The sequence below is a fragment of the Malania oleifera genome, chromosome 3, assembly GCF_029873635.1.
Source record: "Malania oleifera isolate guangnan ecotype guangnan chromosome 3, ASM2987363v1, whole genome shotgun sequence".
NCBI classification, from domain to species: domain Eukaryota; kingdom Viridiplantae; phylum Streptophyta; class Magnoliopsida; order Santalales; family Ximeniaceae; genus Malania; species Malania oleifera.
In genome coordinates this window covers 110,234,959-110,523,316 of record NC_080419.1, presented here as the reverse complement: position 1 = coordinate 110,523,316, position 288,358 = coordinate 110,234,959, and the positions used below count along the sequence as shown (strand labels likewise).

The following is a 288,358-nucleotide window of genomic DNA, read 5'->3' as shown; positions in this document are numbered from 1 at the left end:
GGAGGGTAAGATTTTGATCTAGGATCAGGAGATTTTTGTTATATGATCCTAGGGTTATTTTGATGTTTTGGAGGTTGTATATAAATACAGTATTTTGATAATGTAGTAAACTCTGGTATTATGTAATTCATGTTTTGATGGATGAAATTTATTTTTACTGCTACTTAGGTTTCCGCTGTTTATGTCAGGTTATCCCCGCCACCCAAGAGTTCGGGTTGATGTTGTTATTATTTATATTTGTTATGTGATAAGTTAAGCAGGTCGTTACACTTTCTGAATTCAATGCATGCATTTTATTTGACCTTGCTTTTATGCCTTGTATTTGTGTATGTTTGGTCCAACTTTTTACTTGCATGTTTCTACGTTTTTGTGTAGTTGTAATCCTTGCTTCTATCATATGCCTCTTATAGATCCTTGCATGTCTTAGGTAGTTTGACATGATGTTTTGTGTATTTCCTCATTAGATGTTGCTTTCTAAACATTTTGTGTCTCTTATTTTTTATGTTGCATGTGTTTATTTAGGTTGCACCTCAGTCCTATACTCTTGTTCCTATTGTCATCGTTTGTTTAAAAATTAGATAAATTGAATAAAATAGAAAGAAAGGTAAGAGAAAATCCTACAACTTTCATGTTGAACACTTTTTAATTAATGAGTGTTTGATAGATAAAATTACACCTCAATGCAGATGTAGAAAAAATGACAGCATTTGAAAAACCTCTTTTTGGTGCTTTTCATTCCAAAAATAATTTTAATCTTTTTGAAATATCTTTTCACCTTATAAAAATATTTTTCAAGTATTTTAAAAGGTATTTAGGTTCAAGAAATTAACCTAAGAGTTTCAAAATATTTCAAACGATATTTAAACATTAAAGTACTTACATAAAGACTTCTAAGACCTTTCACATTCTAGGTACTTGAGTGTTCATGCTTTGTCTTTCTTTGAGCTCTCTCACTTTACTTTTCTTTGGCTCTTTTGACTTATAACTTTTCTTTGGTTTTCAACAAATCATCCATGTCCTCATTTTCTTCAAACTTTAAAATATCATCTTTAAATCCATGCTTTGACTCTTTTAAGCTTCATTTGATTCTTGTGAGCACTATAACCTTACTTTCACATATGTGATCCTTATGAGTTCTGAAATATCACCACTCAACCAAAAATTTTAAGTTCCACTTATTTGTTAGCATCAAAATAATATTTTAAGCCTTGTAAGGCCAACACTCTATATATGTCATCTGGGCATATTTTGAGTGGAAGGGTGATCATTAGAGAAGTGTATTGTGTATATTTTGTTTTCTTTAGTGAAATTTGTGTGTCATTACTTCTGTGTATGTAGGCATTGCCATACCATGTAAATCTTTGTGTTGATCTTGTTCTGGTTGTGTGTGTTATTTAAATTCACTTGTTATTGTTTATTCCACTATGCATCTTCATTATACGATCCATATCACAACAAATTGGTATCAAAGCAGTTGTTGTTATGGCATCGGGATCATCTTTTGCAAGATTTGACATTGTCAAATTTGATGGAACTGGAAACCTTGGTTTATGGTAGAGGATAGTGAAAGATATTCTTGTGCAACAAGGAATGGCTAAAGCTCTGCTTAATACTCAACCAGAAGGAATGGATGAGACAACATGGTTAGATTTGAAAGCAAAGGCAACATTGACAATACGCTTGTGTTTAGCCGACGAAGTTCTCTATCGGGTGATGGAGGAGGATTCTCCAGTGGCTATCTAGCGAAAGTTAGAAAGTCGGTACATGTCTAAATCCCTCCATAATAAAATTTTTCTTAAGCAGCGTTTATATTGGTTTAAGATGGTAGAAGGATCTAGTCTAGATCAACGCATCAATGCTTTTAATCAAATCATAAGTGATCTTATGAAAGTTGAGGTGAAGTTTGATGAGGAAGATAATGTAACATCCCTCAATTTCTTAACATAAAATATCACACAATAAATAAAATGGTCAACCCGAACCCGTGGGTAGCGGGGACACCTGTCAAACACAGCGGAAAACCTAGCAGCAGTAAACATAAAATCTCAAACATCCAATCATAAAACATAATACTAGAGCATTCTATACATCCTCACATACATCCAAATATCTCTAGGGTCAAATACAAAATAACTCTGACGCTATTACAAAATCTTACCCTTCTCACAAAGTAATCTCACTAGCTCAACGGCGGCCCTGACCCGCCAGTCTCTCAGGAGCTCCTGAAAAATTAATTAAGTTTGGGGATGAGACACTTCTCAGTAAGGGAAAATAAACTAAATACAGCTGTGTGGTAACATGAATATTTAATGCATTTGTATGTATACAGTACATTTCATAATTCTATAAACATAATCATATCGTACTGGGTAAACATATATTTTCACATCTATTAATAAATCATATCATACATAAAATCATCTGTTATAACTGTAGTACTGAAAACAAACCCAGGATGACTAGCTAACTGGTGTCATGTATTACCCCCCATTATGGGTTGTGCAGCCCGAAGGCGGGACCCGACAATGGCTGGCCGACCACTGCTGAATCAAATATGTCTGTAAGTACGATGAACCCGCCACACCCTGGTCCGGACTGCCAGGTGGACGTCCACACTCTACTGAAAGCCACATCGACTATCCATCTCCCATCCCCTTGTGGGACGGTAGCACTAATAAGGCCTCGTGCCAAAATGAACCCATAGCTACGGTACCGAGCTCCTGGTCTGAACTAAACTAACATCCTGGTTGTGAAAACATATAATACATTATCACACGTAACATCATTACGGCCTCATGCCGAAAACATAGATACGGCCTCGCGCCGAAATCATACATATGGCCTCGTGCCAAAATCATAGTAAATATGGCCTCGCGCCAATAATATAAATATGGCCTCGTGCCGATAGCATAAATACGGCCTCGTGTCGATAACATAAATACATGGTCTCGCGCCAATAACATAAATACGGCCTCGTGCCGATAACATAAATATATGGCCTCGCACCAAAAACATAGATACGGCCTCGTGCCGATAACATAAATATATGGCCTCGCGCCAAAATCGTTTTAGGTATATATATACTGAAAATACATCATTTATTACATAATTGTCAAAACCATCACAACATAACTCATATTTTCATAATACCTGAAATCATGCTTGGTTCGTAAAATCTTTCACATCATAATACATTTCACATAAAATAATATTCATGCCACACATATGTTGTTAAAAGTCATACTTCATATTCTAAAATCGTGAATTCCTTACATCTCATACATACATATACATTTTAATCATCATAGCAGTATTTTCCCAATCGTACATTTCATTTGTAATACACAATATAACATATGCTTTTCTGAAAATAAATTTACTCATAATCAATAATAATTTGTATGGAAAAATTACTGCTTTAGTTTATTCCCTTACCTGACTATTGAGAAATTCCTTAGGACCCAAATCCTATGCCCTTAGCGCCCGAAATTCAACTCCTGAAATTTACATTTTTCCCTAGATTAATTAATCTATTTCTCCAACATAATACTCATATAGCCTTCCTTAGGCTCCAAATACCTCAAATTAATATTTAAACTATTATTTAATATTCCTACTTAATTTTTTAAATTTTGCCTGTGGGTCCCAAAATTATACCCGCGGCGCTCACTCGAACCCTAAATTTCAGAAATCCTACTTCAGTCTCAAATGCTTAATATTTTAGCATTTCTAAATTAATGCTAATTAATTAAAAATAAGCCCCTTAATAATCACCGCACTCCAATTTGGAGTTTTGGCTCGATACCCCCACGAGAATTTCGTCCCACTAGACTTGTAAAGAATCATCTCTAGATTCTCATGGTGGTGTCCGTTCGTCAATTGGACTTATATTTTGCAAGAAATTAAAGAAAAAGGGGAAAATGGCTTACCCCAGGGAATACGTTTACGCCGCTCCTACCATCGATCTGCTCCGGTAGAAATGATGGCAGCAGCTAATGGAGTCTAGTGGTATCTTCGGATTTTCGATCGGGTGAAAATCCGTCACGAAATCGAGGAGAGAGAGAGAGAGAGAGAATGTGAGGAGAGAGAGAGAGATTACAGAAGTTGCAGAAGAATAAGAAAAGAAAAGAAAAGAAAAGAATGAAGAAGAAGAAGAAGATAGGGGGTGGGGGGCGTGCCAATTGGAATCTACCTGAAGCTTCAAGCTTCAGGTAGTTTAATAATAATAATAATAATAATACATTTTTAATTAATATTAATAATTATATATTTTATTAAATAAATAAATAAATTTTAATTAATTAATTTTTTTTCCTTTTTCTTTTAAATCCAATTAATTAATTTTTTAATTAATTATTAATAATAATAGTATTTTTTTTCTTATACATATATATATATATATATAATGTATATTATAGTATTATTATTTAATTAATAATAATAATTCATTTTATTAATAAAAATAAAATTTTAATTTAATTATTATTTTTTTAAAATTGAATTTAACTAAAATTTTAAATTTCTAATTAATTATTTATTTATTTATTTTTATTTTTTTATTATTTATTATTTTTTATTTTTTTATTTTTTATTTTTTATTTTTTATTTTTTATTTTTTGAAATCATTCCACTAATCTTTTATATTTCTTTTTGGGGTTTTTACAGATAAGGCTTTGATGCGGTTAAATTCTTTGCCCTCAACTCATACCTATGAGAGTTGATGTGAAGTTTGATAAGGATAATAAGGCTTTGATGCGGTTAAATTCTTTGCCCTCAACTCATACGTACGAAAATCTTGTCACCACTTTTACGTGGGGAAAAGAAACACTTGATTTGGAAGAGGTAACAAGTGCTTTGTTAAATTTTCATCAAAGATTAAAAATATGTGATGAAGGATAAGGACTTGTGGTAAAAAGTTGTATTGAGCGAGGCAAAGGAAAGTTTAAAAATGGATCTAATAAAAAATCCCAGAATCAATCCAAGAAGAAGAAGGAAATCTGGTGTTATAAATGCCGTAAAAAGGGGCATGTGAAACCGAAGTGTCCGGATTGGAAGAAGGAGAATGCTAATAAACATGAGGGGATTTCGAAATCTGTGAATGTTATTCAAGAAGAGGATTCAGCGTGTGGTGATGTTCTATCAGCTTTAGAGAAGTCAAATAATCTAACGAACTTTTGGATACTTGACTCGGCATGTTCTTATCACATGACTCAAAACAAGGAGTGGTTCAGCACTTACAGGTTAGTAAATTCTGGACCAGTTCTTATGGGTAATGATGCTTCTTGCAAGATCATTGGCATAGGAAATGTAAAGATAAAAATGTTTGATGGTACTGTAAGAACATTGTGTAATGCAAGACATATACTTAAGTTAAGAAAGAGTTTGATATCTCTTGGCACTTTGGATTGTAATGGCTTTAATTACAAGTCCAAAGGTGGAGTGTTGACGTAATGAAAAGATAATCTAATTGTGATGAAATGGCAGAAGCTGGATGGGAATATTTACATGTTGCAGGGAACTACCATTGTAGGTGGAGTTGCATCCATAGATGCTGAATCAAATGAGACCGTCTTGTGGCATATGCGTCTTGGGAATATGGGAGAACATGGCATGAAAAAACTACATAAGAGAAAATTGTTGAAAGGTTTAAAATCATGTCAGTTGGAATTCTGCAGATTTTGCGTTCTTGGAAAACAGAACAAGGCAAAATTCAGTTCAGCTACTCACAAGACGAAAGGAATTCTTGACTATGTACATTCAAATGTTTAAGGCCTAGTTAGAGTTGCATCAAAGGGTGGACATATGTACTATGTGAGTTTCATTGATGATTACTCATAGAAAGTTTGGGTTTACTTCATGCGTCACAAATCTAGTACATTTTCCAAGTTTAAGATGTGGAAGGCTGAAGTGGAAAACCTGACAGGGAGGAGAATCAAATACTTAAGGTCAAATAATGGGACTGAGTATGCTAATTCTCGGTTTATGGAGTTTTGTGTGGAGCAAAGCATCAAAAGACATTCTACAGTTCACTGGACACCTCAGCAAAATGATGTGGCAGAACGGATGAGCTGGACTCTTGTTGATAGGGCTCGGTGTCTCAGATTGAATGCAGGGCTACCAAAGAATTTATGGCCCGAGGCAATTAGTAGGGTTTTTTTTTTTGGTTAACCGATCACCAATGGCATCACTAGCGGGTAAAGTGGCAGAAAAGGTTTGGATGGGAAATGTAGTAGACTACTCCAAATTGAATGTATTCGGGTGTCTAGCCTATGTCCACGTGTCTAGTGAGGAGAGGTCTAAGCTTGACCTAAAGTCTCGTTGTTGCATCTTCTTGGGACATCCAGAAGGTGTGAAGAGGTATAAGCTATGGGACCCAGTGGCAAACAAGGTGGTGATTAGTAGAGATATAGTCTTTGATGAGAAGGCTATGGTGAAGCGTACTCAAGAGTTTGATGAACAGAAACAAAAGCCAGAAATTTGGGTTAGTGATGAACATGTTGTGTAGGTGGAGTTGGAAACTCAGGGCAACAAAAATGATCATGGTCCCGTGGTTGTAGGGAGCTCTAGCTCGGGAAACCAGCAAGTCGACGATATTCCTATACAAGGATCCGGACGCACTATCAGGCCTCCATTAAGGTATGGTTTTAATGAGTTAGAATCTTATGCTTTCCTTATTTGTTACAACAATCCAACTTCTTTTCAAGAGGTAGTTCATGGCCAGGAGAAAGATAGGTGGATGGGAACAATGATTGAGGAAATGCAATCACTGCATAAAAACAAAACTTGGAAGTTGGTGGAGCTTCCAGTTAGGAAGAGACTAATAGGTTGCAAATGGGTGTATAGGAAGAAGGAGGCAATTTCAGAAAAGGAAGGAGAGAAATTTAGGGCACAGTTGGTGGCAAAAGGATACTCACAAAATAAAGGGATAGATTATGATGAGATCTTTTGTACAGTGGTCCAACATACTTCTATCAGAATTGTTTTAGGGTTGGTAGCTTATTATGATCTTCATTTAGAACAAATAGATGTGAAGACAACGTTTCTTCGCGGTGACTTAGAGGAACAAATCTACATGGTATAGCCGGAAGGATTCATTGAACCAGGAAAATAAAAATTTGTTTGCAGGTTAAAGAAATCTTTTTATGGGCTGAAATACTCTCCAAGGCAATGGTATAAATAGTTTGATTCATATATGATGAAGATTGGCTACAAACGGTGTGAGTATGATTGCTGCGTTTATATGAATAAACTTAAGGATGGTTCTCTTATTTTTCTTGTTCTTGTACGTCGATGACATGTTAATAGCTGCAAAGGATTTAACTAAGGTGAATCAGTTGAAGGACCTATTACATAAGGAATTTCACATGAAGGATCTTGGTTCAGCCAAGAAAATACTTGAGATGGAGATTCTTCGTGACAGGACTGCAGGGAGATTATGGTTATCTTGGGACAGTTATGTTCAAAGGGTATTGGAAAGGTTTAGCATGGCTAATGCTACACCGGTGTGTACACCTCTAGCGAATCATTTCAAATTGTCTACTGTAGTTTGCCCAAGTTCGAATGAGGAAATCTGGGATATGTCAAAGGTCCCCTATACTAGTGTTGTGGGGAGTTTAATGTATGCATGGTTGAAATTAGGAATAGCTTCCCAAGAGGGGGGGTGAATTGGATTCTAAAAATTTCTTTTGATTCCTTTTAAAATACCTTAAACTTCTTTTATTTCTTTTAACCAATTCTTGACTTGTTTTTTTAATTCCTTAATCAATCAAGAACTTAGTTCTTTTATCCAATCAATTAAACACAATCTTCAAACCAAACAATCAATTTATTTTCCAAGTACAAGTTAAACAACAAACAATCAAACCAAGATATTAAGTATTCATCACTTTGGTAATATAAGATCTTAAGATAGTTTGTTTGTTTGTTTATATAAGCCCTGTGATTATGAATTATAATTTATGCTTACTGAAGTAAAGCCCTGTATAAATAAATCCAATCACTCTTTCCAAATATTTGGAATTCAAACGGCTATATTATAAAACATTATAATTTAAAAATTTGCCCGTTGAACAGTTTTTAAATGTCTGACAACAGTGACCCTGTTTCAGTGTTTTGGCCATAACTTCTTCTATATAATACAAATTAGGTTTTCTTGGTGTCAAAAGAAAGCTAAGAGAAAATCCTACAACTTCCATGTTTACCACTCTTTAAAATAATGAGTTCTTGATAGAGAAAAATTCACCTCTATGCGGCTATATAAAAACTGACAGCATTTAGGAAAAACCCTTTTTGGTGCTCTTTATTCCAAAAATGATTCTAACTTTTTTAAAATAATTTTTGACCTTATAAAAAAAAATTTTCAGGTATTTCAAAAAGTATCTAGGTCTAATAAATTAACCTAAGAGTTTCAAAATATTTCAAATGATATTTTAAACATTAAAGCACTTACATGAGACTTCTAAAATATTAACATTCTAAGTTGTTGAGTCTTCATGTTTTGTCCTTGGATTGAATCCATCTTTTCTTCAAGCTTCCATATTCTTTGAGCTTTTTTACTTTGCCTTTCTTTGGCTCTTTTGAATTTAATATGACTTGGCTTTCAACAACTCATTCATGTCCTCATATTCTTCAATAAGTAATTCATGCCTTGGCTCATTTAAGTTTCATTTGATCCTTGTGAGCACTTTGACCTTGCTTCCATCATATTTGATCCTTGTGGGCACTTTGACCTTACTTTCACATATATGAACCCTGAAGTATCATTACTCATACAAATACATTAAATTTCACTTGTTTGTTAGCATCAAAACAAGATAACAAGATTTTAAGCCTTGTAAGGCCAAAAATGATGAGTAAGTTCCTCTCTAATCCAGGAAGGCAGCATTAGGAAGCTGTAAAATGAATACTCAGATACTTGCGGGGTACATTGGGATATGGCATCATGTTCGACAAGCAACAGGGTTGTCCTTCCGTTATGGGATTTGTTTATGTAGATTATGCTGGAGATATGGATGATAGAAGGTCTAATACGAGGTATGTGTTTACCTTTGTAGGAGGACCGGTATGTTGGAGATTCATGGTACAGTCTCTGGTTGCATTGTCCATGACTGAGGCGGAATATATGGCAATTGCCGAAGCTGTAAAAGAAGTCTTATGGCTTACAAGTTTAGTCAGAGAGTTGGAGTTACAGCAAGATGGTGTGGTGTTGCATTATGATAGTTAGAGTGTCATTTACTTGGCAAAGAATCAGGTATACCATGCTAGGACCAAGCACATTGATGTGAGATTCCACAGACTTCGAGAATTGATTGCTTTGGGTGAACTTGTGTTAGAGAAAGTTCAAATATCTGAAAATGTAAGGGAAGGGATATTCTGACGAAATCAGTTACTTCAAAGAAGTTCAAGCATTGGCTAGACTTACTCCATGTCTCTAAGTGATAGAAGGGAGACATACCCAACCAAGCGTTTTTAAGTTCAAAGTAAAGCAGTTCATGTTTTTGAGATTCTCTTAAGGGGCGTATAATCACCAAGGTGGAGATTGTTATTTTTAGCTCTTATGCTTCTATTTTGATAAGCAAAGAAGGAAGGAGGAAAAACATGAAGGGGACAACACAGCAGGACTCATCAACGAAGGGCCTATGCTCATCGACGAGGGAACAACAAAGGTTCATCAACGAAAGTTCTAAAGCTCGTCGACGAATAATTACTGAGAGCCAAAAATTTCAGACCTCTGGCTTCGTTGACGAGAGCCCTGTATTCGTTGAAGAAGGTTCTTCTTGTAATGACCCGAAGTATTGGTATTTAAATAATAATTAAGAGAGAGAAAAATGGGAATAGAAAAAGGGCGCAACAGACGACAACGCGGCAATTGAGCTCGTCGACAAGGGTATGTCTCGTCCACAAGAAAATACTGAGGAGTGTTTTGGCAATTCTGAATTTCATCGATGAAGGGTGAAGGTTCATCGACGAAACTCTTCAGGGACTCATCGACGAGGTGACATGTCTCGTCGACGAATTCAGCTCTATAAATAGCCTAAAACTCGGATTTAAACGTAGAAAAATCAGGAAAATCACTCACTCTCTCTCTCTCCTCCCTACGATTTCTCTCTCCTTTCTCTTCGATTTTGGCTCCGTCGTTCATCGAATCGACGATCTAAAGCCACCACAACGCTCTTAGGGAAGTTCTCTCCAAATCTGCCGGAGCGGATCGTTGGTGGAAGTGAGTTAAAATTTATCCTTGAGTTGAGGTAAGACTTTTTATGCCAAATTTGGTCTTTTCATAGTTATAGGAAATGATATTCACGTGAAAATACTGAAATTTAGTTCTGAGAGTTGTTGAATTCAGGGTGTTGGACGGGGAACCCTGGGGGTGTAGGACGAGTGGAATTTTTAGGGGGTTTTTCTTCAGTACCAAGTAAGGGAATAAACTAAAAAAATTATTTTCCGCCCAAATTACTATTATTTATCAGCAAATTAATTTTCTAGAAAAAAAAATGTATTATATCTTAATATTAATAAGTAAATGCTTATTGGGGAAAATAATGTTATTATACCGGAATTATGAATTTAGAATGAAATGTATGATTTTATTCAGCATTGTGTGGCATGAATATTACTTTTTACATGATATGTATTATATTATGGAAATTTTACGAATAAGTATGTTTTCAGGAATTATGAAATAATGCAGTATATGATGATTTTGAAATACATGATAAATGACTTATTTACTTAGAATGATATGTATGAGATTTACAGCGTCAGGCCGTGATTGATAGCCGGCGCAAGGCCATGTATGTTATATGTTTCCGGTGCAAGGCCGTGTTTATGAAATGTTCGGCGCAAGACCGTATTTATGAAATGTTCAGCATAAGGTCGTATTTATGAAAGTATAAAAATGCTATCGATCCATTTATGTTAAATGCTATATTTTCATGTACTATATGTTATCAGAACCCGGACATTAGTTTAGTTCAATATCGGGAGCACGGTACCATAGCTATACAAATCATATTACTATGTTCAGATTTGTGCTAACCACCCGACTAGGGGGTGGGAGATGGATAGTCGATGTGACTTTCAGTGTAGAGTTGTAGACGTCCACCTGGTAGGGTTTTTGCTCTAACACCGAGTGATGCTGAGAAAGCCAGCGACATGGTGACAGGTACAGTTAATATGTTTTCATTTAAAGTTATTGCACTTTTTGAGTCAGGTGCCACACACTCGTTATCTTCGGGGTGTGTTAAATTGTGTGGGGCTGAAACACAAACATTAGATATCGAATTATTAGTAGCTATGCCAACTGGGTCAGTGGTGAGGTGTAGTAGAATGCTCCGGGGTTGTCCAGTTAATATTCAGGGGAGGATTCTATCTACTTATTTGGTAGTGTTGGACATGCATGGGTTTGATATCATTTTCGGCATGGATTGGCTAGCAGCTAATTTTGCTAGTATAGACTGCCGTGCGAGAGAAGTGATATTCAGACCGCCAGGAAAACCAGAATTTAAATTTACAAGGTCACGAGTGCAATCTCTACCTCAAATGGTCTCAGCTGTTCAGGCGAGGAGATTGCTCTTGAGTGGTTGTCAGGGATTCGTGGCCTTTGTGAAGGAAACAACAGGGAATGAAGTGAAGCTCACTGGTACGCCAGTAGTAAAGGAGTTTACGGATGTGTTTCCAGATGAATTACCAGATTTGCCACCTGATCGTGTGGTAGATTTCCCTATTGATCTACTTCCAGGTACAACGTCGATCTCTAAAGCACCGTATCGAATGGCACCGAAAAAGTTGGTAGAATTGAAAAATCAATTCCAGGATTTACTTGATAAGGGTTTCATTCGACCTAGTGTATCCCCATGGGGAGCTCCAGTACTATTTGTGAAGAAGAAGGAAGGGTCTATGAGGATGTGTGTAGATTACAGAGAGATTAATAAAGTGACAATCAAGAACAAGTATCCTTTACCCCGTATAGATGATTTGTTCGATCAGCTCCAAGGTACACGAGTATATTCTAAGATCGACCTCGGATTATGCTACCATCAAGTAAAGGTGAGAGCGGAAGATGTATCGAAGATGACCTTCAAAACCAGATATGAGCCTTACGAGTTCCTTGTCATGCCATTTGGTCTGACAAATGATCCTGCAATATTTATGGATTTGATGAATAGGATTTTTCACCCATATTTAGATCAGTTTGTTGTTGTTTTTATTGATGATGTACTAGTCTATTTGAGGAGCTATGAGGAGCATGAGATACATCTGAGGCAGGTTTTGCAGATGCTTAGGGAGAAGAAGTTGTATACTAAATTAAGTAAATGCAACTTTTGGCTCAAGAAAGTTGTGTTTTGGGGCATGTTATCTCAGGAGACGAAATTTCTATGGATCCCAGTAAGATTGAGGCGATAGTGAATTAGGCTAGACCGAGGAACGTCCAGGAGATTAGAAGTTTCTTGGGGTTAACTGGATATTACCGTTGTTTTGTCGAGGGGTTCTCAGCTCTATCAGGGCAACTAAAATGACTAACTAAGAAGAATTCCATATTTGAATAGGATGACAACTGTGAGTAAAGTTTTTAGGAATTGAAGCAGAGGCTAGTCACAGCACCAGTTACTAATCATCCCGTCAGGGGGTGAGGGTTACGTTATTTACAGTGATGCGTCCTTAAAGGGACTTGGTTGTGTATCGATGCAGCATGGCATGGTAATGGTGTATCCGTCTAGACAGTTTAAAGAATACAAAAGGAACTACCCTACCCACGATCTTGAATTGGCTACAGTGGTACACGCATTGAAAATTTGGAGGCATTACCTATACGGCGAACAGTGTGAGATTTTCTCCGACCACAAGAGTTTAAAGTATTTCTTCACTCAAAAGGAACTGAATATGAGACAGAAAAGGTGGTTAGAGTTGATTAAGGATTTTGATTGTACTATCAATTACCACCTAGGGAAAGCAAACGTGGTAACTAATGCACTGAGTAGGAAGTCTGGGGAAGCAGCGTTGGCGGCTATGGAGATCCAGCCTCCGATCATGATGGATCTAGAGAGACTCGACATTGAAGTGATCGAGAGTAATCTTTCATTATGTATCTCCAGCCTAGTGGTACAGCCTACTCTGCAGGAAAGAATTAAAGCCGCTCAGAAGAAAGATCCAGAATTAGTAAAGGTGATAGATAGAGTGCAGACTAGTCAGGGAGAGGAATTCTGCATTTTAGATGATGGGGCTTTACGGTTCCATTCTAGACTGTGTGTTCCTACTGATGCTGAGATCAGGAAGACTATTTTGGATGAGGCTCACAGATCCTTGTATACAGTTCATCCTGGCAATACAAAAATGTACAGGGATCTGCGAGAGTTTTACTGTGGAGTGGTATGAAGAAGGAATTACCGAGTATGTAGTCCAGTGTTTGACGTGCCAGCAAGTAAAAGCTGAGCACTAGAGGCCAGCGGGTTAGTTGCAGCTGCTATTTATTCCAGAGTGGAAATGGGATCATATTTCCATGGACTTTGTTGCAAGGTTGCCGTCGACATCGCATGGCCAAAATACGATTTGGGTGATAGTAGATCGGTTGACTAAGACCGCCCATTTCCTCCCTATCAAGATCAGCTATTCCCTTAATTGTTTGGTGAAGATTTATATTCAGGAGATAGTTCGTTCTCATGGGGTGCCAGTATCTATAGTGTCAGATCGAGACCCGCGTTTCACGTCGCGTTTCTGGAGAATCTTACAGGAAGCTCTAGGGTCTCAGGTATCATTTAGCAAGGCATTCCATCCCCAGTCAGATGGGAAGATTGAGAGGACGATACAGATACTAGAAGATATGCTCCGAGCATGTGTATTAGATTTTGGGGGTAGCTGGACTCAGTTCATGCCATTGGTAGAGTTTGCGTATAATAACTGTAATGACCAAAAAAATAATGATATTTAAATATTAAGAGAGAGAGAAATGAAAACAAAAACAGAAGGAGGCAATAGGCTTCATCGACGACATCGTATTTTGGAAATATAAATAAATGAGGATAATAATAATAATTTCAAGGAATTGCCAGAACTCGTCGACGAATACAGGGCTTCGTGGACGAGTACATAAGGAAAGTCGTCGACGAATACAGGGCTTCGTCGACGAGTACATAAGGAAATTCGTCGATGAATACAGGGATTCGTCGACGAGAAAATACCGATAGAGGTTCTGGGGCAGCTTGAATTTCGTTGACGAATACAGGGAGTCGTCGACGAATTTACTAAAGGATTCATCGACGAAGTGACGTGTCTTGTCGACGAATTTGGCAGTATAAATAGTGGGAAATCGGGATATTTTGTCATTTTCAGTGCCTCTCTCTCTCTCTCTTCTCTCTCTCCTATGACTCTCTCTCTCTCTTTCTTCGATTCTGGGCCAAATTTATGTCGGATCAACAATTCGTAGTCACAACGACGCTCCTGGGGAAGTACTCTCCAAATCTGCCAGAGGGGATCGTTGGTGGAAGTAAGTTGGAAACCATCCCAAATCCAGAGTAAGGCTTTCTACTCAATATTTGGACTTTTGAAAATTGAAGGAATTGTTATACGTGTAGAAATACTGAACTTTAATACTGGGAATTTTTAGTTTCAGGGTATTGGTCAAGAAACCCTACGGGTGTTAGACTAGAGTATTTTGGGGGCTTTTTCAGTAGCTAGGTAAGGGGATAAACTAAGCTAGTATTTGTTGAAATTATGTATACTGCTATAACATCTGGTTTCACAAAAAGTAAATATGTGTATATGTATATATGATTTTTATTTGGGAAATTATTGTTAAAATGATGATATATATTGAATATGGAAAATATTTTTAGTGTGGCATGAGTATAGAATGCTATGAAATACTGTTTCTGGAATTGTGTTTATGATGCAGATTTTTATAATGGGAAAAACTAGCGTACGGGCCGAGATTTTTATATGTGATATGTTTTCCGGCGTACGGGTCATGCTATGATGTGATTTGCCAACATACGGGCTGTGCTATGATATGTTTGCTGACGTACAGGCCGTGCTATGATGTGATTTTCCGGCATACGGGCCGTGCTATGATGTGATTTGCCAGCGTACGGGCTGTGCTATGGTCGACCCGTAAGGGTCATGCGATGATAAAATGTGTAATACCGACGTACGGGCCGATGATTTTCATGATATACGTATAAATGTGAAATAATATGATTAAAGTGAAAATTAATAATATGAAATATCCATGTATCACAGTTTTAGTATATGTTATATGATATCAGAACCTAGTTGGCTTGGTATAGGCTAGCACTTGCATGGTACCGTTGCTATGTGTCCATGGTCTTTGTGATCATGATATTTTTGTTAACGCCGCTGTACGGAGTGGTATGAGATTGGATGGTCGATGTGATTATTAAGAAGTGTGTGTGATTGCCCCTGGTGTACGGACCAGGTCTGGCAGATCCCTCGGACTTACAGACTGTATGATTGACTTGGCAGTGGTCGGCCAACCATTGTCAGTCCCGCCTTCGGGCCACACAAACCAATCATGTGGGGGTAATACATGACAATAGCCAGTTAACCTACCAGGAATGTTTTTATATTATTATTTTTATATGAGATGAAATATGCTTATGAAAATGCTATATGTTCTGCTATGATTTGATATGTATATGTTTTCCCAGATTTGACAAAATAGCTACTGGATATGTTCTGTATGGGATATGTATAACACAGTTTACTTATGTTGCCACACACTAGTATTAGTTTATTTCCCTTCCTGAGAGGTGTCTCACCCCAAAAATTTATAAATTTTTCAGGAGCCCCAGATAAGAGAACGGGAAAAACCCCGCTGATCTAGAGCAGTTACCCGCCCTTTCTGAAGGGTAAGTTTTGTAGGGACAATTAGGTTTTTGTGGGAAATGTCCCCATATTTTATTTTTGGGATGTATATACTGGATTACAGTGAAAGTAGTGACTCTGGTATGTGTGTAATGAGATGGATGTTTTGTGTTTGTAATACTATGATTATAAGTTTCCTGCTGCTTAGGCTTCCATGTTGTATTTTGATTTATCCCTGATATCCACGGGTCCAGGTGTATTATGATCTTCTAAGCTGGAATTATGATATTGATTATATAAAAAATATGTGGAAATTAAACAGGTCATCACAATAACAATTACCAGTCCAGCATCAGCATGACACCATTTGAAGCTCTATACGGTAGAAAATGTCATTCTTCATTATATTGGGATGATATGGGTGAGCGGCGAGTTGTGGGACTAGAGCTTGTACAGTAGATGTACGATAAGGTTCGGCTCATCATGGATAAAATTAGTGTAGCTCAGAGCCAACAAAAGAGTTATGTCGATAATCGCCTAAGGAATTTAGAGTTCAATGTAGGTGATCATGTATTTTTGAAGATAGCTCCGTTAAAAGGGGTTATGAGGTTTGGTAGGAAGGGTGAACTTAGTCCTAGGTTTATCGGTCCATTTGAAATTCTGGAGAAAGTTGGACCGATTGGTTATAGGCTAGCTTTGCCACCTACACTATCCAGGATGCACGACGTATTCCACGTATCTATGTTAAAGAAATGCGTCTCAGATCCTTTTCATATTATCAGTTATGGTGAATTAGAGTTTAGTGATTCGCTAGTCTATGAGGAGGTACCCGTGTAGATTCTGGATAGAAAAGAACAGGAATTACGTAATAAGAAGATTCCTCTAGTAAAGATTCTATGGAGGAATCATGCAGTAGAACAGGCTTCTTGGGAGCTCAAGGAACAAATCAGACAGAAGTACCCACAATTGTTCCAAGAAGTTCATATGTAAATATGTAGTATTTCTTTTGCAGGTACATGTAATACTTTAGTTAGTAAGTGGTATTTTAGTTTTGGGGGAAATTTTCTTTTGGTATATGTAATCTCCCAGGACTTGAAATGTAACCACGGTATTCCTCCACCATAAGTGAGGGTAAGTAATAAAATAAGTAGACCATTTTGCCTTTAAGGGATGATGAGTTGTATGAATAGTAAATTTCGAGGACGAAATTTTATAAGGAGAGGAGAATGTAATGACCCGAAGTATAATGGTATTTAAATAATTATTAAGAGAAAGAAAAATGGGAATAGAAAAAGGGCGCAGCAGACTTCGTCGACGACGCAACAATTGGGCTCGTCGAGGAGAGTATGTCTCGTCGATGAGAAAATACCGAGAAGGGTTTTGGCAATTATGAATTTCGTCAACGAGGGGTGAAGGTTCGTTGGCAAAACTCTTCAGGGACTTGTTGACGAGGTGACGTGTCTCGTCGACGAATTCAGCTCTATAAATAGCCTAAAACTCAGATTTAAACACAGAAAAATCAGGAAAATCACTCTCTCTCTCTCTCTCTCCTCCTTACGATTTCTCTCTTTGATTTCGGCTCCATCGTTCGCCGAATCAACGATCTGAGACCACCACAACGCTCCTAAGGAAGTTCTCTCCAAATCTGTCGGAGCAGATCGTTGGTGGAAGCGAGTTGAAATTCATCCCTGAGTTGAGGTAAGACTTTTTATGCCAAATTTGGTCTTTTCATACTTATAGGAAATGATATTCACATGAAAATACTGAAGTTTAGTTTTGGGAGTTGTTGAATTCAGGGTGTTGAACAGGGAACCCTGCGGGTGTAGGAAGAGTGGAATTTTTAGGGGGTTTTTCTTCAGTACCAGGTAAGGGAATAAACTAAAGCAATTATTTTCCACGCAAATTACTATTATTTATCAACAAATTAATTTCAGAAAAACATGTATTATATTTTAATATTATTGAGTAAATGCATATTTGGGAAAATACTACTGTTATATAGGAATTATGATTTTAGAATGAAATGTGTGATTTTATTCAGCATTGTGTGGCATGAATATTAACTTTTACATGATATGTATTATAATATGGCAATTTTATGAATAAGTATGTTTTCAGGAATTATGAAATAATGCAGTATATGATGATTTTGAAATACATGATAAATGACTTATTTACTCAGAATGATATGTATGAGATTTTCAGTACAAGGCCGTGATTGATAGTCGGCGCAAGGCCGTGTATGTTATATGTTTTCGACGCAAAGCCGTGTTTATGAAATGTTCGATGTAAGGCCGTATTTACGAAATATTTGGCGCAAGGCCATATTTATGAAAGTATAGAAATGTTATCAATCCATTTATGTTAAATGTATATTACATGTACTATATGTTATCAGAACCCGAATGTTAATTTAGTTCAGTCTCGGGAGCATAGTACCGTAGCCATACAGATCATATTATTATGTTCAAATTTGTGCTAACCACCCGATGAGGGGGTGGGAGATGGATAGTCGATGTGGCTTTCAGTGTAGAGTTGTAGACGTCCACCTGGCAGTCCGGACCAAGGTGTGGCCGGCTCATCGTACTTACAGATATTTTTGACTCGGCAGTAGTCGACCAGCCATTGTCGGATCCTGCCTTCGGGCTACACAACCTGTCATGGGGATTAATACATGACACGAGCTAGCTATACATCCTGGGTGAATTTTCAGTATTATCATTAGTTATACCAAACAGTTCATGAACAGTATGATTTATTAGAAATATGAAACTATATGTTTATGCAGTAATTTGAATGATTAATGTTTTCTGGTATGAAAAATGTATTGTATGTCTATATTAGCATTAAATATTCATGTTGCCATACAGCTATATTTAGTTTATTTTCCCTTACTAAGAAATGTCTCACCCCCGAACTTAAACAATTTTTAGGAAACCCAGAAGGACCAGCGGGTCGTGGCCGCCATTGAGTCTGTTATGTTACCCCATTAGGAGGGTAAGTTTTGTGCTAGGATCAGGAGATTTTTGTTGTGGGATCCTAGATGTATTTTTGATATTTTGAGGTGTTATATAAATATAGTATCACTGTGGAGTGTAGTTGGCTCTAGTATTTTATATTTTATGGTTATAAGAATGTGATTTACATTTTCTGCTGCCTAGGTTCCGCTGTATATGACAAGTGTCCCCGCTACCCACGGGTTCAAGTTGACTATTTTATTTATTTTGTTTTCATTATATGAATATATACGCAGGTCATTACACTTCTTGGTCTCGTTGACAAAGTCCCTATGTTCGTCAACGAAGGGGGCCTGGCCTGCTGCAGTTTTTTGAAATTTTGAATTTTTGATCATTGGGTGGTTGGGCAAACAGGGGGAAACTCTATATATGTCATCTGGACATATTTTAAGTGGAAGAGTGATCATTAAAGAAGTGTATTGTGTATATTTTATTTTCTTTAGTGAAATTTTTGTGCCATTGCTTCCGTGGATGTGAGCTTTGCTGAACCACGTAAATCTTTGTGTTAATCTTGTTTTGGTTGTGTGTGTTATTTACATTCACTTGTTGTTGTCTATTTAGTTGTGCATCTTCATTATACGATCCATATCACAACATATGTCATGCCGGGAAAGACCCTGATGGTTGCCTTGCCGGGGGAGACCCCGATGCCTGCCAAGTGATATCCCGATGTGTGAGGGGGAGATTATTAGGTTATCCCACATCGGTTGTGGAAGGGACTGGTGGTCAATCATTAAGTGTAAGGGAAATTCTCACCCTTTGATCTAACTTTTAGGGTTAAGAAAGCTCTAGACCACCCAATAGTACGTTATAGTCATCCAAAAACCTTCTTTGTAACATATCACAAGATGACACGATGAGCAAGCAAGATGTGGGCTTACATGGACCTATAAGTGCCCACATGCTACCTATTTATCATGTCAATTCGTAGGCAGAAGGAATTAAAGTTATTCAAAAATATTTAAAACCCAAATTAGTCCAAAACGCCAACTCAAACTAAACTAAAATTTGGTTAACTGATTTGTTCAATTCAATTCTATTTCATCTTTTTCACAATTTATGAATTTTAATTCGATTTCTATATTTAATATTCATGAACCAAGGATTACCCAAATTGAACCGATATATATATATATATATATATATTTATAATATATTATTTATATTATATACTAGATAACAAAATATAAAATATATCCTCAAGTTAGAATAGTATGTACAAATATAAAAAGGGGAAGGATAAAGGCTAATCTAGGAAAGGGGGAAAAAAAAAAGAAGTGAATCATAGTCATCAAAAAACCTTCTTTGTGACAAGCTTGTGATGTCACAAGCTGAAGCAATGAGCAGGCAAGATGTGGGCCTACATGAACTTATGAGGGTACACATGCTACCAGCTTGCCATGTCAAATCATAGGCATAAGTAATTAGAGTTATTCAAAAATATTTGAAAACTAAATCAATCCAAAAATCCAACTCAAACTGAACTAAAATTAGGTTAATCAATTTGTTTGATTTGATTCCAACTCATCTTTTTTACAATTTATGATTTTTATTTCAGCTTTGATTTTTAATGTTCATCAACCAAAAATTACTCTAATTGAACCGATATATGTCTTTATTTATAATATATATTATTTATATTATATATTGTATAACAACATATAAAATATATCCTAAAGTTAAGAATAGTATATACAAATATAAATAAGGGAAATGACAAAAAATAATCTAGAAAAGGGGGAAAAAAGTATATTATAGTCATTGAAAAACTTTCATTGTGACAAACCGATGATATCATAAGCTAATGCAAGAAGCCAGTAGAATGTGAGCCTACATGGACCCGCCAGGACTCGCTATGATTTTTAATTCAGTTTTGATTTTGAATGCTCATGAACCAAAGATTACCCAAACTGAACCAATATAGTTATTTATAATATATGTTATTTATATCATATATTATATAACAATGTATAAAATATATCCTAAAGTCTACAAATATAAATAAGGGGAATGGTAAAAATTAATCTAGGAAAAGGAAAAAGTGTATTATAGTTATTGAAAAACCTTCTTTGTGACAAGCCTATGGTATCACAGGCTAATGCAATGAGCAAGTAGTAAGTGGGCCTATATAGACCCATAAGGGCTCGCATGCTACCTGTTTGCCATGTCAATCCATAGGCATAAGGAATTAGAGCTATACAAAAATATTTGAAATTCGAATCAATCCAAAAACTCAACTCGAACTAAACTAGAATTTGGTTAATCAATTTGTTCGATTGGATTTCATTTCATCTTTTTTACAATTCATGATTTTTGATTCAGTTTTGATTAATTTTAATGCTCATGAACCAAAGATTACCCAAATTGAACTGATACATGTATTTATTTATAATATATATTATTTATGTTATATATTGTATGACAATATATAAAATATATCCTATAGTTAAAAATAGTATGTACAAATATAAATAAAGGAAATGGTGAAAATTAATCTAGGAAAGAAAATATATTATATATGGTCATAGAAAAACTTTCCTTGTGACAAGCTTGTGATCAGAGGCTAATGCAATATTGAGTAGACAAGGGCCCATACCCCACCTACTTGCCATGTCAACCCATAGGAATTAAAGTCATCCAAAAATATTTGTAAACGGTGCAAAAATCCAACTCAAAGTGAACTAAATTTTGGTTAATCAATTTATTTGATTCAATTTGAGTTCACCATTTTTACCATTTATGAGTTTTAATGTGACTTTGATTTTTAATGCTCATGAACCAAAGTTTACTCAAACTAAATCGATATTTATATTTATTTATAATATATAATCTCATGATTTCATAGGGATAACTTTACAGTGGATACCCGTAACCTAGCCTTTGAGGCTTAAACTCAGGTTTAACGAAACTGTAATGGGTTACCTCCGATGTTCGTGTCATAGCATCGAGTATGCTTTGTGCTTGCCTCTAAGGAGGATCCTACACATCAGAAAGGTTATACAGTCCTTTTAGAATGGATTACCAACTATGAGCAACTTCACCAGCATTCCATACCAATTCATCATTCAGATCCAAAATTCCAGAGACTTCCAGACATAACTGTGAAAACTGTGTTTGATCCAAAAGATGGTGCTTCCTCCAACATGCCCCCTTGAAACAGTTCTTCTTGAATTTATTTCTAGATTCACTGGAACATTGAGAGATTGGTTTCAAAGTCTTGGTAATTACAAACAATTATAGTTCATCAAATCACAGTCTCCCTCTTATGCTCTTAGAGTTCTTTATCGAGAATTTATTGGAAACCCTGATGCTCATGCTAATACACAGAGTCGGGAGCCCCTTGATCTCCCAAAGGAAAGCAACCAATCTAAGACCACATCTCCAAACACAGTCCTTCCCATGGACTTCAACAGGAGAACTCAGGTCTTTTAACCAATGTTTTACCAAAGGAGATCAACGGGGACCGTACAACCTTTCTAATGTGCAGGATCCTCCTTAGAGGCAAGCACAGAGTATACTCAACGCCATGACATGAACATCAGAGGTAACCCATTACAGTTTCGTTAAACTTGAGTTTAAGCCTCAAAGTCTAGGTTACGGGTATTCACTGTAAAGTTATCCCTCATGAAATTATGAGATCATTACAAGCTCATAGAAGTGAAGCTTAGAAGCCCTTTGGACAAATAGCTCTAGGGAAAGAGAAAACTTAGGAAGCCATAGATAAGCACACAAGAGATTTTATTTCTCAAACTTGTTCCAACGCGTTCGGTCTAACAAACGGGAAGACAGTCCCTTATATAGAGTCTCGGGGATAAGCAAAAGTGCAAAGCTTTCTCCTGACTTGACATAAAGCAAAGATAGACAAAGACTTAAAGTAGACAATGACATAAAGATAAAAGTGGGTGAAGACTTTAGTGGCGACGACTGACAGATGTCATGACAAGAAGGTGACAGCACATGGGTGGCTGCATTTGTGCAAGAGTGATCCGCCACCTTTAATCACGCTAAAAATTTTGACTTACACACAAACTTCCAAATAACACACTATTATAGGCTTTGGATGCCAAATATCAAACAAAGTGGGCGGCATGTGGGGCTACATGTGATGTGATGGTGAGAGGTTGAGGTTAATGAAATCCTCATCCGTGATATCTCCATGAATCGGATGGTGGTACGTTGGTGGATCAAAAGGATATTCATCGGTGTCCATTGGATCTTGAGAGTCTTGCATAGTATCCTTGTAAGACAGTGGCTCAGGCGCTGGGATGATGTCTGAAATGGCATAGAGGATTTTAGAGTAGAACTTGAAATCATTCATCTCACAAAGATACTTGAGCAATGGAAGTTTATAGTTCGGCCATGAACTGGGGAAGTCATAAAGAGTGTCCCATTCATAGGTCTGATTTTGCGACCAAAGTAGATTCCTGTTGGAGTTGTAGAAATACGGTCTGTGCAGGATGAAAACATTGTGGATGGTGGATGCAAGCTGTGGGTTAAGCTTCCAAACATTGTGGTTTCCCATGAGGGTGGTTAACTTCTTCTCCAGGCGAGAAGAGGGTCAAACCATTGTAAGAAAGTCCAAAGCAGGGAATCATGATTGGCTAGATCATGGAGGTGTGAGTACGCTTCCTGTAGTGGTATAAATACAGCATAGACCTGCAAAACAGAAATATACCATATATACCATAGAACATTAGTATCAAAATACGAGGGCTTGATGATGTATGGGTTTAGAAAAGGATAAGATGGAAAGGTGAGGTGATGTCCAATCTTGTCAACATAAGATCGGTAGTGGGTCATAGCAAAAGATTTCAGCTAGGTTGTGTTCAGACTTTGTAAATGAAATTCAGGAGGGAAAGTCAATTGAGTGGAGGCACTAAGGTGGAGGATATTTGTGGAGGAGGAGGAGGAGGCCATGAGGATTAATGGAATGGCTTGGTGTTTTGAAATTAGAAAAGATGTTTTCCAAGGGCGAGAAAGCATATCAGCAAGAACATTGTGATCGTCTTTTATATGTTTCACAGAGAAATCATATCTGGAAAACCAATCTTTCAATTTGAGGATCTGTGGATAAGGGAGAATCTTATTCTTGAAATCGCGCATTCTGGGGAAAGATGAATTGTCCATTTCAACCGTGAAATGCTTTGATTTGACATAAAAGTCAAATTTCTAAATCTCATTTTTCACCGCAAGAATTTCTTTAAAAATAGTGTGATAATGTTTCTGGGAATCTCTGAATTCTTTGCTGGCCTGTCCACAATAATATTTTTTATTGTCCTTTTCTTCATGCAATAAGGCACCCCAATAATGGTCACTAGCATTTGACTGTAGGATAAGGTTTCCTGTGGATGGAATAGTTAGAGGTGGTGGATTCTCTGTAGCTTTCTTGAGATATCTAACAACTTGTGTCTGTTCTGGGCCCCAAGGCGGTGGCCTCTTCTTCAAGAGACATGACAGGGTAGTGATATACTGACTGACATGGGGGATAAAGTCTCCTACGTAATTAATGATGCCAAGAAATTGTCGAACTTGCTTTACGGAGAGATCTTTATCAAGGAAGTGCAATAACTCTTCAGCAAGATGGGGACCCAGACGGATTGTCCCATGTGAAATTTGCATACCTTAAAATTCAATTGAATTTTGTCCAATTGTGCTTTTCTTTTGCGAAAGCATAATCCCGTAAGATGTTGCCAGTTGTTCAAACTGTCGGAGAAGCTGATAATGGTTTGCTTGGGATTTAGAGAATAGCAAGATGTCATCAGTGTATATCAAAGTACTAGGTAGGATAGGATTAAAAATCTTAGTCATCACTTTCTGAAATAGTGACGGAGCAATCTTCAGCTCGAAGGGCAAAACAATCCATTGAAACTGTTCATTCGGGATACAGAAAGTAGTTTTGTATCTGTCATTTGGATGGATTCCAAGTTGCCAAAAGGCTACTTTGAGATCAAACTTGGAAAATATCGTTGCCTAAACAAGATGAACGAACTGTGTCCTTGCTTTTGGAATAGGGAATTTATCATCCCTAATGAATGTGTTAAGAGGCTTGTAATCAATGACTAGTCTTTTCTTTCCTCTGATTTTCTCTGATCTTTTCTCATCATAAAATGCTTGGCTTGCCCAAGAAGAGTTGGTTGGCTCAATGAGACCTTGCTTTAACAGAGAATGACATTTTTCCCTTGCAAGTTGAAGATCTGAGGGGTACATTCCTAGATGAGAAGCATTGGTAGGACTGACATCTTCATTTAATTTGAAAGGGATAGGAATAAAGAATTCTAAATTTTTCCAAAGAGGATGGTCATGGATGAACTGATCATGGCTTTCAGCACATAATTTCAAGAGTTGTTCTTAAATAGGCTGGAAATCTAAGGAGGAATAGGAAAGAGAATAAATTTTGTTTGTCTGAGTAAAGGGCTTGAATTCTCTTTTGCACTTAATTCTAGTGGGAAGAATCCTCAAGGATTTGGAAAAAAAATAAACATCCCATCCTAAAAGAACATCTTTTTGTGGGAGAGAACTCCCAATGACATGTGTCCAAATGATGCAATTAGGAAGGAGTTTAATTCCAATTTTCCTTTTCCAAATCATGTGGTAGTGAAAATTTGATCATTTGCAGCTCTAAAGAACTGGGTGTGGGAAGACCAACAATCTGAAGGTAGGAATTTTTGATTAATCATGATCTTATGGGAACTTGTATCAATGTATGCAACAACAGGTATGGGTTTACCACATTTTTCAAGGAGTTGGATTTGCACATGAGGACTTATCTGTGATTCTTCAGAGGAGATGAGAGGTTGGATATCAAATATTTCATCTGAATGAGAATCATCAGAATCAGAATCTTCTGAATCAGTAAGAAAAAAAAAGGTTTCTTCAGTCATTTCTTCTTGTTCTGAAAGAACGGATTCAACATCTGCATTGAGATCTTCAGTTTGTAACTGTTGGGCAAGCTTTTCAAATTTTGTCTGATTTGTAGGGCATTGTTTAGCATAGTGTCCTTTCTTTTTGCAAATAAAACAATGAGAAGACTTGTCGTGTCCTCGTCGAGATTTCCTCTTGAAGAATCTGAATCTCGTTTTCCTTTTGGAATCCTTTCTGAAACGTTTGTCAAAACCATAATCTTTGAAGTGTTTCTTCTTTTTAGGACTACAGATGCAATTCTTTTCTTTGCATTTGATCTGAAGATAAGGCTTCTTGCACTACTTAGTGAACTTGTGGTTCTGCTTCATCATCTTTGAGAATAATTGGTGTGTGTCATATAATTTTTCAAGAGAGGCTAAGGCAAGCTGATGAATTTCTCCAAGAGATATGTCTCTAAGAGATCTTTGGAGAGAAGAGTCTCCTTTGAAGTTCAGGCTGAATATCTTCTGGAAGAGAATTAACATAAACCTGTCTAAGGTTTTCATCATTAAGACCGCCAAGAAGATAATATCATCTGGCAATTATTTGATAATGAAAATCAAGATCTTTTCTTTTTAATGAATAACAACGCATCTCAAAGAATTTTTGTCTAACTTCATTAGCATGAGCATCAAGGTCCCTAATAAATTCTCGATAAAGAACTCCAAGGGCATGTGAGGGAGACTGTGATATGATGAATTATAATTTTTTGTAATCACCAAGACTTTGAAACCATTCTCTCAACGTTCTAGTGAATCTAGAAATAAATTCAGGAAGAACTTTTTCAAGATTGTTGCCCGGCTTAGAGAGTTGGAGATCAATCCAAGCACCAAATTCTCCAATTCTGCCTCTCCATTTTGTCGGTGAGAGTCCATCAAATGAGAACCAGGGACCATTATGAGGAACAGGGTGCTTTGGGGCTAAGTTAACTGTGGCTGAATCAACTTCAATGGGTTCTTCTACAATTGGAGTTGTAGTATCTGTCTGTTCATAAAATTCCTATGTTCTGGAAGATCTTGGATCAGTGGGAGATGCCATTAGCATGTGTGAAAGATCTGTAATCTCATCATCTGGTGTGGACGGAGTCTCTGATGATGCTTCAGTGGAAACATCACTATCATCATAACCTTTAGAGGATGCTTTAAAGATGGATAAAACTTTGTCAACAAGCATTGATGGTGGCTGATCCGGAGATGGAGATGGTAGCTTAAACTTTTGATCAACAGAAGCAGGATTGGAAGACTCTGATTTGGGCAAAGCTAGGGGTCTTGGGGAAGTAGCTTTGGATGGTATGAGAGTACGTCTTTTGAGAAAATCATCAGTTGATTTGAAATGCTTAGAGTAATCTGGTGAGTAGGACGGAGATGGTGGTGATTGAGATAGAAAATAGGAATATGACGGAAGGTAAGGAAGGATTTAGGGACATAGGAAACTAGTGGAGAATGATGGAGATCTCGTTCCATTTGATACAATTTGTAGCGACCTGCTTAATAAACTGGTTTTTATATATATATGATATTCTACATGCTTTGATACCATACTAGGGTAAATCCAATCATTAGCCTAAGCAGCAAAAAGCAGAAATCAAATAAACATATCCATATATAATAATGTTCAATATCATACCATACAATACCAGAGTACTACTTGTTTCCAAAAATATACACATATATATATATATATATATATGTTCCCCAAAATACCCTCAATTATGCTGGGATATACAAAAATCTTCCACAATACTCACTACACTAATAGGGCACTACTGAAGCCCCTCTATCTGTGAGTCTGGTTTGCTCGCCTACCTGGATCACCTAAAAAATGATTCAACACTGGGATGAGTCAACGCTCAGTAAGACAAAATATGCTACAGTATTATGAAAATCTAATTTCATATAATCATGTATAACTAAATATGAAAATACAGTACAAGTGATAAACTCGACCACCCTTTCCATGCTGCTTAAAATAACAGTGTTGTAGGTTAGTATTCCAAAATACTTCTAATATACATAAGTAAAATCCCTATTTCTATAAATCTGTACATACGTAATAGTAACTGAAAACTTTCCCTGTGGATAACTGTGTGTCATGATTTAACCCCTCATGACAGGGTTGTGCGGCCTGTAGGCGGGATCTACACTGGCTGGCCGACCAAGGTAAATCACTATACTCCATCGGTCTGATCTGCCCACCTCAACCTATATCTAATGGGGAGCCTATCCACATCAAGGGCCTAGGTGATCGACCTACTACCACATATTATCTAAATAGGTGGTTGCACTCATAACATAACATAATATCTGTAGCAACAGTACCGTGCTTTGTAACTGCATAGTCCAATAGGGTCTGATATCATATAATATATATCTATATACCACTATCTGATTTGCCGTGATTCTGAAATAACCATAATAACCATGATACTGCATAAACTGTACTGTAATTCATACGTCATAATACTGAGAACTATATAATCATAACACTGAAACTGCATAATCATATTACTAAAATTCGTATAATCATGGTACTGAGATTCGTATAATCAGGGTAAAACATATTCGTAAAATCATAATACTGAAATTTGTAAAACATATCTTCGTACTATACTCATAATCTTAAGCCACACCATACTTTAATACATAATTTTCATAATTTAATAAACTGTATAATATTTTTGTTTAAATACCTAGCATAGCATATTTCCCTTACCTGACTACTGGAAAGCCCCTATGGTATACTGGCCTAACACCCGCAGGGCCTCCTATATAACACCCTGAAAACAACGTTTTCCAAAACAAAATATCAGTATTTCTTCGTCTACATAATTTCTTATAACTATCAGAAGGCCAAAAATGGACTAAAAGGCCTTACCCTGAGTTTGGGATGAATTCCAACTTGATCCCATCGACGATCCGTCCTAGCAAACTTGAAGAGAACTCCGCCAGGAACGTCGTGGTGGCTTTAGATCTTCGATCCAGTGAGAAACAAGCCCAAAAACGAATAGAGAAATGAGAGAGGGACGTAAAGAGAGAGAGAGAGAGCGACGTTGAAAATGGATAAAAAAATCTGGTTTTTATCTATTTATAGGGCCAGATTCGTCAACGAGACACGTCACCTCGTCGACGAATCCTTCAATAAATTCGTCGACGAAGCCCTGTATTCGTCGACGAAATTCAGAGTAGCCAAAATCCGTCTCTCGATATTTCCTCGTCGACGAAACCCTGTATTCATCGACGAATTTCTTTATGCACTCATCGACGAACCCCTGTATTCATCGATGAATTTCCTTAGTTACTCGTTGATGAATCCCTGTATTCGTCGACGAAGTCTACTGCCTCCTTTTGTTCCTGTTTCCATTTTCCTCCCTCTTTATTATTAAAATACTATTATTCTTCGGGTCACTACACAATTGGTCTTTGAGTCTGTTAATCTCTATCTCCTTTTCATTGAACATTGGTCCATAATATCTCGTGTCAATGTAATGTCTGAGTTCAGCATCGAGACTAGTAATCTTCCTTTTCAGGCTAGAGTACATATCATCAAGTTTGGAATTAAGATAGTCAAGTCTTTGGTTCATTTGAGTACCCTGAGAAATGAGTTTATCAACCTTATGATCAATGGAAGATAAAGTTGAATTTTAAGATCTGGCATTTTGGGTTTGCCAGTTTAAAACTTGTTCATCTTGTGAGGGTAATTTCCTGGAATCTGGTTGGACTTCAGAGGTTTGAACAAAAGGTCTTGAACGAAGGTTTGATTTTGGATGTGACCTGGGTTCCAATGGTGGAAAATGTTTATCATATAGGGATGCCATGAAACAAGGAATAGGTTGGGCTTAAGTTTGGCTAGGCACTGGATTTTGGTAAGGAACTAGATCAGGTTCTTCTGGAGGAAGTAATCCTCCTTGACGAAGAATTTCAAGGGCTCTTTCATAGGTCCATAGAGGTTTAGTTTTAGGATCCGAATGTCGAATTCCTAACCATGAGCTGTTTGGATCATCAAGCCTTCTATGAGAGGGAAATGGTTTGCAGGATGGTTTGATTTCCTTCTGGTGTGATATATGACAATCACAATCAGGATCACACATCGAAGGATCAACATCCCAGATAAAGTTTCCTTCAATTTTGCCAGTGTAGATGGGAGATCCATCTGCTTTAACATTGTTTAAGGGAATATCTTCTTCAAAAGTGACAGGCTTTATCATCAGGGAATGGAAAACTAGGGGCGTGCTGGAGGAAGCACCATCTTTTGGATCAAGCACAATTTTCACAGTTCCATCTGGAAGTCTATGGAATTTTGGATCTGAAAGATGAATTGGTATGGAATGCTGATGAAGTTGCTCATAGCTGGTAATCCATTCTAAAGGAATGAGTTGTTTTAGTTCATCTCTGGGAATTTGCCTTGGTATCAGCAGGATTGTCGGCACTTCATCTTCTCTTTCAGCAGTTATAAGAATAATGTTACTAGACTGTCGCAGAAGGGGGAGATCAACAGCATGATCTTGTAGTCTGTAGATGAGCTGATGGTGAAGAGTAGCCATATATGCAAAGGATATCTGAGGAGCACCAGTGATTTGAAGCTGAACTTTTATACAATTCTTCAAATTTTTATCCCGTAAAGGAATATTGAAGTTTGGAAAAAAGGTGAGATAGACACTTCCAACTTGAAGTCTAGTGAGAGAAGTCCCGATAGCAGCATGCTCATACTGAGTATAAGTGGTGTTGAGGAGAGTAATCCTTACTGTAACAGGAAGTCATTTTCTTCCATGCAGAGTGAGGAGAAGACGAACAGCACCAAAATGAAGGTGAGTATAACCTTCTCTGATCCATTGGTTGATCAAATCTTGGTCAAGCTCGAGATCAATATATTGTTCTTTGAAAGAAGTTAGGATAAGACACTTATCAAGAGCTGTGGTCTGAACATATTCTTTGACCTGAGGTTTATTGTGGGCGATGAGAAGAGTATGGACTTGGTTAGCTAAGGATTTCTTTTTTCTGAAGACATTATAAGGATTAACAAGAGAAAGAGAGGTTTCCTGAATCTGAGCAGAATCAGGAATATAGGAGTATTCAACTAGATTAGTAATTTTGGAAGAAGTGGTTCTTCTGATGGAGGGAGGAAGAGAGATTGAAGAAGAAAGACGATTGGAATCTTGAGAGGGTGTATCCATGATTTGCAAGTTTTTCCATGTTGCTAATTGTACCTCGTTCTTCTAAAATCACTTCTATGATCTTATCTTTCCTGGACTTTAGGCAAGACACATGACTCTGATACTAACAATATAAATAAAATATATCCTACTAAAGTTTAAAAAAAAATATATGTACAAATATTTTCATGCAATTGCAGACATCAAGCCAAAACCCAAGTAAAAGATTTAATTTTCTTATAAAGAAAATTATGATATTGTGAGAATAGGTCTAGATTAAAAAAGTAAATTTTAATTGTTAGTTAATTGAATCATGGATTAGTCAATGCGTTCACATCGATCTTGATTATGTTTCAATTTAGTTCGATTTTTAAATCTTTATTTTCAATAATCAAACTATGAACACATAATGACAAGCTATGAACAGTACTTGAATTGCGGTCTAGTGAGAAACCCTAAGCTCCACACGCACACGCATCCATGTCGGGGAGTACAACAGTACTTGAATTGCGGTCTAGTGAGAAACCAAACTTACGACCAAAACTTCCACATGCAATATTTGGCTGACCATGACCCTTTCCCATTTTCAGCTTGGAAATTTATTAATAATTTTCTCCTCCATCATCTCTCCACCGCCCACCAAAGCAATCCACGAATTGAATTCAAGCCTCTCACGTTTTCCCATTTGTCAATCCTCCCTGTTTGGATGCATGGAATATATGTATATATACACACATATAAAGTGTGTGTATATATATACAGTGGGCATTTAATCAACGCTTGCCGGCTTTAACTGGTTTTGACCATAGAATTATATACCAAACGCTACCTGCCGACCAAGAACCCATAGGTTGCAGGTGGCATTGTGTATTTTTTTTATTATTTTTTTTGTTTTTAATGGGGAGCTTTTAAATATATTCAGCATCTATATTGAATGCATCAGCACAGTTGACTTGAAGAATTTTGCATAAGACCTACCAGACAAATGATATGATGGATCTTATAAACCAGTGCCCATCTTTGTAAAGTTGAATTTCTCATTTTTGATAATGGTGAGTGACGTTCTTGAGCAATTCTTATTTTTAATTAACAAACTAATGATTTTTACAAAGTTTCCTTGTCTACATAGGCAACCGTTGTTTGGAGATTCAAATTGATGACACTTGAATGAATTATTTTGTAATAATATATGTATGTATATAACAAAAAATCATGTGGTCCATTAACATAGAAGAAGCAACCTCATTCATCTCTAAGTGTTGCACTGGCCAATTTATTAATTTCTTATATTGATATCACCTGGATGCTTAAGTGGATTTGTCTCTATAATTTTCTTATAGAAATATCTACAATGTACAATTATCGCATGCAATTATTATAATCTTTAGAATCTGTTTAGATAAAAACCTATAAAGTATAATTGTTGTAAAGTTAATACTGTAGTAAAAATTTCCATGGAGCATTCTTATCGTAGAATGTAAGATTAAATTAATCTCCACCACTGGTTAGGGAGGCTATAGTAGAATGACTATGTGTACAAATTGTATTTGTAATAATCCAAGCAAGTTGAGTTATATTACATTTTTCTCCTATCTTTCTCTTTCATTCATTGCTTTGTAAGCTATGCTTGAATGCTTATGTGGACACTACGTGGACGCTTATGTGGACATTACGTGCATGCTTGAGTGGATTTGTCATTAGAGTCTTCTTCGAAAAAGATCTCCAATGTGCAAGTATTGCATGTAATTATTATAGTGTATAGAGTTTTCTTACATAAACATGGTATATATATGTTAGGATCAAATTGATCTCCATGTTGGTTAGGGAGGTGGAGTAGCATAAATAGCAGTAGAAATCTCATAAGCATACTAGCAAAGTGAGTTATATATTCTTCTTATTCACTTTCTTCTCCTATCTTTCTTTCATCCATTGCTTTGTGAGCCTTTTTTGAGTGGGGTAAGTTAAGGCTCACTTAGCACTTGGCTTCCAAGAGTGTCTAAGTGTCATGCTAGAATTGGTGAAAGTTTCCAACCAATATTATGGGCATGTAATGATCTCGAGCCAAGCCAAATGAGATCTTTTCCGATTTGGGCTATAGAATTTCACGATTTTATGGCATAAATAAAGGGTGTCTCACGATGTCAAAATTTAAGTCATCCTTATATAGACAAGCTCTGCCTAATGAATACTAGCTAGATGTGGGATCGTGTTTGACTCTTCTACCTGATATCTGATGCCTTAATAAAGTAGCTAACCATACCATCGTGCAAGAACATAACTTTATTATATACACTACAAAAGGGGTGGGGGGGTTTAGTGACGAAACTAAAATCATCACTAGTAATGAGTCTTTAGTGACGAAAATCAAATTCATCACTAATAGTCTAAGTATTAGTGATGATTTTAAAAATCGTCACTAATAATGTTCTTTTAGTAACAAAACTGAAATTGTCACTAATACTTTCATTACTAAAAACCTCTTTTCCTGCTCAAACTATTGTGAAAAAATATTAGCAACGATTTTTTAGGTATTAGTGACAAAAAATTTCATCACTAATAGTCTACTAGTAGTGATAGTTTTTAAAAACTGTCACTAATAGTTAAGGTATTAGTGACGAAATTATAAACTGTCACTAAAAATGTGTTATTAGTGACGAAAATGAAATCATCACTAATACTTTTGTCACTAATAGTAGATTTCCCACTCAAACCATTGTGGGAAAATATTAGCGACGAATTTTTTGGGTATTAGTGACGAATATTTTTGTCAAACCCGTGCATGTCCAGTACTATCAAATCAGCAGAAAAAACTTTCCCCTGGATATCAACTAAGCCTCGAAGCACCCTACTACAGCTCACTACTAACCCGATCGATGTAGATACTAACAGTTCGATGTCTAACAACTGTGTTTCTGCCCCACATAATCTAATGCACTCCATAGACATGAAAAAATGTGTGGCTCCTAAGTCAAACACTACAATAACTTTAAATGAAAGCATGCTAACCATACCTGTCACCACGTCGCTAGCTGTCTTAGCATCACCCGACGTTAAGGCAAAAACTCTTGCTGGGCCGTATTCCTTCGCTGACCTCCACAAGGCGCCTGATAACCTCCTCGAGCAATTCTAGGAGCGGGAGCAGCTTCAATTTGAGTCTAACAATCTCTCACCATGTGCCCTGGTTCCCCACATCGGTAGCAAATACCTCACCCAGCATGACACTCCCCCGAGTGCCTCTTCCCACAAGTCTGACAAGCTGGGAATGGTTGCATACCCTAGAACCCACGAATCCCCGACTCCTGTCTCCGATCCCTAAAGTAGCCACCTCTCTTCCACAAACCCCGACTGGACCCCTACTAGGAACCAGAAAGCGTGGATCTCTTTCGATGTTTCTGCTCCTCAGCCTCCAACCGCTCTCTGGCTTCTGCCATAGCTGCCCTATCTACCAGCTTGGCAAAATCTTACAATTTCAGTATTGATACCTACTTATGTAAGTCTCACCTCAGGCCTCTTTCAAATTGTCTTACTTTATTCATCTCTTCTTGAATAATGTACAAGTCAAAACGAGATAATTCAATAAACCTCGCCGCGTACTGTTGTACTGTCTGCTGTCCCTGCTTCAGGTTTAGGAACTCCTCTATCTTGGCTTCTCTGGACAATGTTGGAAAGTATCTATCGAAAAATACTTCCTTAAACCGATCTCATGTCATCTCTATAGGCACTATCCTCTACTGCTCCACGAGTTTCACTGTCGTCCACCATCTCTCAGCCTCTCCTGTCAGTTTATACATAGCAAATAACACCCTCTGCTCCTCCACACACTGGAGTACTGCCAGCACCTTTTCAATTGCCTGCACCCAATTCTCGGCGACCGCAAGATCAGCTCCTCCTAAGAAATTTGGAGGATTCATCTTGATAAACTTCTTAATCAAACTACTGTGGCCTACAGATGTACTTCCCTGCTCCCTGAAGTTCCTGCCAATTTTAGCTATGACTTGTTGAGTCATGCTGCGTAGTACTGCGTCTAAGTCGCCACTAGCTGCACGTAAAGGCCCAGTACCCTCATTTCCACTAGCATGGGTGCTACTACCTCCAAGGTCCATCCTGAAAAGACAATAAACTTAGCTTAGGACCCTATTACCATAACATACCCCACACAAATCATCTAACTAGTATATCATATTCTTAACTAATTTCTTATTCGTGTTCTTAATTCAAGGTTCAATCCTACAACCTAGATAACCAACCCAACAATAGTTTTCCATGGCTTTCCTGAAATCGTCATCCCAGGAAAGACACCTAAACCATCACAGAAGTCTTGCATCTAGACTACAAATTCCTTTATCCTAAGCTCTAGTATTGTTTTCGCTGCATTCTAGAGTCTACAAAACCTAGAAACCTAGGCTCTAATACCAAATTGTAACGACCTGCTAGATTTACTACATAACTAATCATATTAAATATCCTGATACCAATAACTAACGATATAGCGAAGTCGACCCAAACCCATGGGTAACGGGGACATACCTGTCATACACAGCGGACACCTAAGTAGCAGTAATCATAAACTCCATACAAAATACACAATACTAGAATTTATAAAAACCTTACTATGTTTGTAATGTATATATACAATCCTCACAACCTCAGAAGGAAAAACTAGAATCATACACCAAAAACCAACTGATCCTAGCTCAAAAACTCACCCTCCTAGCGGGGTAGTAAAAAAACTGTCACTAATGGCGCGAAACTCGATCTGCCTGTCTGTCTAGGTTTTTTGAAATAATTTTAAGCTGGGGTGAGACACCTCTTAGTAAGAGAAATAAACTAAATACAGTTATGTGGCAATATGAATATTTTCGCATTATAATAAATAAACAGTACGTGATATATGCCTGATAAAAATTTGTAATATAACAACTAAGTAATAGATATATAATCATAGGCATACTAAATCATACTAACTTTTTGTTATTATAAAATTGTCTGTTATAACAGATAATACTGAAATATACCCAGGATGGATGGCTAGCTGATGTCATCTATTACCCCCCATGACGGGTTGTGCAGCCCAAAGGCGAGACCTGACAATGGCTGGCCGACCATTGCCAAGTCAAATATATTTGTAAGTATGATAGGCCCGTCCCACCCTAGTCTAGACTGCTAGGGAGACATCTACAACACTACACTGAAGCCACATCGACTGTCCATCTCCCACCCCCTCTACTGGCAGGGGTGGTAACACAAGTCTGAACTGAATTGAATAGCTATAATATCGTGCCCTGAATACTGATCTAAATTACCATCCGGGTTTTGATAACATATAGTACATATGCATATACTGATTTAACATGAAAACTGAATTGATAGCATTTCTCTGAATTCTGACATATCATAGTAAACACGCCCTTGGGCCGGATAAAGTACATAATTACGGCCTTGTGCCAGCTATCAATCACGGCCTTGTGCCATACATATTATATATACTGATTTGAATAAATGTACTATTTATCATAAGTGCTGAAATCATAATTTCCTATAATATCTCTAATTTTTCTAAAAATAACTGTAAATATGCCTCTATTATAAATTTGACTTAGCACAATACAATATACGTGAAATAATATTCATGCCACACCAACTGAATAAAATCATGAATTCTGTTCTGAAATCACATTTCCTGACATTTTACACTAAAAACATATTCTTGTGTAACAGCAGTATTTTCCCAAATATACTCATACATAATACATGCTTTCTGAAAATTAATTATCTATTAAATAATAATAATTTTCATGAAAAATTACTAATTTAGTTTACTCTCTTACCTGACCACTGAAAATCCCCAAAAATAACTAGCCCTGCACCCGCAGGACTTTCAGCTCAACACCCTAAAAATAATATTTTTCCAAATAGAACTTCGGTATTTTTCCAAATACTACTTTTCTACAACTCCAGAAATACCAAATATCCATTAAAAAGTCTAGGAAAACCAACTTACCCCGAATTTGGGATGGTGTCCAAGTTAGCCCTACCAACGATCTACTCCACCAAAATGAAGAGAAATTTATCAGGAGTAGCGTTGCGGTTTCAGATCATCGAACCGGTGAAAAATCGGCCCAAATTTCTAAAGAGAAGGGGAGAAAATCGTACAGGAGAGAGAGAGAGAGAGAGAGAGAGAGAGAGAGAGAGAGAGAGAGCTGAGTGAAAAAGATTTCTCTCGCTGAAAGGGTCATCTTGGCCTTGTATAGAATGCTTAGCCACATGTCTTCTTCGACGAGACACGCACTTCGTCAATGAGACACATCACTTCGTCGATGAACACTTACCCTTTGTCAACAAATTTCAGGTCCGAAAATAGCCTACTTGGTATCTTCTCGTCAACGAGACATGTGTCCCCGTCGACAAGCCCAAGAAGCCCATTCGTCGATAAGATCCAGCCGAATTTCCTATTTCAATTTCTTTTCCTCTCCTCCTCCTATTATTTAATTAATATAATTCCCCAGGTCTCTACAAATCATGTCAGAAACAAGCTTGATCCACAGTCCCGAAAATGCACCTTCATCAGTTATAGTGAATATAAGTATGGGTATCGCATTTGAGATGATGAGAACAAAAAGGTGATCAGAAGAAAACATGTGATCTTTAATGAAAAGGTGATGTACAAATACAAACACACAACAGAACCCACGAAACCAGTTCAGAATGAAATAACTTATGTAGACTTGGATAATGTCCTAGAAGGTGTCGAGACATGACAACGAAACACCAAGAATCCTCAGGCGAAGGAGACACAACAGCAAAATGTCGAGAATCCTCAGGCAGAGGAACCTATGAAGCATATCGTCGCACCACCGCCTCCTACTCTAGTTTTGGAGCTTAGGAGATCTTTTCGGCTGCATGTACCAAATAAGAGGTATATGAATTATTTAATTTTTACAAATGAAGGAGAACCCAAATGCTATAATAAAGCATGTCAAGCAGGAGATTCGAGCAAGTAGGAGCTTGCAATGAAGGACGAGATGAAGTCCCTCACCTCCAACAAAACGTGAGAACTAGCCAAGTTGCCCAAAGGTAAGAAGGCTCTTCTCAACAAGTGGGTGTACAGGATCAAAGAAGTGTATGACAGATCTAGGAGGTACAAATCCCTATTGGTTGTCAAAGGCTTCAAGTAGAAGGAAGGAATTGACTACATTGACATCTTTGCACCAGTTGTGAAGTTAACAACCATCAGATCAATCTTGAGCATTGTTGCCTCGGAGGGCCTACATCTCAATCAATTGGATGTGAAGACGACATTTCTTCACAGTGATCTTGATGAGGAGATTTACATGCAACAACCAGAAGGATTCTCAGTAAAAGGTAAAAAGGATCTTGTGTGCAGATTGAAGAAGAGCTTATATGGTCTCAAATAAGCTCCCATGCAATGGTACAAAAAATTTGATAGCTTTATGCGTAGGAAATATTTTCAGAAATGCAATGTCGATCACTGCTTCTACTTCAATAGGTATCAATCTAACTATATCATTATGTTGCTATATGTCGATGATATGTTAGTTGCAAGACCAGATATAGAAGAGATCTAGAAATTGAAGCATCAAATGTTAGAGGAGTTTGACATGAAGGACTTGGGTTCAAAAAAACATATACTTGGGATACGGATCTCCAAAGATAAGCAATAGGGAACGTTGCGGTTATCTCAGTTGAAGTGTATTAGCCATGTTTTATAGAAATTTAATATAAGTAGTGCCAAAACAATAAATACACCACTCGCCTGTCACTTCCGCCTCTCCAAGGATCAGGCTCCCCAGATAGATGAAGAGAAGGATTTCATGGATAAGGTACCTCATGCCTCAGCCATTGGAAGTCTCATGTACTTCATGGTTGGTATCAGATGTAGCGATCCAGAAAATAGGAATAATAAGAAAATACAAGAAAAGAAGGAATTTGGTTTGGTGTAGACCAAACCGTCAACGGTTTGGTGGGGGAGCAGAAAACAGACGACTATTTTGTAATTACCGCAACACAGTTAAGGGTAAAATGGTGAAAAGGTTTGGTTAAAATCCAAACCATCGACGGTTTCAGGAAAGTTGTCGACGGTTTTGTCTGGTAGTAGCTTGAATATAAAGCAACATGCAGCTCATTTTATTAAGGAAAATCAAATCTCTCTCTTTCTCTCTCTTAGGGTTGCGGCTCTCCCTCTTTTTCTCCTCGACTTCTCTCCTGATTTCAGCCCAAATCAGCTAATAAATGTGATTTTGGGATCCCAGCGGCAATTCTTTGCAGTTTAATCGGAGTAATTTTATGAATCGGGCATTTTAGGCACCACTCCAAAACCAAGGTAAGGAGGTTATTTTTTAAAAGTTTAGCTAGTTATTGGTAATATGTGGACCTAGGTATGTTGAATGACTATTATTCTAGGGTTAAGCTAACTAAATTAGGATTTATGGATACAGGCTTTGTGCGGGCGTCGCAGACATAGTATTGAATTCCCTACAGGCATAGTTCCAAGAAATAGGTAAAGGGATAGATTATGTCAAGTATTTTCCGAAAGTTTTTCGTTTAAAATATAGTATTTTATTCAGAAATTGTATATATGAATTCATGTAAGTTTTTTGGAAATCTTGAACTGAGAAAACCCTGGAAACAGATTTATTGTTATTTTTCAAAAAAAAAATATATTCTTCCCAGACAGTCAGCATATTATAGAGTAGCACTCACTTGTGTGACATGAGTATAAATACTTTATTTCAGATATTAGCATGTCAAATTATTTTATGGTTACACAGATCAAGCATGTTTTCATAACGAATTTTTAGAAAATCTATAAACAGTACAAAACTTATGATATTTTCAGTATATTATGATAATTCAGCCGGCCCAAATGTCGTGATATTTCAACCAGCCCAGATGTTGTGATATTTCAGTCAGCCCAGATGTCGTATTAACTCACCCGACCCAAATGTCGTGATAATTTAGCCAGCCCAGATGTCAAGATAATTCAGTCAGCCTAGATATCGTGATATTTTAGCCAGCCCAAATGCATGATATTTTAGCCGGCTCAAATTTCGTTATTAGACGTATTTATAATAGTTTATTCAGAAACATTATTATGACAGATTTTACACAGAGCTATAAAATAGTTATATTACAGTTATTTAGGAAATGGACTATATATTAGTAGAACGTGGATGACTTAGTTTAGTTTCAGAGTACGGTACCGTAACTATCAGTTCAAAATAGTGCCACCACACGTCTCAGATAGAGTGCCTGTAAGAACCCGAATCGTGATAAATGGGTTTAAATAAATAAGAGAGGGGTAAAATTGGTATTTGAACAGGCTTCGTCGACGAGGCCAAAGTTTGTCAACAAAGGCCTTGCATCTCTCGTCGACGAAGTTCAGAGGCTCGTCGACGAGGAGAATTCGAGGAGTTCTAGGAACCGGTGATATCAGGATTCGTCAACAAATCCACTGTCTCGTCGACGAGAGGACTAGAGAGCCTTATTGACGAGGACACCATCTCGTCGACGAGTTTTCCCAAGTCAAAGGGGCTATAAATAGAATTCTTTTTACTTCTCAACTAAGAAAAATTGTCTTGTGAGTACATTCTGTATTGTGATTTGTTGGTTTTGGAACTCGATTCGCTGTTTAGGGGCCTTGGAGTTCGGGATCTGATATTTAGGGAAAATGTAAGGGGAACTGTATTTATATCAGTTATTTTTGAAATCGGACTCGGGGGAACTGTGGTTCACGATCCTGTGTGTGTTTTGGATACTCATTTAGGGGGATCTAATGGGGAAAACTATGGGTTTTTCATTATTACAGTTTTGGGAAAAAGGGGGTGATGGTATGCATCCCTGGTTTTGTTGAAAACTGAGCGCATATGTTGATTTATACTGGATCATTGGGATGGTCGTGCCTTAACTTGTTAAATTGTATTTGTTTGGAAAACCATGATTTAGATTACCAGATGGGTGTGGTTTTTTTGGTTATATGAGCATACATGTGTGTGTGACTGTTGAAATGCAAGTAGGAACGGAGTTCCAAATTGTTCCAAGTACTGAGAGTGTCCAGCTCTATATCCGAGGGCATTAGCCTATTCTGGTAGATCGGGTCGAAGGGTGTGGATCCACCAGTTATCGCCGGTACGATGCCATGGGAGTCGGGGACTAGCTATATGCCGGTGGCACCGTGTTCACAGGTTGGCTAAGGGCCAACGCCGTATGTTGCGGGCCGACTTCGGGCCAAAGGGTGTGACGACACTGAGATTGCTGATTATGTGTATGTGTGTGTGTATGCACTGTGTAAAATTACTACTAGACTGCATTTAACTGTGTGTATTTTGCATCATGATAACACTCAAATGTCACACACCGATATAACCTGTGTTCTTTCTTACTGAGAGGTGTCTCACCCCTGCTGTACGTACATTTTTACAGGTCCTTCGAGTAACCGAAACTAGTGTCCTGGTGCAGGGAGCATTGTGGCCGGTGTACTGCGGTTAGCGCTTGGGTAAGTGCTAGGACTGTATTTTGGTGGGTTGCCATTTTGAGATGTATTTGGGCACCCGATTGTACGTTTTGATAAAGCCTATTTCTACTCTTGTATAGACTCTGGTCTGGTACTGTATATATATAATGACCTTTTTCGCTGCTTATATTCTATTGTGTTTGGATGTGTTTAGGGTGCCTAGCAACCCCACGGGATCGGACCCTCATCCTTTGTACTGTATCTTTGGACGTTTTATTAGATACAAGGGCAGGTTAGATTACATTTTCACCCCCGGGTCCCATTTCCGGGTTTGGGGTGTGACAGCTTGGTATCAGAACTAACCAGGTTGTTAGGTCTTGTAGACTTGGTTAGGCTTAGCTGTGAGTACATACCAGAGCATAGGATATTGGATATAGGTAGAGTTAGTTGAGGGTTGTTCGGTTGCTAGATCGAGATTTATCGACGGTATTCTGTGTTTTTCTTGGGATGACGATTCCAGCAAAAGCAGGGCAGATCATTGAGGACTTTCACGTTGGTGTGACAGGACAGACCAAGACTCGGCAGGGAGTAGTTAACACAATTAGGGTAGATCATTGTGTTAACTATATGTATTGTAGGGATAATGATAGATTCCTATTGTGATGCAGAATAGAGCCTAAGGATAATGACCTGGGAAGTGGCTCTGAGGAAACTGCGAGTAATAAGTCTCCTTCTGTGCCTCGAGGTTTGACGAGACAGGTATTACAGGAGATCAACCAGAGTGTGAGGAGATGCAAGCGCTCTTTTGTTGATGCGGGGTGCACCATTGAGAGGTTCACACGCATGCATCCTCCGACGTTCTCTGGAGGACCTGACCCAACAATGGCGGAAGACTGGGTGGAGAAGACGGAAAGGCTCTTGGAGTTCCTACACTGCACGGATAGGCAACAAGTCCTTTATGCCACCTTCCAACTGTCTGGGGAGGCGGGTCGTCGATGGTGGACTACGGTAAGTCTGCTGGAGAAGCAGAGAGCCGGTCCTAAGGAGATATCATGGATCCGTTTCAAGGAGGTGTTCTTTGACAGATACTTCTTGGCTTCTGTACGTGATGCGAAGGCAGATGAGTTTTCTGCTCTGACTCAGGGGAGTACGACGATGCAAGGATATGCGGCTCGGTACATAGAGTTGTCCTTATTTGCACCGTGTCTGATCTTGAGTGAATATGAGAAGGCTCGAAGGTTCGAGAAGGGCCTCAGGATTTATATCCACAGACTAGTGGGTATGCTTCAAATCTGCGAGTTCTCGGTGTTAGTGGATAAAGCCATAGTGATTGAGACCGGTATCCGAAAGGATGAGGTGGGTCGGGAATCGAGGAAGAGGACAGTATCTTCTAGCTCTCAGATAAGATCTCGTCAGGGATCATGGAAGAAGAGGAACAAGGGCTAGGGCTACCGCCAGAATACCGAGCGCCAAGATTCTTAAGGGAGCCAGACTAGTGGTCGTTGTACCAGGTGCCTCAGATGGCACGAGGGTGAGTGTCGGTCTTTTGAAGGTAACTGCTGTAACTGTGGTCGACCTGGTCACATGGCTCGTGATTTTCTTGCATTAAAGCGAGATGTGCCCACATTTAGTGGGAACCGAGGGAGCAATCAGATACCTCGAGGAACCGTTCAAGCGAATACAGCTCTGGCCAGAGTATATTCTCTTACTCCAGCGGATGCTAAGCATGCAGGGAATGTGGTGACAGGTATCTTATTATTGCTTTCGAATAAGGCTTCTATTTTGTTTGATTCGGGTGCAACCCATTCCTTTGTATCTGTGAATTTTGTGGGATGGTGTGAGTTTGAGACCCGAGTCATGAACGAGGTGTTATCTATTACTACGCCATCCGGGAGTGTATCATTCTCTAGGAAGATGTTGGAAGACTGCTTAGTGGTGATCTAGGGGAAGCTGCTACCGGTGAATCTTGTGGTATACGACATGTCGAGGTTCGATATCATTCTGGGGATGGATTGGTTATTCTCCAGTTATGCAGTGATAGACTTTCCTAGGAAGGTAGTAGTGTTTAGACCTCCTAGGGAGCAGGAATATGAATTCGTAGGATCGTGTGTGAGTTTGACGCCACAGATTCTATCGACATTACAAGCCAGGATGCTACTCTTAGATGGATGTCAGGGGTACCTAGCTTGTATGAAGGAACTGCTGCGGGATGAGTTGAGGCTCAAGGATATTCGAATAGTCAGCGAGTTCCCGGATGTGTTTCCAGATGATTTACCCAGTATACCTCTGGATCGTGAGGTGGAGTTTGCAATAGAGTTGCTGCCTGGTAGGGCACCGAGCTCTAAACCTCCGTACTGAATGGCTCCAGCAGAATTTCGAGAGTTGAAGAAGCAGTTACAGGAATTATTGGGCAAAGGATTTATTCGACCTAGTGTTTCGGCCTGGGGAGCTCCAGTATTGTTTGTGAAGAAGAATGACGGGTCGATGAGGATGTGCATTGATTACCATGAGATTAACAAGGTAATTGTGAAGAATCGCTATCCTTTACCTTATATAGATTATCTCTTTGACCAGTTGCAGGGGACGCGGGTCTTTTCGAAGATTGATTTGCAGTCAAGATATCATCAGGTGAGGGTCAAATCGGAGGATGTAGCGAAGACGGCTTTCCGAACTAGATATGACCACTACGAGTTTTTGGTCATGCCTTTTGGGTTGATGAATGCTCTGGCCGTGTTCATGGATCTGATGAACAGGGTTTTCCATGAGTACCTAGATCGATTCGTAGTGGTATTCATTGATGACATTCTAGTATACTCGAGGAGTACGAAAGAGCACGTGGAACATTTGAGGTTAGTGTTACAAATTCTGCGGGAGAAGAAGTTGTATGCTAAGCTGAAGAAGTGTGAATCCTGGTTGAGTCAGATTGCATTCTTAGGCCATATAGTGACTGGTGATGGTATCTCAGTTGATCCTAGCAAGATCGAAGTTGTGATCGACTGGATGAAGCCGAAGAATGTGTAGGAGGTTCGGAGTTTTTTGGGACTAGCGGGTTATTATCATCGGTTCATGGAGGGGTTCTCTAAACTATCTGGGCCTCTGACTCGATTGACTAGGAAAGGAGCATAGTTTGACTGGACTAGTGATTGCGAGCAGTGTTTTCAGGAATTAAAGCACAGGCTGGTTACTACTCCAGTGTTGACCATTCCTTCGGGGGATGGTGGGTTTGTGATTTCTAGCGGCGCGTCTCTGAAAGGTCTGGGATGTGTGCTTATGCAGTAGGGTAAGGTAGTAGCTTATGCTTTTCGGCAACTGAAGGAATATGAGAAGAACTATCCTACACACGATTTGGAATTGGCTACTGTGATGTATGCACTGAAGATCTGGTGACACTATTTATATGGCGTGCAATGTGAGATCTTCACTGATCATAAGAGCCTCAGGTATTTCTTCATGCAGAAAGAGTTGAATATGAGGTAGAGACAGTGGCTTGAATTGATTAAGGACTACGATTGCACGATCAGTTATCACCTGGGGAAGGCTAATGTGGTAGCTGATGCATTGAGTCAGAAGTCAAGACTTGTGACTGTATCTGCGATTGTAACTCAATGTCACATTAGACAAGATTTGGAAAGCTTGGGTGTAGAGTTGGTGGTTGGTGATCATCAGATTTATCTTGCTGGTTTGGTGGTCCAGCCGACTTTGCTTGAGCTTATAAAGGCACGCAGGCTAGTGATACAGAGTTGGCAGAGGTTAGGGAAAAGGTACAACAAGTACTGGTTACCGAGTTTAACATCTCTGATAGAGGTGTGCTGAGGTTTGGGACCAGGCTATGTGTTCCAAACGATGATGAGATCAGAAGGAGGATTCTGGAGGAAGCGTATCGTTCTTTGTTTATGATACATCCTGGTAGTACGAAGATGTATCGGGACTTAAATGAAACTTTCTGGTGGTTTAGTATGAAGAGGCAGATTACTCGGTTCGTGGAGCAGTGTCTGACATGTTAGTAAGTGAAAGCTGAACATCAGAGGCCGGCAGGGCCGTTGCAACCTTTGCCTATTCCGGTGTGGAAATGGAAGCATATTTTCATGAATTTTGTGACCGGCTTGCCACCAGTGCTTCATGGGCAGAATGCTATCTAGGTGATCGTGGATAGATTAACGAAATATGCTCATTTCATACCGATGAAAGTTAACTATCCTTTGAGTAGGCTAGAAGATTTGTATGTGCATGAGATTGTGAGAATGCATGGGGTACCAGTGTATCAGATCGAGATCCGAGGTTTACTTCTCGATTCTGGATGAACTTGCAGGAGGCATTGGGGACGAAACTTACTTTTAGTACAGTGTTTCACCTCCAAACTGATGGACAATTAGAGAGGATGATACAGATATTGGAAGATATGTTGCAATCTTGTGTGTTAGACTTCGGTGGTAGTTGGATACAGTTTATGCCACTTGTAAAGTTCGCTTATAATAACAACTTCCAGTTTAGTATCAGGATGGCACCATTTGAGGCTTTGTATAGTCGGAGGTGTCGATCGCCTTTGTGTTGGGATGAGGTTGGTGAACGTTAGGTGTTTGGACCTGAACTTGTGCAGCAGGCGTCTGAGAAGGTGGGTTTGATCCGGGAGAGGATTAGATCAGCTCAGATTTGGCAGAAGAGTTACACAAATGTTCGCCGCCGTGAGTTAGACTTCGAAGTGAGAGGTAAGGTATTTCTGCATATCGCTCCGATGAAATGGGTGATGAGATTTGGGAGGAAGGGCAAGTTGAGCCCGAGGTATATCGGACCATTTGAGGTTCTTGAGCAAATGGGTCCGATAGCCTATAAGATTGCATTACCTCCAACACTTTCGAGGGTCCACGATGTGTTTCACGTATCCATGTTGAGGAGGTACGTGTTGGATCCTTCACATGTTATTAGGTATGATGAGTTGGAAATTGGGGATACTTTAGCGTATGAGGAGATACCTGTTCAAGTTCTAGACCGTAAAATTCAGAAGTTTCGTACTAAAGATACACCGTTAGTGAAGGTATTGTGGTGAAACCACGAGGTTGAGGAAGCTTCTTGGGAACTGGAAATGGAAATACGCTAGAAGTATCCACAGTTGTTTTGAGCACTTGTACATTATCCTACTTTGGGTTGGGATAGGTGGTTAATCATCGAGAGTGTGTGTATTGTGAACTCTTGAGATAGTTGTATATGTAACCAAGGTATTCCTCCGCCATAAGAGAGGGTATATATGTGTATGAGTATGATGGGGTTGCGTTGTAGTAGTCGCCAGTTTCTTGTTGACAGCTTTCGTGTATATGTATTCCATGTATGAGTTTGTGAATGAGAGATGGCAAATTTTGAGGACGAAATTTTTGTAAGGAGGGGAGATTGTAAGAACCCAAACCATGATAAATGGGTTTAAATAAATAAGAGAGGGGTAAAATTGGTATTTGAACAGGCTTCGTCGATGAAGCCAGAGTTCGCCAACGAAAGCCTTGCATCTCTCGTTGACGAAGTTCAGAGGCTCATCGACGAGGAGAAGCCGAGGAGTTTCTGGAACCGGTGATATCAGGATTCATCGATGAATCCACCGTCTCGTCGATGAGAGGACTATAGAGCCTCATCAACGAGGAAACCATCTCATCGACGAGTTTGCCTGGGTCAAAGGAGCTATAAATAGAATTCTCTTTACTTCTCAACTAAGAAAACTCAAATATCTCTCTCTCTCTCTCTCTCTCTCTCTCTAAAACTCTCCTTACTCCTTTATCTCTCTAGATTTCTTCGCCGATCGTCGCGAGGATCGTGAATCTGAAGTTACCACGAGGATCGTGGAAGGATTCTCTACAAGTTCTACGGATTGGAATCCCATTTCAGAGATTTTTAGGTTTTGGTGAAAAATCGAGGTAAGGCTTGGTTTTCATTTTTGATCCAGTAGTTTTGTTGGAAACTGTTTTGTGAGTATATTATGTACTGTGATTTGTAGGTTTTGGAACTCGGGTCGCTATTTAGGGGCCTTGGAGTTCGGGATCTGTTATTTGGGGAAAAGGTAAAGGGAACTGTATTTATATCAGTTATTTTTGAAATCAGACTCGATGGAAATGTGGTTCACGGTCCTGTGTGTGTTTTGGCTACTCATTTGGGGGGATCTAACAGGAAAAATAATGGATTTTTCATTATTACAGTTTTGGAAAAAAAAAAAAGGGGCGATGGGCTACATTCCTGGTTTTGTTGAAAATCGAGCATATATGTTGATTTATACTGGATTATTGGGATGGTCGTGGCTTGACTTGTTTAAACTGTATTTGTTTGGAAAACCATGATTTAGATTACCAAATGGGTGTGGTTTGTTTGGTTATATGAGCATGTATGTGTGTGTGACTATTGAAATCTAGTAGGAACGGGGTTCCGAATTGTTCCAGGTACTGAGAGTGTCCAGCTCTATATCCAAGGGCGTGTGTTTATCGCCTGTCACGTGGGCAAGAGTGTTCGGCTCTATATCCGAGGGCGTGAGCCTATTCCGGCAGATCAAACCGAAGGGTTTGGATCCACCAGTTAGCGCTGGTACGATGCCATGGGAGTTGAGGACTAGCCATGTGCCGATGGTGCCATGTTCGTAGGTTGGCTATGGGCCAAAGTCGTATGTCGCGGGCCGGCTTTGGGCCGAAGGGTGTGACAACACTGGGATTGCTGATCATGTGTATATGTGCGTGTATGCACTGTGTAAAATTAGTACTGGACTGCATTCAACTGCGTGTATGTTGCATCATGATAACACTCAAATGCCACACACCGATATAACATGTGTTCTTCCTTACTGAGAGGTGTCTCACCTTTACTATACGTACATTTTTACAGGTCCTTCGAGTAACCGGAACTAGCGTCCTGGTGTAAGGAGCATTGTAGCTGGTGTACTGCAGTTAGCGCTTGGATAAGTGCTAAGACTGTATTTTGGTGGGTTGCCATTTTGAGGTGTATTTGGGCACCCGATTGTACGTTTTGATAGAGCCTATTTCTGTTCTTGTATAGACTCTGGTATAGTACTGTATATATATATATATATATGTATATAGAATAACCTTTTCCGCTGCGTATATTCTGTTGTGTTTGGATGTGTTTAGGGTGCTTGGCAACCCCACGGGGTCGGACCCTCATCCTTTGTACTGTATCTTTCAACATTTTATTGAATGCAGGGACAGGTTAGATTACATTTTGACCCCCGGGTCCAACCTGGTTCGAGGCGTGACAGTGTCGGTGTATGGATAGTCAATTGAGCCCGGTGTAGTAGTGTGCCCCCTTGGCAGTTCGGATCAGGTTGGACAAGCCAATCGTACTTATAGACGATTCAGTTTTGGCTTAGCATGGTAGGCCAACCATTGCTAGGTCCTGCCTACGGGCTGCACAACCCAATCATGTGAGAGTAATACATGATATCAGCTAGCTATCCATCCAGGGGAGAATTTCAATATTATATAAATATAGCAGACAATTTATACGCATACAGAAATTTCAGTATTATACAGATATAGCGGACGATTTATATGCATACAGAAATTTATTATGACACAATATGTCTATGTTGAAATATGATTTCTTCAGATTTATATTGAACATACTTACTTGATTTATCATATGCAGATAATTATGTACTGTATATGTTTATAAGACAATAGAACTCATGTGCCACACACTGATACTAATTTATCCCACTTACTGAGAGGTGTCTCACCCCAAAATTCAAATATTTCAAGAAACTCAGACAGAAGAGCGGAGCAAGCTCCGAGATAGAGGAGATTTTAGTACTGTCCTAGTTGTAGGGTAAGTGTTTGAATTGGAAGAGGGATTTTGTGTGAGTCCCTAGAATATTTCTATGGATTTTTTGGGATGTATATGTATAATTATGAAGTTAGTAGGACTCTGGTATTGTGTATAAAGTTCAAGTATATCATGTTTTCCACTGCTAGTTGATATGTATTTATGTACAAGTATGTTCCCTGTATCCCACTTTGGGTCCAAGTTGACTTTGTTTATAGTTTGTGGTATCAAAGTTTTTTTAAAACAAAAAACAAAAAAACAAAAACAAAAACAATGTTTATAATAATACAGCCAAAATTTTCGGGGTGTTACACCAAACTAGACATTGGTCAAGCAGTGGGAGCTATCAACCAATTCATGTCAAATCTAAGGAAGACTCACTGGAAAGCGATGAAGTGGATCTTGAGATATCTACGTGGCACTATTGATTAGTGTCTATGTTTCGGCAAAGGAGATTTAAAAATTCAAGGGTATGTTGATGTCAATTTTTCTGGTGAAATTGATCACCCACAGAAGCACCACCGGATATGTGTTCACCGTTGGCACAACAGCTGCTAGTTGGATGTCACAGATACAGAAGATTGTTGTCCTATCCACTACAGAAATTGAGTAAGTAATAGTGACAAAAGCCAATAAAGAGATGATTTGCCTTCAAGGTTTGTTAACAGAGCTCGAAATAAAGTAGGAGAGAAATATTTTGTACAGCGACAGTCAGAGTGCGATACATGTGGCAAAAAACTCTGCATTTCATTCTAGAACCGAACGTATTGGATTACGTTATCACTTCGTTAGATCTTTATTAAAGGATAGAGTGTTGACACTTGAAAAATCCAAGATAGTAGGAATCCAGCAGATATTTTGATAGAAGTGGTGACTACAGAGAAGCTGAAATTGTACTCAACTTTAGTTGGTCTTCATGTTTGAACACATATATGAGTACATCATTTATCTATATACTAGTTGAGATGGTATCTTCATCTCCAAGTGGGAGATTGTTAAGCTAAAATGAAAACGGAGAATTAAATTATGAGACTTTATGATTCTTGATGAGGACGAGCTTCAGATGAGAATGAACCGTGGAGGAGCCAGCTTTGATGCGCTGGAATGAGAATGTCGGTCCATTTAATCCATCTCATTTAAACCTAATAAATCCCTTCCTATACTATTCATTCTATGTATCGATATATTGAGAGCAATTGCGCGTGAATGTGTAAATGAGCAAGTGAGGAATGTGAGAGTATTGTGCTAAAGGTGAGAGAGAGAAAGGGGCATCAATTTAGTTGAGAAGGTGTTTGTTTTTGCAGGATGTTTTGAGTATAGACAAAAATTGTGGTATAGATGTAGTGAACAACCATTAGTAGTCATGATATAAAATGTAGGGAAAAATAAATTTAAGATAGAAATATCTTTTTAGGCCTTTAGCCCTCTAAGGAAATAATTAGCCTATTATGTAATAAGTCATACTTGTCAAATATACGCACCAACACATCTTTCATTTTATTTATTTATTCTTTTGTGTGTTAGGATTGAGCCTTAGTGATTTAGACTGAGCAAGTTGAACTCATGACTTAAGATGTATCTAATCTTAACGTAAGCCGTAAAGTGTAAGTTTTCATTAATAATAATAAGCATGTTTTTTTAATCAAATTCTTTAATGCTATGATTGGCGGGAGGATGAAAAAGAAAAGAGAGATAAAAAAAAAAGACAAAAAATCTTTAATTCAATATGATAAACATGTAAAAAAAAATTAAATAAAAATAATTATGTTTCTATTTCCTTTAAAAATAAATTCATTTAAAAATGAATTTAAGAAAAATAAATAGAAAGATTTGCCCCAAATTGTCACTTTCCTACCTTCTTGTTCAACCAAATCGCAAGAATTTTTTTTTTTCAAAAAACACTTTTTTTTTCCCTTTCTTTTTCCTTCCTTACACTATATATATATATATATATATATATATATATATATATATATATTCCCCATTTCATTTTCAATTGGTAATTAGTTCCAAACAGAATCTTATCTCAGAGATATGCTTTAATTTTATCCATGGATGGAGATCATGATCTTAGAAGTTAGTGCTTCAAAGCCTTCACGCTTTCCAAAGCTTCATATGGTGTAGTTGCATTGGATAGGGGCGTGAGAGCAAGCATGCAGTGCTGATCTGAACGGATGGTGGGAAAAACAATATATCATGTTGCAACAGCCATATAGAACTTGGCAAACAGTAATCCCCACACAGAGGACACCCTAGGCAATATGCAGCCTCTGCCTCCACAAAGTGGTCATTGAGTAGAAATGGTCCAATATATATGTACTCAAAAGGGCCACACCTTTTTTTCTTTCTCCAGTGACCCTAATGATTTATATATATATATATATCATGTAGCCAGGGATGAACAACAGAAAGGCCAAAAAGGAAAAGTGCAAAGCTCATTGCGAAAGAGAGGTGGAGAGAAGAGATGCCAAAAGAATAATTGGTGTTCATATTAAAACATATGTGCCCACAGCCTCCATTTGCTTTGGCACCGATGCTTTTAGTATTGTTCCATCATTGTACTTCACTAGAAAGATTCTTAAGAACAGACATGGGATAGGGAGCTAGCTTGTTTGGTTGAAAACTTTCTAAAGATCTAGAGAGAGAAAGAAAAAGAGGAAGAGGGTTTGGCTGAAAATTGAAGAGTGATTGATTTCGACTTGGATAGGGATAGGGATAGGGATAGGGATAGGGATAGAAAGAGAGAGAGAGAGATTCTTGCAAATCAATGTGAGTTATCTAAATGGACTGCAAGTTTTTCAGTGACAAAATCTAATTCTGTGGCCTTTGGGATGCTTTCCCTTTTTCTTTTCTTATGGATTGACCTAATGAGTTCCTTTTGGGTAATTGGGAAAACCAATGTATTCTCCCAAGATGGTTGGTCATCTTTGGGGTTGATGAGAATTGAAAGTAGACAACCCATCTAGTGGCTAAAGCATTTAGTATGCCTACCATTTCCAACCCCATTATATATCCCACCCTAGCTCCCCCTGTCATCACAAATTCATACACGCGAATCAAACTATATATTATCATTTTATATATATATATATATATATATGCCAATTGCCAACACTGTGTGTGAATCGTGATAATTGTAACCTTTTTTAAAGTTCTAATTATTATTTTGTGATTTGACCTTTTGCCCATGTAGTAGCTGACCTCTGAGTTAGGTTTTGTAAAGGAATGGACCGGGTAGGCCCAAGATCCAAGCTGGGTCCATATTACCCTACGTTTGGACCTTGTTATAGGCCCAATCACTTGATTAAAAATGACATTGCAAGTGCTTGTTTAATTGATTTTTGAGATAGATTGAAATGAAAATTTGATTAACAACATGAAAAAACATTAAGTAATTAATGAATTTACCATTTCATTCCATTTAATTTAATTCTACTGATTTATATGGCAAATGAACCAGCTCCTTAAATTTCTTGCATTTTATTATTTGTGTGCAGTGTCTTGCTAGCTTAATGGGAATCATACATACACACACACACACATATATATATATATATAAACACCTACACACACGTGAGTTCTACTAAAGGATTATTAAGGGATAACCATATATTAAAAGTTAAGAGAAGTAATTATGAAGATCTTATAGCTTATGACATAAAAAGCTGTTAGAGGTAGCTAGCACAAGAGCATGCGGAAAGTTGGACATGCAACAAATTGACTGATCACACTTTGGACGGATGAAATATGATAAGAGTCGCAAGGAAACAACTTCCATCAGATACAATGATTAGAAAAAAAAAAAAAAACTAACCAGCTGGGTAGACTTACTAATCCCTCGTTAGCTAGTTTTATTTATATAAAAAGCTAGCCGTCTAGCTCCAATTGGTGCGTACATCAACCAAACAGAACCCACCCATCACAGGATGAGGGGGAGAGAGAGAGAGAGAGAGGATGGAGTGGTGGAGAGAAGCTCCCATGTGAGGCTGTCAAGAAAAGTAAATCAAAGCTGCGCGTATAGCTAGAAACAGCCATTCACCTTAAGGAGGCCCATTCCCTGTGAAGGGCAGCCACCTTTAGCTCTACCTTTCAAGGATTCAACCTAACAAGGAGAGAGAGAGAGAGAGAGAGAGAGAGAGAGAGAGAGAGAGAGAGAGAGGTATTTATCAGTCATGAAAGGCATGATGATTTGGAGGGTGTCCACACAAAACCCACTAAAGAGATAAAAAAAAGTAGCTAGGGAAGATTTGGTGCAGGGCTTTTCCTCTTGGCTCCTTCCTGGTAGTGGGTGATATTGGTACTGATGGTAGTGCGTGAGAAGCTAGCTAGCTGGCCATCCATCTCCAAATTCAGGCCTCATACTTGGGCATCATAATGATTCATAATCTGAAAGATGTAAGAACAAGAAAGATCCATAACTCAAGTCTCACGGGCTTTTGCTTCTTACCTTTTATCATGTGATCGCCACTCTATCCCCAAGTGCATGCATGATGCTGTCCTTTTCATTTCTAGCTCCTTAAATTTCATTTTCTTCATGTGTGTGTATATATATATATTGTGCTGGGCACCCCACTTGGGTCAAATACCAATAATATAACTATTGCTATTAAATATATAAGAAACTAAAGTAATGCAGAAATTAATAATAAAATAGTAAAAAGAACAAGACAGAAAATTAACGAGATTCGATATAGAATTATCTACGTTTTTGGCCCCGACGATCAATCTACTACTTCTTAACAAAATACAATTTTGAAGTATGTTTTACAAATGAAGAGTTGAGTTCTTTATATAACTTCAACTTCAAGTCCAAAATATACTTCAATGTGCGACAAATAATATAAAAAATTCAAAACAACTTTTTATACTAATGTGGAACTATTCTACCAATGTGAGAAAAAAAAATAATAAATCTCTACCTTAACGATAAATTCAACAAATATTTCAGTCACCAACATTTTCTGGAGTTCCACGTCATTGGCGCCTTTCAAAAATATTCATACTTGTAGGATATTGATCAAGTTCAAACAATGTTTGAAATTGTTTGAACTTGATTGTTGTCACTATATATCTTGGTCAACATATCTATAAGATTTTCAGTTGTAGCAATCTTCTGAAAAAGTATTTTGTCTTCATCAATAATATCCCATATAAAATAAAACCGAACGTCGATGTGCTTCGTTCGTGCATGGTAGATTTGGTTCTTTGCCAAATGAATAGCACTCTGACTATCACAAAACACAACAATGTGCTTCTAAACAACTCCCAAATTTTGAAGTAAACTCTGCAACCAAATAGCTTCCTTAATAGCCTCTGAAGCTACCATGTACTTTGCTTCTGTTGTAGACAAGGCAATGGTAGAGTGTAAGGTAGACCTCCAACTCACTGGACTATTAGCAAATGTAAAAACATATGCAATAGTTGATCGATGTTTATCCAAATCACCTGCAAAATCAGAATCCACATATCCAACAACACGTTGATTAATAGTATTATTTTTCTCAAATATTATACCAACATTAATCGTATTCATAATATATCTCAAAATTCATTTCACAGTTTGCCAATATCCTTTACCCGGATCATGCATATCTACTCACCATACTAACAGCTTGTGAAATATCAAGTCTAGTACAAATCATTGCATACATCAGACTACTAACAACACTTGCATAAGGAACCCATGACATATACTTACGTTCCTCATCTGATTTAGGAGATAAAGCCGCAATAAGTTTGAAATGAGGAGCAAGAGGAGTGTTTACTGGTTTTGACTACTCAAACATGCCAAAACTCTGTACTACCTTCTTCAAATACTGTGTCTGAGACAAACTAACAGACAAACTAACTCTTCCTCTCATTCTGTCTCTGCGAATCTCCATGTCAAGTATCTTCTTTACTTCACCAAGATCTTTCATCTCAAACTTTTAATTTAACTGACTTTTCAACTTGTTAATTTTTTCCCTATTCTTTGAAGCTATCAACATATCATCACCATACAAGAGTAAATATATAAAAGATCCATTTTGTAGTCTGCGAAAATAAACACAATGATCATGTTTATTTCTGATGCACTTTTGACTCAAGATAAACTGATGAAATCGTTTATACCACTGTCTTGGAAACTGTTTTAAACCATACAACGATTTACCCAATTTACATACCCAATTTTCTTTTCCAACAACCTAAAATCCATCTGGCTGAGTCATATAGTTTTTCTCTTCCAAATCACCATGTAAAAATGCAATTTTTACATCGAGTTGAACTAGTTCAAGATCAAATTGTGCTACCAAAGCCAACAAAATTCGAATGGGAAAATGTTTAACAATTGTAGAAAATACCTCATTATAATCAATGTCTTCCTTCTGTGTGTAGCCCTTAGCTACCAATCTAACTTTGAAGCGAACATTATTTACATGTGGAAATCCTTCTTTCTTTACATAAACCCATTTGCAACCAATTACTTTCTTACCCTTGGGCAGCTGAGCTAGCTCCTAAGTTTGATTCTGATGAAGAGACTGCATTTCTTCATCTATGGCTCTTTTCCACTTGTTTGATTCAGAGTTCCTCATTGCTTCTTTGAAAGTGTAAGGAACATTATCATCCACAACTGGAAGTGCATAGGCCACCATATTAGTATACCGAGCAAGTTTTGAATTTCTCGTCTTGGCCTTTGAGAAACAATTGATTCTTGTTGCCGTGAAGATTTTCGAATTGAAATCTCCTCTTCTTGTACACTATTCCCCACTGTAATTGGAGAGTTACCTTGTGTAGTCTCATTTCTCACTGGGTTTCCCAAAATTGTCTCAACCTCCACCTGTTGTTGAGTACCACTGGTCTTTTCTTCAACTCGTGACTCCTTGCGCATTGTTTTCTTCATCATTGCAAGTTCATCAAAAGTCACATCCCTGCTTAAAATCATTTTTTCGTCTATAGACACCAAAGACAGTATCCTTTGACTCCTGCACTTATCCCCAAGAATATTGTTTTCTTAGCTCTTGGATCCAATTTAGATTATTTAACATGATAATAAGTCATAGTACCAAATACATGTAAAGAATCATAATCACTAGCAGGCTTTCCAGACCATACCTCATAGGGTGTTTTTCCCTCTATTGCAAATGATGGTAGACGATTGATGAGATGACATGCATATCTAACAGCCTCAGCCCAAAACCATTTGTCTAACCCATCATTAGACAACATACATCAAACTTTCTCCAGTAAAATCTGATTCATGCGCTCTGCCACCCCATTCTGTTGTGGTGTATCTTGAACTATGAAGTGTCGAGTAATACCTTCATCCTAACATACTTTCATAAATAGGTCACTCGTGTATTCACCACCATTATCTGATCTAAGCCGTTTAATCTTTCTACCAGTTTGAGTTTCAACTAATTTTTTTCACTTAAGGAAAATATCACACACTTCATTTTTATGTTTCATAGAATATACCCAAACTCTTCTGGAAAAATCATCGACAAAAGTGACAAAATAGTGCATACCACCCAACGAAGCCGTTTTTGTGGGCCCCCATACATCTGTATGGATATAGTTTAAAATACCTTCAAACTGGTGGATTGTAGTGTCAAATTTCACTCTAGTCTGTTTTCCCAGAATGCAATGCTTACAAAATTCAAGTTTGCATTCCTTTACACCCTTTGACAAACCTCACTTAGCTAATTGTTGCAAAGATTTTTCTCCTGCATGTGCTAATCGCATATGCCATAACCTGGTTGTATCTGAACCTGCATCTTTCTTAGAAACAACAGCTACTGAGCCAATAACTGTACTACCTTGTAAATAATTCAAGTTATTTTTCCTTATTCCTTTAATTACCACCAGCGCACCTAATTTAATCTTTAAGGTTCCATCTTTCAAAGTGATAGTGAACCCTTTTGATTCTAAGGCACCCAATGAAATCAGATTCTTCTTTAGGCTTGGAACATACCTAACATTAGTCAAGGTCTTAATAGTTCCATCTTGACATTTCAACTGTATTGATCCTATTCTAGTTTTTTTACAAGTATTATCATTTCCGATAAAAACAACCCCGCCATCTAATTCTTCAAAATTAGAAAATCATTCCCTATTAGGACACATGTGATAGGAATAACCAGAATCCAAAATCCACTCACCAAAATAATGTGATGAAAATGTTCTAACAAGAGAAAAATCTGACTCACTTTCATCATCATTGGTTATATTGGCATTAGAATGTGTTTTGCCCTTATTCTTCTACTGTAATTTAGGGCAATCTTTCTTCCAATGCCCTCTCTCACGACAAAAGGCCCATTCATCTTTAGCAGGTTTCCTATGAGATTTACTCCTCCCATAAGATTTACTCTTCCTTCTAGGCATACGACTCTAATAACATCCCCTTAATGTTAGTGCTTCTGTTGTTTCCTTATAGACACTCTGTCATTCTTTCTGCATTTAGTACTAATCAATGCAGTACAAACACTATCATAACTTTATCTTTCCCATACAATAAAGTGGTGGTCAAATGTTCATACTCATCAGGAAGAGAATTCAGTAACAATATGGTTTTATCCTCATCTTTCACCTTTTCATCCAAATTTAACAAATCGACCAAAATTTTATTGAAAGCATTTATGTGATCATTAATCGAAATATCTGGTTGATATTGGAAGTAAAACAATTTCTTTTTCAAATAGAGCCGATTTTCCAAACTCTTGGTCATAAATGTATCTTCCAATGTCTTCCAAATTTTCTTTGCAGATGTCTCCCTCATAACATAATATTTCTTATTTTTAGCGAGACATGGACGAATCGTACCATATGCCTAACGATTGGTCTTTTCCCAATCTTTGTCACCCATATCTACTGGTTTATCATCCAAAGCAATATCTAGTTCTTGCTGATACAAGATGTCCACCGCCTCACATTACCACATACCAAAATTATTGGTACCATCAAATTTCCCCACCTCAAACCGAGCATTAGCTATCGTCTTCGATGATGATGTCGAAGCCGAAGGGATTGGAGTGCGTGTGGACAGAGTTTCTTCTACTGCTGCACTAGTTTCTGTCATCTTCTATATATTCAATAGCAACCAACAAAGCAAAAGGCCTACGATGAATAGTACGTACCAATTGTGTCTACTCTGTTTTATCTTATGAAATTTCACTTTGACCAGGCCAACCTCCAGGGAGCGATTGAACTGCAATGGTCTCTGAGCACTCACTTAGACAAGGTCTTTTTTAGGCATCAAATGTGAAATCAAGGATCCTAATAAAGGAACACCTCTGTATCGACACTATTCAACCTAACTCTAATACTAATTGTTGTATCTGGCACCCCACTTATGCTAAACATCAATACTACAACTATTGCTATTGAATATATAAGAAACTAAAACAATGCAGAAACTAATAATAAAACAGAAAAAAGAACAAAACAAGAAATTAACGAAGTTCGGTATAAAATTACCTACGTCCTCGGACGCCGACGATCAATCCACTATTTCTTGATAAAGTACAACTTTGAGATGTGTTTTACAAATAGAGAGTTGAATTCTTTATATAACTTCAATTTTAAGTCCAAAAAACACTTCAATGTGGAACAAATAATACAAAAAATTTAAAACAACTTTTTATACCAATGTAGAACTATTCTATAGGATAAAAACATAACACTATATATATATATGATCTGATTGTGATCCGAGCTCTTCTTCAATATATATATATATATGATTAAGTTGGGATCCGAGCTTCTTCAATTTGATCCCTTTGTATATAATTCACTAATTTTTCTTTGTCAATTATATGTGTAGGCCCCATGCATGGTCAGCAATCTTTTGTCGCATATCTAGAAGTGGGTTTGTGTTGCACTGCACTATCTATGTCTTTGGGTCATTAATTATGGAGCATATGTGTAAATGTATAATATACTCTTACTATTGGGAATGATAAAACTACATGCACTTATGCAAATCAGAAAATTAAACCAATCGTCTATGTTCTTAAACATCATTGATATAATGTCTTGCTAAAACAATCCACACAAACAACATTCAAATTTCTTTCTTTCAATATATTTCCATTTATGTCCTTAAGTGCTTGATTGGTTGGACGGGCACATGCAATGCACGTGCCTAGCTTAATTATTAAAATGCATATTACTTTATTTTTATTTCTTCTTAATAGAATATTATTTTTTTTTAAATATAATTGATTTACACATAAAAAAATCACGTAAAGCAAAACTAAAGCACACATATAAGTATTTCAAAAACATTTGTAATATTCAATTGATTAGAACAATATTTAGAATGTAAAAAAAGAAAATGAAAAAAAGGAAGAAATAAAGAAAGAGATTCACTTCTTTATAAATAAGTTCTTAAGTAAATACATATGCAAAGGAAGTCATGTGCTCTAGGTTCTATAATTTAAAATGTAAACTCAAATCAATATTTATATTTAAATTTTTTTTCGTAGAAAATTACTTATTACCTTTATTTTGTGAAATTCATTTGCAAGCTTATCAAATTTGACTGGACTTGTAATTACCCCAAAAATTACCAGGCTGCCCTTTTTTATAATATTATAATTATATATATATATATATATATATATATATATATATATATATATATATATAAAACTTGAAGTCTCTCTGACTTTAGGATTGAATTCAATTGGAAATCAAAGACCCCCCCGGGATGTTTCTCTCTCTATGCTCAAAATCTCTCTCTCTCTTTCGTCAAACTCTCTCTCTCTCCTCAATTTTTCGGTGAAACGAGAGCCAATTGAAGAATAGAAAATATCCTTGAGTTCCAATTTCGGCCACCAATGTTTTAATCGGGGAGATTTCGTGGCTTGAACGGCATAGGCACCACTTTGAGGATAAGGTAAGGGGAATAGATTATGTCTGGCAAATTTTAAATATTCCCTATTAAATCTAAATATATGAATTTAATTATATTTATGTGATTTTAATACATGTCTAGGTTTGAGGATATTTTAGAAATAGATTAAACTGCAGGAATTTCATCATATTTGTATTTTTAAATATGTCAGAAATTAAATTTAAATATGGGAAGTGGATCATACCTACGTCTTTTTTAGAATTTATCGAGTTTATATTTATAAGAATTTTCCAGGTAATTTATGATATTTTAATTATTATATAAATTGTATGGCATGAGTTTAATTTATTTAGAGCATAAATAAGCATGTTGGGATTTTTATGATTACTATATTATGAAATATTAACTCAAATTGTGTGGCATAAGTATATACTGATTTTAGAATATGTTGTAAAAATTATGGAATTATGATATGAGTATAGATGGCCGTGTGCCGATTACAGATGGCTATGTACCGAGTACGGATGGTTTTTTGCCGATTTACAAATGGTTATGTGCCGATCACAGATGGCTATGTCTTGATCATAGATGATTGTGTATTGAGTTATGAAATAATAGTATTATAAAGAGTTATGAAATGACAGATTTTATACAGAATTGCGATTATATCAAGTTAAATACAAATTTATGGAAATGTGATAATTTTACAGTTTAACTGTAACGACCCGAAAAATAATTTTTTTTTTTTTAAATAATAAAGAGGAAGGGAAATGGAAACAGAAATAGAAGGTGGCAGCAGGCTTCGTCGACGACATTGCACTTTGGAGATAATAACCCGGAATTCTTACATAGGGCCTCGTCGATGAGAAGATACCGAGAAGGATTTTTGGACAGTCTGAAATTCGTCGACGAGGGGGGAAGTTCGTCGAAAAAATTATTAAAGGACTCGTCGACGAGGTGACGTGTCTCGTCGACGAATCTGACTTTATAAATAGTGAAAATCCGGATTTTTGATGAAAAATCAGCGCAAGAAACTCCTCATCTCTCTCTAAAACGTCTTCCACCCCTTCTCTCTTAGATTCCGGCCCTGTTTCATACCGGATCGACGATCTGAAACCACCACGACACTCCTGGCAAAGTTCTCTGCAAGTCTGCTGGAGCTGATCGTTGGTGGAATTGGTTTGGATTTCGTCCCAATCTCAGGGTAAGGCATTTTATTTAATATTTATCTTTCCCTCAGTTATAAGAAATACAATACACGAAAAAATACTGATGTTTTGTTTTGGGGGATTTGATTTTCAAGGTGTTGAGTGGAGAATCCTGCGGGTATAGGGTTAGAGTACAGTAGGGGCTTTTCAGAGATAAGGTAAGGGAAATATACTATGCTAGGAGATTTAATTACGTTATCAGAAATTTTATATATGTATGCATGTATACCAGATATTATACAGGATATGAATTTTTAAAGCATGTGTGGCCTAAGTATATGATATTGATATGGAGTTTTATGTAAATTTTCAATATTTTAAGTTATACAGATATAGTTAGATAATTGCATATTTTATACAGACAAAATTTGTATACATATACAGTTTATTTCAGATGATTTACATAGATAGTTATATATATATCGGTATACAGATATTTATTCAAAAAAGTATATACAGTGTATATAGAAAGTTATGTTTTCTTAAATGTCATAACATTTAGATTATATAGAAAGAAAGTACAGACAGATTACACAGTTATAGTAGCAAGATACTACAGATATTACAGTATTTACAGTACAACAATATATTATTATGGTTATTTTGGAAATATAATGAAAACGGTATAAAGAGTATAGTATATATATATATATATAGTATCAGATCCCTATGGAAAGATTTCAGAAAAATACAGTACAGATATAGAATACAGAGCACGGTACCGTTGCTAATACAGATAGAATGCAACCACATATCTCAGATAGTGTGTGGGTACCGTCAACCGTGCTTAGAGAGTATGCAGCTCCCCAGTTCGCTGGGTTAAGGGGGCCGGTTTGATGAGGTAGTAGCTAGTCCCGCGCATAGGAGAGTATGCATTTTGGCCGGACTGAGGTAGTGTAGAGTATAGTGACTTACCTGGAGGGCCGACCAAGTTAAGTCCCGCCTACGAGCCACAAAACCCTGTCATAAGGGGTCAAATCATGACATACAGAGTCCTAGGGAAAGAGCACAATTATGTATATGTATACAGTTTTAAAGTTTTTGTCGTATGTAGTATGATATAGCAGTATGAATGATAAAAAGTTCAGATAATACAAATGTTTTAAGCTTCTATACCTGTGTTTACAGATTTTCCAAATCATGCAGTTTTAAATACTATTATTATAGTTTTACGACTCGGTTGCCACACACTAGTAATAGCATATTTCCACTTATTGAGCGTCGACTCACCCCATTACTTTACCATTTTTCAGGTGAACCAGTTAGCCGAGCAGATCAGGCTCGCAGATAGAGAGTCTTCTTGATTACCCTGGTTGTAGGGTGAGTTTGTGACAGATTTTTTTGCATTTTTGGGGTAGTTGACACTGTAGAGAGAAAGAGATGTATTATGTAGCTATGGTTTGAAAATATTGAATTCTGGTATTGTATATATATATGTATATGTGGTTATATAATTTGTGTTTTCCGCTGCTTAGGGGTGCCCATTACATACAGATATTGGAGCAAATTTTTATTATAAAATAAAAAAAAATGATATAAATTTTGAGGACATTACATTAACTATATGAAATGTATTATATGATAGTAGAACTCTAATGGATTGATTCAGATTGAGAGTACAGTATCGTTGCTAGTATGATGATGACAGATAATGCAACCACACTACTCGAGGAGAGTGTTGGTAATGGAAGTTAATTGGGTCTGGGAAGAGATGTTGACCGCCTCTGGGTCCGAACCAGGCTGCGATGGGCCAATCGTACTACAGACGCGTCAAATTTGACTTAACCTGGTAATAGGCTAGCCATGACTAAGTCCCGCCTCCGGGTCGCACAACCCGGTCATGTGGGGTTATTACATTACGAGATGTATGAATGTCTCAAGGAAAGTTTTATGTGTGTATATATATAACAGACAACATCTAAATATAGAGTAATTTATTACGATAAGTATGCTATGATGAAAAGTATGTATTTTCCAAGCATATATATGAAGATACGAGTACAACTTTACATGTTTTTTTCCAGTTAAAGTTAATTATTTAATGGATGTGTTTTTGGAATACTAAAACTCATGTTGTCACACACTGATAATAATCTATTCCGTCTTACTGAGAGGTGTCTCACTCCATGATTATCCAATATTTTTCAGATGCCTTGTGGAGTACAATAATGATCAGAGTAGCGCAGTGAAGTGTGGGTGGGATAGAAGATCGTGTGTAAAATTGTATTATTTTTTTATGTTTTTAAATGAATTCAAATCTTTATTGTGATAATGGGATGGATATTATTATATTGGAATAGTTTAGAACTCTGGTAATGTATATTTAAGGTTTTCCGCTGTCTGTATCAACGAATATTATAATATGAAATATTCAAGTTATTACAAGTGATATCAGAGCATTTTGGAGTACAATTTTCCGGGTCATCACAAGACTTGTAATAAGGAAGGCCCAATTTCTTTTAGTAAAAATAGTAATTCCTTAATTTGCAAGTTTCCAAATAATATATAGATAGATTTGCATCAAAAAAAAACATAAATTTTAATTAATTAATTAATATCACTTAGTTTGAAATTTATAAAACTTATTTATTTAAAAATAAATCCTACAATTCCATTTTGAAAGTTTGGCTTTTCTATTTATCAATAAAATATATTTGACTGAATTTCTAAATCATAGTTTTTTTTTTTCAATCTTAAATTGAATTATAGTTTTTTCTTTATTTACATAGGAACTCCAGCCACTAACGAGCCCTTCGGACCCCCTGGTGCGACACCAAACCTACGGATCAGCGTCCTCCGCCCCCAGGTCTCGCTGATTAGGGTATAAGTTCGGATGCAGACACGGCTTCTGTGCATCAGTTAGACGTTCGGTCAACCCGACTCTCGAGACACATCTTCATTACCATCCACGATCCCCACTAGTTCACAAAGAATTCTCACCATCCACGGTTCCCGTTAGGTCATAGAACGAACTCTCACCATCCACGGTCCCTGTTGGCTCATAAAGTAAACTCTCACCATCCACAGGTACTACTGGCTCCGTGAGTGTATTTACCTAAAATTGAACCCCCCCCCCCCCCGACGCTCCTTCTTACTTCTTGATATCTTTCCACCGCACCATGCCGTGGGGGCGAATTATAGTTGAACATATGATATTAAGTAGTGCCTTCTAAGTCTATTTTGTATCAAGTTATTCAACATAATTTATCAAATAACTATTGTAAACAGATTTGAATGTAGTATACAATTTTTTAAGTTTTGCATCATTTATTACATTTTTTTTTTCATTTAGCACAAATGTTTAATGTACAAATTTTTGATTCTAATTGATGCATTCTTGTAGTTGATTTTAAGCATTGAAGAATTTATCAATCTTTATTTGTTTATTCCAAACATTTCGTGTAGATTTATATATTTAGAAAAAGATTATAACAGTTTTTTTTTTTTTTAAAAAAGGTCAAGAAAATATATTACAAAGTGTGTGTACATAAATTTTGTGAGAATGAAAAATTACCATAATGAAACTCACAATAAAAAAATATATATTTAGAAGAACAAACATGCATTTAAAAAAAAAATAGCCTATAGAACAAGTTAATTGAGGAATTAAGTGCATTAATAGAGATTCAATATAATTTATTCATTGATTATTGTCACAACGTCCCGGAGAGCCAACCCACATGACGGGAGAGATCGAAAATCCAAAATGCTTCGACTGAATGGCATGTAGACTCAATATTATGTGATATGAAACATGTTGTAATATAATTTATTGAGAAATAGGTTTCTTTAAAAAAGAAAAAAAAAAAAAGACAACAACAATGGGGTCGCACTAATATATTTATTCTAGGTGCACTTAGAACACCTTTTTAATACACTATTAGTTCATTTGTTTTTTAGGTCCAAGAAAGCCAATAGTTAATGGTCTGTGCCACCAGATTTGGATTTAGGAGTATGGTTATCCAAAGGGAAGGTATAAACACCCTTTCACACCTGTCTAGCAGACGCTACCTGATTAGCCTAAAGATTACATTCAAAATTGATCGACCAACCTTCATTCTTCACCTTATTCAATTACCTGACCTTTAAATATTGGATATATAGCCCTGCAAAGAATAAATACTATCCTCACCTTAGGACCCCAAAAGCGTGCAAAGAACACAACTCCCGACGATCCTTTTGAGGATTTTTTATTCAAAATTTTTCCTTTTTTTCTTTTAAAAGGTGCTCATTACCTGACCTTAAACTGCCAAGAGGACTTGCGAAAGACAAAGACCTCCTGTCTTGAAACCTTGAAGGCGTCCAAAGATATAGACTTCAAAAATTAAAGGAAAATTCATTAAATTTTTCATTCAACAACAAATAAGCACAAGCAAGAAATGAAACTATAGACACCCCATTTTTTCTAGGACCTAATTGTACGTTGGTTATTATACAAATACAACAAAAAATATAGAATACAGGGAAATAAAATGCAAAAAAAAAAAAATACATCATAAATATAGGGAAATACAATATACAAAAAAAAAAAGGACATGCAAAGAATATTCGGATCTTCTTGAATGCCCCTTCTGGCACCTGCACACATGCACAAAGAGAAAAGATTAGGAAAAAATCAGCAATAAAAATGGGGGATTTCTTTCCTAAAATTGGTTGATTTTGAAATCAAATTAAATGATTTGTTTCTCAAAATTGAATGATTTGCAATAAAGAATGGTGATTTGTTCCCTAATCCAATTAATCGGCTTGAAACTTATATGGAAGGAAATCGGCAAAGGAAATCTGGTTTCGATGAGCCTCAGCCTAATATGGGAATTTTTTGTTGGAAGGCAAGTGCACGCATGGAAAGGCAAGGGGATTTGAAAATAGGCAATTGGAAAGGGGTTGATCTGCTGCCTAAATGGGTGGGTTTGGGTTTTAATACTTTTCAAGACCCTAACCATATAAATAAGGGCCTTTGTAAGAGGAGAACAGCGCACAAGACAAGGGCAATTGAGAGACACACAATTGAGACGTCGTGCACGTAATATTCGATGTCTCTCAAAGATATACACAGATATTAAGAGAGTGGAGTGGAAGATTGGTTAAGAGAAGGGTGGACCAAGTCCTTTCGATCCTAAGAAAACTGAGGATTCAGATTATCGAAGGATCAAAGACCCAAAGATCCTATATAGCCTGAAGGATTTTCATATAACCAAGGAGCAGGGGTAGAAAACAGGAGCAAAGAAAAAACCAACACCCAAAAAGGAGCAACTTAAGGACTAACTCTAGACAAGAAGACTAGAGGAGTTGATATCTTGAGGTTAGAATCAACTCCAATTCCATGCATAACCTTGTTTTCATAATATGCTTTTATTCATGTTAGAAAAACCAAAGCCCAAGAACCAAGTTTTAAAAGTCCATTGTTTTGATAAAGGCCCAGGCCTGCTTTAAGAAGCCCCAACCTATGTCATTTAAAAAAGTCCCACCCCAAGTTATTCCAAAAAAAAAAAAAAAAAGGGCCCCAACCTAGCCTATTTTAAAAGCCTCAGGGCCTAGTTTCAAAAAGTCCAACCTGTTAAAAAAAAAAAAGCCCAACCTATTTTAAAAGCTCCAAGGCCCAGTTTCTAAGAGCCTGGCCTGTTTGAAAAAACCCAAATCCTAATTAAGCCCACATGGGCCCAATCTGAATCGAACCCAACTTAATCAACTGGACTCAAAACCAAACCCCAACTAAACTCAGGTCCAACTTAACCTAACCACCAGCCATTGGTCAAGACCAAATGGGCTTGACATGACTAAGCCTTCGTCAAAACCAAACCACAAACCTAACCGCAGCCTCAGTTGAACCCAACCGGTTCAACCCCGGGACTTGCTTGGCTTCCAAGAAAACTCTAAGGAAACCTAGAAGAACCAAAAGAGGACTAGGGAACTTATCCGTGGCCCAAATCAAATAGTCCCCGCTACAAACTGATTTCCAAAATCACCTCCCTACAAAAACCAAAGGAGAGAGATCAAAGATAAAATAAGGTCGAAGAGAGTGAGAAGACAAAGAAAATAGAAGACAGAAAGAGAGAGAGAGAGAGAGAGAGAGAGAGAGAGAGAGAGAGAGAGGAAAGAGCAAGCTCTAGGATCGCTGAGAAGGGCTGGAAGAGAAACAGAGAGAAGTGAGAAGAGGAGGAGAGGATAGAGAGAGAGAGAGAGAGAGAGAGTTTGCAGAGAGGAGAGAGAAAGAAAGCAAGAGAAAAGGGAGAGAGAAGAAAGAAAAAAAGATTTTTATACCTGGGGCTTAGTGGTGACATGTGGCAAAACCCTGGTCGAGTGTTTTAATTTTTTAAAACATTTCATATAAAGTGACATAATTTAAAAAAAAAAAAAAAAAAACAACAACAACAACACTTTTTATTTTATTTATTAATATCTTAACAAAAAAACATAAAATTTAGAAAATAGTACATCTCCTTAATTAATTTTTTTAATGTAATATATATATATATATATATATATATATATATCAAATTAAACGGGTCACCCAGCGGGTACCCAACCCAAACCCGCCTAACCCGTTTATTAAATGGGTCAGGTTCGAGTTAACCCGTTTATAAATTAGGTCACCTTATGCTAAATCCAAAACCGATTTAAACAAGCGGGTCACGGGTCACCCACCGTGTTCACGCCCGTTTTGCCACCCCTAAAAATATGTTATTTGTATAGTAATATTTTACTAAACTCATTTAAATATTTTCAAGTTTAAAAAATATCTTAGAATGTGGCGGTCACAATATTATAATAGCTGTTGTTAAACGTCATAGCCCGAGAGTATATACAATATGCCCTACAGAGGATATACAATAGAATCAGAGGGGGTGAATGGCTCTTTTCGCGTATTAAAAAAAATCTCTCTACAAAACAAAATACTTGGCAAGATTCAAGAAATTATATCACAATATATGAAATTTAAATCATGCACAAGATAAAAAATAAAGGGTAGGGAGAGAGAAGCTTAACACTGAGTTTTTAGCATGGTTCAACACCCAGCCTAAGTCCACACCTTAGCGCCAAGCCAAGGATTTCACAATCCACTATAATCACTCCTTCCCCGACAGAGAAAGCCTTACAAACTCGAGAACAAATCCCTACAGCTCACAAAGAGCCTTTACTGATTCGGTTCACAAAGAATCTTACAACTTGGTTCACAAAGAACTTTTCACAAGAAGATGAAATATTACAAAGAATGCTCCTTACAATGAACAAATATGATTTACAACTCAAACCTCACACTATTCTCTCAAGAATTGAATCAAACACAATAAGTGAGCAAGAGAGAATGAGCACATGTAATGAAGAACTAATATGCAATGTATTAGGTTTTGTATAAAATAATGTTTTTCCACTAAGAATGATCAAAGACCTTCAAAATCATGCTAAACAAGTTTATAGACTTGTATTTATAGCCAAAAAAGCCCTTATAGTCGTTAACTAGCCGTTGGGAGCAACTCCCAAACAAAACTAGCATTTTTCTAGCCGTTACAGTGCTGGGCACGAGGCCACTAGTCGACCATTCACTTTCTATGGTCGACCATTCCCCCAATGGTCAACCATTGCTCTGCACTAGTCGACCATTCACCTTGTCTATGAGGGAAAAATGGCTATTGGAATTGCTGGTCGACCATTCCCCTGTAGTGGTCGACCATTCCCCTATTTTGGTTAACTATAACCCTAAATCAGAAAAAGTTATCAACACAAAAGTTGTTGGATTTTTTCTTAACTTTCCATAGACATCAAGATCGTCCTATTTGGACTCTTCTAGCAAAAGGTATGTCCAAAATACACAAGAGTGTCCAGGACTCAAGGCTGCACTACGTTAAACGACGATTGCTCGATTTTTTCTTGTCAAAAAGTCTTTTAATGATTTAAAAAAATTTTGGACAAAAGTCTATGAAATATATAAAGTCTAATGAAGATTAAAATTTGTCCAAGCGAACATTTCCTCAAATATAAGATATCTTGATTTATGAAAACACAATTAAAAGATCATTTGATATCTTATATACTTAGAATGTCATTTTACAAAAATATACTTAACTTTATTAAAGCTTTAGGACATTAGCCATGCTTTGACAAAATCAAGACCAAGTATAAAAATGTTCTTAAAACTAGAATGTTAAAAACTTGTCCCTTTGAAAACATATTTTGAGTTTAGGATTGTTTTTGACAAACTCTTTGAATTTAACTTTGAAAACCATGAATGTGAGTTTGTGACTTTAATGCATTCCTATAAACTCAAGTGTCCTAGTTTACATATGCAATGCTCAACTCTTGCTCAGAAATCATGCAAGAAACACACCCACAAGAGTTACAAAAAATTTCTATCGGACACACAACCCTTATTACAAATAATGTTACAATTAAGCTTCCTTTGGTTGTGCTTGGGTTCTTTCGAGTACGTGACCTTTTGATCTTTCCTACTCCGATTGTCAACTCGGTCCAATCTTTGCTTTCGATCCATTACTTCGTGAATGTGTCACTTGTACCTGTACTAACCATAATCTACAAAGATGGAAAACACAAGTAGGTTAATATCATCAAAACACAATAAACCATGATGGTGTAGCCACCAAGGCTAATAGTTGTAATATTATTTGACATTTACTATAATTAATTTTCAATATTAAAAAAATTGTTGCTTAAGCAATTTAAAAGTTTTTTTTTTTTTTTTTGCTTCCCAGTCTTGACTTGTTTATTTAAATGATAAATGCATATGAGCATAAATGAGATGGCATTATTAATTTCTACTATTTTCTAATAGATAACATTTTAATATTTTGTTACTCTATTTTTTTTTCATTTATACTATTACATGAATTTTGTAAGGCACATAAATTTATTTTCTTTAATTGTGGAGTTATTAAAAGTGAATTTTTGTTTTCTATTCCTATGTGAAATAGACGGTAGTAATAAGCAATTGAATTAACATGTTCAGTAATTATAATTAATATTTTTGTAAAGCAAGATATATAGGTGCACATGAGACACAATTTTTGCATAGGATCAAGTAGTAGATTGGTGATGGAGTCACTTAAATTCAAGAGCCTTAAATGGCACAAAAAAATAAATAAATTAGAGCATAATAATTAATACATAAATGTGTAAATTTGTGATGCACTATTCAAGTGGATAATAGGCATATAACCATAGTATTAGCATTGCTTAGTGTATTTATAGACTAACTGCATCTAATTGAATGGTCAAAATGAGATGTTATTAGAGAGTGATCATAAAAATGTGGGGTACTTAGTACCACTATTATCAAAATGCAAGAATTGAGAAATAGTTATTGAAAAATAAATCAACCTTATAAAAGAAGCATCGAGGAAGATGTGTTTTTAGTCCTTAAAAAAACTACTAATAATGGCAACCCTACCAATGTTTGTGATTGAAATTCCCATGAATGAGATTCAAGGTGCAATAATAAGTTATTGAGTAGTTTCCTTAATACTATTATTTGTTTTGTTCATCCCTACAATGTTGAAATAATGCAACTACAATGATTGTAATTGTCGACACCCCAATTTTAACCAGGCCTTTCCGAGGAGACCTCATGTCAAAACCTTTCCACATGGTTTGTGGACCCCACTTCTCCTGGTACGCTAGCTTGGATTCCTACATCCGATGCACGTTACCTCTTTTGGCATGCTTGTGCCTGCTAGCTCGGGTCCCTATAACCCTTAAATGGCTTGTGGACCCCACACATCTTTTTAGGTCCCACATGGCTTGTGGGCCCCACATATCTCAAATTGGGCCCCACACGGTTTGTGGACCCCACTTCTCCTGGTACGCTAGCTTGGATTCCTACATCCGATGCACGTTACCCTCTTTGGTACGCTAGCTCGGATTCCTACATCCGGTGCACGTTACCCCCTCTGGTACGCTAGCTCGGATTCCTACATCCGATGCACGTTACCTGCTCTAGTACGCTAGCTCGGATTCCTACATCCGATGCACGTTACCTCTTTTGGCATGCTTGTGTCTACTGGCTCGGGTTCCTATAACCCTTAAATGGCTTGTGGACCCCACACATCTTTTTAGGTCCCACATGGCTTGTGGGCCCCACATATCTCAAATTGGGCCCCACACGGTTTGTGGACCCCACTTCTCCTGGTACCCTAGCTTGGATTCCTACATCCGATGCACGTTACCCTCTTTGGTACGCTAGCTCGGATTCCTACATCCGGTGCACGTTACCCCCTCTGGTACGCTAGCTCGGATTCCTACATCCGATGCACGTTACCTGCTCTGGTACGCTAGCTCGGATTCCTACATCTGATGCACGTTACCTCTTTCGGCATGCTTGTGTCTACTGGCTCGGGTTCCTATATCCCTTAAATGGCTTGTGGACCCCACACATCTTTTTAGGTCCCACATGGCTTGTGGGCCCCACATATCTCAAATTGGGCCCCACACGGTTTGTGGACCCCACTTCTCCTGGTACCCTAGCTTGGATTCCTACATCCGATGCACGTTACCCTCTTTGGTACGCTAGCTCGGATTCCTACATCCGGTGCACGTTACCCCCTCTGGTACGCTAGCTCGGATTCCTACATCCGATGCACGTTACCTGCTCTGGTACGCTAGCTCGGATTCCTACATCCGATGCACGTTACCTCTTTCGGCATGCTTGTGTCTACTGGCTCGGGTTCCTATATCCCTTAAATGGCTTGTGGACCCCACACATCTTTTTAGGTCCCACATGGCTTGTGGGCCCCACATATCTCAAATTGGGCCCCACACGGTTTGTGGACCCCACTTCTCCTGGTACCCTAGCTTGGATTCCTACATCCGATGCACGTTACCCTCTTTGGTACGCTAGCTCGGATTCCTACATCCGGTGCACGTTACCCCCTCTGGTGCGCTAGCTCGGATTCCTACATCCGATGCACGTTACCTGCTCTGGTACGTTAGCTCGGATTCCTACATCCGATGCACGTTACCTCTTTTGGCATGCTTGTGTCTACTGGCTCGGGTTCCTATAACCCTTAAATGGCTTGTGGACCCCACACATCTTTTTAGGTCCCACATGGCTTGTGGGCCCCACATATCTCAATTGGGCCCCACACGGTTTGTGGGCCCCACTTCTCCTGGTACGCTAGCTCGGATTCCTACATCCGGTGCACGTTACCCCCTCTGGTATGCTAGTTCGGATCCACATATCCGGCGCCTTGCTAGCTCGGGCTTTTGTAACCCTCAAACGGCTTGTGGACCCCACATGGCGCGTGGGACCCACACATCTCCAATGGGCTCCACACAGCTTCTAGAACCCTCTTATTATTATTATTATTATTATTATTATTATTATTATTATTATTTATTTATTTATTTTAATTTGTCAAATGCAAGCATACTTTGTTCCCCCATCATCACTCACCACATGTCATGTTTCTTCCCTTTACCAATCTTCCCATACTATATTCCCTTCATAATTCTTCATCCCATACTTTGTCCCCCCATCATCACTCACCACATGTCATGTTTCTTCCCTTTACCAATCTTCCCATACTATATTCCCTTCATAATTCTTCATCCCATACTTTGTCCCCCCATCATCACTCACCACATGTCATGTTTCTTCCCTTTACCAATCTTCCCATACTATATTCCCTTCATAATTCTTCATCCCATACTTTGTCCCCCCATCATCACTCACCACATGTCATGTTTCCTCCCTTTATCAATCTTCCCATGCTATATTCTCTTCATTATTCTTTATCCCATACTTTGTTCCCTCCATCATCACTCACCACATGTCATGTTTCTTCCCTTTACCAATCTTCCCATACTATATTCCCTTCATTATTCTTCATCCCATACTTTGTTCCCTCCATCATCACTCACCACATGTCATGTTTTCTCCTTTTATCATTCTTCCCATGCTAATTTCCCTTCATCATTCTTCCTCCCATACTTGTTTCCCCCCATCATGACTCCCCTATGTCTTCTTTCCTATGCTTACCCCAAGCTAAGCCTATAAATAGCCCTCTCATTTCAAGCACAAGGGAAGGAGCTCTTGGTGGTGGTAAGGAGAAGATTTCAAATATTGAAGTTTTCTATCACAAGTTTGTGAAGTTAGTCTTTTTTTTTTAGTAAAAATCAAGAGGTCGACTAATCCCGTTTCCTATCGGTGTTGAGTCACTCCATTTGAAGAAGGCACCCCGTAGTGCCTCAAATCAGAGCTTAAGAACAACTCTCGGGAAGACGTTGTAGAGCGGCCCTAGTAGACTCATCAATAGGAAAAGAAGACCGGAGCAGAGGAAAACGAAAGAAGATCAAGCGATCGATTGATCCCTTTTCCTACCGGTACCGGGTCACTCCATTTGAAGAAGGTATTCCCTAGTGCCTCGAGTCGGAACTCAAGAACAACCCTCGGGAAGGCGCTGTAGACTAACCTTGCGGATTCACAGACAGGAGAAGAAGACCGAAGGAGAGAAAGACGATAGGTAAGACCAATAAACTTTCTCTTCCTATGTTACATTTCCATCCCCCTTTCCCTAATCGGCCTCTGTTGGTTTATTTGACTTTATTTCACTTTTCTTTACTTTAAATAGCTTCCTTTTAACTCATAAAAAAAACAAAAAATAAAAAAATTTCATAAAAGACACAAAAATTCAGAAAAATTTTCAAAGAAAATTCAAAAATTTTTAAAGCTTTGAAACTTATTTACCTTTGAAAATTTTTGAAGAAAATCCAAGAAAGTTTCTAACATGTTTGGCAAAGGTTAGATTTGTTTCCCTACATTCAAGATTTTCAAAAATACATTCTAAAGTCATATCTTTAAAACCATGACTTTCGTGATTGTTGTCTAAAATTCTGTTGTATTCGGAAGGACATTGGAAGATTCCGGAAAATCATTGGTCTCGACCAAGACCTTAAACTGGTTTTTCCCCCCCACACTGGTCAACGTTTGACCGGCTCACCATTCCCAAACTGGTTCACCCCAGTTTTCTCCATTTCGCTTGTATATTATTGTTGTATCCATAAAATTCACAAAAATCATGAAATTTTCAAAAATTCCAAAAGTATTTTCACATTTTGGTTTCAATTGATTTCATTTGTGTTATTTTGAAAATTCGGGAAAAATATCAAAAATCATTTTCACACTTAGGAAAAATCACAAAAATATCTTTTTAGGCACAAGAAAAATTCATTCCAATCCCGAACCAATCTCAAAAACCTCCCGAAATAGTATTTTTGATACTTAAAAAAAAAAAACCTATAGATTTCAAAATCCTCGGGAGCGTATTTTGTATCCTATTTTCGATTTTCCTTCCCGATGATTGCCAACGAGAACATTGACTCTTCGGAGTACTAGATTGCCCCGGTTCTGAGGGAATACCTATATAGTATTTTCATTTTGTTTTTGACTTTTGAAAGGGAGTGATCTTTAAAGGCTTATTACATTTATTTCGGGAAAACTCTTTATTAATCTGGTACCATTCGTAAGAACGGGCGTGTAGGGGGTGCTAATACCTTCCCCTTGCGTAACCATACTCCCGAGCCTAACTTTGGTGACGTAGACCGATTCTACCCCTAACGGGGTAGTAATCAAGTGTTCTAACCACACTTCAAAAGGTTAGTGGCGACTCCACCACACATCGTTTTTCACGAAAATTCACTTTTTCAAAATACACATTCATTTTTCCCAGTTCGCAAGCCGAACCCATTTTTAAACCAGAGATTGGTTCTCTGGGCCGGGTTCGGGACGTCGCGACAGCTTGGCGACTCCGCTGGGGACGTTGAGAGTTAAGCCAGTGATTAATTAAGAATTATCCCGATCTCAAATCTAAATAAACCTTTTTGATTACTCCCTTTCATTTTTGTACAAATTTGGTTACATATGCATGAATGTTCTGAATAATGGATGGATGTGGGGTAGGGGGTGTAGGTTGAAATGGTTAAACTCACACACTCTCACAGCTCTACACCCGGGCTTTCCCAGTTAGGATTAGAAAGGAGTGTAATAGTGCCAGTTCCCATGTGGCATGGCCTATGGGAACCCGCGAACCACTCCGCTCAGTGCAAGCTTTTTCCGGACCTCTGTGAGGGAGGATGAAGTTTCAATCTGGGGACCTTTTTCAATAAGGGTTAGAGCTTAACCACACATGATTTTCCATAATCCCTTGCCTAGGGTAGAGCCTCGGAGGACCTTATGTACATAATTACCCCGGGATTAAGACAGAGGCTCCATCCTTCTCCCTATGATTTAATATGTTTATAACTTGAGATTTAAAACATGTTGCATCCTGCATTTCATTCTAGGCATTCCCATCTGCTTGGCCAAGGTTTTGTTTAAAATCCGACTCATGGGGAGCACAGTAGTCCATCATGAAGCCGAACTAGTGGTACAATTGTACTCCGAAAGTCAACAAAAGAAGAGGGGCGACAGCACAAGTGAGGAATCGGTGCCTGAGATACCAGACAGGGTTGACATCAACGCTCGATCCAATTCCTTAAAGGAGCTGAGAGACATTTGGAAAGGGTGGACGCCTCAGAGACGATTGACTTTTTCTCAGACGTACGGGCACATCGGTTTTCTATTGCATGTTTCCGTAAACTCCCACATGATTGAAGCATTGGTGGAATTTTGGAATCCGTCGTATTGCTGCTTTACTTTGGATGGGGTAGACCTTGCTCCCACCATAGAAGAATACACTTCACTATTGCATCTGGTCAAACTGCCAACGCCTTACAGAACGTACGCACCCACTCGAACCTCTGTTGTCAAGGATTTGTTCAGGGCCACCGAGCTTAAGGTCCAGAACCTGGGAGACTCAAAGGTCACTTGGGAAAGCCTGAAAGAGTTGATGAAGAAGGAAGGCAAAGGAAGAAGTCCAACTGCATCTGCTAGCGTTAGCCATCTACGGCCTACTTATCTTCCCGAAGGAACTAGGAATCATCGATCATGCCACCATTGCCTTCGTAGCACAAGTAAGGAAGGGGTGAACCCAGTCTACGGTATTCTTGCTGAAACGTTCCGATCTCTTAACAGATGCCGAATTAGGAGACATGCTCGTTTGACCTGCTGTGTGCCATTGCTTTATGTGTGGATGATGAGCCATTTGCCATGCATCCAGGGATTCTTTCGCGCTGCTTTCTCAACAATCAGAATACCTTTAGCAGAGTTCGAAGTAGCTCGTTGGGAGGAACATGCCAGCAGGACTGAATGGAAAGACAGACTTCACAATCTAGTCAGCAAGGGGATTGTATGGCAGGCACCGTGGATCGACCAGCCCAAAGTGATATATAGATGTGGAAACCTTCCTTGGGTCCCACTGCTAGGTCCCTGGGGTGGAATATCCTATGCACCACTCATGTTCCGAAGGCAAGTAGGCGCAACACAGTTTGTGCCCATGTCACTTACTCCATTTGAAGAAGGTATTCCCTAGTGCCCATCGAGTCGGAACTCAAGACACCCTCGGGAAGGCGCTGTAGACTAACCTTGCGGATCCAGACAGGAGAAGAAAACCAAGGAGAGAAGACGATAGGTAGACCAATAACTTCTCTTCCTATGTTACATTTCCATCCCCCTTTCCTCCCGAATCGGCCTCTGTTGGTTTTATTTGGACTTTATTTCAACTTTTCTTTACTTTAAATAGCTTCCTTTTAACATCATAAAAAACAAAAAATAAAAAATTTCATAAAAGACCAAAAATTCAGAAAAATTTTCAAGAAAATTCAAAATTTTAAGCTTTGAACTTATTTACCTTTGCAAATTTTTGAAGAAAAGCCAAGAAAGTTTCTAACATTTTTTGGCAAAGGTTAATTTTGTTTCCCTACATTCAAGTTTCATTTCAAAAACATTCTAAAGTCATATCTTGAAAAACCATGACTTTCGTGATTGTTGTCTAAAATTCTGTTGTATTCGGAAGGACATTGGAAGATTCCGGAAAATCATTGGTCTCGACCAAGACCTTAAACTGGTTTTTCCCCCCCACACTGGTCAACGTTTGACCGGCTCACCATTCCCAAACTGGTTCACCCCAGTTTTCTCCATTTCGCTTGTATATTATTGTTGTATCCATAAAATTCACAAAAATCATGAAATTTTCAAAAATTCCAAAAGTATTTTCACATTTTGGTTTCAATTGATTTCATTTGTGTTATTTTGAAAATTCGGGAAAAATATCAAAAATCATTTTCACACTTAGGAAAAATCACAAAAATATCTTTTTAGGCACAAGAAAAATTCATTCCAATCCCGAACCAATCTCAAAAACCTCCCGAAATAGTATTTTTGATACTTAAAAAAAAAAACCTATAGATTTCAAAATCCTCGGGAGCGTATTTTGTATCCTATTTTCGATTTTCCTTCCCGATGATTGCCAACGAGAACATTGACTCTTCGGAGTACTAGATTGCCCCGGTTCTGAGGGAATACCTATATAGTATTTTCATTTTGTTTTTGACTTTTGAAAGGGAGTGATCTTTAAAGGCTTATTACATTTATTTCGGGAAAACTCTTTATTAATCTGGTACCATTCGTAAGAACGGGCGTGTAGGGGGTGCTAATACCTTCCCCTTGCGTAACCATACTCCCGAGCCTAACTTTGGTGACGTAGACCGATTCTACCCCTAACGGGGTAGTAATCAAGTGTTCTAACCACACTTCAAAAGGTTAGTGGCGACTCCACCACACATCGTTTTTCACGAAAATTCACTTTTTCAAAATACACATTCATTTTTCCCAGTTCGCAAGCCGAACCCATTTTTAAACCAGAGATTGGTTCTCTGGGCCGGGTTCGGGACGTCGCGACAGTAATGTTGAGTTTATCTCTTAATAAATTCATAACCATTATTAGGTAGTATTTTTAGTTATAATTACAAACTTGATGAATTTGCCTATGTAAGTATGGGAGTGGGGCCACTTCCTATAAAAGGTTATTGGGCTAAAAAATTTTCGAAGACACTCATAAAAGTTTAAGTATAGTACATGACCTATTCATACTAGCCCCCGAAAGCTTTGTATTTAGAAATGTCATGTGGTTGTGAGTTTATTGAGTTACACTAAAAGAAGATGATTCAAGAATTTAAAATTTATTAAGTTCTTGTAACTCATGATTACACATTCTCTAAAAGCAATTTAAACCAAAAGGTATTGCACCCATTGCATAACTTTCCCTAACTACTCAACATTTGTTTTTTTTTTCTTTTCTTTAGTTTTGTTTCTTAGTTTGAAACATATAGGGGACTGTTGGTGTTGTTAAATTTAAATTACTTGAATAGTTTTTCATAACTTTTAAGATAGATTTATGGCAATAGTTTTCAAATAGTTATTACTAGGTGTTGCTATTGAAAATTGAACAATCTTCACGAATCGATCCTTGATCACGACCACCTGAAAAGAGACAAATAAAAGGGGCTTGGAGGACTTGGGGTGTACTCCGGGAGACCTCTCCGATGCCTAAGTAAGGGATGGATTTGAGAGGTTTTTATGCAACAGTAAAGTGTATTTAGAATAAGATACCTTGGCTTCTTCTCAAAATTCCTATTTATAGTGACGGAAGTTGACCCAAGGGTGTAATGTCATTTATTAGCGAGTTATGGTGCGGGTGTGAATCGCTCCGATTCTTACCTCGTTGGCGTGAATCGCTCTGCTTATTATAAGGCGGGCGTCAATTGCTCCGGTCGGGCGGTTGACTTGGGCAATAATTGTTCTTATAATGCTGCGCTCTGGTCTCTTCTAGGTAGGTAATATATTTGGGGTATATCACTAGGTATTTTTTTCTATTTTTTGTGATTTTAATTTATTCTTGCAACGATAGATGTAATGTTTATTATGGAATTTGAATGGGCTGGAGGTTACTCCTCTAGGCTGCCTATATAAAAGTTGCTCTAGGCCTTACATTTTCATCCCATCACTCACTTTCTCTTGTTCTCTTCTTCTTTTCTCCACCTATCGTTGTATTTTGCAACGTTAGGTCTATTTATGTTTTTAATAGTTGTTTGATCTTGGTTTTAGTCATTTATCTATCAATTGCAATTACTCCAATCATTATTTTTCCCTTTGTTTCTATTTCTATTACATAACTGCTATTGTAACTCTGGTGTTCGTGAGTGCTCATAAAATCGAGTCTATTGAGTAATCCTAGAGCTTGTGCATGTAGTGACTGTATGCACCGAGATATTTTCTCTGTAAGCGTGAAATCGGCTTTAAGGACAATTGTCTTTCCACAACTCAACTTCTTATGAAAATATATGTTTTATTTATTATTAATTTCATTGATATTTATTTTTGTCTTTTATTATTTTTCTAACAATGTTTAGTAAAACTAATCATTGAACGCTGAACATTGATTATAGTTTCGAATAAGTGAACGAAATTCAAAATCAGTTTGAACCGCTAAATGGTAACAATAAAATTATTTCGTAAAATTTTGTTCAAACATCTTAATACAAATATTTACTATTTTAACCCTTGATATCATAAAAAAAATTATTTAAAAAAATACGAATTCTAATGTTCAGGAAAATTTATTGGGAAATATTTGATTACAGGAAAATTTTCAGAAAATATATATCACCCTTTGGAGTCGCAAGAATCCGTCGGAAACAAATGGCAAATATTTATAGAAAATTTACAAGAAGAAAAATCTCATGGATGGAATAACATGGTTGACCCTTCCCTGCAAATATCGCAAATCAAAATCAGAGCCACCCACAAACGCCGTCTCCCTCCGAAACCTCCCAAACGGAATCGTCATCACCAGGACCACGCCAGAATTGCCATCACCAGAATCACTTTTCTCGTCGGAATCGCCTTTGTCGAAGCTGTGTTCTCCGTCCCAAGCTCCTACAACCAGCCACACTGCCCAGCAATCGTTGAGCTTGATGACGGCGACCCAAATCCAACCATACCTGGAGGCTCTTCAACATTCTCCAACCTGCCCCAATCAACCAAATGCGCAGCACCAAAGGGTACTCCCATGAGAGATTGAGGAGGTGAACTTTGAAATCTTATTGTGCTCTGTCAAAAGACAAGTTGAAGAGGAGGGATAAATGTTTCAAATGAAAAAATTAGATGGTAATGATCGAAACAGTAGGGGAAGAAATGCTAGTTCAGTCGGAGGACTCTCACCACTCCTTCATTCAGATGTCAAACAAATAATACTCCTTCATTTAATATTACGTTGTTAAGAGAATAGCTTCTATTTAGAAGTCGTTAAGCTCTTGATTTGTTTTCTGATTGGACGACTCTTGTTGGACTTGTCCATTGGACTTGGCTACACAAGAGTGTGTAGTCCATCGCTGCTCGTCTTATGCTCTTTTTTCACCACCTCCACAGGTTTAAATTCAAGATCAGAGACATGAAAATTCTGAACTTAGGATCTTCCAAAGGAAACTAAGTTTTTGTTTTTTCGTGTGTGCATGACTTAAAGAACTCACACAAGTAAATAAGGTTTCACTACCTCCAAAGGTTTAAATTCAGGATCAGAAATATGAAAATTCTGAACTTAGGGATCTTCCAAAGGAAACTAAGTTTTTATTTTTTCTTATGTACATGACTTAAGAACTCACACAAGAAAATAAGGTACTATATGGGTATTAAGGTTTGAGACTTCCATGTTGGAAGTCTCAGTATTGGATCTAGGAGAAATAGAAAGGGAATATTGTGGGACAAGATATGAGCTATTTTTATCGTTTTATAGCTGCATGATCTCAAAAGAACAAAAACATGAAAATGAAATAATGACGATAAACGTGGCTTTATAAATTATAATTTGTTTACTCTAAGGGGTTGCTTGGTTTATGACATAATAATTCAATTAACCAAAATAATGGGGACAAGACTCAAATTTTGAATAATTATAATATATTTTTATAGCATATATAATAATATTACTTTTTTGTTGAATTCTATTTTTATTATTAAAATATAATAAAATTACATAATAATACCATAATGGGTTGCCAAATCTGGTCCAAAATTTAAAATTAAATTAATTATGTATTTTCATAATTAATTTTTAACATTAATATCATAATTTAACATACCAGTGTGAGATGTGATCTTTGACGGGTTATTCAAAAAATAGATTTTTCAATCTCAAAAGGGCTAGTAAGGGATTTTTAATTTAATTTTCTTTTGGATAGTAGGAAGATGAACTGCCATCCGTTGGCAACAGTCATTACCTCAAATAAATTTTCAAGCATTAGGAGACCCAAACCCATGTCAAATTTTTGGTAAACTGACTTTAAGAAATAGTTTGTTTGAAATTAATACCCAAATGGGTTATCACGTGGTAACTCAATGCATTGTTTGGTTCTTTTATGAATACTAGTTGTCCAAAGACGACCACCCATCCTCTAATCAAGACACGATCATTACACCCATAAGACACTAATCACAATTTAGAATAAAAAAGGTGAAGAAAACCCTTTTCCATTTATCTCATCAAAAAGGCAAACAATTCATCAAGAAAAAAATCTTTTTTCTTTTTCAGCATTCAATTTGATAACAACTAATAGCAATACCCTTCTTGAGAGTTATAACACATGGTACATCAATTCAAAGTCCATTTTTCCACCAGGGTCCTTCTGAATCATCAACATCCTCTAAAAACTATCAAGGACACACCGTTGAAGTAGGGTTCCTACCAATCCTGAGATTTTTCACTTTTTTCATTTTTTTTATTTTTTCCTTTTTTTTCATCCGTATTCATTTTTGTTTATTTTTCGTTTTTTTGTTTTTTATTGCCACATTGAATAGATTCTCAAAATCAATTATTGGCTCTAGATATTTTGAACTGGAAAAATCATTTTTTGTATCACTACACGTAACACAAGCAAAAACAAATAAAATTTGACAAAAGGTGATAGTCAAAAGAAGATGTGATAAGATGAGACTGAAATACATTTTATTTAATTTATATTCAAAATAAATTTTAAAAAAAGAATTCATGGATGTATTCCTCTTATTGACAAGAATGAAGAATTTCATTGATTCCCTCACCACTAGGTATTCAAGCACATGACCAATTTTCCACCATCACTTTTGTATCATGTTGACTCACCTCTAAAGTTGATGGCTAGTCAAACCTCCAAACCTGCATGTAACTCTATTAAATAAGCATCCTTTTCTTTCTAGCATTACCTCCTCTATAAGGATGTCTTTGTATTGCTTGCACCTCCCTATCTTCACTTTTGTCCAGTCCTTCCTTTATAGTCCCTTACCCAATACTTGAATTGCTCATCCTTTCCATCTTAAATGCACCTTCGATTCGCTCTCCAGTGATTACCAAATCTGCAAAATTATGGGGACTACTTCTAATTTGATGACCAAAATATGGATCCTTGAGAGTGTTGACAAATAAAGAAATTACTTCTTTATCGTCAACCGGAGGATGAATTTGTGTTGTCATTCCTCTCCATCGGTAAGCATATTCTTTAAATGATTTACTTATCTTTTTCTCCATATTTTTTAAAGTCAACCTATCTGGAGCTATCTCAATCACATGCATATACTATTTAATAAAAGCATGAGCTATATTCTTCCAAGTGCAAATCTTTGCTCGATCCTGCTGAATATACCAGCTTATAGCTGCCCCAGTCAAACTATCTTGGAAACAATGGATGATCAGCTTATCATTATCAAAATGTGTAGCCATCTTCTAACAATACATTCTCAAATGAGTTCATGGACATTTGGATCCACTAAACTTCTCAAATGTGGAACTTTGAACTTTGGGAGATAATCACATTGGGCACCAAATACAGATGAAAAGCATCTACCGAACCAAACATGCTTGTTCCCTCCATAGCTCGCAAATGTTCTTCCAATACTTTATATTTATTATTCATCTTCAAACTAGGGGTCTACACCATAGTCATTTCCCTAGCTATTCCCCTTGGATATCATGATTGATGATTGGTGGTGCTTGTGCATTATCCCTGAATTGAAATCCCAAAACTGGTGCCATTGGGATAAACGAGTGCAAGCTTGGTCCCAAACCAGTTGAAAAATTCACTGGTTGTGATAATGGATGTTCTCTAACATGTGTTAATCCTGGTGGAAAAAAAGGATCTTCTTTAGCTGCAGGTTCTGGTTATTGCACTTTTTTCCCTTTGCTCATAGTAGTGAGTATCTCCATCAACTTATTCATTTGATCTTTAATATCCTAAACATCTTGGCAGATCTCCTAATAACTTTGCTCAAGACCTCTCATGTGGCTTTCCAAATGTTCTCCCATGATTCTGGCTTTCTGTCTAGTGTTGTAATGAGGTAGAAATATTGTCTTGTTCTACTCATCAATGTTGGAACCCCAGATTTAGTTCTACCACTCTGACACACTGGTTTTCAAACAAGTAGAATAGGATTAGTGACCCACTGGCAATAACTATGCATGCATGATTATGCATGAAATGCATAAATGTCATGCAACCTAAAACTACTTTGCTAGAATTCATGGAAAAACCTTATCACCTAATGAAAACTCCTAAACCAACCCAACCCTAATCTTCAATTTAAGGCTCGTTTTGTATTCTTCAACTTGCAGGCAAATTTATTTTTTTCTGCTGACTCATAATAATTGCTCTATCAGCTGAACATATATTTCACTCTTGACAAATCTTTCTTTAGTTAAAAATTCTTTCATGCAACCCCACCTTTCCTTATAACCATACCATTCCTATTGAGGCAAGACTTGACAACAAACCCCCATTAGAAGAGTGGGAACCTCTTAAGGGCACAATGATTGGAGATTTGGGAGAATTAATTCGCTCAACGCCCTAACTTAACCAGATTTCCCCTCAATTCTTTCCTCAATCACCTCAATTATTTCAATTCAACTACCTTTATGGTGATTCTGTTAGACTCCAAAATACTATTAAACCTCTATTTCTTCTTCATTGTATACCACTATTAAGTTGTCTATATGGTGATTTGGCCACTCCGGAATCTTGGCAAAGTAGTAGGTATGCTTAATATGGATGCAAAATGCAAGAAACAACATAAAGGAACTAAAATATATATACATAAGACTGTACTAAATCATGTGGAGAAGGATGAAACTCCAGTCCCAATCCCAGGTGAATTTATCACTTGCAGGTTTCACCGAGGCTTTATCTTGAGGGATGAGACTAGAGTTCAAAATACGTGTGGTTCAAGCTTTATTTTCTTATCAACAATAGGTTCTCAGCATGTCCCCCATCCTTACCCAATGGGCTTGAACAAAGTTCACACTGAGTAGAGTGGTTCACGCTCCCCCAAATACCTTGTCTCATGAGAGCTAACTACCTACACCCCTATCTACTCCTAAAAGGTAAAGCCCATGTAGAAGGCTCGTGAAAATGTGTGTACTAACATAAACTTTAAAAGTCTATTCCTTTAACCCCCACATATCATTAAACCCAACACATGATCATTCATTTATTCCAAAAATACAAGAATTAAACATATGAGAATTATATATACAAGCAAAATATTTATAGGTACACTACAATTCATATTTTTAGAAAAAAATAAAATAAAATCATGAGCAATCAAAATACCATTAAGTTCACATTTGGGATAATTCATTACTAACTAATGGCTCGGCTTTCTAAGTCCCCAACGAAGTCACCAAGCTACCACAACGTCCTAGAGAAGGGTTTGTAATGGTAAGAGATAATAATACTCGAAATTTAAATGAAGTTGTCATTAACCTGTTATTTGCCTTAGTGTTGTTAGATCACCTAAATAATATTCATAGTGTATGGTCAACCAAAGGGAAGTGTTGTAAAACATACATATTTATGTGGATAACTATCCAGATAATAGGTTACCATCTTTGGTATACCCACATAATGGTTCATTATATGGTTAACCTTTGGGATGTCAATGTATTTGCCTATATAAGGACATGCTCTACAACAAAATGATATATATGAAGTGTTGACTTTTTGAGTCTGTTTTGATGCTGACAAAGCACATGTTTCTTATGTGTATATTTAGCATGTGAACGAGTCCATTAATTTAACACACACATAAGGAAATGATGATGGAAGCTTGCAGGACTTAAAGCCTATATGATCGAGCGCATTCCATGAAGTTAAAAGAGCAAAAAGACAAAGAAAACATTTATTTCTTATTATAATTACATTTATTTTTATTATTTGGTCTGTAATAATTGTATACATCCTGTATGATATGTCTTAGTGTTCAAACAGGACCATAGATTGACCGTAAGGAAGTCAAATGACCATACAAACGTCAGGTTTTTGGGCTAAATTGAAAAGCCTTGGCCGTAGACTGACCATAGGTCCCCATGCATCACATTTACAATTATAGTGACAAATCTTACGAGGCCAATCTGAACCTAACTTGAATTTTGAAAGGGGTTCGGGCGACCGAACTTTAAAGTTCAAAATAGGTTCGTACGACCGAATGGTTGACAAGTCAAAAAATTGACTTGGGTCGGGTGACTGAATCGAAATGCACTAAACTTCCTCGGTCGACTGAACTTCTAAAGTCACTTTTTCCACCTTCCCCGGGCGCCCAAACTTCACGTTCAAAATACCCTCATACGACCGAACTGAGAGGTTTGGCAAACCAAACTTAGGTCCAAGCGACCGAACCTCGGACATTTTGAAAATCGCCTTATTCAGCCACCCGAACCATTTTTCAGGCACCTGAACTTCAAAAATTACTTTTTTTTATGTGTCTATTCAGGAGACCAAATCTATGGCTCGATCAACCGAAACTCTCAGGTTGGGTATTTTTAAAATGCTAAAACGGCTTTAAAATTTAATTAAACTTTTCTAATAATACTCTGTGTGTCCCCAACGATAAAAAAATTTTCAGACTTTATATATACCCTTTCATAAGCCAAGATTAGCAACTTTGATTAATAAATAATTTTCTATCAAATATTTTTAATCTCTTGTTAATCAAAATTCTCCCACTTATATTTTTATTGCAAAATCATTGTTTTGGTAAAAAATTTTACTCTCCAAATTCTCTTTATTATTCTTTAGAAAATATTTTGAAAGAGAGCATATATTTTGTTTAAGCATTTTGTGTTTCAAAATCACTTACTCTCTCAAGTCTACACTTTTGATAAACAATCTTTGAGAGTAAGATTAAAGGTTCTTCACATTATTTTTGCTTTGATAAATATTTTTGTGAAGAAATTTTTATTTGGGTTTAAATCTTTGCTATGCATATTGTAGACACCCCATTTTTACCCTGGCCCAATATATTTATTACTATTATTATTATTATTATTATTATTATTATTATTATTATTATTATTATTTCCTTATAAACATAATAGTAGTATATATTATTTCCAAAAAAAGAAAAAATACCAAAAACTGAAAAAGGAATTTTTTTTTAGGGTTTGTTTTTCAAATTCTTCTTTTTATAAGAAGGAGGCAGCGCACAAGACAGGAGAAGGCAGCACAGGAGGCCAAAACAGAAAATAAAAAAAAAACCCTACCTTGTTCTTTAGGCTCCGGCTAATCCTCATCCTCCCGCTCCATCTTCCAGCCAACCGCAGACCAACAGTCCACACCATAGCCGCAGCAACCCAGCTCCGGCCAGCACCAAGACTCCACCTTACGTCTAGCATCCACCACCGCACCCAGCCATCATCTCCGGCCAACCACCAAGATTCCGCGCATCACTCCTGCCGCCGTGAAGGTCCTCCCGTCCAGATAGGTTGCCAGCCTTCTGTTCCTGCACAAACTTAGCCGAGACCCTGAACACTCAATTCCATCCGACCACTGCTCGTTCATCAGAACCTCCACGGCCCAGCCGCAGCTTCCAGATTGCTGCAACACTCTGGCGATACCCGCCGTCACAGTTCCCGACGACCGTGCGCCGGTCTTCGTCCCCGGTCCTGTTCCGATCTCCGTCAGTCCGCGTTCCTATCTCGGCCTCCCTCTGCAAGTACCCACAGCCACGCCTCACCTGCTGCAACTCCGACGGGATCCCTCTGTCAGCCCTCTGTAAGTCCCCCTACCCGTGCACACACACACCACGAACACACAACTCACACACGTTTACTGTGCATGTTGTCACACACGTGCATGTGTAAGTATATATATATATTGTCAGTGTTAATACTTTATTTATTTATTTATTTTATTTTGATCATATGAATATTATTATCCCCTGTTTATTACTATTACTAATATATTGGTATTGTTTTATTGTCAACTGTAATGTTATGATATTATTATTAGTAATATTATTATGTTAGTATTTATATTATATTGTTATATGTAGCATTATTGTTATTATTATTACACTTATATCGCATGGTAGTTTTTTTTTTTTTTTTTCGTTAATAATTGTTATTTATTGTTATGAATCACCCTTATTATTGTCATATTGAAGATAAAATATGTATATATATCCATGTCCATATTTTTAATTGTTTTCATATTTAATACCCACGTCTATATTTTTTATTATAAATATTAATTGATTTGTTCCCATTGTTGTAGGATTTCTTTTATCTGCAGAGGCAAGTAGTCTATTGCCTTGTATCTAAATTGTATGTATATTAATGTATTATTTGTTATATATATGTAAAATTTTAATAGTGTTTATGGTTTCATTTTGTTGTGGTGATATTTGTTTAGATTTTTTTTATTTGTTACATGTTCGTGGTTATTTGTCTGGGGCATTTTTAATATTATGGTATATTTCATCATATATATATTTTTTTCGTATATTTATTCAGGATGTCCATATTTATAAATACTAATTTGTTTATCTTCATTATTGTAGGATTTTTCTTTTTATTGCCAAGGTAAGATTTCAATTGTAATATTTAAATGTAATAATTTATGTTGTCATTTTTTTTAGTGCGTAATATTTAAGCTGTACGTATTCTTAGGTTTCGGTTTCTTTATCTTGTTGTGGTTTTTATGTGTAAGATTTTTTCTTATATATATATTATTTTATTCATGCATATGTTGTAGGTTAACTTTATAGTAGATTATTAGTATTTTAGAATTTTGGGTCGTGTTGTATATCATGTTAGGAGTTTTAGTAGATTAGTTGTAGTGGTATTTTAAAACTATAGTTGTATGTGCATGCTAGAATGTAAGTAATACTAGGTATTTAACAATTTAGGATTTATAAGTAACATCATGCATCCAATTTAGTATTTTAGGTAACTTTTAATATAGCATATTGAGTAATACTATATATTTATTATTATTATGATACTTTAAGTATGTTAATATATAAGGTATTATTTATTATGGTAAGTTTAATACTTTAAGTAATATAGTATATTTGGTGTTTTGGTATCATGCTATTATATGGTATGTTTAGCATATATAGTATTATAGTAATCTATTACGTATTATATTATTTGTGGATATTTATTATTATTATCGTAATTATGTGTATTATGGTATGTTTAAGTATTTTTGTTTATAACGTATATGTGGTATTTTAATATTATGATATGCTCATTATCTTAGTCTATATTATATGTTTATATTCTACTATTATTGGTATGTTAGATATTTTAGCTTCTATTATATATGTTGATTAGTACGTATTGTGGTATCCTAATACTCTAGTTTATTACTATTTTATTTATTTATTTATTATGTTTAAATTATTATATCCATTATTAAAACCTCCCATACTATTATTTTCCTATAAATATTTTACTTACAATTTTAACATTTGGGAGCGTATTTTATAAAGTATTTTTGATTTTTAATCCCTATGATTTTATTGCGGGGGTATGAGCCTTCGGGCTTCACGTACCTTAAGCTCTGAGGGAATATATGTATATATTTATTTATTTATTCGTTTTTCATGTGTGTTTATTAATTCATAAAAGGAGTAGTTTAAAGAATTATTAGATTAACTTAGGGATAATTTCAAATTAATTAGGTACCGTTCGTAAGAACGGGCGCGTAAGGGGTGCTCGTACCTTCCCCTCGCGTAACCGAACTCCCGACCCCAACTCTGGTAAGGTAGACCGATTTTACCCCTAACGGGGTAGTAATCATGTGTTCTAACCGCACTAAAGGTTAGTGGCGACTCCGATATCCATGTTTTTCCATGAAAAAATTAAAATGGTTTTAATTTCGCCGCCCGGGGCACACGCGCTCTCGGGACGCCGCGACAGCTTGGCGACTCCACTGGGGACGTCCCCGGGAGCGCGTGTGCCCCGGGCGGCGAAATTAAAAATCATTTTTATTTTTAAGGAAAAACATGGATGTGTTGGAGTCGCCACTAACCTTTAGTGCGGTTAGAACACGTGATTACTACCACGTTAGGGGTAGAATCGGTCTACATTACCAGAGTTGGGGTCGGGAGTTCGGTTACGCGAGGGGAAGGTATGAGCACCCCCTACGCGCCCGTTCTTACAAACGGTACCTAATTAATTTGAAATTATCCCTAAGTTAATCTAATAATTCTTTAAAATACTCCTTTTTATGACTTTATAATTACACGTGAAAAATAAATAAATAAATAAATAAAACAAATAAAGAAAGATAATATATACATATATATTCCCTCAGAACTTAGGGTACGTGATGCCCAAAGGCTAATACCCCTTGCAATTAAATCATAGGGATTAAAATCAAAATTATTTAAGAAAATACACTCCCACATTTTAAAATTGTACGTAAAAGTTTTATAGGAAAATATTAGTATGGGAGGTTTTAATAATAGATATAATAATTTAAATAAATAAATAAAATAGTAATAAACTAGAATATTAGGATACCAAAATACGTACTAATTAACATATATAATAGAAGCTAAAATATCTAACATACCAATAATAGTAGAATATAAACATATAATATAGACTAAGATAATGAGCATATCATAATATTAAAATACTACATGTACGTTATAAACAAAAATACTTAAACATACCATAATACACATAATTACGATAATAATAATAAATATCCACAAATAATATAATACGTAATAGATTACTACTATATATACTAAACATACCATATAGTAGCATGATACCAAAACACCAAAAATATTACCTAAAATATTAAACTTACCATAATAGTTAACATACTAAAAGTGTTATAATAATAGTAAATATATAGTATTACTCAAGATGCTATATTAAAAGTTACCTAAAATGCTAAATTATATACATGATGTTACTTATAAATCCTAGGTTATTAAATACCTAATATGACTAACATTCTAGAATGCACATACAACTATAGTTTTAAAATATCACTACAACTAATCTACTAAAACTCCTAACATGATATATAACTCGACCAAAATTCTAAAATACTAATAATATACTATAAAGTTAACCTACAATATATGCATGAATAAAATAATATAAAAAAAAAAAAATCTTACACATAAGAACCACAACAAGATAAAAAAACCGAAACCTAAGAATACATATTACACATACAACTTAAATATTACGCACTAAAAAAATGACAACATAAATTATCATATTTAAATATTACAATTGAAACCTTACCTTGGCAATGAAAAGACAAATCCTACAATAATGAAGATAAACAAATTAGTGTACCGCAAAAGAAATTTAAACGACTATCACGACAAGGATATGCAACAGGTAATAATAATGTTAAATCATGAAACACGTATAGTTAAATATATATATATATATATATATATATATATAAACAATTATTCGTAACAATATAAACAATATAAACCCCTAATATGGACATGTATACATGGAAATTAATAACGGCAATAAAACATAAAAACTCCATATACATACAAATGACGATAACAATAGCTTTAACAATAATATACAACAATCAAAATTCATTTACACATGCGATAAAAATTCAAGCTTTAAATATTAGAACCTGCTTATACACCTTTTGATAATATAAATATATCATAAAGCTGAAAATTCTATAATGAACATATCATGAGCATAATATTGAGAAACACATATCATAGTACTAAAAATAACCATACATAAAATCACACACCACCCAAGCATAAACCTATCCTTAGATATTAATATTTAAAAGAAATCAGAAAACATATATTGATATCTATATATACATATATGTACATATATGCCTGCAAAAATAAAGAACCCTTTCAGTGTTTCAGAATATAATAAACAAAGATGCACAATAAAATAAAATAAAATAAACATGTGTGTGCTGTGTATGCGTGAGTGCATGTGAGTGTGTGGCCGAACAGTGTTACAGTGTGCACAGGGGGACTTACCAGGGAAGTTACTGCCAAGGGGGCTGCCGGAGAACAGAGCAGATGCAGCTGGGCTCGGAGAGGATGGCTGCTGGGTTGCCGTGCGGGTGTGGTCGGCGAAGATGGTGGCGGACCGCGGCTGTAGTGATGGCTGCCTCAGCTGGAGAGGGCTTGGAGTGGTGTTGGTGGTGGCTGGTTCGTGGAGCAGGGGAACTCTTCGAGGCTTGAGCGTAGAGCAGAGCTGCAACTGCTACTGCTAGAGAGCCGCTGGGGCTGGCCTGGAGTCGTGGAGTGCGGGGAGAGAGGGGATTGAGATGGAAACAGAGGAGCAGATGGTCAGGGGATCGGGGAGCAGTGCAAGACGATGGTGGGCGAGATGGAGGCCGTGAGTGAAAGAACAGAGAGAGGGAGAATGGAAAGAGGGATGGTCGGAGTTGCTGGCTTTTGGTGGTGGTTCACGGGGCTCTGGATTATGGAGCCGGAGAATGAGGATCTGCCGGAGCCCAAAGAACAAAGGTCGGCTTTTTTATTTTCTGTTTTTGCCTCTTGTGCAGCGCTGTTGCTGTGCCGCCCGGGGGAGGAGAAGGAAAAAAATTTCCTTAGCCTCTTGGCTTCTGCGCTGCCCCCTTTTTGGCTGTGAGCTGTGCCCTCTTTTTATAAAAAAAAAAATTTGAAAAACAAACCCTAAAAAAAAAAAATTCCTTTTTCAGTTTTTGGTATTTTTCTTTTTTTGGAAATAATATATACTACTATTATGATTATAAGGAAATAATAATAATAATAATAATAATAATAATAATAATAATAATAATAAGTATGGCAAAATAATAATAATAGCAAAATAGTACTAACAAAAATACATAAATAAATAATAATAGTATAAAAAATAATAATGATAGCAAAATAATAATAATAGTAATAACAAATAAATAAATAAATAAATAAATAAATAATATAAAAATAATAATAATGATAGTAAAATAATAATAATAAATACTAAAAATGTTAAAAATAATAATAACAAAAATAAATAATGATAATAATAATAATAATAATAATAACAGGATAAATAAATAATAGTAATAATAATAATGATAATAAAGGTAAAAATACTAATAATAATAATAAATAAATAATAAATAATAATAATAATAATAGTAATAATATTATTCCTAAAGATAAAAGTACTAATAATAATAATAATAATTAAAAATAATATTAATAATAATGAAAATAATAATAATAATAATAAGACTAATTAATAATAATAATAATAATAATAATATGGATAAATGAAATAATAAAAATACTACTAATAATAATAAAATAATAATAATAATAATAATAATAATAATAATAATAATAATAATATTGGGCCAGGGTAAAAATGGGGTGTCTACACATATCATATACATTATTTTTCAAAAGTTGAAAATATGTTTTGGAGAAAAGCACTCTTACTCTACTAAGTATATTTCATATCATTAGAAAGTGCATTTATTTGAACTTAAACGTGTACATCTTAGCTTATATTTTCAAAAGCATTGTTTTGTAAAAAAATAATTTTAATGTATAGGTTGGGTTCATCCCGGTCTCAGCCCTGTAAGTGAGATCGGTTCGGTTCAGTCCGAAAATTGAACTCGGGAGTTTCAGCCCCATAAGTGAGACCGAATCGGTTCAGTCTGAAAATTAAACTGGGGAGTCTTAACCCCATAAGTGAGACCGAATCGGTTCAGTCTGAAAATTAAACTAGGGAGTCTCAACCCCATAAGTGAGACCGATTCGATTCAGCCCGAAAATTGAACTAGGATTTTCCTCACCCCATAAGGAGAGAATGTAAACTGCTTCTGCTCCGCCTATTTAAGTGAGTAAGGATAGTGTAATTCTTGGAGGGTATGCACAAGGTAAGGACATAGACTGGTTTGACCGAACTTCGATAATAAATATTTTGTGTCGCTCTCTCCCTATCTTATTTAAATTACTGCACTTTAAATTCAGTATGTGTAAGCCTATTTATTTACTTTTATATTATTTGCATGCATACCTTTATTTTAAATGAGATATGATGCACAAGTGTATGTCTGCACTCACAGTTCAATTATTTTATATATACGACATTATGAATGAGATATGATTGGTGGTGAATCGGAAAAATGCTTAATTAATCGAAAAGTTTTAAAACTCAATTCACCCCTCTCTTGGGATCATATCATTTCCAGCATAAAGATGATTAGCCATATCTAGTTCCTGAATAACTAAACTATTGAATTTCTATAACTCCAAAATTTTTTGTATTCCTCTTTTATTTCATTTACAACAGAGGGTATTATTGGATTTTATCATTTTTTAAGAAAACGTTATATGTAAAATAATATAAAGTGTTGTACATAGATAGTTATGCCCTACAAATTATGACAAACTCCGAAACTAAATGACAAAAAGAAATTAAGGTCCTTTTGGCTATGAAATTTTTTTTATTTTTTAAAGAATTACAAAATGCTAAATCTTTTTTAAGTTTTCAATCTTTTTATGAAAAATAATCAAGGATATGTTTGGTTGCAATTACAAAATCACATATTGTTTTTAATTTTACAAAAACTAAACAAGAAAGCACAAAAAGAAAAAGAAAAAAAAAAAACTAGAACATAATAAAAAGATATTTTCCAACTTCCCCATACAAATTTAGAGGATTGTAAAATAATATTATATTTTTGTAATTATTTAAAATTTTGAGAATGAAAAATAAAACTATTTTTCACGTGTGAATATTGTCAAAAAAATTTCTACTATTTTTTATTTTTTTATTCAAATATCGCAAAATTAAAAAACACCTCATTTTTTTCATAATTTTTTGAAAAATTAAAAATGAAAATGAAAACTATTTTCGACAAGAAAACAAAGTCTCACCTTATATTTGGTGAGATCTTAGATTTGAAATTGTATTCGACTTGAATAAAATGTAGTGTAACATTGTATTAAAATTTATTCAAATCCAAATTCAAGATCCGAAATGCATACTCTCAAACATTACCTAAGTATCCCATAATTAGCAACCTCTACTAAAGTTTGATAAAAAATAAAAATAAAAAATAAAAGAATTTTTTTTATGTTTCAAAAATTTCGTTAAACATTTAATTTCTGAAATGCTTAAATACGTCACTAGACTTGATTATGAATTAACAGATGCGTCAAATATTAAATATGTATTGAAAGTTTGTAAAATTTTTAAGATCTTAGAAAATATTTGCTCCTTTTTAAATTAGCAAATCTCAAAGTAGATTGATAAAATTTTTGAACCTTCAAAGAAATCTCTGAATTAAACCTCTGGAAAGTCGGTCACTCTTTCTCTTTCTTCATTAAAACAAGTTCTTTTATTACAGAGTTCTTTTATTATGAGGATAAGAATTCTTTTATTATATTCAGTAATGAAGAGCTCTTTTATTGTAGTGTTTAGTAAGTTTGGTTTACTGTATGCGATAATGACAAATTGCAAGAGGGTCACTGCAATTTGTGCACATTTTTTCCCCCTATATCATTACATTGGATGAAACTGAGGTGAAGGAATTGGCGTTGCAGCATGGGCTATGCTGGCCCAAATGCTAGGAGGTAGATGATTAATTTGATTTTTTTTTTGCACAAACTGTTGTATATTACCGTGTCGAACCTTGACCGAACCGAGAACGTCGTAGTCTACCTACAGTTACCATAAAGTGCTAACGTCCTAGTGAATCACATATGGTTATGAATGTTCCGAAGCATGGGATATTTTCGGAATGCCTATAAAATGTAGTAATTTTAGATTTTAATTCAATATTTTTCACATAATATGATTTTTTTTTTCAGCTACAAGTGGGGATCAACGCATTCTAACTATATTTTTATCATTATTAATCTATTTCTCAACCAAAAAAACAAAAAATCCTCTTCTATGTTTAGAAATACTTAAGCATCCTCTCCAAAGTATACAAGTCCTCTTTCACTTTTTTTCACCAATATGTGTATCTATATAATAGAGCATGTATTGTCTTGCAGTCTAACTCTCATTTCATGAACTAGAACGTTCCACGTTTTGGACAATATTCCCAACCTAATCTAGCTCATCTAATTTGTCTCAAGTAAAAAAAAGAAAAAACCACCAAGAACATATGAGATGAAGCCCAATCATGCCTTATTGGGTTATAAGGAACTTTGCATTTTTGTTTTCAAACAATAAGGTAGTCATAGCATATGGAGTTGACTACAAATTTTGGAATTTGAGAGACTACTAGTATTAAGGCGGGGCAGCCGTCATTGAGCCAACACCCCTAGCAGTGAAGGAACCCTTTTTTTTTTTTTGATATCGCATGGGTGTCCTCAGCCGGCATCTACCAGATTACCCTGGGATGCAACACAGCCAAGACTAATCCCGCGCCCCGTGATTCTGGCCCCACATCACCACGAGGATGTAAATTCAGGAGCCCAGGGAAAGGAACCCTTTTGACCATACAGGATGAAGTGATGACTACAGTTCATAATGAGTTGGTTTTAGATAGGTTGCATCCAGTCTCTGAATAGATCACTTGACTAGGGTTTCAAAATGGGTTACCATTTGAGCCCTCTCTTTCACTAACCAAACTTAAAATTTTATACACAAAATCTTGAGGTGGTAGAACATAATTTATTAGCAGGGCCGGCTCTTCACAATATGGGGGCCCTAGGCGAGATTTAATCGGGAACTCTTAATATATTGTTTAATATATTTTTTTCTTTCTTCATCTTTCATATCCGGATTCATATTTTCTCGTTGACATAATTAAATTTCAAAATTAATACTAACTATAAATTGACAAATTATGTAAACAAATAAAAATATATTTAATAAATCTATAGAAATAATATATTGAAATAATATAACCTGATTATTATTATTATTGCAAATCGATCGGCGAGCGAGGTTTTAGAGATATTAGATTCTTGCCGGATACAACACTCTAATCTCAAAGTTTCCAAAATCTAAGGAAAAATAGAAAAAAAAAAAAATTCAGAGTGAAAATAATAGAAAAATAATGCACAAACATCGAAATCAAAATTAGTGTTGATGAAAATTACAGAGAATCGGAAGCTCGAAAATGATGAACACAAGAGCCGAATCAAAAATCATAGAGAGACCGAGAGATGAGAGTAATACATAATTAAAAATATAATAAAGTTGTTAGTTGGAAAGTCATTGATATTTTAAAAAAAAAAGAATTAAATTGCATTTATTTTTCATTTTAAAATACAATTTTATTTACTTATTAGTTGGGAAGTCAATGTATGGGAAGAGAGCATAATAAATAATATTAACATTATTTAATTAAAAAAAATTTTGAGGCCTCAAAAATATATTATTATATTAAAAAAAAATTTGAGGCCCTAGGCAAGCACCTCAGCCGCCTAAAGGAAGAGTCGGCCCTGTTTATTAGTCTATAAACTTAATAGTAGTTAAACTTGATTACTTGAAAAATACAACTAAACCAATTTCATCAGCTTGTTGGTTCGAAAAATTTCTAAGGATTTATCAAAACATGAACTTAAAAATCTCTAGAAGTCCACACTTAATCCTATATGGTAGGTACTTGAAATTCTTCAAAAATTTATTATTGGCACAAAACATGAGAATGCTTTATTATTATTGCCATATTTTATTTTCAAGTAATTTATATTTACCTAACAAAATTGTGTGAGCTACAAGAAAATATTATTGGTGATGGGTTAAAATCAAGAGTAAGGACGCATTGGCATATACGCCATTTGTCACACTAAGAAAAACCACAAATTATAGTTTGTTATAAAAAAATGCAAGAAAATAAATAGAGATGAGAAAAAAATTTACGTGGTTCGGCTATGCCTACTCTATGGACGGATGGGATCAAAAACTTCACTATTTCGGGAGAAATTATAAGATGATTTGGAACCAACCTTATGCAAAATATCTTCGGCCTTGTATAAGATATCTATCTTTTCTTTATCTCTCCTCTTCTTTCTATATAACCTACTTACTTCAAGCATGCAAGTGTGTATACAAGCATGCAATGTGTGTATTCCAAATGTGAGGGGGAGGATGCCCTTTTATAAGGCAATATGGATAACAAAGAATTAATTGTGGTGGAAAAACCGCAGTAGTGGAAGATGAAAGAGTGGAAGATAAGGGGTGACATATATATTTTTCATAACACTCCCCCTTTTATGTCACCCATATATTAACTCCTTTTGCTAAGATCTTTAAAATGTCCCATTCCGATGAGATGAACCAATTTCTTAAATATTGTAATATGAAAAGTTTTGGTGAACAAATCTATTAGATTACCACTTGATCGAATCTACTGAACATCTATATTTCTATTTTTTTGGAGTTCATGTGTATAGAAGAATTTTGGAGAGATATGCTTTGTTTTGTTACCCTTTATGTATCCTCCTCTTAGTTGAACTATATATATAACATTATCTTCATATAAAACTATTGGAATAACCTTGATTAATTGAATACCACAATTTGCTTGGATATAAGAAATCATTGATCTAAGCCACATGCATTCTCTACTAGCTCCATGGATAACTAGTATTTCAGAATGATTGGAAGATGTTGATGTAATCATCTACTTTACTGATTTCCAAGATATAGTAGTTTTTTGTAAAGAAATACATATCCACTTTGAGAATTAGCATTGTGAGGATCAGATAGATATACAACATCTGCATATCCTACTAGTTGAGATTTGGAATCAAATGAGTAGAATAGACCCAAATTAGATGTACCTCTCAAATAGCGTATAATGTGCTTAATTCCATTACAATTTCATCAAGTAGGAGCAGAGCTATATCTTATTAGTAAATTTACAGAAAATGCAATTTCAGGTCTTGTACAATCAACCAGATACATTAGAGAGCTGATAGCACTTAAATATGGCATTTCAAGATCAAGTAATTCCTCCCCCCTCATCATGAGGTCGAAATGGATCCTTCTTAACATCAAGTGATCACACCATCATTGAAAATCCCAAAGGATGAACTTTGTCCATATAGAATTGCCTTAATATCTTTTTGGTATATTTAGATTGATAAACAAGAATTCTGTCATTTACATGTTCAATCTTTCCAAAATCTTTCATCTCAAATTCTGTCATTAAATAATTAGCAGCTTTAGTGAGCTCTTCAAGAGTCCCAACTAAATTTAAATCATCAACATAAACAACAATTATAGCAAATTTGGATTTTGATATTTTAATAAAAACGCATGGACAAATTGGATCATTTATGAATCCTTCTTTCATAAGGTACTCACTTGATCGATTGTACCACATGCGTTTAGATTTTCTTTAATTCATATAAAGAATGTTTAAGTTTAATTGAATATAATTTTTTTGGTTTTCCTTTAGGCAATTTAAATCCTTCAAGTATTTCCACATAAATGTCATTATCCAACAATCCATATAGGTATGTTGTTACTACGTCCATAAGATGCATGCTTGGTCGTTCGGCGACTACTAGCCCAATTAAGAATCTGAAAGTGATTTCATCCATTACGAGAGAATATGTCTCCTTGTAATTAATTACTGGTTTATGTGAGAAACCTTGTGCCACAAGTCTTGCTTTATATCGAGTAATTTCATTATTTTCATTTCACTTGCGTACAAATACCCATTTGTATCTAACGGGTTGGACATCTTCTGGTGTTTGGACTATAGGTCCAAACACTTCTCTTTTTGATAGAGAGTTTAATTTTGATGTGATAGTCGATTTCCATTTTGGCCAATTACTTCTATATCAACATTCATTAACACATTTAGGTTCGGGATCCTCATTACTTCTGGTAATGTCAATAGCTACTCTATATGCAAATGTGTTGTTGACAACAACTTTATTTCTGTTCTATATTTCTCCTGTATAATGAATTGAGATCTCATTATTATTTCTAGGTATCTGTCCTTTTTCAAAGGATGTCTCTTTAGGAGTTTTCTCATCAGGAGATTCCTCTTCAGGAGCTTCCTTAATAGGGATTTCATTTTTAGGAGAAACAGACCAATTTGTGAATGTTGAATGAATTATGCACCTCTGTAACCTTTTCTGGAGTGTTTACAGATTTCAATTTTCTCATTATAAGAGTTTTATCTTTTGCACCAACAGGCGTTCCACGCTTAACTTGTGATTTAGGTTCATTAGCCAGTTGTTGTCCTTCAGAGACATCAATACATGCTAGAATATTTGCAACAGGTATGTGATTTTTTAATATGACCTTGGTATCTAAAAAAGAATATGGTAATTGATTTGCAAAGCCTTGCAAATGTATAATCTTCTAAGCTTTAAGTTCACTTTTATTTGTGTGAGAATTTAAATAAGATAAACTCAATACATTCCATGTGATTTCATGTTGTGCTTCAAGCACTGATTTTGCTACCCCTAATGTAAGGAATATTGTTTCATCAAAATGATAATTTTGAAACCGTGCTTTAAACAAATAAGGTGTTAAAGGTTTAAGATATTTAATAATAGAAGGGGAATCAAAACCAATATAGATACCAAACTTACGTTGAGGACCCATTTTAGTTCATTGAGGAGGGGCAATAGGAACATATACTGCACACCAAAAAATTTTAAATAAGAAATATCAGGTTGTTGCCTAGAAATTAACTGCATGGGTGAAAGAATATTGTAAGCAGTTGACCTTATATGAACTAAACATGCAGTGTAATGACCCAAAGAATAATGGTATTTAAATAATAAAAGAAATGAAAATGGAAATAGGAACAGAAGGAGGTAGTCGACGACGTTGCATTTTGGATGGGATAATTCCAAGAAATTTTCTAGGCCTCGTCGATGAACATAGGGGATTCGGCGACAAGGGTTCTTCAGGATCTCATCGACGAAGTTTCGTCTCGTTGACAAGAAGATACCGAGAGAGGATTTTTGGAAGCCTGAAATTCATCGACAAGGGTTGAAGTTTGTTGACGAACTTTCTACAGGACTTGTCGATGAGGTAACGTGGCTCATTTATGAATCCCACAGTATAAATAGGGTTAAACGTGATTTTTCAGTTCATTTTCTGCGCAGAATCTCTCTCTTTCTCATCCTTCGGTTTCTCCTCCTTCTCTCTAAATTTTTGGGCCGGATTTTCGTCGGTTCGATGATCTGAAGCCACCACGACACTCATGGGAAAGTTTTTTGCAAGTCTGCCAGAGGGGATCGTCGATGGGGCTGAGTTAGAAACTATCCCAAATTCAAGGTAAGGTTTTCTACTCAGTATTTGGTTATTTAACAGTTGTAGAAAGCGTAGTATGCGTAGAAGTACTAAACTTTAGTTTTGGGGAATATTATTTTCAGGGTGTTGAGTAGGATACCCTGCGGGTGCACGATATATTTTCTTAGGGACTTTTCAAGAATTAGGTAAGGGGATAAACAAAGCTAGTTTTTTTTTTTTTTATGAATATATGTATATTATTACAGCATCTGAATTCAGGGAAATAAATATATTTATATGTGATTTATATTTGGGAAATGCTACTGAAAATGATGGTATGTTAAATATAATAAAAAACTTGTTCGTGTGGCATAAGTAGAAATTATAATAAAAAAACTGTTTTCTGGGAATGTGATAATGATACGAATTTTTATAATGGAAAATCAGTGTACGGGCCGAGATTTTTATATGTTTTTCCAGCGTACGGGCCGTGCTATATATATGATTTGCCAGCGTCCGGGCTGAGCTATGTATATGATTTGCTGGTGTAGGGGCAAAGCTATGGATGTGATTTGCTAGCGTACGAGCTGGGCTATGTATATGATTTTTCAGCGTACGGGGCGAGCTATAGATGTGATTTTCCAGCATACGTGCTGAGTTATGGATATGATTTACCAGTGTACGGGCCGAGCTATGGTAAAATGTGAAATACCGACGTACGAGCCGATGATTTTCATGATATACATATATATGAAAAATGATATGATTAATTTGATAATTAATGGTATGAAATATTCATGTATCACAGTTTTAGTATATGTTATATGATATCAGAACCTGGTTGGTTTGGTTTAGGCTAGCACTTGCACGGTACCGTTGCTATATATCCATGGTCATCATGATCATGATATTTGTGTTAACGCCGCTATACGAAGTGGTGTGAGATTGTATGGTTGATGTGATTTTTAAGAAGTGTGTGAGTGCCCCTGGAGTATGGACCAGGTCTTGCAGACCCATTAGACTTACAGACTGTACTTTTGACTTGGTAGTGGTCAGCCAACCATTGTCAGGTCCCGCCTTCGGACCACACAATCTAGTCATGTGGGGGTAATACATGTAACAGCCAGCTAACTTACCAGGATTGTTTTCTTATTATGTTATACGAGATGAATTATATTTATGAAAATCACGTATGTTCTGCAATGATTTGAAAATATATGTTTCTCAGATATGATACAGTTATACTGATATGTTTATGTATGATTTTATATAGAACACTGAAATACTCATGTTGCCACACACTATTGTTAGTTTATTTCTCTTACTGAGAGGTGTCTCACCCCAAAATTTTATAAATATTTTAGGAGCCCTTGATAGGAGAGCGGGTAAAGCCCCGCTAATCAGGTACGATTGATCTGCCCTTCTAGAAGGGTAAGTGTTTTGATAGGGTCGGATGTATTTTGTGAGATAGCCCTAAGATATCTTTTGGGTTGTGCACTATATGTATATAAATACAGTGGTTGTAGTAACTCTAGTATTGTGACGTATAGTATAATAAGATGTATATAATTGTATGTTTCTTGCTATTTAGACTTCCGTTATGTGTTCTAATGTATCCCTGGTACCCACGGGTCCAGGTGGATTATGATCTGTTGAGTTTTGTGATATTGTATTTATATTATGGAAAAAAAAAAGTGTGGAAAATTAAGCAGGTCGTCACAGTTTGGTATTAGAGCATAGGTTGCTAGGTTCTGTAGACTTTAGAATGCAGCGGAAACAATACTAGAGTATAGGAAATGATTTAATGTTTTGTTCTACATACTAGAGGCAGAACTTCTGTGATAGTTTCTGTATTTTTCTTGGGATGACGATTTTAGGAAAAACATAGTAAGTTTTTGTCGGGTTGTGTTCCTAGAAGGTAGAATTGGGAATTAGAAATAAGTTGGGAATGTTAAGATAAGTGGTGATGATAGGTGGGTAAATTTTGAGGATAGGATTTCTAAGTTACATTTGTTATTTTTCAGGATGGATCCAGGAGGAAGTAGTGCCCATGCGAGTGGCAGTGATGGAGCAGGGCCATCAGGTGTAGGCAGGACTAACTCTAATATGGTATTACATAGCGTGACTCAGCAGGTTATAATTAAGATCGCTAGGAGCTCCAGGGAGCAGGGTGGTCTATCGATAGGCCATAGGTGCACTATCGAGAAGTTTACGAAGATGAATCCTCTGGCTTTCAAGAGGAGTCGATCCTGCAGCCGCTGAAAACTGGATGCAGGAGACTGAGAAAGTTTTGGCAATACTATAGTGTACGGAAAACAGAAGGTCCTCTTCACCACTTATAGAATGATAGGAGAGGCTGAGAGGTGGTGGACTGTGGTGAGATTGTTGGAGCAGTAAAGGGCAACATCGATAGCCCTAACATGGGACTGGTTTAAAGAATTGTTCTTTGACAGATATTTTCCAACTACTGCCAGGGAGGCTAAAGAAGAAGAGTTTCTGAGTCTGAAGCAGGGACAACTATCCGTCCAGCAGTATACGACGTGTTTCATTGAGCTCTCTCATTTCACCCCATAAATTGTCTTTGATGAAGTAAAGAAGGCGATGTAGTTTGAGAGAGGCTTGAGGCGGAGTATATTCAAGCAGGTGGTGGTGCTGTGGATCCAGAACTTTTCTGAGTTATTTAACAGGGCAGCCTTGGTAGAGATTGGTGAGCGGCTGGATGCAGAGGAGCAGGGACAGAGGAAGAGATCTGCATCCACAGGTTATCAGCAGGGTCATAGACTGGGTTAGTGGAGGAGAGGAAACCATGGTAGAGGGCGGAGACAGGAGACTGGAGTATGCGGGGTTCAGGCAGTGTAGGGTCCTCTAGTCTGTCAGACTTGTGGTAGGAGGCACTGGGGAGAGTGTCGAGCTGGTGGTGTGGTGTGCTATCACTGCGGTAGATCGAGGCATATGATGCGAGACTGCCCTACTCCACCAGATGTAGTTCCAGCTCTTAGACCATACCGGGGAGGTTATCAGACACCATGTGGGGTCCAGCAGAGAAATACGGCTCCAGCTAGGGTGTTTACTCTAATGCAGGGTGAGGCTGAGACAGCAGGTAACGTGGTGACTGGTACAGTTATTATGCTTTCTTTTAAAGTTATTGCATTGTTTATTTAGGAGCTACGCACTCGTTCGTGTCTTCGGGGTGTGTTAAACGATGTGGGGCAGAAACACAATTGTTGAATACTGAATTGTTACTGTCTATACCGACTGGATCTGTAGTAAGATGTAGTAAAGTACTCCGGGGTTGTTCAGTTGATATTTAAGGGGTAATTTTGTCTGCTGATCTGATAGTGCTAGATATGCATGGATTTGATGTTATATTTGGCATGGATTGACTAGTGGCTAATTTTGCCAACATAGATTGCCAAGCACAAGAAGTGATATTAAGACCTCCGGGGAAAGTGGAATTCATATTTGTAGGATTGCAGGTGCAATCCCTGCCTCAGCTAGTTTCAGCTATCCAAGCTAGGAGACTACTACTGAGTGGTTGTCAAAGGTTTGTAGTTGTTGTAAAAGAGATGTCAGAGAATGAACTGAAACTTGCTAGCACGCCTGTAGTAAAGGAATTTACAGATGTTTTCCCAGATGAGTTACTAGGCTTGCCACTCGATCGTGAGGTAGATTTCCTTATTGATCTACTTCCAGGTACGACGCCAATTTCCAAAGTACCTTATCGAATGACGCCAGCAGAATTGGCAGAATTGAAGGATCAATTGCAAGATTTACTTGATAAGGGTTTCATACAACCTAGTGTATCTCCGTGGAGAGCTCCAGTATTATTCATGAAGAAGAAAGACGGGTCGATGAGGATGTGTATAGATTATAGAGAGATTAACAAAGTGACAATCAAGAACAAGTATCCTCTACCCCGTATAGACAATTTGTTTGACCAGCTCCAAGATACATGGGTGTATTCAAAGATTGACCGTAGATCCGGCGATCATCAAGTGAAAGTGAAAGTAGAAGACGTCTCGAAGACGACCTTTAGGACTAGGTACGGGCATTACGAGTTTCTTGTTATGTCGTTTGGTTTGACGAATGCTCTTGTGGTATTTATGGACTTGATGAACAAAGTCTTCCACCAATACTTAGACCAGTTTGTTGTTGTTTTTATTAATGATGTACTGGTCTATTCGAGGAGCTATGAGGAGCATGAGAGACACTTGAGGCAGGTTCTGCAGACGCTACGGGAAAAGAAGTTGTATGCCAAGTTCAGTAAATGTGAATTCTGGCTTAAGAAGGTCGTGTTCTTGGGGCATATTATATCTGGAGACGGTATTTCTGTGGATCTCGGTAAAATTGAGATGGTAGTGAATTGGGTTAAACCAAGGAACGTCCAAGAGATCAGGAGTTTCTTGGGGCTAGTTGGGTATTACCGTCGTTTTGTAGAGGGATTCTCAATGTTATCGGGGCCTTGGACACGACTGACTAAGAAGAATGTTAGATTTGAGTGGGATGATAGCTACGTTTTCAAGATTTGAAGCAAAGGCTAGTCACAGCACCAGTATTGGTCATCCCGTCAAGGGGTGAGGGGTATGCCATTTACACTGATGCGTCCTTGAAGGGACTTGACTGTGTATTGATGCAGCATGGTAGAGTAGTGGCGTGTGCGTCCAGACAGTTGAAATAATACGAAAAGAACTACCCTACCCACGACCTTGAGTTGGTTGCAGTGGTACACACATTGAAGATTTGGAGGCATTACCTGTATGGCAAGCGGTGTGAGATATTTTCCGACCACTAGAGTTTAAAGTACTTTTTCACTCAAAAGGAACTGAATATGAGGCAAAGAAGGTGGTTGGAGCTAATTAAGGATTTTGATTGTACCATCAGTTATCACCTAAGGAAAGCAAACGTACTAGCTGATGCATTGAGCAGGAAGTCAAGGGAATTAACGTTGGCGACTATGGAGATCCAATATCCGATCATGATGGATCTGGAGAGACTCGGCATCGAATTAGTTGAGAATGGTTCTTAGGCTCACATTGCCAGTTTAGTGGTGCAACCTACTCTGCAGGAAAGAATTAAAGCTGCTCAGAAAGAAGACCCAGAATTAACAGAGGTGATGGATAGAGTGCAGAATGGTCAGGGGGAGGAATTTAGTGTTGCAGATGACAGAGTTTTATGGTTCCGTTCCAGATTATGTGTTCCTGTCGATGTGGATATTAGGAGGACCATTCTAGAGGAGGCTCACAAATCTTTGTATACAGTTCACCCAGGTAGTACGAAGATGTATAGAGATCTACGGGAGTCGTATTGGTAGAGTGGTATGAAGAGAGAGATTGCCGAATATGTAGCGCAGTGTTTGACGTGCCAGCAAGTAAAAGCTGAGCACTAGAGGCCGACAAGTCAGCTGCAGCTATTATTTATTCCAGAGTGGAAGTGGGATCATATATCCATGTATTTCGTGTCAGAGTTGCCGTTGACATCGCATGGCCAGAATGCGATTTGGGTGATAGTAGACTGGTTGACTAAGATCACCCACTTTTTACCTATCAAGATCAGCAACTCCCTCAATCGTTTGGCAGAAATCTACATTCAGGTGATAGTTCATTCTCATGGGATGCCAGCATCGATTGTATCAGATCGAGACCCACGTTTTACATCACGTTTTTGGAGGAGCTTGCAAAAAGCACTAGGGTCTTAGTTATCGTTTAGAACGGCATTCCATCCTCAATCAGATGGGCAGATTGAGAGGACGATACATACATTAGAGGATATACTTCGAACGTGTGTATTGGATTTTGGGGGTAGTTGGACTCAGTTCATGCAATTGGTAGAATTTTTGTATAATAACAGTGATCAAACCAGTATTGGCATGGCACCGTTTGAGGCTTTATATGATAGGAGATGATGTTTTCCTTTATTTTGGGATGTAGTGGGTGAGTGGTGAGTAGTGGGGCCAGAGCTTGTTCAGCAAACGCGTGATAAGGTTCGGCTTATCAGAGACAGAATCAGTGCAGCTCATAGCCGATAGAAAAGTTATGCCGATAATCGCCACAGGAATTTGGAGTTCAATGTGGGTAATTATGTGTTTTTGAAGATAGCTCCGTTGAAAGGGGTTATGAGGTTCGGCAAGAAGGGTAAACTTAGCCCTAGGTTTATTGGTCCATTTGAGATTCTAGATAAAGTGGGACCGGTAGCCTATAGGCTAGCTTTGCCACCTGTGTTGTCCAGGATCCACAACGTGTTCCATGTTGCTATGTTGAGGAAATACATCCTAGATCTTTCTCATATCATCAGTTATGGTGAATTAGAACTTAATGATTCATTGGTGTTTGACGAGGTGCCAGTACAGATTCTGGATATGAAAGTAAAGAAGTTATGTAACAAGGAGATTCCTCAGGTAAAAGTGTTGTGGAGGAATCATGCAATAGAAGAGGCTTCTTGGGAGTCTGAGGAGCAGATGAAACAGAAGTACCCACAACTATTTCAAGGAACTTAAGTAGTTAGGTAATATTTCTTTTGCAGGTACATGTGATAGTTTAATTAGTGTAACATTTTAGTTTTGGGAGAATTTTATTTTGTATATGTAATCTCCCAGGACTCGGAATGTTACCATGGTATTTCTCCGCCCTAAGTAAGGGTAAGTAATAAAATAAGTAGACCCTTTTCCTGTTAAGGGATAATGAGTTACATGAACAGTAAATTTCGAGGACGAAATTTTATAAGGAGGGGAGAATGTAACGACCGGAAGAATAATTGTATTTAAATAATAACAAAAATGGAAATGGAAACAGGAACAAAAGGAGGCAGTCGACGACGTTGCATTTTGGATGGGATAATCCCAAAAAATTTTCTAGGCCTCGTCGATGAATACAGGGGATTTGTCGATGAGGGTTCTTCAGGATCTCGTTGATGAAGTTCCGTCTCGTCGACGAGAAGATACCAAGAGAGGATTTTCGGAAGCCTGAAATTCGTTGACAAGGGTTGAACTTCGTCGACGAACTTTCTATAGGACTTGTCGACGAGGTGACGTGGCTCGTCGACGAATCTCGCAGTATAAATAGGGTTAAATGTGATTTTTCAATTCATTTTCTGCGTAGAATCTCTATCTCTCTCTCTCTCTCTCTCTCTCTCTCTCTCTCTCTCACATCCATTGGTTTCTCCTCCTTCTCTTTAAGTTTTTGGGCTGGATTTTCACCTGTTCGACGATCTCAAGCTACCACGACATTCCTAGGAAAGTTCTTTGTAACTCTGTCAGAGCGGATTGTCGGTGGGGTTGAGTTGAAACCATCCCAAATCTAGGGTAAGACTTTCTACTCAATATTTGGTTATTTGATAGTAGTAGAAAGCGTAGTACGCATAGAAATATTGAACTTTAGTTTTGGGGAATGTTGTTTTCAGGATGTTGAGTAGGGAACCTTGCAGGTGCAAGACATATTTTCTTATAGGCTTTTCAAGAATCGGGTTAGGGGATAAACTAAACTAGTTTTTATTTTATTTTTATTTTTATGAATATATGTATATTATTATAGCATCTGATTTCAAGGAAATAAATATATTTATATATGATTTATATTTGGGAAATACTGCTGAAAATGATGGTATGTTAAATATAAGAAAAACTTGTTCGTGTGGCATGAGTAGAAATTATAATGAAAAAACTGTTTTCTGGGAATGTGATAATGATACAGATTTTTATAATGGAAAATCGGTGTACAGGCTGAGATTTTTATATGTTTTGTCGGCGTACAAGCCGTGTTATGTATATGATTTGCCAGCGTACGAGCTGAGCTATGTATATGATTTGCTGGCATATGGGCCAAGCTATAGATGTGATTTGCCAGCATACGGGTTGAGCTATGTATATGATTTTCCGGCGTACAAGCCGAGCTATGGATGTGATTTGCCAGCGTACGGGTTAAACTATGGATATGATTTGCAGACATATGGGCTGAGCTATGGTAAATTGTGAAATACCAGCGTACGGGCCGATGATTTTCATGATATACATATATATGAAAAATGATATGATTGATTTGATAATTAATGGTATGAAATATCCATGTATAATAGTTTCAGTATATGTTATATGATATCAAAACCTGGTTGGCTTGATCTAGGCTAGCACTTATACGGTACCATTGCTATGTGTCCATGGTCATCATGATCATATTATTTGTGTTAACGCCGCTGTACGGAGTGGTGTGAGATTGGATGGTCAATGTGTTTTTTAAGAAGTGTGTGAGCGCCCCTAGTGTACAGACCAAGTTTGACAGACCCATCAGACTTATAGAATGTACTTTTGACTTGGTAGTGGTTGGCCAACCATTGTCAGGTTTCGCCTTCGGGCCGCACAACCCAGTCAAGTGGTGGTAATACATGATAATAGCCAGCTAACCTACTAGGATTGTTTTCTTATTATGTTATACGAGATGAATTATATTTATGAAAATCATGTATGTTCTGCAATGATTTGAAAATATATGTTTCCTAGAGATGATACAGACAGTTATACTAATATGTTTATGTATGATTTTATATAGAACACAGAAATACTCATGTTGCCACACACTAGTGTTAGTTCATTTCTCTTACTGAGAGGTGTCTCACCCCAAAATTTTATAAATATTTCAGGAGCCCCTAATAGGAAAGTGGGTAAAACCCCACTGATCTAGTACGATTGATCTGCCATTCCAGAAGGGTAAGTGTTTTGATAGGGTCGGATGTATTTTGTGGGATGACCCTAAGATATCTTTTGGGTTGTGTACTATGTGTATATAAATACAGTGGTTGTAGTAACACTGATATTGTGATGTATGGTATAATGAGATGTATATGATTGTATGTTTCTTGCTGCTTAGGCTTCCGTTATGTGTTCTGATGTATCCCTGGTACCCATGGGTCCAGATAGATTATGATCTGCTGAGTTTTGTGATATTGTATTTATATTATTGGAAAAAAAATGTGGAAAATTAAGCAGGTCGTCGTATGCAGCATGAAGAATAGCATGTCCCCAAAAAGATAAAGGCAATTTGGTTATCATAATCATAGGTCTAGCAATGAGTTGAAGTCTCTTAACAAAAGATTCAGCTAAACCATTTTGTATATGGGTATGAACAAAGGAATGTTCAACATTTATTTCAAGTGACATGCAATAGTTATCAAAAGTTTGGGATGTAATTTCACCGATATTACCCAAGCGAATTGATTTAATTGGTTAATTAGGAAAATGAGCTCGTAATCTAATCAGTTTATAAAGAAGTCTAGAAAATGCAATATTATGAATAAAAAGTAGAGAAACATGTGACCATCTAGTTGATGCATCAATAAAGGTTATAAAATATCTAAATGGTCTAGATGGTGGATGTATTGGTTTGCATATATCACTATGAATTCTTTGTAAGAAACTGGGAGATTCAAGACTTACTTTTGAAATAGACGGTTTGACAATTAATTTCCTTTAAGAGCAAGCAATACACATGAAATCATTTAATAAAAGAATCTTCTGATTCTTTAGTGGATGACCATGTGAATTCTCAATGATTCTACGCATCATTACATCTCCAAGATGTTCAAGACAATCATGCCAAAGTGTAAATAACTTTGGGTCATTACAATTCTGGTGCAAGATATTATATGATTCAACTTCTTTAATCTTTATATAATACAATCCAGAAGATAAAGTTGATAGTTTTTTCTAAAATTTATTTCTTCCCAGGAACAATGAAAGTAATGTAAAGGAATTCTTTACTGCCTTCATTTTTGTAGTTTCAATGTGATTCCATTGATTATTAAATCTTTAAAACTTAACAAATTTCTTCTAAATCTACTAGAATATAAGTTTCATCAATTTGTAATAAAATACTATTGGGTAACTTTATATTTGCTCTTCCGGAGCCTTTAATCAAATTTGTAGAATCAGATATCATATTAACATTTGTTGAAGATATATTCAAGGAATGAAAATATTCCCTATTTCGAAGAATTGTGTGTGTTGTAGCACTGTCAGCTAAACAAACTTCTTTCAAAGACATCTTAGAATCGATTAAAGCTTTATGACAATTCACACTACAATACATATTTTAAAAACTCATTATTATAATTGATCATAGCAACAATAAATATTATAATTTATTTATTAAAATCAAAATACAATATTGCTTAATTTATATCTTAAAATATTACAACATTATTTTCATCTTGATTTATAAGGAAATTAGCAACATCATGATAAACTGAGTTGGATGGTTTAGCATTAAGATCCATTGGAACAACATTTTTAGCAAAATTTGTTTCAACTTCTTTACTCTTTTCATTTTCTTTTATAGAGGTTTGGTATAGATCTACCAAGTGTCTAAGAGTACGACATGTGCGCGACCAATAACCTTTTCCTCTGCATCTATAAAATTGAGTTTCATGTTGTGTGGGACGCCGATTTTGATCATTAACCCGCTTATGGGGATTGCAGCCTTATGTTGATGCCATTGATTATTTCGACCACGACCTTGCCCACAACCATGCCTGCGGCCTTGTCCTTGACCACAAGATGTATTTATATTTACTTCAGGGAATGGAGTCGAATTAGTTGGACGAGTTTGGTAATTTTTCATTAAAAACTCATAAGAAGACATGATATAAGTTCAAAAAATTTAATAAATTTCCTCTCCCTATATTACTGTTGCAGGAAGCACATTAGTGGGATGGAAAGTAGTAAAACTTTTTTTGAACATGTCTTCATCAGTAATATTTTCACCAAATAATTTTAGCTTCGAACTAATCTTATGCAGAACTGAGTTATATTCGCTGACTGTTTTAAAGTCTTGCAACCTCAGGTGCAACCATTCATATCGAGTTTTTGGTAAAATCACAATTTTTTTGTAGTCAAATATATCCTTTAAATTTTTCTATAGGATAAATGAGTCTTTAATAATGGGGTATTCAGTTTTAATTCTTCATCTAAATAATGACGAAGGAAGATCATAACTTTTGCGCAATTTTACAGGGATGTAGTATTTCCATCTAAAATAGTGTTTCCCAAGTTTATTGCATTTAGATGGATATCAATATCAAGAATCCATGACAAATAATTGTTGTCTTTGATATCAATGGGAACAAATTCAAATTTGCTTAGGTTCGACATCTAAATAAATTAACAACAATAAGACAATTTAAAAAACAAAATGTAAAAACTAAAATAAAAGTAAGATAATAATATAATATTATTTCCACCCTTTCGGGGTACTTAAATATGTTTCTTTAGGAACATTATATTATTTTTCTCAATTTGTACTCTTCAAGAGTATGATTCCAATTTACAACATTGAATTGGGTAATAATTTACTACCTCTATCGAAGATTAAATATACTATCTCATCTGGAGGATAAACGTTTCACTTTTTCAAGAGGTCAAATTTTACATCTCTCTAGGAGGTTAAAAATATACCCTTTTCAGGAGGTAAACATTTACCATCTCTTAAGGAGATTAGATAGATAACCTCTTCAGGAGGTCTATCTCTTCAGGAGATTAAATATATAGATGAAAGATTTAAATATATAGCCTTTTCAGGAGGACTGTCTTACCATCTCTTCTGGATGGTATTCTTTAAACTTTAAAAAACATATTTTCTTCTAGAGAATATTATACTCTTGTGGAGTAAAAGTTACAAGAAATAAATTAAATAGAATTTAAAGAAATATCTCAAATAGTTAGAGTCTCGTGCTGATAACGTGTTATAAAAAGATATAGGAAAATAAATAGAGATGAGACATAAATTTGCGTGGTTCAACTATGCCTATTCCACGGATAGATGGGATAAAAAACTTCACTATCTCGGAAGGAATTACAAGATGATTTGGAACCGACTTTGTACAAAATATCTTTGGCCTTGTACAAGAGATCTATCTTTTCCTTATCTCTCATCTTCTTTCTATATACCCTACTTATTTCAAGTATGCAACTGTGTATACAAGCAAACAATGTGTATATTCCAAATGCGAGGGGGAGGGTACCCTTTTATAGGGCAATATGGATAACAAAGAATTTATTGGGGTGAAAAAACCGAACTGGTGGAAGATGAAGGAGTGGAAGATAAGGCGAGACATACATATTTTTCATAACATAGTTATAATTATTATGAATAGTGGTACCATTCTAAGAAATATTACAAATGAAGATGGTTAATGGTTTTGTTATTATGAGATGACCCAACTATTCTTTTATCCTTTGGAGGATCATTGAGTTTGAGCTATACAACTCGAGTATACTATCTCTCTTTCCATATTCCATTTGAAATTAACATCCAACTTGAAAAGTCATAAAGCTTAACCATTCAAATGCCCCATTAGAGGATGACAATCACAACTATAAATCTCCATAAAGGCAATTGAGGAAAGAAATTTCAAAATCATCATCAACAATCATTTGTCATTTTTTTTGTAAACTTAAATTCAGCTTAGAATAATTTAGTTTAGCATATGGTTGTCGCATATGGATGTCTCGTAGTTTTTACTTGGTGTATGGAAACTTTTCTCTGAAGATACAATTACCAAGTGGGTTATAGTCTTCCCCCACCCCCCACCCCCACATTTGATAAAAGATTAATTACCTTATGAAATGATGTTGATGGTGGTAGATCCCACCAATATGTGCCAAATAGTTTTTTAAACAATTATTCCTAAAGTGGGAAATTGGGGATTTATCATATAGATGCGGAAATGAAATCTTTATATCAAATCCCATCAAAGGTTTAAGAATAGAGATAATAAAATTATTGTACAAGTTGTAGAAACTGTAAAAGGAGGAAGAAAGAGGGAGGTAAAAAGACTTAAATGAGAGAGAGAGATAGGGCACCAAGGCCTCTTCTAGCACTAGGCTATTATATTGACATGTTAAATTTGATCGAGTTCCCTAGCAACTAAAAGTAAACACATACTTATACCTTCCCAAATCAAAATTGAAGTTACAAACTTATTTTAAATTGTGTCTAAAACATAACTATTATAAATTCTATAGTCACATATCATAAATTCAAAATATTAAACGTATAATCATAAATTAGGACCATTTTCTAAGCATTGAAAGTACAATTACAATAGTTTATTTTCATGCCATATCCGATGATTATTTGTCTTGTCACTTGGTGATTGGGCAACCTCAATCACTTGGACGTCTCCTTGTAACTCCTTTGGGTTTGACGTTAAATTGTGTATTTCGCCTAGTGACTAAATGACCTTCCAAACAATAGAAGTAAGTATAATTGAATCACGTAGACTTGGCGATTACCATGTGCCTCACCTATGCTGTTTCCCATTGTAATTCTTAAGGCGACATCACAGCAATTAATTCACTTTACTAGTCAATTGTTTAGGTGATTGTTACCACATCCAAGGAGGGCACAAATATGATACAAATAATCCCTCGAATATTTAAGAGAAGTTTGGATAGTAATTCCCACAATACTAGCCATTAAAATTTACCACTAACCTCACCTCTAATAAATTCTCATGACATCAAAGAGAACTGAACTTTTGTCTTCCCCTTGTTAAGGGTAGAGAGATATCATTAAACTCACACTGTCGTGGTGTAATAGGCTTTTGGCTCTTGATCTCATAGTTTTGAACAGTTGGGTCATTGCATGTTGTAAGATTAGATATTTACTTTATGTAATTATAACATGTTATTGTTATACTCCATGCTTCAACTTCAAGAATGTGATTAGCAAAAGCAAAAAAATAAATGAATTTAGATTAGAAGGAAGTATTGTTGTACATAAAACATACAAGAATTTTCAAATTTCTTTGGTGCTTGTCAAAACTGAAATTACACAAGCTGGGCAGGGTTTTGGGCCGAGCCCAAATAAAATCATGTACTCAAATTTAGGCATCAAATCAAATTAAAAGAAAATGCAAGCTTCTCATCCCTTCCATTTCCGAATTCAGTGGCCACTCCTCTTTCCCTCTACTGCCTCATCATCTCTGCGCATGTCTGGGACGCTAAAACCCTGATTACTCCACCATTGATAAGGGGTTTATCCTCCTGGCTCACTTCTTCATACAAAATCTGCTATCCCACAATGGCGCTTACGCTCTCCAATTCGTCCCTCCTGTCTTCCTCCTCTCTCTACAGGTTCAACCATCTCTTTATCTCTCAACGCCGTCTCAAGCTGAGGGTTTCTCTCTCCCATTCCAGCCGTCCCAGACTAAGATTTTTCGCTGGTAAGTACTATTCGTTTTATAGCTTTTCCTTTTAAATTTAGTTTGGTTATTGAGAAAACGGGGAAAATAAGAAGGAAAATAAACACGCAACCTCTAACTCCTGTTATTTAGTAATTTTTTCAAACACTTGGACAATAAGAAGCTTATTGTTTGTATTATTTTTTTGGATAAGTTGAAAATTGGAAGGTTTTCAAATGAAAATTTTGAAATCTCCTTCCCTTGGCCAGCCATAATGAGCATTAGTTCATTGCACTGAGGATGGTGTTGGTCATTCAATGTGTGTTGCTACTATTTTTAAATTGAAAGTTATGGGGTTGTGCCCGAACATGCATTTTGTATGCCGCTTCCTTGGGTTGTGTACAAGTAGAATTCAGTATACTTGCAATCTTGGAAGATACTCTGAGTTGGTGGCATGGCTTAAAATTTAACATCTTTGAAAAAGGAAAGCAAAGTCAAGGGTCCAGAGATTTCCTCTGGAGAAGCCCTCTGATGCCTGAATCAAGCCAAGAAGGCAGGGAAGGCTGCAAGATTTCAATGGAAAAAAAAAGAAAAGGTTATGAGGTAACTTTATTTGATTGGATTACTTACCTTTTCCTGGATCTGAAAAGGTGGGATATGTACAAGTATGCGTGGAGGGTGATAGTAGTGGGCCAATGACTACCTGTAGTCAGAGGTCAAGGGGACTCCTGATGAAGATTGTGGGGTGGCTATTTGTCATGGGTGCTCATCTTGGGTGTAACCAAGCATGAGGTGTCTCCCATGGGGTAACTTGCCCTTGGCAATGAAGGTTGGTTTTACTGCTTCCCTTACCTAGGGTTATTCCACTCACTGACAAACCGGAGTCTGTCAAATTAGGTTGCTCATTTTCTAAAAACAACTCTTGCAGATGATCCTTCTTGCTATCACTCCATTGATTATTTTTGTTTCTTTATTATGTTTCAGTTGCTACACCAGAGAATCATGTTTTTACCTCACCAGAAATAGCAAAGTCATTCGATTTTACTTCTGAGGAAGGGATATACAATTGGTATTTCATTCTTTGACTTAAATTATTGCTCAATTTTGTTTTTTCATAAAAGTGTTTATTGTTTGATCTATTTTGATTGTTTTAGTTGACCACTGATTCTTGGTTTCTATTTTTATTTGATTGGATTTAAATTAAAATCAGAACATTTGATACTGGTTATGTGGATTTCATCTCCATTAACTATTTTGCAAACTAAGCAACATTTTAACAAACTGTATATTTTGTATATGTCCGAGTAAAGCAACTTCTTCATTTAAAGTGGAGCAGTCAATAATCTATTCTCATCTTGGGCCCTCTCTCTCTCTCTCTCTCTCTCTCTCTCTCTCCCACACACACACACAAAACATATACATATAGGTTGTTGATTTATTTGTTCCTTATTCTCATCTTGATATGTGTCCATGGCAAGAGGATAACTCTGATTTTTTGTCTGAATCTTTTTTGTTGTGCTCATTGAATTCCTTGGCTTCCTTGAATTATCCTTCGGAGAAAGTTATCTAGAAGGCTAAGGTTCTCTCTAAGATTAAGGCATTTGCTTGGACATATGAATACTAATGACTTGTTGAAGATAAGAAGGCCATATAAAGCAATTATTTGAGATATGTGCGTGATATGCTTAGCTCCAACCGAGATGGGTTAGCACTTGTTTCTTAATTGTCTGTTGCTACATAGTTCTAGTGTAATCCGTTTACCTTTTCTGGAGAGTTGGTGTCCCCTCATGTTTTAAGCGACTTTTTAAAGGTGAAGTATTGGGGTTTTGGCAGGAGTTAGGAAGGAAAAGTGCTCTGTCAGTGTGCTTGGTTTGCTATAATACTGGAACTGTTAAGAATCCATTCCTCCTTACTTGTTGTGGGACAGATCTTTTTAAAATTTTGGGTCATTTGGGTGTTTTATTGAATGATTGGCAAACATTGGGGGCTGCTTGTTTCGAGCTCTCCATTTAGTGGAAGGACTTCTTGTTCTTGAGATTTTTTATGCTTTTTCCTTCTCTCTTATTTAATTCCTGTTCTATAAATTTGATATTTTTTGATTATTTTATAAAAAAATCAACATCAATAATTTAATACATGAATCTAAAGCACTGAATTGCGTTATCATTTTTAAAGCCTGCAACTTCCTGGTTGAATAGAGAGACATGGAGGTAAAATCTGTTATTGCTCTCACTGCAAGACAACATGCTTGAGCTATCATGTGCTGATATGGTTTGTTCATTCTTGACCTCTTCCTTGCTGCTGAATTGTTTAATCTTGCTGAAATCTGAATTTTGATTCTGTTTGTATGTTCTAATGGAAGGAATTTTCGAAGATTCAACGAGCATTATTGAAAAATTCATAGGTTGCAATGTGTGAGCTCTTGCAATTGCATCCTGTTCGAATGATGACTGTATGCTTGTTGATAGGTTCAACATCAAAATGATAATAAGATTGCTAATTAAAGAGGTTTGTTCTTTGTTCTTCTATAAGTGTGTTGAGATTTTGATTAAATGAATGACCTAACTTGAAGATAGGTCTCCCCCCCTCTATTTATAATACAAATAAAATACATTCTAATGACAATTATACCCGTACTAACTCTTACTAATTAACATACTAACACACTTAATAATAATACTAAAAGACATGAACAACCTCTAACACTTACCCTCAAGCTGGAGCATAAATATTATAAGCTCCTAGCTTGTTATAAATAAATTTAACACTAGCATTCCCTAAAGCTTTGGTAAACAAATTAGCAAGTTGCATATCATACTTCACGTATGCGGTAGTAAGAAGCTTTTGCACAAGTTTCTCTTGAACAAAATGGCAATCAATTTCAATGTGCTTCGTCTGCTCATGAAAGACTAGGTTGGAAGCAATACGAAGAGCAGCTTGATGGTCACACATCAACTTTAGATGCCGAGAATGTGAAAAACCTAATTCTTCCAACATGTTCTTCAACCATACAAGTTCACATGCAGTGTGAGCCATAGATTTATATTCTGATTTAGCACTTGGCCACCATTGTTTGTAAGATTACTCTTCAAAGAAACCAAATTACCACCAACCAAGATATAGTATCCGGTTGTAGATCTCCGGTTGGAAGGCAGCCTAGTCTGCATCTATATATCCATGGATGTGTGACCCAGGTGATATTGTAAAAGACCTCTCCTAGATGCACCTTTAAGATATCTCAAGATGCAATTTACTGCGTCACGATGACTTGTCCTCGAAGAATCTAGAAATTGACTCACAAAGCCGAGTGATTGTTGGATAATTCAACCTTCCAAAAAGTCTCCGGTATTGTCCAGGATTAGGTAGCAAATCACCCATATCCGACACTGACTTGGTGTTAGGATCCATGAGCGTATCAACTGATTTAGATCCTAACAATCTAGTTTCATCCAATAGATCAATAACATACTTCCTTTGTGACAAAATAGTTTCGATACAAGATCTAGATACTTATATACGCAAGTAGTATTTCAACGGTCCCAAATCTCTGGTTTGAAACTTAGTCTGTAGGAAAAGTTTGAGACTCTGAATACTTTTATCATCATCACCTATAATACATATCATCCACATAAATAACAAGAATGATCCTACCACGATATATCCGACCGAGTGATTGTGGGATAATTCAACTTTCCAAAAAGCCTCCGGTATTGTTCAGGATTAGGTAGCAAATCGCCTATATCCGACACTGACTTGGTGTTAGGATCCATGAGTGTATCAATTGATTTAGGTCCTAACAATCCAGTTTCATCCAATAGATCAAGAACATACTTCCTTTGTGACAAAATAGTTTCGATACGAGATCTAGATACTTCTATACCCAAGAAGTATTTCAACGGTCCCAAATATTTGGTTTGAAACTTAGTCTGTAGAAAGTTTGAGACTTTGAATACCTTTATCATCATAACCTATAATAAATATCATCCACATAAATAACAAAAATGATCCTACCTGATGAAGTATGACGATAAAACACAGACTAATCCACTGCACACGTGGAAGACCAAACTCAAGTACCATAGCACTAAAACGACCAAACCATGCTCTAGGAGACTGTTTTAAACCATATAGTGCCTTCTTGAGCCGACACACTAAGCCTAACTCCCCCTGAGCAACAAACCTAGGTGGTTGCTCCGTATAGACCTTCTCCTCAAGATCACCTTGCAAGAATGCATTCTTCACATCTAACTAATGTAGAGGCCGGTGACAAGTAGTAGCCAAGGAGATGAACAGACATACTGATGTAAGTTTGACAACCAGAGAAAAGTGTCAGAATATCCAAACCATACACCTGAGTATACCCCTTAGCAACAAGATGGGCCTTTAGACAAGCCACAGAATCATCAGGATTGACTTTCATAGTGTATACCCAATGACAACCAACCACAGACTTGTCAAGAGGAGGAGATATCAAGTCCCAAGTGCCATTGTCTATAAAGCATTCATCTCTTCAACCATAGAATTCCTCCTCCTAGAGGGGGCTACGATTTTCGAAACAAGATTTAGGAAGGGTAGTAGATGATAGAACAATAACAAAACAAAAATAGGAGGGTGATAAGAAGCCATAACAAATGTAGTTGGAGATGGGATGCTGAGTACATGTGCGTTTGCCTTTTCGAAACAATGGGAGGATCAACATCATGGGAAATATGATCATCAGACAAGGAAGCCAAAGGCATGGTAGTAGAAGCTAGAGGGGACTCTCTTCCTTGGAGCAGTCATCGTGAATACACTTGCAAATTAGGATGATCAAGACAATGAGAAGTACTCGAACTACATGGAGACTCAGATGGTTGGTTGGGCAAGGACAACAAAGTAGAATCTAGAAGATTTGGTAGGCCGAGGAAGAGACTCATTAAGCTCAGAAGCACTCAGGGATTGGGTGTAGTAAGGTGTAGATTCAAAGAAGGTAACATCGGCAGAAAAAAGAAGCAATGTAGCACAGGACTATAACGACGATAGCCCTTTTGAGCATATGAGCAGCCCAAAAAGACACATTTTATAGCATGATGATCCTATTAATGAACAAAGGATATACACCCGAATTATGTGAGGAGGCTGGGAGAATAAAGGTGAATTAGAAAAGAGAATACAACAGGGAATTTTACAACTAAGAACTGAGGATGACATCCTGTTGATCAGATAGCAAGTAGTAAGTACAACATCACTCCAAAACACGTTAGGTGCATGCATTTGATAAAGTAAGGTGTGAGTGATTTCAAGGTTATGTCTATTTTTCTTCTTTGCAACCCCATTTTGTTGAGAAGTGTAGGCACAAGATGATTGATGGACAATACCAAACTGGGTCATATTAGTAGTGAATTGTAAACTGAAATACTCTTTAGCATTATCACTTCAAAGTATTTGAACTGGCAAACCAAATTGAGTCTTTATTTTAGAACAAAAGGCACAAATACATGAAATAACTTCCAAAACTTTGCAATTGTGTACTGGAGGTTTAGAGAAGCTCCCAATGAATAGTGTTATGTTACACCAGATCCAACTCATTTGTTTTATCACCACCCTCATGGATATAGTGCTTCTTGCAACTCTCTTGTGGAAATGATGATTTAGATGAAGTTGATGGGTGTTCCCTATAGGTTACGTTGGTGCAAAGGAACTCTTTGGGGTTGGTGGAGTCTGGGGACAAGACCATTCCTTCTTTAGGGCTACTAATAGGGACATGCTATCAAAGTAGGGTAAGGAGAATTAAGCCTGGTGCCTAAGGGATCTCATTGTGGAGGGCAACTGTCTGTCATCACCAGATGGCTAAAATCTGGTAGTTTGGGATATTGGATGTTGTGTGGAAATGATTTGTTTAGCTGGAGGGCGAATAATGAGGCACACTTTTTGGCAAGAGGAGTGATGCCTTATTTCATTTAGATGCTGCTTAAGATATAACTTATATTTTCTTTGGAGTATTCTTCTCTGCTTTGCATTTGGTGTATGCTGTCTTTGAAGGATTTGTTGTCCTTAATTTTATATCCTACTTCTATATTAATAAGATTTCCTCTGCTTCTCATTTAGTAAAATAAAAAAAAGAAGAACTCACATTTAAAGGATTTTCAGACTTGTTCCACTGATGAAAGTCACATTCTTATAGCTTCTGTTTTGATTGTATTTTGATTGACGCGGCTTCTTATCAGATCTCCATTCAACTTGTCCTTACTAGTATAACTTATTAAACTGTAATTTTTGGATCTTAGGTGGGAGTCTCATGGGTACTTTAAACCAAACTTTGGCCAGGGAACTGATCCTTTTGTGATTTCGATGCCTCCTCCTAATGTTACTGGTTCACTGCACATGGGACATGCAATGTTCGTGACTCTTGAGGTTAGGAAATTAATTGCTGAATACAACTTCAGTCTATGTTTTATGCTTATATTTTAATTTGCTTGATTTACATCAGTGCATGTTTTAATTTTTGTACGTGGTCCATCTTTATTTGATATGTTTTTTGATAGCAAAAGAAATTTATTAAGAAGGAGAGGAGAAAATTACGATTTAGAAGAGGACAAGAGATCCTCCAAGCAGGAAGAGCCAAAATATCAAAATTAATAAAAAAAAGAAAAAGAAAAAAGAAAGTAAAAGTAAAAACAAAAAAGGAACTACTACCCAATTTAAAAAAAAACTCTGTTTAAGCCCTTCCCTTCATAATTGATGGAACTCTGTAATCTTGCTAGTTCTCGGCTTCTTGCTGCCTTCTAATTTTTTTTCCTTTCTATTAGCACCATCCAATTGAACTTCATTCCCTCTTGGGTCAGCCAACCATAGTTCCACATCATTCAAAATTTTTTGAGCACTAACATCCTGTGCACTAAATTTCCTCCATTGGAGTAGGTAATAACCCATCTCTACAATGATTAGTCACTGCCAAGCTTACACCCAAATCCTGCTCCTAAAAAATAGATACATCCTCCAAACCTTCAAGCGGAGAAGGGGGCACATTAGGAATATCCCCAAAAGTATGGAAAAAAATTGGAAATATAATCCATATTTTTTTGAATCTCATCCAACAAAGGACCACTATAATAAACAAAATCACTCTCATACTCACTGTCCTCCTCGAAGAAATCCCAATTTTTTTCTCCTTCTAAAAATAATTACCTCCTTTATCTAAGCCAGACTTACAACAATTATGAGATTCAAGAACATATAACTTTCCAACATCATACATTTTTAAAAATTTCCACATTGCAACCTTGAGTTCTCACAATTGTTATAAAACAAGTTCTCATACCTTCTCCTTCATTCCTCACCGATCGAGGTTTAAACTCCTTCATTTCCACTGCTTCTTTACATTCTTTTTTATTGTTTCCATCCATAGAAGTACTTACCAGCTTTGAGCACAACCCATTGCCAAAGCTTTCCTTATTCTGGCCTCCATCTGATTGCATCTCTTGCTCTTAAGATTTCTTCACAATTTGTTTATTTCTTGCTCCTAACAATCCAACCTTTTGATTTTGCTATGAAATTTTGGAAAAAGAGTTGCCACAATCGAATAAGAAGTTGCCAAATCATAATTTCTCTTTTTATCCATTTCTATAGCATCCATATTATCAAACGGCCAAACCCCTTTGTCTTATGAGATTCCCCTAAAGCTACATGTTGTCCCCGGGGCTCTGCCTGTTTTGTTAAAAGAGAAAGCTGCCTCTTTAATCTCCCCCCGCTGATTTACTTGGGCCTCTTTAGTAAACAGGCCACAACAATTCACCAAATGGGCCAAGTCTATTGAAATCTTCAAAATATGCCTTGCCCTCTCCCAGCAAGCCACAACACACTTATTGTACTAAAAAAATCCCTTACTCTGAAGCCCACCATTCTTAGGCCCAAGAATTTGATGAGATCCATTACCCAATAAATCTATAGTTTAAGGGTCAGAAGGCGCACTACTCTTTGGCCCAAATGTCACCTTCTTCGTCGATTGTTCACTTGTAGAAAACCCTAGATCTGTATCTCGCCGAACCGCCATATTGCCTTTTCTCCTCAATTGCGCTATGCCACTGCTACTGGACTGCCTTCACGATGGGAGCCTTCTTTATTCCAAAAATTTGTGCACCTCCATCCATGCATTGATGACTCCAAAGGAGATTTTCCCTTAACAACTTCGCTTCCACAAAATCTTTCCCCTTTTTGCCTCTTCTATACATTTCTCCATATCAAATCCTATAGACCTTCACGAAACTTCTCCAGCTACCTCCTTTCAACTCTTTGAGAACAAAAATCGAAAGATTGCTGGACTCCTAACTCAAGAAATCTGCCAAGCTAAGTCAGCTTGATTGCCACTACACAATCAAAGTGCCCAGTTTTTTTTTTCCCTAAATAACTTACTCAACTGAGGCAATGGTCTTAAATTTTCACGAAAATGTTGAAATTTTTGTTAAAATTTTTTATTTCTGTGATTTCGTCACCCTCGAAATCGAAATGGCAGTCAATTTACGTTTTACATAATTTCTTTCGAAATTTCAACAAATCATCTAAAAGTTATTGAAATCTTGAATTTTTAGTGAAACTTGTCAAAATTTTAACTATCGAACGAAATTTCCTTGGAATTCAAATGAGAGATTTAAGAGCGAAGTAGAATTTCTTTCTTAATTTAATTTATTTTTATGTTGAAACAAAATGATTGGGGCTTTGAAATTACAACTACATTTTTATCTAACCATTTATGTCTAAATTATCATTATTTGTCTAATAAATATTATTTAAATGATTTAGGAATTTCATTTAACTCTGCCTGTGATGCACTTAATGTCTTAATTTTTTCACACACAGCCGGTCCCAAGCCCGGTTAAAGGGGGGGAGGGTTGTGTTAGGTAGCTGACAGTCAGCGTAAAATTTGTCAGATCACTATGATATGAATCCTTACCGAATATTTGCTGGGGCGTCCCTTACGAGCGACATGTTGCACTTGAACCACCCGGGTGTAGCAAAAAGTGGGCGAATGTGGGCTAGGTCGTCGCCCCGAAGTGACGCGCTGTGTCGGCGCCTTTGTACGGTGTCAAAAACGCAAGGGATCCTGCATCATTCTGGACGTGGGCAGGTAAAGACGTTAGTTTAGGAAACTAGGATTAGATTAACAACTTGAAATATAGGGATCGGTAAAAAGCATGGAAATTGTGGTTACAATGATCAGAAGAAGAATTAATATATTTTGCTTTCAAGAAACTAAGTGGGTGGGGGAGAAAGATAGAGAAGTTGATAAATCAGGATTTAAACTTTGGTACGCTGGAAAAGAGAAACATAAGAATGGAGTAGACATTATTATAGATAAAAACTTAAAAGATAGCATTGTGGATGTAATTAGAATAGGGGATAGAATTATAAAAATCAAGATGGTATTAGGACAAGAAATAAGAAATGTCATTAGTGCTTATGCTCCTCAAGTCGGCTGAGCAGAAAATATTAAGAGACAATTTTGGGAAGATATGGATAGTATTATACAAGGCATACCAGGGCTTGAGAAAATATTTATAGGAGGAGATATGAATGGACACGTTGGAAAAGATAATAAAATTATGAGAGGATGCATAGAGGGTATGGATATGGAGACAGAAATGAGCCTGGGGAGATGATCTTAGACTTCGCTATGTCATATGATTTTAGTATAATGAATACTTGCTTTAAGAAGAGAGAAGAACACTTAATAACCTTTAAAAGTGGACGAAATAGAAGTCAAATAGATTTTTTTTTTAACTAGGAGGGTAGATCGTGTATCATGCAAGGATTGTAAAGTTATTCTAGGTGAAATCCTAACCACACAACATAGAGTCTTAGTGTTAGATATATGTCTTAAAAAATGGAAGAAAAAGGATAAAATAAACCAGTGTAAGAGAACTAGATGGTGGAACCTAAAAGGAGAAAATATAATAAAATTTAAAGATAAAATGATCAAAGATGGGGATTGGACTATAGAGGATGGGATAGATACAAATACTCTTTGGAGTAGATCAGCTAGCTTTATTAAAAAGATAGTAAAAGAGATTTTAGGTGAATCAAGGGGAAGATTCTCGAATAGCAAAGAAAGTTGGTGGCGGGATAAAGATGTATAAAAAACCATAAAGACAAAAAGAATTTGGTATAAAATGTGGCAAAAATGTGAAAATAGGGGTAACTTTGAAAAGTATAAGGAGGCAAGAAAAGATGCAAAAAAGGCCGTTAGTGAAGTTAAATATAAATCATTTAATAGTTTGTATGATAGATTAGGTACAAAAGAAGGGGATAGAGATATTTAAACTTGCTAAAGTTAGAGAAAGGAAGAGTAAGGACTTAGGAAATGTAAAATGTATAAAAAGTGAGGATGATATTGTATTGGTTAAGGACGAAGACATTAAAGAAAAATGACGAAGTTACTTTAGTAATTTTAATGAAAACCAAGTAGAAGGCTTAAACTTAGAATTGTCAAATGAAGAAAAGACTAAAAATATGAGATTTATTTGTAAAATTAAAGTTAACGAAGTTAAGTTTGCACTAAAAAAGATGAAAAAGGGGAAAGCTATGGGACCGGATAACATCCCAATTGAAGTTTGGAAATGCTTAGGTGATAACGGAATTATATGGTTTAACTAATTTATTTAATACAATTATAAAAACTAAGAAAATGCCAGATGAATGGAGGAAAAACACTTTAATACCTATATACAAAAATAAATGTGATGTTCAAAATTGTAATAACTATCGGGGAATTAAACTTATGAGTCATATGATGAAACTATAGGAGAGGGTAGTTGAACAAAGATTAAGGCTAGAAACGAAGGTATCAGAAAATCAATTTGGTTTTATGCCTGGGAGATCTACCATAGAAGCTATTTATCTTTTAAGAAGATTAATGGAAAAGTTTAGGGAAAAGAAGAGGGACTTGCATATGATATTTATTGACCTTGAAAAAGCATATGATAGGATACTTAGAAAAGTGCTATGGTAGGTTTTGGAAAAAAAAAAGTGTATGTAGTAGGCATGGTTTGAAATCGCGGTCGCGGGTAAAGTCGCGAAACGGTCGCAGGTGTCGCGGGTCGTGGGAGACGCGGGTGTTATGTAACGGGAAGCGGGCGTAACAGTCGTGAATTTTTTTCACGCATGCACAACCATGCCAAAATCGAAAAATAAGCATGAAATCCATTAATACATGATTTTTAATGAATTTTGAAGACTTTCATTCAACCTACAAATGCTTTTTAATAAGCATTATGATTTTTATATTAATTTTAGTGCGCTGTTTACAAAAAAAAGCATATTTTTTTATAGTTTACATTACTTTAATGAGTAAAAAGATGTAGAAATGTAAGAATCAATTAATTAAAGTCATAAAGTTACTAAAAATGAATCAATAGACTCATTACTCAATATACAAATTACACATACATGAATTCAAAAAGTGATTAATATCAAATATCAATAAATAGTTGAAAATACATTTATACAATATTACAAATTTATAACATAATACATGTCACCACCAAAAAGAATGACGTGGAGGGTCTTCACAATTTGTATCTGTATCTTGAGATTGGGATGGGAAATTATCTCCCCATCCTTGTGGAAATACATAGTTGAATAAACCCAAGTTTGTGTCATTTCGTTGTTGCTCTTGAAAATGTACTAGTGATGAAAATCCTCCTGAATAATGTTCATAAGTTGGGGCGGGGGCTGGCTCTGGGTAGTGTGTAGAAGAAGACTCACTAGATCTTGAGATTCCTAATCCACTAGGATAAAAATGTGAGTCACGAGATGCATAATGTGGATATGTTGGATGAGATCCATATGATTGTGATGATGAACCATCTAAACCAAAGTCGCCAAAACTACGAACCACACCATATGAATCTTTAGTAGAATCACTAGGGTCACCACGAGCACTCATTCTCCTGGGTTGTGAAGATTAGTTCCCTGGAAGAATACCCAAGTCATAATTTTCAGGTATGTCATGTAGTCCATAAGGATCAGAAGGATGTATATCCCTTGCAAATGATGTCCCTATGTCATATCCATAATTATATTTTACACCGCCGCCTCCACCACCACCACTGCCACCCCCCCAATCCCAGCTCCAACACCACTATTATCATCATCATCATTTGGTGTGCTCAAACCAAGATTGTCATCACTTTGTGTACGTTCAGGGCTTGAACTTGAATCATCATGCGCATTTATTGGTGGTTGATCACCTCCTTCTGTAGTACCACAAACTTTTTCATTTAACCAATTTGAATTGTCCTAACCGTCAAGTAGTGGTGTCTCTCTCTCCTCTAACCATTGACTTAAAGGATCATTTTCTTCGAAAATGTAGTCCAAATTGATAGGATTGAAACCCTCTTCAATTTCTCGTTGGCTTCTTCTCATTGTACGTCTTAACTTTAACCTCATGTTGTAATGTACGAAAACAAGTTTTTGTAATCTCATGTACTTTAATCTATTTCTTGTTTTTGTATGGATGAGGCTAAAGGTGCTTCAATTACGCTCACAGTTCGACGTTGATCTGGTCTGGCTAAGAACTCTGATTGCTATTCTTTGGAACTTAGGAGCACACAAGCCATAATAAATCCACCATTCAGCTGCATGAATAATTAAAAAGAGTTTTATGTTAATATAGCGTATATTTCAAAAGTCAAATTTGAACATAAAGAGAGAAAATAGAGTCATTCTCCATTATTTAACTATATAGCCATATTTACCAGGATTTGTTTGTTTCACTGCCCTTTGAGCCAACGGGGTTCCAAAAGTCTCCTACCTATCTCGATATAGCAACAACTAAAAAAGGATGATTGTGAAATATAATTAATTAATTAGATGTATTAATAATTATTCTTGAAAGTATTACAGAATACTAGAACAATTCATTATTCAATTTAATGGAACCAATACTTACTTGATTAATAGCCCGAATTTGAGTATCTATATCGGGTACCAACTTGGTTATCACTTTTTTAACTCCATCCATGACTTCTCTAACAACTTCAGGAGAGGGTGGGGCACCATAAAGAAATTGTGGGTTCAAAAAATACCCTACAATTAAATTTAGAAACATATTAATCAATAGTTTTCTAATGCAACTATGCATAATTTAAAAGTTAAAATAATAAGAAATTGTATTTGATTTACACTTACCAGCAGTGTGCAAATCTTAGTGCAACTGAAAACTCTACCGGTTATCAATAATTTTCCAATAGTCTTTGTAAAACCGGCAATCTTTTTGAATGGCCAACTTCGCCCTATCAATTGCATCGTATATGAAGCCCATGGTTGGTTTTTCATCACCATCAACCAATTTAAGAACTTTCATTAAGGGTTCTTGCACTTTAATTATATCAGAGGCCTTTTGCCAAAACTCTTTGCCTAAGATAATTTTCTTTGAATCAAATGTTGGGCCTGATTTTGCCATCCCAAACCTTGAGTTTTTCCAAGCATCAGATGTAAACATTTCCCTTAGTGCTTGTTTATGCCTGACAATAGTCTCCAAAGTAATGAAATTTGTGGCAAATCGAGTGATGGCAGGGCGAAGTAACTCTCTATTATTTGTGAATTTCTTCATGAAATTCACTGTCCATGTGTGGGTTATAAATAAACGAGGTTATTGTTCTTGCATCTTCTAAGACCTTCTTCACGTTACTTTTCTTACCAATATCTTCAAGAATAAGGTCTATGCAATGAGCTGCACATGCTGTCTAATAGAGATTGAGCCTGCATTAATAATTTTCCTCCTGCCTTCATTGCAGCTTCATTATCAGTCACTACTTGGACAACATTCTCCTCTCCAATTTTTTCAACCATCTCGTCCATTAATCTGAAAAGAAATTATAGATTCAATAATTACTACTATTTAATTAAAAACATGCATGTTCATAATACTATTTGCATATACAATTAAAATTAGAAAATTACATGAAATTATATTCAGCTGTTCTGCTTGGTACATCAGAGGCATCAACTGATTTATGAAATACGGTGCCTCTATCACAATAAACTAAAAAGTTTATAATGTGTTTTCTAGTTGGTTCTGACCAACCATCACACATAAGGGTTACACCTCTCTCCTTCCAAATTCCAGCAAAAGAAGTTATATAATTTTTCATTTCTTGAGCCAAATAAATTTCAGATATCTTATAGGGTGATGGACCCTTCACCCCCTTTCCAATCTCTGCAGCAATATCAAGCATAGGCTGCATAAATGGAGAGTCAGCTACATTCGCTGGAATCCGATTATAAATTAGGAATTTTCCAACTGCTTTTCCTAATTTACTTTTTAAACCTTTCAGTAACTTTGTGTTGATTTTTGGTTGTTTCGCACTCTTACTTCTTTCTAAAATAGGATCCATTGCCTTTAGTCTAACTTCAGGGGCATCGGGATTGATCCATTGTCGTCCACTACCTCCAGCTTCTTGACCACTATAAGATCGAGCTCATGCTCTATTGAAACCACTGGTAGCACCACTGCCAGAGCCACCTCCCTCTTCATAAATATTACCCCCTCTAGATGTTCTTGCTCGAAATCTTTGTCTCTCTTCCCATTGTTGCTGTGATCGTATGTTTTCTTGTCGAGTAAATCTCATAATTTCTTCTTCCAAGTCTTCTTCATCGCTCAAATTCTCAAAATCTCCTCTAATTTGGGCTTCTGCTTCTTTTTGCCTTTTTTGTTTATCTCTTTTCTTCTCAGCATACTGTTGTAGATGTTTCATCCTTTGTTCTCTGACTTGTGTGGTCACATTTGAGCATCCAGCTACATGACCTTTTTTATGTGCCAAGTGTTGTTTCAAGCATGTAATGTCCCCTTTAATTATCTTCCCACATAATTTACATATAATAACATGTCTATTACCGTCCACCGCAGTACCAAAATGCCATCCAATATCCTCACTAGGTAAGTTCTCATTTCCTTTATCACGTGACATATTGATAGACTTAATTTGATGATCTCTACACAAAACATAGAGAAAATTCAAAGTTACAACCTTTCTAAAAAAAATGACAGGAATAATATTATAATTAGTAATTTAGTAAATATTAAATAATAAGTACTAAATAGTCCTTCTAATTTTAAATACTTATTACGTAAAAATAAAATATAATATTTGATTAAAAATAATAATTAATGTTTAATTTATTTTGATATTTAAATAAGCAAAATTATAAAATATTAAATATTTTATTACAAAAAAATATATTCCTTTATCTTTAAAAAGATATTTTCATTATTTTTTATAACTTGATTTTATTTTTATTTATAACTATAAGAAATTAACATTGTAATTTTAAAGGTGGAAAAAACTTGCTCTACTTTTATATACATCACAGCATCACTAATAGAGATCCATACAGTACAAATTGACTATTTAATTTTTTAAGCATTTTCTCAGTTTATGGATTAAAATAAAATTTTTCTACAAATTCCAGTAGTAAACTAGTAATTAGTAAAAATCTGAATTATTAATATATTAACTATTAGGTTAAAATATTTTTTTATTAAGTTATCAATTTTTACTTTATTTGATAACTAAAAATAAAAAATAGATCATGTAACGATTTATTTTACCTAATTTTAAATTTAAGGTCAAAATGATGTTTTAAAACTTAAAAAATATTTATAAATAGGAAATATGTGATGAAACTAAATTTTCCTAATTACCTTTCAAAAAATATAAGACAATTAAAATATTTATAAATTAAGAAAATTTTATTTTACATAATTATTACTGTTTTCTAATTTTTTACTCTATTAAATTACTCTTTTTTTAATTCAATTTAACAAACATAATTTACAACAAATTATAATTAAAAAAAAACATAATAAAAAGTTTAAGATGTGGGAGATTTCTGATCTTTGAAAAGAAAAAAAAAACAAGAGCTGCATCTATGGGCAAGGCATAAGACTAGAAAAGAGTATTTTTTGCACTAATGTTGTATCTTGAAAGTCTGTAACCATAATACTATTAGTCTATTACTAACGGTGTCAGCTTTCAATAAATGTTAATGCAATACCATATAAATGAAATTGATATTGTATATGAATATAATAATTGATGAGAAAAAAAATGCTGTTAGGGGAAATAATTATGCAAAATGTTGTTTTACTCACAAATATAAAATAGCATAGAAATAGAACATGAGAAATTGTCCACTCCATATTTTTGGAATGCCATGTCATAGTCATTTATTTTAAAATAATATATATTTTATATGCAATGAAACCAAAAGGAAAGAAAGAATACGTAAAGAATGAATAAAAGTATGTTAATCAAAACTGAATATGACATGCTTAAATTGTTTAGGAACCAATTTGCATATTAAATGAATCTGAAATTTTAAAGCTTTTTACTCTATTAAATTACTCTTTTTTTTTTAATTCAATTTAACAAACATAACTTACAATAAATTATAATTAAAAAAAAAAAAAACATAATAAAATGCTTAAGATGTGGCTGTGGGTGTTGAGTGTTACTGAAATAAAGCTTATCTCATACGCGAGATGAGTAGAGGCCAGAGAGTCTGAGACTTTGAGTGAGACCGAGAGAGGGGTGGCAACTCGGAGGATGGAGGAGCCTCGAAGCCTCGAAGCTTCGTGCGACGACTGGCGGAGGGCTGGCTGGTGGCGGCGAGTGCGACGACTGGCGGATGAAGCTGCCTTCGGCCACTCTCAAGCTTCGAAGAACTTTGTTAGGTTCAGGATTCAAGAAACGAAGGCTGCGAAGATGAGTAGATCAGCTCAGGCTTCGAAGGAGTGAAGGCGTGAAGCCTTCTTATGGCTTCGGCGGCTCGGCCAACAAAACTGCAAGTAAGTTTTTTTGCTCTTTGAATGTTAGATTTAGGTAGATTGAATGGTAGATGGGTGCTTGGGACTCGGGAAAGGGGGAAAGGAACACTGCGCAGTAGAAAGGAGATTCTGCAAGTTGTCGGCATGTAACGGTCCGTAACGGAGTGTAACGTAGGGGTAACAGCCGTTACAGACCGTTACGGCTGTGAATTTTTTCCGAACCGCATTATCGGCCCGTATCGGTTTTGGAGCCCTTGATTTACATTACGTATTGGCCGTTATGCTACGTAACGGCCGTTATTTAAAACCATGGTAGTAGGTATACCGATGTCATTGAGGATATGTACAATGGAGTAATGACTAGTGTAAGGACTATAGATGGAGAAAATAGAGAATTTCCAATCACCATTGGTGTACATCAACGATTTGCTTTGAGTCCTTATCTTTTTGCTTTAATGATGGACCAATGGACTAAGAGTATTCAAAAGGAGGTTCCATGGTGTATGTTGTTTGCAGATGATATTGTATTAATTGAGGAAATTAGGGACGGAGTAGAGATCGAGTTAGAATTATGGAGAGAAATTTTGGAATCGAGAGGCTTTAGGATAAGTAGAAATAAGACAGAATAAATGAAATGTAATTTTAGTAATGATAGGAGAAATATTGGAGACAAAGTTAAACTTAATGATGAAGAAATAAATAGCATTTGTAGATTTCAATACCTTGGATCTATTATGCAAGCTGAAGGAGAAATTGAAGATGATGGGATGCATAGAGTTAAAGCAGATTGGGTAAAATGGAGAAGTGCTTCAAGTGTGCTCTGGGATCGTAGAATATCCTTAAAATTGAAAAGGAAGTTTTATAGGATAGCTATAAGACCACCTATGCTATATGGATCAGAATGTTGGGCGACGAAGAAACATAATATCCAAAAAGTAAAAGTTTTCGAGATGAGAATGCTTAGATGGATGAGTGGTATAACATTGAAAGATAAATTAAGGAATGAACATATTCGTGGTAAGTTAGGTGTAGCTCCTATAGAAGATAAGATAAGGGAGGGACGACTCAGATGGTATGGACACTTGTAACATAGGCCACATAGTGCACCTGTGCGGAAGAGTTAGTTAGTTACTGTGGGGAGGTAGTAGAAGTGGTAGGAGTAGACCTAAAATAACTTGGAAGGAGATAGTGAGTAAGGATTTAATATCCCTGAATCTATCAAAAGAAATGGTCCATGATCGCATAAATTGGCGGAAAAGGATTCATATAGCCGACCCCACTTAGTGGGACGAAGGCTTGGTTTTGTTGTTGTTGTGTATTTAGGAGATTCATTTGTATTAAGTGAATATGATTAATGCACATTATCTTACAAATACATTTGATACACAAATTATATTACAACTTTCCCTGCTCATACACAACATAGATGTATTTAACTTGTAACATATGAGTCCTAAAACTTATATTATTATGTCGATTAACCATTTCTAAAGTTTCATAAAAGAATTCCACACTTTACTACTGATTTCCATTATTTTTTCAAATCGAAATTGAAATTGACATCAAAATTGAAATTTACTTCGAAATTTTTGTGCTTTTATAGCTTCGAAATTTGAGTTGAAATCGAAATTTAAGACCTTGACCAAGACCACACCAAAGTCACAATCTGCAAAATCCCTTGTATCGCCAATGTAGGATCCCTTACACATCAATTTCTTTTCTGGTTTTCCACCCAAACCACAAAATCGCCTGCTCTCGACCTCTTTGTTTTCAAATTGAAGGATTTACCTTCGATTTGTACTACTCGCTGGAATTTTTTCTCCATCATGGCTTGCGAACAATATCATGGTCAATAGTGGACTAGATTGACTGTTTGACTTTTGAATGCTGCTCATATTTAGGAGTTGGTTGATAAGAAGAGTTGGTTAGAGAGACCTTTGAAGAGGAGGAAGTGTAGGGGGTCGTTTTTGTTATGGATAGGGATAAAGCCCGAAGTCCAGATGGGTTTAACGTAGCCTTTTTTCCAAGATTGTTGGGAGGTTGTTATGGGCAATTTGTTGGAAGTTTTATCTGAATTCTTTGGAATGGGATTTTGAGCAAAATCATCAACTCCTCTTTTATTGACCTAGTGCCTAAAAAGTCTAGATCTATTAAGGTTGAGGATTTTACGGTAGTTATGACTTATTAGGCTCATCTGACTTGGGCCTTTGAATATTAGGCTCACTCATTTCCAGCCTTTTAAACCCATTTCGATTTAAAGATTTTGAAAAATCCCACATAGTTGTAATGCTCTTAATTAAAGGGGCTGAATTAGGAAATAAAGCCTGTAAATTCTTGTGATCCTAGACTTCGACATTCACTTCCTTTCTATCATTCTTCGTCAGAGCAACCCTGAAAATGTTGGCAAAAGAGGGGCTTTCCGGAGGTTCATCTAGGTTCTTGCCTGTTTCCCCTTCCCTTTGTATGTTTTGCAACGCACAACTAGACATCTTATTCTCCCCTTGAAGCTATTATCTTTGGTCTTGCTCATCTTCGACAATTGTAGCAAAGCAACAAGAAAGGATTTCCACCCATGACGCTCTTCCCCCTTTTGAATTCCAACATCTGACCATCTCTTTCCCCTAAGCTCCTTCTTTGGCATGATAGAATTAGCACTCTCATTTAAAATTTGCCTAAAGCTGATTGCTCTTCCTTTCTCTAAGATGCATTGAACTCCTAACCCATCTCTACTCCTCCTTGCCCTTTGCAGAGAATCCCCATCACCTTTGTCTCCCATATAAAATCTCCTTTCTTCAGCACGATGAAGGAAGTATGCCACGCAGCATATTCAGTGATACAAAATGTTGAAGAGTTATATCTGAATTAAGCTGAACAACTTCCTAGCATTTAACAGAGGAAATTTTGCCATCTCTGAACCCCAAGCCTCGATTTTCACTGCAAAAATTGTGAAAGAATGGAGAAAAGGGGGCTCTGGTGTGAAGTGAGAAGGATATGGGAACATGCAGAAGCTAGGGCTGCAATTATTGCTCCTGTGAGATTCTAAATAGCTAAGGAGGGCTTGCTGAATGGAGGCGCGAGTAATTGAAGAGAGTAGGTTGTTGGTATTGTGATTTGAATTAGGGTTTGGGTATCAATGGAAGGGGGAATAGGTTCAGGAGAAGATGGCAATGCAGGGTAATAGCAGACTACTGCTCTGTGTAATGAAGATGAGGTAGCTTGTCAGTGACTGACAATATGTAGGTTTTGTGAGAGTTGCGACTGAACTGCAAGTTGGGGATGGAGTTTCGATCAAGGCAAGGGTTAACAATTAGGATGGAAGTACGACTACTAGGGAGGAGAGGGGACTTAAATGTAGTGAAGTGGGTTAGAAAGGGGGTCTTGGGGATGAAACAAGGGAGGAGACGCCATGCTTGAGGACTTGAGGGGCATGGACAAGAGTGCTGAGAGGAAAGCATCGAGGGTTTCTCATAGAGAGGATATGAGTTGGTAACAATATTATGGTCATTTGTAATGTACTTGACATATATTATAAATAGAGGGAGAGACCTATCATTTTGATTAGGTCTTCCAGTTTATTGAATATTTAATCATGGTATCAAAGCAAGATCCGACAAAAGCCCTAAGTGCATAGCTGTCTCCAAAGCAAACTTAAACCTCATAATCCTATACTTGCCACTATAGGAGGATTACTCGCAACACTAGAGAGTAGAAACAAGTCGAGGAGTTGCTGGAAAACACAAAAAATGTAGGAAAACTTCTTGGACATCACTATCCTTTCAACCCCATAATAGCCATAGAACCTGCCGATCTCTAAGGATGTTTAGTTTCATTGTTGAAGGAGGTCCCATGTGCCCCTAGGTGCTGGCAACAATCGACAACTTTAACCTCACACATTGGCGTGTGGGAGCTTGTTACACCCTGTTTTTTATTTGATTTCTATTGAATTCCTTAAATACTTCCATACACCATAGTATCTAGTTGTTGGTTATGCTTCAAATATCCAACCTTTTCTCGGTTATTCACTTGGGGCACTTTTGTGTTAATTTCTTGGGGCTGTGGCTAGTGTCATGCTGGTTTATTTGTAACTTATTCGTGGTTATTTTAGTTGATCCAACATGTTCGTGGTTTTTCTGGTTGTTAACCTTGTTATTGTTGGTCTTGTTTGTGAGTATTAGGATTGTGTGTAGTGGTCTAATATTGCCAAGATCTATTTGACAAGCTTAGGTAAATCTAAACAATTGTTTCAACCTAGCCCAGCGATTGCAGAAGGAAAGAAGCTTAAATTTAGGAAGATGCATTGGTTGTCTCCTTGTTCTGGAACTCAATGGAACCGTGGAACTTGTCTAGATGTATGATAGGAGATTTGGGGTTATGTCAAGATTGTATATTCTAGAAACATTGAATGTATATACGATATTTCCTTGGAATATTTTTTGTTAGAATAGGGAGATAGGAGTGTCACAGAGTACTTTGTAGAGATGAAACACATCGATGAGGAACTTAATTGTGCAACACATAACCGTCGATGTCTGTGATGTGCCAAAGCAAAGGGAAAAAAATGAAAATTCTTCAGATCCTAGAGGATTCGAAATCCAAGTTTGACGTAGTCCGGTCCTAGTTCATAATTGCCATCCTTTGATGTTTATTCTCACATCCTTTGTTCCTTCGATACACATACCTCATCCCTTTCTTCTAGTCCTTCAAACTTGCTTCTTTTGTTGCGCAAGGTGTTTTGGTTTTCCACCAATTGGTTGTAGAAGTTCCCAAGGTGGTTCAAGTGGTCGTGGGGGAAGTGTATTGTTTTTATGTGAAGAATATTCCAAGTTCTTGTAGTATCAAGCATCTGAACAAGCTTGTTTTCCCATTGCATCTCATGCTTAGACACATAACTGTACAACTTGCCTATTGTTTGTTATTTCTCACACTAGTCCTTGGATTATTGTTCAGTTGTTATTGATCATACGACTGATCCACCCTCTAGTATTATGAAAACCTATGTTACCTTTGTTTTTTGGTCCACTACTATTGTTAAAAGAATGGGAAGATTAATCAAACTTCTTTCGTCTTTCTTTGTATATTCCTAAGTTTCCCTTCAATCCTATGCTAGTGACCATTCTTTCTTTATTTTGTTGTCATTTAAGATTTAAGGATGAGGAAGACGGCTAGCAGCATTAGGCTGGTGGACTTCACCACATTGAGTCACTCTCTTTACTGCCTGTATTTTTGCTGCCACACCACTCCAAATTCATTGTTGCAGGATGGACGCTGGCGGCATGCTTAACACATCGGACGGTCGTTGGTCATCCTTCATTAGACGAGTTAAAAATAAACTAGTTCCTATTTTGAGTTTTGCATCTAGTTTTGAGTGGGAGTCTAGCCAAGAAAGAATCATTGTGTTCCATTTGCTTCTTTAGTCAACAAATGGGCGCTAAGCCCTTTCATGTTAGTCCATTTTGACGTTTGTGGTCCCAGTTGAGTTGTGTCAAAGTTGTGTTTTGATATTTTGCTGCTTTTGTTGATGATTATTTAAGGATGACTTGGCTTTATTTAGTAAAGGATCGGTTTGAGTTGTTTCATATCTTTTGTGCCTTTTGTTCTAAAATAAATACTCTATTTGATTTGCCGTGTCGGGTACTTTGTAGTGATTATGCTAAGAAGTATTTTACCCAATTCACTACTTTTATGACCGGGTCTAGTATTGTTCATTATTCATCTTATGCCCACACTCCACAACAAAAAATGGAGTTGTAAAGAGGAAAATAGACAAATCTTTGAAGTCACTCGTACCCTAGTTTTATCAAATGAATATTCCTAAAATACTTTTAAGAGTGTCTTAGTGTTTTCTCTCTTATCAACAGAATGCCATTCTATGTCCTTGGTGGTAAAATTCCCTACTTTGTTCCCTTTTTGAATGCTGCTTTATTCTTTTCACGTCCTTGTATAATTAGGTTTGTTCATTAGTTAATCCCCTGTGAGGGTTAATTGTGTGTTTCTCTAGGCTACTCATGTACATAAAAGCGATATCGATGTTATAGTCCTTGTATTGTTTTTTAACCATCTTTGAGACTACACCTTATTATTTTGAGTCCTTGTGTGCTACTGACCTTGATGAGTCTCTTCCTTTGCCTAGCCTTCTTGATTTTGGCTCTCTATCCTTGCCCAATCATCTGCTTGCATGTTCATCTAGTTTGAGTCCTTTTCATTGCCTCGATCATCCTAATTTGTGGGTGTATACACGACGACGCTCAAGGGAGGAGACTCTCTTAGCTTCTATTGATACACCTTTGGTTCCACATAATCCCGTTTTCTAAGATGTTGAGTTCCATTGCTGTTCGAAAAGGTTAAGGCACGTGTACACAACATCCATTGTCTAATTTTGTTTGCTGTAATTTCTTGTCATGCTTATATTATTATTTTGTTACTACTCTATCTTTGGTTCCCTTCCTAAATCTATCTCTAAAGCTTTAGTCCATTTTGGATGGAGGTCTGCAATGGTAGAAGAGATGCACGCATTACAGGATAATGATACTTGGGAATTGAGACCTAGTCCTCATCATAAGTTGTGGTTGGTTGTCATTCGATGCGTATCGTGAAAGTCAATCCGAATGGGTTCGTGCCATGTTTAAAGGCCTGCCTTTTTACTGAGGGATATACTTAGGTATACGGTTTGGGTTTTTTAGGGCTTGATATACATTGTTGACCCACAACTTAACATCTTAAGCTTTTAGGTAAAGTGGTAATCTAACACGTTATCAGAGCTGGTTACTAGGAGGTCTTGGGTTCTAGCCTTGTTGCCTGTGTTTGATGTAAGTGTTAAAAAATTGTGTTCCCAATATGGGTGTTATCCATTGTTCGTTTCTCTCTGCTGCATGTGTGGGGGAGAGCTAAGGCTTGATATACCTTGTTGGCCCACAACCTAATAGCTTAATCTTTTAGGTAAAGTGGTAATCTAATAAGGCTATTCAAACATAATCTCTTTGGTTGCCAAACATGCCTTTGTTCATCTCCTTAGCCACCACTTCTCACTAGCCTTTGCATAAGTTAGATGTGAATGATTCCTTCCTTAAGGTGATATGCAGGAGTAGGTCTATGTGGAGCAACCACTTGGGTTTGTTGCTTAGGAGGACTCATGTTTCATGTGTCGGCTCAAGAAATCATTGTATGTTTTGAAGTAGTCTCTAGAGCATGGTATGGTTGATTTGGTATTGTAGTACTTGAGTTTGGCCTTCGATCATGTGCAATAGATCACTCTATATTTTATCGTCATAGTGCATTTGATAGGATTTTTCATGTTGTGTATGTGGATAATTTTGTGATTGCTCATGATGGTGACCAAGGTATCCAATGCCTAAAGCATTTTCTACTAAATTTCAAACCAAAGATATTAGGACCATTGAAATACTTCTTGGGGTATAGAAGTATGGAGATCTTTCATAGAGGAAGTATGTTTTAAACCTTTTAGATGAGACTAGGCGACATGGATCCTAATAGCAAGTTAGTTCCAGATATCGGTGATTGGGTAGCTAACCTTGGACGGTATTGGAGACTCGTTGGAAAGTTGAATTATCTGAATACTATTTGACCAAATATATCTTTTGCAACAAGTCTTATGAGCCAGACAACCAGTTTTATAGTTCTCCTGGAACAGGTCATTGGAAATGGTATGTAGTAATTCACATCTTGACATGCCTCATGAGCGCATTAAGGAGAGTTCTCTTATATCGGAATTGTGGGTCACACTTATATTTAGGACATATGGATGCATATTGCGTTGGGGAGACCTTCTGATAGAAGATCCACAATTGGGTATTGTATTTTTGTTGGTAGTAACTGATAAGTTAGTAGCAAAAGAGAAATAAGGAGAGAGAGGAGAGGAGAGAAGAGGGGAAGAAGAGGAAGAAAGAAGGAGATGGAGAAACAAGGGGAAACTAGCATTTAAGTTCTCAAATTAAAATTCCCAAAACCTCCCACAATTGTACAATCTACTAATATAAATAGAAAAAAACTAAAATAAACAAAATTACAAGTAAGCCCCTTATTAAATAATAAACCCCTAAGACATGAAATTAGAAACAAACTCTACATAAAACTAATCATAATTGGTTACTACTAAATCCATTGAGTTGAGGACCGAGTAATACCTTAATTCGATTCTTCTGAAGTGGATGCAAAGCAATCATTCAAGGTTTGTTAAATCAGGTAACTGTACTGACCCAGCTAATAAATACTGATTCGCAAGACGCTGTGGATAGCGTTCCAGAAGCAGAGTTGCCTGGGAATCAATTGGTCAGTAATTGGGGATAATGATGCAAGAGGTGGTGTTTATGGGGTTAAAGATCAGGATACTTGGAACTATATTGAAGATAATGCAGGATATGATGGTGAAATTAAGTTTTTTGCTGGAGGGAAGAAGTCTATTCAGAATGGGTTTACCGCTTGTCGGGCCGAAAAGCAGGATGTTGTTGAAAGAAAGATTCCAGGGTAATCAACTTAATTCTAATATGCAGCTGACTTAATCTTTAGAGAGGAACACTGATGGTAGTTTTTGTATTGTTGAAAATCCTGAGTAGGGACAGTTGGATGGGATCATGTGGTTTATTATTGGATGAATTTTGTGGACAATACAGTTATGTTTCATATTTTTCTGATTTTGTTGGTGATATTGTTATGTGCCGCTTGAAGGTTTAGAAGGTGTTTCTCTTTTTGAGGATGATGGTAAGAGAAAGAGCGACAGGTGAAGATCCATGAGAAGGAATTTGAAACTCGCAAATTGTTGGATTAGATCAGCTTATGTTGTTAGATCTTTGGGAAAAGAGATATGTTTGGATTGTGGTGAGAGCAGGATGGAAAAAAAAAAAAGTCAATGCGACCTAGCAAATTTTAAATGTTCTATTGATTACTATGGAAAGGGATTAAGAAGTTGGTTTCTTTGTAAGCCTGTATTAAGTTTTTCTGTTTCTGTTTCTGTTTTTTATTTTTGTCTTTATTTTCCATAAGGACTTATGGTCCTCTCTAGTTTGTAGTTCTTTTTCGCCTCCCTAAAAATAATTTCTTTTGTTATCTTTTTTATTGGGAGCAGAGGGTTTGTCCTCTTGTGAACTTTGTCCTCATCATTTTAAAGAATTTAGCAGTGCTATGGAGGGAAAGCTCTCTGGAAATGTGTTTTTTTGGTAGTTATTTGGTGCTTATGACTTGATAGTAATGATAAAATTTTCAAGGGTTATGCTGTTTGTGCTGATTTTTTAAGTAGTAGGGTGGTCTTTGTTGCTTTGATTTGGGTTCGGGTTGTTGGTGGCTATTTAGTCATTTAGCATTATTATTATTATTATTATGTGTTGAAGTTATGTTAATAATTGCGACTTAGTCAGGATATTATGGTCAGTGGTATTGTATTTGACATATATTATAAATAGAGTGAGCTACCTATTATTGACGCTAGGTCCTCCATTTTACCCAATTATCTAATATGGTAACAGAGCAAGATCCGACTAAACCCTAAGTGCATGACTGCCATTGAATCAAACCCTAAACATCTTAATACCACACAACCTGTTGCAGTAGAAGGGTCATCAACATCACCAAAGTCCAGGAGCAGCTTCAGCAGTTGCCGGAAAAAAACTGCAGTTGCTGGAAAATCCTGGATGCTGCTGTCTTCTTCAACACCTCAAGAAATACCTCATATTTTGCAAAGCTAACCGCCTAGCAAGCCACAGAACCTGCTGATTTGCCAGCCTTCAAAATTTCATAGCCAGAGGATCCTCCACGCGACCCCATGTGCTGGCCGAAGGCCGGTAGTGCCGACCCCATGTGCTGGCATGTGAGACTTTTTTGAGCTGCCATTTTGCTCTGATTTACTCCCAAATGTCTTGAATCCTTCCTCACACCATAATACCAAGTTGTTTGTCATTTTTTTTGTCCAAAGGTATCATCTTTTTATTTGTTCATGTGTGGCATTCTGGGAATGAATGTCAATAATTATAGAGGTCATTGAAGCCTGAAACGGATTGTGTGTTTTTGATGCATTTTTAATCTTTCTTGTTCATTGTGTGCTTGTGGTTTGCTCCGGTTATCAAACGTTGTGTGTTGGGATGGTGTCCATGAATTCTAGGAGGATGTTGTTCGCTGTGTACTTCAGATGTTCTACTGTATAGGGGCTATTTGGTACTGTTGGATCTGCTTGTTGATTTCTTGGGGATGTGTTTTAAGTCTCTTGGAGTAGGGTAGCATTTATACATTGATTTTGTAGGGTTGTGGCAGTGCTATGCCCAGTTGTTTAAGTCTCTTGGAGCAATGGCAGCATTTATACATTGATCTCGTATAGTTGTGGCGGTGCTATGTCCAGTTGTTGGTGACTTGTTCGTGGTTGAATCAACGGTTGACTCAGTTGTGTTCGGTTTGGTTGGTCTGAAAATTCACTTGTGGTTGTTTCAGTTGGTCTAGAAGTTCACTTTTGGAATCCCAAGAGCATTTTGTTCGTTGTGTATTTCTGATTTGCTGCTGGATTGAGGTGTGTGTGTGTGTGTGTGTTGGGATGACGTCCTCAAATCTCAGAAGTGTGTTTCCATTGTCAGGCATTTGTTCAGGTGAATAGTGTACTGTAACTATCTTGGAGGAGGAATATTCAAGGTTCCTACAGTATCAAACATCCCATCAAGCATCTTATCACATTGCATCTTTTACTAAAAAGTGTAATCCTATAGTTTGTATGCCATCTGGTATCTCTCCCACTAGTCCTTGGATTATATCGACTTTGTTGCTACTGACCATGTGACATGTGTAACCGAATTCTTTTCTGCTCTCCAATATCCTAAAAATCTACGTCAAGTTACCTTTGTTGATGGGTCCACAACTACAGTTAAAGGGATAAGAACAGTAAATCCTACCCCCTACATCTCTCTTTCTTATGTTTTATACATTCCTAAATCCTTTTTCAATCTTATGCCCGTTAGTAAGCTTACCGTTAGTAAGCTTACAAAGGCACTAAATTGCTTTGTACCCTTCTTTCCTGATTTTGTGATTATTCAAGAGAGGAAGACATTTGGCACAGGACATGAGGCTTGTGGACTCTACTACTTTGAGTTGCTCTCTTCTCCCATTGCCTGTAGAACCGTTGCTAGACCGCTTCAAATCTATCGTGGCCTTGGCCATCTGTCATTGGACAAATTAAAACAGCTAGTTCCTACCTTGAGTTCTCTGTCTAGTCTTGAGTGTGAGTCTTGTTAGTTGGCAAAACATCATCGTGTTCCCTTTGCTTTTTGAGTCAATAAACAGGCAAATAGTCCTTTCATGCTCGTCCATTCTTATGTTTGGTGTTTGAGTTATGTCACATCAAAATTAGGGTTTCAGTACTTTGTTACATTTGTCAATGACTACTCAAGGATGACTTGGTTGTATTTAATGAAAGATCATTCTGAGTTTTTTAAAATCTTTTGTGCCTTATGTTCTCAAATAAAGACTCAGTTCGATATGCCAGTCAAGATACCTTGTAGTGATAATGCTAAAGAGTACTTTAGTACTCAATTCGGTATTTATATGACTAATTTTGGCATATGATCCTTTAGTCTTCTTGTGCCCACACTCCACAACAAAATGGAGTTGCAGAATAGAAAAACAGACATATTCTCGAAGTCACTCTTACCCTATTGTATCAAATAAATGTCCCCAAAGTTTTTTGGAATGATGCCATGCTCACCTCGCTGTTTGCTCCCTCATTAATAAAGTGCCATCCACTGCCCTTGGTGGTATAATTCCATATTCAGTTATCTTCCCTAAGGCTCCTTTGTTCTCCCTCCTTCATCGTATATTTGGGTGTGTTTTTATCCATTAATTAACTCCAGGAGTGGATAAGTTGGATCCTCGCGCTACCAAATGCATTTTTCTAGGGTATTCCTATACTCAAAAGGCATATCGATGTTATAGCCCTACTTATATTGATTTTTTGTCTCTGCTGATATCACCTTTTTTGAGTCTACACCATACTATGTTTCCTTGAGTTTTGTTGATCTTAACGAGCCCCTTCCTCTGCCTTGCCTTCCAGATCCTAAGCTAATATCTGTGCCCAATCCTCCAACATCTTCATCTAGTTTGAGTCCTTCTCGTTGCTAGATCACCCAATTTGCAGATATACATAGCAACTCAAGGGAGGAGAGCCTCCTTTAGCTTTCACTTCTACGCCTTTAGTTTCGTTGTCAGATGATCCTATTTCTCAAGATGTTGATCCGCCCATTGCTGTTCGAAAAGGTAAACGTAGTTGTACTCAACATACAATCTCCAATTTTGCTTATTATGAATTCTTGGCACCCTTAGATTATTACTTTGTTAGCACTTTGTCTTTAGTTGCTCTACCAGAATCTATTTCTAAAGCCTTGTCCTATTTTGGGTGGAGGAATGCAATGATAGAGGAGATGCTTGCTCTATAGGATAATGATACTTGGGACTTGGTACATCTTCCTCCTGATAAGTCTATGGTTGGTTGTCGTTGGGTGAAAGGTTAATCTAGATGGTTCCTTGGCACGATTGAAGGCTGTCTTTGTTGCTAAGGGATATACTCAGGTTTCTGGCTTGAACTATTTAGACACATTCTCCCTTATAGCCAAACTCACCTAAGCACATTTGTTCATCTCCTTAGCCACCACCTATCACTAGCCTCTACACTAGTTAGACATGAAGAATGCTTTCCTACATGATGATTTTTAGGAGGAAGTCTATATGGTGCAACCACTTGGGTTTGTTGCTCAAATAGAGTCAAGCTTAGTGTGTTGGCTCAAGAAGTCACTCTATGGTTTGAAACAGTCTCCAAGGGCATGTTTTGATTGCTTCAGCATTGTAGTATTTGAGTTTGGCCTTTAACGGTGTGCAGTAGATCATTTTGTATTTTATTGCCATACTCCATCCAAAAGGATTCTGCTTAAAGTGTATGTGGATGATATTCTGATTATTGGTGATGATGATCAAGGTATTCACAGCCTAAGGCATTTCCCACAGACTAAGTTTCAGATAAAGGATTTGGGACCATTGAAGTACTTCTTGGGTATAGAAGTATTGAGATCTTGTACAAGAACTGTCTTATCTCAGAGGAAGAATGTTCTTGATCTTTTCGATGATACGGTGCTATTGGGATCCAAACCTGTGGATACACCCATGGATCCCAATATGGATGATTTATTGCCTAACCCAGGATGGTACTAGAGACTTGTTGGAAAGTTGAATTATCTTACAATCATTCCACCAAATATTTCCTTCACAACGAATGTTGTGAGTCAGTTTCTCAATTCCCCTATAACAAGTCACGAGGCTGTAGTAATTTGCATTTTGTGATATCTCAAAGGTGCACCAAGGAGAGGTCTCTTATATTAGGATCAAGGCAACACTCATATTCAGGGATATACTAATGCAGATTGGGTCGGGTCGCCTTCCGACTGAAGATCCAGAACCGGCTATTGTATCTTTGTCGGTGGTAATTTGGTGTCTTGGACAAGTAAGAAACAAACTATGATGGCCAGGTCAAGTGCTGAGTCGAAGTATAGGGCTATGGCTCACGCTACATGTGAACTTGTTTGGTTGAAAAACGTGTTGAAAGAACTAGGTTTTCCACATTTTCAGCCTATGGAGTTGATGTGTGATGATCGAGTTGCTATTCATAATGCCTCCAACTCAGTCTCCCATGAGCGGACAAAGCACATTGAAGTTGATTGCCACTTTATTGAGGAGAAATGTGTACAGAAGCTCATTACAACCACTTATGTGAAGTATGAGTTTCAGCTTGCTGATTTATTCACTAAAGCCTTGGGAGGTGCTTGTGTGAAATTCATTTGTAACAAGATAGAAGCATATGATAAATATATGTTCTAGCTTGAGGGAGAGCGTTAGTGGTTTTTTAGTCATTTAGCATTATTAATATTATTATTATTATTATTATTATTATTATGTGTTAGAGTTATGTTAATAAGTGTGAGTTAGTAAGGGTATTATGGTTAGTGGTATTGTACTTGATATATATTATAGATAGAGGAAGAGACCTATCGTTGACGTTAGGTCTTCCATTTTACCCAATTATTCAACACTGGTGAATGGCTTCTTTCAAAGAATTTGTTTCATGGACCTGATAGAGACTGGAGATTGGAGAGCTTTGCTTCATTAGTTGCTTTTGGTTTCTTCTTCATTTTTTTTTCCCTTTAATGGTGACCTTGTTCTTATATGTGCCTGTTTCTTTTTCCTCTAATATATTTTATTTTCTTTGTAAAAAAAGAAAGGGCTATATTTTTTGGTCACAACTTAATTGTTTGTTGTTGTTTTATTTTGCTATCGTAAATGCATTGAATTTCACATGTTACTTTTTCATGATAAATTTTTTCTTTGTATTTGCTTTTCATATTTATTTTTCTAGGATATTATGGTTAGATATCATCGTATGAAGGGAAGGCCTACACTTTGGGTACCTGGAACTGATCATGCTGGTATTGCGACTCAGGTTTGTTCCCTGACTAAAAGGCATTATTTTCATGTGATATATGTTTTTTATTGTTGCAATATTTTTATTGGAGCTCCTTCAAAATATTTTTCGTTGTTTATTTGATTCTTGGCTTTTTTTTAATATAGTTCCTGATGAAGACTGGAAGCTTCTTCAACCTCTGTAATTTATTTATTTATTTTTTTTGCAATTTTATGATCTGTATCAGCTGTCATAATTTTTTTTTGGTGCCAATGTTTTTTTTTTTTTTGGAAAAAAAAAAAGTTTTAGCTTACACTTTTTTTAAAGAATTTATTAGATTTTAATTTAATGATAGGTGCAAAAATAGAGCTAAAAAGGGTCATAGAGAGGGAGTTTGCTAACTTGAAATGTGAGGTGAATTATGACGGAAATGGATTGAAGAGGGGCTTCCCTGGTTAATTGTTACTTTTTATTTTTTTATTTTTATTCTTATGTTTTAACTTTTATTTTTCTTTTTTTTTTTTGGGGTGAACTTTTTGCTCCCTTTTGTTGTATCTTCTCTTTTTCTATCTAATATACTTTCTTTTATTATCAAAAGAAAATTGAGATGATCAGACATGGGAGAAGGGTATGATGGCCAATGCTGGGGAAGGATCACGTATGTACTCGGTGTGGTTGTAAGTTGCAGTCAAAAGAATCCGGGACTGCTGGAAACCATGAGATCTTCGCCAGAGAAGCTTCCGACAGTCAAGGTGGCTAGGGTTACAGAAGGGGCTGCAATATTGGTAGGAGGCAGCTAAGATTTCTCTTGGGGACAAGGAAGAGATGAATAAGGCCGGGGTGCTTGCTGTTTGTATTGGAATTGGGCCAGGTTCTTGAAAATTGGCGAGGCTCTGTGTTATCTAAGTTGGACCAGTCACTTCAATAGGCTGAATCTCAGGATAAAAATGGGCCAGATATGAAGTCTTCTTTGGAAAGTAAAGAGGGTTTCCTTTCTTCCCAGTTGGGCCAAGAACTGGTTGAGTATATAAACAGGCTGATGGAGCCGAGGAGGTAGGTGGAATAGCCCATGGGGTTGATAAATTTTATAATAAGGGTAAAGGGTTTCCTTTCTGGGATTTTGAGTAGCAGAGAGGACAAAAAATCTACTTATTTCTATAAGGAGCAGGGTTGTTTGTCTGGGTGTGAAGGGTAATGGAGGACATTCTCTGGTGGAACAGGAACTGCAAGGGGTAATGGAGGACATTCTCTGGTGGAACAGGAACTGCAACCACTTGGAGACCAGAATCTCTTGCAATCTCCTGGAGTCCTGAATCTCTTGCAGTCTGTCGGTGGTCAGCTTAGGGATTTGTTTGGGTGATGGTTCACATAAGCGGGAGATGAGTATTTCTGGTGAAAGGATGGAAAAAGTATAGAATGGCTGAGGATATAAAGGTGTATAAGCATTGATCAATGGGGAAGGGAAGGAAAATTAAGAAAATTTTACTTGTATGAATTCAAACATGCAGGCAGGTAAATTTTCAAGATGACACGGGAAAGTTTTATGTTGAGGAATCTCAGAAATGTTCTAAATCTAATTTTGATGAAGGAGAAAATCCTTTTCAGAAGGAAAAATAAATGGGGTAATATCTCAAACAAGGAGAGTGACTATAATAGTGGTTTCTCATGAGAGTGGTCTTTTGTTGGATGAGATTTGCAGAAAAATGGGTTATGTTTCAGGATATTTAGATGCACTTGGGGATATTTCCTTTGTTATAATGTTTGGAGGATATGACTATATTTGATGGTGAGTGGGTTTGGGTGTAGATTTGGCTGTGAGTAGTCAATGTAAGGATGCTTTATTATTACGTACTCCTGTGGAGGAGGTTAGTGCACAGAATGTAGGTGCCCAAAACCTTCTGGACGATATAGGTTTGTGGCTGGGACGCTGGGGGATAATTGGGGGAATGAAGTTCGATTGGATGGGGTTAAACAGAAAGTGACTAATGGTCACTGGGAGCCAGCAAGATTACAGAGCTCTATTAATTACAAAGGGAAGGGCTTAAAGAGGGGTTTTCTTAATTAAGGGTTTCTTTTCTTAAAGTTTTTTCCCTCTTGTTTTCTTTTGTATTTTTTGCTTTGACCTTCTCTTGTCCTCACATAGGTTGTAGTTCTCTCTTTTCTATATCTTAATATATTTATTTTGCTACAAAAAAAAATGTGCACATATATCTTAGTTTCTTTTGCAATGCATTTTTGAATTTATAAGAAATATGTAAGCTTATGATTTGTAAAGTCACTTTGCTTTACCGGTTTCTATGTATAGTTCACATGTCTTTGTTATAGCTGACAAAAATTTTCTGCTTCTTCTATCTGCCTCCTCCCCCCCAAAAAGAAAAACTTTGTGGTAAGATTGCTTATCATGATTTCATGAGAAAATATATCATTTTGTTTCATGTGTGTGTGTGTGTGTGTGTGTTTTTTTTTTTTTTCTTTCGTAGGTGTTTTGTATATTATATCCTGAATCTTTTAATTGAAGTTGACAATAAATATTTTTTTCTCAGTTAGTTGTGGAAAGAATGCTTGCATCTGAAGGGATAAAAAGGGTTGATTTAAGTAGAGATGAGTTCATTAACCGAGTTTGGGAATGGAAAGAGAAGTATGTCTGCCCTTCTCGGTTACATTCGTTTTAATCAAGTTTCTTACAGAATTTTTATTCTCTCTGTGCCTCTCTCTCTGTTTTTTATGCTGCGTGGTGCCCCTTGCAAATAAAATAAATTACAGAAAATCTAATTATTATTATCTGAGTAGATTGTGTATTTCAACTCAGCAAAGCCTTTGCCCTAATTATTTTGGTAAAGAACTAGATTAATCTAGTTATGTTGGTCTTCACTATCTGGTGTCATACTCTCATTTAAACCCTATGCATATTAGCCCACCCCACATTCTCTGGGTCTTTGCCTTACCCCTGCTGCACATATAACTTGTTAGGAGACTGCATGAGAGTGCATGGTTTTGAAATGCGGTAGTCAGTAGCCCGTAGTGCAGTGGTTTTGAATAGCGATGGTCAGTAGTGTCCGTTACAGTAATGGGTGCAGCAGAGAGCAGGAGTAGTCTGTCACATAGTGGGAAGTGGGTGTAACAACCATTAATTTTGTTTCAAGTACACGCAAACTTATCTATGTTCGTTTATTTGCATGTTTTAAGTTCTTGACCCTTCTTGTCTAATTTTTTAATGTATAATTATTTTAGTTCAACTTACTAATATTGTTTAGCAAGGGCAATAAATTCTATATTTGTTTTAAACTGCTATGTGACAGAACATTTATGCGTGTTTTTTCACTTCCCATTAATCTAATGGGTGATAACTGATAAATAGATTAATTTATGTTTTTTATTTTGATTGTAGGATTGTAGTCTCTTCTTTTATGGTTTCTTTTCCAGAGGAGGATGTCTTATTATCCTCTTTTACATTCTTCCCTCTAATGAAATTGCCTTTATGGCCCTGGCTTGTAAATGGACTTTCACAAGCCACAAGAATATCTTCTAAAATCTTCTTTTTTCTATAAAATAAATAAAATTAATTAATTAATAAATTAAAGAAACATAATACACTAGCTTATAATATGATATATGGCATTAAAATATTAGGCACACAGAACATACAATAAATTAAACAAGTTCTACTATTTTATTAGTTAAAGTAATAAAAATCTAATAAATTCTTTAAGAAAAGTGGAAGGTAAAAGAAAGAAAATGAACAACTGTTGGCAGTTTGTGGAGAGGAATACCAAAGCATGGACAGTATTAATTAATTTGGATGAAACGTCGGATAAAGTGGCTATATTTTCAGAGAAATGATATAATCATATTGTCGCTAAACTGTTATCGTTTAGTTTGGTGACTCACATTACATGGTGGCAGTATTTGTTATTGTCAGATTGTGGGTTCATTCTTTCTGCTGCCTTAAAAAAATGCCTTATTTGAGTTTATTTTTATTTAATTTCAGGTATGGTGGAACCATTGCAAATCAGATTAAGCGGCTTGGTGCTTCTTGTGATTGGACTAGAGAACACTTCACCCTTGATGAGCAGCTGAGTCGTAAGACAGTGTTCTATTTAACATAAATTCAATCAGTGTAAAAATTGTCTGTGAGATTGTTTTCAATGTGACAAGAATTTGGTGTCAATTATGTTATGAAAGGGGTTTGTGTTAAGTTTATATATGTGCTTAGATGCAAAGATTGATTTTGACCTGCAATTTGCTGACATTTTCGTCATATTGCTGAAAGGATATTATTTCCATATGGGCTTTTGAAACTTTAATTACTGCATCCTATTGCTTTAACATGTTTTGTGAGTGGAATTTGTCATTTAGTGACTCATTGACTTACATGTTCTGATTTTGCGGCTTTTGATTGTTGCAGAGGCTGTAATTGAGGCATTTGTGAGGCTTCATGAAAAAGGCCTAATTTACCAAGGTATATGGTTAAGTTCCTTTGTGTTCTCATTTTTGTAGGCTTACTGGAATTTTCAGCATGGCCTAGACTCCTCATGGAGGACTTTTGGTCTGGGGAGTATCATTTTGCTGCTGAGATAATCGTATTTTTTTTTTTGGGTGGTTGATAGTTAAAACCAAGATTATTTTGATATCTACTTCATTCAGTTGTGGAGATATTGTCATAAAGAAGACCTATTTCTTTCCTTCTTGCCTCATCTCTCTGTCTATATTTTTGTTGTTTTGATCTTTTTATTCAGCTGTAAGCTATCTCATTTCTAATTTTATATTCGACTAAACCTTGGTTACATTGATAAAATTTTTTGTATTAAAGGAGTCATATTTATGCATGAGTTGTTGAAGTCGAGTAATATTATACATGATTGAGGTCACATTACATTTTTATTTTCAGATAAAGAGCGGAAATCATTAGATGGGAAATACTAGCTTCAAGAATTTTCCCCCCTTATTATTATAGAAGAAGACATGTAAAGAAAGAGAATGTACAATCAGAGCAAGGATACTAAACTGTCAAAAATGAAAGAAGGAAAAACAAAAGCAAAGAACAAAAAGAAAAAAAAAAAAAACATAAAAAATGAAATAAAAAGATAAAGTTATCCAATAAAATCCCTCTTTAATGCCTTCCATCATAATTTACTAAACACTTCAAATTCTCTAATTCCCTCTGACCCTTCTTCGCCTTAGGTTTATCACCGTCGTGCCTAACTTCATTTCCTTCATGAGCAGACAATGTGAGGCCCATGCTATCCAATAAATTCTAAGTTTGAATGTCTTTCTCAGCAGATTTTTGAAATGGAGTGGGTAAAATTCCATCTTTTACCTTTAGTTCTTTAGATCATCCTCAAAAATATTAATTCCATATAGACCTTCTTGAGGAGGAGTGGCACATAAGATAAGTCCCTGAGACAATCAGAAGAAGCGTCGGAAGAATACCCTTGCTGCTCTTGAATTTGATCAAAAAATAAACCCTTGTCACATTCAACATCCCTACTGCCTACGTTATCATCCTCCGGAACATACCCCCATTTCTTTCTCCTCTTGTATTAATCCTCTCAACATTTGGCTCCTCCATTATACTTAAAACATCTTTAGAATCTCTCTTATGATTTAATTTTTTTTTTTGAATTTTTTTTATCAACAGATAAATCCCAGTTCCCTTCAAAATGCTTCCTCCTTTCAATAGCCAATTGCACTTCCTTACAACGAGCATAAACCTTTCGACTCTTCAAATTATCTGAATTGACTCTTATTACCTGAGTTCCCTTTCAAACGACCAATAGAGTCTTGATTTTCACCTCTACAAGAATTAAATTCTTATTAGAAGATCCCCCAAACCCAATCCTGGAATCCTACCTGCTATCATTCTTCTCCAGAATAGGAGATGCATTACTCCCCCAAAAAATAGTAGAATTTTTAGCAACCCATCTGATTCCACCTCCCTCCCTTTTTGGTTTTCAGAGCAACTGCTTCTCTTCTCTTGTCCACCATAGATCTTGTTTGAAGGCGATAGTGTTTAACTGCATGCATCTTCTTCCGTTCTGAGGGGAGATTAATTGCCGTAGCCTCAGAGGTTTTCATGAGCAGGCCTTCTTTTTGACTGGACACCTGACTAAGCATTTGGGCCTGCCATTTGAATGGCCCAACTAAAATTTTTATCCTACTGACTTTTCTCTTCTCTAAACTAGCCAAATATAGAATCAAAATTCTGCTCTTGGGCTTCCTCAACCACCACTCCAATAGAAAATTTTAAAAGGCCCTTATTGCTCTCAAACAGCCAGCCCATGTTTATATTAATCATCAAAGACAAAGACCCTGGCCCAGTGTAGCTGCCCTTCATCTTCCCATTGCCCATGTAGAAAACCCTAGCTGCCTCTTGTCTAGCCTACTCTGCCAGAACCTCCTCCCTAGGCGACATGGATGGATTGTGCTGAGCTGTCGGCAGGATCTCCTCTTTCACCTTCCCTCTTAATTGAACATGCACCTCCTCTGGCACATCATTAAAATCGAGGGAACTCCAGTCTTGAAAATTGACAGAACTCCATTACTAGGAATCCGGCATGCACTAACCTTTGTAATTGAACAAACTCCATTGGCATCAGTTGTTCTTCATACTATCTGACTCCAGCATTGATTCTCATTACTCTTTTTAGTATCAACTCCATCAACGCTTGCCAGACAAACTGATGCCATCCATCACGTTTGGATCCTTTAGGGCGTAAGATAGAGTATCTTTTTCCTCTCCAACTGTGCCCTAATTCCAGAAACTTTCCTGCCCTTGTTGCTTAAATCACCATCCAATAATCAACAAAACCCACTTGAAAGCTATGAAAACCCTTGCTTACAATCCCAGCAAGAGATGAGGACCCCTGTGAAAAACATTTTACTGCAGCTGAAGGAAATCAAACCCACAAATTGTGCTGCCAACTCTTCCCAAGAACAAGCAAAGCACCAGCCTTCCCTACCTTCTTTCTGGCGGCTAGGAACGAACTCACAATGGCACCAGAGCACTTCTCAGGCAGTGTCGGAGTACTTCACATGCGGCATCAAGGTACTTCTCAGGCAGTGCCCGAGCAATGCCAGTGATGTAGTTCACTGTTGGAGCAATGTTGCCTCTAAGCGTTGAGTTGAGCAAAGACCCAAATACTGCGACCTTTTGAGAGAGAACTAAGAGGAGCTTCGGTTTGACCCTTTGAAAGAGAGTAGGATGCTTTGACAGAGAAGCAACTTTGAGCTAGCTAAGATTGTCTTCAAGAATGCCTGAGATGTCTGGCAAACAAGGCAATGAAGGCTGGGAGGAATGGGAGGCTAGGGGAGAGGTTTGATGTTGGGGGGGGGGGGGGGGGTCGTGAGCCCACTAGGGCTCGCCCCCTCCTCTCTTCCATTATTGCCTCAATATCAATTGCATCTTAATACATTTCTTATGCCATCATTTGCCTCTAGCTCTGTCATTATTTTTATTATTTTTATTTTTAAATTTTTAAATCTTCATAGTGAGTATATACTCTTTAGGGTCCGTTTGGTTGTGGAAAATGTTTTCCTTTTTCCAATTTTTAGTTTTCCAAGGAATTATAAAAAATTTAGTTTATTTTTTTTGATTTTGGGTCTTGAGTTTGGAATTATGTGAATTTAAAAGAAACTCTATACATAATCTAAAAAAATTAATGTACAATATCTGAATTCCATGCTTCCATATGCAAAATAAGTGTTAGAAATATAGGAAAAATATGAAAAGATGTTCTCCAATTTTTCTATATAAATGTGGAAATTTGGTAAACAAAGTAACAATTTTTATAATTATTGGAAAAATTATTGATGAAAGTAAAACTATTTCCACAAGCAAATATTGCAAAAACTGTTTATTGTTGTTTACTTGTTTCCTATAGATATTGTAAAAATGAAAAATTAGCTGACTTTTTTGCAATTTTTTGTAAAACAAATTTGGAAAATGAAAATTGTTTTTCACAACTAAACGGGCCCTTAGATTTCCAAATCAATGAATATGTGAAAGGAGCTGTAGTAGACTCACGAGTCAGGTAGGAGAAAAGATTTACAGTAGAATTCCCCCTAAGGATCTAAGCTCCAACTCTTTTATCACTCCTCAATTGAACATGAAAAAATCTGAGAAACCTGGTCTATAAAGCAAACTATCTCTTTAAGATTTCTCTCAGAATGGAAGTTCTCACTTCCCAGAATGCCCATCTTCTCACAAAAGAGGAAATTCTGACAGGAGTGTCATGAAGATTAGATAAACAGAAAAAGATGATGGACTGCTAGCCAAAGGTATCTTCACCACCCAATGATCCTCTCAAAAGCCAATTTGCTCCCCATTACCCATGCATACTGGACTTGAGGAAGGAGTGAGTAAAAAATCTCATATACACACTTCCAAGGACTCAAATAAGTAATGTTAATTCCCACTTTAGCATCCCCTACCTGTTCTGTAGTATTCCAAATGTACTGCAAATTTACCTTATGCCAAAGAGAATTAGGTTCTAGAAGAAAGCACCATAACCATTTCCCTACCACATTGATTGTCCCCCAACCTACAAGATGATCTCTACTACGGTACTACCCTCTCCCCCACTTGACCATAAGAAATCCCTCTTTAACTTCTAAAACCTCCATGCCAATTTCACAGGGATTCTAAAAAGAGAAAGGTAATACATATTGATGGAAGACAGACAAGTGTTGATAAGGGTTATGCGATCCCCCTAAATTGAAGAAAGCTTCTCCTTTCCACTGTCCAATTTCCTAGCCACTTTTCAAAAATAGGGTCCCAAAGAGTCAGCATTGGGATTACCACCTAAATAAATAATAGGCAAACTCAAAATGACACAACCAACTGGACTAGCAAAAGGATCCACGTTAAGGACCCACCGGACTTTAGAGAAATTAATTTTCAGCTCGGATGCTTTATCGTGTAAGATAGCCAACAAACTAGAGAAGTAGCCCATGTTATCCGATAGGAAGAGAATGGCATCATCTGCAAAATGATGCAAATGTCATAAACTACCTTAAGCGCCCGTCCACCAACCCTTTATCTACAACTCTCTCAATCATCCTAATCAAGACATCAACCATAATTGGAAAGAGAAAGGGAGGAAGAGGATCTCCCTGTCTTAGACCTGTGGCCATACGAAACCAAGATTTAGCCTTGTTGTTCACTAAGATAGAAAAGAACATAGAAGACAGGCACCCTCTGATCCTTTTCCTCCACCTTAAGCCAATACATTTTCTAATTATTAAAGGTTGATTTACATTGTTTACGCACGTCCTAACAGCTAAAGCTTTTAGGTAAGGTGGTAGCCTAACATGGTATTAGAGCTGGTTACTAGGAGGTCTTGGGTTCTAGTCTTGTTGTATGCATTTATTGTGTGGTGTTTACAAATTATTGAATTCCCAGTAATGGGTGTTAATTATTGTTTGTTTATCTCTTCATGTGCTATAAAGCTGCACAATGTGCACTTGCAGGGGAGTGTTAAAGCTTGATATACATTGTTGACCCTCAACCTAACAGCTTAAGCTTTTAGGTAAAGAGGTATCTGACATTATCCATAACCTTTTCCAAGAAACTCTAGCTCACCCTGTTATAAGCTTTCTAAAAATCCAATTTCAAATTATGATACCTTTTGTTTGTTTGAACAGCATCTTCAATCACCTTATTAGCTATCAAGGCAGCTTTGAGGATTTGTCAATCACCTGTAAAAGCACTCTGGCTATGAGATATAGTAGCCTTCAGAACTGTTGCCAATCTCTTAGATAACACCTTAGTCAAAATCTTATTGACCTTAGTTACCAAGCTATTTGGTCTAAAGTTCTTTACTTTAACCGTGCAATCCTTTTTGGGCACTGGGGTGATAAAGGTAAAATTCATACTCCTCCACTAACTTCATTGTGAAAGATTTCAAGAAAAACTTTGAGAATATCTCCCTTCAAGGTCTCCCAAGTATCCTAAAAAATGCCACAGTAAAGCCATCTGCCCCAGGAGCCTTCTCTCTATCCATTTCAAAAACTGAGTTCTTTATCTCTTCTTCCTCAAAAGGTTTCTCTAACTAAATGATTTTATCTGCTGATGTAGGACACGAATCCAGCTCCTCAACCATGGCTCTTCTCTCATCCTCCTTTAAAAAGAGGTTCATGTAAAAGTCAGTAATCACAGCTGCAATACCAAGAGTCCTAACCTCTCTCCTATCATTGTAATGTTCTTTAATGAAGTTTCTTCTTCTCCTACCAATCACCACCCTATGGAAAAGTCTAGAGTTACTCCCATTCCTAAACCAATTCATCCTAGATTTCTGCATCCAACTCATCTCTTCTTTTGAAACAACTTGTTCATACTCATTGGACTAGAGTCTTCTACCATTCCTCCTTAACCATTCTATCAACCACACCTAGTTCCTCAAGAATATCTTTATTTTATTTTATTGAACATCACCCAAAACTATCTGTGTTCTAGATTTTTAACTTCCCTTGCATATACCTCAATCTTTTCATAAATCAGAAACCTTCCCAACCTTCCAAAGTGCATTCCCCCATCAATTGCTAAGCAAACTCCAAGATAATTCATGATAGCAGACATATTAACGAACTTTAATTTATTTTCTATAAACTAACTGAAAACCCATCTTAACCATAACCTTATGCAAGAAAACCCAGCTCGCCGTTTCATAGGCTTTTTCAAATCCAATTTAAGAACTCCCCTCCCTCCTCTCTTCCTAACATCCTCAACCTCCTCATTAGCAACCAAAGCTACATCTAAAATCTGTCCTTAATGAAGGAAACCTGCTCCAAAGTAATAGTGCACCTGACACCTCTCCAAGCTTCTTGGACAATACCTTGGACAAAATTTTGTAAAGGTTCGAAAGTCCCTCACCCTCCTAGAACGCTCATTCTTAGGAACAAGAGCAATAAAAGTAGAGTTCACACTCTTCCCCCCACCACATTATGACAGAACTCATGAAAAATGCTTCACAATATCCTCTCAAATAACCTCCCATTTACCTGGAAGAGTGCTGTCGTAAAACCAAGAACATGGTTTTAAATAACAGCCATGGTCTGTGACTGTTATGTAACGTCGTTACGTAACGTTTTTTTGCGTTCTCAATACTGTTACACACTGTGAAATAGGCGGGAAGAGAAATCAAGGTTGTAGTGGCCGTTACGGACTACGACCATTACGTTAAGGCGGTTACCGCCATAATGTAACCGCTATAGGACTGTTGCGCCAAAAAAAAACTTTTTTTTTTTTTAACTTTTTCTTCTCACTTTTGTTCCCCCCCCCCCCCCCCCCCCCCCCCCTCCTCTCATAAATCATTTTCAATATACTATATGGCGAGAGGGGTAAAAGATTATAATGAGGATGATAATGATAAAAAAATTACTATTTTTTAAATACTCACAAGAGATGCATTAATTAACAATTTGAAAATACTAACTTGTTAGGAAAATATTTTATTTTTATAATATTATCAATTTGATATTTATGTTCTATATATTTTCAACTTCAACCTTCATTCTTTTCTAGTTATTGTATATTTGTATTTTTCGTATGCCGTATGTGTCTAATAGATTAATGGTGTGTATAATGTATTTTTTTTTTATTAATTAAGTTAGCACACATGAGAATTTATGATGCCTAAGAACAATGAGAAGTATAAATATGCACACAGACACTATTTTTTCTGTCAATGCTGTCAATGGTTGTTTAAAACAAATGTAAACTTCTTGCCCTTACAAAACAACTTAGTTAGTTGAACTAAAGGATCCAAAATACACTAAAACTCTTTCTTAGAAGGGTTAAAAGCTTAAAACATGCAAATACACTAATATGCACAAGGTTTTGCATGCTTGAAAAAAATTCATGGCCATTACACTCGCTTCCCATTATGTAATATACGCTACTTCCACTTCCCGTTACACCTGTTTCCATTATGTTACACTACCTGCTACTGCAATTTAAAACCATGACAATGAGGGCTAGAGGCTTTATCCTTCTCAATCTCAAATGCTGCCCCCTTATTGTTGTCTTCTATGTCAAAAGGATGCTCTGATCAGACAGCCAGGTGCCCACTCTAATCAAAAGCCTCCATTGCTGTCAATTCTCAGCATTCAACTTCCTATAGAAATCCAAAATTGTCCCCCACCGACACCCAAAAAAAAGAAAAAAGAAAAAAAGAAGACTGTATAACATCTTGCACTATGCACCCTAGATCGAGCACCAACTCATGAATAAAGCTTTTCCTCTTCCTTCCATTAGCTACCCTATGAAAAAATTTTGAGTTATAGTATGCTCTTTCACCTACTTAATCTTGGATTTCTACCTCCAACTAATATCCTCTTGAAAAAGGATCACCTCCAAATCCTTACTATGGTTGATCATTCTAGCCTTGTCCTTTGCTTTGGCCAAACCACATCCCCCAATCTATTCAAATGCTCAATCTCCTCTTGAATACCTTTATTTCATTCTTTTATTTTACCTAAATTTTCTTTATTCTCCTCTTTCAAATTGTTCTTCACAAGCTTCAATGTTTTCATAAATTTAAAAATTGCCTTCTCTTGTGTAGCGGTCTTGGGGCCAACTCTGATGAGGTATTGTTTGCTTTGGCCGCTAGCCTCACAAGTTTGTTCTATAAAAGGCGCCTCACACAGTTGGAGCCGAAACCATCTTCATTAGCCTAAGATCTTCTTAGTACATGTATGATGTGGGACCGTGATAGGCTCTTCTGTTCGATTTTTGACATCCTCTTCAGGGTGATCTCCCTAGTACACATCCGATGTAAGACCGTGACAGGCTCTCTCGTCTGTCCAATGTGGGTCCGTGACACCTTGTGTGCCATATTCTTTGCTCTCCACCAGGTCTACTCCATCTCCATATTTAGAGTGCATAAACCATATATTTTCAAGTCTAAAACGAGTATGGCACCACCACAAGCCTTAGATAATGGTCCAAATTAGGTCTAATTAAAACCTTGTGAACATTTGGAAACATATCTTCCCAAACAATAAACAACAACAACAAATCAAGCCTTAAGTCCTAGTAGGTGGGGTTGGTTGCGTGAATCTTTTTTTTTCCAATTATATGATCATAGGCAATTTCCTTCAAAAAAATTAGGGCTATTAGATTCTTACTCACTATCTCATTCCAAACTATTTAGATCTATCCCTACACCTTCTACTCACTATCTTAATTTATTTTTTAACGTTATACGTTCATTTACCTTAGCATTCTCATCTCAACAACTTTTTCTTTTTTGATATCTACACAATCATTAGTGAACAAAAAACTATCATATGAGAGGAAGCTAGCGTATCTCTCAAAACTACCCAAATAAATGACAATTAGCCAAGGCACATCCCTAAGATCACAATCCCAAATAAAAGCATCAAACATCCTCATACTACTGGTCACCCTTGAACCTCCTAATTTGTCACTAGAGGGCTGAATGACATTTATACCATCTCCTACCCCCCAAACAACCCAATACAGGCTATGACACACAAGAAGCACACAGCAGGCCCTTACGCATGTAAATCCCCAATCCCTCGAATTCCTTAATTCTATCAAAACATACAACAATAAGGACTCAACCACACACTCCTCATTAGACGTTAATCTAGCATCACGCAATATTGTTTGCATTCCCTTGGAATGCACAAGAGGAAGGGAAAAACACCAAATCTCCGAATTTAGGCTCCACAGTACCCTTAACGAAAAGTACATACACCACCCTAGTTTTAGATTCCTGTATGAACGCAACATCTGGAGAAACTCTATGGACTCTTTCACCACTCGATGCTTTCTAGCATCCCGTAGCCCCAGAACATTCCAAGACAGAAGCCTCATCTAAAACCAGTAACCTTACCCAAACTCCTACCTCTCTTGTCGTAATTAACAGAAGACATAAGTCTATCTAACTGAACCATCTTTAACCAGAAAAAGCAAACTGAGTGTGGGAAAACCTTCCCTACCTGCAGTAATCCTCCAAGCAGCCTAAGGTATCACATCTAAAAAGCTTATTACTTTAAATCCATCTCTGATGGTATCAAAGGTCCATTTCCATGATTTAATCTATATTGAATCTTAATATTGGAATAGCTTATATAGCCATAATTCAATCAGGTCCACTTTAATTGATTTCTCATTTTTGGGTCTAACTGGATTTACTTTGGCATTTTTTTTTATTTTTTATTTTAATAAATGACGTCTAATCTATGTGAATTTGCTGACTTGAGTTAAAACTTTGGTTGCAAAATATTTTTAATTTCTGTACAGAATATGCTCCTCTATTAATTTTGAGTCCCTGGATATATCTATCCTTGAAGATTTTATTATGCTATGTAAAGACACAGTTTGATGCTTTCTTGGTGCTCCTGACTTTTGAAACTCGGAGGAGCACTAGCCCTGATTCTTGGCTCTGAGCTTGATCTCACTCTTGCCTTTGCTTTTTTTTTTTCCTCCCCCCCTTTTAATATTTCCTTATAGAAATAATAGAACTGTAATTTGTGAGAGAAATCTTTTGCCTTTCTAGCTATTGCCTCAGCATCGCCCTCACTTTTTCCTCCTTCCTAAAATTCTAAAAGGCTTGGTCAATTTTCAATACCAGGAGGATAGAAGCTAAATTGTTGCTTCTGTGTCGTCTGGAACAATTACAATGAAGACTAAGATTTCCTCATTCTAAATTATTGAAGTTGCTTTTTTGTGTTATTATCATATGTTATAAGCAATTGTTTGATGTATGGTTGATAACTGTGCTTGACCTGTATTTAATTTGCTTTCAGGGTCTTATATGGTAAATTGGTCTCCTAGTCTACAGACTGCAGTATCAGACTTGGTATGCTTTATTTTGTCTAATAGAGAGTATGAATCACTGCTTTTGTCCTGACTAACTTTTGACGTAAGCATTCTTGATTTGTGCTAAGGAAGTTGAGTATTCTGAAGAGCCTGGTACTTTATATTATATTAAGTATCGTGTTGCGGGAGGTTCAAGGTAATTACAGTGGATTTGTACAACCTTCTCAAGAATTTGCATTAGTTCCATTCAGTGCTACATGCTAGTTTTCTGATCCATAAAATGCCAAGTGCGCAGGTGCATTTTTGATAGTCCGCCATTTTAGTGGACATTTGCAAAGCGCGTAGCGGCCAGAATTACTCAAGGCATTAGAACCTATGTTGTTTCTTGAATTTATATAATGAGTCGTATATTTTCGTCAACTAAGAGGAACCAAACTCGTTAAATCCATTGCCACTTAAGTATAGTTTACTCCCTTTGAATGATGAGAAGGAACCGATTTAGGTTGCAGCAAAAAGTTGTTTGCTCCCCATAGAAAAGTAGCTCTTAAAAAGGAGAAGTTTATCTCTAAGTGATTGAAATGATTAAAATATTTAACCTTGCTGATATGTTTAGATGGCTATGTTTAGCAACCATTTAACCTAAAAGCTTAAGCTTTTAGGTTGTGGCCAACAGTCTATATCAATCCTTAACATTCCATGCATGCAGCCTGATTGCATGTGGAGAGGTGTGCAAACAATAAATCACACCCGTTGTTTGGAGGTGTCATCATTTTCTGGAGGCTTACTTGTTACTGGTTTTAGAGGCTTTAGGAGGAAAAAGAATGGAAGGATTGTGGGGTTCTGAAGTCTTTGCAGTTGTATGTATAATTTGATTGCAGACAAATGGTGGAACTTTTCAAGGTCATGCTACATCTATTGATTTGATTTGGGATAGTAATTTTTTTTTCTCTGTGTGGTCGTCCATCCAGCATGATTGGTTGGCTCTATTAGCCTGAGTTTTTTTTTTTTTTTTTTTTATGCTTCCTTTTATTGTTGTTCTTTTCCTCTAAGAAATTACAAAAGTGTGAACGCAAATTGAACCAATGGGACGAGAATCAAGCAATTATAAATTAAAAATAATCATTGAATGAAATAAAAGATTAAATGGACTATGGGATTGATTTGTGTGTTATTTGAGGTGATAAAGGTATAAGGGGGAAAATTAGAAATTATAACTTTATTTCAAGTCTGATGATTGCGAGTTCCAATTTTTTTATTTTTTATTTTTTTGGTTATCTTCTGTTGGTTACCCATTCAAAAAGCAAGCTATTTGTATGCACACATGACCTCCCCTTGTCTTAAGTCTTGGACAAAAAGGTTGGACCAAAAGAAAATTCCAGTGACCTCTTTTAGCATTCTTTAGTTAATAGAATCCTGAATGATTTAAAAACATTTTCCTGTGCATTGTCAGCCAGTTACTTTTATGCATTATAAATAATGTTCAGCAACCATATAAGGTTTGCTTACTCATCCACTTATACTGGATACTTATACATCTCTAAGGAATGAGTGAATTTATTTATTTATTATTATTATTTTTCTCTTGTTGTATCTTTCTCATCTCTCTCTGATATTCTCTTTGTTTATCAACAAAAAAGGAGCGACTTTCTGACAATAGCAACAACACGCCCAGAGACTTTATTTGGTGACACAGCTGTTGCAGTGCATCCTGAGGTATATTGCCAGCCTTGAATTTGTAGTTAGGAGATGGACAAACAGGTTACTTTGAATTGCTTGATTTTAATGTCAAATTGCCATTATATATTTCATTCACTGAATTTCAGTTTTGGTAATCCTTTTTTAAAAAATGATGGCTCTTTTTTATCCCATTGAAAGTAATTTTCATGATGTAACTTTTTAACTGAGCAGGTTATGTCCAAGTTGTTTAGGTTGTCATATTTGCAGAATCTATTTCTTTTGAAAGGATAAGGCTTCCAAAATGACTTTTGCTTTTGTACAGAGGATGAGTTTTGATCTGCCTATAATATTGAAATTTTTTGGAACTAAAAAAAGAAAAGAAAACTTTGAGTTTGTTCAGTATCATTGTCAAAATTTTGAAAAACATAAATCAGAAAATCAAAAAATTGGAAACAAAAACTGGAAAACAAAAGAAAAATTTCTTTGTTTAGGATTTAGGGCCCCTCTCAAAAATCTTTGATCACTCAAATCCCTTGGATCTCTACAGTTACTTTGTTCCCAAGGATCTCTGGGATCTCTTTCAAATTCGGCTTCTCTTCCTCAGCTCTATGTTCAGATAGTGCAAGCAAGGGCAGTGACGGGGAGCAATGCAGCAGAGTAATGATGGTTCTGGCACAAGTATTGTAATGCAACAGTGTTGCTTGACCTTGACCTCCTTTGCAGTTCATCACCATCAGCCCCTACAAATCTGAATTGATTAAAAGAAAAAAATGAGAGGGATTGAGTCTTCGCTGTAATTGGTTGTTGCTTCCAGAGTTGAGGTCTTCACCCTTAACCCTTTTAGATGAGGAGGGAATATAAAAAAGAAAAGGGAAAGTCTTGCAAGCAGCTACATGCTGCAAAAATAGATTAAAAACGCATTGTTGTTCTCAATATTGTGTATTGTGGGGTAGAGGGTGGGAGTTGTGGTTCAAATTATTTGAGAGGGTAGGTGTAACCGTATAAGGAGTGATAGGTTCTTCCCTCTCGAGGGTGGCTGGGAAAATTCTTTTCTTGTGGGATGCTTGTTCTGTTAATAAAATTGCTAGTCTTGTGTTTGTGTGTGTCTCTCTTTTTTTTTTCCTCTCTCTCTCTCTCTCTCTCTCTCGTCTTGGTTTTATTGGGAGTGAAAGGTAGGGATCAGTGGTGGTTTTTTCTGGTCTTGATCCCACTAAGCCCACTTTTAGCTCATAGTTTTGGGATGACTTATTTATTATGTATGGCTTTTGCAATATTGGATGGGTGTTGAAGAATTGGGCAAATGGAAGACCTAATCACAATAGGTCTCTCCTCTATACCCTGGCCAACATAACACTAGCACATACTCATAATGCTAAATGATTAAAATGACCATGAACACTCCCTTTAACATGAGCACCCCCAAGGCTTTAATAAGTAATTCAGCAAGCTACAAAATTAGGTGTCACATGAGTGGCTTTTGTTTTGTTTTTTTTTTTGTTTTTTGTTTTTTGCGATAGAAACAGAAATGCATTAGGTAAAGAAAGAATGTACAATCGGGAGAAAGGACATCTCCTTAACGAAATCTGAAAATCCCCAGAAAACAAAACAAAAAAAAAAGAAAAAAGAAAAAGAAAAGAGTACACAAGAAAATACAGCAAACTCAAATCAGCACGCCCTTGAAGGGACTTCCAATCCCGCTGAACATCTGTCAAACACATCCTCTTAAAATTTCCATTGCCCATGCGCCGGAAAAAAGCCATAAAAAAGCATTTTCTCCCACATCAACAAATATGGGATCTTCTTCCCTGAAAAAAAATATGTAGATTACGCTCCTTCCACAAGCCCCATAGCACTGCAAATAAGGCACAATTCCATAAAGCAATACCTTCCTTCCTTCTTCCAAACCCCACAAAAGGTATTGCCAAGAACTCCTCCACTTTTCTCGGACAAGCCCAGCTTTCTCCAAAATAATTAAATAACTTATTCCAAACCTTCCATGCAAAATCGCAATGCAAGAAAAGATGAGAAACATATTCTGAACATTCAAAACAAAGCATACATATGTCGGGGGATAGAGCCTTTAATGGTCTCCTCTTCTATAGCAAGTCATAGCTATTCATTCTATTAAGCACAACCAACCAAAAGAAAATGCTTTGATTTTATGGTGGATTTTGACCTTCAAGATTATTTTGTAGAGTGGAAAGGAATGATCGGTACCAACCAAGAAATCAAAGAAAAAGTTGCACAAAAAAACACTCAAGGAATCCAACAACCAAGATCAGCTGTCATCCTCGGAAGACATTGTACAGTTGTTCAACATAACCAACAAAGAAGATAATTCAATAGTTTCTCTATCATTTAAGGCTCTCCTAAAACAAAAATCCCAAGAAGGTAGAGTGCCTAAATCTACAATAAAAGAAGAAATGGGATCATTTTGCCTTGAGCTCAAACGAAACAAGCGAGGAAAAGAGGTGACCAGAACAACATTCCATAACCATGTATCTTTACAGAAAAAGAACGTTGTAACCCTTACCCATCACAAATTTGGTGTGGGGAATAAAGAGAAGATAAATTTGGGAAATAGCTTTCCACGGGCTTTTCAAAGAACATCTAGAGCCTAAATTAGTATCCCACCCATTCCCATCAAGTCCAAATTTATTTTTGATATCTTTATACCAAAAGGAGGAAACTTCTAACGGGAACTGCAAAAGCCATTTAGCCAAAAGAGTTGTGTTCTTGGACACCAAATTTCCAAGACCCAAACCACCCTCTCTCTCTACATACCACTTCCCAATTCACTAAGTGATTTTTAAAACCCCCCATCCTTGACCACAAAAAAGTTCTCATAATTTTCTTAATCTTACTAGTGACTCTCATTGGGATTTTAAAAATAGACAGAAAATACAACGGAATACTAAAAGATGGGCCTAAATTAGAGTAATCCTCCCTCCTGGAGCAAGAAGGGCTCCCTTCCACCTATCTAACCGCTTGGACACTCTCCACCAGCGGATCCCAAAAACTAGGTACTCTAGGATTGCCCCCCAAAGGAACCCCTAAATAGGACATCGGCCACCCCAAAACTGCACACACAACTTCCGAGGCTGATTCCCTAACACTCTTTATAGGCACATTGATAGCCGCAATTCCACTCTTTCCCATATTAATTTTCAACCCCTATACCCTTTCAAAAATTTGAAGAAGACCTACCATATTTAGAAGTTAGAACAGAAGACCTATGGTCCTCTAGGAAAAAATTAGTATCATCCGCAAACTGAATGTGAGAAACCATAATCTCCTCCCTGCCCACTTTAAGATCTTTCAGTAAACCCCTATCCACCGCCTTACCAACCAACCTTTTCAAAACATTAGCCACTAAAACAGACAAAAAATGATGAAAGAGGATCCCCTTGTCTAATCCCTCTCATGGCCCTAAACCAAGATTTAGGTTCCCCATTCACTCACCGAAAAATTCACATTATACATGCACCTTTTCATCCATTTACTCCATCTTTCTCCCAACCCCTTCCTCACTAAAATCTTATCCAAAAAAATTCCAACTCTCTATCATAAGCTTTTTCAAAATCCAACCTAAAAAAAAGCCCCCTTTTCTTCCTTCTCCTATTATCCTCAACGGTTTCATTTGCAATCAAAATTGCATCCACAATCTGTCTTCTCCCCAAAAATGTACTATGGGCCTTAGAAATAGTCCTATCAAGCACCACATCATAATCTATTAGCTAGCACTTCAGTGATTATCTTATAAACACTATAAATTAAGCTAATTGATCTATAATATGAATCTTGATGGACCTATTTTTCTGAGGCACCAAAGTGATGAAAGTAGAATTCATAATCTGCTACAAACCCCAAATAAAATTCATTAAAAACCTTCATAAGGTCATTTTTCACCATTGTCCCACAATCTTGATAAAAATTTAAATTAAAACCATTCGATCCAAGAGCTTTGTCCATCTCCATCCCAAAAACGGTGGCTCTAACTTTCTCTTCCTCAAAAGGCCTCTCTAACCAGGCTATCTTATCATCAGGGAAAGGATCCCACTCTAGTCCTTCCACCATCAGTCTACTCTCATCGACCTTAGAACACGTATTATAATAAAAATCTGTGATCTCTAAAGCAATTCTACTAGAGTCAGTGATTATAAGCCCCCTATCCACCTCCGTCTCCCTAATTAAATTTTTTCTCATTTTTTCCATTAGCCATCTTGTGAAAAAATTTAGAACTACAATCTCCATCTCCACTTAAACTTCATCTTTTGCCTCCAACTTCTCATTTCCTTATAGATTAGCTCTTCCGATTCATTTTTTAGAGAAATTCATTTAGCCTTTTCTTCCCTCGAAAGGGTCACTCCTTCCGTTCTTACTCTTCCAAATCTCCTATGATTGTAGACTTTTTAACCCTAATATCTCTGAACACCTCCTTGTTCCGTACTTTCAGTTTATCTTTCAACCTTTCAACTTCTTCATAAATTTAAACCACTCTCAACCCCTTTCCTTGTCCTCACTCCACGAATTCCTAACCAAGGATTGAAAAGAGCCATGGTCTAACCACATATTGAATGAGATTATGCACAAGTTTGAAGACAGTGGCAATCAACTTCGATGTCTTTTGTCTGCTAGGAAAGATCGGGTGGAGGCAATATGAATAGTAGCTTGGTTATCACGCATCAACTCAATAGACTGAGAATGTGAAAAAATAATTCTTCCAACATGTTCTTCAGCCAAACAAGTTCACATGTGATCTATACTTTGGCTTAACATTTGACGTCTTGACCTTGCCAACATAGTTCATTCTTTGCACGTCCAAAAAACCAAATTACCACCAATAAATGTACAATATTCGATTATGGATCTATTGCTCGAAGGTAACTTGCCCAGTTTACATTTATATATCTTTACATTTATTTATCCCTTGATACAAGTGTGGCCCTGATCCTGATGTAAGACACCTCTCTTAGGTCACTTTTAAATATTTTAAGATGCGTTCATCCTGGTGACTTGTTCTTGGAAAATTAAGAAAATGAATCATAAAAGTTGTTGCGAAAGGTATATACCGTCGAGTGACCATGAGACAATTCAACTTCCCACAAAGTCTCCCCCTTAACAAGTCACCCATATCTAGCAGTAAGTTACTATTAGGATTTATGGGTGTATTAACAGGTTTGGGTCCTATCACTCACCTTATGAGGACACTGCAAGCTTACATGGTCTTTTATGGTCATTTTGAGGCCATTCACATAGCGACTAACCCTTTAAGCATTGTTTTTAGCAAGATTGCCCTTTAATGAAAGCCTATGAAACTCTTGGGTGTACTCCTTGACTGGATTCCCATGCTGCCTCAAATTTTGAATCCTTCAGCACAAGGTTTGCTCATAACCCAGGGGAAGGAATTGAGCCTTCAGCTTCTCTTTCATCTTATTTCATCTTTTGATTTTCCTTTCCCCCAGTTCTCACGATCATTGAGATGATGTTTCCACCAAGTAGAAGCAGGTCCCCTGAGCTTTGCTCCCACAAGCTTTACTTTCCTTTCTTTCAGCACATCTTTCCATTCAAAATAAGTCTCAATGCTATCAACCTAGTCAAAGAATTCTTTGGCTTCCATGTCACCGCCAAATTCTGAAATATTTACTTGTGTACCATACTCTTTGGAATTTGGTAGAGCACGTACAATGCTAACTTCCCATCTTGGAGGCCTTTCATTTTGTCGTGCAGGCCTTTCATTTTCAAAACTCTCATCATCACTAGAGCTGTCAATTTCAGCCTCAGATTGCTCATTTATTGTATTTCTTGCTCTTCTAACAAAATCATATTTATTATCGCCGTCATTTTTGTGGCCTTGATTGGCCAATAGCTTGTGTAACAGCTGAGTAAGTTGTCTTACTTGTTCCTGCAACTCTCCAAACATCTCAATGGTCGCATAACTACCTGTATGGCCCTCATTTCCTCTTCCATCCCTTGCAGCCATGAACTTACAAGATTGAGCTTGCTTTGATATCAATTTGATGAAAATAGGTGTAGGAATATAAGAAAAAAATCATAAATAAAGATTGATATTTCAGAACAGTGTTTTAGCAGCCTTCTTGACTCAAGTAACTACTAAATCTGTAAAATAACGGCAATATGACTGCTGTGAATTTCAGTTTAGCAAATAAGACAATTTCTAGGCATAACAGCAACTTATCCTCAAACCTGTGCCTGTTTTGGCACTGTTCCAGAGCTTTAACAGTGGCTTTTTGCTAGCCTCTTGCGCCTTTTGCAGCGATGTACGGACTGGTAGGCGCCGCAGGTTTGAATCCTCAACACCTTCGCCTCCAAATCTTCATAACCCCAGCTGGTCTGGAGCTGAGCTTTGTAGAGAAATCTTCTGAAAGATAAATGTCATGCCGCCACAAAAGTTGCCTTCCTTGCATGAGAGGCAACCCATAGTTAGATTTTTGACCATGGATAATTTGCAAAGAAGGGCTCTGTCAGTAGCCAACAGATGTCCACTTTGCATGGCTGATGCAGAATCTGTTGAGCGCTTCCTCCTTCGCTGCACTTCAACTAGGAATCTCTGGAATACGGACTCTGATCTGACAAAGGTGGGTTATCACTAACTTTGTGGGAGTAGAATTCTGGGCCAGGAAAGGTATTCAGGCAACAAAGGAGAGGAGAAAGGTTATGTCCGTCATTCCCCTTGCAATTTAATGGTGTGTTTGGAAAGAGAGGAATAGGCGAGTGTTCAAAAATTCAACTTCAGCAATCCAAAACAACAAAGAACCAATGGTTTACTGCGGTCAATAGCTGGCGTTGTAGGACTGTTGTTAATGATTACAGTGTAGTCTTTGATTTGTGTGACACCCTTCAGGGTGCTTGATTTACTGCAGCATGGGCTGGCATTCGCTTGATGCCTCGTCAATAAAGTCTCCTTTACTAAGCAGAAAAAATGCCAAAAACCTCCTGAAGAAGTGGCTGAAGATTCTTATTTATGCTATTTCTAAGTCTTCCAAGAGAAACTAAATCCTATTTTGCAAATAACCCCTCTAGAAACCACTTATCTTCTAAAGCACCACCAGAAATAACACCCGTCACAAAAATACCTCTAAATATTATAAGTTGAGTCCCCAAAGCTAATTTGATCCAAATAAACCCCAAAATTATGAAATTACAAAAATACCCCTAGAACCCATAAATAACAACATTTGACATAAACAGATAATCAAATTAAGATTGCAGAGTTGCATCATTACTTCACTATTAAGATGATAAATGATGTGTGTAATAAAACCAGAATTGTCCAGATTGTGATGTAAAATAAATATTTCTAAAACTGAATCAGAAAAGAAGAACGTGAAGACGAAGAAAAGAAAAGGAGAAGAAAAAATAAGGGAATTGATCTGTAGGGAGAGTTGCTTATTGTTCCATCGTTTACTTATCTTTTATTCTAAACATAGAGCAAGACAGAAGATTGAGATACCCACCTGAACATTGATATTACGGTTCCCAAAACTGTCCCTACACTCAAGGTGAAGCATGCGAATCACCTGCCCAGCTTGGAACAATGCTATTGAAAGTTGAAACGTTCCTCTAAACAAAGTTTCAGGCTCCATTTGGATAGACCAAAAAATGCTTGACAAGAAGAGTGATTTAATTGATGTTAGATGCCGTGGTAGCATCTAAGGATTTGACAACAATTTGACTTGTTATGGCAGTAGATTGTGCAAATGATGGGGAGGATTCATATAGTGGACCCCACCTGATGGAATGTAAGTCGTGGTTGTTGTTGTTGACCTGCTGGATTGTAGTTTAACCACAAAGTCTGAGGAAACATGTCTTTCAAAAGTTTTCTATAGCTTGGACTTAATGTTTGGGGAAATGCCATATTTAATTTATATTCACTCTTCAAATTTAAATACTAAAGAAATTGATTTAAATACATCATCTATAACATATGAATGCTCAAGAAAACTGCTGCTATTCCCTTGTTGGCACTTGTAATTGTTGTTTAGCTGGATCCTTGACAAACCTGTGCCAAACTGTTCACCTCTTGATGGGATTGAATTCCATCAGACAGTTTCCCTCTTCCCAGCTGGTCCGAGATGGGGTTGGACTCCCATGGACAGTTCTTTGCTGGTAGTATTGATAATTCACAGCCAACTTCGATCTACATCATCCAAGTATTCCTTGAAACAATAAAATACTCTCAAAAGTTTGAATCCAATAAACCTCCCTCAACGCTGTCTAAATCAGCGAATTATAGTTGGTCAAACCAGTCATTCTATTTGGCCATTGACAATTTGGATTCTAGAGGATAATTTGCGCCAGAGGGCAACCCCAGTTAAAAATTTGACTGACTTGAGCTGTACCTTGGAGAAAAGGATGCATACCCAGCATATGTATTGGTTAGACTGGATGCAATTTTGTTTGTTGTTAATTGTTCACAATTAATTCACGAATGTGTTGGATTGGTATACAACAACAAGCCTTAAGTTCCGCTAGGTGGGGTTGGCTACATGAATCTTTTTCCGCCAATTCACCTGATCAAGAGCATTTTCCTCTATTAGATTAAGGGCTGTTAAATCCTTCCTCACTACCTCATTCCAAGTTATTTTAGGCCTGCCCCTACCCCTTTTCATGCCAGAAACAATAACTAACTCACCCCTTCTTACAAGTGCTAAGAATTCATGATAATAAGATCTGACAAAGTTTTGCACTGGCTGTCAGCTACTTAACATGAAATGGGTTGGATTGGTATGATACTGGAAAATTGTTCTGTGGGATTATTTATCTAACAAGTAGCTGGAGTATCCATGAAATTGTCAATAACAGATATATTTTTATACTCTTTCCTTCTATAAAGTTTTTCCATAAAACATTGGGCAGCTTTTATTAGAAATGATTCCTGAAATTTCTATTTGATCTCTGTTCTTCAGGATGAGCGTTATGGGAAGTATATTGGATGTTTGGCAATTGTGCCTATGACATTTGGTCGCCATGTCCCTATAATTTCTGACAAGGTAAAAGCTTCTATTGCCATTGTCTGAATAATCATTACGAATTAGATGTTTGTTTCATTGTCAAAATGAGGCTACTTTTCTTTGGAGTTTTTACCACCATAGATGTGGGGCAATAGGCTAAAGCACAAAGGTAGAATGAGTGGTGGTTCTCAAGTAAAATACTTCAATGGACCCCAAGCCTTCGTGGATTGGGACAGGAAGAGAAAATGGTTTTGGCCGTTAAAAACTTGGGAAAGTGGAAAAAGTTTCTACCATAGCTCTAGAAACTACTGATTCTGTGTTTAATTGCTTCTATAACTGGATGTTACATAATGCTTCTCTTTTTATATTGAATTTCTTTTTCACCTCCTTGTTTGTATTGGATGTTTTGACATCTAAGTGTTGAAATTATGAGCCAATTTAGGTGCTTACAAAGGATATATGATCATATTTCTACTGCATAAATTTTTAACTCTTGTTCACATGAAAAAAAGTTTTATTTCTTTAACTTTGCCGAAGTCCATAACCTATACTGGAACAAAGAAACCTACCGACCAAAATAAGAGAGGGAGAGCACTGGGTTGTTGGCGGGAGTGGGTTGGGGCTCAAAGCACTAACATAGACAAGTTTTTCTCCGGTCATGTGTTTGGATGCTTTTTGGTTACCAACGAAATACATTATGTTGTATTGAAAGGTGCACTATTCATTTGAATCTGATGCCAACTGATACCATTCCCTGTGGAACTATGTTTGTTTGCAGGTATTTTGGGTAGTTTGTTCATCCTTGGAGATAATTTCTTGCTGAAACTCGGAGTGACAATTCAATTAGCTCTCTTGGTTAAAAGAAAATTTTGACACCCCACTAATTTCTATGCATTTAATATGGATCTGCATTGGATGGTTAAATCGTTTGGATCTTTTTTAACCAGAACAAATGTAGTATTTTTCAATATAGACTTTCCGCAGCAATTAAGATTCCCCAAGGAATTCAAAGGATCATGAAATTGCGTGGTTTTTAAACTTGGGCAGGACTGGCTGATCCTCAGTCTGTCAGTAACCTGTCTGGTTTGGGAGAGAGTTAGAAACTGGAAATTATTCAAACCAGTAGGAAACTGGCCGACCTGGAGTAAATTAGCTTGAATCAGGTTCAGAGCCAGGTCAGCCCGGCAGCCTTTGCACAATAAAAAAAAAAAATGATTGTGCAGGCAGAGGAGTGAGATTTGATCCCTGCACCTCAAAGATAGAGAGGAGTAAACATACCAGTGCACTAAGTGATCTTTCGTTTAGAATCTGGAACACATAATATATATTATATATCCATTACAGGTAATATATAAAGAAATATATATTATATATACGCACACGATACTAGTATGCAGAACTTAAACAAAAATTTCTATTGAAACCAAAACCACTACGTTCTCTACCGTAAAATATTTATAAAAATGTTATTGTTATATAATTATATTCTTTATAAATATTTTTTAAAAATAGAAATATTATTTCACCTTTATTATTATTAGTTGTTAATAATAATTTTATTAAATTATGATCCTTTATTAGTCAATTATAGGGGGGAAAAAATCGCTAGCATTATACATATGACCACGGCTTGACCTGGTCTGACTGAACCGGTGACTTCACTGGCCTGATTACTGGTCTTGGTTTTAAAGCTATGTAAAAAATTGTAATCACAATTTGCCTTAACAGTGGAAATGCTTTATGTATTCACTGTTACAAATCTGACTGATCTAGATTGATTAGATAAGTTACTAAAAGATCAGGGTTTGTGAAAGAAAGAGAAGAGAGGAGAGAAGAGAGAAGAGAGAAGAGAAGGACGGTAGAACAGTCAGCCAGTGGAGAGAGTCGCTCATGGACTGGCTAATGCAAATATTTAGTAATCATAGTTGTCAAAATGAGTTTGAGTCATGAATCAAAATCTTAATTTTGTGAAATGAGATTCAAGTCAGTTGGTGATATTTGGCAGAAATACTAAAAACCTGTTGTACAATAAACATATATGTCTAAAACAAACAAAATACATTTAAAGTGAAACATATGGATGAAAATTGAATGAAACAATGTTTTAAAAGGCGAAGGTGTAAGGCAAGGCCTTTTAACCCTCAAAAGGCGAGGCGTAAGCCTTAAGGCGTGGGGGCGTAAGCCTTTTGAGAATTTGTTTATTAAGATAATATATTTTTAAATAAATTATATTAATTTAAATTAAAGTAAAAATAAATAAAATTACAAATATAATGTAAAATGGAAAAACTAGATGTACTTCGCAAAATACTTATTGGGCATTCAAAAATTGCTAACTTGAATACATGACATAAATCATGACAAGAGATAGCTATACCATTACAAAGTTCAAACTATTTTCATGATGTAAGATACAAGTCCAGTTATTTTGGAAAGGTTGAGATTCAATAGTTTTAGAAATAAACTCATATTATGACATTCCTTTTGTACAAACATGTAGTTAAAATTTTCTAACCAATTCTAACTTGAGAATCACACAGCCAAAATGTGTAAGCCTCAACTAAAAAGGCGCAAAAGGCGTGCTTTTTGTAAAAATGCGTAACCCTCAGCATGTAATGCATTAGCCTTTTTGGAATTTGGTATTTTAGATTGAGCCTCAAGGTGTTTTAAGCATGCCTTGCCTTGAGGCGAGCCTTGATGGAGCCTTTTAAAACACTGGAATGAAATGTACCCTAAATACTTACACACTTATAAGCTTATGAACCATATGCTATAGTATAAGTAACTCAACTTTGGATAGGGAGTTGGCAGAGTTGTCCTCTTTGTTATCTCCATTGAATAGGAGTAATCTTTCTTCGTGGAGGGATGTTCAGTCTTGGTCTTTGGATTAGTTGGGAGTGTTTTCTTTTTAATCTTTTTTGAATTCTTGACTCACTCCAATTCTTCCTTCCCACTCCATCGTTTCATCTGGAAGGCCAAGGCTCCTCCAAAAATTAAGGCTTTCACTTGATTGGCTGTGCTTAGTAAAATTAATATTAATAACTTGCAGCAAATTAGGAGACCTTTGAAGGCTCTCTCTGCCGATGTATGTGTGCTCTGTTACAGAAATTCTGAGACGTCTTCTCATCTTCCTTTGCTCTGTGAATTTTCCTGGAGGACTGGGAATGTGCTTTTTGGTTTTTCTGGAGAGAACTGGGTATGCCCTTCATCAGTTGGTGAATTGTTATCTATTTCCTTCACAGGCTTTGGTAGGAGAAAGGATAAGGCAGTCATCTGGAAGTGCGAAATACTTACAGTTTTATGGGGGATATGGTTGGGGTGTAATGCAAGGATATTCAATGGGAAGATTTTAAGGGAGGGAGGGAGGGAGGGTCGTTCCACCTAATGCTGATTGAATAAGAGACCAGTCCAATTAACATACAATTCAGTGCAAACAAACGGGAGGGAGTGAGGGAGAGACGGCTACCTAATGCTGATCGAATAAGAGATCAGTCTGATTAATATGCCATTCAGTGCAAACAAGTGGCCCCTAGAGAGAGAGAGCTCTCTGGTCCACCTAATTCTGATTAAGAGACCAGTCCAATTAAGGAGGGAGGGCCCACCTAATGCAGATTGAATAAGAGATCGTACAATTAATATGCCATTCAGTGCAAAAAAATGGCTTCCTAGAGAGAGAGAGCTCCAGTGCACCTATTGTGCTAATTGAATAAGAGACCAGTTCAATTAAGGGAGGGAGACCAGTCCAATTAATATGATGTTCACTGCAAACAAATGGCCCCTAACACGAGAGAGAGCGAGCGAGAGAGAGAGAGAGAGAGAGAGAGTGTGCTCTGGTCAACCTAATGCTGAAGACATTCAGTGCAAACAAATGGCCCCTAATGCAGGGTCCACCTAATGCTGATTGAGCTCCGGTCCACCTAATGCTGATTGAATAAGAGACCGGTCCAATTAAGGGAGGGAGACCAGGATAATTAATATGACATTCAGTTTAAAAAAAAATGGCTTCTAATACTCCCTGTCAAGATAGGGTGTACAAATATCGCCAAATCCCAGCTTTCTGTAACAAAGTTAAAAGAGAGCTCCAGTCCACCTAATGCTGATTGAATAAGAGACTGGTCCAATTAAGGGAGGGAGACCAGGACAATTAATATGACATTCAGTTTAAAAAAAAACAATGGCCTCTAACACTCCCCGTCAAGATAGGGTGTACAAATATTGTCAAATCCCAGCTTTCTGTAACAAAGATAAAAGCCGGCCTAAACCAAGATTTTGTGAATATGTGTCCTAATCAATAACATAACCTGAGTTAGGACAAATTATTCATCACATTTTCTAGTGGCAGTATACCTCAATTTTTCTGAGGGTGTTTGCTTGGGGGAGGGGGTGGGGGAGTGTTGCATTTAAGAGTAAGAGGTACAGTAGCAAGGTTTTTGGACGAAGGTGGAATAAGGGATTTGAGTAGTTTGGTTTAGCATCATATATGGAGGTTATTTGCTAAGTTTCCCCTCATATTTTTATGTTAAGGGTCTAAATCAGGAGCTGTAGACGGGTTATGGACTCTAGGCTTAAGGATTGGGTTTGGTTAGCTTCCAGTGGTGCTTTGGGGGGATGGTATTCTTGTTATTTGAGTCACTAGCTTCTAGAGTTAACAAACTCACTTTAGTGCATCTATTTATCTTTTTAGCTGCAAAATTTCATTGCTATTTATAGAAGTTTGAATTTAAGGATGCCTTATTGCATGGCGATCTTTAGGTGGAGGTTTCCATTGAGCAACCTCCTGGTCTCGGGTTTTTTGCTTAAGAGAGTCAGGGTTGTTGTGTCATCTGACACAGTCATTATATGCCTTGCAGTAGCCTCAACGAGCATGGTTTGGTTGATTAGTGTAGCGGCGACCGATATTGATTTTTGGATTTGAGATAGATCATTTTGTTTTCTGCCGGCAGTTTTTTCATGAGAAAGAAGATTATTTGAGTTGAAGAATAGCAGAGTCAGAAAGAAAAAAGAAAACAAGGAGAATATAACATCCTCCAAGAATACAATAAAAAGAAAAAAAATAGAGAACTCAAACAAAAGCAACTCAGTAGAGAACAACTCTACTAGATCAAACCATTCCAATCCCGTTGTAGATCTGCCAAAGATAAATGCTGAAAGAAAGCATTGACCAAAACCCACAACAACAGAAGAAATACCACTTTACTTGGAAGGAAATTAAGATATTTATCGCTGCAGTAAAAAAATTCTCGCATTTCTCTCCAACCAAAGACACCAAAACATAGCCATAAACGAGCATAGGCACAAAGATTGTTTTCTCCTTCCCTGCCCCAAACACCCTAAACATCATGAGACAAAATGCCTCCAAAGAGGAAGGATAGGCCCAATTCTCTCTGAGATTTCCAAACAACTAACTCCATAGTGACCAAGAGAAGTGAAAATGAAGGAGCAAGTTCGGGCAACTCTCCCCATTGTCAACGCATAGGACTCACACATCAGGCAACAAGGACTTATTTGATCTTTGTATGTGAAGCATGTCATTACCATTAATTTTTCCCAGGATCACACTCTACATGAGGGCCGTAATCTTTGAAGAAAATAAAATTTCTAGAGGAAAGAGTGATGGGCTAAAGGAGTATCATTGAGGTCATCAGAGGCGAAGAACTTGCTAGAAAATTCCCTAGAATTGCCTAAAACCCTTACTCTTTTGTCACTCCCAATTAGAAGGGCATGCTTGCTGGTCTCTCACTCCCGTTAAGGTTCCTCACAAAATGTATGGAAATCCCGAGAGGTTCCACCCCAAAAACACTTGTGAGTGGAGGAATGCAGAAATATGTATCATGGAAAGGATATAGATGAAAGAGATGAGGATGCAAAACAGCCAATGGAGCCTCTCCAATCTAGTCATCCTCCCAAAATTGGATTATCTCACCATTTCCAACAATAAAATTTAGTAAAAAAGAAGAAATATGAGATAAAAATCTCGAAGGACAAAAAAAAGGTTATATTAGCCCCAATTTTTTTGCATCTACCTATTTTAGAGGAAAAGCACCATAAACACGTTCCCACTAAGGAAATGTTTTTGGACTCCAAATTACCAAGTTCCAAACCACCCTTCCTTTTGTATCTACGCAGAGTTGTCTAATCTGCATGTTGGTCTTTATCCTGCGCCCTTACTTTTGACCACAAGAAATTCCTCATTAATTGCTTCATCTCCAAGCTGTGCTGAGGGCTAGAAGAAAGATGTTGTAAAGTTAGTGATGGAGGAGAAAAGAAATGAATAAGAGGAGAAGACCAAAATTGAAAAAACTGGTCGCAATTTCCTGGAATCTATGACAGCTCCAAGTCTCCTATTATATATTGTTAATAATAATAAAATTTTAAGGAAAAATGCAGCCATTAGCACAACCTAATTACTAAAATAACATACTCTCTTCTAACACTCTCCCTAAAGATGGAGGTGTATAAGTTCACCTAAACCTAGCTTGTTACAACCATTAGACAAGGTGGGCATAAATAAAGGCTTCATAAAAACATTGTCTGACTGATGCACAAATTTTATAGGGGGAGTCTTCACAACCTCTTTCAACATAGCATTTCTCACAAAATGACAGTCAGCTTCTATGTGCTTTTTCCTCCCATAAAACACTCAATAGTTAGCAATATAAACGGCAGTTGATTATCACAAAACATATCTATTGTCTTAGTTACCAAGGATCCCATCTTTGACATTAGATACTTCAACCACATAAGCTCACTCACAATATGAGCCATAGCTCAATATTCTATTTCAGCACTAGATCTTACTACAGTAGTTTGTTTCTTACTATGCTAGGTAACAAGATTACCTCCCACAAGTGTACAATGTCCAGTAGTACACCTTTTATTTATGCCTCTGCTAGGAGAACCTTTGAGATACTGCAAAATCCTATGAATAACGTCCCAATGCTGTTGTTTGGGATTTTCCATAAACAAGTCACCAGGCCCACTACAAAAGGTATGTTAGATCTAGTAGCAGTCAAGGAAATCACTTGCCAACCATCTCAAAGTTTGTCTTAAAAGTCTGGTCGAATATCCCTAGAGAACTTCATATTTGGATCTGAGAAGTTTCAACAAATTTATCTGCTAACAAACTAGTCTCATTTCACAAGTTGAACGTATATTTCTCTGAGATAGATTCTAGCCTTTCCTACACCTTATAGTCTCAAAACCAAGAAAATAACTTGAAATTTCACTTAAAGCCCCTGCTTAATATCTGCAATCCTGCTTTGCTCACTTTTAGTGATGATATCATCAACATAAACTACTAGAAGTGCCATACCTATCTCCTTTTTGTGAACAAAAACCAAATGATCAAAATAGCAGTGGATATAGCCAAATGCAGAGACTACAACATTAAATTTGTCAAAACATGCTCGAGGATACCACTACCACTTAAAACCATAAATGGCTTTACGCAATGTGCACACTTTACCATCCTCTCCTTAAGCAACACACCTAGGAGGTTGCTTCATGTATACCTCTTTTTGCATATCTTTGTACAATAAGGCATTCTTCATATGCAATTGGTATAAGAGCCAGTCAAAATAACTGTCGATGAGATCAATACGCGAACAAAATTTAGTCAAGCAACAGGAGAGTTCTCTAAATAATCTATACCATATGTTTGGGTCTACCTCTTGGCAACCAATTAAGCTCTAAGTTGTTCAATAGGGCTGTCAAGAAGATATTTGATGTGTAGACCCCACGACACCTAGCCAACTGCTTACCAGGAGGTCTCCAAGTCCCATGTCCCTTAAATGGTCAAGACATCCATTTCTACATCCATTGCATGCTTCCCCTCAGGGTTAGAAAGTGATTCAACATGGGAGGAAAGGATAGAAACTAAGGAAATAGACAAGGCAAAAGAATGCGTAGAACTAGTGGGCATATGTTCAAGTACCTTTATGGTGAGCAATGGGCAAAGCCAAGTCACCCCGAGATGGATCTCCAGAACCAAAAGTCAAAATAGTGATGGGCAGAGGAGGCACCAACATGGTTGTAATCATGTATATGCTTGCTTTCTGTTGTTCATATATCCAATTGTTTTCTTTGGATCAGTAATTGATGGATTTGGAAGAGGAGCAGAAGATTCTTGAGAGGGATGAAGATAGGAATAGAAGGATTAATATTGGGGGGGGGGGGGGGAATATAAATCTTTGATGGAATCAAAATAGATTCATCCAAAGAGGACGTAACACTAGAGAGATAAATTGTCCCCTAAAAAAAGATGGTGTTGGCGCTAAGATATTTCCTACAAGTGTGGGGACCAGAACATTTATATCCTTTCTGAGTAATCGAGTACCTAACAAAGAAACATTTAACATCACGAGGAGAGAACTTGTCCTAACCAATATGTGGAATATGAACAAAACATTTGCACCCAAAGACATGAGGCACAATAGAGAACATGGATGTTTTTGGGTGCACGGTGGGAGAAGAGTATTTTTCCCTTGAGGACACTTAAGGGCATCCTATTAAACAAAAAACAGTCTTTAAGAAGAGCATCAATACAAATTGTTTTAGGAACATGCATATGAAGGAGTAGAGACTGTGCTATGTCAAGTAGATGTCTATTTTCTCGTTTAGTTACTCCATTTTGCAAAGGGTTGTGTATACATGATGTTTGATGAATAATCCCTACGGCCAAGCAGAATGATTGAAGCTCATTTTGAACAAACTCTTTATCCTAATACCCAATGGCTGCCATGAACACAATGCAAATCTCATCCTTGTCCTCCAAAACTTCCCCTATTACAGTTAGAGGCAACATCCATGGCTGAATTACTGGGGAAAGAAGCTTAAGAGGTCAGGCAGCACACGCCAGCGACAAAATGCTTTTAGGTCTTTAAAAAACCAGAACTTATAACACTTCTGACCTACCAAAATCCAGAATTTCAATAGGCAACTATGACTACAGAACGAGTTTACAATATCCTTGGAGGAATTACTTAACCATCAAGAACAGACCAGGCCCTATCAAAATGCTGCAGGCATTTAATAAACAACCTGGCAGCAGCTCCAGGCATTATGGCTGGCAGTGATTAGAAATGAATGCAGAAAACAACAGGAATAAGTCTTTGAACGCCAATTTTAACCAACCATCAATCATTACAAGGTTGCTAGCATTCAATCATGAACGCACAACATCAAAACAGCATCATTAGCCACAAATAGTGTGCAACTGGAAGCAGACTGTGGAACAGAGGAACAGCAGCAGCAGCATACCGAAAACAGAGTATAACTGACCTCACATGAGCAAATCACCATGAAAGCACACAGCTTCCTACCAATGATGCTACACAACCTAACCAAGCGTAAGGGTGCCCTTAAACGACTCTCAAACCAACCAGAAAATCAGATTTGAGGACTGATTAGGGGAGGGTAAGAAAAAAGAAATGAAAAAGCAGAGTATGAAAATCAATTTATATAAATCAGATTTGGTTGAGATCAATGCTCTGATGCCATGTTCGAAAGTTAGAGGAGAGAAAAAGATAAGAAGAGAATAGAAGAGGAGAAGAATAGAAAGGAAAAAAAACTTGGCGGTAGTTTCCTGGAGTCTACATGCACCTCCAGGTCTGTCATCTTATATATTATTAATTATAATGTATTTAGGACAGAAATACCCCTATTAACACAACCTAATTACAAAAACGATATATTCTTTTCTAATGAAAGAAAAGCATGGATAAGAGTAGTACGAATCCCAAGAGTAAAAAATCCACTTTCCACCCATCCAAGCTCCTAGCAACTCTCTCAAAATAGGGGTCCAAAAAGGGTAAGAAGTGGGGGCACTACCTAAGGGGACACCTAAGTAATAGGCCAACTTAGAATACCATGTTTTGCTAACTTAGCAAAGGACTCGTGTTAATCCTGATACCCGCAATGCCTTTCGTAGAGAAGTTAATTCTAAGGCCTAAAACTTTGCAAGATGGTTAGTACATTGGACAAGCTACCCATATTTATGAAAAAAAAAAAGAAAAAAAAGAATGGTGTCAATTGAAAATTGTAGATGTGATGTGGGTAAGTCCTCATGGCCCATCATTATCCTTTTCATCAAATCCGTATCACCCATTAATCATTCTACTCGAAGTATTAGTTGAGGAAGGGGATAGGGGATCTCCCTAATGTAGCTCGAAACCAAGATGCAGCCTTGACATTCACTGAGATAGGATAAAACTTAGATGAGAGACAACTCTTAATCCATTTCCTCCATCTCACTGCAAAACTGTTTCTATCCATCATGCTATCCAAGAAATCTAGTTAACATATCTGAGATCACTCTTGGGAGTTGGGAGTACTTCTAATGTTAGGTTGGGGATGGTCTCCTCCTGGTGTTGAATAAAAATATGTCAAACCACCTGTTTTTTTTTTTTTTTCTTAAATTTTGCTTTCACTTGAAATGATTGTACCATGTTTGATTCATTCGGAGAGAATTAGGTTTGTCCAAAATTGGTGGAGTATTTGTTGGCTGTTTCCTATACATGTTTTGGTACAAGTAGAGATGGCTCAATATTGTGTTTGGAAATAATTAGATTTTTGCAGCTTTGTGGGGAATTCAATTTTAATAGAATGCTTGTAAAGAAGGTGACGTCTTCTATGCTTTGGGATAGGATTTGTTATATGGCGTCGCTTTGGTCTTTTGCTGCTAGCTGCTTTAAAGGGGTGTGCCTTTTGATTTATAGTAAGATTGGAAAGCTTAGTTATTTTGAATGTAGGTCTTTCCTTTTTGCTTTCTATTCTTTCGCAAGAGGATTTCTTATACTTGTTTTTGGTCGAGCAACATATGACCCATATTTGGTACTAACTTACTGTTAGGATCCATGGGTGTACCTTATGTTTGGATCCTGTCAACCCAATCTCATCTAAAGATGAAGAACATACTTACAAGACAGTTCCGGTACAAGATCTCGAAACTTCTTTACCCCACATGTACTTTAATTGTCCCAAATCTTTGATTTGACACTTATCCAGTAGGAAGTGCTTTAGGTCCTATATACCTTGATCATCTTCATCAATAATCACAATATCATCCACATACACAATAAGCAAATTCTTGTAGGATGGAGTTCGATAATAAAATATAGAGTTGTCTACTAAACACTGTTGGAGGCTAAATTCAAGTACTACACTAAATTCACCAAACCATGCTATGGGTAATTATCTTAAAAGATATAACAATTTCTTGAGCCAACACACTAAACTTGACTCCTCTAAGCTACAAACCCAGGTGGTTGCTCCATATGGACCTCCTCCTCTAGATCAACATGTAGGAAAGCATTCTTCGCATCCAAGTGATGTAGAGGCTAGTGACAACTGATGACTATGGAGATGAAAAAACGTACTGAGGTAAGTTGTGGTGACCATGGAGAATGTGTCCCAATAATCTGAACCATACACCTCTGTATATCCCTTAGCAACAAGATGTGCCTTACAAGCCATTGAGCCATTAGGGTTGATTTTCACAATATATTCCTAGCAAGAAAAAACCACAAAGATGCAAGGCTAACATGAGGGATAAATTATACTGGAGAGTGGAGAAGAAATTAGGTATACCTATTATATGATTGGTGGTCACTAAACTATAACTCAAGAACTAGGACGAGAAGTACCGGATGACAACAAGCTGTGGAGTTAAAGTAATGTAATTGGAAGGGAAGCTTGCTAGGATGCTTGATACAATTTGGAATACGTTGGACATATATATAGTAAGATGCTCCCCACTTAGGGTCCAATAGTGTGGAATATGTGGTGCTTGCGTTGGTGACAAGAGGCGTTTACTGTGGATAGTCCAACATTGCTCAATAGTATAACCTCCTCATCCACAATGCGTGCACTCACAAGGAGGGCCTCTACCTCGTTCATTTCTTCCACCATGGCCACTTGAAGAACCTCGAGAACTTTTGCAGCTACTTGATTGAAAACCAAAATCACCCTATGTAATGAAAGCATGCCTCTCAATAGGGGTGAAAAAAACTTACCCAAAAACTGAAAACTGGACCAAAACCGAACCATTTAACAATTTGGTTCAGTGTTACGGTTTCGGTCTTCGGTTTTGGTTTTGGCATTTCGTGAAAGCCTACTTTCGGTTTTGGTTTTGATTTTATAAAAAAAATGAACCGAAAAACCGATTACTATGAAATTAGTTTTAATAATATACATTTATATATGTGTGTGTATATATATCAATATATGCATACAAACATAAATGTATTCTAGTAATTTGAAAATTTTTCATATTTATAGAGAAAGGGAGGCGCCCCTCAGGTCCATTCTTTCGATGAGGGACAACTAAAGAGGGAATGGTGAGAGGATTGAAGAGGGGAAGATGGGACGATTGTGCCACATTGGCTGGAGGAAAGAGGGGAAGATCCTTTCCCCTTCATAAATGCATAGGCTGGGTGGTTTTCTTTGCATTCACACTTTGTGGGCTAGGCTTGTCTCTTAATTGATGAGCTGGGCCGATTTAAGAAAGTCCATATCGTTTGGGTATTTAAATATAAAATTTTGTAGGTTGGAATTGTTTATTTGATTGTTAGGTTGTGGCAGTTAAAAGCCCATTTCTTTTGGGCATAAAACATTTTATTTTTGGCTCTTTTGGCCCACCTTCAGTTGAGTCAATTAAAGTTTAAAATTTTGCATTAATAACTGAAGAAAAGCCCGAACTGAACCGGAATAGATCGGTTTATAGTTAATTAAACCATCGGTGTGCGGTTCGGTTTTGGTTTGAATAGTTTAAAAACTGATTAGTTTGGTTTGGTTATCGGTTTTGCTCAAAACCAAACTGAAAAGGACTGATTACACCCCTACCTCTAGAGCTAGTGTTGAAACACTAGATGCAAGGGATGGGGAATCTGTGTTGGAGGAAAAACCAGTACATGAGAATAAACATCACAAAGGATGACAACTCTGCACTACCAACAATCTAGAAATGAACTACCTAAAACTCAGGTTTTGAACCTGCCAAAACCCAAAAAATGCTCCCTTTGCTTTTGCAGTCAGCAAATATCGGCGGTTATGCGTTACATGATGTTAAATTCCTAATGGATACACTTCATCTCTTTGAAGTACTCTATGACACTCCTATCTTCATGCTGTAATTGAAAGTACTCCAAGGATAGATCATACATACATATGTCTAATATTACTAGAATACAAGAATTTGACATAATCCCAAATTTCCTTGCATACATCCAAATACATGCACATTTTGAAATCTGTGGTTCCATCGAGTTCCATGAGAGGGAAAAATCAGTGCATCTTCCTGAATCCTCATTTCTTTCCTTTTATCATCAAAAGGCCCAAACTGTAATAAGTGTTCATATTTACCTAAGCTTGTCAATACATCTTAATAGCCTTAGACCACTGAACCCAATTCTTTCCATCCAGCTTTTCGATTGTTATTTGTGGGCTGTGGCAGTGATGAGGGAAACGTACTTTTGGGATTCATAGAGTCCATCCCGAGACTCAAAAAGAAAAATCAACAACAAACAAGGTGAACTTCTGGAACAACCACAAATAAGGTGAACCATTGACGCAACGACAAACGAGTCACTAACAATGTGACATAGCACTGTCACATCCCCCAAAAATTAACCAACACACACTGCTACTGCCCCAAGGCACCAACTGATCACCTTTCTAGTACCGATCAGCAACTAATGAATTGCCAAGAGCAAACAATCGAAAAAATATTAGATCTTTGACCAAAATGCATGTTCAACAACTTGATATTATGGTCTATGGAAGGATTTAAGTCATTCTGCAAGAATTTGGAGCAAAAGTTGGCCGGAAAGAGCTCTCGCATAGCGGGATGTGGGGATGGACCTGTTGCCTGTTGGCCGGCATGTGGGGGTACATGGCTAGTCCTCCAGCAATGAAATTTCAGCCACTTACTGAATGGAGGGTTCTGTGATTGAGTATATATGGAAGGGTTCTTGAGATTCTGAAAGGAAAGCACTGTCCAGAAAGTTTCCAGAAACTGCTGTGTTTTTTGGCAATCTCTGAACTTGCTCTAATACCATGTTGAAGTTACGAGTAAAACAGAAGACCTCATCACAACAATAGGTCTCTCCCTTTTTTTATAATAGATGTCTAGTATATACCAATGAGCATGATACCTTTTGACACTCACACTTATTAACGTAAAACTAATGCATACTATTGCAAAAGCTCATTGAGGTCACTCGTGTAAAGTTTGAATATCAACTATCTAATTTGTTTAGAGTTCTTGGGGTTGCGAGGGTTAAGTTCATTTGTAACAAGCTAGAAACATATTATATATGTGCTTTATCTTAAGAAGTTATGTTCAGGCTGTATTATTTAGAATACTACCCTTTGTATGTACATGCGGTATATTATAAATATCACAGAAGCATTCTTCTTGTCTTCCTTTTCTATCTGTCCATATTCTTCAACGCTATTGTTAATCTATATTATACGTCCTGTTGTTGATACATGTTAAGTTTTTGTGAAATTTGAAAAGATATATTATATTTATCATGCAATTTTTCTTGGTGCTATTTTTTGTTTAAATTTTAAGTACCAATCTTTCTTTGTTAAAATTTTAGTTACAAGGTATTATTTATCTTGTTATACTCTTTGTGGCTAATCTATGTTTCAGCAAAATTTTAAAGCGGATATTAATGTTTTAGGGGTGTGGTCTTGCATGCATGCGCGCGCGTGTGTGTGTTCAATGTTCGTCTTCGATTAAAAAATATATGTTTGCTTCAAAAGAAAATATTAGATGGAAATTTGATGTTCTGAGCTTAAAACTATTACTGCTACCATGGCCGTGGCCGCTGCCACTGTTGCTGCTGCTACCACTATTACTACCATTACTACTACAGTACTACTGTGTCCTGCTATTCTCAATTTTTAAATAATCTTTACATAACAAACTAGCCTATAAGTTTGCCTTCACTCTTTAGAAAATGAGTTATTTGAATTTTTGGTGTCAGATAGTTTTTTCAGATTGAAATTGGTCGAGGTCTTGGGCTGCTGTCGTGTCATCTGTATTCTGAACCCATAATCACCTTATTGATTCATCATATCTTTATACTTACTAAAGTGCATAATGTTTTCTTTGGAAAGAACATTTTGTGACTTCTTAAATATTTAAATGTAGGTGCAATTGCTTTTCTTTTTCATTTTCCTTGAAAATGGTATCCCTTAAATTCCATCCCCCTTCCCTCAAAATCACGATAAATGACATGATGCATATTGAAAATTGCTAATGGTGCAGTATGTTGATAAAGAATTTGGAACTGGTGTATTGAAGATAAGTCCTGGGCATGATCACAATGACTATTTTCTTGCAAGAAAGATTGGTCTTCCCATACTTAATGTGATGAATAAGGATGGAACGCTAAATGAGGTTGCTGGACTGTACTGGTAAGCTAACAAATTTTATTTTAGAGGCTGTTGGGTACTAGCTTCATTGGTTAAAGCCTTTTTTTTTTTTTCCTGCCTGATATATGGATGTCATTGACCTTTCATTATTAGTGGTCTTGATCGGTTTGAGGCACGAAAGAAACTATGGTCTGATCTTGAGGAGACCGGCTTAGCTGTCAAGAAGGAACCCCACACTTTAAGAGTTCCCAGATCACAGCGTGGTGGAGAAGTGAGTTATATTGAATTTTACTTTTGCTATTCAAAATTTGAAACTGAATGTGTTTGGATGTTTACCTCTTTTACCAGGTTACTGATTTCTTGTAGTTTTTTCTTTTAAATAGATCATTGAACCACTTGTAAGTAAACAGTGGTTCATGACAATGGAGCCCTTAGCTGAGAAGGCCCTTCAAGCAGTTGAGAAAGGAGAATTGACCATCATGCCTGAAAGATTTGAGAAGGTGCTTGAAATTAGTCGTTCTTTTATTTAGCCTCGTATGCTTGTCTAGTGTGCTGAGCACTTTTAACATGTTTTTCTTTGCATTCTTCCTATTAATTGGTGTCGTCTTTGAATTTGTCCTTTTGATAACTTCCCATGCTTGGAGTTGGCAGGTTGCTTGCCATTTGATTAGTGGTGATTTTTCATTCTTCCTCCATGCTTTGTTGTTAAAATTATAAAATATAAGATGTTTACCTTCTTGCGCTCCATTTTTATCCGTATACCTTTGCTTGTTTCTTCAACTACTGCAGGTTTCCTTGTACCTCTTGTTTCTTCAATAACACTGGCTGCCATATTTTTTTTTGCTTACACACATGCCTTGGTTTTTCATGACAGATTTATAATCATTGGCTATCAAATATTAAGGATTGGTGTATAAGCAGACAACTATGGTGGGGACACCGTATACCAGTTTGGTACATTGTGGGTAAGGACTGTGAAGACAATTATATAGTTGCTAGGAATGTCAATGAAGCTCTTGAGAAAGCCCATGAGAAGTATGGCAAGGATGTTGAAATATATCAGGATCCAGATGTTCTTGACACTTGGTTTTCAAGGTCTGTTACTGTTTAGTATGATGATTGACTTGCTTTTGTTATAGGTCTTTCAGTTGAATTTGCAGAGTTATTGAGATACTGCTGTTGTAAATCTGAAATAAATTGAAGAATCAAAGAAGAAAATGCAGCACTTAGGATTAGAGATGAAGAGAAGAAGAGAAGAAGAAAAGTCCAATGGGAAAATTTTCCTGGGGCCTTATATATAGCTTCAGGTCTGCCTATTATATATTAATAAGAATAAAAAAAATTAAGGACAAAAATACCCCACTCACACGACCTAATTACTAAAATAACATATTTTCTTCTAACAGCTTTGGATCAATGGTATGATTGCTCCTTTGTGACTGTTTGGTATGGGTTCGAGTCCAAGGAATCAGCCTCTCTGCATAAAAGCAGTGGTAAGGCTGTGTACACTGTGGCTAGAATTAACAAATTTAAATTTGAAACCCCTTTTGAACACTGGAGGAGCTTCGTTGGAGCCCTAGCAGACTCACCACCCCCATCGAACCTCTCTCCCAGCCTCCCATTGCTCCTAGCCTTCGTCGCCCTGTTTGCTGGACATCTCAGGCCTTGTCAACCTTGGTCTTGGCTAAGGCTTGAAGCCTCCTCTCTGTTGAAGCATCCTTTTCACTTTGGAAAGGTCAAATCTGAGTTCTTTTCTCAGTTCTCTCTTGAAGGATCGATGTTTTGGGTCTTTGCTCAATTGAAACTTGGAGGCAACGCTGCTTCAACAGTGAAGCTGCATCACCTGCGTTGCTCTGATGCTGCCTGAACAGTTCTCCAACGCCGTATTGAGTTTGTTCCAAGTGGCCAGTAAGACGCAATGGTTCTCTCTCTCATGCCAAAGACAATCACTCTCCTTGCTCTCTCGGTGCATACCACGTTGCTGGTAGCTATTGATGATGGGCATTCGTTCAATCCAGATCGAAGGGAAATCCTGCGATCTGAGATTGGATAATGTCGGTAAGGTCAGAGCTTTGTTTGTTCTCAAGAAGAATTGGCAGCATAATCAGTGGTTTTGATTTTCTTCGGCTGCAGGAAAATGGTTCTCAAAAAGGTCTCATCTCTCGTTGGGAGTCTAAGAAAAGGTTTTGGCAGCTTTCTGGTAGGTTTTTTTTTTTTTTTCTTTTTTTTTTTATTGGGTGGTGATTTAAGCAACAAGGGCAGGAAGTTCTTGGAGTTTGCTTTATTCATAAGGATGTGCTGAAGGTGGTGTGTGTTTGATGCGTGGCGAAGGTGCAACCGTGCAAGCATGGTCTTAAATTTCCATGAAATTGTCGAAATTTTTGTTGAAATTTCTTATTTTTGTCTCCCTCAAAATCAAAATGGCAGTTGATTTCCATCATAATTTCAAAAAATCATCAGGAAGTTATCGAAATCTTGAAATTTTAGTGGAACTTGTCGAAATTTTCACTATTGAACGAAATTTCCTCAAAATTCAAATGAGAGATTTAGGAGTGAAGTGAAATTTCTTTCTTAATTTATTTTATTTTTATTGAAACAAAATGATTATTACAAGGGTTTTGAAATTATATGAAAAAATGAACTTACAACATTTTTATTCTATCCATTCATGTCTAAGTTATCATTATTTGTCTAATAAGTAATATTTAAATGATTTAAGAATTTCATTTGTATTAACTTTGTATGTTTAATGCACATTATCTTACAAATACGTTTGATACACAAATTATGTTACAACTTTCCCACATCATACATAAAATAGATGTATTTAACGTGTAATATATTAGTCCTAAAACTTATGTCATTAGGTCTATTAACCATTTCTAAAGTTTCATAAAAGAATTCCACACTTTACTATTGATTTCCATTAATTTTTCAAATCAAAATTGAAGTTTCTGCCTAAATTTCCATAATATTGGAGCTTTGAAATTTTAGTCAAAATCGAAATTTAAGACCTTGCACGCAAGAGGAGAAAGTTCTACATGATCAATCAATGTCGCTTAAGGAGAAGGTTCCAGCGGAGGAGGCTACAGCAGAGGCAGCTAGGGTTTTCTGCTTGGATGATGGGGTTATAAAGTTCAGGTGGGATGGGTAGGAGTCTTTGATGATTAATATAGACATGGGCCAGCTCTTTTGAGAGCAATAAAGGTCTATTAAAATTTCTGATTGGCCTATTGGTTAAGGAGGTCTAAAAGCAGAATTTTAGTTCTATATTGGGTCAGTTTGGAGAGGAGAAAATTCAGCAGGATAAATTGCAGTTGGACCGTTCAAATGGGCAGACCCAAATGCTTAGTCCAGTTTCTAGTGAAAAAAGGGCCTTATGAGAACCTGTGAGGCTACAAAAATTAATTTCTCCTCAAAACAGAAGAAAGATGTGTGTTTCAGAATTTCGATTGTCTTCAAACAAGATCTATGGTGGCCAAGAGGCAAGAAGCAGCTGCTGTGTAAACATAGAAGAAAAGGACGCGGATTCAGATTCGTGGGTTGCTAAAAATTCCACTAATTTTCTAGGAGTGGTGCATCTCCTATTTTGGAGAAGAATGATAGTAAGCGGGATTCCAAAATTGAGTTTGGGGGATCTTCTTCTAAGAACTTTAATTCTTGTGGAGGTGAAAATCAGAACTTTATTGTTGGTTCGGAAGGGAATTAAGATGATAAGGGAGTCAATTTGGATAATTTGAAGAGTTGATAGGTTTATGCTCATCGTAAGGAAGTGCAGTTGGGTTTTGAAAGGAGGAAGCATTTTGAGATAATCAGGGTTCCTCTGTTGACTTTGGTGTATTCTTAAGAGGGGGGGTGAATTGGGTATTTAAAATTTATTTCTAGGTATATCCAAATTAGCAGCAATAATACTCAACCTAGGGTCTGTCTATATACACATAAACCCAAATGCGCAGATAAATGTAAGATGCGGAAATAAAATCATGCGCAACATTCATAATACAAGTGCAGTAAATAAATTGCGGAAATGTAAAGTGCACATATGATATGTTATCGGGGTTCGGCCAATACTGCCTACGTCCCCACCTCTAGCTCACAAGTAAGAGGGTTTCCACTATGGCTTACTTAACGGGTGGAGCGACATCGTTTACAACTAGGTCAATTAACAGGACTGACCTCAACCTACAACTATACCTTACTAAGATGGTGCACCTAGTTTTTCTAACCGGGTCAAAGCCAATCCTGGACTTTTACTAGGGCAAGTCTCCCTCTTCAAGCCCACACCTGGAATACAATCAATTACAATACAAGATGTGTACAAAATATATGCTTCCCAACCAAGCAAATTTGTACCAGTATTAATCAACGCACACCAATAATGTAAGAACTATAAGCTTAATGGTGCATATGTGCAAACAACACTCAAGGTAATAACTATCTCAATTTAAGCACAAGAGTGTATCAACAAGCTAATCTCTGAAACTATGTAAAGATGAAAATCTCAATCACAGTTTAGAGTTTCAAAGATTTGTATCAAGAGTAATTAGAATATCTCAAAAAATATTTTCTCAATATCAAAGCACAAAGAGATATTCAAAAACAAGGCTTGTGAAAACATTTTTTCACACTAAAAAATACAAGCTCAATGAGTCTTTTCCCAGACATTGTTTTATCAAATAAAATCGAGGGAAAAATCTTATGCTCAACTCTCAATCCGAAAATAAAAAACACAATACAATGAGAGTTTCCTAGCAAATGAGGATAATGTATAATCACTCAAATAACTCTTACAATGTTTGGTTTAGCAAAAGAATGAGTGTATGAGAGAGTATAGGCTTTTTATAAAAAATACGGTTTGAAAAATTTTACAGGTTTTTCACTTATCAAAATGCTAATCCCTCACTAATATGAGCAAATGAACCCTTATATATAAAGGAGGCCTAAATTATAACTATTGGGGATACATAGGGAATTATTAAAATTGTTTTAAATGGGTTTAAGAAAATTAATCCTGTTTAATCCCAATTAACTGCGGTAAAGTTTAAGCCAACCCGAGAGTTTCGGTCTACCGAGCCAAGTTTCGGTTGCCTGAACAGACACAACAGAAAAGTCATATTTGAACTTCGGGTGCCTAAATAAGGGTTCGGTTTGCTAACCAAGGCGATTTTCCATTTTGTCTAAGGTTCGGTTGCTTGGTCTCAAGTTCGTTCTGTCGAACTTGAACATTTGGTCGCCCGGGGTTATTTTGAACGTAAAGTTCGGGCGTCCGAGTTGGTGGAAAAGGTAAGGGTATACGTTTGGTTGACCGAGGACGGTGAAGTCCTTTTTGGTTCGATTGCCCGAAGTCAGGTCAACTATTTGACCATTCAACGGTTCGGTCGACTGAGGTGTTTTGAACACTAAGGTTCGGTCCCCCGAAACCCTATTCTTTTAGCCCTTTAAGTCCTGTTTTAATTCAATTGATTCCCCTGATATTATATGTGATTTTGGGTGCAATCTTACGTGTAAGTGCAAGGACCTTGGACCATTCTAAGGTCTTTGAAAGTACGCCTATGGTCTTGAGCTTATAATCCCTACATGCATTATGCACATCAATTATTACAGACCATTCCTACTTTATTATTACAGACCCGAATTAGACATAATATAAATTACTATAAAAGACTATTCTGGGTCTTTATTCTTCAAGTCACCATGTGCCACCATATGATTTTGCTAATTTGATCCTGCACACAAACTCGGTAAACATTAAATACCTTGTATTTATCGTTATAAAAAACGAGATAGGACTCAAAAAGTCAACATCCCCTATTGATAAAACGAAAAAAAAAAATCTTAAAAGAGAGATTCTAAGATGTTTTAAGTATAGTAGAGGAGCAAATCGTTGAGAGCGTTAATAAAAGTAAGGATAGTAAGAACAACGACTTTGTACTCAACTTACTTTGGCACAATCTCATGGTAGTTCAGGGTCTGTCCTTGTGGCTTATGTTGCTCAACGACGAGGACCGCCTGCTTATTCTACCACCTTGCAGTGTTTTTGCTGCAAAGAATTTAGGCACATTGCTGCTAATTGTTCCAAGAAATTTGCCTTTTATTGCTAGAAGAAGGGTCACATTATCAAAGACTGTCATATTTGCCCGCAGAATCGTTAGACCCAAGCATTACAGACTTCTGTTATTGTACCCCCCATAGTGACTTTTTGTGGCCCCTGGCTCTTCTTCAAGTGACTCCTCTATTCTTGCACCTTCTACAACGAATTACTGCATGCTTGAAATGGTGCAACGGATGCTAATTTCGGCATTATCAGCAATGGGGCTCCCTCCAAGGTAACAATTCTACTCAACTCTGGTATGTGGACTTGGGTGCCTCTAATCACATGACGAATAATCCCACTACCCTGTGTCATGTTCGGCCCTATGCTGGTCAATTTGCTAATCAAACTGCCAATGGCAGTTCTTTGCCAATAGCAGCTGTCGGAGATGCCTCTTCTAAGTTCACTGATGTGTTTCTTGATCTTCAGGTTTCCACGAATCTTATTTATGTTGGTCAATTAGTTGATAACAATTGTGTTGTTAATTTTTAATGTAATGGTTGTGTTGTACAAGACCAGGTAACGGGGGAGTCGATTGTGAAGGGACCTAAAGTGGGGCGCTTGTTTCGACTACTTTTGCCTGTTCCAGCATGTTATCTAGTTTCTTCTATTAAGTCTTTTGCTTGTAATAATGTTTCGGATCTTAATATGGTGTGACATCGTCATTTAGGCCATCCCAATACTCAAATCTTATCTCATGTATTGAACTCTGGTTTACTTGGTAATAAAGAGCGTTCTTCTTTATCTCTTGAGTGTGCCTCTTGCAAACTTGCTAAAAGCAAAACTTTTCCTTTCCCTTTGCATGCTAGTTGAGCTTCTCAGTGCTTTGATCTTATCCATTGTGATGTTTGGGGACCTTCCCGACTAGTTCACATGAAAAATTTAAATACTATGTGACTTTCATTGATGATCATAGCAAATTTACTTGGGTCTACTTTCTTCGCTCTAAATTTGAGATTTTTCGTACTTTCACTGAGTTTTTATGCTTCTATTAAGACATTATGCTCAGATTGTGGTGGTAAATATGTGTCTATTGAGTTTTAGGCATTTTTGGCTTCTAAAGGTATTATTCATCAACGTTCATGTCCCGCTACTCCCCAATAGAATGGAGTAGCTAAACGGAAAAATCGTCATCTCCTAGATGTAGTACATACTCTCTTGTTGGAATCCTCTGTTCCATCCTTGTTCTAGGTTGAGGCTCTGAAAACTACTACTTAATTGATTAATCGTTTACCTTCTCAAGTCCTACTCATGGAGTCTCCCTATTTCCACTTATTTTCTAAGCAACCTAGTTACGATAACTTCCGTACCTTTGGTTGTGTATGTTTTGTTCATTTACCTCCTAAATAGCAACATAAATTATTTGCTCAATCTATTCGATGTGCATTCTTGGGATATAATGTGTGTCAAAAGGGATTTGTTTGCTATTATCCTACATTACATTGTACATGCATTTCTAGGAATGTTATTTTCTTTGAAAATCAACATTTCTTTCCTGTGTCCTCTGTACCCTCCTCTTCTACTGTGATTCTCCCCTCCTTTGAGGAGCAGTTATCGTTTTAAACCAGGTATTGTGTATATGTGATGCTCCCGCCCATAGTCTCTTCCGTTGGTTCATCCTATATCTGATCCTACCACACTCCAGATTCAGTTAGTTGCAGCACCTCCAGAGCCTTTGGTACCTTGCTCTCCTCGAGTGTTTGTACCCCCAGATAGGTATGGGTTTCCCTCTTCCAATTCTGGCAATTCTGTTTCAACTCTTACTGCTGCATTGTCCAATTTAGATATTCCCACATCCTACTAGCATGCTGCCAAGCATGATTGTTGGCAACAAGCTATGCAGGAAGAAATTGTTGCTCTAGAGGCCAATCAAACCTGGGACATTGATCCTTGTCCTCCCACCATTGTTCTTCTGGGTTGTTAATGGGTTTACTTAGTCAAGGTCCGATCTGATGGAAGTCTAGATTGTTACAAAGCTCGCCTTGTTGCACTTGGGAATAATCAGGAATATGGTGTCAATTATGAGGAGACCTTTGCTCCTGTGGCTAAGATGACTACTGTTCGTACAATTTTGGCTATTGCTGCTTCCAGTGATTGACCACTACATCAAATGGATGTCAAGAATGCTTTTATTCACGGGGATCTTAAAGAGTGTATTTATATGAAGCCACCCTCGGGCTTGTTTCCGTCTCCGACTTCACATGTGTGTAAGCTTCGTCGCTCGCTTTATGGTCTCAAACAAGCTTCGAGGGCCTGGTTTGATAAATTCTGCACCACTTTATTACAATTTTCATTCAAGAAGAGCAAGTATGACACTTCATTGTTTCTTCAGAAATCAGACATGGGTATTGTTGTTCTTTTGGTTTATGTTGATGATATTGTGATTACTGGTTCCGATTCTTCTTTACTTGCTCAGCTCAAGACTCATCTCTTAGAGTCCCTTCATATGAAAGATCTTGGCTCTCTCACATATTTTCTTGGTCTTGAGGTGAATCGTAGTCTCTTAGGTATTTCACTCAATCAACATAAGTATGCTAGTGACTTGGTGGCCACAACTGGCCTTCAAAAGGGTACTTCTGATGATACTCCCATGGAGTTAAATGTCAAGCTTCGCAAAGAGGAGGGTGACTTACTTGTTGATCCCAGTTTATATCGGAAGCTGGTGGGTAGTCTTGTCTATCTCACCATTACTAGACTAGACATGTCTTTTGTTGTATAACAAGTCTGTCAGTTTCTTCAGACTCCTCGTCATCTTCATTTGGCTACTGTCCGTAGGATCATACGCTATGTTCAGGGCACTTCTGCCCGTGGATTATTCTTCTTTGCAGGCAATTCTACTTGCCTTGCTGCTTATAGCAATGCTGATTGAGCTAGTTGTGCGGATACACGTCTCTCCATCACTAGTTGGTGTGTGTTCTTAGGTGATGCATTGATCTCTTGGAAGAGTAAGAAGCAAGATAGAGTTTCTAAATCATTGTCGGAATTTGAATACCGAGTGATGTCTCTTGCTTGTTTTAAAATTATCTGGTTTCGAGGTTTGCTTGCTGAGCTAGATTTTTCTGAGACCGATCCTACACCTCTACATGCTGATAATACGGGTGCTATCCAGATCACGGCCAATCCTATCTATCATGAGTGCATGAAGCATATTGAAGTTGATTGTCCTACTATTTGTGAAGCATTTGAAGCTCGTGTTATCGCTCTTCCACATTGTTAGAATTGGTGTATTCCCAAGAGGGGGGGTGAATTGGAATTTTAAACTTTTCTCCTAGGTTGAACTAGATGTTGGATGAATATTAGAACCTAGGGTCTTTTTATGCGGTTCCAAATACGCCAATAAATATAATATACAGAAATTTAAATCAAGCGCATCATTCACATAATAACATACACGTGTGGTAAATATAAAGTGCGGAAATATAAATGAACACATGATATGTTATCGGGGTTCGGCCAACTATGCTTGCGTCCCCGCCTCTAGCTCGCAAGTCCGAGGATTCTACTAATAACTCACTTAAGGGTGGAGCGGCACCGTTTACAATCAAGTCAAATTAACACAGGGCTGACTTCAACCTTAACCAGGTCAATTAGCGGGGCTGACCTCAACTTACACGCCTTAACAGGACGACGCACCTAGCTTTTCTAATCGGGTCTAAGCCAATCCGGGGCTATTTTAGGACTAGTCTCCCTCTTCAGGCCCGTGCCTGGAAATACAACAAATGTGTATATAATTAAATGGTACAGTGATTGTACTTTCGTGTAAAGCAGATATGTACCCAAATACACGCAATAACATACACCACAATATGATTCAATATGTAAGCTCAATGTGGTCTTAAGATGTCTACTCTCAAATAGATTTACTATCGATGTAATTGGTGCGTGAGAGTGCAAACCTATATGATCTTTGTATCACTAGATATTCAATCTAAATGCTCAAGCAAAGATATTAGCCACACTTCATATATTTCAATCAACAAGTTTTCTCAATACATATATGTATATGAAGCTCAAGTAGTATAAGGATTTTATTTGGAAAATGAGATTAATCTTTTGTATTCAACTAAAGATATAAATCAATGAATATAGCAACAAAGATTTTTCTCACACAAACAAATATCTTTTTAAATATTTATCAAGATTAAACACACTAGATATTTGAAAGTATTTTGAAAATATTTTGCAACAAAAAACAAATACAATCTTCTCAAGATATTGCAATGAAGGTGCAAGCTTAAAAGATCAAAAGAAAGTCTTCTTTGGAGAGACTTATTAACGAAGTCCTCTAAGAGTACTTAGGTTTTGCTCTCAATAAAATCGTATCAACCAAGCAAGACAAGGAGAGCAAACCTATGGAAACAAACACTCAATCCACTTACAAATGATGTAGGCACTAATAGAAGGTAAGCACAAGTGAATGAGGCTAAAAAAATGAGTAGTATAGGCTTTTGGGTTTTCAGAGAATTCTCCCCTAATCAAAGTAGCTAATTTCCCATAATTTTCACAAATGATCTCATATATATAGACATGGGGGGAAATATGACCGTTGGGGACCTATTAGGAATTATTGGAAAAGTTTAATAACATTTAAAACATTTTAACCCTGTTTAAAAATATTAACTATGGTAAAAAAATCAGGGCAACCCAAGAGGTCCGGTCGACCAGGACTCATATGATTCGGTTGACCAGGGGGATTTTGAACTAAAGGCTCGGTTGACCGGGAGAAGGTGATTTTTCAAATTTCCGAGGTTCGGTCGACCGGGCCATTTTGAACTGGCTGGTTCGGTCGACCAGACCGTTGGGATTTTTCCCGAGGACCCTCGGTCGGCTAGGTAGTTGGAGTACAAAGAGGGCTCGGTCGATCAGATGGTCAAAATGTTGACCCAGGGAGGTTTCGGTCGATCGGAGCTTTTTGAACTACCTAGTTCGGTCGACCAGGACCTTGGTCAACTGTTGACCCAGGCCTAGTTCGGTCGACCATGCCAAAATGAACCATGTTGGCCGGTCGACCGAAAGTGCACCAAGTGTGCATTTCGGTCCTGTTTCGAAACATACAAATCCTATTTAAGTGCCTATCAAACATAGGTGCAAATGTATGTCTTAGGGTCATTTAAGTCCAATTTAAGACACCGAAAAAGTCCGGTTTCGGTCGACAACCCTAAGGTCTTTCTAAGGTCATTTTTCATTCACGGTTTGTTTGAGCTTATGTAATAAATCATACATGTGATGTGTGTGAGCTTATTACAAATCAGAGTCCTATTTACTATTACAAACCAATTTTCACAAATGAGTTATATTACAATTAAGATCGATAATCGATCTTCAAACTTTACTTGCTTTGTTCCCATCTTGATCTTAACAATCTTAGTTCCTACACAAAACCTCAAACACTCATTAAATACAATGAGTATTTGTCATAATCAAAACCGGGTGTGACCGATAAGGTCAACACACATATTTCCACTGAATTATAAATTGCGGATATCTTCACCAAGGCTCTCACTCGTCATCGACATTGCTTCCTAAGTAGCAAATTGATGCTTGTTGATCAAGCCCCATCAAATTGAGGAGGGCTGTCAACGGAACAGCAAACAACAAAGCAAAAGATTTCTTTCCTTACTTCAGCCCACGATTATTTCTTTATTTTTCAATTCATTATTTTTGTACAGTTAGCATATATTTAGTTTACATGTATAGGGCTAGAATAAGGCCAAACCATTCGGCCATTCACACAATACTTTGACAAATCCTTCTGAAGAAGAACTGAAGGTAAAAGATGGAATTTTGCCAACTCCAATTCAAGAATCTTGTACAATGTCTTTCTTAATATATTTTCTCTTATTATAAAAAAATAAAGTAAACATAAAAGGCTGCGTTCACTGTGACAACCCTCCCCTTACCCTCATAGAGCAGGTAGCCTTGTGGCCCAAGGACACCCTTTAACATATTTTCTTCTAACAACTAGCCTACTAGTTTTACTTCATAATGTGATTGTTTTCTTCTGTATTGTTGTGCCAAAATAATTTACTAGGTGGATTTTGTTCAGCAAACTCATTTAAAAAATCTGGTCATGTTTTATCCCTTTTGATAGACTAGGCACAATGTGAGACCACTTGAATGGACGTGTATAGATTATGAGAGTTTATACTATTGTATGATGTCACTGTTCCTTGCATTTGTCCATTCTTTAATCAAATACTGATGTTGCGTGTGTACAGCTTGTTCAAGTTGTTCCATCCTTGCCTCATGCTATATCTGTACCCTTATTATTGAAACTAGTGCTGTGGGGAAGCTGGCTTTTTCCCCATATTTTGTGAGGAATATTGTCCTTTATGTCGATGTTGAACTTTTCAATGCAAAGTGTGGAAAAGTTCTGTTGAAATAAAAAAATTATGTTGAAGTTTATCAAGAAGCTATGGAATATATACTGTGATTGAAAGTTTATTATAACTGCCCCCTTGCTTCAAAATATTAACTAGTGCTCAAGTAAAATTAACAATAAAAAAAGTGGAATTTTCTTTTTGAGTTATTTTAGGGCAAAGAGTAGAAGATTTGTTAATGGCTAGATATACATTGTTGGCCCACAACCTAATAGTTTAAGCTTTTAGGTAAAGTGGTAATCTAACATGGTATCAGAGCTAGTTACCAAGAGGTCCTAGGTTCTAGTCTTGTTGCCCGCGTTTATTGTGATGTTTAAAAATTATTGTACTCCTTGTAATGGGTGTTATTTGTCGTTTGTTTATCTCTCCACATGCTCTTGGGCTGCACATGCGAGGGAGTGTTGAAGGCTTGATATACATTGTTGGCTCACAACCTAATAGCTTAAGCGTTTAGGTAACGTAGTAATCTAACCGGATTATTGTAAAAATAAAAATTTAGAAATTTAGTAAGGCTTTTGGATCAGGGTTTGATGTTGAATAGGCTAGGTATTAAATGAGTGGGTGATGTTTATGATGACAATTTTGATGGTTCAATTACAAATAAACTATGTTTGTGTTTTTAGGGTTAGGTGGTGCTTATAAAGGGGGAGTGGGGAAGGGTAGCCTTTCTTTTTGAGCTAAGCTTCAAGCTATGAATCTCAATTGAATATCCACTCACTTCAAAATAAATTAAGGATTGTAGATTTTTTTGTCATAGGTGCATACACTAAAGTGAAGAATTTCCTTTGAAATTAATGAAACCCTGCCATAATTTATAACATGAACAGTGGAAACCAAATTAAGTAAAAATTCATTAATTGCTGCAATAGTGTGAATACTTGCCCTTAAAGATTTTTAAATTATGGTAAATCAGATTAGCATCTGGCCCAAAATAAAGGTATCATCAAAGTACAGAATCTATTATTGCGGATAATTATAGTTATTCATTAGCCAAAAGGGTTTTTCAACTAGTGTTCACATTGACATTGTTTTAGTGCTATAAAAGTTATTATTTGCCTTAGGCCTATTTGTTATCATTGCGATTTCCTGTTTTCTATTTTTGTTTCTGCTCAATGAAGAAATAGATTATAAAACTGCGTTTGTTTATGTTGTTAATTTTCTATTTTTGTCTTCAGTTTTTAGCTATTTGCGAAAAACCTGAAAACAGATTTTATGGTTCTTGCTTTTAGCTGTTTTAGCAACCTATTTCAGAAATTTTAATATGCAGAAATTGTTTTTTTTTAAATTAAATTACTTATTTTATGCACATTTTTTAATTAAAATTAAGATAAAATAATCATTTGAATTTAAATATGATTAAAATAAAAATATGCATAAATTTTTAAAAAAAATTAAAAATATTAAAAGCCAATTAAAAAATATTTTTACTATTTTTCTATTGTCATGTACAATAATATTGTTATTGTAAAGTGAATTTTGAAAATATAACAATTAAGTAAAATACTTTTATTATTTTAATCATACTTTATAATATTATTTGATTTAAAGACAAAAAATATGCATAAATCTTGATGATGGCAATGGCATGATGGTGGTCAAAAGATATGTGCTACCATATTTTCTAGAATGAGATGTACCATATATACGGGGCAGTGACAGAAATTGTAGTTAGCATTTCAACCTGTAAAACATAATCTCAGAACATAAACTCTAAATCCCTTATTAAAAATTCTAGCCATATCATGTAAAGCTTGATATGAGAGAGCTATGTCGTTCCTCTCTAAACGACTTCCCCTCTCTCTCTCTCTCTCTCTCTCTCTCGTATCTTCCTATGGCATCAAATGAAGTAGGTGATGTCAAAGTTCACAATTCAAATTGATGGGAAGACTTTTGATTTGAGTTTGAACAAGGGGAGAAATATTCAGTTTCTGTTCGTGCTCAAGAAAAATACCACTTGGAATAGATGGATTAAACTCCCAAAAGAGGCAGTTCTCTGGTTTGCCAATGGTCTTCCAGATTTTGTTCAGTTGGCTAGAGGTTCTCGAAAGGTCAAAATGGGGAATATGTTGTTTTGGATGTCGATTAAATGGACTAGGGTGGGGAAGTTTCTAGAGTTAGGGTTGGGTTGGAATGGTAAGATGTTCTCTATGTTTATCCCTGGTGTGGAGCAAAAGGTTTTGGTTGGTACAGCTTTGCAAGCAAGTTCTTCAAATTAGCCGAAGAGTTTGGGTTTCAATCGTGAGGCGCAGGAGTGGGGGTAGGCCTTTAGAGCCCAGATTGTGGAGTTGGGTGGTGATCAAAGGGAAGGCAGGTGATGGAGAAGGCTGTGAAAGCTAGTTCCAACAAGGAAAGCAGGATCCTGTGAATGGTATAGATGATATGTGCATTTGATGTGGGGCTGAGTTCACGTCGAGGATTGCAGGGTAGCTGACACTAGAAGACATCCGGCCAAAGGCGCATGTTCGTACTGCTCAGGCAGTTGGGCATGCTGATACTGCAATGGCAGCTAGGGTTTTGGATGATAGTGCAGCTCCAGTTGAGGCGGCTAGGGTTATGGTAGGGGAAGAGGAAGATAAAAAATCCTGGGTTGGGCCGATTGATTATTGATTGGACCTAGGCAAGTTAATGGAAAACGGAAGGGCCTCATTTTTATATAAAATGGGCTTTTGAATTGAACATGCCTGTAATTTGCAGGGCCCTATTTCAGATGGTCAGTCTAAGGGAAAGGACAATTGGGCCATTCACGAGGGGCAGGCCCAAGATTTTCAGGTCCCTATTTTGGATAGCTAGCCTAAGGGAAAGGAGGATTGGGCCAATCATATTGGGCAGGTCTAAGATACCCAATTTTCAAGCCCCAATACGCAGGTGGAGAGTATAGGGAAGAAGGATTGTTACCCATCTGTAAACAAAGGCCAAAATCTCCCTATAGTTCCCCAAGATTCAAATGGAACATATCATGTTGTCAAGCAATTACAAGAAATCAGCAGCTCGATTTTGGAAAAGTTTCTTGATGATAATGAGGAAATAACTAGAAGTGGTTGAAGATTCTGATTTTGCAGAGGGGCAAGAGTTTGCTGCAGCAAAGGTAAGGTGATAGCATTTTGGGTAGGTTATTTGATACCTCAGACATTAAGGCAAAGGGATCTAAGGGTCCCAAGGTTTATACTCGTAGGAAGTTTGTGCAGATAGGTGTGGGAATGAAAATGAAAATTGTTTGAAGATAAAAGAAAGCATCTGTTGAGGCTCTGCCAAAGATTTTAAAGAGGAATTTAGAAGGAATTTAGGTATTGTGGAAGACAAATGCTAAGAAAAAGAAGGGAAATTCTTGTGATGGGGTTAGCAAAGGAAAGGAGGTAATGAAATGGGGGGATTTATCAGATAATGAATGCATGGTCTAAATGAGTTTGATTGTGGCGGGGGTTTATTGTTGGATGAAATTAGGGAATAATGTGGATATGTTTCTGATTCCAATGATGTTTTAGGGGATTTATTGTATGTACATCCATCCCCTTTGGAAGGATTGGAAGGGGTCTCTATATTTGAAAATGATGATTTGGTTAATGAGATGCAGTGCAAGGATGATATTTTACCAACGCCAATGGAATAGATTTCAAGGAAGGATTTAAAAGCTCAAGATCTCATGGATAAATTGGGCTTAAAGTTTTGTCATCCTAGGGGAAATGAAGTGCATTTTGATGGGTGTAAAAATAGAGCTAAAAAAGGTCAAAGGGAGTCTGCTAACTTGAAGTGTTCAGTGAATTATGAAGGAAAAGGACTGAAGAGGGGATTCCTTGTTTAATTATTAATATTTATTTTTATTTATTTTTTCATTCATTTTATTTTATTTTTATAGGGTGGACTTCTTGTCCTTTTTATTGTAATTTCTCTCTCTATCTAATATACATTCTTTTGTTATAAAAAAAAAGGGACAAAAAGACACATTTTTTTAATTAAGTATTTAATAATTTCTAACTTCATAAAATTAACCAAATAGGTTGCTGGTTTTTGGTTTTTAGTTTCTATTTTTATGATTTTAGTTTTTGTTTCTGGTTTCCATTTTCATGATTTTTGACAGTGATATTAAACGATCCCTCAGTTGCGGAATTCCTCTTTTTAGCTTGCCCCACATTGGAAATTTGAGTGGAGGATAAGTGGCATATGTACATGAGTGCTCCTAAGACCTAACGGCTTTAGCTTTTGGGTCATATTGACACCCACTCATGCATATCAAACTCACTTTTAAGACTCCCCTGGTGCTGACAGCCTTACTTGTCACCACCCATCACATCAGTAAATTTTCATATTTTGATAATTTGATCACCTGCTTTGCTTTAGCAATCAAATTAGTTTACTGTTGTGTATGTTGCAAATTATCAAATTACAGTTCTCATGGTAATTTTAATGTTGGAGTAAAGTAAAAAGATAGTGATGTTAAGGTTTCATCCCTATGCTATAATTTGAAATTCCTATATACTAAAATTTGGAATGGCCCAAATTCAAAATTTTACAAGAAAGAAGAAAAAAAGAAATCAGAACATTGATTCTTGCTAGTTGTGTTTTAAGATTATTTGTGGCCTTTTTTTCAGGAAACAGATTTTACTGAGGCAGAACAAAAGACCATACAAAAGGGAGGACAAGAATTCTCCCAACAAAAATACGAAGTAGCTACCCTCCAATCTCTTTTCAGATCTTACAATGAAATTTCTCTGAAAGCCAGAAGCCAAAACCCAAAGTGTAGATATGAAAACCACTCTATCTCAAAACAGATAACATATTATAACCTGATCACTTAAACATTCTGTGATTTCTCTCCTTTTTCAAAACCTAAAGGTTTGCATGTTGCTCTAACACCTTCCCCTTTTTTTTTTTTTTTCCCAGGCCCACAGCACCTTTCCGCTGTTAATCTTACCAAAACCCATAAACTTCACCCTAATATACCCACTAGTGTTTAGTCAGCTCTTTCACCTCTCCCCAAAAATCACTTATCTCTTTGGAACCTAGGCATCTCATTTGAATGTTTGGATGAGGCTCCTTATTTTGCCTCGTCACCTGCAATGAGCAATTAGCGCTAATTCTGCTGACAACTGGAATCCAGGTGAGTGCCAATTTTTTGAGGTAGTTTTACCTCGCAAATTAATTTCTCTAGCATGAAAGAAGATGATCAACAAAAGTAACAAGGCCTTATGAAAGAAGTTATTAGACCTTTCCAAATTTGAACAAGGAGGAGAAGAACAAGGGGCATTCATCAAGTTGGCAAGTTCATCAATTTTCTTCTCATTGATTTTCTTTAAATGCCAAAAAAAAACCCCACACAGAGAACACCTCTTGATAGAATATACGGATGAGATTTATTATTGTGAAGATTTGAAAACCAATAAAGATGAGGAAAAGATGTTGAAAAACGCACATCACCAACTCCAGCTCAAGTTTCTTCTGGAAATAAGCAGAGGAGCCATCACCAACTTTATACCAAGTGAAAAATAAAATGTGAAACCTGAGGGATATACTTCCACCGAATCGCTTGTAGCATAGAGACCCTCAGAGCATCTCAACTATTATGATGAAGATCTTATTTCTGCAATCTTTTGCCATAAGGAGCTAGTTTGTTATGGAAACCTCATAACCATTTCCTTACCAATGACATGATCTTAGGCTCCAAATTATTAAGTTCTGAAGACCCAAACCACATATCTTCAGACTTAGGCCTAGCAAGCAAGTCTCAACCAAACAAGTGATTCCTCCTAAAATCTCTCATCATATTTTCTAGCCTCCTCACAACTCCAGTTGGGATCCTAAAGAGTGACACATGCTTGAAAAACACTAGTACTAAAAAGAGTGATGTAGTCACCTGAAGAAGCATGTGCGCTCTTCAAACTCACTGATGTGTTACCTAAATGCTTAGCTAGATCCCAAAAAACACACAGACAATGTGTCTAGATTCAGTCTGTTCTTTATATAAGCATTTTGTGTCATCGACACTGTATCTGCCAGGGCATCATTAGAGCCCCTTGTTTGGACTTGGAAAAGGAAAAAAAAAATTATAGCAAAAAAGGAGATTTCATTAATAGGAGTACAACTTGCAAAGAGGAGAATAAGACATCTCCCATCAAAATTCTGGAACAAAACAAGAAAAAAGAACTTAAAAAAAAAATAAATACTATGAAATATCAAAGCAAAAATTCTTCCATTCTCACTGATCTTCCGAAAAGCCAACTCCCTTAAAGCATCGAAAGCCAATGCAGCATAATAAGGCCAAGTATTGAATCTTCTCCCAAACCAGCTTCCAGTTCAATTTTTTTCCCTCAAAAAATCCATGCATTACACTCCAGCAATAATCCCCACAGCACTGCAAGTATATCGCATTTCCAAATGAGCAGCCCTATCCTTCCTCCAAAACCCTCAAAAGAAATAGCCAGCATTCCTTCCACCGGCGCTGGACAAGCCCATGCTTCTCCCAATGTGCCAAATAATTTATTCTAAATGCTCTGAGCAAAATTACAGTGTAAGAACAAATGAGATGCTGTTTCAGAATTCAAATGGTAAAGCACACAAACATCTGGAGATAAGGCCTTTGAAGGGATTTGGAAAACATTAGTGGAAGGAAAGGAAAATATGAAGGAATCCACCTTTTCGTGTTTTTTTATCAAGGAAAGTAAGAAAATAAAAAGATAAATAAAGAAATAAAAAGTTGAGAAAAAGATGTTGAAAAAGGGAACATTACCAACACCAACGCCAAACCCACGAGCACTAGTAAAGAGTGATGTAGTCTCTGGAAGAAACATAAGCACTCTTCAAACCCACTGCCCTCTGATATAATTGCTCGGCCGGATCCCAAAAATATTCAAATCTAGGATTGATAGGGAAAATGTGTCGAGATTCAGTTTGTTCTGCATATAGTATGTTGTGTCATGGACACAGTATCTTCTGGGACATTCTATTGGCCCCTCGTTTGGAACTTGGAAAACATTAGCGGAAGGAAATGAAAATTTTAATGAATCCACTTTTTTTAAAAAAAATTTTAAAATTTTTATTATCAAAGAAAGCAATAAATTAAAAAAATATAAATAAATGAAGAAATATGAAGAAAAATATGTTGAAAAGGGAACATCACCAACCCCAATCTCCAACTTTATACCGAGTAAGTGGTAAGAAAAATGTGAAACCTGATGGATAAACTTCCATTAACTCGTGTGGCTTAGAGACCCTTAGAGAATCTCAACCATTATGATGAAGACCTTTTTGCTGTAATTTTTTTGCCACAAGGTGCAAGTTTGTAAAGGAAACCTTATAACCCTTCTCCTACCAAAGAAATGATCTTAGACACCAAGTTTGGAAGTTCCCAAGACCCAAATTCCCACATTTTCAGACTTTTAGGCCTTCTAACCAAAATCCAACAAATCACACTTTTAGGCCTTCTAACCAAATTCCAACAAATCAAGTGATTCCTCCAACCAGCACTAGTATTTGACTATGAGAAAATATCTCATCATATTTTCTAATCCTCCAATAGGTATCCTAAGAGCCACACAAAGTTAAGGGATACTTGAAACACTAGCACTAGCACTAAGAAGAGTGATAGTCTCCTGAAGAAACGTAAGCACTCTTCAAACACACCACCCTCGTGCCTAAGTCCTCAGCTGGATCCCAAAAATTCACAGGTCCAGGATTGGTAGTGGCAATGTGTCAAGAATCAGTCTGTTCTGAAGGTAAGTATATTGTGACATGGACATGGGATCTGCAGAGACATCCTTAGACCCCTCTTTGGAACTTGAAAGCATGAGGAAGAGGAAAGGAAAATATAGAGAAATCCATTTTTTCTTACTAGTTATCAAGGAAGGAAACAAAGAAAATGACACAAAGTAAATTAATGAACAAAAAAATTGATTTTGCATGCCATTAGTCTTCGATTTTTCTCAATTTTTAATCATATTTGAACAAATTTTCAGTATTAATAGTATTTGATAGCAAGAAAAAATACAATGAAAAGTGTAATTTCCTTCATATTTTCTTTTACTTCCTCTTTTCAAGCAAAATCCTTGATCCAAACAGAGCCCAAGTCTCCTCAGAAAACATCTCTGTAAAATTTATATAAATTTCTATAAACACCTTTAACTGATCGAATTTTTCTAAATTCTCTAAGCTTAGAAGATTAATCCTTTTTAGAAACAGGAAGCATAAAAGTTTAATCCAAACTTTTCCCACTGCTTCATAATGTCATTGATGGAACATCCTCGTAAGGTCACTCATTATCTTTAACAATCTCCCAACTACAGAAAATGCCATAGTAATGTCATCTTGTCCCAGTGCCCTGACCTATGTGCGCCTTACGTGCTCTCAGTTTCACCTTCTCAAACCAGTTGATATCCTCGTCATCTATTGAGCTCCAATTCAGGCATTTGAACATACGCCCAAGGTCTTAAATTTCGATTTTGACTCAAATTTCAAAGCTCCAAAAGTACAAAAATTTCAACGGAAATTTAGATTTCGATGTCAATTTCAATTTCGATTTGAAAAAATGATGGAAATTAGTAGTAAAGCATGAAATTCTTTGTGAAACTTTAGAAATGGTTAACAAACATAATAATATAAGTTTTAGGACTAAAATATTACAAATTAAATACATCTATGTTTTGTATGAGGTGGAAATTTCACCGTATAGTTAAAATTTTGACAAGTTTCGGTAAAAATTTGAGATTTGATAAATTTCGGATGATTCATTGAGATTTCGACGAAAATTATGCAAGACGAAAATCGACTGCCATTTCGATTCCGAGGGTGATGGAAATCGGAATCGGAAATTTCAACAGAAATTTTGACAATTTCGTGGAAATTTAAGACCATGCATAGGCCTAATATGAACTTCTTTTCTCTAGATATTTATATCAAACTCTAAAATTTCTTCTGCATTTAACCTCTGATATTGGTACCGTAATCTTTAGCTCCTGAAATTTGTTAATTTCTATGTGCAATAGCTTGCCTTAATATGTCATGAAATTTTAAGATGGAAATAAAGTCTTTTCTTTCTTGCTCCAATAGTTCAGTTAAAATTCTGTGGCATCTCATTATTACTAGCATGTGAAAGCTTGAGTAACTGTTCTAGTTAGTGGTTTCACCTGCCTGCAAGCATGCCAATCCATGCACATGGGTACATGCCTGCTTGATACTCTTACTGAAATATCTTCTCTCTCTTCAGTGCTCTGTGGCCCTTCAGTACTCTTGGATGGCCAGAAGTTTCAGCTGACGATTTCAGGCAATTCTATCCAACAACAATGCTTGAAACTGGGTATGTACCTCTTATTTACTTCTGCTGCCTAAAGGCCATGTCCAAAAGTATGTTTTCTATACTGTGGTATTTAGCTGGAGCTAATTTATTCATGGAAAAATATGCTGTATATTTAGGACCAAGAAACCTCATTCGCTAGAATAAGAAAGATAAATAGGATGGCAAATGAATTCTGCTTTTCTTCAGAAAATACTTCAATTTTTATTGACTTCATGGCAACAAACAGTCAAGGGTGATGTTAAAGACAAAAATGGGGAATCATTTTTTCTTCGATGATTTGCCAATCAGTGATCTCTTTTGACATAGAAAAAGGCTACCCAATTCCAGATGTATGGATGGGGCTATATGTGTGTTAATTTGATGTATAAAAAAAAATGTCTGATATGTTTGTTGCTCCATTTCCAACATGCAAAAGAACCAGAGACAGTAACCACTAATGAAACTTTTTTATCGCTATAGCCAGCGATAAAAATGATAATTATATAATATTTTTTTGGTAATTCTGCTCAGTTTTTGAAGTAAATGAAGATGGATGTTACATTTGTTGTCCAGACATGTTGAATATAGGTGTCATTTCAATGAATGTGAGACTACAGTTGCTAAAAAGAAGTGTCTCTACACCTCATTCCATTTCTTTTCTTCTCTTTGTAAATTTGTAGTTGTATCCGAAAATGCCCATGCACATGAGATGAAACACAGGGAAAAGTGTTGTTGGAATGCCAAGGAAAATATAACAGGAAAATAAAATCACAAACAGGAAGATAAGGCATCCTCCTAGGAGAAAACTAAAACAAAAAGGAAAGGGAAAAGAACAAGAAGAAAAAATATAAGGAACAAAAAAAGCACCAAAAAAAAAAAAATCAGGCCAACATTGTCAGTCAATGACAGTAAAAACAGATTCCTCAAAAACAATCATCTCAATAAGGCCAGAGAAGCATGAAGAAGAATCCTCTTCCTAAGAAACTATAAAGGCATAGATTAACCACTAAAAATATGAAGGTTAAGGGTTTTAGGGTTTAGGGTTTAGGCATTCATTTCTAATTGAATTCCCCAAAGTTCCTCAAAGGCTGCAAAAATCTCGTTAGCATCCTTTTGCCTGGGAATGCCTATGATTTTTCCCCAAAATACATCTACTCTTTTCCAGACTGCGAAATCATGATAACAGTTTAGCCTCATCTGCAAATTTTTTTATTGCCTGAATTTCTGCATTTGTTTTCTTTTGTAGGATAGCAGGGGAGAAAACTAAGAAAAGATAATGACAGTGAATTGCTTAAACATTGTATAACATTCCATATCATTTACATAATGCCTTTATCTCTCGTTTTTGGAAACTCTATACTAGTAGGATTTGCTTTTGGTGAATTTAATTTCAACACTATATTATCCTGTTTCTTTTCATTGTCCCGCTCCTTCAACATATATAATATCTGTATGTGTATGCATGTGTTGTGTATCTATTTATATCTTAAAGATTACTAAAGTGATACCTGCTGCTGTATTTGAACAGGCATGATATTTTGTTCTTTTGGGTGGCACGAATGGTAATGATGGGGATTGAGTTCACAGGGACTGTACCATTTTCATATGTTTATCTGCATGGACTTATCCGTGACTCACAGGTGAGTAGAATGTGTGACTGAAGCTGTTAGTTTTATGTCCATGTGTCTGGGAAGTAGTCTAAATGAAAGGGAAATAGCTCACTACATATAACTTGTTTGGGGACCTATACCTTGCCTATTTCTTGGGCTTCATCCATACGTAAGTCAACCCAAGTTGACAAATTCTTAAATTCTTTGGTTGGCTAGAAGACTTTTTCTTTTCACATGCACCTTTTCTCTTTGCATTTAGCAAGTTCTTTATATGTGATTTCCATTTTTTTGTCTTCATGTTTTCATTTTCTATTACAATAGTTGTGCATTGGTTGGTCACGTTGTGGACATGATGTCTTTGACTCCTTTCTCTAAAAGGTAAAGAATGAGAATAGAGTTGTGTCATATGTTTCTCTTGAGGGGGGGGAGATGCTTAAATTTTGTGTACCCTGATAAAAGGGGTATCATGTCAGACAGTGAGTGTGCGTGCGTGCGTGTGTTGGGGGGGGGGGGGGGGGTGGGAGGTGTTGCGGGGGAGTGGTATATCATCGTATGTTTTTGCAGTTATCATTTGATTGTTAATTCCTTGAGTAAAGGACTTGAAAATTGTTTGCTTTGATTGTATCTTTCATCAAGTTGTACAAAGCTATTGATGAAACATAGGGTTAAGGTCTTGGCTAATCACTGTATCATATTTTTCATCAAGGGAGAACTCATAGATTTTACAATTTTTAAGTCTTTATTGGTCTTTTTTGGGACTTCTTTTTGTATACTTTAAAAAAAAAAAAAATGGAAGCTGGGTTTTGTTTAGTGGGGGATTTCTCATTTACAGAGGCTCACTGTTGCTGTGTAAAATGTGTATTGTCCAAAAGGAATATTCTTATAGCCAACTTACTCTTCTTTTCTTTCATTCTTTTTTTTTTTTGGGTGGGAAATTCAAAATTAAATTGTCTGTTTTGGAGGGAAATTTGCATCAGAATATATTAAATATTCCTGTTTTGGAGGTCAGTGTTGTTCTGTTTTTTATTTTGCAGCTGCTCCACTTCTTAGATTGTGATGTCTTCTCTCTCTAGTACCCCTTCACTCTGCGCGAATTGTTTTTGTGTTCTCACTCTGGCACCACCCTTTTTATTCTTATGAATTCCTCTCTTCACAAGAAGGGAAAAAAGATTTAATGGTTTCCATTGTTTCTCTTGAAAATTGAATCTTTAAATGGAGAACTTTCATGTGTAGATTTGAAGCACGAATTTTTTTTATGCCCTTCCCTGCCCCTTATTTTCACTTGTATGTACATTCTAAAGTTGGGTATTAAAGGAAAACATACTCGTTTTAGAGTTTCAAATCAATACCTAAGCAAGCACTGCAATTGTGATTTTTCCGGACACAGGATGGTGAATCATTGAACTAACCTGCTCCATGCACTTTATGTTGATCAGTTTATATATTTATCAACAGGGATACTGCAACAGATTTAGTTGGTTCGGTACAGGTTTTCTTATAACCAAAAGTTTATGGTTAAATATTTTACTTAATCAAAAGCAACATAATGAAAATCTTTACTAACTCCTGATCACACCAATTTTTAATGGTTGATTCAGTTAATCAATTTGATTTTATTTATAGCATTGACAAGCAAGGAATGATACAAAATATTGATGCACAATGGATGAAGTAAACTCAGAAAAAGGAAATATTGGATCTATAGAGAATGGGAATTGAGAAATAAATAATTATTTAAAAAAAAAAATGCAGCATGTACGATACAAACAAAGAGAAGGCCGGAAAGAGGAACCTTTAGGAATTGACCTTGATCTCCTGATAGAGAGGGAAAGAGGTGATGGTTGAACTGCTGAACATATCAAAGCAAGCAATGGTGATTTCCATGGTAGACCCTTCATCAGCTTGATCTGTAGCTTGGTTAAGGCTTCAAACTTCATTCAATAAGAATGCGGATCTGATAATCCCCTTTGGTTTTAATTTGGCTCCAACAAAATTGTCCTCCCAACCATTTAAGATTGAGAAAATGATAAGAAGTTTTTTCCCTCTTGGGGTGACACAGATAGTCTTCCACTTTCTGGAGATTTCCACATCAATGTAAAGTGGATACCAAGTTTTTTATTTTTTAACTGAACCACAGAATTTTTTACAATGATCAAATGAATTAGGCGCAGTTGAATGAACAGTGGATGGATAATGCACAGCCTATGACTTCTTGCATTGTATTTTGTTCACTGCTGGAAGCAATTCTTCTGCTAAAAATGTGGAAGATAATAAATCTGGAGTCCTAAATGGTTGAAAAAGACTGACTATTTTGGAAGCCTTTGGGGGTCATACAAATAAAGCTATTTTTGGTCCAGGAAAATGTATCCATCATAGTGCTTCAAGTTCATTTGATCATTGGGTCTTTTCTTTATTAGGATTTTTAGTTATTTGTATCTTTTTATATGAGATAATGAAAATTGTGTTAATGTGCCATACTGCTGAAGCTAGCTATTCATGTTATTGTAGAATGGTGCTGTTTGCATTGCTTTTTTCTTTGTTGTTTTTTTGTGTCGCTTTATCTAAGTTCAAATTGGTGGTTGAGATCAGTGTGATTTCAGTTTAAGTTAAGGAGTTAGATTAATTTTCATTTAAGTCTTATATATTATCTCAAATTTCTTGTTTGGAACTATTTAATTGAGAATCTGAAGCTGCCATTTTTGTTTGCTTGTGGGTGCCTCCTCTCTCTCTCTCTCTCTCTCTCTCTCAAAGCTCATAAGATTTTCTACAATTCATCCCAGTTTGCATACTTTTCAAATCAACAATTTACAGCCAAACATTCAATGACCCTAATATAACCTCAAACCCCTATCTGACCTTTTCTAAAAAATTCTTACCTAATTTACAGAAACTCTTGCCCTGTTTGTTCAATATATTGTTGAACTCTTACGAGTTCTATGTCATATGACAAGCCACCAAAATCACGTTGCTGTTGGTTGACAAAGAATTATGTTAGTTTAAGAATACATATTATGTTAGTTTAAGAATACATATTAATCATCAATGCTACCTTCAACTGCGTCATTGGTACAGGTTCAAGCTTTTGTATGTATGCATCAGAGTTATTGGATATAACATGTACCAAAGTGTACATTTTTCATGGTAAATATGAGGAGGCCTTGTGGTTTTGTTAGTGTTTTTATGCATTTGCTAGCATATGCATGCTTAGATATGGAAGAGACATAGAGGGTTGTTTTGAGTAAAGATCCCAGTAAACAATGAAATAAAGAGGAGTACCCTTATCAAGGACAGGTCCAGGACCTGAAGTCAGTGGGGGCTGATTTGTTTGTGCCATGAACAAGACATTACTTCAGAAAAAAAAAGGTTTTATTTATTTTATAGGATTGAAATTTTTACAATTAATCATTCATAATCAGAAACTATTACATTCTTACTTTAGAAAGAGCATTGGTGCACTAATCAAACAAAAAAAAAAGGTCAATTTTTCAGTACATTCATTCTGAAAAAGATACATCTAACAGTTGCCCTCAACAAGTTTTCATGTTTAGGAACTGCTCTATAATAAACTTGTAATACTATTGATACTTTTTCTCTCGATATAAGTGACTAAACCATTATTTATTCAAGAGCTTTTAGAATTCAATATGGGAAAAATAACAATTTAGGTGTCAGCTCAGATTAGGACTCATAATAAAATAACTCGATGTTTTAAAATGTTTTATGAAATTTTTAGAAGATATTAATAGGAATTTGGGAATCTAATCTTGTTTATTCAAATTAGTTTCAAATAAAAGAACTAAGTAAAAGTTGAATTAGGCCTCAAGTCTTATTTATTTGGACTCAAAGCCTTTATTGGGGGCAATTCTTAAATACCTTGCTGCTCCAAGTATTACCCATATATATATATATATATATATATATATATGTTATTAATGGATTTTGTGAGTTAAGTGGGGGGCTATAGCCCACACTCAACTGAACATTGATCCGCCCCTGATCCTGATGTACTCAGAAGCTGATTAACATCTGCTCAAGTATACTGATGCGATTGATTTGATTTTCTTTGATTGATGAAGAAATGAAGATTGCACACTTGTTTCTCTAATGGACTGGAGAAGTGTATAAAATTAGATCAGTGCAAGGGTACCACTGTTGCCAATTGTTCTTCACACTTAGTGCTGATAAGTCTTGCCAAGGTAAGTTTAGGTCTCACCAGTACAGTTAGCTTGTGCAAAAATCATGACGACATTAATTTTTCCATTTCTATCTCAAGCAGGACAGTTGTCTCGAAGGGATTTTAGCTGCTAGAAGGGGTCTAAATTCTGAAGGAATCCCTGACATGCAGATGTTCTGAGAGATATAGCTGATGGCGAGGCTGCTATTCAAACCCCTTATACAACAGCCTAAGTGCCATGGTTTCACTGTGACTTTACCCCTGCCCTGGGCCTCTGTTACATGAGCAGATTGCTACAACACTCTGGCTGACGTACATTAGGAACTCCGAAAAAAATTATTTTAGAGTGGTTCTTTAGTGCCCTTCTCTATGTTATGTAAGACCTTGTTGGAGGTACGCTATTGTGATTGGAGAGATTAATGGCCATATGTTTAGCATGGATATTTGGTCTCCTGAATCACTTCCCAATATCTTGGTTTTCTCAATCACTTCCCTGCAACCATAGGAGCTACAAACTAAAGTCAGGAGCTATTTTCCAAACTACTGATGGGGTGTATTTCATATTTTGGCCTTGTTATACGTTTTCCTCCTCGTGAATAGATATTTGTCCTTTTTGTTCTTATTTTTTTTTTATAATAAAACAATTCTTTTAAAAAAAACATAATTACAATGAAATGAGGATAAGAAATCCCCCCAATAAAAAATGCAGAAGAAGAATAGGGAAAGCCTAACAAATTACATCAAAGCTGCTTTCTAATCCCTTTGGATGTCAGACAACAAAAGACCCCAAAAAACACCAAAATAATGAGTCCAAAGAGAAGCAAGAAAAATGGCTCTCTCATAAGGCAAGAAGTCTTAGATATTTAAAAACAGCGACCACAAAATTGTAAAAACAGTGCAGTCCCAAAATATCCTGTGTCCCCTTCTTCCTGAAACCCCAAAACTTCATTTTCAAAAAATCCTGAATTGTTTAGAACTAATTTTTCCACATGTGTCTTTCTACCTTATGATGAATGAACAAATGACTTAGTCTCATTAGACTCATTGCACAGCATGCGAATATCTGGACTACGGGCTTTGTAAGGCCTCCTTTTTTTTTTTGTAATATTTCAATTGTGTTGATCTTGTTAAGAATTTAACGTCCGAATGAAGGGGCGGACTTTAAAAGGAATCTTTGCTTTCCAAACAGCGTTGTGTAGAGGACAGGGCTAGGAATTGTGGATTTTATGAGATTGGAAAGAAAAGACTTTGAAGAGAAAGACCTTGAAGCATCCCCAATTCAAAGCCTTGTGTCCTCCCACACGAATTTGGCACAAAAGAATCCAACACACACGACAAAAGAGTTAACTCACCAACCTTTCTTTCATTGAGACTTCTAAAGAAATGAAAACCCCAAGAAAGAGAGCCCCCCTCAAAAGAATAAAAAGCTGAAATTGTTGCAATGTGAACAGTGAAAAGTCAAAATAGACACGGCGCCAACAACTCCAACAAAGACTCGCTAACCCAAATGTCCTCTCAAAATTGAATTTTATCCCCATTACCTACTTTAAAAGGAGTGAGAGGAAAGAAAAGACTGGCAACTTGGGAAACAAACTTCCAAGGACTCACATGAGAGGCATTACCACTCCCTTTGGAATCCCATCTATTCTTATGTATTCCGTATTTACTCTTTATTACTATGTGCCATAGGGAATTAGATTCTAAGAGCTACCTCCATAACTTTTTCCCTATTAAGGATATGTTGTTAGAAACCACATTACCAAGTCCTAAACCCTTAAGCCTCTTTACAACATCGCAACTAACTAAATGATCCCTCTTATTCTCACCAACAACTGATCACAAAAAATCTCTAATAATCAGCTCCAACTTCCCAGCCACCCTAGAGGCAATTTTGAAAAGGGATAGAAAATAAATAGGAATATTAGCTAAAGAGCCTCTAATGAGAGTGATTTTACCCCTAGCAAAAGATAAGCCCTCTTCCACCCCCTCTAATTTTTTCATCACTCTCTCAATCACAGGATCCCAAAAAACATTTGATAAAGGGTCACCCCTTGAAGGAAGACCAAGATAAGACAAAGGCGAAGACAAAGACTCATAACCTGCTAAAGATCTAAAAACCTCAATCTCCTTACTGCTCAAAATAATGCTAGGTGTACCACTCTTTGAAAAATGTATCTTCATCCTTGATAATTTTTCAAAAATCCTTAGCAAAGTAATAACCTTCTGGAATTTCATTGCATTATTCTCAAGGAAAAAGATAGTATCATTAGCAAACTGAAGATGAGATACCTCCACCCCCTTCCCTCCTATAGACAAACCACTAATAACCCCCAAGTCTTGGGCATGACAAATCATCCTACTAAGAACATTTCAACCAAAGTAAACAAGAAAGGAGATAAAACTCTCTTGAAACACCAAACCAATCCCTAGGTTGCCCATTAACAATCACCACATGTTGACAAAGCTGAGACACCCTTTTATCAACTTGCGCAAAGATTCTCAAAACCTTTTTTCTACATAACTTTCTCCCAAAGATCCCAATTGACCATGTTGAATGCTTTTTCAAAATCTAATTTAAATACCACTCTCTTTTTGCCTCTCCTTACATTCTCTACCACCTCATTTGCTATTAGAATTGCATCTAAGATTTGTCTATCTTTCATAAAAGTAGATTGGCTAAGGAAACTATTTTCCCCAACAATTCTCTCAACCTCCTTGGAAGAACCTTAGAAAGAACCTTATAAACACTAGTAACCAAACTAATATGTCTAAAATCCTTCACCCTCCTGTACCTATCCTTTTTCTGGATGAGAGTAATGAAGCTAATCATTTTACAAACTACTCCTCCCCTATGAAACTTCTCGAAAAACTTCATAATGTCATGTTTCACCACTTCCCATCTATCCTAAAAGAAAGCCATTGTGAAGCCATCAGGACCTGGTGCGTTATCTTTATTGATATCAATCAATGCCCTTCTAACTTCCTACAAATCAAAAGATCTTTCCAACCACTTAGCTTCGTCAAGCCCAATTGGACTCCAATTTATCCCATCCATCATTAACCTATTCTCGCACTCATCATTATACAAACCTTTAAATAATTTGGTGATCCCTTCCCCAGCTTGCTTATTATCTCTCACCAATTGGAGAGTGGTCCTTGGCTCATCAGTAAGGTTGCTCCCTTGTGATCGAATGTTCATGGGTTTAGTCCAAGGAAACAACCTCTTTGCACAAAAAGCAGGGAGTCTTGTGACCTAGGGATTTCCTCTCACCCCCCTCCCCACCTCTATCTCCAACTCCTAATAAGACACTTTTCCTCCTCCCATTGGCCACCCTCTGAAAAGTCCTAGAATTACAATCCCCCTCTCTAATCCAACTAACTATTGACTTTTGCCGCCAGCTTCTCTTTTCCCTCAACAAAAGCACCTTAAGATCGTTATTAAGGCAATCTTCCTCTCTTGAAATGCCATACCTCCAATTTAACCAAATTATTTATCTCCTCCAAGATATAGTTTTGTTTTTTTTGTTTTTTCTCTCCTTAATATCCCCAAGCACTTCTTTATTTCATCTTTTAATCTTAAATTTGACAAAATTCAGCTTCCTTATAATCTTAGAACCCTCTAACCCCTGAACAAAACACTCTTTCCATCAAGTTTCAATATTATCACAAAAAGGAGGGTGAGAAAGCCACATATTCTCAAACCTAAAAGGTGTTGGCCCCACTGAATAGGACTAGAATCCAATAGCATTGGGCAATGATTAGAGGTAGGTCTAACTAACACCTCTTGCACAATGTTCAGAAATAAATCTTCCCAAGCATCACTAGATTGAAGTCTATCTATATGAGTCGATGCTTGTTTGCCCCCACTAGTCATCCAAGTGAAACTACCATTATCCAAAGGGACATCTCTAAACCCACTATCCATAATGAAAGAGTCAAAATATCTCATATTCCCCGTCGCCCTCGATCCCCCATACTTCTCCTAGAAGTTCTAATAACAATCCAACCCCCCCCCCCCCCCCCTTTCCTACCACCACCCAACAAGGACAGCAAAGCTCATACAAGCTAGTCAGCTCTTCAAAAAAATCACTCCTCCGGAAGTATACTGTAGGGCCATAAACAAAAGTAAACCACCAATACCCAATCCCCTTGGTCCCAAGTAATACAAATAAAGAGAAGGAACCTAAAACACAATCCTTGCAAGGCATAACTCTAGTATCCCAAGCCATAGTCTTGCCCCCCTGAAACCCCTGAGGAGGGAAGAGACATCCAATCCTTTAACCTTGGATCCCAAATAGTCCTGAAAACAAAGGAATCAACCTCAACTAGTTTAGACTCTTGTAAAAACAAGATATTAGGGTTCACTTTATTCACTAGGTCTCCAACAACTCTTCTCTTTTCTAATCCCCTTAGACCTCTAATGTTTCAAGATAAAATCTTCATTTGGTAACGTTGTCAACCCCCAACCATCTATCCCCTTTCTCATTGTTCATTGAGGTCGCTAATCTAATTAACTATCTACTCAACTGATTAGCTATTTTCCTCTCCCCTATCCCTCCTTCTTAAGCCTGACTAAATCCCTAGAGGGAGCTGTCAAGGACAAACCGAAATCATTTTGAAGTTCTTGAGCAACTTGGTTCTCTCTCGTCCCCCAATAGATCAACAATATTTTGGTTTCCCTCTGATTCTAACTCTGTATGGCACTTCAACAAATTAGAGTTAATGTGGGAAAACACAAAGGCCCTCTTCCCTCTTGTTTCCCTTTGTCTTCTTCATTATTTTGTAATTCCTCCAACTGAACCACTGATCTCCTTTCCTTCTCATTTTTTGTTTTTGGGCCCCAAAATAAAACTTTCACATGAAGAGTAGGGCTCCTGTCCACTTGAGTGTACAAAAGCCCGAATACCTCCCACCCCTACAAAGATTTGATCTGTATCAATATCCGTTGGGCCTTAAAAGAGCCCATATCTTCTATCCCTGTTTTCAGCACTTGGCAGTAAGTTGCTCCCCTACTATTGGGCCTAGATTTTGCTGGTTTAGGCCCACTGAAATTACTCACCCAAAAAAAATCTTCCCCTGTAATTACGCCCATTACTTTGATGATAACCAGTGCTGAGAGAATCTTCCCCTGTAATTATGCCCTTTATGTTGCTGAATTCCAGAATTTCACCAAGGACTAAGGAGCATTAATGTCTAGTTGTTAAATGCCAATATTGAGTGAATATTTACATAAAGTGAAGAACCAATGCCCATATTTTAATGTACAAAACTTTAAAAAAAGAAATCTTTCATTTTAAATAGCCATCAACAGATATTCTTTCATGTGCATGTGTTTGCTTGTTCCGATTAACTATATTACAATTTTTTTCAGGGGCGAAAGATGTCTAAAACTTTGGGAAATGTTATAGATCCAATTGACACAATCAAGGAATTTGGCACTGATGCTTTACGATTCACTCTTGCTTTAGGAACTGCAGGACAGGTTAGTATTAAATTGTACTGGGGCTGCTGTTTCTAGGCTTTATGTCCACATTGTGGTGCTTGTGCATGCGGCTGGTTGCTGCTCTTTTAAAGTGTTCATATGTGAACTTATTTCACATTCTTTCTTCCAGGACCTTAATTTATCCACTGAGAGGTTGACATCTAACAAGGCCTTCACTAACAAATTATGGAATGCTGGCAAGTTTATACTGCAGAATTTGCCTAGTCAAAGTGATATATCTGCCTGGGAAAATGTAATGGCTTACAAGGTTGGTTAATTCCTTACTTTTCAAGGTTAGTGAAATGTAGTTCTCTAGTGTTTGTAATCTTCTATAGGTATACTGGGATGGCAACTATGACAAGTATGCTGTCAAATTAATAATTTATTTATCGAAGTGAATTTTAACAAGTGCTTAATGGAGTTTTTTTGAGAGATGGTTTCCTGGTCTCAGGTTAGTTTTTGAGGGATTATGTTGGAGTAGTGGGTATATGGATGAAACTGAAAAACTGAAGCAGCTGATGATTGCCTGCATATAGTTTTTAAATCTCTCGTCTCTCAAAACACACACATGCACACACACACTCACACTCACGCACCCACAAATTTGGCATGGTTTGCTTTCCTTTCCTTTAAATTTCTACTATTTGTCTATAAGTTTTCACGTTTTTTTGTTACCTAGCACTAAAATATTTAATAACTTTCTATATTGCTACATGCACATGTTCTATGTGTTTGTGTGTGGGGGTGTGTGTATTTGCACCCTTGTAGACTCATCTACATTACCTTATTTTATGTAAATGTACTTCTTCACCTTACTGTGCTCTAATGTCCGCAAAACATGTTTAAACTTTCTGTTTCATCTAAATTCTCCATGTTTCTGTTTGTTTTCTTATTTGGTAATTATTGATCTTTCTTGATACAGATGTTTGTACAATGAAACTTTCAACATATTGGTTGGCATTTGAAAATCAGTTTGAACCGCTAAATTAGTGATGTTGATTGCATGCTATCATCCTCCTCTCAAAAGGAGGGGATGGTTGGAAGGTGGCTGCTCCCACAAATGAGAAAAATGGAAAACTAGATTTTGTCCATGATACCTTGCAATAAGGGAGAGAAAAAGAAAATCCTCCAGTTTTGAAATGGAAATATTGTTCCACATGTTCACCTTTCTAAGGACATTCCTGAGACTTGCTTATACACATTATCAAACTCCCAAAAATTATCATCCTTTTCCTATACTACCACTCTTACTTATTAAGACACTTATGAACTCGACAATAACCTAGAATCCTTGAAGTTGCTCATGCCTTGTTGTTCACCTCTCACATGCCAACAAAATTTTGGGGTGACTCGATTTTGACAGCCACATGCCTCATTAACCGAATGCCTAGTAGAGTACCATCCTTTGCAACTCCACTCCAAAAACTCCAAGAGACTTTTCCCAATTCTAGGCTAGGCTCACATCTTCCGCTTTGTGTGTTTGGGTCCACTGTATTTGTCCACATTCACACGCCAAGCGAAACAAATTGGATCCCAGAGCACTTAAATGTATCTTTCTTGGTTACTCTCCCACATAGAAGGGTTACAAATGCTATGACCCGATCTCCCAGAAACTCTATGTTAGCCTGGATGTCACCTTCTTTGAACATACCCCCTACTACTCGCTTCAGGGTGAGTCCTTGAGTAAAGCTCGACCCTCAAACCCAAACTACTTCAATACTGCTGTTTTTGAGACCACTCCATACCCTATATCCACTCCTTCGCCTAGTACAGAAGGAAACTTGAACTCAGGGGAAGATGCGGAAATACAAACAAATAGGGAAACACTTTTCTACTCAAGGAGGCCAAAATCGAAGTCCAATGAGACACTCACTTCCGAAGCACCAAAAGAGTCAGAATCGGTGATAGTTCCAACTCCTCATGAGTCTGACTCCAATCCCGACCAGGTAAAACATGACTTACCCATTGCTCTTAGAAAACAACCTCATTCATGTACTCTCTCCACCATATCTCAAAATTTGTATCTTACAATGCTCTTTCTGCCAAGTGTCATGCTTTTATTCCTAACCTTGACAAAATCCTGATTCCTAAAAACATTCAAGAAGCCTTGGAAATTCCAGAGTGGAGAGAGGCATTGATGGAAGAGATAAGGACACTAGAAAAGAATGGAAGTTGGGAGGTGATGACTTTGCCAAGGGGGAAGAAACTAGTGGGCTGCTATAAGTGGGTGTTTACAGTATAGTACAAGGCTAATGGCATAGTAGAACGGTACAAAGCCCGCCTTGTGGCAAAGGGGTTCACTCAGGCATATGGTATTGACTACACCGAGACATTTGCACCAGTAGCAAAGCTGAACACTATACGGGTTCTCTTGTCCTTGACAGGCAGCAAACCTGGACTGGTCACTCCATCAGTTTGACATCAAGAATGCTTTTCTAAATGGTGAGCTAGAAGAAGAAGTGTTCATGACGCTACCACCAGGATTTTGCAAGGAGGGAGAAGAAACCAGTGTGTAAATTGAAGAAATCTCTGTATGGACTCAAGCAATCACCGAGGGCGTGGTTTGATAGATTTGCAAAGGTGATAAAGAATCAAGGATACCGACAGGGGCAGTCAGTTCACATTATGTTCTTCAAACAGTTCAATGAGGGAAGAAGGACCATCCTCATTGTGTACGTTGATGACATCATTCTCACTGGAGATGAAACAAGAGAGGTGGAGAGATTGAAGAAGATCTTAGCCACGGAGTTTGAGGTAAAAGACCTAGGTCAAATGCGACATTTCTTGGGAATGGAGGTCGCCTATAAGATTTTCAAATATCTGAAAGGCTCTCTAGGGTGAGGACTATTCTTCGAGGACTATTCTTCGAGAAAGGTGACAGTAAGAAGGTAGAGATCTACACAGATGCGGATTGGGTAGGATCAGCAGAAGACGGGATGTCTACTATCGGCTACTATACCTATGTTTTGGGAAATCTAGTAACATGGAGGAGTAAGAAGCAGAGTGTGGTAGCCAGAAGCAGTGCTGAGGCTGAATTCAGATCTGTTGCACAAGGGATGTGTGAAGGGCTATGGTTACAAAAACTTTTGGAAGAACTACACATCATAGTAGAGCTCCCCATCAAACTCTATTGCGACACCAAAGCCGCCATTAGTATTTCTAATATTCCTATTCAGCACAATAGGACTAAACATATAGAAGTGGACAGACAATTTATAAAGGAGAAAATTGAGAAGGGGACAAATTGCATGACCTATATCCCTACAAGAGAACAATTAGCAGATATTTTCACTAAGGGATTACAGAGATCTAGCTTTGAAGAGTTTATTTGCAAGTTGAACATGATCAATATCTATGATCTAACTTGAGGGGGAGTGTGGAATGACAGCTAGTAGTGTGAACGACGGCGACAGTTAGTGAATGACGGCCAGCAATGTGAACGAAGGCCATGGTTGGTGAATGACGGCCACCTACCATCGTAGGTGAGCCACCACCACCTACCATGAGATCTTGCCACAAACCAGAGGCTATAAATTGAGACCTCTCACCGAAGCTAAACACACATCTCAACTGCAAGTTGTGTCTTCTTTTGTTTTTCCATGTTTTATTCTCTATGTACATGTTAAATAGGGACCCGAGTATGTAAAGAATACACAATTGAATATACAATTTGAAAAGTAAGGTGTATTCCCCAAGAGGGGGGTGAATTGGGTTTTTAAAATTTTCTTTGAAACCTCTTTGTTTTACAAGTTTCTTTAGTTAAGAGTTAATCCCAACAAATTAATATTCAGCAATCACACAATTACAATTATATTGATTTGCAATCTCATAGGACCAACCAACAATCCTTTTGACAATGGCAATCCAACAAACAATATAGTATGCTAATTTAAATAAGAATCAAACTTAGAAATTCAGCAGGCTTCCAAATTCAGTCCTTTGATATTTAACTGTAGTTGATGAATAGCATGTATAATGAACGTACTCCCTTAGAAGGTTTCCGCAAGATTCAATCAACGTACTCCCCTTTTAAGGCTTCCGCAATTCCCAATCACAAGATAGTTTCCAGCAATTTAAATAAGCATCCATGCAGTTTATATGTGCTGAAATTTAAGGAAAATAGGGAAGAGAATGACACCGAGATTTTTACGAGGTTCGGCTATACCCGCCTACGTCCTCACCTTAGGTACGCCACCCAAGGATTGCACTATACCACTTCTTTAACCGGGCAGAGCAAATTGTTTTACACACTCCTTCAAGTAGGATGGAGCCCTCCTTTCCAAGCAATATCTCACGCTCGGTAATCCAACAAACCTAAACCATCAAAAAAAAAATTAAGAACAAGAACAATTCTTGTGTACAAAGACACTCTCAAAACAGAGCTGATTAGTACAAGTTAGAGCACAACTAATATACTTCAATTTAAATATCAATGAAGAATGAATTTGAAGCTCAAGAATTTAATCACCGGGTACTTCTTTAAATTGAAAAATTTCAGTAAGAGCACAAGAACCATGTGGTTGTATCAGCAGAAACTCAGTAATACTTCAGCAAAGATGTGTGAGCAAGAAAGCTTTTGAAGAGTATAAGAATTATAGACTTTGATTGCTGATTGTGAGTAGTTGTATTTGATTCTTGGGTTTAATCATGTATTTATAGATAGAAAAAGTAGTATTTCGTATTCCCCAAGTTACTTGGAGTGTTTCCCAAGTTTTTACTTTGTTTGGGGGCCAAGAAAACACTTTTGGAAACTTCTTTATTCGCTTTAAAAAGTAGCCATTACGAAGTCCAGTCGATTGGGCTTATCAGGGTCAGTCGCCTGGGCTTTGATTTTCAGCGAAAAAACAAAGTCAGAATGGGGTTAGCCACCTGGGCTTTTGGGGGTCAGTCGACTGAGCCTATTCGGTCTTCCAAAATTAATTCAGTATAAATTGTCAGTCGCCTGACCAGAATGGGTCAGTCGCCTGGACAGTTAGAAATTCATGCTTTTATGTTTGTTTCCAAAAACGTTTGCCAATTTGTTTTGAGACTTTTGAAAATATTTTCCGAGGTTTTCAAAATTTGATCTCTAAGTCAATAATAAACCCTAATGAGCTTCAATGCATCCATATTGACTTTAAATGAAGTACTTACATAAGACTTCCTTAAGACTTTTAAAACTTTCTAAACACGAAGTTTTCATGTATGTCTTTCTTTGGGTCCATCTTAACTTGATCTTCAATATTCTTTAAGCTTTCATAAGATTTGTCTTTCATTGATCGTTTGAGCTTTCTTTTGATCACTTGTTTGGAATGTAGGCTTTCAATGTCACTTGTGATTTCTTGATTTTGAGCTTTAATGCTTAATTCTTGAAACATCATCACTTTAACCAAAACACGTTAATTTCCCTTGATTTGTTATCATCAAAATAAGATTATAAGCCTCGTGAGGCCAACACAATTGATTCATTCTCATTCTCTACACATCTCAAAATCCTCTCCAAAATGTACAAGGCCATTACACTTTTTTTACCAATATGTCCAATTGAGTATTCCTCTAACATTCCACATTTGAGAGCATGTTCCATCTTGCGATTCTAGTCCTGTTCTGCAAACCAGAACGTTCGACATTCTAGGTAACATTGAGCCAATCTAGAAACAAGAAATAGTGGTCCTAGAAAGTATTTTGACCATCTATTGTGGCCCCTGCACTGGATGAAGTTGTGAAGCTAACACTGGATTAGGAATATAATTGCAGTTGCTTGTAACATCCTTTTTGCCACTATTTTCAGCATGTGTTTGATTATTGAGTTATGTAGGGTTTTTACTTCATTCTGCTTTAGCAACATTTGTACTGCAGTATCTTCCTGTTCTCTAACCTAAAGTAATCTTTCTCCCCCAGTTTGATAAAGATGAGTATCTACACAAGCTACCTACACCAGAATGTTGGGTGGTAAGGCAATTAATATGATGCATTGTCATTGCATCATGTGTCTGTATTTTACTAATGATCTTGAAAAAATTTCAGGTTTCAAAACTTCACTTGCTAATTGACATGGTCACCACCAGCTATGATAAATTTTTCTTTGGAGATGTTGGAAGAGAAACATATGATTTCTTTTGGGGTGATTTTGCTGATTGGTATGTGTGTGTGTGTGTGTGGTATCTCAAATATGTTTGCATATTTCTATAGATATTCATCATTTTTTTTGTTTTCTTGTATGGCAGTATTTAATGTCTAATGAAAAGTTTACTTCGATTTAAGAATGATTTATTTGCTCTCTTTTCAGAAATTGGATAAAGTTGCACTTATGTGACATAGTCGTATAGATTATTAAAGACACAACAAACAAGGATCTTGGTACTGGTTTTATTTAGTCATATTACTTACGTTGGGAAGCATGAGTTGGTAAGGTAGTACGGTCCCTAGGATGTTTTGACACACATTAGAAACAGAGATGGAGACCTGCTGCTGTGATTAGGCGATCCAATTTACTTAACTCTGTTAACAGGGTATTAGAGCATGTACCTGAGACCTAAACCCTAAGTGCCCCTGCCACTGCCGAACGGAGCCCTAAATTCCCAATCTTATGCATTTCTACCACCATCGGAGAGTTGTGATCACTACTGCAAACCTGAAACCAACCAAGGAGCCGCCAAAAATCCAGCAGTCACTGGAAAATTCATAGACAACGCAGCATGTTCAGAAACACAAACCCCATTGATTATGCACAACCAACACGAAAGCATAGACATTGTCGATCTCTTGAACCCTCCCATTTCAGAGCTTCCCCAAACACCTTCACGTGTCGGTCAAACCCTCCCATCACCAGAGCTTCCACTCCACATTGATGGAGGACGTGATGCTCATCTTCTTTACACTATTAGTCGCTATCCCCTTCTACTGCCTACATTGCTACTGCTACACCATGCCAAATCCTTGTCGCCTTGGTTGGACAAAGTTAAAACAATTGGTTCCTACTTTGAGCTCAACATCTGGTCTAAAGTGTGTGTCTTGTCTATTGGGATATTATCATCGTATTGTCAATAAACAAGCAATAAGCCCTTTCATGTTAGTTCATGAAAACAGACTAACTGAATTACATGAACTTCTAAATTGGCACCACACTCATGTTTAGGGCCTATACATATGCAGATTGGCTTGGATCACCCTCTAACAAAATATGCACAATCATGTAACTTTTGTTTGATGATTATTCAAGGATGATTTTTCTCAATTTCATTTTGAGTTATTTCATATCTTTTGTACCTTTTGTTCTGAAATAAAGACTTAATTTGATTTGAATGTTCAGATACTTTGAAATGATAATGATAAAGTGTGCTTTAACCCAGTTCACTATTTATTTGACTCAGTTTCGTTCATTAGTCATCTTGTGCTCGCACTCGGAAAAATGGGGTTACAAAAAGGAAAGGTAGTCATAGCCTTGAAGTCACCTCTACCTTACTTGAAGTCACCCCTACCTTATTTTATCAGATGCATGTCCCTAAAGTGTTTGAGTGATACTGAAATTACTGCTTGCTATCTTATCAACAGAATGCCATCTTCTGTTCTGAATGATAAAATTATCTACTCGATTCCTTTGTTCTCTTTACCTCCTTGTATATTCAGGTGAGTGTCCTTTGTTCATCAATTAACTCCCAGGGTGTATAAGTTGGATCCTTGTGCTATAAAATGTGTTTTTCTGGGTCACTTGTGTGCTCAAAATGGATATCCTTGTTATAGTCCTATTATGCATTGCTTCTTTTACCTTCTTTGAGTTTACACCATATTATTCTCCGTCCATGAGTGGTTCTGACCTCAATGAGTCTCAAAGGAGGAGAGCCCCCTCCAGTTTCCACAGCTATGCCTTTTGTTTTCTTATCTGATTTCCCACGATGTTGATCCTTTCACTGTTGTCCAAAAACATATATGCAGCTGTACACAGCATCCCATCTCTAACCTTGTTTGCTATGACTTCTTGTCACCCTTATATTATTGTTTCGTTAGTATTCTATCTTTTTGCTGCTCTTCCTAAATCTATTTCCTTAGCTTGCACTGAATGGAGGACTGCAATGGTTGAAGAGATGTGTGCATTATAGGAAATAATACTCGGGAATTGGTATCCCTTCCTTTTGATAAATCTGTGGTTGGTTGTTGCTTGGCATATACCATGAAAATCGATCATAATGGTTTTGTGGCTCATTTAAAGGCATCTCTTGTTGCTAAGGGATATACTTAGGTGTACAGTTTGGATTATTCAGACACATTCTCCCAGTTGTCAAAGTTGTTGATGCAGGAGCAGCATCAAGTATCTGCACCCAGGGAGTGATTTGAAGAAATTGAAGACAGGAAGGAAGGGGAAGAGAGGAGAGAGGCAATATAGGGAGGAAACTCGTGTTCACTTCAATTGAAACTCATCAACAACCGCCTACAAAATGACTTATACACTATTTATAAGAAAGCCTCTTCACATTAAATTACACACAAACCCCTAAAACTACTTTGCATTACAAACATACCCTTAAAATACACAAATATTACAAGCAAGTCTCCAAATACACATAATACTATACTTGAACTAAACAGATAATAAACTACTAACTAAACCCAACAATCCGTAATTCCTATTAATTATTCTCCAACAAGGATCTTCCCAAAGGCTTGCTTTTTGTCCTACATCACTTGCCTCTTGTTCATCTCCCTAAGACACCACTTGTCACTGGCTTTTGTATCACTTAGATGCGAAGAATACCTTCCTACTAGTCATATTCAATAGGAACCTATGCAGAGAAACCACCTGCATTTGTTGCAGGGAGTCTAGCTTAGTTTGTTGGTTCAAGAAATCATTATATGGTTTAAAACAGTCTTGCTGAGCAGGTTTGATCAATTCAATGTTATAGTACTTGAGTTTGACCACTGACGGTGTGCAATAGCTCACTCTATTTTATCTTTATACTCTATTCAGTAGTACTCTTCTTGTTGTGTATGTGGATGATATTGTGAACAGTGGTGATAATGATCAAGTTATTGAAGGCCTAAAGAATTTTGTACAAATTTAGTTTTAGACCAAAGATTTAGGACCATTAAAGTAGTTTTGGGGTATAGAGTACCCACATCTCGTATGGGAACCTTTTTTGTCAGAGAGGAAGTATGTTATTGATCTTTTAGATGAGGCTAGGCTATTCAAAACCAAACTTGTTGATACAACCATGAATCCTAATAGTAAGTTAACCATGGATCCTAACAGTAAGTTAGGGTCAAATATAGGTGATTTGTTGCCTAACCCAGGATGGTACTAGAGACTTATTGAAAAGTTGAATTATCGCATAGTCCTAAACCAGATATATCTTTCATAACAAGTATTGTGAGTCAATTTCTTGATTCTCCGAGAACAAGTCACTTGGATGCTGTAATTTGCATCTTGATATATCTCAAAGGTGCACCTAGGAAAGGTTTCTTATATAAGGATGGGGGTCACAATTATAGTTGGAGATATACAGATGCAGATTAGGCCAAGTCACCTTCCAACAGCGGATCCACATTATTGGTTGTAATTTGGTTTCTTGGAAGAGTAAGAAATACATTATGATGGCTAGGTCGAGTGCTGAGTCAACATTGTTTGGTTGAAGAACATGTTAGAAGAATAGAGTCTCAACATTCTCAATTAATGGAGTTGATGTGTGATTATCAAGTTGCTATTCATATTGCCTCCAATCCAATCTTCCATCACAACAACAATAAGCCTAAGTCCTGTTAGGTGAGGTTAGCTACATGAATCCTTTTCCACAAATTCACCTGATTGAGGGCATTCAGTTAGCTTAAGAGCTATTCAGTCCTTCCTGGATCTAATCTTCCATGAACAGACAAAACACATTGGAACTGATTGCCACTCTGCTCAAGAGAAACTTGTGCATGAGCTCGTTACCACCACTATGAATTCTGATTTATAGCTATTGAGAAAATATTAGTATTTGGAATTCTTATGTTAATATAACAACATTGGCAACTATTGACTCTACAGAAAGGATAAAATGAAATTTTACTAAGGGGGCCTTGTTTTATAAGGAACAAGTTTCTTATATTGCTTTATTGTTTCTTTGGGTTCTTTCATGGGTCTTCCAATACTTTTCAAAAAGACATAATATTAAAAACTGTGTTGAAGTTTCTACCAATAGTCGTATGTCCCTTGAAGATAAATTTTAATTTTCAATCATGCGATGACATTTCATGCTCAAATTCAAAATTCGAATCTCTGTAAATTTTGATGTAAAGTTCTCTTAGCTATTCACCTGTTTTTAAAACACATACTTGAAATTTTATTAAGGAGAACAATAAGAAGAGATTTTATTAAGGCTAGTAAACAAGGCTCCTTTTCAGTATATCTTTTTTTAATTGAAAAAGAAGACATTTTATTGAGGAGAACAATAAGTACAAAAGAAGCATAAGGAATCCTCCTTATAAGATAAAAGAACAAAAAACAAAAAAATCAAAAATATCCCAAAAAATATATAAGATATCAAAACAGTGCAGCCAGCCTATCACACTGTAAACCTGAAAAAGAAACTCCTCTGAAACATCCTACTGCAAAATCCCACCAGGAGGCCATATACTGAATCCTACCCCGAAGCCCACAAGGGTCCTTTTCAGTATTAAGAACTCAATATCTTGTTTGGAAGTCTAAAATGAAGGCAGCATACATACATATATACATACATACATACATACATATATATATATATATAAAACTCAATATCTTGTTTGGAAGTCTAAAATGAAGGCAGCATACATACATACACACATATACATACATACATACATACATACACACATATACATACATACATACATACATACACACATATACATACATACATACATACATACATACATACATATATATATATACATACATACATACATATATACATACATGCATATATATATATATATATATATATATATATATATATATATTGTTGTGGTATCTGATTACAGACTCCTTATAAAATCAGATTTCAATATATAAATTTCCTTTCAGCTTTTTTTTTTTTCAGAAGAAACCAAAACCTGCTTTCTGCCAAGCCTGATTATAAAAAATAATCTCAACCGAACAATCACAAGATAATATACAGCAAGATATATAAGAGAAAGATCAACACAAGAAACAACAACCGATTTATGTGGTTTGGCCCTAAAGGCCTACATTCACGGCAGGAACTCACCTAGGAGCAGCTTTCATTAATGGTGGAAAACGAGTTACAGACGAGATCAAACCTGCGAGGCTTTACAAATTCCTCCAAGAATCAGCCAAGAAAAAAACCCCAAGAAACCCTAACCCTATTCTCCCACCAGAGCTCTCAGCCTCCCCTCTCTTTTTCCCTGATTCTCTCAAATTTTCTCCCCAAATGAAATTTTTACTTTCAGCCTTCTCTTTACAGAACCAGCGCTGAATAAAATTACAGATCACTGAAAATTACAGAAATGCCATTAATGAAAACAGAATGTTTTTGGCTGTCAGATCTGAGAGGCATTCAATGATTCAGATCACTCCAGATGATAAGCTTGACATTCTGCAACATATATATATGTACGTATGTAGATATATAGATTAGGTTATGTTGCAGTTATTTAGTGAAGTTCAGTGTGTTGTTTTTTTTAAAAAAAATAAAAAAATAAATCTGCATTGACATCTTCCTTTTCCCCTTAGGTATATTGAAGCCAGTAAAGCTCGCCTTTACCACCACTCTGGGGATCATTCAGTTGCTTTGCTGGCACAGGCAGTACTTGTATATGTTTTTGAAAACATTCTGAAAGTGCTACATCCATTCATGCCATTTGTAACTGAGGAATTATGGCAGGTAATGGGATTTCTAGTATTTCAATTGTATGTGTTGTATTGGAGTTCTCTAACTGTGTCTTCTATTGTTTTGGTGGCTTTTAATACATAATACTCCTTTTTTTTTTTTTCGAACACAAAACATAACTAATGAACTGTTCTACATTCACATCAACATTTTCTACTCTGGACAAGCCTTGAAACTATTCAGGTTACAACTTTATTGAAGGAATTCTTCAAAAAGTTTCATCTTTTCTTCCAGATGCTTGTTGGCTAATTGTGAGGGAAGGTGTTATTGATCAAGTAAAATTAAAAGTAACTGCCAGTGATGCTTCATGATTTGGTCTTTTTTATGCTTCTATTTTCAGTACAATGTTGTGTCATGACTTTGGATTTTTTTAGGAAAGCTGTATAGTAGTCTGAATGTCCTTAAAAATTGTATTTCCCCTTGGGAAGCGACTTGGGCATGCAGGTTGAATATTGATAATTTACAAAAGGGTAGCTTGAAGTTTTTGGGAGATGATAAATAGCATCTTGGGTCCTGGTCATGTTTACTTTAAGCTTTACTTGGAGGGAAACCAAAGGAGAAGGCTAGGAGTTTCATTCCTGATGTGGAGTTTTGACTTATGTTAAAACTATATTTTTTGGGAAATGGATTAATTTAGTTCTAGTGTTTTGGTTTGAACCCCTTCAATAGTTTACACTTCTAAAGATGGAGGCCATTGAGATATACATGGGGAAATTTTCTATTGTATTTCAAAGATTCCTCTCATGGTCCCTTTTTTCCTTAATGATGCTTTCTCCATTTTTATAGGAAAATTGCAATAAATCCTTATCTTGAATCCTACTTTTGAATCTAATACATGGCTCAGGCTTAGTTTCACCCTTGTACTTTGTAACTTTTGAGAAGAAACAGAAATGGATCTGATTGAGAACATTTTGAAAATTATTTGACTCCCTGTAAAAGAGGACCTGCTATGAGGAGCTGATTTTGAGTGTTTGGTTAAAAAAGTTTTAAGATGCTTGAAAATATTTAAATTGACTAAATTGGTTAGAATATGTAATTAATGCATCATAGTTTTGTAAATATTTTTAAAAAATCTAATGACACCAATGGAATAGAATAATTTATTGGGGAAAAAACAAAGTAGCTTTTAGCTTTTAAAACCTTCAAACCCTTAACTCCTTAAAAATTCCTCGAGAAAAGCTAAATGTTGGCTTTTTAAAGGTTGAAAAAGTTGTTCGCCAAATGCATTACACCCAGCTTTTATTTTAATAAAGGAGTTCAGCCAAAAAAGAGAGGGGGAAACTGACCCTCACTGAAGTTTCTTTTAACACTTGATAAGGATAATTGTCATTGTTTGACAATGTCTATTACTAATGAGTAATGACACAAGAATACATTTCTTTTTTGCAAATATGCTATGTGATGATGGCTTTCAATCAATTTATTGGATGGATTGATCGTTTTAGTGATACTCCGGTGAAACCATTTGTTTCTCACTTAAATCTAAATTCATTGCTAATCTGGTGTCATATCTGCTGTGTCCGTCTAGTAGAATTTTCTACATGGTTTTATTGGATGGATCTTGTTGGTGGTAGATTTTCTGGGCAAAAATGAACAAGCTATGGTTGTGCAGAATTTTCATGTGTTATGTCATGCCTGGTTTTTGTGGGAAAGTAAAATATAAGGAACATTGAGATAGAAAAATGTAAGTAGTGGAGAATTGCTCTGTTATTAACGTAGTTTTTGATGTTTTTTCCTGCATCAGTTTTCCTCAAAACTTAGGACTTTTGTTTTCTGGAATTTGTGTGTTTGTAGTATTTTACATCTTGTGTGTGTTCACAGCCTCTGATAAGCAATGTATCCCATCCATTTGTGTGTGTTGAATTTCCCAGATCCTTGTCAAAGTCTCCTTTGTGGATTGATGCTTGTTTTTGTAGATTGTAATCATTGTTTTTTAATTATATGCAGGCACTCCCCAATCGGAAAGAAGCTCTTATAGTATCTCCATGGCCTCAGGCTTCACTTCCAAGGCTTACCAATTCAATTAAAAAATTTGAAAATTTACAGGCTTTGGTGAGTTCAATGGAGTTGTTTTTGTCCTTCCCCTGAATATGTCCTTGGCCATTTGCTCCTTGAGAACCCTTGTACAAATTTTTTCATCTTCCCTGCAACTAAAATAATCAGCTTTTCCTTTTCTTAGACTAGAGCTATCAGGAATGCCCGGGCGGAATACTCGGTCGAACCTGCCAAACGTATATCTGCATCTATAGTTGCAGGCGCAGAAGTTATCCAGTATATTTCTGTATGTATTTTCCTTCTCTTTTTTTCCCCTTTCTGCCATGCACCTATGGATTTAAAACAGCAACTCTTGGCAGAGCATCTGATGTGGCTGTAGAAAATTGGTGTAATTAATCCATTTGTGAGTTAAACAGATGCTAACATCTGAAGGAAAGTGTTTCCATTTCAATTACTGAGAAGAATTTATCATTTGATGCACTCTGACATCTAGCAAACCAAAATATGCTTATCTTCCATTTTGTTAGATGAGCATTGGATTTTTCTCTCGCCCCAGGTTTTCTCGTTTGGTGAACTGAATGGAGCTCACTAAAATCCAGATCATTTTTTGCACGCATCATAATACAGCACAAAACTCTGTTTACCTTTCAACGATCATAATACATTTATTAATTTCTGATGCTCCTTTAACTGCTTTTTTTTTTTTTTTTTTTTTGGAAATTTTAATAATATACCATGCCATATTTTCCTATGATCCCCTGCCTACATCAAGTCATATTGGTATGTTGTTTAAAAGACCATCTAATGGAAAAACAACTTTTTTGTGATCAATTTCACATGGGTTGCTTCTGTATTCTTGGATATGTGCATTGTAGGCATGTCTTGTTAATATCTGCCAATTGTTTGATGCAGAAAGAGAAAGAAGTTTTAGCTCTTCTCTCCCGGCTAGATCTTCAAAACATCCATTTTACAAATTCAGCTCCAGGCATGTTCTATTTTTTGTGTTTTACTTCTATTAAAAGGTTGGAATTTTTTTTATTCATTTTTATTTTTTGCCAACTGGCTTAATACTGAACCTTTGTTTGCTCTTGTGGATGTGACACCATGCTTCAGAGGATGCAAATCAATCAATCCACCTCGTTGTAGGGGAAGGTCTAGAGGCATATCTCCCCCTCGCTGATATGGTTGATATATCTGCTGAAGTCGAACGCCTTTCTAAGCGTCTTTCCAAGATGCAGACAGAATATAAAGGACTTGCATCTCGCCTTAGTTCTTCCAATGTATGATGTTTGTTCACTCATTTCTTTTGATGCATGTATATACATTAGTAGTACTTCACCATGTTTATGAGTTAATAAAGGCATAGTAATTTTATATACACATAATAACCATGAGAAAGTGAAGGGGAGCCTAGGGCGCAACGGTAAATTTTTCACCATGTGACCTGGAGGTCACAGGTTTGTGGTGTGGAAACAGCTTTTTGCAAAATTGTAAGGTAAGGCTGCGTATTGTAGACTCATCGTGGTCCGCCCCTTCCCTGGACTCCGCATACGCAGGAGCTTTGTGCACCAGAGTGCCCTTTATAATAACCATGACAAACCTATTGCATCTTTGCCTGCTTTAGTGGGAAATATGGGATACTGTAATAGACATTACATTCTAGCCTTATCATGCCTTGGTGCTTATGCAAAAAATGTTTAATATTTACACTGCATGAAAGGCTTTTGGTGAGTACAAAATTTATAAAAATGATGCTCAATTTGTAGCCAGGAAATAGTAGGCAAATCACATAGGGGACCTGTTACATGTTTTGATTTAATGCTTGTGTTGTAGGGAGAATATGCAAAGACGTTGGAATTAACTTACAAGAATAATCAGTTCCTATTATTTTTTGCTTCAAAATACCAGTTCTACTTTTCCATAATCCCTATTACATTTACTTAAAATATTCAAAATACTAACCAAGCAAATATAAAAAGACTAGTTAGATTGAAATGAATATGTACCAGACTGCATTGCCAAATGAAGGCATTCTTTTAACTTGTATAAACAAAACGAATGTTTTTTTGGGAGAAAGGGTCAGCAAAGCATTTTTCTACGGCATTGAGTGTTCCATTTTTCTTGGTGAAGATACCCTTCCATGTTGTGGCTGTAAAAGGATGCACTTTTTTATGCTCATTAACAGCGTGTTTTGTTTTATGCAGTTCATAGAGAAAGCTCCTGAGGAAGTTGTTCGTGGTGTTCAAGAAAAAGCAGCAGAAGCAGAGGAGAAGATCAATCTAACTCAAAATCGTCTAGATTTTCTCAAATCCAGAGTTTTGGTATTAGAATAGGCTGTACTGGTGGATCTTGATTGCATTTTTTTGTAAGTCTTCCATTTTATGCTCTCTTCCCCTTGGACCTATTAACCGCATGGTTGAAGCATGCGAATTTTGTTTCTTTTGCATTTTGAGGCTGCAAATTATTAGCATGCAAATTTTGCAGCCCAGCAATGGTGAATTATTATTTTCCACATTTCATGTATGCACATTCAGAGGACACATACCTGTGCCGACTAGTCTTTAACAAGCATCTCCTTTGCATGTTCCTTGCTGCCGCACTCCCTGCAGACTCATTCAAAGGACAGTTTGTGAGACCTGCCTCTTCTGAAACCATCTGTTGTGTGGCAAACATCTCCTTGGCATGTTCCTGGCAGCAGTGGTACCGAAGCATTGGATGGATGAAGACGAAACTTGGTTACTAAATTTGTTTCTTCAGTGGCTGGGGGTGTCAATAGAAGCTGTGGCCATTTAACTGTACATTATTATATTTGTAATTGTAACAAAATTCCCATTGCTAATATTGATCTGAAGCAGCTGTTTGGCTTTTTTCTGTGTATCAATTATTTATGTCACTTTGTAAAGAATATTTTGGCTGAACAAATATCTCAGCTTTTACCCACTGTTCCTCTCAGAAATTATCATTTGTCGTGATGAAATTTGAAAGGGCGGTGTCCCAATCAGCAACCTTGGTTTGCTTTTTCAAATTTTTGTTGTGGAAGGAAATGTAAGTAAAAGTAGTCGTTTTGTGGTGAATAGCTGCTTTTATTTCTTTATTTTTTAAAATATATTTTGAAAATACCTTTTAAATATTTTTTTAAAAAAAGTTTTGGCATATATTCTGAAATTTTGAAAGGTTAGTAACTTTTTGAATTTAAATAGATTTAAATAAAATTTAATATACTTTTATTTTATATTTTGTTCAAATTCAACTCTATTCCTAATATAGGGTTAATGAAAAAGCTTGGTTTTCCAAACTCCAAGCCATAAGCAAATTACATGATCACCTTTAGTTTTTAAGGTTATCTTGGCCCATTTTTTTAATCATCCGTGACAATTTGAAGGAGGAAGATTCCTAAGGACATCTTCACAATTAGTAGTGTTTGGTTTGTGGCATCCTTCAAGATTTTCGGTAATATGATCCTCATGACGTTTCATTCTACATTTGTTTGAGAATGAGAATGTGATGTGACGGGAATGCTCTCATTCTTGAGAATGAAAGGATTTCCATAAGCATGAAAGGATTTCCATAAGCATGGGCATCCACTTCTCCCACAAGTTTCACGGGAATCCCATTTTTGTAAGAATTTTAATTGTTGAATCAAATTACTCTCATTATTTTGGATTTTTTTATCACATATCCCTATTGTATTTTAAATAATAAAGTATTAATAAATAAAATTTTAAATTTTAAAAATAGCATAAACATCAATTATTTTGATTGGAAAATATATAAATTATTAATTAAAGATATTAATTGTAAATTTTTACTTGAAACTCTAATTAATTTCTAATTATAAATTAATTAAAGTTTTAATTGAAAATTATAACTAATGTTAATTAGAATATATAAAAATGGAAATAATTGATTTTTTGAGTCATATTCCTCTTTTGATTATGACAAACAACAGCATCTCATGGTTGTGCTTAAATGTGTACAGGATAAATTTTAGAAAAGCACAGATGATACTGCAATATGGAAACCATGAACAGCTTCTACACGATCATATTCCAAGACGTATTCCATGGACACCTGAGAGCAAAGATAGAAGACTTATGTAATTTTTGTGTTATAATAGTAATTAGGGTTTGGATGTGCATCCATTTCATTTAATTTATCTTTAAGCTCATCAATGACCATAGGATTGACCTTAAGAACCCTAAAATCAACAAAAACCTTTTATACTCAAAGTTAAACTTTTTACAAAAGGTTTGAAGTGTTTTGAAATCAAAGACAAAGGCCAAAAACTCATTTTAAGGCCAATCGATTGGCTTGTAAGGCCCAGTCAACCATAGTGTTCTCAAGGCCAAAAATAAGGTTTTGAACAAAGGCCCAGTCGATCGGCCTCCCATAAGTACTTGGGCCAGTCGACCGACGTGTGCATAACGCCAAAATTGTAATTTGAATAGACCCGGCATACTGGCCACTTTTAAGCATTGCTAGCTCAGTCGACCGGTCTGAACAAATGGGCAATTATATAAGAGCCCAGTCGGCCGGCCTCTTAAAGGCTTAATTGGCCCAGCTGATCGACCTTATGATCCGGCAAACCGAATCTTAAGCTTAGCAGGTCATTTCTCGCGAAAAAGGAAATTGCCCTAGGGCCATTCGACCTGACCTCTCGGGATTTCAAATTTTTGGGCATATAACGGCTACAAAATTCAAAATAAAATAATATTATAATGCCTAATGGCTATATAACGGTCAGAAATTGCATTTGCCTATAAATACTTGGTCAAATCTCTTTTGGAAGATTAGAGAATCCAATTGAAAGCTTTATTAATTATTCTGTAATTCTTTCTCACATTTTCTACTCTCTTTCAAAGATCAAAATTACTTATCTCCTAGTTTTGTTTTGAAAAATCATTTTGGAGAAAAACTTGTGAGTTACTGAAAGAGACTTAAGCATATATTTAATATCATACATATATTGCTTGGAAGCCCTCTTGTCTTTCATATTTCAAAGATCAAATTTCTACCATATACTTTGTTTTGAAAAATCTTTTGGAGAAATTTATGAGGGGTTCTTGAAAAAGGCTTGAGTTAATATTTATTTCATATGTCTAGCTTCAGAGCCTTTTCTTTCATTTTGTGTAAATCTCAAAAATCAAACTCTCCTATACACTTCATCAATGAAAATTGTTTGTGGAGAAAATCTTTGAGTAAATCAAGAGAGCTTTGAGCATATATTGAATTAATATATACTTGTTTGAAAGGCTTCTCTTTTGATTTTGTAAAAGGTCAATCTTAAGGAAAAACATACTCCATACTCTCAGTCTTTATTTGAAAAATATTTTAAGAGGAAAACTAACTCTAAAGAGCTTCATTTTACAAATCATTTGAAGAGTGCGTATAGTTTTCGAAGTGTACAAATCAGGTTGTTAGAAACATTGTTTATTGTACAAAAAATTTCATTTTTCATATCTTTTATATCCCTATGGTTTGGATAGTGAACTGTGTACCAGACGTGGGGTATCGCCTGAGGAGGAGGGCTCCATCTTGTAAGGACTGTGCTAGGCATGTGGTATCGCCTAAAGAGGAGGACTCTATCCTATCAGGAGTGGTTGTAAACAGTTTCTACTCCACCTGGTTAAGTGAGCAGGTTTAGTGGAATCTTTGGGGGATTTTGCCTAAGGCGATGACATAGGCGGGTATAGCCGAACCTCGTTAAATATCTGTGTGTGTGTGTGTGTGTGTGTGTGTCTGTGTCTGTGTCTGTGTCTGTGTCTGTGTGTGTGTCTGTGTGTGTGTGTGTGTGTCTCTCTCTCTCTCTCTCTCTCTCTCTCATATCTCATTTACATTACCACACTTTAATTTTTGCATGTGTATATTGTACAAATTGCTGTGATTATTTTTACATACACGCCTTTACATTTTGATTGAGATATAGATTGATGAATCGGTCAGATTAATCCGAAAATATTTTAAAAAACCCAATTCACCCCCCTCTTGGGAATACACCATTCCCATCAATTGGTATCAGAGCCCGATTGCAATTAGCTTAACCACATTTGCATAAAAATTGCAATGACTCAGCATGGTATATCCATGTTTTGTGAGGGTCGATCTTGTTCAAGGCCTCCAATATTTTAGGGTGCAAATTACAATATTTGGAAACAAAAAATGACTATTTTTATTCAAACTACTAATTGAAGGGCTTGGAAAGTGATCGCTCATGGGAACTATATCCCAATGAAAATTATTAAAAATGTTGAGTTTCCCAAAATTGAGAATGAAATGAATGAGCATGATTTTGATTTATTGTAAATTAATTCTAGTACTATGAACATGCTCTATTGTGCTTTAGATGCTAACATCTTTAAAGAGATCATAGCATGTCAGAATGTTAAGGTTATATGGGAGAAAAGCAAAAAAGAGGTACGGAGAGACCGAGGAAAAGGAGTCCATTACTCCATATGTGTCGAGCTCAAACGTTCATGAAGGAGAAAATCAGTGCCTGCTTGCTTTAATCGATGAAGAAGAGGTACATGTTTCCCCTTCTACTTTATGTAATAATTCATGCAATGATTCGTGTGATATATCTTGTGATGATTCTGATAGTGAATCATGTGATAGTTCTAGTAGTGATAGTATGCCTACTTATGAGGAACTTCAAAATAAATATGTTAAAACTGTGACGTCCTAATTTTTTTTTATACCATTTTTTTCCACAATAAATAATAATAAACAAGTATCTGCCACATCACAAACTTTGATCCCATATTAACATAATCCGACCCAAAGTGGGGTACTGGGTATTCAATCTATTTCTTACAACCATACCTAATAGCGGAATTCAATATTAACATACAATTTCGAATACAGATACTAGAGTACTATATATCTATCATACATATATACATCTCTACAACTTCACAAAATATCCTAGTAGATTTCACAAAACTCATTTCCCAACTCAAACACTTACCCTGTCTATCAGGATACCAACTCCCCTTCTATCTCGGACTTCTATCTACTGGTCTGTCATGATTCCCTAAAAAGTTTAGATATTTGGGTGAGACACCTCTCAGTAAGTCGGAATAAATTATTTACAGTGTGTTGCACATGAGTTCAATCACATCATATTACATTCCATTTTAATGAATATACTAGCTGGGAAAATATATACAGATATGTACTCAAAATCATATACATATGTAAAGCATAGTTTCATAAGCTTTCATATCATTTTCATAATCATATATGTATACTTTCATTTCTCATTTCTTATTCATATACTTTCACATCTCATGTCATATACATACTCTTTCTTTCTCATATCATATACGTACTTATTCATTCTCATACTATTTACGTACTTTCTTATTCCTCGTAATCATATTCATATTTATATTCTTTCATTTTCCATATTTCATTTTCACATTTCCTAGCTTGTGGGTGTCCACCAACATATAGCACGTCATGTTTGTAACCTACGACTGTACATTTCTCATATCAATTCACATTCTCTTATTTCTCATATTCATAGTCACATTTTTCGGCCCATGGGTGTCCACCAGCATATAGCACGTCATGTCTATAACCCATGGTTGTTCATTCCACTTTTCACTTTCATAACATTCCCTAGTTCATGAGCATCCACCAATATATTTTACACGTCATGTCTGTAGCTCATGACTGCCCTAAGGATATTCACATCGTTATGTATTCACCCCACATGATCGGGTTGTGTGGCCAGAAGGTTGTATCTAACCGCAGTTGACCTACCCGGTTAGATTAAAACAATGAATTGTAGTACGATTGGCCTACCCACACCTAGTTCGGACTCTAGGGGACAACACAACCCTTCACAGTAGCCCAATCGACTGCCACGCCACACGCTATACAAGCCGTGTGGTTGCACTAACACAATGCTAGCAACGGTACCGTGCTCTCAGAATTACTCTGGTCCATCAAGGTTCTCATATCCACATTTCAGTATTGGCAATCCATTATAACAATATATCTCAACATGTCAGTATAGTTCACATCATTTCTGTATCATTCTATTATTCCTGTATAATTTTTATCATTTCTACACAATTCTCATCTCATACCAATATATTTCATTTCTCATATCTGTATAACACATCTCTCATCATTTGATTTAAACATATCTGTATATATCCCATTTTATCATTTCTCAATGAAAACATATCTGCATAACACATTTATTATTACTTAGTAAAATACACCTCTGTTTCACAATTCATCATTTCTCAATAAAATACACACAAGTGTGTGTGTGTGTGTGTGTGTGTGTGTGTGTGTGTGTGTGTGTGTAACAATACTAGATTTCTCACATTCTCACATCTGAGTAAAACATTTTCATACTAAAACATAGTATCATTTCTCAGTACAAAACACATTTCTCAATTTCTAACACTTTCCCAATATAAATTTATTATTTCAAAATTCCTTATGCCACACAATTTTTCACCTGATATTCATATTATAATTATCACAATGAATATAACATAATCTCATTTTCACATATTTACTCAATTAGTTTTCAAAAATAATTGTTATAACTTGTTCCCTTTACCTGCTTACTTAGAGGCTTGCTAAAATCCCTAAATCTATGCCTGTGGCGTTCGGAATTCAAAACCCTGAAATCACATTTTTCCCAATTCAATTAACTCAACCCCAGAATAATATTTATTTTAATATTTCCTAGGCCCACACACTCCCATTAGCTAATTAAAATTTAAAAATAATTAATAGATATAATTTCATTGTCCTTACCCTAGCCTTGAAGTGGTGCCTAGGAAACCCAAATTAAAAATCTGCCCCGACTAAAATGACAAGGATCGACGTTAGGACCCCGTAGTGGTGTCCAATTGTCAATTTGGCTAAATAATTGAGGAGAGAGAGAGAGAGAGAGAGAGAGAGAGAGAGATAGATAGAGCGATTGCCTTATCCTAGGAGTGGTGCCTACGATGCTCCTACGACAAATCAACTCCAGTTAAAATGTTGGTGGCGGAGAATGGAACCCAGGGGTATTTTTCGTTCTCTGATTGACGCACGTTTGGTCGAGGAAATTGAGGAGAGAGAGAGAGAGAGAGAGAGAGAGAGAGAGAGAGAGAGAGAGAGAGAGAGAGAGAGAGAGAAGTGGCAGAGGAGAGAAAGAACGAGAGAAAGAGAGACGTGAGGAGAGAGACTATGAAATCCTGAAGGATCTTAGATCCTTAGGTAACTATTTACATATATATATATATATATATATATATATAATATTATTATAATATTATATTATTATATTATATTATATTATTAAATTAATAAATTTTTTTTATCACTACCTCTAAATATTTTTTGGGTTGTTACATTCTCCCCTCCTTAAAAGAATTTCGTTCTCAAAATTCGCTAATCAATTTTTTTTACTTAACCATCCTCATACCACCTTTCATTGGTGCCACTTTCAAGAATACATAATCTCCTACATCAAACTCTAACTCTCGTCGGCGAGTATCTACATAACTCTTCTGCTGACTTTGTGCTACCCTAATTCTGTCTCTAATAAGTCTAACTTTATTATGAGTCTACTATACCAGCTCTGGCCCCAAAATCTGTCTTTCTCCAATCTCATCCCAGTATAACGGGGATCGGCACCTCCTGCCATATAACGCCTCATATGGTGCCATCCCAATGTTGGTCTGCTAGCTATAATTATAAGCAAACTCAACCAGCAGCATAAACTGTATCCAACTGCCCCCGAAGTCCAGTACACATGCTCGTAACATATCCTCCAAAATCTATATCATCCTTTCTGTCTGCCCATCTATCTGAGGATGAAATGTTGTATAGAATGTCAACTAGGAACCTATGACTCTCTGCAAACTCCTCTAGAACCGAGATGTAAATCATGGGTCCTAGTTCGAAACTATGGACACTGGCACACCATGGAGTCTAAATATCTCCTAAATATACAACTCTGCCAGTATGCTCATGGAGTAGTTAACTCTCATTGGCAAGAAATGGGCAGTCTTCGTCAGTTGATCTACGACTACCCAAATGGCGTCCTATCCATGTAGTGCCGACAGCAACCTTGTGACAAAATCCATCGATATATGCTTCCACTTCCACTCGGGGATGTGGAGTGGCTGCAATGATCCCGCTGGTCTCTGATACTCAGCTTTCACCTGCTGGCATGTCAAAAACTGCTCTACATACTCAGCTATTTCTTTCTTCATGCATGTTGCTCCACTAGAATGACTCCCAAAGATCCCTTGGATGCCACGTGTCTAAGGAAATTAACTTGCTCCAGCTAGAATTCACACTTTCTGAACTTTATATACAACTTCTTTTCCATTAGCACCTGAAGCACTATCCTCAAATGTTCCTCGTGCTTTTCAGGGCTCTTTGAATACACCAAAATATGATCTATAAAAACTACTACAAACTGATCTAGGTACTGATGAAAGACCATGTTCATCAGGTCCATAAACACATCAGGAGCATTTGTCAAACCAAATGGCATAACTAGAAACTCATAGTGGTCATACTTGGTTCTGAACGTTGTCTTCGAAACATCTTCTGCTCTGACCCTTACCTGTTGGTACCTAGATAACAAATCTATCTTCGAGAATGTCTATGTCCCCTACAACTGATCAAACAAATCATCGATACGGGGAAGCTGGTACTTATTCTTGATAGTCACTTTATTAATTTCTCTATAGTCGATGCACATTCTCAATGACCTATCCTTCTTCCTCACAAACAACATCGGCACTCCCTAGGGCAACATGTTGGGCCGAATAAACCCTTTATCCAACAATCCCTGTAACTCAACTCCTTTAGTTCTATCGGTGCCATTCTGTACTACGCTTTAGAAATCGGAGCTATCCCCAGAACCAGATCAATAACAAATTCTACCTCACGACCAGGAGGTAGTCCCAATAAATCCTCAAGGAATACATCAGGAAAATCTCTCACTACCGGGATATCCTCCAACCTTAACTCCCCTTCTGATACTTCCTTCACACAAGCCAAATATCCCTAACAACCCTTTAACACAACCTCTTTGCCTGAATGGCGGATAACAACTGTGGTGGGGTGCACACACATGACCCAACAAATATGTACTCCTGTCCTCCTAGAGGTATGAATACTACCTCTCTCTAATAAAAGTCTATACTGACATAGTTAGTAGCTAGTCAGTCCATTCCCAGAATTATGTCGAACCCATGCATATCTAAAATTACCAAGTCAGCTGGTAAAGACCTCCCCTGAATATAAACTAGACAGTTTCTGAGTACCTTTCTACACAACACTACAGCCCCAGTCAGTGTAGAAACTAAAAAACAAATATCTAATGACTGAGTTTCTATCCCACAAAACTTAATAAATTCTTTGGCGATAAAAGAATGTGTCGCCCTTGAATCAAATAAGGTAGTAGCTTTATATGACAGTATTAAAACAGTATCTATCACAACATCTCCTGCCGCCTCAGCATCTCCTGGTGTCAAAGCATAGACCCGTGTTGGGTAGGTTTTCCTCTGCTGATCACCTCGGGATGCCTGGTGACCTCCCTTATATGATCTAGGAGCAGGTGCAATCGATGGTGGTGCTCAACAATCTCTCGCTATATGACTAGGTTAATAGCAACAGTAGCATATCACCTCCCTAACTCAACACTCTCCTGGGTGTCTCCTATAGCATCTGGAACAAAGAGGGGACATCATTTTTCCCTCTACTACTCGGTCTCCCATCCCCTATCTCTGACCACCTCTACTATCCTGCCTCCTCCACAGCCCCCAGCTGGATTCTGCCTAAAAATATGGAGATGCGAGCCTCTTCCTCTGACTCTGTGTCGCAGCGTCTCTTTGTAGGCCACTCTTAATCACTGTGCCTCTATCAACTGCCTCTAAAAAATTTTAAGCCTGGAAGCCTACAACCTACTCATATAATCCCTAACTCACGCCCTCCTCAAACTTTCTCACCTTCTTTTCCTCATCTAGAACTAAATAGGAAGCAAAGTGAGACAACTCAATAAATTTGGTGGCATACTGCTATACCATCATATGTCCCTGAGTCAAATGCAAAAACTCTGCCGCCTTCGCATTTCTAACAATAGCAGGGAAGTATTCTTCAAAAAAGATCTCCCTAAAGTGGCTCCACGTCATCATTACAGGGCCAGGTCTTTGCTCTTCTAACAATCTCGCTAATCTCCACCAGTGTTTTGCTTCCTCGGCCAACTTGAATGCAGCAAAGGATACTTTTTGCTCCTCGATACAAGGGATCACTACCAATATGTCTTCTATATCTTGGACCCAATTTTCAGCTACAAATGGGTTAGCCCCTTCGAAGAACAAAGAGGGTTTCATGCGCGTGAACTGCTCAATCGTGCAGCTCCGCTCCCCTGAACCCCTCTCCATCACTACCATCACCTACTAGGTGACGCTACGTAACACTGCATTGGGGTCTTGCCTGCCCATACTGAAAGGCCTTACCCCATCACCTCCAGCATTCGTGTTACTGTTCCCAAGGTCCATCCCTTAAAGGGAACAACCAGTCTCAGAACTCAGTTACTATCACACAACCAGTACACTCATCAGACTATAACTCATAAAATATCCTTTTATAACCATTCATCTTATCATCCTCGACCCCAATTTAGGATTTAGTCCTACCACTCGAAACAAGACCCAGCAATAGTTTACTATGATTTTCCTGAAGTTGTCACCCTAGGATAATCACAGAAACAACCACAGAACTCCTGCCTCTAGGCCACAAGATAGAACCCTAAATTCCTAATCTCCTCCTCTAACAATCACTAACTCATATCTCAATCTACCCATCTCCTATTCTCCTCACAATCCATTCCTATACTCTGGTATTGTATTCTGCTATTTACTAAAGTCTACAGAACCTAGCAACCTAGGCTCTAATACTAAACTATGACGCCCTGATTTTTTTTTTCATACCATTTTTTTCCACAATAAAAAATAATAAACAAGCATCTGCCACATCACAAACTCTGATAACATATTAACATAACCTGACTCGAAGTGGGTATTGGGGATTCAGTCTATTTCTTACAACCATACCTAACAGCGGAAGTCAATATTAACATACTATTCCAAATACAAATATCAGAGTACTATATATCTATCATACACATATACATCTCTACAACTTCACAAAATATCTCAGTGGATTTTACAAAACTCTTTTCCCAATTCAAACACTTAACCTGTTTATCAGGGTACCAACTCCCCTTCTATCTCGGAGCTCTATCTACTGGTCTGTCATGATTCCCTGAAAAGTTTAGATATTTGGGTGAGACACCTCCTAGTAAGTTGGAATAAATTATTTACAGTGTGTGGCACATGAGTTCAATCACATCATATTACATTCCACTTTAATAAATACACTAGCTAGGAAAATATATACAGATATGTACTCATAATCATATACATATGTAAAGCATAGTTTCATAAGCTTTCATATCATTTTCATAATCATATATGTATACTTTCATTTCTCATTTCTTATTCGTATACTTTCACATCTCTTGTCATATACATACCTTTTCTTTCTCATATCATATACGTACTTATTCATTCTCATACTATTTACATACTTTCTTATTCCTCATAATCACATTCATATTTATATTCTTTCATTTCTCATATTAATTTTCACATTTCCTAGCCTGTGGGTGTCCACCAACATATAGCATGTCATGTTTGTAACCCACGATTGTAAATTTCTCATATCAATTCACATTCTCTCATTTCTCATATTCATATTCACATTTCCGGCCCACCAAAAAAACTCCCGAATTTAGAAATTTCTTTCTTCATATTGCTCCACCAAAAAGACTCTTGAAGATCCTTATACATTTTAGTGCTACTAGGGTGTACAATATACAGGGATCGGTGCGCTTCCTCTAAGATAATTCTCTTAATCTCAACATCAGCAAACACACACAACTTGGTACAGAACTCAAAGCCCCATCGTTTGAGATATTGAATTCTACTTCTTGACCATTCTGTACTTTATCCATTATCTTCACTAGTTTCACGTCTTTCATCTAAGCAACTTTAATTCTTTCCTATAGGATTGACTGTAGTACCAGATTGACAATAAATACCTGGTGATCACCCTCTATGAGTTCCACCCCAAGTCTTTCTAAATCCATCTAGACTAGATTCTGAGTCTACACTACAGATACTGATGAACCTACTGATTTTCGGCTCAAAGCATCAGCTACCACATTAGCCTTTCCTAGGTGGTAACTGATGGTACAGTCGTAATCTTTTATCAACTCTAGTCATCTCCTCTGCCTCATGTTTAATTCTTTATGTGTAAAGAGATATTTCAAACTTTTATGATCGGTGAAAATCTCACACCTACCCCCATATAGATAGTGTCTCCAAATTTTCAATGCGTAGACCACCGCGACTAATTCCAGATCATGGGTAGGATAATTCTTCTCATATTCTTTCATCTATCGGGAGGCATATGCTACAACTCTACCCTGCTGCATCAAAACACATCCGAGCCCTTTCTGTGACGCATCACTATAAATTACGAAATCCTCTTCTCCTAAAGGAATCGTCAAAATCGGTGCAGTGATGAGTCGCTGCTTCAACTCTTGAAAACTTCATTCGCATTCATTAGACCACTCAAACTTCACACCTTTCTTGGTTAATCTAGTCAGTGGGCCTAACATTTTAGAAAAACCCTCAACAAACCTATGATAGTACCTAGCTAATCCCAAGAAGCTTCTGATCTCCTACACATTCTTCGGTCGTACCCAATCTACCACCACCTCAATCTTGCTCTGATCAATTGAAATGCCACCCGTGGATATCACGTGTCCAAGGAAGGTAACTTGCTTCAGCTAGAACTTGCACTTCTCGAATTTCGCGTACAGTTTTCTTTCTCTTAGCACCTGAAGCACTACCCTCAGATGTTCCCCGTGCTTCTCAGGGCTCTTTGAATACACCAGTATGTCATCGATAAACACTACTACGAACTGGTCCAAATACTGGTGGAAGACCCGGTTCATCAGATCCATAAACACTGCAAGTGCATTTTTTCATCCGAATGACATAACCAGAAATTTATAACGGTCATAACGAGTCCTGAACGTTGTCTTCAGAGCATCCTCCACCTTGACTTTCACCTAATGGTACCCAGACTGTAGATCTATCTTCAAGAAAGTTTGTGTCCCCTGTAGCTAGTTAAACAAATCATCAATGCGAGGAAGCGGGTATTTATTCTTGATAGTTACTTTATTAATTTCTCTGTAGTCGATGCACTTTCTCATCGACCCATCCTTCTTCCTTACAAACAAAATTGGAGCTCCCCAGGGCGTCACGCTGGGCTGAATAAACTCCTTATCTAATAGTTCTTGTAGTTGTTCTTTCAATTCTTTCAATTCTGCCGATGTCATTCTGTACTGTGTAATAACCCAAAAAAAATGAGTAGAATAATAATAATGGTCATTTAGTTAGTATCAAAATGAAAGTATTTCTCTATTAGGATCCTTGATTCCATGTTTGATGTCTAAGAAAGACCTTGTCTAAGTGAGTGCTTAGAGACCATTGCGGCTCAGTCGCTCCCTGGAGATCGGCCTGGTCAAAATGGAATTTTATAGGATAAATAGGGTAGACACTATTTGTATACGTAAATAAGTACATAAAATGATGTTTTTACTGACATAAATTGTAGAAATATATGATAAAATAATAATATAAGTACCTTATGCGAGGCCCACATGAGGCCCGAAACTGTGTGGGGGTCCACATGAGTCTCGAAGTTGTGTAGAACTCATAGAACTGTATAAGGTCTATTGGAGTTACGTAGGACCCACTTGAATCTCAAAGTTGTGTGGGGGTCATAAGACCATGTGGGGCCCACATTAGTTTTCGAAATTCAAAATTAATTTTAAAAAAAAATAAAAAAATAAATACTAAAACATAGCTTAAAAGTAATAACAATGATAATAATAATGATTTTAAAAAAATAAAAAAAAATATTTAAAAAATTTAATTAAGTAATTAATTAATTAAGTAGATTAATTAAATGAGAGTGTCGGCAAGTACTCCCATTCCCCCTTCCCCTCCCCCACATGATCCCCATCCCCATCCCATACATAGTCCATACTTAGCTCATCCCATGTCCATTCTTTAATTAAAAAAAAATTATAATATCACCCCTCTCCCCACACTTTTATAAATTCAATTTTCTTCCCCAAAATTTTCCTATAAATAGGAAGCTCTCAACCTTCATTTTTCACAAAAAAAAATTTCAAAGGAAAAAAATGGTTAGTGAGTTAAAGAATTAGTGGTGGAGAGAATTTTTCTTATAAGTAAATTCTTACTTACTCACTTTTTTCGATCTCATTTTTTAGAGATATTCATTGTATTTGTCACACAAAGTAAAGGAAGAGGTAAGTAAATTTGATTATGTTATATTTTTATTTAAAATTTATACTTGAATTTTATTTGTAAGTAAATTTGATTATGTTAGATTTTGTTTAAAATTTATACCCGAGTTTTATTTGTAAGTAAATTTGATTATGTTAGACTTTTATTAAAATTCATACACGAGTTTATTTGTAAGTAAATTTGATTACGTTATATTTTTATTTATACCTAAGTTTATTTGTAAGTAAATTTTGATTATGTTAGTTATTTTCATAAAATTCTATCAAATTTATTTTTACGCATGTTTAATTATACTAGTTTTATCTTTTATATTTTTGCATTTATTGTTGAGTCAAGAAATATTCTAAACCCTTCAGGTATTTTACAACATTAATTTTTATTCAATAAAATATTTTTAACACGAAAATTGTGTGATATGAGTTTATTTTTATGTTACACGAAAATATGAGTAAAAATGACATGAGTTGATTTTTACGTTGAGTATTTCACGAAAATATGAGTAAAAATGAGATTTTCATGATATTATTGTAATTTTATAAATTATATAATAAGATGTTTTCAAAACCCCTTATGGCATAGACGATACCAAAAATTACGAATGCTCGGTACTGTAACTCAAAGTTTAAACGGATCAGAGTGCACCCACACTGTTTACAGAGTGGTTATTTATGTTAGTGGATTTCTCCTAAATGCACACCTGGTTCTGAACCATGACTTAATAAGGAAAATCTCACTTAATGATTATGTACGTTGATTTAGTTTGGTCGGCCAGCCAGTTAAGTCCAGTTTTCGGACCGTACAACCCAGTCATGGGGGTAAACATGACTTACGGCTAACAAGTGTAAGGGAGATTTTTACAATATATGTTTATACATATTTAATTACGTGTACAGAGTTATTGATAATTTGAAGAAAAAGTATATGTTTATATGAAAAAGGTCATTTTCGTGCCTAAATGATGATATAAAGGAAATGTATAAGGAAATGTATATATATGTATATAATTAAATATTTTTACAGTTTTAAAGTTAAAAGTTTAATTTAACAGTCACAGTATATGCTTATTAAATTTTACTATTATAATTGATGGTAAAAGTTTTATGTAGAAATTTTAAAATTTAAATTTATTTTAGAAGCAGTTTTGAAGTTATAGTATTAAATATTGTTTTATGAAATTTTAAAAGCTCATTTTGGCCACACTCTAATAATAATCTTATTTACTTACTGAGCGTCGTCTCACCTAATCATATTTTACATTTTATATAACTTTGAAGGACATATCCGAAATCAGGCATACCAAGCACGTGGGTGGGGATAGAAAAATAAAGATTTATTAGAAATATTAGTATGATGTCAGATGATTATCCATTGTGTAAATTTTCTTCTTTTGGAATAAATGATTGTAATACGATTAATTAGCGCTTTGGTTTAATAATAATTGAGTTTATTTACATCCGATGTAAATCAATGGTAAAAAGTAAATATCCCATATTCTTCCGGGTTGGGGTATTACACGATGCTTTAGAAATCAGCATTGTTTCCAAAGCTAGGTCAATTGTAAACTCTACCTCACGATCAGGAGGTAGTCCAGGAAAATCCTTGAAAAATATATTAGGAAAATCCCTCACTACCGGGATATCCTCTAACCTCAGCTCCCCTTATGATACTTCCTTCACGCAAGCCAAATATCCTTGACAGCCCTCCAGCAACAACCTTCTCACCTGAATGGCGAATAACATCTGTAGTGGGGTACACACACATGTCCCCACAAATCTATACTTCTGCTCTCCTGGAGGTCTGAATACTACCTCTCTCTGATGGTAGTCAATATTGGCATAGTGGGTAGCTAGCCAGTCCATCCCCAGAATCACCTCAAACTCTTTCATCTCTAAAACCACCAAATTAGTTGGAAAAAACCTCCCCTGAATACAAACTGAACAGTTCCAAAGTACCTTTCTACATAACTCTACAACCTCAATCGGTGTAGAAATTGACGAATTGATATCTAATGACCGAGTTTCTATCCCACAAAATTTAACAAATTTTTGGGCGATGAAAGAATGGGTCGCCCCTAAATCAAACAAGATAGTAGCTTTATATAACAATATTAAAACAGTACTTGTCATGATATCTCCTTCCGCCTCAGTATCTCCTAGTGTCAGAGTGTATACTCGTGCTAGGGCGGTATTCCTCTACTGACCGCCTTGGGGTGCCTGGTAACCTCCTCGGTATGGTCTAGGAGTAGGCGCAATTGCTGGCGATGCTCGCCAATCTCTCGCCATGTGACCAAGTTGATAGCATTGGTAACATATCATCTCTCTGACCCAGCACTCTCCTGGGTGTCTCCTGTAGCATCTAAGACAAAGAGGGGGAATCGGTCTTCCCTGTACTACTTAGTCTCCCATACCCTATCTCTGACCCCCTCTACTATCCTGCCTCCTCCACGACCCTCGGCTAGACCCTACCTAAAAATCTAGAGGCGCGGACCTCTTCCTCTAATTCTGTGCCACAACACCTCTCTATAGGCCACTCTTAATCACTGTGGATTTATCTACCAGCTCTGAAAAGATCTGGACTTGAAATCCCACTACCTGCTCATAGAAACATTGTCTTAGGCCCTCCTCGAATTTCCTCGCTTTTCTTTCCTCATCTGGTACCATATATGGGGTAAACCAGGACAACTCAATGAATTTGGTGGCACACTATCGTACCGTTATATGCCCCAACGTCAAGTGCAAAAACTTTGCTGCCGTTACGCTTCTGATGGTAGCAAGGAAGTATCTCTTGAAGAATAACTCCCTAAAGTGGCTATAGGTCATCGTTACAAGCTCATGTCCCTACTCCTATAATAATCTCGCTGATCTCCACTAGCATTTTGCTTCCTCAGTCAACTTGAATGCAGCAAAAGATTCCTTCTGCTCCTCGGTATTCGGGAGCACTGCCAACATTTCCTCTATATCCTGGACCCAGTTCTCAGCCACGAATGGATTGGCCCCTCCAAAGAACGATGGGGGTCTCATGCGCGCGAACTGATCAATCGTGCAGCTCCACTCCCCTGAACTTCTGGCCATCTCTGTCATCACCTACTAGGTGACGCTACATAACACTGCATTTGGGTCTCCAGTGCCCATACTGGAAGGCCCTACCTCACCACCTCCAGCCTGTGTGCTACTACTTCCAGGATCTATCCTGAAAATGGTACAAAACGGTCTTAGAATTTTATCATCATAACACCACTAATATATTCAACAAACTAGGACCCATAAAATATTCTTCTATAACCATTTAACATTCTCAATCCCAATTAAATATTCAGTCCTACCACTTAGAAACAAGAACCGACGATAGTTTACTATCGTTTTCCTAAAGTCGTCACCTCAGGAAAATCACAGAAACAACCATAGAACTCTTGCCTCAAGGCCGCAAGATAGAACCCTAAATTTCCAATTTTGTCCTCCAAAAATATCTAACTCACATCTCAATCTACCCATCTCCTACTGCAACAATCCCGACCCGCCACGTGGGCCCGGAGTGCTACTTTAGTGACGTCAATGTACCTGATACCTTATCCATCAAATATAAAACACACATACGCAACGGAAATAAAATATAAAATCCTCAAAGTACATTACCAAAGTTCTAACTGTCTTTAAACACAAATATATCTATTTTCACATAATTACATCCTATAAAACTAAACAAAATAAAATCTCTATCTACACACTACCTACATAAAATTTACACCACTAGCCCAGCTCTTCTAGCCTGCTAAGCCCGATCTCTAGGATTCTCTGAAAAGACAGTTTGTAAAGTAGGGGTGAGACATAGCTTAGTAAGGGAAAGACCAAGTTAATGTCAGTGTGCGGTCAGCATGCATTTAGTGTACAGAAAATAACCAGTTCACTAAGTAGATAAACACATTTATGAAAACATTCTTATTTTACAATCACACACACAATTAGCTAAGGATAGGGAAGATTACCCGCCCATACAAGTAGTTTTCCTCTGCTCTAGTACCATTACTGCTACTAGGGCACTGACCTTTCTCAGTAAGCCCTCGAAGTTATCTTATTAATTAATCGTATTCACATAAATTAACAGATATGCATAGAAGACACTCCCTGTGACAAACACGCCATTTACTTCCCCATGGCACGAGTTGTGCGGCCCGAAGGCTGGACTAAGCTTGGGTGATCAGTCCAAACAAATTCAAATACAACATCCTCTACAGGCATCCACAGTAAAGTTGCAGGTCCGACGCCCTTACTTCAACCTCACGCAGGTAGTCGACTGGACCCCCTACACTTCTATCCAGATAGTGTGGGTGCACATGGTCTAACTAGCAACGGTACCGTGCTCACAATACACTGGTCCCCAGGGTTCCTAAAGCATATCATGTAATTTAGATAATAGAAATCACCATTTAAAATATCAATTCACATATATTTCTTGTTATCCAAAAACCTGGCCCTCGGCCACAAAATACAATCCGGCATATAGTCATCAATTAAAACTCAGCCCTCGGCCGTCAAATAATAATCATGGCCCTTGGCCAATCAAACAATACCCGGCCACCGGTTGTTAATTCAAACACTTGCATTTCATAAACAGTTCTAGTATTTTCACAAGCATTTTTAGTATTTCTCAAACAATTCAGTATTTCAAAATCCTAAATTCAGATACATAATAATTCATACCAATTAAATCATCTACCACATGATTTTCCATGTTTTAACATATCCATATAAACAAACAAGCTTTCCACCATTCATTTTATTCAAAAATACCATACCATATATCTTAGGTTTGTAAAATCCATTTCGAGCGATTGTTTTTCAAAATAGCCTTTAAATTCCCAAATGAATAAATAAATAAATAAATAAATTTATATAAACATAAAAATTAAATTGATTCCAGTTTCATAAAATTACTGACTTAACTTAATCCCCTTACCTGATTCCTGAAAAAGTTCGATAACACCCCGCCCTATGCCCCAGGTGTTCAAAAACCCCTAAACCCTGAAATTCAAATTTCACCATATTATTCGTCATAATTTCTAGAGTAAGTTTCCCTAAAATTTCCCTAAGTTTTGAATACCCTAAATAGCCTAATAAAAGTCTAAATTATCAAACTTACCCCCGATTTAGGATTGGTACCTCGGAGCTCTAATTCGAAAACTCGCTTCGGCTAGATTGTAGAGAATCTCCCCATGAGTCTCCTGGCAATTTTTCGTTCGTTAATGGGGCTTATAGTTTAAGAGAAATTGAGGTAAGTTTGAGATTTGACCTTACCCTAAGAGATATGTCTACGTCGCTCCCACGACAAATCCACTCTAGTAGAAATGTTGATGGCAAAGAGTAGAGGCCAACGGTATTTTTGGATTTTCGATCGACCGAATAACGGAAACGAGATGGAGGAGAGTGGGAGAGAGGGGACGGAGAACTGATGCGCGCAGGGAGGGGCAGAAGCTTCTCTGCAACTTCAATCTTGAGATTTTTCAATCTCAGGATTGATTCCATTACCTAATATATAATATATATATATATATATATATATATATTATAATATTATATTATTATTATTATTATTATTATATTCTATTATTTAATTAATAATAATAAATTAATTAATTAAATTTATTTTATTTATTTTTAAAATTTTAATTTTAAAATTTTTAATAATAATTTTTTTAATTTAATTTTTTAAAATTTTTAATTTTTTTTTTAGGATTACTACACCTACTCTCGTCAAAACCCATTCTTATACTCTAGTATTGTATTCTGCTATTAACTAAAGTCTACAGAACCTAACAACTTAACCTCTGATACCAAATTGTGACACCTCGATTTTCATATCATTTTTTTTAATAAACAATAATCAATAAGTCAATCATCTACCACGTCACAAACTTTGATACCATATCAAAATAACCCGACCCGAAATAGGGTACCGGGTAATTAAACTGTCTCATACAAACATACCTAACAGCGGAAGTCAAAATTTACATACCATCCATAATACAGATACTAGAGAACTATCTATCCATATATAAACATAGCTATACACATCTCCAAAATCAACGACATACCCTAGGGGATTACACAAACCCACCCCCAACACAAAAAACTTACCCTAATTATCAGGGTACCAGCTCCCCTCTATCTCGGAGCTCTATCTTCTGATCTGTTACGGTTCCCTGAAAAATTTAAATATTTGGGTGAGACACTTCTTAGTAAAACGGAATAAATTATTTACAGTGTGTGGCACATGAGTTTAGTTATATCATAATACACTCATTTAAGTGATAATATCATCTAAGAAAATATATAGATTTATACTCATAATCATATAGTTATAAAACATAATTTCATAAGCTTTGATACCATTTCTTATACTCATGCATAAGTAATCAATATTTATCAGCGAAAGTTCCCGAGGATAGGGGAGTTTACATGCCCATATATGTAACGCCCCTCTACTCTGATATCGTTTGTAACCTTATCCGATTAATTTGGGTACGGCTACAACTGATACTTATCAGGGCACTCACCTTACTCAGTTAACCCTCAAGCGGAAAGTTTTACTTCGCCCTAATTATTTTTTCAATTAAACTCACACTCTTTCATTTCTCATTTTCATTTCACAAACTAGCTCATGAGTGTCCACCAGTAACAAATACACATCATGTTTGTAACTTATGGCTGCCCTGAGGATAGTCACATCGTCATGCTTCCTTCCTAGATTAGGTTGTGTGGCCTAAAAGCTGGACCTAACTGCGGTTGGCCTACTTGATTAGATCAAAATAATGAAATTGTCTATCTGTAGTACGATTGGCCTGCCCACTCCTGGTCTAGATGTTAGGTGGCAAAACTACCCTTCTCACTAGCTCAATCGACTGTCACGCCACACTCTTCACGAGACCGTGTGGTTGCACTAATACCTCACTAGCAGCGGTATCGTGCTCTCTATCCAACTCTAGTCCATCAGGGTTCTTATTTCCACATTCTAGTATTCGCATTTTAGTATTCACATTTCAATATGTTGGTACATTTCATCACATCGAAAATATTCTTATCATTTTCTATTTCATTCCCAACATAGCAGTACACATTCCATCTTATAATAGTATATATCTCATTTCACGTATTTCAACATTTCTCAATAAAGCATATTGATATTTCTTATTTCCTCGTTTATCATAGAAAAACATTTCAATCCATATATATATATATATATATATATATCATATGCCATCATTTTCCAGTAAAATACACATTGGTATATCACAATTCATCGTTTTTAATAAAACAATCTATATTCCACTTTTCAACAATTTCCATATTTCAAATCTCATATCCTCCCAATTCATTATATAAAATATAATTGGTTTCCATTATCTTCATTTTTGCATAAAACATTTCTATATATATATCATAGTCTTTTTATTCTCAGTGCAAATCACATAACCCAGTTTCAAACACATTGCTAGTATAAATCATAATCCACATAATTTTGTTTGATATTCGAATCATAATAATCTCAGGCAAAATATCATATTCTCATTTTCACATATTTACTCAACCAGTAATTTCCAAAAATAACTGTTATAATTTATTCCTCTTACCTACTTACTGAGAGTGTTGACCTTATGAGTCATACCCTATTTTGATTATGACAAATACTCTGGTATTTAACATTTGCCAAGTTTGTGTGTAGGACTATATTAGGAAGATCATATTGATGGCACATGGCAACTTGAAGAAAATGAAGACCCGGAATGTTTTTTTAATTGTTGTAATCTATATTTCTTTTCACTGGGTCTATAATAGTAATTAGGTATATCGGTCTGTAATAATCTCTGCATGTCATGCATATAGGCAATTGTAAGCTCAACAAGACCGTAGAATGACCATAGGGATCGAATGACTTTAGGGTCGGTCGACCGACGCTAGTTTTTTAAGCGTACTAGAAAAGACCCTAGGTCCCAGTACTTGCACAAAAGAAAATCCCCATTATCATTTGCTATATTAGGGGAATTAAAATAGGATAAAAATAGACTTAATTAAAAATATTATGAGTGTTCGGGCGACCAAACCTATTGCATTTAAAATGCTTTGGGCGACCAAACCCAAGACAAGTCAACTTGTTGACTTTTGTTCAGGCACCCGAACCATTTTGAGCCTATCTTCCTAGGGCACTCGAAACCTTTTAAAGGTAACTTTTCACCAACCCAGGCGACCGAACCTTTTAGTTCAAATTAGACCTCGAGCGATCGAACATAAGAGTTCGGGCCACCGAACCCAAGACCGGGCACTTGAAGTTACGAAGAAATGTTTTTGGCTTTTGTTCGGGCCACTGAATTGAGACTCGGGCTGCCGAATTGATTTAAATGACTTTTATAATTGTGTTTGTTCGGGCGACTGAACCTAGCTTCAGCCACCCGAACCTCGGTGGGTTAAAAATAATTTAACTGCGATAAATTGAGTTAATTTGGGTTAATACTCCCTAAGCATTTTTGAACTTTTCTAAAAATACCCTATTGGTCCTAAACGGTTATATTTTGGTCTTGGCCTATATATATGGTTTCATTTGTGAGGATTAAATAGAGATTAGCCAAAAACAATTAGCAAAAATCCTCTCTATTTGAAAATCTCACTTTGCTCAAATATCCTCAAATACTCATTCCTTTGATAAATCTTGGTATTGTAAGAGCTTAGCGAGTGTGCTTGTGATTGCGAGTATTGCTAGTACTCCTAGTGTGCTTGTATGATGGAGATGATGTTCTTGGGAAGTTTAGCTTAGGTTTATCCCACAGATTTTCATACTATAAATCTTGTGTTGGGATAACCTAGTGAGCTTAGGATATTTGCATCATTATTGCAAGTGTCCAAATAGTTTGGATTTTGGTTGTGCAAAGATTTCTTTTAAACAAGTAAAACATTTTCAAACTAGTATTGTACTTAGTTCATTGAGGAAAATTCTTTTGAACTTGTTTGATTATCTGATTCATATCTTTGGAATATTGATTTGCTATTGAAATGTTTTGCTTAGATTCCAAGATACTGCTTGTTTAGAACACTCTTGAGTATATTAGCGATCATATCTTATTGGTCATGACTTGCACAAAAATACATATCACCGAGCTTACATTTACCTACATTGATGATGTGTATGTGATTGATTAAGTATACTGCGCGTATTTGGGTACATATTTGCTTTACATGAAAGCATAATCACGGTACCTGTTTGATTGTGGAAAATATTGTTGTATTTCCAGGCGTGGCCTAAAGGGGTTTGATCTAGACTGGAAGAATCAGGTTGGGGTCAGCCCTGTGAATTTGATCTAGGGCCTTCTTTGCCCCGTAAAGAGAGTTTGTAAAGGTTGAGGTCAGCCCTGTGCTAATTGACCTGGTTGTATTAGGTGCCACTCCACCCGTTAAGTGAGCCATTAGTGGAATCCTCGGACTTATGAGTTAGAGGCGGGGACGTAGGCACAGTTGACCGAACCTTGATAACATATCGTGTGCCTTGTTTATATTTCTACTCTTTATGTTTACCACACATTTATGTTATAATTGGTGAATGTTGCGCATGATTTTAATTTTCGCACGTTGTATCTATTTGCGCATTTCAAACTGCATAGATAGACCCTAGGTTGTGAATGTACTACTGCTAGATTAGTTTAACCTAGGCGATAAATTTTTAAATTCCAATTCACCCCCACTCTTGGGAATACACCAAAGCTAACAGAGAGGCCTAATAAAAACCCTAAATCCACGCCCCACGACGTTCGAAGCTTAAAACCCTAAAATTCACATTTTCCCAATTCAAACAACATCAACCTTAGAATTATTATCATTAAAACATCTCTAGGTTTAAACACTCCATTAAATCAATTAAATACCAACATTTAACATCCTTACCTCAACTTTGGAGTGGTGCCTAGAATGCCTAAATTGAAAATCTGCTCCAATTAAACTGCTAAGGATCGCTCATAGGATTTCGTGGTAGCTTCCGATTGTCAATTCGAGCTAAAATTGGAGCAAAATCGTAGAGAGAAGGGAGAGGGTGTCGTAGGGTTCCGAGAGAGAGAGAGAGAGAGAGAGAGAGAGAGAGAGAGAGAGAGAGAGAGTGAGAGAGAGAGAGAGAGTGAGGGATTTGTTTGTTTAAAACAAATGAAACTTGCAACCCCCTTTAAAATCAACACTACAAACAAAACCGTCGACGATTTGGGTCTTTAACCCACCATTTTAACCATTTTATCTTTAACCAGCACGCAGTGAATACAATATCGTCGATGGTTTGGTCTACACCAAACCAAAAACCTTCTTTTCTTTTACTTTCTCATTAATTCAATTTCCCAGGTCTTTACAAAAGGGATTCCCAAAAGAATTGCGATAAAATAAGAATGAGTAGAAAGAAGTCACTCGAACATAGTTACTGTCAGTACTGCAAAATCAGGATTTCCAAAGCTTTGAAACAAATCTCCACCTTCCAGATCGAAGGTTGACAAATCTCGAGCGTGCTCTCCAAATTTCAGCAAAACCAAATCACAAAAGACTTTCTGATCATCGAGTTGATGAAGATTGCACAATGCCTCACACACTGTGCAGCGCTCAATATTTTTTTCTTTGTGTTTGTTGTGGTGCCTCACACACACTGTCACTTTTAATTTTGCCCTAATGGGCTTCAGCCCACATGGTTTTTTTTTTTCTTATGTGAGTTGGACCCAACAATGACTAGTGTAAGGACTATAAATGGAGAAACTAGAGAATTTCTCATCACCATAGGTGTACATCAAGGATCTGCTTTGTGTCCTTATCTTTTTACTTTAGTGATGGACCAATTGACTAAGAGTATTCAAAAGGAGGTTTCATGGCGTATGATATTTGTAGATGATATTGTATTAATTGATGAAACTAGGGATGGAGTAGAGGTTGAGTTAGAGTTATAGAGAGAAACTTTGAAATCTAGAGGCTTTAGGATAAGTAGAAATAAGACAAAATATATGAAATATAGTTTTAGTAATGATAGGAGGAATATTAGAGACAAAATTAAAGTTGATGATGAAGAAATAAATAGCGTTTGTAGATTTTGATACCTTGGATCTATTATGCAAGTTGAAGGAGAAATTAAAGATAATGTAATGCATAGAGTTAAAGCAGGTCGGGTAAAATAAAGAAGTGTTTCAAGTGTGCTCTGTGATCATAGAATACCCTTAAAATTGAAAGGGAAGTTTTATACGTCAACTATAATACCAATTATGTTATATGGATTGGAATTTTGGGCAACGAAGAAACATAATATCCAAAAAGTAAAAGTTGTCAAGATGAGAATACTTAGATGGATGAGTGGTATAACATTGAAAGATAAATTAAGGAATGAACATATTCCCGGTAAGTTAGGTGTAGCTCCTATAGAAGATAAGATAAGGCAGGGACGACTCAGATGGTATGTGTGATGCCTCGAACCCGTCAAGTGGGGCCTGGGTGCCACGTGTTCCAATCACCTATATCTGATACCATAATTAATATACACGCAACGGAATATAAATAAATAACCTCAAATAAATACCAGAGTTCTATACAATAACCCAAAAATGAACATTACAACATCCAGATATCCGTATCCACAACCAGTATTTAAAACATAATTCAGTACAAATATATCTGTATATATACCAGTATCTCACAATACCCCAAAAAGAAACCACCAAAAACAATCCCAGCCTAGGCTTTCAAACCTGATCTTTAGAAGAACTTGAAAAGTTGTTAATCCACTAGGGTGAGACACTTCTCAGTAATTGTGGAATAAATTATACCAGTGTGTGACAAATGCGTTTTAATAATTACATATCAAAATAAATCGCTTCTCATATAATATCAATAACAACTGAGAAAACGTATCATTAATAACATCACTGACATCTAATATCATACACACGTTTAATATGCACAAGTACATAATCTTTATGCAGGTGAAAGTCCCCAAGAATAGGGAAGATTATCCTCCCATACAAGTAGCTTCCTTCTGCTCTGGTACCTAAAAGATACCTACCAAAGCACTCACCTTACTCAGTAAGCCCTCAGGTGGAGAATTACCTCGCTGTCAGTATATACATCTTTATTATTAAAGGCGAAGGTTTTCAAGGATCGAGATGTCTACCCGCCCATACAAGTAGCATCCCTTTGCACTGATATCCATAAACTACCTATCAAAACACTCGCCTTTCTTAACAAACCCCCGGCGGTATGTTTACCTCGCTGCATGCACACACATGCATTCACACAATATGTTATAACATTATTATTATGCTATAATTAAATTCACATGCGCACAACACATCCACACAGGAATCATGCAACTTACACTTCGTCTACCAATCTCCTCAGTACGTGGCCCACACAGAGCAACTGCGTACATATTAGTACGTGGCCTACACAGGCACCTACGTACTTCTTATTTACACATGGCCCACACAGGCACCACTACCCACATAGCGTACATAACATGACCCACACAGACGCCACCATCCACACAAGATACATAACATGGCCCACACAGACGTCATTATCCACACAGGATATAACGTGGCCCACACAGGTACCACTATTCACCAATGTCCAATCCCCATGACCTACCTGTAGTGCATTAGTAGAACAAGCTCCTCGACCTGCCAATGTCCTACCCCATATAAACGACAATATGACGAGTTCCTCGACCTGCCAACGTCATATCATGATTTGTATCTAGGTAATATAACAATCTCCTCATGCCAACATTATATTGAGATGTATACGAATAACCACACTAGTTAATTCACACATATGCATTGATGCATTTTCACACAGGAATCCAACAGATCAATACATTTCCACACAGGAGTCAAACATAACAATTCATTCATCATATCTTAATCATTCCAAACATCCCCACATGCAAACCCAAATACCCTAATAATTCATATTCAATTTATTAGGAAAAAATTGTTCCCATGTCACACGAATTTAATATCATATGCAATTATTTCAAATATAAACCTTAAATAAAATCATCATCTTTCAGTACTTAAGTTTTTCTAAAAAAATCATATAAATAAATAATAAATTTCATATGCTTGTAAATAACCAGTTCACCTTAATAAAATACTGATATAATTTTATTCCCCTCTACCTAATTTCCTGAACCACGCCTGCAGGGTTCCTAAAATTATACCCGCGACGCTCACCCGAACCCTAATTCAATCAAATCAACCCCAATAAAATATTATTTTAACATTTCCTAATTTACAATAATAAAATAAAAATTAATTTCTAAATAACCTATTTATCCTAATTTTGGGGTTATGCCTACAACGATTCCACGAGAAATCCACTCCGCTAGATTTGTAGAGAATCATTCTTAGATTCTCGTGGTGGTGTCCGATCATCAATTTGACTTAAAATTTAAGAAAAATTGAGATAAGAATGAGAATTTGCCTTACCCTAGGAGATATGTCTACATTGCTCCGACATCAAATCCACTTCGGTAGAAATGTTGGTGGCGGAGAATGGAGTTCAGTGGTATTTTCAGATTTTCAATTGCGTGAAAATTCGTTGTGAAATTGTAGAGAGATGAGTGGAGAGCGTAAAAGTGTTTTTTTTTTCCCTTTTCCTTGCTATTCTACGCGTGAAGCTTTTTTTTTTTTCCTTCTTTTCCACTTCCTGTTTGCTCCAGGAAGCTTAAGCACTAAGTTTCCTTTTTTTTTTTTTCTTTCCTTTATCCTTACTTTATACCTTATTATATAATAACTTTATATATACTTATATATATATACCCACAATCCTCAAATTTCTTAATTTAATTAATTTTCTTAATAATAATAATAATAATTTAATATTTATTTATTTTTTTGGTCATTACTGTATGGACACTTGCAGCGTAGGCCGCATAATGCACCAGTGAGGAAGAGTGAATTAGTTATTGTTGGGGGCAGTAAAAGTGGTAGGAGTAAACCTAAAATAATTTAGGAGGAGATAGTGAGCAAAGATTTAATAATTTTGAATCTGTCAAAAGAAATGGTTCATTATCATATAAATTGGCGAAAAAAGATTCATATAACCGACCCCATCTAGTGGGACTTAAGGTTTGGTTGTTGTTGTTGTTGTTGTACTACTAATATTATTAATTAAAATAATATGTATAATTATTATTTTTTTAATTTAATATAATTCATCACTACTATTTTTTTAAAATGATGCTATCCGGAACCCTTTAGACATTTGTCATTAATATTTTCAAATTAACAATAATATACGATTGTCAATTTGTATTTATAATACTATTAATTTTATAATATTTTTAAATAATTTGAAAAACCCATGCCTACTTGGGAGGTTCGTCCTCGGAAGAGACCCTTAATCTATAAAATCTTAGAAATTTGTTTTGAAAATTTTATTTTTTTGATTTGGATGAGAAAAAAGGGTCAAAATTTTTAATTGGTGATGCAAGGTGTTGGCATATGAAAAAGAGATCAAACCTGTTGTTTACCTAAATGCAATATATTAAAAATATTTATTGTTATCACAAAACAAATAATTTAAGAATAAGTAATTTTATAAATAATAGCTAAACGTTAGTATTGATTTCAAATTCAAACTTCAATTTGCAGCATATTATTTATTGAAGTTGGACATTACTAGCGGTTAGTATCTTTTAACTATCCAAATTTATTTCTATCATTCACATCAATCATTTTAGCCAATTCTTTGTGACCCTAAAAAGTAGGAAAATTTTTCATTAAAAACATTGTAATTCATAACTTTACTTCAAAAAATCATAACCCCTAACTATCATATATAATCATTAATTGAATGCAAACAAGCCTCAAAGCTAACTAAAATATCAAATTGGGCGATATTAAAGTAATATGTAAAATTCAACTCATGATATATATAGTAAAATACAAACTAAAACCAATGACCAATTTAAAAATACTGTGAAAGTTCATTTATTATTCATGAAATTTATGCTTAAAAGTTATCATGGAATTTTTATTTGTTCATCAGAAAGAATAAATAAGCAATGAGAATGAAGAAAAAAGAAAAAATATGTAAAAAAGAGTAGAGAGTAGAGAGTAGAGAGTAGAGGGTACAGACTACGGAGGCGCCAAATCCGTGAAACGTCCGCTGCAAGCCAAACCAAATGCTCCTTGCGCCCCGACAATTGCAAATCTACTCTCTCTCTCTTTCTCCTCTGTGAGCTTTATCGTGTGACAGTTAGAACTCAAAAGCAGCACGTATCGGACCAATCTTTGATTCTCGCATCGTTTACTCACACTCTCATTGTGAGACTTACACCCACCTCATTTCTCTCTCTCTCTCCCCCCCCCCCCCCCTTCTCGCTCTGCAGCATAGACAGCCTATGAATTTGGTTTTGGCGATTCTTTGAAAGTTGGGTATGTAATGTCGATCAATTTCCTTGTTTTTTTGCCTGTTTTGAATCAGATGCCGTTAGATTTCTTGTGCGTATTTGTGACAAACTCGACCTTTTCCCTTTGTTTCTTTTCTTTTTTTGAAATTTCTGATGGGTTGGTGTTCTTTTAATTTCTTCCTTTGGTGTGGAAAAGAGAAGATAAGAAAAGGAAAAAAGTAAAATTCATTAAAAAAAAGTTAAGAAGAAGATGATGATGATGATGATGATGATGATGATGCAAAAAATGTGAGCCCTCTGGGAATTTAGGGGAAAAAGCTACTTGAATATAGTTTAGTTTGAAGAAGAAGATGATGATGATGATGATGATGCAAAAAATGTGAGCCCTCTGGGAATTCAGGGGAAAAAGCTACTTGAATATAGTTTAGTTTGAATTTATCTCAATTCCCTTGTCACAAGTAGCAAAATAAAGGAGTGATAATGGTAGATTCATGTAAGTTTTGTTTCGGGCCTCAGTTAAAGGCCAGTTGGGCCGGTCATGCTTTAAGCAGACCGGGAACCCTTGGCCTAATTTAGCCCATGCATATTTCATTCAGCAGTTATTTAGATAGATTCCATCTGTTTGAAACAGTTAGAGGAGAGACAAAGTTAGTTCCCTTTATCAAGGGAATTGAACCAACCTGCTGGACATTCGGCTAGGCTAAATCTGGGTCTGGAGGATGCTCCCTCGAAAGAGCTTGGTTCCTTTCACCTGTGATTATTTTCTCTCTCAATTTCCTGTAGCTCTCGATCTTTTGATATAATTTTATCACAATCATTCCACAATTATATCATCTCTTTCATTTCTTTACTGTTTCATTCCACCATCTGTCATAAATCCATATTATTACAGACCATAAACACAATTACAAGTTCAGAATTGTTACAACTGGTATCAGAGCCGGCGGTTCTCGGTTCCACCATTTCCAGCAATCAGTTTCATCATTAGATCTTTATTCAGCCACTCATCTCAGCAGTAACCTTAATCAACAACTCAATCCACCAGCAATTTATCTCAGCAGCAGCTTGTATTCCATCCACTCATGGCAGATAATACACGCCTCAAGGATCTTAGCACCACCATGACCAACCTGCAGAAGCAACAAGAAGCACTAAGTCAGCAGCAACATCGACAATAGGAGGAAACAAGGCAAGACATAACAGAACTGAAAGATGAAGCAAGGCAGTCAAGGAAGTCAATAGCAGATTTGACAGCTGAAACAAGGCAGTCCATAGTGGAAATGGCAGCACATGTCAGTTCATTTGCAGCTGAGATTAGGGCCCTTCACTGTGAACCACCTATGCTAGACCCACCCCAAGGCAATTATAGACCACCACCAGCTTATGATGACACTAAGGATGATGAGGAATTGGTGCAAATCTGACCAATTAAGCTTGAATTTCGTAAGTTTGAAGGTAAGGATCCTACCGGTTGGCTTTTCAAGGTTAATCACTACTTTAAATTTCAGCAAACCCCTCCAAATCATAAGCTATTCTTAGCCTCTTTTCATATGGAGGGAAAAGTTTTGGTATGGTACCAAGATATGGAGGATTCGGGATTACTTACTAGGTGGGAGGCTTTTGTTAAGGCTTTGTTGGCTAGGTTTGGTCCTCAATCTTATGATGACCCTATGGAGGCTTTGAAGCAAACCTCTAGTGTTGAAGCATATGAGGAGCAATTTGAATTCCTCTCTAATAGGTTGAGAAGATTACCCAAGGACTATAGATTGGGTTGTTTCATTGGTGGATTGAAGGATGAAATTCGGGTTTATTTTAAAACCCTTAACCCCCCTTACTATTCCACAAGCCTATGGCATTGCTAAGTTACAAGAGGAGCATCGATGGGCTCTCAAAAAGTCACTATTCCTCAAAACTCACCATCAACCAGCAACTACAACTCACTCTAAGCCTTACAACCAACCAAATTACCTTTAACAGTACCCAAACAGCACCTACAACCCTCCCAATTACCCAAAACAGCAGCCTAAACCAATGACCACCAATCAAATTACCAAAATGACTCCAAATCAGTTGAAAGAAAAGAGAGATAAGGGCCTATGTTTCAATTGTGATGCCAAATGGCAACTGGGTCATAAATGTGGGGGTCCTAAATTGTTTTTGTTGGAAGGCAATGGGCTTAATGTCTTGAATAATCAAGTGCATGCTTTGGAGGAAATTTTGAATGAGGGAGATGAAGGAGTAATGGAAAACCATGATGAATTGCTGGCTGTACAGAATGGAGAAAACACACCTGAAATTACTCTCCATGCTATGGTTGGGTCTATTAGTCCCAAAACCATGAGACTTGTGGGGAAAATTAAAGGGGAGCAAGTGGTAATTCTCATTGATAGTGGGAGCACTCATAATTTTGTGGATCCAGCTGTCATTAAGAAGTTGAATTGGCCATTTGAAGCACAAGAGCAGATTTGGGTAAGGGTTGCTAATGGGCAAGAAGTGACTAGTGAAGGAAGGTGTTTGGATCTTCCCATAACCCTTCAAGGGTATGTGGGAAAAGTGGATGTGTATATGCTTGTTTTGGCTGGTTGTGATATGGTACTTGGGAGTACAATGGCTTAGCACTTTGGGTCCTATTCTATGGGATTTCACTAAAATGACTATGGGGTTTACTTGGAATGATACACCATTGGTGCTACAAGGGTTGACATAAAAAAAACTTGTGGGAGGAGCAATTATTCTACATAAAGCATCCCTTGGAGAGAAGGGGAGTGATGTTACAGCTGCTGGACCAAGCTAAAAAGGAGGAGAAAGGGGCTGAAGATGATGTTTTTTCTGCAGTTTTGGCCAATTTCTAGCATGTCTTTGAAGAACCTAAAGGGTTACCACCTAGAAGAGCTCAAGATCATGCTATACCCTTGATTGAGGGAGCACAACCAGTTTGTGTTCGACCTTATCGTTACCCATATTTCAAAAAGAAGAGATAGAAAAGATTGTCTGGGAGTTGTTGGGCCTAGGCACTATATGGCCAAGCCAAAGCCCATGTTCTTCCCTTGTTTTGCTGGTAAGGAAAGCGGATGGCACTTGGCGTATGTGTGTTGATTATAGGGCCTTGAACCTAGTCACGTTTAAGGACAAATTTCCTATACCCGTGATCAATGAATTGAATGGGGCCGGAGATTTTTTCTAAGCTAGATTTAAGGTCCGGTTATCATCAAATTTGGGTTAAGGAAGAAGATATTCACTAGACGGCATTTAGAACGCACGAGGGTCATTATGAGTTCCTAGTGATGTCGTTTGGGTTGACTAACGCACCATCCACTTTCCAATCTCTTATGAATGAGATACTTAGGCCTTTCCTAAGGAGGTTTATCTTGGTTTTTTTCGATGACATTCTAATCTATAGTAGGAGCATGGAGGAGCATGTTGGGCACTTGGAAGTGACTTTGAAGCTACTGCAACAGCACCAGCTGTATGCAAAACGATCCAAATGCAGATTTGGATGCAAGCAAGTTGAATATTTGGGTCACTTTGTGTCTATGGAGGAAGTGTCATGCCCCGAACCCCGAAATGGGACCTAGAGGTGAGAATGTAACCTAACCTGTCCCTGTATCATACAAATCACCATAGATACAGTACAAAGGATGAAAGTCCAACCCCGTGGGGTTCCTAGGCACCCTAAACACATCCAAACACAATCATATATGTAGCGGAAAAAGGTCATCTATATACATATGCAGTACCATACCAGAGTCTATATAAGAGCAGAACATGGCTCTAACAAAACGTATAAACTGGGTGCCCAATTACAACTCAAAATGGCAACCCAACAAAACTACAGTCCTAACACTTACCCAAGTGCTAACGCAGTACACAGCCACTACGCTCCCTACACTAGGACGCTAGTTCCGGTTACTCGAAGGACCTGTAAAAATGTACGTACAGTAGGGGTGAGACACCTCTCAATAAGGAAGAACACATGTTATATCGGTGTGTGGCATTTGAGTGTTATCATGACAAAAACATACATGCAGTTAAATGCATTCTAGTACTAATTTACACAGTGCATAAATGCGCACATATGGCGGCCATTTATACGTAGCACCGTCACGATACATACACATGATCAGTAATCCTCAGTGACGTCACACTCTTCGGCCCGAAGTCGGCCCGTGACATACGGCGTTAGCCCGTAGCCAACTCGCGAACACGGCGCCACCGGCATATGGTTAGTCCTCGACTCCCATGGTATCGTACTGGCACTAAACTGGTGGATCCACACCCTTTGGCCTGATCTGTCGGAATAGGCTCACGCCCTCGGATATAGAGCCGGACACTTTTGCCCACATGGCAGGCGGTAAAATAGACGCCCTCGGATATAGAGCCGGACACTCTCAGTACCTGGAATCATTTCGGAACCGCGTTCCTACTAGTTTTTCAATATATCACACACACATGCATGCTTATATAACCAAACAAATCACACTCATTTGGTAATCTAAATTATGGTTTTCCAAACAAATACAGTTTAAACAAAGTCAAGGCACATCCATCCCAATATCACAGTATAAATAGCACATACACTCGGTTTTCAGCAAAATCCGGGATTCAGCCCGTCGCCCCCCTTTTTCCCAAAACTGTAATAATGAAAAACTCATAATTTTCCTCGTTAGATCCCCCCAAATGAGTAGCCAAAACACACATAGGACTGTGGACCACAGTTCCACCAAGTCCGATTTCAAAAATAACCAATATAAACATAGTTTCCCTTACCTTAATCCTGTAAGCAAATCCCGAATTCCAAGGTCCCTAAACAGTGAATCGAGTTCTAAAACCTACAAATCACAGTACAGAATATGTTCACAAGACAGTTACCTACAAACCTACTGGATCAGAATTGAAAACCGAGCCTTACCTCGATTTTACGCCGAAACCCGAAAATCTCCGAAATGAGATTTCGATCCGTAGAAGTTGTAGAGAATCCTTCCACGATCCTCGTGGTAGCTTCCGTTTTCCGATTCCGTCAACGATCGGCGAAGAATTCTAGAGAGAAGGAGTAGGGAGAGGTTTAGAGAGAGAGAGAGAGAGAGAGAGAGAGAGATTTGAGATTTCTTAATGAGGAAGCAAAGGAAATTTCCTTTTATAGCCCTTTGAACCGGCAATTTCCAATTTTGCCCCTTTCTTAATATTTAAACCCATTTTTCATATTTCGGGTTCTTACAGGAAGTGTCGTTGACCAGATTTGACCTGATCTTTGACCAGGCTTTTCGGAGTCATTTTGGGTCCGTTTTTCGAATGACTTAAACCATTTCTAAGGTTTTCGACCATTCCAGATCCAATCGTGTTGTCCATTTGAGCTAATTTCATCTCTAGATCAGCGAATCAAGATGTCGAACGAAAAGAGCTCAAAGATCGAGGATATTCAACGGCAACAATTTCGATTTCTAGAAAATGCAAATTGAAAATTACTTGTTTTGGAAGGAGTTGCACTTACCATTGAAGGGTAAGCCAGCATCTATGAACGAGGATGAGTAGGAGTTGCTTGATCGTAAAGCTCTCGGAGCTATTAGAATGACATTGTCAAAGTCTGTGACATTTAATATCAAGCATATATCATCCACCAAGTCTCTAATGGATGTGCTTTCTAATATGTATGAGCAGCTGTCAACCGTTAATAAGGTACATCTTATGAAAAGATTATTTACTATGACCATGTCTGTAGGTGAAAGTTTTAGCAGACATTTGAATAATTTCAACGAATTGTTGGATCAACTCGCCTCAGTCGGGATTACATTTGATTGTGAGATTCGAGCCCTACTGATTCTTAGTCAGTTGCCCGAAAGTTGGAATGGTGTTGTTACTGCAATCAGTAGCTCCGTAGGGAAATCAAAGCTTATATACGATGAGGTCGTCAACATGATTTTGACGGAAGAAATCAAAATGCAATCAAACCATGGTTCCACTTCGAGTTCAACCTTGAACATGGAAAGTCGAGGCAGAGGAAACATGCATGGACGATCAAACAACCGTGGCAGATCTAGGCCCAGGCGGTCTAAATCCAGAAATCTCAGAGGTTCTCAGGACACAGGTTCCCAAGGCACAAAAATTATCGAGTGCTGGAATTGTGGGAAAACTGGTCATTACAAGAATCGGTGCAAAAATCTGAAGAAAGAATATGAGACGAGGGCGAAGACAGAAGCAAATGTTGCTTTAGAAAATGATGATATGTTGATCTGCTCTTTGGAGAGCAAAAAAGAGTCTTGGGTGTTAGATTTTGGAGTTTCATTCCATGCCACTTACAGCAGAGATTGCCTAGAAGAATATACATCAGGTAATTTCGGTAAAGTATATCTTAGTAATGATCAACCTTGCGACATTGCCGGCAAAGGGACAGTGAAGATCAAAATGAATCGGTCAGTATGGAAGCTAAGAGATGTCAGATATATTCCAGACCTGAGGAAGAATTTGATCTTAGTTGGTCAACTGACAGATGAAGGATATAACACAACTTTCATTGGTGATGAATGGAAGATTTTGAAGGGTGCATTGACAATTGCACGAGGTAAGAAAAGTGGTACTCTTTATGTAACTTCTAATGCATGCATGCCTATTACAGTTGATACAGGAAATGATGATAGCAACATATGATATCAATGACTTGGACACCTGAGTGAGAAGGGACTTAGGGTGATGCACTCAAAGGGTAAGTTGAGTGATTTACAGTCGGTGAAGATTGACACATGTAAGGATTGCATATTTGGGAAATAGAAGAGGGTCAGTTTTCAGACGAACATCAGTACCCCAAAGAAGGAGAGACTTGAACTAGTCTATTCAGATGTATAGGGACCAACGACCATTTCATCCACAAGTGGGAAGCATTACTTCGTAACATTTATTGATGATCATTCACGGAAGGTAGGGCTTTACTTCTTGAAATATAAATCTGATGTTTTTTATGCTTTTAAGATTTGGAAAGCAATGGTAGAAAATGAAACTGGTTTGAAAATCAAGAAGCTGAGAATAGATAACGGTGGTGAGTATGTTGATACCGAGTTCAAGAAATTCTGCTATGAACATAGTATCAGAATGGAAAGAACTGTGTTAGGTATGCCTCAACACAACGGCGTAGCCGAGCGGATGAACAGAACGTTGACAGAAAAAGCTAGAAGCATGCGTATGCAGTCAGGCTTGTCAAAGATGTTTTGGGTAGAAGCAGTCAACACAGCAACTTATTTGATTAACAGGAGTCCATCAGTACCATTAGACTATAGTCTATCAGAAGAAGTATGGAGCAATAAAGAGGTAAGATTCACATTTGCGAGTTTTTGGTTGTGTTGCATATGTACATATTAATGATCATGTAAGGAATAAGCTGGATCCGAAATCTTGGAAATGCACCTTCATCGGTTATGGTGGAGATGAATATGGGTATTGCATTTGGGATGATGAAAACAAAAAGGTGATTAGAAGCGGAGATATGATTTTTGATGAAAAGGTGATGTACATAGATAGACACACAACAGAATCTACAGAGTCTGAAACAACCTTTGTAGATGTGGATGATATTTTAGAAAGTGTAAGGATACGTCAGCAGAACACCGAGAATCCTTAGCAAAATACCGAGTATCCTGAGGTAGAGGAACTTGTGGAGCAGATTATTGCACCACCACCTCCTACTCCAGCACTAGAGCTTAGGAGATCTTCTCGGCAGCATGTACCAAATAGGAGGTATGTGAATCATTTACTTATGGATGGAGGAGAACCTAAATGCTATGTTGAAGCATGTCGGACAGGAGATTCGAGTAAGTGGGAGCTTGCAATGAAAGACGAGATGAAGTCTCTTAACTCCAACAAAACATGGGAACTAGCTAAGTTGCCTAATGGTAAGAAGACTCTTCACAACAAATGGGTGTACAGGATCAAAGAAGAGCATGATGGATCCAAGAGGTATAAAGCTCAGTTAGTAGTCAAAGGTTTCGAACAAAAGGAAGGAATTGACTACACTGATATTTTTGCACCAGTTGTGAAGCTGACAACCATCAGATATGTCTTGAGTATTGTTGCCTCAGAGGGTTTACATCTTGAGTAGTTGGATGTGAAGACAAAATTTCTTCACGATGATCTTGATGAGGAAATTTATATGCAACAGCTAGAAGGTTTCTCAGTTAAAGGTAAAGAGAATCTTGTATGCAAATTAAAGAAGAGTTTGTATGGTCTCAAACAAGCTTCTAGGTAGTGGTACAAGAAATTTGACAGTTGTATGCAGAGGAACAATTTTCAGAAGTGCAATGCTGACCACTGTTGTTACTTCAAAATGTATCGTACTAGTTATATTATCCTACTGTTATATGTTGATGATATGCTAGTCGCAGGATCAGATATAGAAGAGATCGGAAAATTGAAGCAGCAATTGTCAGAAGAATTTGATATGAAAGACTTGGGTCCTGCAAAGCAGATTCTTGGGATGCGGATCTCTAGAGATAAGCAACAATGAACGTTGTGGTTATCTCAGTTAGAGTACATCAGCTGTGTTTTACAGAGGTTTAACATGAGCAGCACCAAAGCTGTAAATACACCATTGACAGGTCACTTCCGTCTCTCTTATGATCAGTCTCCCCAGACAGATGAAGAAAAAGGTTTCATGGCTAAGGTACCATACACCTCAGCCGTTGGAAGTCTCATGTATGCTATGGCTGGTACCAGACCAGATATTGGCCAAGCAGTGGGAGCTGTCAACAGGCATATGTCAAATCCAGGGGAGACACACTGGGAAGCAGTGAAGTGGATTTTGAGATATCTACGTGGCACTATTGATAAGTGCCTATGTTTCGGCAAAAGCGATTTGAAAATCTAAGGGTTTGTAGATGCTGATTTTGTAGGTGAAATTGATCATCGTAGAAGCACCACTAGTTATATATTCACTGTTGGCACAACAACTATTAGTTGGATGTCTCAGATATAGAAGATTGTTGTTCTATTCACTACAGAAGCTGAGTATGTAGTAGTGATAGAAGCCAGTAAAGAGATGATTTGGCTTCAAGGTTTGTTAACAGAGCTTGGATTAAAGCAGGAGAGGAATGTTTTGTACAGTGACAGTCAGAGTGCGATATATTTGGAAAAGAACTCCGCATTTCATTTCAAAACTGAACATATTGGATTGCGTTATCACTTCATCAGATCTCTGATAGAGGACGGCGTGTTGACACTTGAAAAAATCCAAGGTAGCAGAAATCCGGCAGAAATGTTAACTTAGGTGGGGACTACAGAGAAGTTGAAGTTGTGTTCAACTTCAGTTGATCTTCTGCCTAAAGACATATTTTGAACAAATCATTTATTCATATACTGATACTAGTTGAGGAGGCGTCTCCGTCTGCAAGTGGGAGATTGTTGTGCTGGAGCCATGAGACGCGTGAGCTATGATCGGCAAGCTGGAGACGCGTTTACAAGCTATAATCCGCGGCTATTTATTTTAGATGAATGTAATTCCTCTGTTTTGATTTATTGTGATTTATTACCAGCTATCTATAAATAGAAGAGCTGTTGAGAGATAGAGATAATAGAGAGGAAGAAGAGAGTGCTGAGGAGTGAGGAAGAGAGAAGAGAGGCTTTGAGAGATTGTATTTTCTTTCCTGGTGGTTTAGTGAATTGTGGTGTGCTCCATGGACGTAGGTTGATCTTGACCGAACCACGTAAATTTTTGGTGTCTCTCAATTTTTGGTGCTTGTTTATTCCTCACAGGATCCTAACAGTTGCTAACCCCCCTGTGTTGGTGCTACCAGATTTTAACAAGAGGCTTGAGATTGAATGTAATGCATCGGGGGTGGGAATTGGAGCAGTGCTAATGCAAGAAAAAGGCCCATTGCTTTATACAGCCTGGCCTTAAAGGGAAAGGCTTTGGGGTTGTCTACATATGAAAAAGAGCTGCTGGCCCTAGTATCGGCAATTCGCAAATGGAGACCCTATTTACTTGGAAAGCCCTTTATTGTCAAAACTGACCCGCAGAGCGTAAAATACCTCCAAGAGCAGAAAATTGGTATCCTAATGCAGCAGAAATGGGTCACCAAACTCCTAGGGTATGACTCTATTGTTCAATATAAGAAAGGGCAGGAAAATAAGGTGGCGGGTGCACTAAGTAGAAGGGATTCAGATCTGGTTGAAGCTTCCCTAATGGTTCTATCCTATCCAATAGTGGGGTGGCTTGAGGATTTGAAGGACTCTTATGCACAAGACTCAATCATTCAAGAGATACTCCAAAAATTACAACAACCTGATGCAAATGCTACCAAATGCAGCTTCAGAGATGGCATATTATGTTATAAAGACATATTATACATCAGCTCAAACCCTACCCTAAAATTGCGAGTTCTACAGTGGGTACATGATGAACCACAATTTGGTCATGCTGGATATGACAAGTTAGTGCAAAAGGCTCGTGCTAATTTCTACTGGCCAGGTATGAGGTCTGACCTAAGGTAGTATATTAGAGAATGCCAAGTCTGTCAGCAAACTAAAATTGAGCATACACGACCTTCGGGCTTGCTGCAGCCCTTGCCCATTCCCTCTAGGGTTTGGACAGATATTTCAATGGACGTTGTGGAGGGTCTTCCTAATTCCTATGGGTATATGAGGTAATTTTTGTAGTGGTGGAAAGATTGTCCAAATATGCTCACTTCATGCCTTTAGCACACCCTTATACAGCTGTGAAGGTTGCTGAAGTATTCATTCAACACGTGTTCAAATGCATGGAATGCCCCTCTCCATTGTGTTAGATAGGGGCCCTACATTTACTAGCAGGTTTTGGTAAGAATTGTTCAAGTTCCAGGGTACTGAACTAAAGCTAAGTACAGCATATCACCCACAAACTGATGGGCAGATAGAGGTTGTTAACAAGTGCCTAAAAAATTTTCTAAGGTGCTATGTGTGTGACAAACAGAAGTGGTGGGTGAAGTGGCTTGCAATAGCAGAATATTTTTTACAATACATCATTCCACACATCAGTTAAGATTACTTCCTTTGAAGCTGTTTATGGCAGTCCTCCTCCAAGAATTGTGCCGTACACGGCTGGCCTCTCTCAAGTAGCTGCAGTAGATGAAGCACTGCTGAACCGTGACAAGCTCCTCCACTCTCTCAAGCAGCACATGCATGAAGCACAAAATAAAATGAAACGATATGCTGATGTAAAGAGGAAAGAAAAAAAATTTTCGGTGGGAGACATGGTTTACCTGAGGCTTTAATCGTATCGGCAGTAATCTGTGCAGACGAGGCGGAACTTGAAGCTCTCCCCACATTTCTATGGGCCATTTAAAGTCATTCAACGCATCGGGGCTGTCGCTTACAAGTTGGAACTTCCGGCGGGGTCTCAGCATCACCCAGTTTTTCATGTGTCTCAACTGAAACCACACATAGGAGCTTCATTGCAGCCTCTCAAGCATTTACCACCAGTGGATTTGCAGGGTCATCTGAAACCCGAACCAGCCAAAGTTCTAAATCGAAGGTTGAGGAAGCAAGGGCATGTGGCTGTGATAGATGTGCTCATACAGTGGGTCGGACAGGCAGAAGAAGACGCTACATGGACATCCTATCATCAGATCGTAGCAGAATACCCTCACCTTGTGGGCAAGGTGTTTTGAAGGGGAGGGTAATGTCACAAGTAGCAAAATAAAGGAGCAATAATGGTAGATTCATGTTAGTTTTGTTTCGGGCCTCTGTTAAAGACCAGTTGGGCCGGTCATGCTTTAAGCAGACCTGGAATGCTTGGCCTAATTTAGTTCATTCAGTAGTTATTTAGATAGATTCCATCTGTTTGAAACAATTAGAGGAGAGAGAAAGTTAGTTCCCTTTATCAAGGGAATTGAACCAACCTGCTGGACATTCAGAATTGGCTGGGCTAAATCTGGGTCTGGAGGATGCTCCCTCGAAGGAGCTTGGTTCCTTTCACTTGTGATTATTTTCTCTCTCAATTTCCTGTAGCTCTCAATCTTTTGATATAATTTCATCACAATCATTCCACAATTCTATCATCTCTTTCATTTCTTTACTGTTTCATTCCACCATCTGCCATAAATCCATATTATTACAGACCATAAACACAATTACAAGTGCAGAATTGTTACATCCCTGCTCGGCAATCAATCAGGATGTGATGGGAATTGGGTGTTTCTGTAGTTAATTAATTAATCTCAAGAAGAAGAATATTTTAAATTAAACTCTTAATTGGGTTGTTTTTATTTCTGCAAAGATATATCTTGGGTCATTGTATTGGAATTCTAGATTTTTGCCTTGTTGGGAAAAAATCTATTTTTTTTAGGCAATTTTTTTTTTAAAGATAGTTCTATGGCAATAAATTCATATTCTTCTTTCTTTTTATTATTTTTTGTATTGCCTTCATTTGCTATTTTTTAAACCTTATTTTGTGTTTGTGCTAAGAAAATTGAAGAAAAACAAAAAGAAAATTAATATTTGGATCTTATGTTTTTCTCTGCTGTCCCCACTAATGAAAGGACAGACTCAACTTGGCCTAAAGATTCTGTTTTGTGTTAGCTTTAATTGAGTGAAGAATTCTCGGGGTTCTAGAGAATGGAAAGTAACTTATGAATTCTTTTCTTTCATGGCATCACAAGACATTTTGAGGGGAAAAAGATCCCTTAATTTTCCATGCAAACAAACACTTGACTACGGAGTTCACTGAGCAACCAATCTTATTCTATGAGCATTTAAACTTAAAATTGTGCTTATTTTTAACTTTTAAATCATCTAAATGAAATAGATGGATACCTTCTATTTTGTTTATTTATCTATTTATTTATTTTGAAAAAGAAATGTGTGTGTGGCTTGAGCATAGAATCAATGAGGTCATTGATCACAAATAAAATCATGTGAACTTAATTTTTTTTCTTATGCGGGATTTATCCCGTATCTGTTCTGTTGATGGCTGAGAAAGTTGAGGAACAAAGGGGAAATATACTTTTAAACCAGGGGCTTGATGTTGTTTATTGAAAAAAAATAGATAATAAAATAATAAACACAAGAAAGCTCCACTAAAAGAAAATTTTTGTCACTTGGATCTTGTATTTAATTTCTTTCCTCCTATTCTCTACATTTCCGCTGCTGGCAAAATGGAAATTTGTGCAGATGAACTCGTTCTTAGGGCATAGGGGTGCAGCTCATTTTGTGGCTGTTAATTCAATTTTCTGATGTTTTTGGTTTTTCTTTGGTTTTGTGTTAGGTGGGATTGGAGAAGATCTTCTCACTATAATCTTTGTGACTTGAAGTTGTTGATTTTGCTGGAAAAATGGAGTTAGGGGGGAGTGAAAAAAATATGGTAATAACTCAAGTTAGTTTTGGTGGGTTTGACAGATGTGTCACTGCCAAAGAATTTTCAAAATTTTTGGAAGATAATATTGGGCTCGTTTGGAGGTGTAGATTGAAGACTTCCTGGACCCCTCCCGAGTCATATCCAGATTTTGAGGCCATCAATGCCGCACAGAATCAAAGAACAATTAATAATTATGAAAAAGTGGAACCCCACGCATTTGTGCATTTTGTGTCACCTGATTCGGCTTCGTGGGCTCTGGATGCTGCAGGGCGTTGTGATCTTTTTTTTGGGGGGAAGCCTTTGAAGGTTAGTTTGGGGCCAGAGAATCCATTCCGCATCAATCAGAGGAGGAGAACCACTACTCCCTACAAGCTATCTGATGTGCGTGTTGAGATTGGAGGCTTGGTTAGTCGAGATGAGTTCTTTGTTGGCTGGAGAGGGCCTTCTACAGGGGTTGATTTTCTTGTAGATCCCTTTGATGGGACATGCAAATTTCTTTTCACAAGGGACACTGCATTCTCTTTCAAAAGCAGAGCCAATCATACAGTGATAAAGTGCAATTATAAGGTGGAATTTTTAGTTAGAGACATCAATGAGATCAGACAATTTAAGGACTCATCATCTTTAATAATTTTACTGCAGCTGGATTCATCTCCTTTGGTTTTTTATAGAACTGCTGATGACGATATTGAAGATTCAGTTCCATTTGATTTGTTGGATGATGATGACCCATGGATACGGACCACAGATTTTACACCCAGTGGTGCAATTGGCCGATGCAATACTTACAGAATATCAATCCCACCCCGTCATGGTTTGAAACTGATGAAAGCTATGAAATATTTTAGAGAACGTAGGATACCAGATGACAGCCCCAGACACCAGCTTAGGATCAGGGATGAACCTGATTTTGGGACTCCCATGACTGATCCTTTCTTCTGTATTCAATACAGGAAAGGTATGCCTTTTGAGTTACTGTTTTTGTTGAATGCTGTCATGCACAGAGGCATTATCTGCCAGCACCAGCTATCGGACATGTTCTATGATTTATTGTGGAGGCAGCCGAAGGAGGTCAATATTGCTGCTTTAAAGCACATATGTTCCTACAAGCGTCCATTGTTTGATCCATCTAAGAGGCTGAAGCTTGTGCAAGAATGGTTGTTGAAGAATCCTAAGCTTCTCCAGATTCCTAAGCAGTTAGAGGATATAGTTGAAGTGAGGAGGTTGGTCATTACCCCAACCAAAGCGTATTGCCTCCCACCGGAAGTTGAACTTTCCAACAGGGTTCTTAGAAATTATAGAGAAGTTGCTGATCGATTTCTAAGGGTTACTTTCATGGATGAAGGGATGCAGACAATAAATTCAAATGTTTTGAATTTTTATGTTGCTCCTATTGTGAAAGAAATCACCTCAAATTACTATCCGCAGAAAACCAGAGTATTTAGAAGGGTGAAGAGCATTTTAACTGATGGATTTTATTTATGCAGTCGGAAGTACTCTTTTCTAGCCTTTTCATCTAACCAGTTGAGAGATCGTTCTGCCTGGTTTTTTGCTGATGATAAGAACATAAGCGTGATGGATGTCAAAAAATGGATGGGAAAATTCACAAACAAGAATGTTGCTAAGTGTGCTGCTAGGATGGGACAGTGCTTCTCCTCCACTTACGCCACAGTAGAAGTTCCATCAAGTGAAGTTAATTCAGAGTTCCCTGACATCAAGAGGAATGAATATGTTTTCTCTGATGGAATTGGCATGATAACACCTGATCTAGCAACAGAAATTGCAGAGAAGCTGAAATTGATGGACAACCCACCTTCTGCATACCAAATAAGATATGCTGGTTGCAAAGGGGTTGTTGCTTGCTGGCCAGCGGAAGATGATGGGATCCGCATGTGTTTAAGGCCTAGCATGAACAAGTTTCGGTCTGACCACACTATTCTTGAAGTTTGTTCTTGGACACGGTTTCAGCCAGGATTCTTAAACAGGCAGATAGTGACGTTGCTTTCAGCCTTGAATGTTCCTGATGAAATATTCTGGAAAATGCAGACCCATATGATTTACAGACTTGAAGAAATGCTTGTCAATGCCGATGTAGCTTTTGATGTTCTTATGGCATCCTGTGCAGAGCAAGGACATACAGCAGCTATCATGTTGAGCGCTGGTTTCAAGCCTCAGACAGAACCACATCTCAGGGGCATGTTATCTTCCATAAGAGCTGGACAGTTTTGGGGTCTTAGAGAGAAAGCTAGGATTTTTGTTCCTTCTGGACGGTGGTTAATGGGTTGCTTGGATGAGCTTGGGGTACTTGAACACGGTCAATGTTTTATCCAAGTGTCAACCCCTTCGTTGGAGAACTGTTTCTCAAAGCATGGCTCTAGGTTTACTGAGACACAGGAAAAACGGCAAATCATCCGGGGGCTTGTAGTTATGGCTAAGAACCCTTGTCTTCATCCAGGAGATATACGAGTTCTGGAAGCCGTAGATGCCCCTGGTTTGCATCACCTCTATGATTGTCTCGTTTTCCCTCAAAAGGGAGATAGGCCCCATACAAATGAAGCGTCAGGTAGTGATCTTGATGGGGACTTGTACTTTGTTACTTGGGATGAAAATCTTATCCCACCAAGCAAGAGAAGCTGGATTCCAATGGAGTATGCTGCAGTAGAAGCCAAAACATTGTCTCGTGAAGTCAATCAGCAGGTGATTATCTCCTTCATTTTATAGGTTAAAACAGAAGCAGGTTATTATCTGTGGTCTTAAAATTCACATTCTGAAAGTTCTGTAATTATTTTCCAGGCATAATTATGCTCTAGTTTATTTGCTTTTGTTGTTTATCTTATGTTCTGCTTCCACTGACCAAACTTCTTCTCCTTATGTTCTGCTTCACCTGACCAAACTTATCCTTCTTCTTATGTTCTGCTTCTCCTGACCAAACTTATCCTTCTGTCATTTGTCTAATTTGCCTCCCCTGCCAAAGTTTTTGTTCAACTTGTTGAAGTGTGTTCTTTTCAAAATGTAAAGAATCTTTTGTTGCTGAATATTGGTGTTTCAAATGATTTATTGAAATAATTCAAAGTTATTTTCTATTTCACATGGCAGTGTTACCTTTTTTGTTTTGGTTTTTTACTTGCATTGATTCAAAAGTACCTTTCATCTCATGCCAACATATTTATTGTTCTCCTTTGAAGATTTAAGGGTTTTTCTATCATTGACCTCAATTACAGTACATTATATCATTTCAGTCATTGCTGTTTAAATATATGATTGGCCTAAAAGACATTTGATTTGCAATATAACAAATACATTATTGTGTGATTAAAAGCAAGTAGATAAAATGTATGATCTGTAACTGTGACGCACTGTCCTTAATGCTGACAGAAAACTGTATCATCAGAAAAGTTGAAAATTTCTTGATCAATTGAAGTTCAGGTAGTTATTTGTTCTTGTACCATTTAAGATTGCAATTTTTTTTTTTTGTTTGGTTGCAAGAGATTGCAAAACTGGTTTATGTTTGGTTTGGATGAAACCCTGATGATTGTCTTTCATCCAACAGGACATAATAGACTTCTTTACCAGAAACATGGTGAATGAGAGCCTAGGTGCAATTTGCAATGCTCATGTGGTTCATGCTGACCGCAGTGAATATGGAGCATTGGATGAGAAGTGTATTACATTGGCAGAGCTTGCTGCCACAGCTGTTGATTTTCCAAAAACTGGCAAGATAGTGACCATGCCCCACAATCTTAAACCTAAAATGTACCCAGACTTCATGGGAAAAGAAGAGTTCCGGTCATACAACTCCGATAAAATCTTGGGCAAGCTTTACCGCCAGATTAAAGATATTTATAGTGAAGACGTGGCAGAATCTTTTAAGCGAACTATCAATCCTCAAGAAATTCCTTATGACATGGATCTTGAGATTCCAGGATCTGAAGATTTTATTGTTCCTGCTTGGGATCTTAAATGTTCTTATGATGGACAGCTGAATGGTTTGCTGGGACAGTATAAAGTAAACAGAGAAGAGGAGGTTGTAACAGGTCACATTTGGTCGATGCCAAAGTACAACAGTAGAAAGCATGGGGAACTGAAGGAGAGGCTCAAGCATTCTTACAGTGCTCTGAGGAAAGAGTTCAGGCAAATTTTTGAGAAAATGAACTCAGATTTTGAGGAACTTGCTGATGATGAGAGGAACAAGAAGTATGAACAGAAGGCCTCAGCCTGGTACCAGGTCACTTACCATCCTAACTGGGTGAAGAAGACTCTTGAATTGCAAGGGCCAGATTCTGGAGAGGAAGTGGTGATGTTGAGCTTTGCCTGGATAGCTGCCGATTATCTTGCCCGTATCAAGATTAGGTGCAGGGGAACAAGAGGAACCGATTCTTCTAAGCCAATTGATTGTCTGGCTAGAATGCTAAGTAAAATGACAACAGACTGAAACTGTCCAGAAGCCTTCAGGTTGTTCTGGTTGTCTTGGTGGCTGCAAGACCACTCTGCCATGTTTAAGTTGCTGTCTTTTAGTCCTAGCTTTATGTTTGGTTTGTTATGCTTTGGAATTCTCTACAATTGTAACAAGTACAATCCTCAACCAGGTTTGTTCTCCTGATTGTACTACCTATAATGGAGATGTATGGAATTATATGGCTGCTATATATATGGCTTGTATTTTCGTAAGGATACATTGAAAAAGGTTCAGTGCATACTGGTCTTCTATGCTAGATGAAGCCATTATCTTGTCACAGCCATGGTCTTTCATCATAACATTCTGTAAAGAATATAATTTCAAGCTATTGAACTAGTTTTTATGCTTGGTCTGTTATGCTCTGGAATTCTCTACAATTGTAACAGGTCAAATCTTCAACCGGGTTTGTTCTCCTGATTGTAGTACCTATTATGGAGACGTACGGAAATTTTAACTCCTCATAATGGAGATGTATGGAATTATATGGCTGCTGTATATCGGGCTTGTATTCTCATAAGGAGAGGAAAACGGTTCAGTTCATGCTCGTTTTCTCTATGCTAGATGAAAACCAATATCTTGTCAGCAATGCCATCAGCAGAATTATGGTCCTAAAGTCTTTCATTACATTCTGTAGAGATTATAATTTCAAACTGCTGACTATTTCTTATGCTTGGTTTTGCTTGTTGAACATTAAACTATACTAAAACCATTATAGCAGTTTCTTTTCTTTGAATTGGGACCTCACCCCACATTTGCAATGCACGTCCTTAGCGGAGGAATTGCTCAGGGCACAGCCCATGTGATGGAGGAATCTACATACCCTAGGCCACCCATTCAGCACACATATATAAGGCAGCCCAAAAAAATTTCAAAATTCGAGTTTTGAATTTGAATATATAAAATATAATTATACAAAATTGTGACGATTGAGTAATTTGTGCGAGTTAGAATCCAATTAAAATCCAACCTCTACTAGCAAACGCAAGTTAGCTAATAAAGAAAAATGGGTGGGTGATTGATAATGACTGGATGCATGTGTCAAAGAATTTGCCCCAGCTCATGGTAGCCGGCAGCTTCATACTCTCTAGGTGTGTTTATTTATGTATTAATTTGTTTGCTCGGATAAACAAAGAAAGAGTGATCAAATAAATGTTGTGAGTTTTGCACAGCACAGAACACAATTAATTCTTCACTCTTCTGGAGGAAACCATGGGCTAACTTAGCAATGTCCTTCTTCAGTTTTGTGCCGCTTAATTAGGAGAGTCCAAAGAATTCGTCCAAGTAATGAAGGAATCTACATCCCATAGGCCACCCATTCAGCACACATATTTTAGGGGCAGGTTTAAAAAGATTTAGGGGATAATGTTTGTATGGAGGACTTCTTTGTGTTCTTTTAGTGACCTAATGCTCCGTTTGGAACTCTAAAAAATACTAAAGAAAGGAAGGGAGAATACCAAGAAATTTGTATTTTCATGTTTGGTTATCAATGAAAGTGAAAAGAAAATAAAAAATACACAAAATCTATTAACAAAATTTTGATTCTACTCATCATTAATATTTGGTTTTTTCATATCTTCAATAATATATAAATAAACTTTCTTTTTCAATAGTATTTAAGATTGAAGGAAAATACAATAGAAAATAAATTTCCTCCTATTTTTCCTTTTCTTTCCCTTTTTCAAGTAAAACCCTTGACCCAGACAGACCCTAAGTATTTTATAATTATATTTTAGGTTAGGTTATTTTTGTAAATATGTGTTAGTTGTAGTAGTAGTTTAAATGTTAGACATCGTCGAAGGCCCATCGCGGTGGTTCACACACCCCGCCACACACGTGGGGAAGTTGATAGAGAGTTCCTTACTTTGCCCAAACTCCTAGATATTGCATCAAGCTTGGTTTGCATTTCTAAGGTCAAATTCAACCTAATCTTCGATTGTCAAAGTAAATTCTTGAGTTTTGAAGCCTTGCGACAGCATTTAGATTGAAGTCCAGCTGCTCTTCAAAGGTTGTTTCTTGAGGATCTAAGAATAAGGGTTGAGAAGTTATTTGACTTACCATGAGAATTTAAAGGTCAACCCAATTTGTGCTAAAAATCTTTGGGGATGTAACCAAGTTCTTACATTTTCTTGACTTATGTTTGTATGATTAAGAAAATTTGTAATTGCATAATTTTGAGTTTTGAGAGAGAAAAAATAATAATAATCTTCATCTTGTGAGTTCCTCTAGCTAGTTTATTCATCTTATGCATTATATGTTAAAATATTTTCTAAAATATATGATTTTATGGGTTTTTAAAGTCTTCCATTTATGAATTTTCTAAAGTATTCATGAGGAGTATTTAATATTATGTGAGTTTGTCCCACATTGAAAAAAGTGAAAAAAGAAAGGTCATTAATAAATGATAAAGTGGAATTATTTCATAAAGTTGGTTTAGAGAAAGTGTTAGTGTGTACTCTAGTGCACCCTAGGACGGTGCGAAACACCATTTGCAAACGCACACGCACTCGCACACGTGGCGTGGGTTGTAGGGCATTAGTGGCACATTTAGTTGGTGCACAAGTACTTAGCACTTTGCATGCTTGTATCGTTACAAGATCGTGACTGTTGATCATGATTGGATGACTTAAAATTAAGCTTATATTTTTTAAGATCATGTGGCGTGGCCAAGTCAATGCCTGGCGTGACCAAGTCAATATGCTTCGTAATTTGAACAGATGCAACCTTTTGGAAAATGCATAGTTCTGTCTATTTAAAGGCAAAATTAACTCCACGAAATATACATAAAATTTATCATTCTCTACTTCTCTCTTATATAAAGCTTCCACAAACTGTATCTTTCTTTTCAAATCTAGATTCTATTTTCAACAGGAATAAAATTTCAGAAAATTTGTTCAGATTATTTTAAGGGTGTTTGTGATCAGTTTTCGTTTGTGTATAACGAAAACTAATATCATATTATGCTATGGGCTTCATTGTATCCTTGACACACCGATCCGGTGGGGGAAAATAACGTTTTAAGGAAAACGATATTGTAACGTGCCTTAAAATATTTTCTAATTTGTAGTATTTTCTTCTATCTTATTCTTACAATATTAAAATGTTATTGTGTTATGGCTGATTCTTCAACCTTAAGGGAATTCACTGCGGATTTTGTCAAACTTGAACGACTTGATGGAAGCAATTTTAGGAGCTGGCAGAAAAAGATGCACTTCCTTCTTGAGGGTCTCAAAGTGGTGTATGTTCTGACCACCCCCAAACCTGCTGTGAAGGAGAATGAGACTTTGGTTGAAGAACGTGCAAAGCTAAAATGAGAACAAGATGATTATATATGCAAAGGACACATTTGCAATTCAATGTCAGACAATATGTTCGATCTCTATCAGAATATAGTTACTACAAAAGAGTTGTGGGATGCACTTGAGGCTAAGTATTTCACAAATGATGCGACTAGTAAGAAATTTCAGACTAGAAAATTTTTCAATTACACCATGGTTGATAGTAGGTCTGTTGTAGATCAGTTTCATGAAATTATGCATATCTTTAACTAGTTTAATCAACATAATATGAAAATGGATGAATGCATTTCTGTTTCGTCTATTATTGATAAGTTACCTCCATCCTGACAAGATGTTAGAAAATCTTTGAAGCACAGGAAGGATGATATATCTCTTGAACAATTGGGCCAACATTTCCAAGTTAAGGAAGTGTTTAGGCAGAACCAAAAAGTCACAGAAGAGCATACTTCCAAAGTGCATATGATGGAAGAATGAGGTAGTTCTAAACAACCCCAACATCCGAAAGAAGGGAACTTCAAGAGGAAGTACAATTCTGTTAAGAATCAAAATAAGAAAAAGAAAGTTTCATGCTTCCATTTTGGAAAACCTAAACACTACAAAATTGAATGTCGTCTTCTTAAGAAAAAGCAAGATGAAACAAATTCTAACAAGTTTGTAACTATGATTTCTGAAATCAATGTTGTTGAAGATGACTATGCATGGTGGATTAACTTAGGTGCAACAAGACATATTTGTAAAGACAAGAGTTCATTCTCAAAGTATGAACCGGTGGAAGATGACAATGTTCTCTACATGGGAAATTCATCCACCGCTATAGTCAAAGGCAAAGGAGATGTTTCTTTTGATTTTACTTTTGGAAAAAGTTTAACTTTCACTGATATATACCATGTACCAGAAATTATGAAGAATTTAATTTCTGGAAGCCTAATTAATAAGTTTGGCTTTAAGTTAGTGCTTGAATATGACAAATTTGTACTCTCAAAGGGTGGAGTTTTTGTGGGAAAAGGCTATATGTATGAGGGAATGTTTAAGCTTAATAACAATAAAGTGATTGTTTCTGTTTATATTGTTAATTCACTTTCTTTATGGCATAATCGTTTAGGACAATTAATACTACAAAATTGTATGATATGGCTAATATGGAATTAATTCCTAGATATGTAAATGACATGGATGATAAGTGTAGTGTATGTATAAAAAAAAAAAATAACCAGAAAACCTTTTCCTAACAAAACAACTTGAATTTCTTCTTTACTTCAATTAGTGCATAGTGATGTATGTGACTTGCATGTTACACCTCCCATAGGAGGAAAAATGTAAGGACCCGAACCGTGGTATATGGATTTGATATTTGAAAGAAGGGTAAAGTGGTAAATTGGGCAAGCTTCGTTGACGAAGCCAGAGTTCGTCGACGAAGTCCCTTCTGTTCTCGTCGACGAAATTTAGAGGCTCGTCGACGAGGAGAAGTCGAGAGATTTTAGGAAACAAGGGATCTCAGGCTCGTTGACGAGGCCACCGCTTCGTCGACAAAGGTAATGGTGGACTTGTCGACGAGGACGCCAATTCGTCGACGAATCCACCCGAGTCAAGCGCTATAAATATTAGTTGTCATTGCTTCTAAGTTAAGTAATCTAAAAATATTCTCTCCATCTCTCTCTAGAACTTGAAGAACTCTCTCTCTTTTGATTTGTTTGTCATTCGTCGCCTAATTCGTAAATCCAACGTTACTGCGAGGATCAGGGAAGGATTCTCTACGTTTCTAGAGGATCAGAATTTCGTTTCGAGTGATTTTGGGTTTCGGGCTGAA

General features: G+C 36.8%; 2 protein-coding genes, 1 long non-coding RNA gene and 1 pseudogene across 7 annotated transcripts; 3 read left to right on the top strand and 1 right to left on the bottom strand.

The window, feature by feature from the left end:
* Positions 1 to 79,687: 79,687 nt before the first annotated feature.
* On the bottom strand, positions 79,688 to 80,358 carry LOC131151040 (uncharacterized). Its single transcript, XR_009135680.1, has 2 exons — positions 80,313 to 80,358; positions 79,688 to 80,201 (listed from the first exon to the last, which is right to left on the bottom strand). It is a non-coding gene; the product is annotated as an uncharacterized LOC131151040 (long non-coding RNA).
* Positions 80,359 to 114,431: 34,073 nt separating this feature from the next.
* Positions 114,432 to 236,665, top strand: LOC131152273 (valine--tRNA ligase, chloroplastic/mitochondrial 2). 5 transcript variants are annotated; one of them, XM_058104054.1, is made up of 28 exons: positions 114,432 to 114,789; positions 115,732 to 115,816; positions 121,014 to 121,140; positions 145,938 to 146,021; positions 148,526 to 148,620; positions 149,971 to 150,062; positions 150,388 to 150,441; positions 160,758 to 160,810; positions 160,899 to 160,966; positions 162,408 to 162,483; positions 171,378 to 171,461; positions 186,697 to 186,845; positions 186,957 to 187,074; positions 187,187 to 187,303; positions 187,678 to 187,898; positions 208,468 to 208,557; positions 210,065 to 210,176; positions 219,692 to 219,802; positions 219,933 to 220,070; positions 225,683 to 225,733; positions 225,809 to 225,921; positions 231,489 to 231,639; positions 233,593 to 233,697; positions 233,825 to 233,926; positions 234,553 to 234,625; positions 234,754 to 234,920; positions 235,845 to 236,005; positions 236,175 to 236,665. In XM_058104054.1, exons 1-27 carry the CDS (start codon positions 114,648 to 114,650, stop codon positions 235,971 to 235,973), a joined length of 2,907 nt encoding a protein of 968 aa, XP_057960037.1. In that variant the 5' UTR covers positions 114,432 to 114,647; the 3' UTR covers positions 235,974 to 236,005; positions 236,175 to 236,665. The 5 variants fall into 5 exon arrangements, with proteins under 5 accessions (XP_057960037.1, XP_057960035.1, XP_057960036.1 ...); XM_058104052.1 differs by having other exon boundaries at positions 236,125 to 236,665; XM_058104051.1 differs by having other exon boundaries at positions 114,433 to 114,789; positions 236,250 to 236,665.
* Positions 236,666 to 265,213: 28,548 nt separating this feature from the next.
* LOC131152231 (RNA-dependent RNA polymerase 6) lies at positions 265,214 to 283,612 on the top strand. The gene is made up of 3 exons (XM_058103985.1): positions 265,214 to 265,515; positions 278,710 to 281,496; positions 282,350 to 283,612. Exons 2-3 carry the CDS (start codon positions 278,776 to 278,778, stop codon positions 283,229 to 283,231), a joined length of 3,603 nt encoding a protein of 1,200 aa, XP_057959968.1. The 5' UTR covers positions 265,214 to 265,515; positions 278,710 to 278,775; the 3' UTR covers positions 283,232 to 283,612.
* LOC131151484 (uncharacterized) lies at positions 266,771 to 277,114 on the top strand (annotated as a pseudogene).
* Positions 283,613 to 288,358: the final 4,746 nt, after the last annotated feature.

Bases quoted from the DNA above. Each gene is read 5' to 3' on its own strand.
- LOC131152273 (XM_058104054.1), top strand. From the start codon at position 114,648: ATGGCGCTTACGCTCTCCAATTCGTCCCTCCTGTCTTCCTCCTCTCTC. The intron at 210,177-219,691 runs GTGAGTAGAATG...AATTTTTTTCAG, and splicing joins GACTTATCCGTGACTCACAG to GGGCGAAAGATGTCTAAAAC. The intron at 220,071-225,682 runs GTTGGTTAATTC...TTTCTCCCCCAG, and splicing joins AAAATGTAATGGCTTACAAG to TTTGATAAAGATGAGTATCT.
- LOC131152231 (XM_058103985.1), top strand. From the start codon at position 278,776: ATGGAGTTAGGGGGGAGTGAAAAAAATATGGTAATAACTCAAGTTAGT. The intron at 281,497-282,349 runs GTGATTATCTCC...TTCATCCAACAG, and splicing joins CTCGTGAAGTCAATCAGCAG to GACATAATAGACTTCTTTAC.